General features: G+C 40.6%; 9 protein-coding genes across 25 annotated transcripts; 3 read left to right on the plus strand and 6 right to left on the minus strand.

Annotated features, from left to right (window-relative positions):
• The first annotated feature begins 54,658 nt into the window (after window positions 1-54,658).
• hnf4b (hepatic nuclear factor 4, beta) lies at window positions 54,659-65,845 on the plus strand. The gene is made up of 9 exons (XM_069693367.1): window positions 54,659-54,764; window positions 56,212-56,383; window positions 58,162-58,256; window positions 59,720-59,826; window positions 60,455-60,610; window positions 60,730-60,817; window positions 60,923-61,075; window positions 62,871-63,122; window positions 65,166-65,845. The coding sequence occupies exons 1-9, from the start codon at window positions 54,659-54,661 to the stop codon at window positions 65,261-65,263; spliced, it is 1,227 nt and encodes a 408-aa protein (XP_069549468.1). The 3' UTR covers window positions 65,264-65,845.
• Window positions 65,846-84,504: 18,659 nt separating this feature from the next.
• On the minus strand, window positions 84,505-99,941 carry crispld2 (cysteine-rich secretory protein LCCL domain containing 2). Its single transcript, XM_069693483.1, has 15 exons — window positions 99,507-99,941; window positions 96,719-97,083; window positions 95,531-95,649; window positions 93,647-93,779; window positions 91,938-92,053; window positions 91,378-91,478; window positions 91,108-91,299; window positions 90,965-91,025; window positions 90,763-90,829; window positions 90,546-90,676; window positions 90,395-90,438; window positions 90,228-90,300; window positions 89,758-89,833; window positions 88,713-88,843; window positions 84,505-86,255 (listed from the first exon to the last, which is right to left on the minus strand). Exons 2-15 carry the CDS (start codon window positions 96,986-96,988, stop codon window positions 86,204-86,206), a joined length of 1,566 nt encoding a protein of 521 aa, XP_069549584.1. The 5' UTR covers window positions 96,989-97,083; window positions 99,507-99,941; the 3' UTR covers window positions 84,505-86,203.
• Window positions 99,942-104,533: 4,592 nt separating this feature from the next.
• On the minus strand, window positions 104,534-127,004 carry usp10 (ubiquitin specific peptidase 10). Of its 4 annotated transcripts, none has more exons than XM_069693485.1 (15): window positions 126,758-127,004; window positions 120,616-120,684; window positions 120,128-120,173; window positions 119,667-119,726; window positions 116,689-117,924; window positions 113,702-113,793; window positions 112,623-112,732; window positions 112,476-112,534; window positions 112,290-112,393; window positions 111,775-111,874; window positions 111,151-111,331; window positions 109,984-110,149; window positions 109,066-109,210; window positions 108,206-108,271; window positions 104,534-107,675 (listed from the first exon to the last, which is right to left on the minus strand). In XM_069693485.1, exons 1-15 carry the CDS (start codon window positions 126,776-126,778, stop codon window positions 107,488-107,490), a joined length of 2,643 nt encoding a protein of 880 aa, XP_069549586.1. In that variant the 5' UTR covers window positions 126,779-127,004; the 3' UTR covers window positions 104,534-107,487. The 4 variants fall into 4 exon arrangements, with proteins under 4 accessions (XP_069549586.1, XP_069549585.1, XP_069549588.1 ...); XM_069693484.1 differs by having other exon boundaries at window positions 116,689-117,927; XM_069693487.1 differs by lacking the exon at window positions 119,667-119,726.
• Window positions 127,005-128,523: 1,519 nt separating this feature from the next.
• marveld3 (MARVEL domain containing 3) lies at window positions 128,524-131,560 on the plus strand. The gene is made up of 4 exons (XM_069693368.1): window positions 128,524-128,604; window positions 129,019-129,281; window positions 129,461-129,558; window positions 130,233-131,560. Exons 2-4 carry the CDS (start codon window positions 129,025-129,027, stop codon window positions 130,841-130,843), a joined length of 966 nt encoding a protein of 321 aa, XP_069549469.1. The 5' UTR covers window positions 128,524-128,604; window positions 129,019-129,024; the 3' UTR covers window positions 130,844-131,560.
• Window positions 131,561-132,847: 1,287 nt separating this feature from the next.
• On the minus strand, window positions 132,848-168,724 carry phlpp2 (PH domain and leucine rich repeat protein phosphatase 2). Of its 6 annotated transcripts, none has more exons than XM_069693489.1 (20): window positions 168,266-168,724; window positions 165,433-165,713; window positions 161,006-161,139; window positions 152,623-152,813; window positions 151,327-151,452; window positions 147,739-147,893; window positions 147,112-147,174; window positions 146,586-146,732; window positions 146,125-146,355; window positions 144,827-145,029; window positions 144,544-144,604; window positions 143,852-143,947; window positions 143,031-143,186; window positions 141,310-141,510; window positions 140,725-140,887; window positions 140,498-140,628; window positions 140,212-140,325; window positions 139,242-139,436; window positions 138,886-139,117; window positions 132,848-138,741 (listed from the first exon to the last, which is right to left on the minus strand). In XM_069693489.1, the coding sequence occupies exons 1-20, from the start codon at window positions 168,476-168,478 to the stop codon at window positions 137,455-137,457; spliced, it is 4,380 nt and encodes a 1,459-aa protein (XP_069549590.1). In that variant the 5' UTR covers window positions 168,479-168,724; the 3' UTR covers window positions 132,848-137,454. The 6 variants fall into 6 exon arrangements, with proteins under 6 accessions (XP_069549590.1, XP_069549589.1, XP_069549592.1 ...); XM_069693488.1 differs by having other exon boundaries at window positions 165,433-165,716; XM_069693491.1 differs by lacking the exon at window positions 147,112-147,174.
• Window positions 168,725-169,850: 1,126 nt separating this feature from the next.
• On the minus strand, window positions 169,851-191,939 carry ap1g1 (adaptor related protein complex 1 subunit gamma 1). 2 transcript variants are annotated; one of them, XM_069693494.1, is made up of 23 exons: window positions 191,774-191,939; window positions 184,843-185,046; window positions 184,594-184,718; window positions 184,222-184,363; window positions 183,969-184,065; window positions 182,646-182,722; window positions 180,775-180,870; window positions 180,243-180,323; window positions 180,056-180,154; window positions 179,915-179,970; window positions 179,702-179,815; window positions 179,462-179,602; window positions 178,914-178,968; window positions 178,593-178,715; window positions 178,369-178,458; window positions 178,083-178,207; window positions 177,465-177,569; window positions 177,203-177,344; window positions 176,756-176,882; window positions 176,331-176,435; window positions 176,018-176,178; window positions 174,697-174,795; window positions 169,851-174,550 (listed from the first exon to the last, which is right to left on the minus strand). In XM_069693494.1, exons 1-23 carry the CDS (start codon window positions 191,843-191,845, stop codon window positions 174,449-174,451), a joined length of 2,538 nt encoding a protein of 845 aa, XP_069549595.1. In that variant the 5' UTR covers window positions 191,846-191,939; the 3' UTR covers window positions 169,851-174,448. The 2 variants fall into 2 exon arrangements, with proteins under 2 accessions (XP_069549595.1, XP_069549597.1); XM_069693496.1 differs by lacking the exon at window positions 191,774-191,939 and adding an exon at window positions 190,144-190,483.
• A 22-nt stretch (window positions 191,940-191,961) lies between these two features.
• znf821 (zinc finger protein 821) lies at window positions 191,962-209,940 on the plus strand. Of its 6 annotated transcripts, none has more exons than XM_069693499.1 (6): window positions 191,962-192,064; window positions 201,274-201,405; window positions 201,553-201,671; window positions 203,102-203,200; window positions 204,084-204,250; window positions 205,713-209,940. In XM_069693499.1, exons 1-6 carry the CDS (start codon window positions 192,061-192,063, stop codon window positions 206,671-206,673), a joined length of 1,482 nt encoding a protein of 493 aa, XP_069549600.1. In that variant the 5' UTR covers window positions 191,962-192,060; the 3' UTR covers window positions 206,674-209,940. The 6 variants fall into 6 exon arrangements, with proteins under 6 accessions (XP_069549600.1, XP_069549598.1, XP_069549599.1 ...); XM_069693497.1 differs by lacking the exon at window positions 191,962-192,064 and adding an exon at window positions 195,085-195,225; XM_069693498.1 differs by lacking the exon at window positions 191,962-192,064 and adding an exon at window positions 195,085-195,225 and having other exon boundaries at window positions 201,556-201,671.
• A 1,596-nt stretch (window positions 209,941-211,536) lies between these two features.
• On the minus strand, window positions 211,537-221,351 carry atxn1l (ataxin 1-like). The gene is made up of 3 exons (XM_069693503.1): window positions 221,265-221,351; window positions 218,860-220,079; window positions 211,537-217,833 (listed from the first exon to the last, which is right to left on the minus strand). The coding sequence occupies exons 2-3, from the start codon at window positions 219,955-219,957 to the stop codon at window positions 216,382-216,384; spliced, it is 2,550 nt and encodes an 849-aa protein (XP_069549604.1). The 5' UTR covers window positions 219,958-220,079; window positions 221,265-221,351; the 3' UTR covers window positions 211,537-216,381.
• A 3,848-nt stretch (window positions 221,352-225,199) lies between these two features.
• Window positions 225,200-242,945, minus strand: mtmr10 (myotubularin related protein 10). 3 transcript variants are annotated; one of them, XM_069693504.1, is made up of 17 exons: window positions 242,564-242,945; window positions 242,130-242,420; window positions 240,528-240,588; window positions 237,203-237,339; window positions 236,623-236,695; window positions 235,286-235,428; window positions 232,683-232,776; window positions 232,402-232,549; window positions 231,627-231,714; window positions 231,277-231,365; window positions 230,899-231,029; window positions 230,691-230,760; window positions 230,132-230,202; window positions 229,722-229,894; window positions 229,466-229,636; window positions 228,982-229,164; window positions 225,200-228,277 (listed from the first exon to the last, which is right to left on the minus strand). In XM_069693504.1, exons 2-17 carry the CDS (start codon window positions 242,184-242,186, stop codon window positions 227,663-227,665), a joined length of 2,304 nt encoding a protein of 767 aa, XP_069549605.1. In that variant the 5' UTR covers window positions 242,187-242,420; window positions 242,564-242,945; the 3' UTR covers window positions 225,200-227,662. The 3 variants fall into 3 exon arrangements, with proteins under 3 accessions (XP_069549605.1, XP_069549606.1, XP_069549607.1); XM_069693505.1 differs by lacking the exon at window positions 242,564-242,945 and adding an exon at window positions 242,496-242,508; XM_069693506.1 differs by having other exon boundaries at window positions 225,200-228,274; window positions 242,130-242,945.
• Between the last annotated feature and the right edge of the window lie 848 nt (window positions 242,946-243,793).

Raw genomic sequence — 243,793 nt, forward strand, 5'->3', positions numbered from 1 at the left:
TTGAAACAGACATGCTTACTAGCAACATTTTCTTGGAGGTTAGCATCCAGTGGAAAGGATAGATACTAGCCAGACACCCTGGCTAGACTTTTACTCAACATGGAGAGTGATACAGTATCTCCACACAAAAAAAAAGACTACTACCAATCCTAAGAATGAGACAAAAATATTCAAGGAAAAAGTCCATCAGATTTCAGCCCAGTATACCTCTTTTAAGAAGATTAGATAAGTGCCTTTATCTTTAAATGTGTTTTTCCTAAATGCTGTCATTTATTTCAAGCACTTCAGACAGCATGAATCAAAATGTCCTTGATGTTTGCTTAGTGATTAATATTGTGAAAATTCGTCATGCAGCGATTCACAATTAATAGGGGTCCAACACACTGAATGTCTGCCTGAATATCTCATAAAAAGCAAAATGGGTGAGGATTGCATTTTGTTTTTAATGTTTTGCTCAAGCGGAGCACTGCTGTCATGCCTGCTTTTTTCAGGATGTCAGACAAAAAGAGAGGAGAGATGAAGAGGGAGGGATCCTGCAGGATGGGGGGAGGAAAGGAGGAGAGATGGAGGAGCTGCTGACATGCACTTGTCTCCAATCTCTTCGAATCCATTGCACAATTCATCTGCTTTGTCTCTACTGCCACGGCTGAGGACAATCAGACCAGACGCCCATTAGATTCCTCATACTGCCCCCCTATGTACCCCCACACCCCCCAACACCTTTTTTTCATGTGACATGCTGACTGAAGGAGAGGCAAGACAATTCACAAGCCTCCCCAAACGGGGAAATGTCAGTAAGGGAACCCACATCAAAACCATGTTGTCATGGAGATACAGTACAGTCCAGAAATTACAGACTAACACATAGGCACTCAGGATATACAGTACACACACGCTAGCTGTTATGCACACCTGGATAAATACATTTGCTTTGTGGATTTTTTTGTTTGTTTGTTTTTTAAACAAACAATATACAGTATAAACAATATACAGTGTGTGTGTGTGTGTGTGTGTGTGTGTATATATATATATATATATATATATATATATATATAGGGAGAAAAGAGAAAAAAGCTTTGTCTCACTAGACAAAATTTCCCTCCACAGCTCAATATTTTTAGGTGAATATATTTGAATAAAAACAGAAAAAGAGAGCTAAGATTTATCAAAGAATACCAAGAATATTTTTTTTCTTAAAAACCTAGGGATGTTATTTTTTTTAACATCATTTTGTTTTAAATTAGTTACAGAAAATAAAGCTTTGCATTTACATTTATTGTAAATAAAAATTAAAAATAAAAACACCATTTTAAAATTTCAGAGGAAACCTTTTTTTAGTTGTAGCAACAAATAACAGTAATACAAATTCCATATAGGAAATATTGGAATTGACGGAAAAACTGTGTTCTCAATGACAGAAAAAAATGAATTTTATCTGTATATTCATTGACAGTGAAATCGACTCTGGTGCTTAACATGGATGTGTAAATGCTTCCGCTTCAGGGAAATTCTACAGCAAGGTCATGTGACCACTGTGCCCATCTACAGTAGCCATTCCTCAGCCAATAGTGTTATCAGACAAACCGCGTTCCTGGAACGTTTGGCATTTCGATGATCTCCTCGCACAAAAAAAGGCAGGAAGAAAGAGTGACGGGAGAAAGAAGATAAAAAATGTGCTCCTTCACCCCACTTGTTTAGGAGGCTGCCAGCACTTAGCTTCAGCTTTTGAGCAGAACTAGACCGACTCTGCCCTAGTGCAACAGGATCCTCCATCCCAACAACCACATTCAAACACCAGCAGGCCTCACTGGGGTCACTTTATTGAGGTTACTCTGCTCTGCACTACATTAAAAAAAAAAAAAAAAGAGGAGATTGAGGGATATTAATGGTAAATGTGGCATAGTTACTGCTGTAAAACCCCTTCTTTGCCCTCCCTTTTTTCTTTGTTTGGCCAGAGGAGCTGAAGGCTTAGGGATAAAGGTACTGCTCAAATCATGAGACGGGGATAAAGCCAGGAAGAGATAGCGAGCTCTGACCCAACGACAGAGCAGAGGATAATTAAAACACCCAGGGCCCCTGAACTGCCCTCATCCATCTCTCCTTTCTTTTTCTCTCTTTTTCTTCCTTCGCTCACAGACTAAGCCTCTCCCTCCACCCCAGAAAACTCACATGCTTACATCCACAGACAACAAAACATACAAGATGACACAAATGCATATTGAGATGATGTTCAATTTCTACCAGTGAGATCCACCAATGAATGGCCCTCTGGGTAAAATCCACAGAACGGGGGAAGCACACGTCGCTCCCACTGGCTCTGTGTGCGATCTGTTTATTTTTCATTTGTACATTTTTAAGGATCATGAATGATTCCTGTTTTTATCTGATTACTCCCAGACAGTCTGCCTCCACTGCCTCATAAAAACACAAAGGATTGGAACAAAATGGCACACAACCATGTAGTCCCTTTAATTTAACAAATGTCCCTCTGCTTTTGCGTTTAATAATATTCCAAAGGAAGAGTATTATTTATAAGATGCAGTACAAAAATGGTTGGTCTTTTCAACTACAATATATGCAATCTGTTTAGAAAAAGCATAAATTAAAGATCAAATGAGAAGAAATTAACCATAACCTAAAAGAAAGGCATGAATGGCAGTTTCTCCACACCACCATGAAGAAAGAAAAAAGGACAGCCATGTCGTATATAATACATGTATATAACAAGCAAGCAAAAGACAGGGCGTGCGTGCGTGGTGCGTGTGTGCGTGCCTGCCTGTCTGCTTATGTCAGGTGATCACAATGCTCTAACCATGAACTACTGCAGCTGCTAGCCATGCTCTTGGGCAGGCCACACTGCCCTCTCTTGGTGGCTCCACAACAATGCTGCAGAGACTCAACAAAACGGCTATTATATCATCTGTTCGATTCTTTTCTTTCTTGCTTTGTTTTTATGCAATTTAACAAGGACTAAAAAAAACTTTGTGTCACATACACTGGTTCATGCTACCAACTGATGATTACTCTTACAAATATTTCCTTTGCTTTTACATTTGATGAAGTGTGACTAACCTAAAGGGCCAGTGTAAAACAGAGCTGGCTCCATATGTCATTTGTGTGGTCGCTGACCTAGCACTGGTAGAGCTGCGCAGCGTCCTTCGGTTCGCCTGTGAATGAGGATGTGTGAAAGCAGTGCTGTGGCTTGGGAATAGCAGCTCAAAAGGACCACCACACATTGCCCAGACTGAAGTCGTTACCGGCGAGCCTTTGATTTTCACATGCAAAACCTCAGGTTGAGGACCAATGTGTTGCTCCCCTGGAGCACAGTTTCTACTGCGGTATGGCTGTCTGACCACGCAGAACCTCTGCGGAAAGAGCGAGGGCAAAGTGCTAGCACTGATGAATTTTGAATGTGTTGAAGATGATTTATTAGAGCACTTAAAAGATCTGTAGGATGTCCTTCACACCCAGCTCACCCTCTAATAGACCACGGGGTGAAATGACACCGTCTTCACTAACCATGGCACTGTTTACAAAGTCAGACCCATTTTTCTTTCACTTTTATAAAGTATATTCCTAAATATACTATTTGTGTCCATACTGTATTTGTCAATTAGTGTGGGAGGTGACTGCTTTCTGTAGGATTTTGTTGGGCTGCAGCTAAAGAGGCCAGGAAAGGAGTCAAGGGGCGTGAGAAAAAAATCACCTGCTGTTCACTGACCCGCTTGGTCAACTGCAAGGTTTGTCTGGCTTGCTTCTTGTGTGTATGTGTGTGGACACGCACACACCAAAAAAATATGACAGAAAAACATACCCCATCCAGCTTCGCTACTTTCTGTTCCTCAAATTTACATCTTCCCCTCCAAGCACTGAGCCACACTTTAGGGATACCAAGCTTTTGTAAAGTATTGTCCTCCTGAGCATCTCATATCTATTCAGATCATGTTTAATTCTTACACACATTCACCGTAAACTATACATCACCCTCCTCTTTAAGCAGAGTTCCCAAACACAAGGTTAGTCAGTATACAAATTATGTTCTATTAACATTAAAATATATAAAATGAAGAGAGGTTTAAAGCTGAAGCAGTTTAAAGCCGCGTGGCCAGCTAACCTACAGCCAAAGAAAATCAACATTTGCATATAGAATAAAAGAGAACCATAAGAAAGATGTAAATATAAACTACACATTGGAGGTAGGCTAAAATTACAATGTATGAGAAAAAGCAAATGAGGTATGAAAGAATGAGACATATGGGCACATATATGCATCATTTCTTTAGACTTATATAATTCAGAATGACACCAGTGAACTGGAGGTATCTGTAAAGTGAATGGGAGGTAGTACCCTGCACACCTGACTCCAGCAGAGAGGGTTAAAGTCAGCGACAATGGATCTAGCAGCTTTAGTCCCCAGAACAGCCAGCTTACACAGATAAGTGGGCCAGGCTGGATAAGCCTCACTGAAGTATTCTATTACAGTGCCAATTACCCCCTGGTAAATAATATGGGGATGTAGAGGAAGCTACTGACAGGAAGTGGAATGTGTGCAGAGTCTAAAAAAAAAAAATCTTATTTTCTTTCGTTTCCCTAAATAACATTTTAAGTTGCAGACATTTGAATGCTAAATATGGGGAAGAGAAAGAAACAGTTTATTGCATATTCAGCTGTGTATACCCCGGGATTTCAAGCAGGTGATCACAAGCCAGCAAGTGTTTCATCAAGTGCAGCCAAGCCCAGTGTGGTCAGGCCCAAACTAGGCCCTGGCTGGCTGCTCTCCAGTGAGGCCTGAGCAGCCTCTCACAGCAGACACCCAGAAACTGGGTTCTCTAATAGGGACAAATTGGCAATGTCTGTGCGGGCCGGTGCTGTGTGCTAGGAGCTGTGAATTGATAGTGATGCCTAATGATCCCCCTGGGTAGATCAATACCAATAATCCTCTTTCCCGCCTATCCTCCTCATTGACTATAGAGAACCTGGAAGAGCTGGGGAAAACTGCAGCCCCAGAGTGACAGGGGCAGGAGTTCAAGGCGAGGGCTCCAACTCTCACACATGCAATCAAACTTTTACTTTACACACACACACACACACACACACACACACACACACACACACACACACACACACACACACACACACACACACACACACACACACACACACACACACACACACACACACACACACACACACACAGTGTTGTTATCAAAAGCTAATCATAGGCATTGCATCACCTTTTACAGACACTAACATGATATCTAAAGACCACAAAAAACCCAAGCTGAAGATGACTGCTGCAAATTTGCAGACAAAATAAATACACATACACCACCAATGCTCACATGTAACAAATATACTGCAAACAGAAAGAATCAAATCAAAGCTATCTTATTCTCATGTACTCGGTGATCAATATTTATTTTCCCTTTATGCATTTATTAGTGTGTTCAATTTCACTGGCCAGGAGGGCCTACTTTATATCAATTATTTCCAAAGGACTGTAGCCACAGGCTCCAAAAACTTCAATTGAGATGTGGTTTGTAACAAAGCAAATCTGTTTAGTAATGCAATTACACAACACCACCACAAGAAATATATGATGCCACATTATTCATTTTCTTCTGCAATATTGGAAAAGCATTTGTTTAAAATACCATATATTCAATAATTTGCTGGCTGTGCTGTTTAACAACCAAATACTCAATCCTAATTCACAACATACAGCTTTATTTATCTGCATCACAGCCGTGTACAAATTAAAATAGTGATTCATTTTTTTGTTTATTTTCCTAGTATTTTTCTGATAATCAAATTATGTATGACTAAGCAAAAAAATTTTAAAATCCTGACTTTCATGGGGCACTGGTAGCAAATGATGAAAATATATTTTAACTGAAGGCAAAAAAGAGATGCTTGCTGTGAAGCTCAGGATATGTTCAGCAGCACAAGGGTGAGGTGAAGCATACAGTCCCAACGGACCTCTGTGTGCGCGTGTGCGCTCTGCAGTCATAAAGCCTCACATCACCCTCTTGCACCCCGTGGTCGGCAGCTGATTACTCCCACCAAACACATCCATACACTTTATCCCAGCTGTCACAGTGCATACTCATTACCCCCCTGCACCAGCCAGCTGACTCCACGCGGCCACACCCACCTGGACACAGTTCCAGGGCCACACTGAGGATGGCTTGAAATCATGAACTAGAAAAATCGCATTTAAAAATGTTCTCTTCTCTGTCTAAATTTACCAGTAAGCGTTACAATGTTGGTCCTTATATCATCAAATATATAATTGCCAGAGCAGCTGTGAATACATTTATATATCAAGCAAATATTTTACACTTAAAATCTATATCAACCTTACATTATTTTAACAATAACTTAATTTAGACTTTCTTTAGATACATCTATCAATTGTATAAATATTCGACCCGTCATGATGTCTTGAATAAGTACTGATCCTGGCGTTGATGCAGTCAATTCTTCCACCGAGAACCAAATCATGAACAAATACAACAGCCAAGCAAAACTGAATCTGTGTAGCACATCTTGAATCGATAAGAGTGGAGACAAGAAAGGTAGTGTGAATAATACAAAGTTTAGAGAGATGAGGGACATGCAGTATCTATCTCCTCAACAAGCCCCCATACTGCCCTTGCCCTCATTGAGGCTACTATCCCGATTGTTACAGGTGACTGCGGTGGCTATAAATGTGTGTGTCAGGGGGTTTCTATCAATGCTGTGGTGGGAGATGACAAGAGTGACACACTCCAGCTTCTGTCCCACAGTAGGTGTTTCTCCATAGAGACCCAGGTGTCGTGTCTCAGATCTTTTCGGCTTTATAAAAACACTGCTTCAGCCAGTGCATCAATCGATGATATACTCCATATGCCTTTACTGTCGCCACACACTATCATTTTAGTGCTCTCTATTTAAGGCCATGACAATTTACAACAGGACTTAGTAAATAAAAAGAAAAAAGAAAAAGTACCATATAGTATAGTTTATTTTTTTTTAGCAAAACCTTAAACCTGAAAATCTTGTAATCTTAACCATGAAAAAAATAGGTGGAAGAGAGAAAGTAAGCAGAGAGATGAAGGTGCAGCTATCAGCCATGTGTGATCCTCTCACTTTCAAGCCAAAATGTGAACCGATTATTATTATTTTATTTTTTTGCAACTCTTCAAACAGGGAGCTCCAAAATACAGAACTGCTACTTAGAAGGAAAGGCTAAGAATGCTTAAAAAATTTATTTTATTAATATGAAAAAATTAATTTACTGTTTACTTCCACTGAAAACTACAAAATGGGAAAAAAATGGGTTACGTATTTGAATTGATTTACTAGAATAATTAATCCTAAAAGTGCCAAAGATTAGAGTTACTACAATATAATGCCTAATTTATCACGTCAATGGTAAATATTTAATTTTTATAGCACAATTCATAAGATGCTTACAGCCTGTAAGTATCAGTGAAGATGATAACAGTCAAAGGTATAAATGCAGCTAAAATATGTAGACGTAATTAAGCTTCCTGCAAACTCAGAAGTAGATGTAATCAAATCAAGCAGAACATGATATTTCAATCAGCCTCCCTAAAATGAGTCGTAAAAGAGAACTTGCCAGTGTCTCAGCCTTACTTATTCCTCTCTTATTTGTCCCTTATCCCACTGTCATTTCCTCCCACTAAAGCAAAGTGCCGGGCTTAAACAGGAGCATTTAATTCATTACATCATTATGTCATCTCATACTAATCTGCGCAGTGGCCTCCACTGCTTTGACATGCAAATGGATTAGAAAAACGTCCGGGGAGGTAAAGGGGAGGAGGGAGGGGGCAAAACAGCAATCATCATGTCTTGTCAATGGGGTGAAAATATGCCCTGAAGCTGCACCACCATTTTTTTTCCTCTTTCTCTTTAACTGTATTTTTCTGTATTTTTTTTTGTTGTTGTTGTTTTTTTTGCCACCCCGCCTGTCCTCTTTTTCCCCTTATATCTTTGTCAGTGAATGCCCCAAACAAAGCAGCGGCAAGATCACACCAAACGTTGGCAATCTGTTGAGGATCAGGCTCCCTATGGAGAACATATAAACAGAAAAGCGTGTGGCACACGCTCACGTCGAGCCTCCTCCCATTTACACATGCCCCTCATCTGCATATTCACAAGAAAAGGCCCCTCTGGCTCTCCCTCATCAGCAAACCCCTCCCCATGGCCTCATCAGCACACGTCGGTTTGACTGAGGAAAAGCGGGCGGGCTGGCAGCGTGTGCTGGCTGGGACCACACATGCACACCGAGATGATACACAAATACACACAAATGCACAAAATCTATTTTTGCACATGCTGTATACAAATGTGCAACGGCAGAGTAAACAGAAATCAGAAAGAGAGTTAGTGAGATCTGGTGATGTGAGCACTGGCCATGCTCATCTAATTTCCACCCCTCCTTCCTTCCCTCCCTCCCCTTCTCCTCCTCTCCTCTCGTCTCTCTCTCCTCTCATCATCAGGTAGCTGGTGACGAGCGGCCCGTGATAATCCACAGCCTCTAACCAATCAATCAGCAGCATCGTAATCAGCAGCGTAGAGAGGGAGAGAAAGAAAAAAAAGCCCATAACTTACCCTGGGTCGCCTCCAGTCTGCTCAGCACAAGTAGAGGTCTGGTCAGGGCTTTGGCAGCAGCTATGTAGACTACTTCACCAGAAATATGAGAAATGCTATGATTCTATCCTTATTTTTTTTTTTTTAAATCTAAATTGATATATTTCTCTGCATCATAAACATGAAACCAACATATAAAGCTCTCCCCCTCCCTTTTCCTATTTCAGTCTGATTCTCACTCTACCTCTCTCTCTTCCTCCCTCACTCCCGTCCTGTCACTCTCTCTCCCTATTTCCCTCTCTCCTCCCTCAGTGTCTGCCTGTTGCAACAGTGTGGACATATACACACTATACAGTGAAGATATATATTAAGAAGCATGCATCTCTGTGCAGAAGATAGAAAAGGCTCGCTGGTGTGATATCCTGCAGATCTGCTGGACCCTGTGTGTCTGTGTGTGTATGAGTGGGGGGGTGGGGGTGGTGGTGGTGGTGGTGGGAGGGAGTAGAGAAAGCAAGGGAGGGTCAAAGCTAAATGTTCTACAAAGAACAGGGGGACCGAATTGACTTTTTTTTTTTTTCTTTGAATCAAACACATATTCCCCCCTCCCCACACCCACACCCCTCCTCCTTTTTCCCTTTTAGTCACCCTCCCACCCCACTCCCTTAACCCAATCTTACCCCCACCCTGTACAAAACCTCCCTCCTTCTTCCCAATTTCTGCTCATAGGCATTCCCTCTCCAGACATCAGCATCCTTTGAGGGGGTTAGCTGTCTCTAGGAAGAGGAAGAGGAAGAGGTAACGCCGCCTAGCAGCCTTGTACATTTTGCCTTGAGGGTGAGATAGCGGAAAAGCCATGTGCTATCATCATTTTTTAGGTGTGCAGGAAAAGTAAAGACAAGAAAAACATACTGGTTTTACACAGCTCCCCAAAAGATCTGATGCTGAATTTAGCATAGGATTACACAAAACCTCTCCTCTGAACCTCTGAGCAGAACCCCCATTTCTACAGACTCTGTGATTCCTCTCCTCCCCCACACCAAAGAACGAGGTGTAGAAACTCCACACAACCTGCAGCTATTGCATGGTGCCTAAGTTTAGTTCTACAATACAGCTCAACCAAAAAGGCTCACAGAATGAAATGTAGCAACATTGTAGCTGTTCAAGGAGTCTCTCCGTGGAGATATTCCTGAAAGAGCACACATGCGCTGTGTATTTTTGTATCCCTGTACGTGCAAAGAGCTGTGTCTGACTGTCCTGTTGTATCAGGAGAAAATACTTGAGGATCCAGACAGCCCGGAGAGCACAGTGAGGAGGAACCTTGTAAACTTGGAAGGCCTTGCTGGCCTCAAGCAGATAGGAGCAGGGTGCTGGCTAAGTACTGTTGTATAGCGCTCAGAGGGGAAACAAAGCCCCAAAAGAAATATAACGATGCCCCCCACCCCACCCCCAAGGACTCGTGGGGATCCATGTCTTGGTTATATTAAGGTAGTGGTGGAAGAGTGAAGGGAGGGGTGGAGGGAAAAGGGAGGGGAGAGACGGTCTGTTGGTACCCTCAGAGTCCTATCCTGGCCACAGTCTTGTTTTATTAATCTTGTGTATTTCTGCGGCTGCAGCCCGCAAACCCCTCAACTGTGAGTCTCCTCTGCCCTCTTGACCCGCAGGCCACACCCCTCCACCCCTGTCCTCTTTGTCAGTCCAAATAAACACAAACATGTAACCTCACGAACATACCCGCAAATCGCATTGTTTCAGGCCAACCTGAGCATATTACACTGCATGGTTTCCCAATAAGAGCGCAGGACGGTGGGCACAGGTGAGTTCACTACAATGCTGGACTGCCACTCAGCCCAGAAGGGAAAATATACACACACACCAAAGACAAAAGACAACACCATAACACCATCAAAATGGATGACTGGCCTACACAGTGTGAATGTCCCCATGAAACTCCATAAATGAAACAACAGAGGAGTCGAGAACCTAAAGTGCACTGGTGTACTGTGCTAGATGAGAAGCCTCCATGTTCTCAATGAGGAGAGACAGAGAATTTACGCAACATGGCAGCGCAGTGTTGTAATGCATCAAGCCTACTGAGAGCAGCACTGTCACTACCACTCTTCTTCATCAGCAGGAGCAAAACACCAGCCATGCATTGTCTTTGGGGCAAAAAATGTGTGTGAATGTGCAGGCATGCAGGAGTACATTTATGTCCGTGTGCTTTTGTGTGCGTGCATGTACTGTATTTGCGTGTGGGAATGTGTGTATACGCGTCCGCCTGCACGGCATCCATATTAAACAGTTTTGGAGGTGACTGTGCTTCCCTGGATGTCATGAATATAAGAGAAAGCATCCATCTTCGTGGAATACAATTTCACAGGTAGTGACAGTAAAACTGACTCTACCCTCTGACTGCAGACACAGAGAGGAAGACACAGAGGGTGGAGAAGGGAAAGTTACAGAGGCACAGACAAAGACAGACGAGGCTGCTAGACAGTTTCTGATTTTCAGCACACAGTTAGATTTTCTAGCTGCATTCCATATCAAACTTAGTTATGTTCCCAATGGTTAAATTCCATGAAAGGCTAACCATGCTGATTGATTCAGCTGTATTCAACGCATGCCGACCTTATATAAGCTACAGTTTCTATGAAGCGGGCCTAATATCTGGTCCAAACTCATCAGGGAGATAGATATTAGGTCACTTCTCAAACCCCCATCCAATGCTTAGTAGGTAATTACAATTTAAGAGATGCAAAGTCCAATCAGAGCAAAGCTATCTGAAAAATGTCTGAAGCTGGGAAAAAAAAAAAAAAAAAAAAAAACTGGTTAAAAGATTTTTCTTCTCATCAAATCCTGAGGCTGAGAAATGTTACCATTGATTGACCTCCATCTAACAGAACAATTTGTAAAAGAAAAAGTCTCACACGACACAGCAGCAACTTCTTTCAGTTAAATAGTGCTAAAGAACAAATTACAGACATAAATTACCCACATTTCACATTTAAACTGTGTGAGCAGTCATTTTAATTAATTACCTGATAAAAACACATGCATGTCTTCATTTACAGGGATTTTTCATTAATGGTGTGAAAGTGGAATTGCAGGTGGGAATTTGCACAATTATACCTGGTTGTATCACTGCGTATAATTAATCTTATTAACTAATCAAGGGGAATTCTTCCTGTCTTACAGGGGAAAAAAAAGTCGCAGTATTTAACACCAAGCTAATTATCTTAATCATGTACAAGATAATTAAGTAATTAGGGTAATTAAATCACAATTAACGCCTAAAGAATAAGTAATTATTCTATTCATAAGAGACATTTATGGGTTTACGCAAAAGGACATAAAATGTGCTCCATTTTACCTGTAAAAATAAAAAGACAAAAAACAGCATGGGCAAAGCAAAAAGCATTATGAAATAAAATTAGCTGAGGAGACCGGGGTATGACTAATGGTAAATGACAGCTGTCTGAGAGGCCATCACTCTTTTTTGAGGATGGAGGGAGATACCCCTTTTGTCACAGCCAATCACTCCAGCCTTGAACATAAGCAGGGAAAACAATGTCAAGTTCAGGTTGAAAGAACAAAGAATCTAGAAGGCAGAAAAAATTGCACCAAAAGAAACATGGCTCACATATGAAAACAACTACAGCGGAGCTGACAAGCAGCAGAGCCCAGATGCAGAGGGGGAAACCAGTGATAGTAACTGGCTCCTGCCATCTGAGAATCGAACCAGGAGGAAACATTACAGTACACACTCCAACTCGCTTGTTTTCTGCTCTCTTTATCAGCATTCACAAGAAAACACGGTTTTCCTCCTACCAAATTCTTGCACGTTGCACAAAACATTTTGCCAGGAAGAAAAAAAAAAAAAGTCCGTGCAAAAACGTGTTTTTGTCAAGTGTACATAGTGTTCCAGTTTTTATCTGTTCAGTCAATTCATATCAAAAAGATGCACATGTAATTCACAGACATGCAGACATTTTACTGCCATGTTTTATTTCAAAACTCGGGGTCTGTTGTTGCTTTTGTACGCTTGTACACGTCTTTAGCTTGATCTTATGGAGACAGTGACATTGTGTGTGTTTGTGTTATTTTCTAGCTTGGTTTGTGACTCTCTCTCTCTGACCATTGCATTCGCTTCAGCGGCCATCTCCAGGAGTCGCCACACGCTCCATGGACATGAGTTGATGAAAAACATGAGTGACAAGATTCATGGCTATCAGAGCAGCTGATGAAAATGGTAAGGCGAGAGGAGGACTCAAAAAAATGAACCCTTCTCTTTTTTTTTTTTATTTCTATTCAAAGAGGAGAAAGAAGATGAGGAATACAGATATGTCAGGAGACGCAGAGAGGGAGGATAAAAAAAAAAAATAAACACACCACCCCCTCCTTCGGTCCCTACAACCTAAATACCCCACTCGTGTCAGGGCGAAACGTGAGCAAAAATAAAACAGATTTTATCTTGGACGATAAAAAAAATAATAATAATAATAATTTAAACAAATAATACTATATTTAAATATACAGAATATGTATTTAAAAAATATCCCATAACACTATGATCATACAATTTATTAACTGCAAAAATTGAGAATTATATTCAATTTTAATTTGAAAGTTAATTTAATCACTTTTATTTTGGGAAAATTAGGGAGAAAACCCAAATAAATAAGATGCAATAAAACAAGAATGCAAAAAACAGTAATGCAAAAAGATCCCTGATTTCTGCATGAAAATATAGTCAAAAAAATATAGTGCCATTATATGCAAGTATTTATGGTCATTTTTGACATTATGTAAATTTTCCAAAGAGAGACAACACTGAAATATTGTTGGATTATTTTGGTGGTTTTCACCGTTTGGTGCAGCACGGCAATGACTCCATCACGGTTGACTTTGCAGACACGCCAGGGATTTAGTCTGATCGGGCTGTGACTTTTGCAGTTCGGCCAGTGCTAAAGCATAACAGCCTCTTTCACTTTCAGCTCCCTCAGCGGGGTCAACTGATTCCTACCAGATGCATCTGTACATAAAATATAGTATTAGACTCAGCGAGGGGAAATCGCTCAGCTAGGTTTAAAAAAATAGTAAAAAAATGTAAAAATAATAATAGAGGGCAACTAAAATGTTATAACTTAATCAATTTTTTTAATTTTTGAATACAAAAATTTCAAACTAAATATTTAGTCGTAAATTGTAGGCCTTGTATGCAAATATTATTCTAGTATATTTTTTCATAAGAATTTTTTTGAAAATATACAAATGACATTTTATTGCTTTGAATGCTTTAAAATAATTCATGACAGGTTTTTAAACTTTAGATTCCAAATACACAGTATTACAACAACAAAAATCCTAAATCTTCTTTGCAGACGCTTTTATTCCTCAATCAATCCAATTGGAGAAAGTGTTCTATAAACGCACATATTGTATAAATTAAATAATAATAAATACAACTTTTTTGTTTTACTACATTGTAAAATGGGGTAAAAAATGCCACACGTCACAACACCTGTGCTTCAGCCGCCCGAATCGGTGCTTCAGCAAAGGGGCGAGGGGCTCCAGGGACAGAGGGAGGAAATGGCTGCTGTGTTTGTTTGAGAGGAGGTTAGCAGAGGGGCAGGTTGGATTCTGCTGTGGCCCAGATTTTCTCCAATCCCTTTTGTCCGTTCACTCCCTGTTTGAGTGGCTTTATAGAGAAATTGCTTTTATTGTGTCCACTCAGGAAAACCAAAAGCAAAAACACCTCCAGCATTCAGTCTGAAGACAATGTTCACAAAAGCGTTGAGGAAATGACTTCCCAACCAGGATCGGAGTTTCAGCAGTGTGCTGTAGTTTTGCTGTGCTGTTGTAAATGACATCTTACTCTTAATGACTGAATATCGCACCACATGTTGCTCCTTCAAAGAAAACTGTCGATACGTGATGCACCTTTCTAAACATGAATATCTGGATGGTCCCAGGGTAAGTAGTGCTCAGTGTCACTATCCCTCAGTGCCTTCCTGGTCTACTGTGTGGAATGGGGTCACAGGTGAAGTGAGAAGCACCTCAATAATATTCACAGGCCCAATAGTTTGACAAAATGAAGAAGGCAAAGTGCAAGCACCAGAGAGGTGCTTATGTCTTAACTTGTCTACTAAACTAAATAACTCAGTGTTACTTAAAAGTCTTTTCCTTGTTCATAATTTGTTGGTTTTTCGATTGTCAGTCTTGTCTGATGTAAAAAAATATCCTGTGTCTGTCTCATTTTAATTTCCGGAGATGGGCATTTACTTACATTTTTCAAAATCTTGAAATATCTTAATAACCACTTAGGCCACAAATCATTTTAAAACAAATCAGAATATAAAACGGTGATCATTGTGAGCAACAGTTTTAGTCAATACATCCAACTGGTGAATATGTATAAACATATTCTACACTACACTGACACAGCTCTCCTAAATTGAAAGGACATGTACACATTTGAATAACAGTAAAGGCACAGATAACAAAAAAACATCCAAGCAGTGGTCCTACTGACTTTTAGCAGACGCTGCATATACAAGCAGGTTCCATTACTTTTAGATAACTATATGCAGGGTTCTCAGATGGAAATCTACCAAAAGAACATCTAGCAGAAAATAAAAAAAGCTGGGTACTGCAGGTGAAGCCACATTCACTGTGTAATTCTTTAAAGTGGGAGGGAGACAAAAAAAAAAAAAAAAAAAAAGAGAATATTGTCATTCCTGTATGCATTCCATTTTGTAAATTGTGAAATCATTGTGAAATCTAGGTTCAGGCTCTGAGAATGCACACATACAGACAAAATAGGGGCATAAAACTGAAGCATTACCGTTCACGTTATTATACACAATGTATCCTATTCCCTTCTCTTGGATGAGCAATTTCAATGGCTCTTCTTCCATACCAGGAGCATTTGTGAACATAAATGATAACACGGGCTTTTACAATTTCTGTGCACTTCCTTGTTTTCTGGCTTTAAGAAAACCATAAAGCCCTGCATCTGTATGTGTTAAATGAAGTGTGCAGCAGCCACATGAGTGTATGTGCACGCATACTTACATGCATATGTGTGTGCCCGTGTGCGGTCACTTGCACATGTTTGAATATGTGCTGAGGAAGCGACAGACTAAAATTGCAAGATGGGGGAGGACACTGTGTTTTTTGTGTGTTTTTTTCCATGATCCTGTATATTTTCTGGTGGAGTGACCTGACGCCATTTCATCACGGACATCACAGGACCCAAGAAGACAGCTCGAGAGCGATGCAAGAAGCAGAAGGATAGCAACTGCACCACAGAATGAAATGAGAAATCAGGGAGGTGCAGAGAGAATGAAGAATGAAGACAGGAGGGAACGAAAGGATGGGAACTTGACAGAGAAACAGAAAATGATGCAGGGGTGCTCTCCTATTAATGCCAGTCCGCCAGTCAATGAATCGAAAAAAAAACTCAGTGGTGTTGGAGTGCCTACGTCATCCACCTGTCCCGTGTCATTTTCAGAAAGGACATGAACGCACACTGGAAGGTTAGATGCACACTTCTCCTTGTCTGCAACTAAACAGACATCTACATCCTGTTAATTTGCAATTCACTGACTCTCTAATGTCCTTGTTCAAAAATCAGCTTGAAAACAATTCACGGCTAGTTGGCCAGTTGTTGCTATCGTCATTTTCTGTTGATGTTTTCTTGTGCATCTTTTAATGTCTGAAGGATGTCAGGGTAAAGATGTCGACTGAGCACAGGGTTATCCTTGGGCTTATCATGTCAAGCAATACAAATTCATTTCATATTCATCAGAATGGTTGTTCTCTGTAGGGGGTTCATGGCGCTACCTATCCCACTCCCCCTTTTTCTCTTTGATTTGGCTCATTTGAGCAGTGCGGTCCCCGGCAGCTTGTTAGAACTGCCACCTCGGTGACTCTGCCCCCTGGATGGAGAAAGAGGGGGGTGGGGGGTGGGATGGGGGGAGATGGCAGAGATGGAAGGGGTGCTCAGGGGGGTGTTGAGGGGGGTGCAGGATGATAGGTTAGGGAGGCCTACCCCAGAGCGCTTTCACAAGTCACGGGTGAGCAAGCAAGGTTCAGTGAGTGGAAACTGAGAAAAGCTGAACAAGGCACACCATCTACTGGCAAGGCAGAGGTACTTCTGTCTGCTGAGGGGAGAGGTTGGAGAGACCCAGCCGTCACCAAAAGGTCAATAACATAGTCTGTCTACCAGTAAAACTGCTTTCAGTGCGCTACTGTCCACATCTTCTGAAATATTTGTCTGATTTAAATTTCTTGACTGTTGCCAAATTTGGCAGAAAATCTATTATTTTGCACATTCAAGACACTTTGTTAGAGAAGCCATAAACAGATATAGGGATGCATGGATACGAAATGACTGAAAATCAAACCATTCAGAAAACCAAAGAGGCGATGTTCAGAAGGGAGCTGGTCCTTTTTGATTACTACTGACAAGGTGCAGAAATAATACCTTTAGGTCAAGGGACAAGAGACTTAACTGCCCAAATTACCCATAATGGCTCACATATGTCATCTGTACCTCAATTTCGCTTCAATATATTTCAAATGCTCAAAAGCAAACTTTATTAGCCATGGATGAGAGTGACATGTATGCTACCTCTCTACCTGCTCAACACAGGCTACGTAGGAGAAAATGAATGCATAAAAAGTGGGATCATTGTTCTTCAACCTTTCTATTTTCCAAGGTCATGTTCATTTATCACAGCGCTGTGTGCAGTAGAGACTTGAATATGTAATGGCAGGAATAGAAAAAAATAGTATAGGGTTTGAGGATGAGGGGCACAACATATTCAGCATCAAGACTTGGCCTGATTAGATGTCCAGACATGATATAACCTTGGGGATCTGCCAGGGAAAAAAAAGGAGAGCAGGAGGAGGGGTTAAATGCAGACAGACAGAGAGGTGCAGACAGAAATACACACACACACACACACACACACACACACACACACACACACACACACACACACACACACACACACACACACACACACACACACAACAACAAAAAAATGCATGGAGAAAACCTATTGAGAAAACACATTTTCATTTTCTTCCATTTGTATATACTGTGTATAAAATACAGTGAGGTGCTATTACTGCACCCTGTAACTGCCCTCCATCTTCCCTCTCTTCACCCCATGAAAAAAAATAAATCTAATTTTCCCATGCCTGCCACAGAACACCCCCTCACCCAACACACACATACATACACAGCAGCCCCAGTAGCCCCACCCACCAATGATCCTGGCCCACATTCAGACTCCCACAGCCCCTCCCATCTCCACACTCAGTGATGCACCATTTCTTTCTGTAAGCAAGGCTCCATTTTGTAATAAGTTCTGATCAGTGTTTTAACCAATTTGCATTCAATTGTGAGAAAATGGTGGGGACAGAGGAGCAGAGAGAAGCACAGGGGAATAACTGAATAATCAACTACCCAGCAGGGATTAGTGGGAATTTAGAGTTGCATGATACTTAAAGTTGTGTGTGGTTGTCTTACATGTCTGTGGCTGTCTCTCACTATTTTCAATGTATAGTGTTTCAAGTATGAACGCTTGACTGGCCTTTTATACTTGGACTTTAAAACTTTCTTAATACTAAAGAGACAGGTGACAATGTGAATATACTGGCATGCTCAACTTGAGGATATTCAGGAGGAGGTAGAGAGCAGTTTGTTTTCCGCATCAACCGTGATAATGAGTGGGGTAAATAAACGTGACCTTTTACCCTTTGGACAGGCCACCAAAACCACATTATCATAAACGTTATGCTATAAAAAAAAATAAAAAAATAGAGGACAGATTCAACACATCCTAATTCTATGTACACATCCATTGATAAAGAGCTAAGAGGGCCATGGCTTTAAATATGAATACTAATGCACAAGGAATACATCCCAGTTAAAGAGCTACACACTAACTAGTTGCTGTAATTTTTAACTTTAGTGGAAATGTGGCTTGGCAAAAGGTGAAGACGGCTGTTCTCCACAGTCATTTGTGTCACATTGAGATGGCATTAGCTATTAGCTGCTGATACACACTGTGGCAGGCAATGAATGTGACCATCTATGGACATGGTACAAATAAATGTGACCACACGGGCAAATAATGCGAAACTATTACTAAAATACAATACAAGAGTTCAATCAAACAGGATATCATCTAGACTGTTTCAGATACTCGTATATTGATAACTTCACTCATGATATACAACGAAAGAGTAGCAGTGATGTGATAGTATACATGTTATATCAAACCACTCCAGACAGCTATTCCAAATGTGCATATCACTTTTTCCTCAATGAAGGACCGGATCTTCAGACATGTGAACAGGAAGTAGAATGGAGGGCAGAACTTCCTAAGGTCCTTAACTAGCCATGACCTGAGTGTTAGCGGCCAGCTTTTGGAGGAATGTTAATGGGTGGTTCAAATCACGTTAAGGGCTGGAGAGATAGCCAAGTTAATTACAACATTGCTAAAGTCAGTTTTTTTCCCCCCTGAATCTGAATAAGTTTTTCATTAATGGTGTCACAGAGATCAGCAGTTATCAGTACCTCCGGAGGGATAGCAGTGGGGGGAAAACAATCACTGATTCTTTCACACAATTTCACCATCTAATTTCCGACCATGTATTTTGGAACAAAATTAATTTCCTTGGCTATCTCATGAATCAGAAACAAGTGATTGCTGTTGGTGCCAATCCAGGCAGGCACAATGAGATCTCGCCGCGCAGTTCTCACAGAATGAAATGTGCGTCTCTGCTGATGCTGAGACACGTCATGCAGACTCGGCTGCAAGTCCGTGTGGGATCTCCCTCTTCAGCCATTTCCTCACCATCACACTCACTGCCGCTCTCATTCACACAAAGGGTTCACTCATCCTTTCATTAGAAACAAAGTGTATCCAATAGTGCTATATTCTGATAGATATCTGGAGCCATCCTCCATCATCCCACAACTTTCTCGTTAGCCCACGTCTTTTATGATCACTCCTATCAATATCACTGGTTCAGAGAGAAATTACCCACTCTCTGTGCAAAGAGGTGAACCAAATTAGGGTTATATTATTCAGTGGTTTATATGATCTGCTCTATGCTACATTATACATGCAGCATGTTGTAAGGTTCAATGCATGTTTTCCACATGGCTTCCCTCTGAAACAACTGGGGGGTTTTGAAGATAGGCTATATGCTAAAATGCCTCAGGCTATCTTTACAAGGTTATAGAGCATTAAGAGTTGGAATGCACACCCAGGGAGCCGAGGGGGTGAACCCCGCACACACACAGATACATAAACTAGGATACTACCACCGTCACTACACGCTGCACCTCAACTCTCGGGGCTGTCCCTCGGTAGAGCCTTCAGAGGTTGGGGGCAGGGTGGAGTGGGTAGGAAGGGTTAAACGATGGTGTTGTAAAACATTTATCTGCTTCAGATAGAGCGTTAGATAGGTTGAACCTCATCCCCTGCCATTACAGAATTACCCTAACTGCTACCATCGTGTGCCTGAGTATAGACACCGTGCCCAATCCCTCTCGCCATCCTATTGATTTTCACACCCCGAGACAGTGTGCTCCCAAAGGGCAGTAAATTATAGGGCTTTTTACAGGGAATTACACCTGCACCGGAAACTTTACAGGGATACGGGTGTCACAACCCACTCCTCCACAGACTACTGTGAGAAACTGGACATGGAGGGCTCTATTCAGGCATTTCAAATCACACACAATGAAGCATGCACTCGCACAACCACATAAACAGAGGGTCCCCCCCCAGCACAAAAGAAACATATATACCAACCGCTGTGACATTCAAAAGGAAAAGAGGTCTATAAGAAACACTTTATAATATGGCATTTCACTTCACCTTCACTAGTGGCAGTGGATTGACAGGAAGCACCATAACACAAGTAATATAACTCCCTGGATGGATTTGAAACAAAGACATTTCAGAAACATTGCTATAGACTGCTAAGCTTCCACAACAGTTTCACTTTAAACCTCTATTAAAAATCAAGTTAAGCTGCAATAAACATATAGAGTTAAAATATCATGAGAATGGGCTTAAGATGCCTACACTCTAATTCAAACTCTTTATCAACACATTTATGATAAACCTTAGTAAAAACAAAATTCACATGTAAGAACAAGGGATAGTGTAGTTAGACTTCCAAAAAAAGATCGATCATGATTTTTGTATTTTCAGAGTCATTACATCATAAAAAATTTATATACGCAACTATATTTTCACAAATTTAGCAGCCCATTGTGGTACCACTTTACTTCAGCCAGACGGTGGTGACAATGCACCTAAAAGCTGTTTACCAACTGGCATTAAGCTCCAAAAGAAAGTGGCGAATAACATGTTACTACCAGGCTCCGGTAAAATGTGCATGGCACTGAGTTTAGATGCTACGGTACAAACAGCAGAAAGATGCAAAGACGACAACAGTCATCAAAAAGTTCTGTGCTGAACTCCAAAAAATAAACATGAAGGTAGTTCGGTGAACGCTCTGCCAGGTCAAACTTGCATAAGTCAATGTGAGAGTCATTTGAGCAAAGCTGTAAGCAGTGGGTCCATCCACAGATCGACAATCAATGACTAGCTTTGTCACCGCATAAAGCAAGTTTGCTGTTAGACATGTAGAACAAACAAAGACCCTCATCTCATGGCCAACTGCTTTTCTAGAAGGCGAGGGTTTTGTACGTCTGATGGCATTTTCAGAGCCAGAGTTTACGGTGCGAGTCTCTCTTTCTCTCTCTGCGTGGCATTGCTTTGCCAGCGCTTAATAGTCAAATAGTTCCCAGTGAATATTGAACCATATTTTGGCTGAAAATACTTACCCCTACTTCCAAATATGTGCCAGGTTGTGTATATTTTCATCGTTTTTCTGTTTGTATTTGTGCGCGTAAGAAAATTTGCAGCACAGAGGCATCATTTTTGATTGTCCATATTGATTAAAAAACAATTGAGAATAGAGGATGTTAATACTCCACAGTGGATTCAACAAAAAGCACACATTCTCCCATAAATGCTTTAAATTAGATTGAAATTGTAGCTTGACAAAAAGACAAAGCTATAATTTATGTACCGTACTGTTTATAATTCCAAAGGCAGCACACAGACTATGATCCATCTTCTTGCTTAAAAGACATGCATGTAATAGACACGAAAAGTATAATGCCAAGGAGGTATTCTCTGTCGTTTTGGAAGAAGGAATCACGGAAGGAATTGCAACTAATAAAAGTTCCTTAACTCTGCAACACCTGGATATATATGGTTTCTTTTCATTTCTTCTCCAGCTCCACTCGCTCCTAGTAAAACTAGCTCTCAACACCAGCACTTACTGACCTCAGGATAGCCCCGCAAACATGAAAGACCCTTTATCTGTTCCAGGTGTGGGCTGACTCACGCTGTGAGGGTGTGCGTCGGCGAGAAAGTGAGTGAGAGAGATTCAGATGTTTATGTACATGAACAGATTCAAGATCCACAGCGATTAGGCAATTTACAAAACTGAAACAGTAAAGTAATACAAACTCTCCATTAAGTTCCTAACATGTGAAAGCAATAGGACGGCCTTGTAGACAGGCTGTGCTCAGGCCTAGTACTATGTATCCAGATAGACTTTGTGTCTATAAAAAGTTGAGACAGATTGCAGTTCACACGTAGCATCATCTCATATATATCTCCCCTAACCAGTCTGATTAGATTTTGCTTCCTGCATGGCTCCTATTTGATTTAATCTGCGACTAAATAGAAAACATTGCCATAAAGAGGAGCACTGCAGCAGGTACAGCTCTGTGAGCACAGATTTTACTTAGCACTGGCAAATTATCTCAAAATGTGTTGTGCAGTATGTCCTCAATGAGCTGCGGTTGTAATAACAAATCGCTAAACAAATACTCAAACAACAGTACGCAACAGAAAGAGCTGCACACGATAAATACAAACATGCAGAATGATGCTGAACAGAATGCTGTGACCTCAGCCCTCCTCTGCTCCCCCACACTCTGTCTGGTTTCAGGTTAAACTTGACCCCTCACACTTGACCTTTGGGGCTTGGCTCAGTGCTGGTTGAGCGGAGAGAGGCGAGGGCACAGCTGTGAGAGAGGGTCCATGGCAGGACAGACTCCCCTCTGACAAAGGGAGAAATTCAATTGAAGCATATTAGTGTCCAAGTAGTTGAATATCACTCATTCCAGCTAACTGGAAACATCTTTCCTTCTGCGCTCAAGGCAGCTCCCATTAACCTCTAAAACAGTGGGAGGGCTGGGGTTGGGTGGGTCACACAGAAAAGCTCTCAGCTTCAACTTTGCCAGCACTTCTCTGCAGCGCTCTATTTTTAACCTCTGATACATATTGCTCCGGTCATTATTTTCAATGTTTCTGTCCTGCACTGTCAAACGCCTTGCAGGTTTGATGTATGAATGGTGGTCCATCACTTACATTGTTCCCCAGGACAACCAATGAGTGTGTGGTTCCCTGCAGTGGGCCAGACAAAGACAGATAGATGGGCCTGGATCAGGCCATAGGTACCAAGGGACACTTCTCAGGACAGCTTACAAATAGGACTGAGAGGGAAGGGATGAAGCTGAATAAAAGCTGATACTCCACAGAGCTGCTCAACCCATAACTGTCACCTCTGCAGATTGGACAGCCATCCTAAATGAAGATAAACTATCGATCCAGAGTAATATCTGGTGTTTCGTAAGTCTACAAAGAGACGAAGAGTTGCCAGAGAAAATATTCTCTTCCGATTTGAATATTGATCTCAATAGTGACACAGACTTTACAACCATGAAACAGCAAAGGGTTGGAGAGCTGGATCCAACTTCACTCTGTAAGCTGCTTTATAACAAATTAAAAACAAGAGGAAAATCATACTGAAATTGGGTCCCATCTAGCTGCAACAACCCTCCACCCCTACGCCATTTCCCCCCTGCCATCCCCAATGTCTCTTTTCTCCACAATCAGTGTCAGAAGAAGCAGTGAGGAACGGTTTGTGAGAAACACTTATCTAGCACAGCGGCAGAGCCCTGTTCCTACACCCTTTATCTCACCAGGAGATGGAATTCAATATACAAAAACCCCATCATGCAGCAGCATCACGCCTGTGCTGGGGATAAGGGCAGGGTTGCCAGGTAATTGGTTGGTGGTGGACGAACACAAGGTTTGAGACTACCCGTGGAGGAGTGGAGATTACAGGAAGGGGTGGAGGGACTGGGTAACTGGGAGTCAGAAGGAGGGGTGGGGGGGTTCTTGACAATCTTTTTCCACATCCCCCTTTCTCCTCCATCCACCCATCCCTACCCCACCTACTCATGTAATCTACAGCCCCACAAATGTACACATGCTCGTTGGTTGGTTGGTTGGGGTGTGTGTGTGTGTGTGTGTGTGTGTGTGTGTGTGTGTGTGTGTGTGTGTGTGTGTGTGTGTGTGTGTGTGTGTGTGTGTGTGTGTGTGTGTGTGTGTAACGAATAACAAAGCATGTCGAGTTTATTTGTTTCGCTCCTATGTCACAACGCAACCCCCGAAGCCCCTTTCAAAAAGAGAAAAATGACAATACTTTCTTTCTATTATACAAGTTTGCATTTTGCACACATTAATTAAGAAAACCCCTCACATCCATGACATTTAAATTAAAATTAAAGCTGATAATGTCATAAGAACTGAATATCATTATGGAACAATAATAATGTCTTTCCTTTGAGATAATGTAAAAGGGGATTGGAGGGTGATGATCCTGCACATGCAGTAAGAGCAGAGACAGAGGGAAGGCACACAGGAAATCCACCAGCACACCATTTCCCGTTTTCCAGCGACTCCTCGAGATAACAGACGTAGTGGAGGGAGAGATAAAGGAACATGTGAGCGAAAGAGAAAGAAAAAGTCATTTCTCCGATTTATTTATGATGCAATGAAGGTATGCTGAACGCATCAGAACATGCAGCAGTGGTCATACTGTCAGGGAAGATGAAGTGTCTTCATAGTCGACTGAGCGAAGAGCAAGGAAAAGAAAGAGGGCGAGAGAGAAAATTAGAGGGAGAGAAAGGAGGGTGGCTCTACTGCAGAAGGGTGTTAACCATCTCATCTCTACCGCACCACCGCACTCGCCACAAAATGGCTACTTCGTTCCTTCTGACAGCCGGCACCAGGAGGGGGGCCATCTGAACCACCGCTATCTCATCTCCCACCTCCGTAGCCTATTCTTCAGCCTCAACTATTTCTCGTATTTATGGACTGTTTTCATACAACACTGCTGAGTGGCTTTTTACCTGCGCAATCTTATGCCAAATGGAATCTGTTAAATCCTAATTTTCTAAAGCTCAGTTTAATGTTCTGGTAAATTACAAAATTATATTGTATTTTATCCTATGATTTGTCTACATGGTGGCAGAGCAAAATTTCCATGTGCAGATCTTGTACTCGGAGTACCAAGAACAATACAATTCAGTGAGTGTAGATTCACAGCATGTTAATATGTCGCTGAATGAGTGATCTTAAAGAGCACTTTAGAGGGAAAACAGCACCAAAATACCAAGATACAAGAGTTTTCATAATCTCAAGAAATGCCTTAGAATTGCATGCAAAAACATCAAGCAGATATGCGGCTGGGAGCAGTGCAGGTAGTGAGCGTACTGCTGCCTAAAACACAGGACAGGAGCTCATGTCCAGGACAACATCCCCCTCTGCAGGCAAAAGGAACACAATCACTCCCCACAAAAAAAAAAAAAAAAAAAAAAAAAAAACCTCTTATGAACTAAGATGGAACCTTGGAGGACATTTCCTTCATTACTTTACATCTATTTTGTGGTTTTCTGTTCCGAGGCGAAGACCACTTCAAATAGTCCACTTTATAACAAAGAAACATGTTGCTCGGACACGCAAAAGAGAGACAATTATTTTTACTGTCAAAGGGTAGAAAGGACTGTACATGTGCAAACCTGCACACAGAGGTTGCATTAGAGGTAGCCCTAATTGAACATATTGATGAACATGAAAGGGAAAATAAAATCTATTTATTTCCTCCAATTCCAGGTTCAGTCTATTCATTCTGCCCTTATATATATATATAAAATCATGGAAGCAAGGCAATTTCCAGTTGAAATCACATTGAACTAACTACTATGTAACTAGTGCCCTCCACCATGTATTGTACCAGGGAACATGTATTTTCAGGTTTGACCTATCACGAATGAGTGGTAATTTTATATTAATTCAATGGGTGACAGAGAGACAATAATTAAAATTCTCCAGTCTGAAAACTAATATGGCTGCACTTTTTTTTTTAATATTGCCAGCATTGCAGATGAATGTAAATGTAATGGAAGTGTACTTCTACATTTTCAGACTCGCTCTGAATCTTCAACTAGAAGGTAATAAAAATAGAAAGTCTGCAGTTTCAATTCAAATACACTTGACAAGTGAACCATGTTCATCTTAAAGCTACAAAGAGGGAGAAGGTTCGAACTGGTGAGTGGAGAGGAGAGGATCTGGATGTCAGGATGACCATGCCAAGTCTCACAAAAGTACTTATTTTTACTGTTCACTGTATTAAACAAAACTAAAATCCTTTATCACACCATAATACACAGAAAAATGTATATTTGTATTACTCTTCTGACATCAGTGTCAAACCGTCTAATTTAATCCACAGCTGTCAAAAGTCATTTTGGTTATTGCTTTACATCAACTATTTTAAAAGTTAACAATAAACCAGTTGATGTTTCTACATTATCATTCTGCTCAGAAAATTAAAAAGCTATAAGCCTGATGAAAAAAAAAATCTCCTGTGCTTATGTGGTACCATTTTTGCAACAATTTATCCAGCGATTGACCTGGCACTTTTCCCTCTGTGTTATGGACGACTTTACAGCTGAGCCTTTGAATCAACTGATGCTTTAGGACAAGCCCTCAACTCCAATGTTATTTCTTCAGGATTTCCTGTAAATTCTTTAAAGAAGAGCTGGCATTTGGAATACATATTATACATAAAAACTCAGTCAAATAAACTAACAAAAGTTAGGAGATCAGCAGCATCAAAGCATTCCTGGGCTGGCTCCAACCACATGATGAGCCTTGTGTCTTTGTGAGCAGGCGCTGGTAGATGTTCAGCACATTTTAGAGCCTGGCTTTAGATTTTTTCACAAGATTATCTTTTGGTCTTTGAAGCCCAGAACCCACCTGCTTCAATCCCAACAGCGATACTCCTCCGGTTTCCAGGCTGCGGTTCCATTGGTCAACATAAACAGCACCTATGAGCCTTACCCTCAGGGGAATTCCTATTTATTACTGACCAAAGTCTGTGCAGAAGCCCTGCAGAGATCTTCAAAAAAAGCACTGGAAAATATGCCCCCTATGAAATATGAATCACTTGGGAGAGTTGCTGGAAATCTGAAATAATTCTATGTGTTGGATAAGTCAACATGTATCCTTGATATACTCCTGTGGGTTTTAACTTTAAAAGAACCACAGCTCAGCCGATACAAATTAGAGTCAAATGAAAAGTGACAGTGTTGATACCCTAAATTTAAAAAAAAGTAAACACTTATCCTTAAACACAGGTACAGATTAAGACATTTAAATTGAATAAAATCTACATTGTGGTACCATTATAGTATACTGCACATACTATATCACACCTAAGCTTCTCCCTTTATGCAGATAGTGCCAGCTGTTGAACAAATAAAAAAATGTATGCTTCAGGAAGTATAACTGGACCCGAAATATTCATATTATAGCTATTTGTTCTGACACATTAAAAAATACATTTTATTGGACCCTCTGACGCTCATCAGAAACCCACACGCTTTGATTTATAGTATATTTGAAGAGCAGCAAAGAGACATAACCACAAACCTCGGGTGTATAAAAGTCTTATTTCAACACAGACAAAAATAAACAAAAATATGTAAACAAAACCAAACCATACTTCCATAGCAGCTGAAATGGAGCAAAAATGTCAGTGGAGCCACACAGGCCCACAGTTTATGAGAGCAGGAGTTAGCAGGCAGAGGCCTGAATGAAAAGGGGTCATCTTGCATGCTACCTTGGAGGTAGAATGAATAATAAATGGGCTAGCAATGGACACAGAGAGGTGTTATCAATATTTTAATACTTTCACCTCTAATTTCAGACTTACTCTTCCAGACTGCCACCAGTGTCCCCACACCTTTACTTAGCAATAAGCTGATTGCACACACGCAAAATCCATATCACCATACTTAGCAGGAAGCGTGACAGAATTTGACCAGCTTTGGGGTTGAGTGGAATAACACAGTAGAGGTATTTTCAGGTGAATCTCAATAATGACTTTGAATGAGCCATAAGAAGACGAACTTATTACTATTGTTTCAGAGTAATCAAAATTGTAAAAAGCATGTAGCCAAGAAAGTTGATTACATTTTTCGGCAATCCTGTTTACAAACCAAATGAAAAGAATTGAAATAATGAGTCCATCGGCATCTGAATAGTCTGATGCAAATGTACGCAAAAAATTAGCCTGAACTTAATGTACTTAAACTTAATTCCTTTCAACTTTAGCGCTTATGTACTCAGGTTCAAACTCTGGAGGCAAACGAGATATATTCCTCTGTCAGGCTTTGTGAGTAAATCCATTTGTCGTCCCCTCTCATAAAGTGTCGCTGTCCTGATTACCCTGCAGTGCAGTGGAGAAGCAAATGGGTGAGCAGCGACGGGAGGGAGCGGGGTGGGATGTATGCGAATGAGATGCTCACTGACCCTGCCACCATCACAAACCACCAGTCTGATCTAATATCCTGACTGGCTGAATGAGTGGGTGGCTCGGTACATAGCAGGCCAGTTCTGCCCAGCTGCAGCTCTCGTTTAAGCATCAACCGCTCTCTATTAAACCCAATCACTGGGCATCCACCACAAAATTACAATAACTACTATTGTAGTTGGTAAAAGGTTGTTGTCTCTGCTCTGACGAGGTCTGAAATAACAGAAAAAGCACTTCAATATTGCAACTCTCATCTTTGGATCAGTCTTTACATGTGGACAAACACACACTACTACACACGCCAAATCTTCCCGTACATCTGTTAAATTCATATAATTCTGCAGTCTGCACTTGATGGAGACACTATGAAGGTTAACAAATCAACATTCAAGACGCTTGTCATTTATTAACACAGGTGATCTGGTTGGATAGTGATGGCTGTGCAGACATCCAGACACAGTTCTGTGGAAACAGGCCATTAGGCATTGTAGAGACCACAAAGTAGAGAAAGGGACTGTAATTGAGAGCATGATTATTTGTCTGTAGCGCAGTCACCTCAAATATCACAATGCTCCTCTCAACAGCAAAGCCTGTCAGTCAGATTTGTGTCTATGTACCACTGTCTAAGCTGTTCTCAATTTTAGTGCTCAGTTTCAATCAACCAACAACTGAGATGAACTTAATTTTTTAATTCAGCACACTTGTGGAAAGTTTGTTCCATACCCGCTCCCTCCTCTCAACCGCACATGCCAAGACCAAGTTGTATATGTACTGACTAATGGATTTGTTCAGCCAAGTCGCAGAGATGCCGGCACCACAGCCCACAGACAGGCCTATGCACTGCTGCTCAGAAATCAGCAAAACGGACAGTAGCACCAGGGACCGACTGCATCCCACGTCTGTTCAGATTAAATGAGAGGCTGACGATGTTAATTAGGCAGAGTAAATTTACATCAACAAATTATGTAAGTAGCTACAAGAGTAACAAAGCGTGATACCAGTTAAGTCACAGTTTGGCAAGCACTGCCCTGCCACTTCATGCTGATGTGGCCATGGTCGATCAAGCAGAGAAGCCTCAAATGCCAATTAGACATGAGTGGGTAATTGTGTCGGGGGGGCTGGTGGCACAAGGGAGTTTGTTACAATGTCCTGAGGCACTCTGTGTTTCCATCCTTCCCCAACATAGCAAGTGACACATCTGAGTTCACTGATAGGGAATGCACACACAAAGAATGGATGTGGCCATTACAAAAAGAGGCGCTACATTTATAAGCGTTTTTGCAAAAGGATTTCTGACATCTATTTATGAAAATGACATTAGAGGGAGACCGTCTCAACTAATAAATATAACAATATAGTGGAAAGCATTGTTTGTCAAATAGGTGATTTATTAAAAAAAAAATGCTAATAAAAAACATTTAACTTAGTGGTACTCCAATCAAAGTCTTTTGAACATCAGACCATCAGCTTCTGTAGGCCTAAAAGGTGACTTAAAAAGTATTTCCATCCCTGAAGCTGTGGTCAGCTTGAATAATTTTTGATTATGATGGATTTTAAAAATATGGCAGTTTTGACAACAGAAACTTCTCCTTACTTTCCTGCAGCCTAATCAACTTTCTCATAAGGCATCTCATGGATGCATTGGTTCGTGTATAATAAGACTGCCTTCTTGCTTTCTTCATTGAGAAAGTAACTGTTTGGTCGACACCCTTGAGTACCAATCGTGAAAATACAGTAGAAATTTAAGCCACCATACATGCTGCAAATTAATTACCAGGAGGGAGGCACTCGTATATTCACATCTCTCACCAGCTCAGTGTCAATGAGGTAGAAAAGGATGGAGCAGTGTATTTTAAGCCAAGTAGCCTAGGTGGTAGAGCAGGTCATCCACACCACTGAAGGCTTGGTGGTTAGATCTCCAGCTCCTCCACATATCAAAGTGTCTTTGACCAAGAAACAGATGTGTATGTAATTAAGCAAAGAAAAGTCACATGGCCTATTTTTCCTCCTGCTGTGTAAATATTGTCATCAACTGTTACTGCTGTGAATCCATGCTGAAGAACACCAGACACCTTTCAATTCTACAATGTTTGATATGCATTATATAGATGGTTAAATATCACTAAAAATGTCCATAGGTCAATATCTTACAAACTAGCTATAATTTACAGATGTCCCCTATTACCTCACATGCAGACTATCAAGGCTACAATTTAAATATTTCCCCTAAGTAGACTACGTGGACGGTTCAGTTTACAGATGTTTTCATCTGATGCTATAGCATAGCAGTTGTGCAGCGATGCCTCCAGTCACACAACTCAGACAGGTTGTTTTTAAGAGTGAAATAAGATTTACTTCAGCTGAAACCATGTGATTTCACAGTATCTATGTGGGCATGCCGCCTAAGTAGAGCCGATGTGTTTTGAAATTTAAAAAAAGTCTAAATGTGAATGTTGCCAAGGTATCACAATTTGTCATTTTTCAGTACTAGATAGCATCAGAGCAATACTGTCAGGGCAATAGGGATATCAAAGATCGTCACCCAGCTCTAGTAAAGCAAAGGTTCTAGTCAGTGTCTCCATCTCCTTTTTGTAGCACCTCTGGTTTCCATCAAGCCCCAGCTGTGAAGACTTCTCTATCTCCCTCTCACTGGCCATCACAACATGACTTGGTAGCCCAGGATGCCCACCCACACCTCGGCTCAGATGGCTCAGATCAGTCTTATGCCTCTGTAATCCCTGCATGTTAAAACTTCCATTGTAACATTCTCTCAGCTAATGGCCGCACCGCAAGAGGCATTTTCAACCACATTACCTTTTATTGAGTTACGGAGTCCCATCGTTCCAAATAAGACAAATTTAATTGATCCAGTCTATAAAAATCTCTGTGCCACTGTGAAAGACCGGTTTCTCGGGTTTATTTATTTATTTTTTCACTCACTTTTCCCACCTTGGAGAGTGAAGCTCTGCATGAGGCCAAAGGAAATTAGTTTTATTCCATTCCTTACAAAAAAAAAAAAAAATGGAAGGATGCAGAGGAGAAATACAAAGACTTAGATTAGATCAATGGTCTCAACAATCAATCAAAGGCCGGGTTCCTCAGGTGTCAGCCTTGGTTGTAAGTTCAAAATGAACCTTCAAAACAGCAGGTACAGAGTCCACTCTTAAGTGAACCATGCAGGGAGACCGGAGCTGTGGAACAAGCTAATAAAAAAAACATAAGCACAGAAAAACAGGCACAGCGAAGAGTTTATATTACATCTATCATATTGTTTTGTCTTTTCTGACATACTCTATCCATATTCAGTAAGGTACTTGTATGCCAGACAGAGCTTGGGAAATTGAGAGACTAGAACCATCAGCCAAGGGTGTTTTAAAGTAAAAATTTACTTTGGAAACTTTTTCATGAAGTATATATAAAAGTGTGTTTGTGCCCTGACTTTCACCCATCATACACATTATCCTGTTACCAACTACTAAAGATATTGAGCTCACTATGATACTTAAGTGATTAACCAAAATAAATATTATATCCAGAGTAAAAGCTAGGGATTGAATAGTGCTGAACATTAAAACACTGGCCTTAAACTGGCCTGTTGAGAAAAAAATGTGATAATCAGGAGAGAAACGGTGGGCGAATACTGAGGTAATCCTACCAACAGAGTGCTTCCCCGTGAAGGATTTAACTATTCCCAGCAACTAGATAAACCAGATATTATATTGCAGAGCAGAATATGTGTTGGTGTATGAGCGTATGCAGTTTTGCAGTACAGGTAAGATGTATGTGTGCAAGAGGGAGCATAACCTCTGTGTGCTGTTAGAAATGCTGTGATGAACATTGTGAAGTCTGTAATTTGCAGAGTATGATTTTTTGCACTTCACCATATTTTGAAAGCAGCTGAATTAACTTTCTGTTCATTAAATCCTGTTTCAGGATATATAACTCGTGGTTTTTTTATTCCCCTTTCTCAACCTTTGAGAAAAATTTCTATCAATCTCATTTTACGCATGATTACAGTTTTAATGAGTGATGGTCAGTGTTATTGCTGGGGTTAATCTCAGCTTTCTCTTCTTAAATGCTGGTTAACAGGGTTAAACGCTGTGGATAAAGCTCAAGGCGAGGGACTGAGAAAAAGACCTCAAAAAAGCAATTTGCTTTCTCTTAAAAGCATTCTTACATTATTAACATATTTGGTAATACCATCATATGAATCAGAAAAATGTAACAATTAATTGCCTATTACATCCTCTGATTTATCAAAGGCTCAGATCAAATCCCCGTGATGGATTTCATTAAATGTCAAATCAATTCATGATTGATCATAAAATTCTTCTTAAACCTCTTATCAAAACAGTCAAGTTACAATACAAGCAGTACAGAAATAGTGTCTCAGCTTGTGCTTGATCTAGCCTCATGTAGTCAGCCATTTAAAAAAAAGAATTATTAGATGCATATTTGGGATTATTACAGGTATGTTTCTGGTGCCAAACTCCTTCTCTGATTTCTTTATTTAGTACTATTGATTATAATTCTTCCAAAGTCTGAGAGCCAAATCCAGAAGCCTGCTGCTTGAAAAATAGCATCATCCAATTAACAGCAGTTCCATCAGACTCAGGTAATTCTAACAATTTCAACAGGACAGAGAAAATCCCTAAAAAGCGTTCACATTGCTCAACCTTATCACCGGGTGGTGTCAGGCCTCTCTGTCTCTTCAGCCCATATTCCTTCTCCAACACTGCATATCTTAATTTATCTTGTTACTCTCTAAAACTTAGAGCTTTTTAATAACTCATAAATTAATCAGCCAAGTCAATTACTGATCTCATCACTTAAGATAAAGTGGCTTTAAGTGCAACGTCTGAAATAAGAGGAAACATTTTGGAAGGGAGCTATTAAAAATCTATTTCTACATACACAAGTTAAGAAAAGAATTTGAAGTTCAGTAAAGTAAAACATCCTTGAAATCGATATTCAAATGCTCGTGCAAGATGAATGCTAATGAACTTAAGAGAAGGGACGGCTGGAAGAAACTGGGAATGGGGCAATTAAAGAATGCCTGCAGCAACTTAACCGAGGACAAAGCATCCAGTCTTTCTAATTAAATTCTGTGGCAGACACCTGGCCTTTCACCTCCTCCTCCATTTCCCTATGCTCCCAAGTGGCAGCCATGAAGAAGGGTGTCTCACAAGCTTCATACTCCTCCTCTTCACTTGGGCTGCAGGAAAAGTCAGTCTCATTCATGTACAAATGCTCCCAACAGATCTAATCAGTGGTGGTGGACCAGGGTCCTGGAATAGATAGATATGACTATTTGCGGCACATCCCTGACTTGCACAGGATTATCTCAGCACAATATATCTGACTCAAAAGTTTGGGGCTAGCGACAATTCAAACTAGGCTGAGGCGGGTTTTGAACTTTTGAGACTAGACTTTTTTCTTAGTACAGCTGATCAGAAATCCACAGGGGGTAAACTATTTTGGCTGCATACCTGTAGACATCATGGAGGTCCATGTAAGTGCAATCATGTGTAAATTCTGCGATAAACACCACACACTTTTGGCAGAAGGCTGGAGAGGGTTGAGGCACAATGCTTGGCAATTAAAGGACACACAGAGTACAGGATAAGTGAGGTTTCACAACCTTGCTCTCGTGGGGATCTCTTAGAAGTACAAGACAGTGAGGAGGAACAACTGTCAAAGGGAGGCTCTCTGGTAATGGTGCGGAAGTTAATAAAATGAAGGCAGGTAATGGAAATTGGTTTTAAACCACTGACCACATTTCTCCTGAGATAGAGATGGCTTGGGCTAATGAACCCCGACAGCCTATTCCACAGCAGTTCCACACTTACAGCACATTCACCTCCAACAGCGTCTCCTCCCACCACCAGGACAAACCAAGGTAGAGAGGATAAAGTTACAACTTCACACCAATAAACTACTCCCTGTTTTGTAGTTATTTAACACCCAATCGAACTTGAACGTGTCCAGTAACAGCAAGGTTCCTCTCACATCAAACGCACTGAAAATTCCCTCATTCTGCACAATTAAGTAAGTTTGGCCAAATGACAGCCCTTACTTAGTATTAAATAAAGCACTAAAAGGAAAGGGATCTCAGCAATCAGCCAAAAGAAACGTAACACTGAAGACAGTTGAGATGGTTGTGGAGTGAAAGAAAAAACCCAGCGGACCCCATCACCCCCCAGCACACCCCAGCGAACCTCATCACACCCCAGTCGACACTGTGGACTCCTACAGCCTCCTGGGCACCAACATCATCCAAGGACCTCAAGTAGGAGCAGAATCAGCTCTCTCACAAAGAAGGCACAAGAGTGGATGCACTTCCTGCTGCAGTCGAGGAAGTTCAACTTGCCTAAGACGATGATGGTGCACGTCTACGCTGCCATCGATGAGTCCATCCTCACTTCCTCCATCTCTATCTGGTCCCCTACTACCACTGCCAAGGACAAGGGCAGACTGCAGCGCATCATTCGTTCTGTTCAGAGGGTGATTAGCTGCAACCTGCCTCCCCTCCAGGACACTGAGGCGAGCAAGAAAGTTTATGACCGACCCCTTCCACCCCCGGACATAAACTTTTTCAATCACTCCCCTCAGGCAAGAGACTGAGGTCTATCTCGACCAAATCCTCATGCCACAAGAACAGTTTCTTCCTGACTGCAGCTGGCCTCATCAGTAAGGTCCAGGACCCCCACTGACATCGCCTCTATCCCACTCACAGACACTGCACATCACAACGTGAAATCTACAATCTTATATTGCACATCTGTGACCTCATCACATCTAACACGGCGCGTTACATTTACGCATTGATTAGTATTACACTTGCACATTACACATACTGTCTAGACTGTGAATATGTGCAGTAGTGCTTATTTTTTTTAGTTTTTCTTACTTATTCTTTATGGTGAAATTTTATCCACATACCACCAACTTTTTGTTAGCTGTATTTTGCTGACTTTGTGTGGTTACATATTTTTCTTTAGCTTTTCAGTTTTCGATTGGTATGCAAAATTACCAGCAGACAAATTCCTTGTATGTGAGCACTTACTTGGCGATAAATAAAAAAAATCCCATTCTGATTCTGATCTGTACAGCAGAAGTTTTTCTATTTTTCTATTTTTTGTAACTACCTACTCTAATAACTTTCCTGCAGTACGAGAGGATGAATGTTACCCAAACACTGACTTGTAGTTTCCACTGTGGACTGTTGTTAGAGGTGATGCACTGATCAGATCCAGTGGATGTATGTTGTCGGCCTTATCAAATGGATGAAAGTATCAGCCAGACTTGACTGATTCATATTAATTACAGTTTCTTCATGATATGTAAGTGTATTTAAAAAATAATAATAATAAATAGATTTTACAAACCTCTCCTGCTCTTGGCTCCGAAAGGTGAGGTCAACAGAATGAAAAAAAAAATGAAAAGAAAACAGTATACAAAGTACAAATTTAGTATCAAATAATGCCCCAAGTTTGGGCATCAAAATCAGTGTCAGTACAGTTAAACTGACAAGAAAATAAATAATTTTGCACAATATACATATGATCAATGTCATCGACAGTCATTTTGGTACTAGGTTAGAATTTCTACACACTATTCGTTAGTGATTAGTTCAGACCTTAGGTGATCTATTTACCACGGAGATTACTATTTTTAGACAATTAACACTTGGGGCTTACCTAATATTTTAATGAACATTCTTAGGGTTAATTGCGTTGGTGCTGTAGTGTGATAGAATAAGGGCAACCATGTCGAGGAGGAGGAAAAGTCCTGACGTGAATACGAAGTTGTACAATGTCTTTGAGGGTTGTGGTATTGGAATGGGATTATGGATTATGTCCTCCAAATTAAACAACAAAATCCCTTGGTTGTCCGTGTGTGCTTTCTGATCTAATATTCAAAGCAGCTGGAAAATATCATTCGTCTTTGCCTTCAAAATAACACTGTTGAAAATCTGTGTTTTTATGATTATCATAAAAACTTTCCCCCAGATCAAGTTTAGGTTAAGGTTAGGCTTGCATGAATAGAAAATGGTAAGCAGAGGAAAAGAAGGGAGGGATAGATGAGGTGCAGTTAATCAACATCATATGGCAAAAGAGTGCCAGAAAACGATGGAGGACAAAGAGAAACAGAGAGAGAGAGAGAGAGAGAGGTGCTTGAGCAGACTCAAATGAAATGTCACTGCCCACTAATACTCTCCAGCTTTCCTCCTGCTGTGGACTTCCCCTAACCTCTCTTCTTCTTTCTTCTGTTTCTGAGCCAAGTCAATGTGGAACTAATGCGTTGTTTATTTCCCCCAAACGATAGGTGTTCTGCTCACGCAACCTGACTTTTTCTTGTAGACACCTAGACCCAGGAGTGACGTGAGAAAGGGTTCGGTGGGGCAGGGTCTATGAAGGAACACTTCAAAAAGTTTCACAAATTTGAAAGACCTTTTCTCCCCACTTTTGCTGTGTATCATTTAACATGTAACCCTATAAGCATATTTACTTGTTGCAAAACATTGAATTTAATGGCAAAAATAATTACTCCATTTTTACTTTAAAAATGGGATGATTTTTATCTCAAAACCTAGTTTAAAAAAAAAAATAGTTTAAAATGACAAAAGACTAAAAAAACAAAACAACGTATTGCTTCTCCACCCACCCCACCCCCCACCCCACCCCCATGGTAACAAAAAGGTACTAAGTCAATACACATTGTGACAAAGTAATGGAATTAACATCAGTAATCACCAGTCCTTCTGTTTCGCAGTGTATCCTGTAGCAGATATTGGCTGTGCCTTTGTCTAAGTTGATGGAGAGAAGAAATGATGAACATTTTGGAGATAAGCCCAGTCGGTTGCTCTAAGAACAGACAGGTTCTTTCGGAGGACGTAATGCATGCTCTTTCATGATTCTCTTGGTGATAAGACGTAATCTAAGATTCCATACACTGATAAAAGGTCCTCCTGCACACCCTAGTGGAAACACACAGGCCATCTTTGAAGTGAGGACATACCAGTCCCCGGTTACTCAAAGCATCAGACAGAGAGAGAAATATAATCTAGTCCCAACTCCCCTGAACATTCATAAATAAAATATCAAGTAAGTGAGACCCAAAGACAATCCCCACCATGCCACAGTGGCAGGAGAAGCAAGCATGGCTGATCACGAGGAGGGCAGCCAGGGGAGAGTTTAAATCCCAGCGGTGTTTGGTAGTTACATTTAATGAACTGGAAGCAGGCGCAGTTTTCCTGGGTCCCTGTGCCCCAGGTTGGCCCACACTCGACCAGACTCAGCCTTCAGAGAAAGGTGCTCTGTCTAATCTGGCTTCATTTTATGCCTCTTTAACCATGACCAATGTATTTAAATGGCTGTTTCTTTGACAGATGCTCGGTTCAAATTATTCCTAACTGGAAATTTGTAGGAGTGATATTAGATATCCTTCAGGCCAGGGTGCCTAAAGAGAACATAGGAACATCAAAAGGCCAAACACTTCAAAAACTAAAACTAATGATCCTAGCCCACCTCCAGGGAAAAGGAGGGTTTCAACTTTGTCCAACACCCCCCTGGCCACAAAAAAACATCACTTCTTTAAATAGGGATTTGACCATTTACCCAACCCTACTACTACTACTACTACTGCATTTAAAAGTGATTTAACATGAAATACATAATGTATATCTTCCTATCACTGAATCCAATTGGGAGCAGTTGAGGTGAATATGCACCATTTCATCTGACACATCTAGCCTCATCTTTGCAAATAAAATCTTTACTATAAGCCAACAAAATGAGAAACTGCAGCCTTTTCTCCCTTTCATCTGTACTGTAGTATGGTAGACTTTTTTTTTTCTTCTTCTTCTTCTTCTTCTTCTTTTTTTTTTAAGAGGATTTTTAAAAACTTGTTTGCTAGGTTCCCAGTACTTGCCACAGAAGAAACTTCACCACCACCATGAGGCCACTGTACAGAAAGTAAGAAAAGAACAGTCAGAAACAGAGAAACAATGACAGCAGGAAAACAGCTGGCAACACTCATCCTAAACCTTGATGGGAGCCGACGGCAGCGATTAAGTAATAATAAACTGCCCAACCTGTGGCTGTGACACACCTGGTCAGACAGGGCAGAGGTATCATGGGTTTGAGAGGTAAAGGGTCGGTTAAAGCTGACACGAGTATAACACACATAACTGATTATTTAAACTTAACATGAGGCAGAAGCCTGAAAAGTAAATGTAAGTACTTAATCACTTTTACATTAACAATCATACAAGTATTAAATTCCCACATCAGATCTTAAATCTAGCCTTAAAAGTTTTTTCAAAGATAAAAGTCTTCCTCTGTCTAATGAATACTTTGCACACAACGATAGAGAAGTATTAATTTAAAAATGAAGAAGTATAAAGATAATATCTTGTAATTGGTAAATGTTCATTCTCACATTTTTCTACCCACACAATATAATAAACATCAGAGTCTCCTTGGCCCATTCCAAAGACACGTTACATACTGTAGTACAAACAGAAAAACTGAAGCATGGCTATAAATAATAACTGCTGCACATTAGTGCCATTTTGAAATATTAGTGACATGAACATGCATGTGTTTTCTTTCCCAGTGAAAAGGAACGTTTTATTTGTAAAGGCTACAGCACTAAACAGAAAGCAAATGTTAAACTTAATTCCTGTGACGTCTGACTTTGAAAAGCAAAACCTTTACTCTCCAGCCGGAAAATCACCCACCGCTTCATGAGTCACGATGAATACCTGCACAGATTAGTACAAATAATTTATGAAACAACTATTTTAAACACTGCTGACATGTTTCCCCTGCAACAGCCAAAGAGCCGAGAGAGTGTCTGACAGTAAAATTTCAGGCAGCTTCTTTGAATAAACAGAGTACAGTTGTTTCATTGAAAGCTGGTGCAGGAAGTACCACACTCATGCTGACCAGCCAGTGTACTAATATTTAGTCAAGGGATGCCACACAGAGACAGACTTAACACAATGTATTCCACAGGGGAAACCCCAGCCAGTTTTTCTTTCAAAGGCCTCAAACATAAATACATGAGAATATGTCTCACTTTAAAGAGAGTTGAGACTGTGATACAAAAGAGGACACACAAAAAAAATCTACAGAGTTTGTATTGAATTTTTCAAACTGCTAACAAGTTTAGATGCCAAAGAACACGAATCTTCCACAAAGTTATTTCATATTTCCAATAAAGATCCTTCTATATCATTTTGTATGCAGGTTACAAAAAAAGCCAGTTTTATTATGTAATACTAAAGTTTTACACTTCTGTATGCATCTCCACACTGCTACTTAGGTTGTTGTTGTTGATTTTTAGTTTGTATACTACGACACAAAACAACCTACCAAGCCCGGCCATTGCACAGCACTGAAAACTTTGCAAGCACTAGCTGAGGGCACACACACAAAGCTACAGGAGAGCATCAAGTTCTTTCTGTCAATCATCTATAATTTGGGTCTTTTGAGCAATTTAAAGCAGAACCAGTTGGCACTCATAGATTAAAGTATTTGTGCCCGAAAGAAGCGGAGCTCTCTGGGGCCGAGAGTTTGGTTTCATCGAACCACTTAAAGTCAATCAATTCAAAAGAAATTGTTGTAAACTCTTGACAAATTTTAAGGAATCACACTTGATATGTGTACTCCTGCAAACAACGGTAGGAGAGCACAGATATGCACCAAAAGTCAGTTTCCCCTCAAGTAAATCCATTTAAAAAAAAAAAAAAAAAAAAAAAAATCTTAGCAGTGACTGGCTGGATGTAAACCTGTAACCCGGAACAGCTGTCCTCTAGCCCTCAAGAACTCCAGGCTCCACCATCGGAAGAATAAGCCCACAGTCCTGTTAGCCACATGCCGCATGTATTTAATTTTCAACATCTGCTGGCTTCATGCTTCTATGCTTTCCATTCCCACTGCACATTCTTCACAAATTCAGTAGCTTCCTTCTTCTGCATTTGTAAATGTTGTTGATTGTGGAAACCGTCCATGTTTACTTTGAATCCCAGGCCATTTCTGGGCCAGCTCTAATTACCTGCAGCTGTTCCCTTTGCTGCTTTGGTTGGCTATATTCTTTGAACACACGATTGCTATATTCACTATAAATTATAGATTTCTAATACGCTGAATAAATAAAGTCTGTTACAACATTCATAAGATGCAACATAGTTCTAATCATAATATTTTCATACAACTTCATAATTATCACAATTGGCTCACATCCACAAATGACAAAATGTTTTTGTGCCATAAATGTTTGTCTTTTTTTTCTGCACAAAGCTTAAGACACTTGTTTGACCTCCTTCTCTTTCAGAAATCAGTATAATGACAGAGAACGAACACGCTGTCACTTTCGATATACAGCACTTACACTACACATGCTTTCTTTGCTTGCCACCATCCCTGTTCTCTGTAAAGCACTACCCTGGAGACATCATCTGTGCAAAAACTTCTGTATTTTACTTTGAATGTCGAGCTCTTGAATAACATGTTTATTTATCCTCTCATGCCTCTAATGTCTGACTGCTAAAAGGGAAGAGAGAGGGAAAAGAGGGAGAGAGAGCTAAACTCTAAAGGAGCAGTCAACTGCTCTTTGCCTGAGGACCTTGTCTGCTCTCACCTGCTCTGTTTGGCGGCAGTGTAACAACAAATTTTACACCGTCTGGGACACAAATTGGCATCCTGAACTCTGCTTCTTCCTTCAGAATAATCTAATTAAAAGACACTGCCAGTGGGTTAGAAATCAGAGTATTATAAAGTTTGATAGACAGACAGACATAAAAGTGTTTCCAATTTCACAAGATACTGGGCACTAGTGTAAAACTTCAGAGCCTTGGCGGTAAGAGGTTTGGTCTAACTGAATTAGCCCAACTACACGCTCTGCAGTGACTATAAGCACAATATTAGGTAGTGAAAGAAGATTTACCATATTTCCAGCTTTGAAGTCTGGCCAAAGATTTTGGGACTGACGTTAAATGTCATGCTAAGAAAGCATGAGTGAACTGCTGTGTCCACCGAACATGTTTTTATTTTCATCAAAAGCACGGCTAAGTATAAGGTTTCCTGGTCACATTCCAGTTCTTACATTTGTGAGTAAAGGAACAATTGAAAACCAAAAGGGGATTGCACAACATGGAAAGCTAAAGGCTGCAAACACATGTCGGGTCAACTTAAGAGATCATCTTTTGAAAATCTGCTGCTTTACGGAGTGGCTCATTTTGTGGGTTGATATTGGCCTATCACAGATGTATCCTGTTGGTGTATATGTTGTCCGATATGAAATTTTCTTTTGAAAAACATAATGCAGAAAACGATACCTATTCTATTGGTTTTCTTTTTTAATTCATATAAAATTATTACATTCCCAGTGAAGGTCAGTGTTTCAATGCACTGATATAATTTTTGGATATGAAAGTTTACTATTAAACTGTAAAATAGCCTGCCTCCTTTACAAGTGTACAACACATTTCGGTTGATATATCAAAATTGGAAATCAATTAATTCAACTTAATATCAGCATCGACATCAGCCCCAAATATCCTGTATTAGTCAGGCTCTAGAAATTGGAGCACACATTCATGGACAGAAACAGGTTTAAAATTGAAGCTCATTCATTACAGTAAGGTACCAGCCACAACATGATATGCAATATGTAAAGACAAATAGTCCAAATAAAACCTTTATACACTCAACCCAGATTCACTGGATGTGTACTGCTGAGACGACCTCCCAGTGACAAACTCTGATTCTGTTACCATCCACTGTCTGTTGTGGTGTCCTTTTCAATTTTCAAGGAAACAAAATCAATAAGTGGGCAAACGAGCTAGCAAGCTTAATGCTAATTGCAAAACAACATTTTAGAAAATGTAACATTTTATAACGACAAGAAAGGTATCTATGGTATGAGCCATGGAAAAACCTCCCCGAACATATTTTTTCATCTCAGAAAAATAGAATAAATCAACTGAATTAGTTGACATAATATCACCCTGAATCTGTTGAATAAAAAGCTGTAAAATGTTTATACAGTATAATGGCCATCAGTGTTGTCAGAACCACAAAGTACTTTTTTTATCCCATCAGATTGCTGACATGTGTAACCAGAATCAATCCAACCACTCCTCAGAGACTCTTGGCTTGGCACCCCTCGGTTTGGCTCTCACTGCAAAGGCTTTCAAACGGTTTTAACGAAAAAGTTTGTTTTACCATCCGATATAACGTATCTGGTCACACAAGAGATCTAAAGTATCATGGATGGAGAAATCTAATCTGAAGCATCATTAAAGCAACCCAACTTTCCAACTAACCTGCCCTTGCAGCAACATCACCAAAACTCATCAAACAGTGTGCCGCAGAAGTCAAAGGGGCCAAAAAAGGAAAACTCAAAAGACCAGAAACCCAGAGTGTTTTAAAGAGTTTCACCAAAGTTGTTTACTCTAAAATTATAGAGTAAATTCATGTTTCCCTCAAACTCTCAATCAGATAAATCTTTGAGAATAATAACTGTGAAAGTAAAAACACAGACCGATAGTGAGACAATATATTATAGCATTAGCCCACAGCACAATGTGGGACCTCTTAAAGGACTATAAATAATCATAAGGCTCTCCAAAATGTCAAGGACAGCTGTGCAAAATGTTAAAGGCAATAGTGAAACAAGGCAAGTAGGCCAAAGACATTTTCTATAGTGAATAAAACAACTTCACAGAGCAGGATATAGTAAATCGTACTTATCGGGAGGCATAAGACAAAAGCTGTCAACATCAAGAGGAAATACTCTCGTATTTTACCATAAGAGACCAATAATGTACATTTAATGACAATAACATCACTGCTCTAATTCACTACAAACAAGCTGACAGAGAGGTTGTTTAATCTAAGAGTTAACTTTGGAGGACATTTAACCTATTATATATATATACGCACACACACACTAATCTGCATACTATTCCCATAAACATGAGGTTTGTAATGGTTAAAGACGCCTCAATGACGTGAAGTGCGGCCAAAAAGAAGACGCAATAATAATAGTAAGTCTAAAAGTCAATTATGACAAATGGTAATATTTTGAAGTTTGAGTGAAAGGGACATTTTTTGTAATGTGACGTATTTCCAATTGAAACATAAGTTTAGTTACAATTAGTTGAAAGTCGACGGTGAGCAGAAAATACAGCAACGCATGGAGCTAAGGAGAGGCAGAGGACCAGGTGTAAGCCTGGACACACACCCTCACCTGTGCTGGTAGAGCTGAAGAGGAGGATAACAAGAATTAATCCCACCTCAAGCATATTGTTTTCAGTTTTACAAGATGAAATTCAAACACACACTTCCTACAAAGACTCTGCTCTGCTGGCTACCCACTCGCTCACGGGCAAGCGTGGCTTCACATTTTGCGCCGAGTCTAAAAGTGACCCCAAATTGGATTAATTTAAGTAATCACTCTTAAGTGCATTTCTGTTTTTACAAGAAAAGTAACAAATGGCATTTTGATAAACGGAGAAAAAAAAAATCACGACTGAATGGTAATGACAGCAGCCAAATAACATTATGAGAAGCAAACCAGCTCATGGGATGAGCTACTGTTACGTTAGCCTGAACGAGGTAACTGTGGCCTGTGTGAACACTGTGTTGTGAGCAGATGCCATCTGTCACAATTAAAAAAACAATAACAGCAAAATTAAAGGATGTTAACATTTTGGCATGTTGTTAATATATAGATAAAAACTGAAACTCGCTCATCATGAATTCTTGCAGAAGCTTGGTTACAGGTTTAATGCAGCATTTTCTCTCACTTGGGATCTTTAAAATGAAGACCTAAACCTACTGGTAATAAGCAATTACAGTTTGTGCCATTTATAAACCCTTCAAAAGCAGAAACCGATCATTATAAAGACAGTTGTTAAAAAAATAAAATAAAAAAAAAAAAAAAGTCCAATTAGTTGTCCCAAAAAAAGTTGGGACTGATGAGGGAATAAAATGTCAATGTACCTCAACTGCCTTGATCCTGTTCCTTTGAACCCACAAGTAGTTTTCTAGGCCAAATTTCCAATTTAGGAAGCCAGAAGGTCTAAAAAAAAAAAAAAAAAACATACTCTCCTGGAAATCACTGGCCTACAGCTACAGGAGAAGGTAAACTAAATGTGATGGGTGCTCTTCTCTTTGTCCAGAAAAGAACCGCTTCAGTTGAACACTTACCATAAGAGTGCTGGAGATTCCTCATCTGTCCATATACTGACGGATTTGGGTTTAAACGTGAAAAATATTTGTCTATATTGAGGACTATTAAATCAGTAATGATGGCAAAAGAAAATAGCAAACATACAAGTTGGTCAATGTTAATAATTCAGTTTGAAAAGGTTACAAGCAATATCATTTTAACATATGGCTTAATCTGGTATATATACAGCAAGTGCCGAGTTGACAGAGACAAAGAGTACGTAACAGTGCATGAAAACCGAGCCATGCATTTGAGGATTAAGACGTTCTTGCGTGAAGCTGCACACAAGTTCTTAAAGCTTTAAGTTGAAAAAGTTGAAGGAGTAACCTGTCCCTGCTCTGCACTGTCTGTATCAGCTCTGATGGATGTCAATGGAATTTGCATTCTCAAGAGTTTTGAGCTTAACCAAAGCTGCCAAAGCTTAACCAAAAGCAATCAGATCTCTTTTCTGTGAAAGAGCAGCAACAAAAAGTCTATTTAATTTCTGTGTATGCTGTGCATGAATACAAGAAAAAAAAAAAGAATGTAATTGTGTCTCCATTTACCATCCATCAATATCTTGCAGACATTGTATCCCTTTCTTCTTTTCATAATTTTACATGGTAAATTTCCTGAGACCCTAATGAGAGAGAATAAAAGAAAAGCGAAGCATGAAATGGCTGCCGGGTTTTGTCTCCTTCCCATTCTCCTCAGTCTATTTTATTATTTAATTTTATTTAATTATCCCACAAAGCTCTTTTTTTTCACGGGTCCATCTCTGCCCGTGTTCTACTCCCAGTGTGTGAGTTTGTAATTTAATAAAGCTTCATTTAAGAGAGAAGTTGATTAAAAAAATTAAGCTCCAGTGATCACCACAGCCCTCCCCATTTTATGAAAAGATCCGATATTTCATATTATGAACATGTCGGGTAGAAATTATCACCGCAGGACAAGTTCATGCTTTCCACGCAATCATATGACAATGACAGCAAACCCCACTACAGAAAATGTCCCACTAAAACGTAGAAAATGACAGGAGTTGAAACACTTTCACTGCTTTATTGTAGGTCAGGCCTTTTTCTCTTTTCCCTGCTGCCTGCCTATCATTCAAGTGTTAATTTTTTCACTCATAATTCATATTTCATGCGTCTTCTGACAGCAGGTGACAGCCAAAACATGTCTTACACAGCTGTAAAGGAGATTTCTTATATTTCTTCCTCTTTAGAGTGAATGATGACACTGTACTGCAATACTGGATGGAGGAGAGAGAAATTCCAGCCTACTGCCCTCTGCTTGGTTTCACTGCAGAAAATTGCACCAACAGCCTAATTACTTATCGTCATACAGACTCTTTGAAATACAATCTTCTTAAGTTATCCCATCTGTGCAGCAAAGGGTACAGATGCACACAAATCCAGTGATTTAGAAAATGTGCAGGATGTCAATTCCCATTGTAAAAAAAAAAAAGATAAATGTAATATCTACACAGCAGCTTAAAGCTAAATACCTTCTCACTGCTGAAGAAACATAATCCACGCAATTAATGCTTGAAAATTATAGCCTGGATCTAGTGGCAGTTTTGAACCATAAGTTATTGATTTGGAAATGAAAACCTGTACTCTTCAAGGTTAAATCCAGTCCACCCTCATTACGGCTCTGTCCTTGAGAGGCCCGCACCAGGGCTGCTGCAAGGAGTAGAGAGGACTGCTTTAATGAAGGTGAATTTAATGGGATTTAATGTAGCTGGGGGCAATGGAGCAGCAGAGATATGGTTTTAACAAAGAGCAAGGGACCAAGGGTACAGCCAGGAGAGCAGCCATTTTCCTTTCTTTTTATTTATTTCACATTTGGCTGAGCAGAGTAAAAGCATACCACATTTTCGTCTGACTCAGCCCCAAGAGTCAGTGGTTACATTTCTACAGTCAGGACAATGCAGGCCTCTACTATCCATTGTAACGGTTGCAGAAATATTGGATAACATAATATCATTTGACAGAATCAGTGGTTATCCATGACGTTTAAATGTCACCATTTTTTGCATGAGGCTATTGTTGTTGTTTTATATTTGACTTTTAGACTCTCAATACTGTTTTCAGCATCAAGATGCTTGTGCTGGAGTACTTTATCCTTCAGGAAGAAAAAGAGCAATACTATTGACTACCGTGTACCGACAGTAATGTGATTCGAGATAATGTGATGATGCAGGCAGTATTTCACATTCACAACCATCCGTAAAACATTTTGAGAGAGCCCAGCAGGGATGAGAGTTAAATTTTTGATCATTTCTACATACAACTTCGTAAGGTCTATTCTCGCTCTCTCCTCTTACTCAATTGGGTGTTTTGATAGACTAAGTAGTTGCATGACAACATGTCTCCAGTTCGTTCTGCTTTAGGCTCCTTAACACAACGCTTTAGCACAAATAAGGTTGCTACATTTAGTTATTTTCATAACCCGGTCCTTTTATTAATTGTGCAGAGCTCAGTTTGGCCCTTCAGCGGCGAGGTCATGAGCACATGGCTGTGCCTTCAGCTTTCGTAAGCTTGATGTGAACAATGTGTGCTTTCTGCAAATAACATTATACGGCCCCCTCCTAAGGTAATACCCCATAAACATGCCAAAATCTTGAAAAGCAAAAAAATTACTTTCATACCTGGTTTAGAAACCCTCGCACAGTCATTTCTCTTCTTTTTCTCTCCCTTTCTTCTCTCTTCCCTCTCTGAAAATCTGCTGGAGAGCCGACAGGGTGCTAATTCACAAACAGAAACAGAGGGGGAAAGTAAAGATGTGATTGCAAACGCCAGTGCTATGATATAATTCAAAACAGTATGTGTTGTTATCAGTAACAATCCTAATAATCATAGTGGGCCAACGGCCAAACTCATTACTGATCATTGCCTTCCCTCCCCCCAGGTCTAGATGCAATATTAAAATGAACAGCTCTTCCATCCTTCACGTCTTTCACAGTCTCTCATCAGGACCCGAGCAAAACAAATGTTTTTATCTTGAATAATGCTCTTCACTGCATTTGAAATGCTGAATCACTCTGCTGATCCACCACTGTCGGTGGTAGGATTAAAAAAGAAACCTCTCTGAAAGATCAAATAAGTAGTGCATATTTAAAGACATATACCTAAGGCACATGCACCACCTAATTAAACCATGACTTTCAAAAACACTAACTCTCTGCCAGGTCCACCATGTGTGGATATGATAGTTGAGCAGAGGGCACGAGGAAATGAGGAAGGGGCAGAGGCTATACAGTCTGCCGTTTTTTTTTTCAGTCCTGAGACATTTGAGAACATCTTAGGAAGAAGCTTGAATGACAGGGGTGCTAACCCCGCATCAAGGGTCGCCAACGATGCACAGTGCATAGAGACAAGCTAAAGAATATTAAACCTGATAGGAAAGTCATTATTATTGATGGTTGTATCTCTCATGAAAGTTATGCACTAACCAGATGAGCAAATCAAAGTGATGCTTAGTATCCTCTGCCTTTGATCATAATAACTCTTTATATAAAGCGTCATTTTGTGTATATTTTGTTCCCACTTAATGGTCACAAAAGACGATCATGCCATCTTCCATTATAATAAAGTTAATACAAAGTCATTTATGAAATAGATTATCCATAGCCAACTGTTTTATTGGGCCGCAGTGCTGATACTGTGATTGAAAAGGATATAATGTATTCTGAGAAATCTTCCAACCTCCTTGAAGAGCTCCCCTGCTGACCAACCAAGAAACCCCTTCCAGATTTCTCTTTTTCAGAAGAATGTCATCTTTATTTTTAAGTGGACTTTGGGGAACCTTGTCAATGCCAGTTAATTTTTCAAAATTACTGAAAAGCTGTGATGGCTATAAAACAAGCCATGCTGTTCACACATCTGCATTTTCCATTTAATCTTTGACTTTCATTGGTGCAGTCTGTAATCCCTCAAATGTGACTAATGGGAAACATTAAGTACAGGTTTGGGAACAAGTGGTTTTAATTAAAATGCTGGTTCACAGAGGACCTTAGAAGAAGGAGTTTTTTGTTTTTTTTAAATCATTCTTCACAGTGCCCCCTATGTTTTTTTTATATTTGCAGTTGGACACAAAACAAAACCCAAAAAGAACTGAAAGCAGTAAAAGAAAAGATCCAGATTTATTCAATTAAGTCATCATGTGACATTTTCTCCACTGACACTTAAGAAACAGCAAATACACAAAGATACAACTTCAAACTGTTCATAACCCCGTCACAAAAAGCCCCAACACTTTTAAGGATGTCGGTTTTCCTTTTTACAAAACAAGAAAAAGTCCCTCAAACAGATGGGTGGCATATGAAACCATCTTTCGAAGGCCACACAAAGACCATACAAAGACTTGCTTTATTAATTCTGACAAGGAAAGAGGCCGAGGCTGTTCTCCACTTAAACCATTCTTTAACTTCTGTTAGCCGAAGTCTGTTCAACCCACATCTTAACTCACTTAATCAACAGCACTTCAAGACACTCACAATCTCAAAGTCGTAGCGACACCAAAACCTTTGAAGGATATCGTGTAAGGGCATAATCACCATGACAGCCCCGACTGGAAGAGCTGGTAGACTGAAACAATAAGCTTTGATGTCTCCAACCTGTTTCATTGACGTCAACGAGTGTCAAACAGTAACTTAATGTTCAGTGTATTTATTTATTGTATATACAAGGCAAAATTTAGTCTACAAGACAAAAAATGAAGAATTTTAGATGGAGACTGACTTCAAAACACAAAGGTTAAAGAAAAACTGTGGCGGGGGCCCATAACTGCTCCATGGTACTGGGTCTGACTTTAAAGGAATAGTTTGACATTTCAGGAAAAATGCTTATTGGATTTCTTGCCAAGAGCACATTTAGGAAATAGATACCACTCTCATGCGTGTACAATGAAGCTACAGCCAAGGTCTCGTTTTACAGGAAGTTATGTGCTGGCGTTTTTGACTTTCGACTATGTTCATTGGTGACTATTAGCTCAGTGTGTTGATGGTTGCTTCGAGTTACAAAGGCCGTTCTGTCGCTGTCCTCGTGAATGCTGCTTTGTCTATTTTTCCATCTAACTACAGTTATCCGAGTAGTCTTTTGAGTCTACAAGCATTCATTACCATTGGGAAAAACAATTCAAGTCATGATATCAATCCAGTGCACCACAACGGCTACAAGTGCATATTTCATGTCATACAGCCACCTCTTAAATAAATTAAGAGCCAGATCAATTTGTAACCACACTGCCCATGTATTTAAGACAGTGTGGCCATTTCAATGCATACCTGCCAAATTTGCCCCTACCACATACTATATGGCCAATTATGTGGACACACTTGAAGCTCGTGGGTTTTGGAATTAGATTGTTTTATATCTAGCCTTTTTATATCAATATAATACATTCACATTTACAGGTTTGTGTTCGCAGACACAAGACAAATAGATCGTTGTTCTCAGAGGCCAGTTTGTGTTTGCTTTGGAGAGAAAATGGAGATGCCCAAATTATCTTAATGCATGAACACAGTGAACTGTGGAGTGGACAGTGATGGAAGGTTCTATGCTGCTTGTATTTTATGTCCAACTAATTGTAAACCAGTTAGTGGTGCTTCACTGGGTTAGCGTGTTTTCAGCAGCTGTCCTAAGAACAAGCAGCAACCAGCTGACAGTCACAGTTAACAAAGCCACTAGTAAATCCCAAGTCAGGGCTGTTTCTTGGCAGGATGGAGGGATTTCAATAATTGCAATTAATTACAAATAATAACAGCCTGCAATTTTCCTTCACGAGAGAGACCTAAACTGATTATTTGCATGCCCCCTCCATCATGTATGTGAATAATGTAGATATGATGAGCAGCAACAAGTTAGCAAGAAATGAACTGCCTAATTATCCAACAGCGTGCAACATTAACAGTAATAAACTGATAAAATGATTCCATTTTGGAAACATGTCATTCTGGCTAAACACAAGTTAACTGTAAATATCTATAATGTGCTTCCCACTGAAAGAATGTGTTCCAGCTGGACAGCTGTGACCTTAAATCTTTAGTACAAAGACGTGACACCGATCACACTGGCTTGATATACATATACCCAAAACAAAAATATGTGAAATTCATGAAAGATAAACAAACTCAGACTTACTGTGATAGTTTTGCTGCTGTGATTCTTGTTAGATAACTCGGCAAAAATAATTGGTGACACTCTGAGTGCAGCGACTGCAAAGTTTAGTTTGACACACAGAAGTGTGAAGGTGTTAACAGGAACTGCTGGTGTTTAACTGAGCTTTACATTGCCCTGTGAGGTCTCATTAATGAAAATGTGAGTTTAACTTTCAATAAAAGATTTGATTAAAATTGACTTATTTTTGGTGTTTTGTTCTTTGTTACTTGGTCTTTGGTGGCTTATAGATTGTGGATCTGTTTTTTTCAAATCCATTTGTAATTCACTGCAATGTTTTCATTATATTCCCTGATATTGTTACAGTGAAGTTACCTCAGTGCAGATTTTTTTTTTTTTGCTCTGATCATCTGGCTCTACAACCTTCTTTAAGTTCGAACCTCGACTTTTCAGTAAACAACATCCATCCCAAACTCTGCTGTGACAACGGAGTTTTAGAGCAGCAAAGACAAAGACGTTTGTCACCCATCTGAGGTCTGTATGTGTCCATCTGGAAAAGACATTGGAACAAACAGGTTGTAGGGGCAACTGGAGGCTCTTTCTCTCTGTCGAAATGCCTCCCAGACCTGCTGGTGTCTGTGACAGACTCTCTCCCGGTGAGCTAGCCTCCATGATGAATGGCTACCTTTCCACTCTTTATCGCCCCACTAAATCATGGGCTTACCATGCTTTTATGACCAATTTTTGCTGCTTTGTTTTACTTTCCCCCCATTTTATTTTGAATGAAACTCCAAAGGCTGCGGTTTCATATTTCGTGCTGTACACTGTCTTAATCTTTGAGGGTTTATCATAACATTGGTATTCAGCTGGAGATTTGAGCGCTGGCTACATTAATCAAATTCACCAAGACAAATGTGTCAGACTTTGTTTGGACTGGAGAAAATGCTCTTATCTAAAGAGCAAATATTACCAGAATATTTTATTTCATTCATTTAGTGTTTTCCAACCTGTACTGTATCTGTTATGCAGCACTCCTGTGTTTTATTTCTGCTGTAATGCAGGAAAAGTATAAATTATTCATGTGAATGAGGGTCAAACTTGGCGTTGGTCAGAGCTCAGAGATTGACAGGCAGACAGTATGTCAGGCAGTGGGGAGAGCCTGAGAAGAGACTCAGTTCTTTTCATTTGAGATGTGATGAATTACTTGACAGTGGAGTTTGCGTATGACTGTCCTAGTCTTTTTGTGCATTGCGTCTGTTTTCTTAAACCTCCATTCTGTGATGAGTCCATGCTGTTTACACACAAAAACAAAATAAAGATAGAATTATATTTTGGCTTCTGTTTGTCGCAGTAATAATGTAAATTTGTATTACCAATTTTGTTAAAATAGATCCTAATATTTACGTATCTACATAATTCTTTTTTGTTGAAGCTGTTGTGGAGTTTTCTGTAAGACTACACTGGCAACACTCCATGAGCTAAGTCATATTAATACTTAAGTTACCTTCTGTAGCCGCTGCATTTCAACTAACTTGTATAAGGGACAGTAGGTTTTGGGATTGCAGTAGATGAAAATCATCACCAAGGTTAGTTTTTGTTGTTTTAATTTGAGAAAGGACTTCTTCATTTAACATTCATGCATCAAAGATTTGAATAACTATTTAACACTATTTTACTTGAGTCAAATAAATAAAAACAGCAGGACGTGCTGTGAGAGAAGTTTATAACCTCAGCACATTTCATTTTGGACAAGGAATCATGATTGTATCAACACATCTTTGTATTTAATCAATTCAATAATGCGTCAACTAATGTTACCAACAGAATGCTGGCATTTATTTAAAATACATAGTTGACACTCTTAATGATGTACAGTATTACACTACCACAGCAAAAAACAGATGTTGTTTAGGGGACACACATGAATATCGAGTGGATTATACAGTGTTTTGCAAGTATATTTGAAGGTTTTATAACTAACTTGACAGTGCAGTGCTTTAGCAAGCTTGGACTTCTGCAGATTAAAGCTGAGGCAGGTTAGAGCAGATGTCGTGTACTATGTCTCCCCCTAGTGGACGCAGAGCACTCTGTCTTGTCAGCTTTCCTGACTGATTTTCTGTATGTCTGACTTCTACACGGAATAATATCTGTAGTTCACATGATATTGTTCACGGTATAACATTTTTATTTGATATTTTTAGATGTAAAAGATAGACTATCAATATTCATGGTAATTTTTTTAACCCTTTCCATATAGAATCTCTTAGACCAGAGAAACTATTCTGAAGTCATTTTACGACTTGGAGGTTTTTCTGATCTATCAATCACCTAAACAAAGCCGGAGTGCGTGAGCCTCTGCCAGGGGAGGTCTGACCTGCGGCCTAGCATGACATTGAAGGAAGGAGTGCTACTCACCCAGGAAATCCCATTATACCAAAGTATGATAGATATCAGTACTGGGGAAGCTCATATGTGGTCTGACATATAATTTGTTATAATTTGTAAAGAATTTATCCCCGTCTTTCAGTTTTTGAGAAGTCTGTGCCTATAATACCGTGTTCATCTATTTTGTATATGTATTTGAGATCATTTTGAAAATTCAAAGATAATGTACCAGTGAAATATCCAAAAAAGGGATTTCAAAATGCTTGAGTCTTACAAAGAAGCTATTCCTGCATACTTGCATCTGGAAATTTACCTCAGTATATTTTTTATTCCCAAAAAAAAAAAAAAAAATTGTTTTTTGGTGCCATTGAATTTACTCAAGTTACTACACAGAAAATGAATACAACCCAATTCAAATTTTACCATGAATAATTCATGATTTCATAGAGGTGAATTATCTCATTTGGGGAATGTAATTTCTACATGCCCTGTTACAGTTTGTAATGACATTTCTAAAGTTTCAATAGTGACTGAACAGACAGCCAAATTATCCTGCATACGTGTGTGTGTGTGTGTGTGTGTGTGTGTGTGTGTGTGTGTGTGTGTGTGTGTGTGTGTGTGTGTGTGTGTGTGTGTGTGTGTGTGTGTGTGTGTGTGTGTGTGTGTGTGTGTTATCTGAATCAAAGAAGTATAGATTAGCTTTATATGCAGTACGACTCCGGTGTTGATCAATAACACTAGCGATATGATGGCATGCTTACGTGCAAAGGTGAACAAAAGAGGGACGTCTGTATCCATCATGCAACTAAAATCAACCCCAAGGAGACAAAAGAAAAAACGGCTATCCTCCGTAAACAAATGTCACCTGGCCCCCCTGCAGTGAGGCATGGTAGTGTATCACTTATTTCAAAACTAAAACAAAAGGTCAATCAGGCACCGTCCTCTTCTCAACAGTCTCCCACTCTGTTTGTTTGTGCTACATCACTTTTCTGTGTCTTATTGATTGCCAAAGGTAAGAGACTACCATGGAAATTTGCAGCAAAAATTCAATAAAAGGCATCTCAGCATGGCACCTTTGGACTTTTCTTGATCACATTTATCTTTCTAATAAAATGTAAAAAACGAGTCAGGTTGGCACATGAAACTAACAGGGCAGTCTCGGGTCTTATCTATCTGTGGTCCTCACAGTGAGTCATGTTTATCTGTCTGAACTCTCCCCTATATATGCTTTAGCGATAAGAAAAAAAAGTAAACAGACAGTGGGCCAAATTACCGTGCTGAGACATCACTGAAGTGGGCCATTGCAGAGTAAGCTTTTCAGTGCTAGAAGTGACATTTTAAAGAAGATTAACACCCGTAGAGCAGCTCAGGACGACAAAAACAAAAGCTGCCAAAAACTGTGAAGGCGGCGAGGGATTGGACCCACACATGGGAGACTTGTGACAAAGAGGAACTGAGCTGAATGCACGATCCAGAAGTTGATATTTGGTGGAGCTTTGCATATCAACCAGTCTCAAAACTCTTTGTAAATACAAAGCCTCGTCTGAACCATGAAGATGACGGGGACTATTCTTAAAGTGGACTATTCTCATTGCAGCACAGACACTGAACATTTAAAGAACATGATGCTGATACCACGACAAACAAGTACAACAGGTATGATGATGACAACTTCACCTCAATAACTTGCCTGAGGCTTGGTGAGTGCTATCAGCTGTCACTCCAAAAATGCACAAGTCATTTTTCTAGCAACTAATCTACTGGGCCACAACTAACAATTATTTTTTATTATTATTGATCAATTATACTGATTATTTTCTAAACTATCTGATTTAAATAATGTCCACCTGTGGCTCGCCACAATTTCAGTGCCAGTCTACAGTTCAACACGTTTCACAATGTAACAAAACAGAGCAAAACATGAAACCATTGCAAGTGAGAAGCTGGAAACTGGCTATTGTTTAGCATTCATGCTTAAGAAAAGTTTGTGGGACACATACATGATCAAAGTAGGCGCAAATTAATTTGATTAACAAAGTTTAACACAAAGTTCAGGTCTGCATCAGTTTACATTCTGATTAAATGTCCTTCATTATCTCACGCTAGGTCATCGCTCTAATTAGGCCTCTGTTGAACTGAAGCAGGCCCTTTCCTTCCCAGTTTAAATGAAAAAGATTTACCACAAGGCTGTTCTTCAAATCCAGATAACTGCAAAGCAAATGTATTCTAATCTCTTAATTCAATCGAACTGATCTTTGACCACAGAAAGCATTTTCCTTGTTAAATCATAATCCCTAGCTGCTTCATTTGCCGAAAGTAAGTGTGCAATTTACAGACATTTTAGCCCCAGGTCTGTGCAGTATGTGCATCGAAGCAGGAACACAACACCAAGAAGGCAGGTCAGTGCTATTTAAGAGACAATCCTGCAGAAGTCTGATACTGGCAAGATGCTGTTTAGAGCAACATGGAGGGAGGCCAAGTACCAAGTGTAAAATTAGTCAGAAGACAGAAGTGGACTTCGGTTCGCCAGCAACCTCTAACTGCTTTAATTAAATGGGGAATTTCCTCTTCCTCTTGAGTAATAACTAGCAGTGCTCCTCAGAGGTCCACTGCATTCACATAGAGGAGTGATATCTCTACGTATAACCCTGCTTATATTCTCATCACATTGCTCCTGACAGACCTGTGAAACAGTGTCCAGATGATTCTGAAGAGGCCACAAATTCATAATAAACACCTTTCTGCAATAGTTGTGCCCATGTTAAGGTTATTTTTTTCTCACATAGGTGGAATAAGATTCATTGTGTGCCTTTGTTCATGAAAAGGATCATGAATGATCATCTTTGTCACGGCGGCTGTCTGCTCTTTCCAAAGATCATGTTCTTTCAGTTATGTGACCTGTCTCAGATGCTTGTGGGGCTTATTAGAGATATTTACTTATTCATTAGCAATCAAATATAAGGGTCATAAAGAATCCCACTCTCTTACGATGCTGATGTCTGAAACTAGTCTATCTGTTCTTTGGAAATGTTCACAGCACAGTATACTGTACTTTATCTGACTTCTGGGAATATTTTTTTATCATCTACCTTTTAATTGACAGATTCACCAGTGTCGGCATCCACCTCGTCACTATCACAGCCTGGTAGAAGTAGCACTCAGTGTTCCATTTGTGCCGACAGAGCGACAGGTAAACATTATGGTGCATCCAGCTGTGACGGCTGCAAGGGCTTCTTCAGGAGGAGCATTCGCAACAATCACACTTACAACTGCAGGTGAGTTATATTACAAGGCGCTTTCAGACCAAACAGTTCAGGGTACTGTCACTAGGGAGTTCCCCGAGAACTACGTACCTTTAAGGGCTTGTTCTCTGTTTGCACTAGCACCACCAATAGAAATGGTAGAATTATGTGAGCCATCCGGCAGTTGGCAACCTCTCCTCTGCACGACATAAAACAGCAGCAGTCCATTCGTCCGTGTTTTGTTCAGGCTTTTACGGTTAACGATAAAGGAGTATTTTGGACTGTTTGAAGTGAGGTTGCATGGGGTATTTATCCCGAGTCGGTGTGTTAGATGTAGTAGATGGGGGTCGGCACGTCCCCAGTTTGCAGAAGCGTGCAGTTGCACTGAAACAGAAGATAAGCTGTGCACTGCTGTGGACAGTCAGCAACAACACATAGTTTAGCCACCAAAGAAAGCCCCACCTAAAAATAAATAAATCCCTATTTTTGTTTTAAGCGTACACCAATTAAGAATATTTTGCGGTCAGACAGCGTTTTCTGACAGTGAGCGGTTTTATCTGTCTCTTCAAAGCTACCAGTCCCTCTTGACTAAAACAGTAAGTTTACCTCAGAACAGGCACGTTGTTGGTCTACCACTGCATTGATCAGTTTGGTTGTTTGTTATTGTGACTAGTGTAACAAAATAAATGGAGACAGCAGTAGACCACCTACTCCCATGTTCTGTTAGGTTAAATTACTGTTTTTGTCAAGGGAGTCTGATGGCTTTAAAAAGAGCGATATAACGTTTCCAGTTGCCCCCTGGAAAAGGCTGTGACGGCAAGGTAAAGCAAGGAACCAATCACCGTCATTGCAGTTCCTCTTGTGTTGGGAAAGTAACTAACCTGAAGTAGGAGCTAAAAAAAGCTCCCCAGAACAGAGTTTTAAGAACTATGATGGTTCTTAGTTCCTGCGGTGTTTTACAACCATGGAAAAGTTCCTCAGGTCTGGAAGCACCTACAGATCCTCCTCAGTACAAGGTTGAGACTAGTCTAGGCATGGAAACAATAACACATATTTACTGACAGGATGAGGACTGAGTGAAGAGATATAGCTGTAGGGTCTGTTTACTTTCCCATGAGAGCAGCCGATTGAGCAATCATGCTTTGCATAAAATTGTCAAGTCTAAACTTGAACCGAGTGCAAAGTTAGACAATCAATTCCTAAACCTCAGAATATTCAACAAATGTTCAAGGGGAGCTTCACAAATTTTACTCATTATTTCTGCATGTAATAAAAGCTGTATAAACTATTTTGTGGCTCCAGTGGGAAATGAGAGAAGTCCCATAAATTGCCACAAGTTATGTCACTTGAGTCAGCGATTGTTGGATCAGAAGACTACAAATTTGAAAATGAAAATTGCTTTACTACAAATTTAAATAAAGAGGTGTGTGAGAAACAAGGGAGCTGTCCAGACTTCTGCAGCCTGCTCCTCACCTCTGCTAGTGTCTAGCCATTCAAGGCTATATTAGCCGTTACTAGCATAACACACCTGAATCTCCGACCGAATTATCCAGTTGAATTATGAGTGATGTAGGCACCAAATTTCAAGAATAACAGAAGGATGGATGAAAAATGCGCGGAATAAAAATGACGATATCTCTGGTATTACAAGATCAAATTTAATTTTTATTTTTTTCAAATCGAGTTACACAATGTTCCAGAGGTGTATTGCCAAATCAGAGAATTTTCTTTACCAACTGCACAACTATCTTAAATAAAATGTACAGTAGATACATCTGTGCTTATACATAATAATAATAATAATTTTTCAGGTTCAACAGGCAATGTATTGTGGACAAGGACAAAAGGAACCATTGTCGGTACTGCAGACTACGAAAATGTTTCAAAGCTGGAATGCGGAAAGAAGGTCAGAGCAAATATTTCCTATTTCTATTTAATAGTTTCTCTTCGGTGTTTATTTTCAAAATAAAAAAAAATTATTCAACCACTTGAATAAATATTTCAGAAACTATTGAAAGCTTCAAATTTTGCTTTTTGCTACTTGTATTTAAAAAAAAATGTCATAACTACTTCTCAGAAGAAAACGAGGGGATGAATGAAAGAAACATTTTTCTTTTAAGAGAAACAATGTACTGTACATCAATTTTTATTTCCATTTGTGTGGTTATGTACACTGTCTACACAGTTGGCCATATCTTTCATTGAGTCCCACAGAGAAGCAGGGAAAGAGATGCAATCAGAAGAGCTTAGTATCCACACATGAATAATTAACATACCTGAGCATAGGCAAATGTTTGCGCTACATTTTTCTGGAAAGAAGTTGCTCACCGGCCCCTGAAGGGAAGGCCAGGGGTGCAAATTTAAAGGTTTACTGCACTAATTTGCCTAATTACATGCTGTAATATCACTTTCAAATTAGTAAAGCATTAAACAAGACTCCAGCATCTGGTCATTTCATACTTGACCTCTGAGCACTCGCCCTCTAAATGTTTACTCCGAAAACAGACTTAACTGATGTTCCACAGAGGATTCATTTGTGACATTGTCATGCAGAACCATGTCAGTGAAGCACAGACAGATCCTGCTGCTCCTTCTCCTCCTCTATTTTGATTAATGTGCTCCTGATTGGTGGCTGAGAGGACGCCTCTGATGACTGATTGCTCCGACACTCGATCGTGTTGTCTGACTTTGTAGACCCATATTGGAATTAGTCCGAGGCCAGATTGCTTTGTTTAAAATAACTCTTGCAAACGGGTTATCAACATGGGATGACGACATCTCTCAAACATAATCAACACAAGCAGGCATCCACATGTACTTTCACTGCCAGAGGCAAATATAAGAAGTTGTCAAATCAAAATATATCAAAACAAGACAAGTCTAAACAACTGGATTAAAACATTCCTTTCAAAAACTTTGGTTATTTATACCACATATGTCAGAGTGTATCAAATATTTTTCAATATTTCATATCTTCAGTAGCACTTTTTTTTTTTATCAGGGATAAAACCTTATTTCATTTCAGAAATGTGACATCTAATCAAACAAAACTGATTTACATCCTGAAAAAGATACAATGAAATATGCAAAGAGAAAGATTTCTGGGGACTCCTGTAAAATAAAATATTTGTATACAATTTCTGCCATATTTCCTAAGTAGGCACATTTGGCATGGCTAATACTGGCATGAACAGCAAGCTCAATGTTACGGGGTACAGAGAGACTTTGTGGAGGCAAAGAGTGGGTTGTTTCTTTGAGAACGGGTTTGCTGCCGTGGTGAGTAAAAAGAAAAAATAGCAGAGGGCTGGACTGATGTCTGGAGAAGCCAAGAAAATTCTCTGATGGTTCTTTCCTCTCTTTAACCTCCAGCTATTCAGAATGAGAAAGACTGCATCAACACTCACCGAGCCAAGGGACAGACAGTAGGCACTCTGTGCATCAGTGTGCTGCTGCGGGCAGAGGCCAGTGTGCAACAGGTAACAAGCTGCTGCTGAACATCTCCAATACAACGTTCTGTGAGTGAAATCGACACTTCTCATATGTGCCAGCCAAACGAATCCTTCTCTGTTTCTCAAAATCGAGGTCAGAGATGGAAATGACAGACTCCTTGTAGGCTGAATTCAGTTACTCCTTAGAAATGACAAAATTGCTGATGGGCCTCATCTAATTATGGCCCATTTAATGGACTAGTAATTCTTGGATTGTGCCCTGTTATTTTAAAATATATAATACAATGCATGTCCTGACATGTAAAAGGAAGGCACAACAATAAATAAAAGAGCTACAACAGTATATGCTGCGGGAGAGTGTTTTCAAATGGGTGTCGTAGGCCCTCCATCCCGAACTGTTTACAACTAATCTATAAAGAAAAAATAATAATGAAACACATTTAAAAAAACAAAAAAAAACAATCCTCTACTTGTCTCCCTTTAACTTTCACAGCTCTCCAAGTGTCAAAGCACTCATACACCTAGCAGCATCATCACCTTCCTCATCCCTCATTTATCTCCCTCGCCACATACACACTTTATCCAAAGGTTCATTTCCACGTAGCCGCAACACCTGAGCTCACTGTGAACTCGCATTACACTTTGTTGCTCTCAGTTCCCAGCGCTGCTCTCACCTCGGAGTCATGACATCAACACCAAGAAGACAGCCTGCGTGGGAGACGTGTTTGAGTCCATGAAGCAGCAACTCCTCCTGCTGGTAGAATGGGCCAAACACATCCCAGAGTTTTGCAGCCTCCCGATAGAAGACAGGGTATGAACGGGACTGAATACCTTGAAAACCTTTCATACTAAACAGCTACGTTGATGCTTTGGATAACAATCAGTTTGCAGCTGTGTATAACATTGAAGCCTCTTTATGTCTGTTAACAGATAACGCTGCTACGAACCCACTCTGCAGAACATCTTATTCTAGGGGCAGCGAGACGCTCACTACCTTACAACAATCTCATTCTTCTAGGTAGGGAAAATAAAACTGCTTTTGTTTATTTCAAGTGTCTCTGCAGTAATCTTCACACTAAACAACTTGCATATGAATGCAAAAATGTTTATGTTTATTGAGCAGGTAATGACTTTGTGATCCCCCTGAGTGGTGCCGAGGTAGAGGTGACCAGAGTGGCCTTCAGAACACACGAGGAGCTGGTTAAACCTCTCCGAGAGCTGGACATCACAGACAAAGAGTTCGCCTGCCTCAGAACGGTCGTCTTCTTTGCCCCAGGTCAGTGCAGCCACGCCGTGAGAGGGGGATTGTTGCCTGTCATTTCTGATCTGCTACTTCCCCTCATCTTTTGTACTAGACAAAGAATAACTTTTTTTGATGTTCTCTCTTGGATCTGTTTATTATTTTTCATCTGTAGTTTAGTCTGAGGGGTCTGGCTTAGGTGTGATTCAGGGAGATTTTCAGGATGTGATTGAATTCTTGGCAGTCGGGCAGAGGGAGCTGCCCGCTCAACTTAATGGCCCAGTTACCTGGGGCGATTGCAGTAGAGGCAGACTGGGGGACAAAAGGACCAGAGGACTGAACTGGCAAACTGATTCTACTCTGTCCAGCAAAGAAAACTACCATAACCTCAGCTCCAGATTATCACAAAACATGCTGTGTAAGTCATCCCCTTACACAGTTTTTACTTTACTCTTACTGCATAAAATACTTTTTCTAAGTATCTTGCCAATTATGCTCTCCACTGTGAGAAAATCGGTCTACACATAAATAATCATATCTGTCAGACACAATGTATCTGACATGGTCAACGCATTGTTCCCTTATGGTGCAACAAGCCAGTTTACGACATATGTTACAAAGAAGACATAGAGAAGAAGTTCTCCGTGGAGAAAGGGGAACTGTTCTGACAGCTTTGCTCGGGCTTGCCCCTGAGGCTGTGCTAACTTGGGACAGTCACCCGGCCAAGCTGGCCTCCCAGCTGCTCGGGAACCGTCGGGGGAAAAGTAGGAGCGACGCTGGTTTGTTTCACACCAGCTTCCTAGTGCTGGCTCTCTATAGCGGCTGATGGTAGGGGTTTTCATGCGCCTCAACTTCATCATGGCCAATAAACTACGCTAATAACGTGAGCACTTTTCAATAAAGGAGGCAGAGGAAAAACTAAACATAAGATATACGGAGCAGGAGAGAGAGAAGCCATCGCTAACTGCAAGGCTAAAGTCACTAGCCGATCTAAAAGGCTTGAAAACAACTGGGATTAGTGAGAAAGTCGCTAAAACAAGGCGAGAGCTGTGAATGCTTGAGCAGAACTAGATTAAGTTGAAATGTACTGCTGCTGTAATTAACTGCTGAAGAATATATAGTAAACTAACTGGATTGAGAGAGCAGCAAAACCACTACCAATACCACAGAAACACCAGCAAGCAGAAATGAGACGATGCACGTCAGTCCGTTATTGATGCTTAGAACAACTGAAGGAGCATTTTCAGAAATATGCCATTTTTCATTTATATCGTGTATTTTTATATATATAAAATTTATTTTTCTACATGTGTTGCAGTAGTTATTATAAAACCGAGAAGGAAACCTTTTTGTATTTTATTTTGATCACTTTGTAGAAAATACCGAGATATGTATTGTGCTTTGCCATTCAGCCGAAAAATACTTAGATGTGATTTTTGGTCCATACATTGCAGTCCTATCTTACATAGACAAAAGAAACACCAAATATTGCAAAGTGTTCATCTCTTGTATTAAAGAGATATATCTTATTATATTAAGTAAAACTTAGTATTGCTGCCTTCACCAAAAATAGTCCAATAAAATGATAAATTATATACCTACTTTTTGGTCTTGAAATATAATACACTACAATCAAACCTTATCTCTTTATCAATATTATTATTAATTATCAAATCATATTCTTACATATCTTACCAACATGGATAACGTCCAACCCTTCTTTCACTCATTATTAATGTTAACAACTGCCTGATAACATTCATTGGCTTTTATTTTGAGTGCACTCCCTTTGCTTGTAATTACAATATGGCATCTTACCTTTGTTTGGCAGACTGTCTTGGGCTGCAGAGTCGTCAGGTGGTTCGACATCTGCGTTTCCAGGCCCATCTTCTACTAGAGGAGGCGATCTGTGCGCAGCAGGGAAGGTTTGGGGAGCTCCTGCTGATCCTGCCTCCCCTGCAGAGTGTGGCCTGGCAGATGGTAGAGACGCTCCACTTGGCACAGCTGCTGGGTGAAGCCAGACTGGACAGCCTGCTGCAGGAGATGCTGCTGGGGGAGGGAACCGAATCAGGATTATGTACAGGTAGAAACCGCTGCAGTACCAAGTTACCAGAAATTTGCAAGAAGGCTTAAATTACACCGTATGTAAAACTTTGACCTATGTGGCACAGAAGTGAGCTTGTTCTAGCATCATAATCGTAACATATCCGGTATGTAGTTGTATATTCACACCGAGCTCGGCTACAGCTTTGCCAATGAACTGTAACTATGTCTTATACTGGAAGTGCTTCAAAGCCGATTAAATCGTTATACCTACACCACAGTTTTCAGCAACCTTGCAAGTGAAAGTCAAATGTTAAACCTTGTTTAAAACACCACATGAACAATGTGGTGTTTTGGTACAATACATGGGCAAAATAAGCAGTCCGTACTGTTGCGGAGTGCCTTCACTTTGCATGTAGTGACCGTCACACGGTCTAAAAACATGGATTCAGCCAGCCAGGGTTTCATAAGTCATAAACCTGAGGAACCAATCCCGCCAATTTGCCAGCAGTTGGAATCTCAGTTAATGTCTTTTATTAAAAACATGCAGATCGTTTGTAGTTATTTCATTGGGTGATTTCACACCTGCTTTATTTGGTCCAGACCTTCAGACTTCCTAGTTTGGTCCGAACTAAAAAAAAATACCAGGTGTGAAAGGTGACTTGGATCACGGTCTCCACTAAGGGACCAAAACCTGGTCTAACCAAAAGAGGATCAAACTGAACCATGGTTCGTTTCGTTTGCGGTGTAAAATAACTTTTTGGATGGTTCAGACTTTCTGACCAATTATAGGAACTTGCCTGTTATTGAGCAGAGCTGCGTTCAGTTTAAGCAAGAGGAGAAAAAGAAAACACACTTACCAGAGATTCATCAAAACACGTCATATCCAGGTCCTCCGTTAGCTTCCTTGTGAACAGCAAAATACCGAAACACTGCACCTCCGTCTTAATAAGTTGAATAAGTTTAACATGTTTAACAGTGTTTGTTTTCTACTTCCGCGTTTGTCTCTCCCTCTTTTTATTTTTTTTTATTTTCGCCTTTGACCTCTTCCAGACCATTTTAGCGTCCGCTGCAGTGTTTCTTAAAGGCTGCAGCATTAAACCTTCAGTTGACCGTTTACTGATGGACCTGCTGGGGCCTCTCAGTTTGCATGTTCCCCCCAGATGTTCTCCCAGAGACATGCGCGTTAGGTTAATTAGTGATTCGGACTTGGCAGCAGGTGTGCAGGTGAGCATCTCTGGCTTTCTCTGTCGGCCTGTTTGGCTGGCGACCTGTTCGATAGTACCCGCCTTCGGCCAAAGTCAGCTTGGTATTGGCTCCAGCCCCCCACGTGATCAGTGGAAGGCAGAAATATTCTTTACTTAAATAAAAGTACCAGTACAACTATGTAAAAAAAAAAAAAAAATACGCCATTGTAAGTAGCCTAATAGTCTTACATGAAAAATCCTACTTAAGTAAAAGTGCGTAAGTTGTAGCATCAAAATGTTGGTAAAGTATTAAAAGAACTGGTTTGGTTCTTCTGACTGATTGCACGGATACCAAATGAATATGAGGGGTAGTCAGATGATGATTGGAAGGGGAAAGAAGACTCAACTCAGTTCAGTTTCAGTTTTTGGACTTTTTCTCTAATCTTTAGTTTTTGGTGAGATATCGGATCATTTGAACATTTATTAAGATGAAACCACGGGAGAAGTTTAGAGGGAAAAATCCCTTTTTGGTGGAGCTGTTAACAACTCATAGACACGCTGCTGTTTGTAAGACGCCAGAAGCAAAACGGTTGGAAACCACTGCTTTCATCTTTAACAATGTGTTTTATTTTAAAAGCTTGTTATATTATCCATTGTGTCAAATCTTCATCTGAAAAGTGGTTAAAGCTCTTTAGTAGGTGTGGTGTAGTAAAAAGTACAATATTCTCCTCTGAAATGTGGAGTAAAAGTAATATAGTAGCATCAAATGGAAATTCTTTAGGATAAAGCGGGTATGGCTATAGTAAATGGATGGATGTTGACTGTTGGATTTATGAGACTTACAGGACTTTCTATGTTGACGTCATTCATCAGCTCTCACTCTCAATGTGTTCCAGTTTCTACTCTTCCTCCAGGCGATGACCTGAGTCAAGACCAGCAAAGTGACCTCAGAGCTTCACCTCCGAACTTCACCTTTTTGATCGCTCAGGTTTAAACTTCTGAGTATCCACAGATCACCCCATCACAACACTTTTCAACTGGTGTCTTTTGTAAAACAGTGTATATTTTAGCAATCTTAACTTTTTAATGAGTAACTGTCTCAATAGTTTTATTTGTATATCCATAAAAAGGTTCTTATTACGTCCACTGTTCTATCATCAAAATAAGAACTAATAATAATCATAATAAGTATTTAGTAGGTGTCACCTGACATTTGTTTTCAGGAAATTGAAATGGATTGACAGACACTGAACCTTCATGTGTTAAATGCCACAGCTGATGCTTGTCTGTCTCACAAAGCTCTTGAAAGTGGCTTTTCTGCTGCCCACACAGACTGGCACTGAGGTGAACAGACATGGAGAAGATGCCAGTGTGCCCACGACATACCAGAAGCACCAAGAAACACCTCAGGAAGCAGCAAACTAGGAGTAGAGGGGTGTTATGAGTGTGAGCCAGTGTGCACATATACACACCCAGGCACGTATGGTATATACTGTATATTTATAGCTACTCACAACTATGAAACAAATGTTTTGTTTTCTTGAACCCTCAAAAGCGATGTTACAGTCATGCTTTATTTAATTGTGCAGCTTTTATCTGATATTTGTAATTTGTCTGAGATAGGACATTAATCAAATGTTTGATTTTATTTTATACAGGCCCACATGAATTGTTTTTTATCCATTCATGGATGGTTGGATGGACAAATAACAGTGAGCGCATTGCAAAGATGTAGAGTGACAAAAAGAAACAAATCTAGAAAGAGTACAAACAAAAGCTGCTGACATATGCAGATAGTATAACATGGCACTGAGGTAAAACTAAGCATAAATCACTCTTTGATGACACGTTACAGTAAGTCTGAATTGTACTTAAAGCTACATTGCAACTCCCAGTGTTAGACAGCAGAGGGCACAAAAAGCCTGTTCTGAGACACAAATTGGGTGTTGTTGTAAGGCGAGCTTTGCACTGAAAATAAAAACCTTCCCTCATGTGGTCAAAAATCTGTCATTCAAACAGCACCGCCAAGTGAACTCTATAATCCCATGGGTCAGCCCATCAGAAAAGAAGTAAAAAAAATTTAAAAAAAACAGATCAAAGTGAATGTTGGATAGCATTTTTGGAGCTTTTGCAAAGGAGATTCAAATAAAATCAATCAACATCATCTCACACCTGCAGCGGTTTCAACAAGAACACTTGATGTTATTATTGTAATGTTGTGATGTGATGATGGATGAGGGATCTCAGCAGCACGGAAGCTGAGAGGTCACAGAAACATCAAATCCTTTTTCCTCTTTCTAGCTGTTTGTTTTCATATCTTAATAACTGAATCCCTACAAAGACAGAACCTTCTAAAGATTGAGAACACAGGCTTTCCCAAAAACTACTGACGCACCACAGAAATTAGGTTACCTAAACAGTGATGTGTTTTCTTTCCATTTGAGACTGTCTGTGACACTGACTAATCAGTGGAGGAATCCCCGATGTTGAAATAAGTTATATAAAACATTATATAATCCCTTAAAGCTATGTGGTTCAACGTAACTAGACTTCTTCTGCACAGACATTGGACATTTTCTGAAAGTTTACATTGCCCTGACAGCATGTGCCCTGACAGCATTGCCCTGACAGCATGTGCTATATATATATATCTATATAGCACATATATATATCTATATATATATAGATATAGATATCTATATATATAGATATAGATATAGATATAGATATATATCTATAGATATAGAGAGAGAGATATATACGGCTCATATACAACAGTCACACTTACTGCTGTAGCAATGGGACAGTGGAGGACAGCATGTAGTAGATCTGGTGACCTGGCTGAATTGGACAGCTATGGTCATTTTAAAGTAAATATACACCTAAAATTCTGAACATATTTCCTGGGACAACAGTTCACTCTCTCACACACAAAACAAACAAACAAACATATTTTGACTTGTCAGTATGTATTTATTTAAATATTCTGCCTACGATTGTTTTAGCCTCTTTACATGTTCTCTGGTTTACTCATACAATAAAATAACATGAAATTCAGAGAGAGAGTTTATATAACCCAAATGGCAGGTAGTGTAAAAACATGCCGTGCCCCTAATTTACCCTTACAGTACTTCTCTTGTCACATGATCAGTGAATGCTAATTTCCAAACCACGGATTATGATGAATAAATGTTGTAACAATAAACAAGAACCACACAGGGAAAAGTAAATTCGCAATGGGCCAACAAATTGATCAATTAAAACTGACCCTTTTCTGGCTTAAATTAATCCATTTTTCCACCACTTTATTTGTTTGGCATAAAACATTACAATGTTTTATGTGTTGCGTGTGTAACAATTAATTCAAGGTTATTTTCTACTAAATGGTTGACATATGATGCTGACTAATGAAGAAAAGCTACTCAGCTACAAAGTTATAGAGGTTGTCTAGCTGCATCCTCCTCTGCTGCCATTAACTAATACGATATACAACCGTTAAACCGTATTGCTGTGTGCTACAAAATTTCGCTTCATAAAAAAAAAAACAACAATGAACCTAACCCTGTAGAAATTTAGATTTTCAACTTGCCCGTTTCCCTGAGATTTGTCTGCGTTGACCTGAGTCCACTATCAGCAGGAGTGGCAGGACTGAGAGGTAAATTATTTTATCCTGCAGGAGGAAACTTGGAAACAAAAATATGACTGGAAAAGTGCACAAATGGGCATTCCTTCTGTAAACGCTCCATGAAATCACTCTTTTTCACACCACAAAAAGTACAGCTTGAAATGACATCTCAAGCCAGACCAAGGTTTCCTTTTTTAAGAGATACTGTATATGCCAATAAGACTACCTCACTGCATGTAGTATAAATAGATACATAAACACAGGTTCAACTTCAGACCGATCCTGACAATGTATTCATTTTGACAGGTAGGTTAGGGAGTTTAATTACTCGATCCTATCTATCGGAATCTGTCAAATATTTGGTATTGAATTGTTAATGATGGGAAAAGGTTTGGTTTTGAACAAATATTTAAAAAAAAATTGGCATCATGTCAAAGATGTTAATGTAACCAGCTCACGAAACATTCCTCAGATCACGAGAGAACGTGCTTTCTCACCCAGCACTCAAACACTTAATTAGGTGTTTAAACGGGAACATGAGATAACTGAAAATGGGGTCCTTGTAATACTCAGGTTTCACTGTTTGTCGCTGTTCGGAGGTTCAACACTGGCACTGCTGTGATGTCAGTTTCCTTCCCAAGGGCCTCCTGTGAGGCAGTCTATTGATCTGTCAAGCTCAGCAGAGATCACAGTGATCTGTGTTAAAAGCTGAACACTGCACCCCAGCTGTCAACGTCCTCATCCACATCCAGAGTGGAGGGAGTCCAGAGGCTAATGTTGTTCTTTTACACAACAACATGCAAACGCTTTATCTTAGTTTCTCTTTCTGCATCACAGAGCAGCTGTGTGTTGTGTTCCAGTCGGGAGACTGCCAAGTATCTTGCAGCTTTTTGGATTTCTGCTGGAGTATAAATATTGTCTGGCCACAGACCTCCTTGATTGTCTCTACTGGAGGGCATGAAGAGCTTAACTATGCCACAGTGTTATTTGATTATACTAGTGTGGAAAGGCAGTGGGGAAAGAGTGGGGAAATACTGACATCATCAAATCAAAGCTTGTTAAAATCAAATTATCATTTGTCCAAGTTTCGAAAATCAAATTAAAGCCGATAATGTGCACCACATGAATCAAGAGGACAGTACACAGTATACGGATTACTGATTAACCATCTTTCCAAACATACTGTTAATAAAACAGAATAAAGAATATGAGACTGTTGCGCTCCCTCACATCTTTAAAACAGTATTGTGACGACACACGCCCACAGCTTACGAAACCAATTAAAATATTTTACAGACATTAGTTGAGTACAACTTGTTGCTATTCTCAAAAGTTTAAAACGCTGCACAGCAAAGCTGTAAAACTTACTTTCCACCTCGTGGTTGATTTTCCTTTTTAAGAACTATATTAAATCCTGAAAATCACATGGCATGTTGAAATTGGTCTGGTAAGCCAACAGGGATATTCAGTATTTTTTCAAGTGGAAACATTTTTGCTTTCGTTATATTTGTGAAAAAAAAACAAAAGAAGTGAGAAATAGCCCTTTTGGCTAATTTTCATCGGTTGTCCCTGGCTAATTCTTAAAATGACTAAACAATTTCAATCTAAATAGTAAAGTTTAGATCAATATACGTAATGTAGAGACCATAAAGGGAGGAAGAAGAGACTGAACCGGTTAAAGAGAAGAGAAAATGGTGGATCAACCAGTATAGGACTGAAACCGTTATAGGTCCAGTATGAGTTAGATGAGTTTTGTTCATGTTCTTGTCTCGTGCCCACAAAGGCAGATGATATATTGAACATCTACCGCTGCCCGATATTTTAATTTCCTTTCCGCTGTTGAACTGATGTGTCATTGCCTTATTTGAAATGTACACCATAGTGCTTATTTTGCAGCAGGGCTTCAGAGCTTTTTACTATTTCTGACGCAAGCAAATCAACTGTGCTACAACTAACATTACCTTTCACATGATCTTCTAAATCGTAATGAAGTTTGCATCATCAAGAATCATCATCCAATAATAAATACTTCTGTTTGCTGATAAGTCTTTCTATCCGGTCAGGCCAGTGAAGTCCGCCATCCAGATGTTTTCATGCCCTCTCAGGTAGCAGAGACAGACAGCAGTCTTCTTTGTGTTATGAATTTATAACTAGAAACCGCTCCACCTAAATATAGCTGTGCAGAGAGCTGCTCTCGCCGTGTTATAAATTTGAACCAGGGGATCCTGTAAGGAGAGGTAGCACTTCAAGTTTAAACTTGTATGTTCAACTATGGGCAAAAGAGTTGAGTTATTCTAAAAGAAAAAGACTCTTTGGAAAAGAAGTTGCTTTTTAAAGTACAAGTAATTGCGTCTGTGGCAGAAAAATTGGGCAAGATAAGATCTGCTGTCAACCTTCACAAATGTGAAAATGTAGTTATTTCTTTACTCTTTGTTGCTGAAAGTACATCCAAACAAAAGAAAGGTGCATTCAACCCTGGAGTCAGTCCATATTGTTTGCAGGCTTGTAGACTTATCCAGAACAAAAAGACTGTCTGTTTCAAGAACTCTGAAATGTACTGTTCTATCCAATAAACTTTATACCACTTAACTGATGGAGACAGACTAAAACTGGGATGTTACTACAGTACATCACTCATAGATCAGGGAACTATAAAGTGTAACTTTAAAGTGATTCTCTCTAAAGCCACACAAGCTCTGTGGTCCAAATACAATTTATAAATAGGCATCAAAGCTCCATGAATATATTATCTCAGCAAACTTTCAAACACCCTTTCATGTGATTCCTGGGTTTGTGCTTTTGGTGTATAAAGTTTCACAGGGTTCTTGTAAGTGCATAAGACATGCCAGTCTACATCTTACAATAAAACAAACAAAAGGAACATGGACTTTCTGTTCCAGTGACACCACACTACAAGGGGCGATCAAAAAGTTCCAAGACTGTTCCTGTTGTACTTGAAGAGAGTGCAGCACCGTGACATGCAAGGAGCGAGAGGAGGCTATGACCCTCATGAGTAAGCGTTTCAAGTTACGTTGTTTGATCAACATCAACACCTGTGTAACACACTTTTTAAGTGACCGCTAGTCCATACGCATTTGTAATTTCGCCATAGACATGAAACTTAAGCAGAGAGCACACATCAAATTTGGCAAATATTTGCAGAACAGAAACAAGTCGCAGGCAGTCAAATCTAGTGAGTAGGGGTAGTAGGGAGTTACGATTGTGTTGTTGTGAGTACCTGGTTGTGTTCCTGACATCGTGCGGCTTCTTCAGTCTTGAACAGTGATGTTTTTCTCCTTCTGAAAGGTGAAGACTGCTCATAATACTTCTCCGGGCTCATTGCTTCAAGGCTGTGGATTTTCTGAAGCATTTTAAGGGTCTTTGTTGCCAATTTTCCCAAGTTTGACATTAAATTTGACGTATATATGGAACATGGGTGCTGGTGTTGATCAAGCGACGTAACTTACAATACTTACTCCCGAAGATTATAGAATCCCCCTGCTCCGTGCACGTCACCATGCTGTGCATGCATTCTTGGACCCTTTTGATTGCCCCTCATCCTTCTGGTTTGAAGAGAGATGACAAGTCTGTAATATTATTACTATTAGAAGTTGTAGAGTTTAGGCCACAACATGTTTTACATGAAGCTATATTTATGTTGCTGTGATAACCCAAGAAAAGATCATTTTACATAACCTCTCATGGCAAAGGTCCTGATCTAATCTTCCTGACCCATGACCTTCTAGATTGTCACCTAAGGCTAAATGTTAAATAATAACATGATGGAGTCTCAGTCTTGGCCTTCTGGCTGAGAAAATCCATTCGGTACAAAAGGCAGTTCATTATATCATAAAGAGCATCAGATGATGCTGGAAAGACAGATGATGACATAACATAAAGATTTCATTCTCAACTTGAATATGATTTTTAGGATTGTTAAAGTGACTTCCATCAGCTCCTGACATGTTTTTTTCCAAGTGTAAGAAGGAAGAATTTCCCTTTTGACTAATTGTAAAGCATTTCTTTTGAAACGGAGGGTATATTTCTGTTGGTGTCAAATGTCCCCAGTGTGGATACTGGGCATATATGTGAGAAAAATCAAGCAACTTGTAGCTATGTAGTATATGATTTTCATCTATCTGAAATGAGTTGTGTGTGTGTGTGTGTGTGTGTGTGTGTGTGTGTGTGTGTGTGTGTGTGTGTGTGTGTGTGTGTGTGTGTGTGTGTGTGTGTGTGTGTGTGTGTGTGTGTGTGTGTGTGTGTGTGTGTGTTTGTTTGTTTGCCTCCAAATACTTAGATTTTCTCCTCCTCATAATTGTTTCCATAGCTGTTGCTGAGGTATTACATAAAACAGTAATTGAACTCATAAACAACCACATTTGTAACCCATTACAGTAAAGTCAGGAGGAAATTATTCATTCTGCTCTCGATAGTAAACTGCATAGACAATAGGTGTTTATAGGCCATGAATTTGACATGACATTGGTACCCCAATAAAAACATATCAGACACATAGCTCACAGAAGGCAGCATAAACTGGCCACTTCTCCCGTGTTGACCCACATGGTTTGTTTGGCAAAGGGAATTCTGGCCGAAGGCGTGCAGACAGAAAGGGGTGACGTGGGGACGAAGGAACAGCTGTGTTTGCTAGGACAAGGCAGACATGTGTGTCGAGTTTCTTCTCTGTTTACCTTCGTAGCTTCACAATACGGAATTTTAGCCAGACTCCACTTGAGTGAGTTTTACAACCAAAGTAGGGCAAGCCACAAAAACATCACACAGAAATGTGTTGCAGTTGTGTGACAGAGTTTAACATGTTGGGTAAGAGGTAGCTGACCTTTAAGTCTGTTGGCCACCATGACACTGGGGAGCCCTGAAAGCACCTGCTTAGAGAGATAGATATACTCAAGTGGGATCAAACCTCAACACAACCACTCACAGTTCAAGTTTTTCTGTTGCACTGTGAACCAATTTTGGCACAACCAAGGCAGCAATTAGGGAGGACAGAGATCTGACAGTTCATGTGATGTGCCCTTTGCTGCGTAACATCTTCCACCAGTTTCCCCAAATCAATGCATCATGTAAATTTATATTTGGGTTTCAGAAGCCTTCCAGTCTGGTCACTGGCAGTGGATCTCTTCGATGTCAGATGTGACAGAGCGAGGATTAAAATGTTGCAGTCTGGGCTCATCGGGAACACAGATGGAGAACAGACATGGAGTTGAACAAGCAGTTCTTGGTGTTTTCATCACACTGAAACAGAGTATTAGAGATAGTCTATGGAGAGATAAACCACATGTGAACATCTTCCTAACAGTCGTCCTTCAAGAGCCAGTTTTAACATTTTAATACTGCCGCTCAAAGTCTTTAAATGTCAGTAAAAGCACACACAAAATTGGCAATCCATGCTAACGGTGAAAAAATTGCATAGCAATTAAAGTCAAATGCTTACTGATGTCTTGTTTGACCATGCTAAAATATCTGTAAACCTTTCTTGGCCTCAGCAAATACACACAACCTACATTACTTTGGGATCTGGCTCATCTCTGATAACTCTGTACCTAAACAAACATACACCGTGTACAACCTTATTTGAATACCCGACTCCTTTCAACACTAACCAATGCCAAACTTACGTGGTTACCCATGATTCTTGGACACTTAACAAGAGAAATAGAGGAAAATCCAGGCTTCATACACAACAGCGCACTTCACTTTAATCCTATCTGGCACTTTTCTGAACTTGGAGCTACATCTGGACAAAATCTGGAACCATGTGTCTGACCTTTTGCAAGAAAGTGATTGTCATATTCTACATTTATCTTTGCTGATTAAACTGCTTCAGTGAAATAAGTCATTTTATATGGTTTAAACTTTTGTTAAAGACTGATGAAAAATTAAAAAAAAAAAAAAAAATGCTGTCTGTACATCAGTTGTCTTTTTCAAGCTGTTGTGTATAGACTTGACATTATATCTCCAGAGTGGAACAAAACTATCCACGAAGCCCGATCTTTGCCAATCAGACATTTTTTCATGCAGGCCTCAAAACAAGGGACCATCCAGAAGCTTAGCACTGTCAGAATGAGTCACCGTCCATCTTCAAACAGATTTTATGGTTTTATGTGGTGAAATAATTTTTGTTTAATGACAACTGTAATAGTATTGGATATTTTATTACTTTTTAATTTTGTTTTTAATTCATGTCTGCCTTTTAACTGTGTTTGTGACCGCACATTAACTTCTTTATTGTCTTATCAGGGTATAAATGTCCTAGTTATAATTGAGGCAGTAGCATCAAAACTGTTTTTAATGGAGGTAGTAATAGAAGCACCAGTTGAAGTTGTAGTGGTTATTTGTAGTGCAGGTAAACAGCACAAAAATATGCAGCGTCACTTAATTCTTGGCATAAAATTAAAATCTAATTTTGGGGGGAATAGAACATGTTATTTGGACCCAAGTCACAATCAAAATTGTACTGCCTTCATTGCTGTGTTACATAATCACTTCAGAGGTGGGGAGGTGTGTGTGTCGTGATAGATTATTCTGTGATAGAGCACATTCAGTACAGCAAAATCCACAAAAGTACTAGAGCTGCCATTGCTGCATAAAAGTTATGCTGTTTTTCCTGGAAAGGACGTACAGCTGCGGCGGAAGGGATAGACGACTGCAGGAAGGCGATGATAGATGTTGAAAAACAGACAGTGTGACAACATGGTGTTCATCATCTGTGTCAAATTAGCATGTGCAGTGGTAACTGATTTTACCATATTAAAGATTTTTTTCTGTTGCATTTGGTGTGTCTCATTAAAGTTCATGAGGCTGGAAAGAAATTCAAGCACAAATGTTGCTTCTACAGACAGAGATCAGTTATTAAATTACATTATAGACAACTTGAATTGACTTAAACTGGAAAAAAAAAAAAGGGCTTCTTTTTCTGTTGTCAAATTTACATCCAATTGAAGAGCTGTCTATGGGGGCAGGTTCCTGACATTCCAGATGTGACAAGATTCATATCTCTGTTTTCCCTAAGCCTCCTTTGGTCCAGGGCCATTGGTCATGTCACCCACAATGTCTGATTTCTGTCTCTAGACCTCCCAAGTATTGTCCTCCAGGGTCTCCTCCGTGTCTTGTCCTGTAGCAAGACTTCAGCCTGGTCTTCTCCATGTAGCATCCTACCACTCGACCTATACGTTGATTAATTTATTCTCTGCTTCACAGTTTTTATACTCTTTATGGTCGCAAGACCAGCGCCAAAAAGGAGTCTATTGAAGAGGGGTTTGAAGTACGACTCTTTGATGCCCTGCCTTTTCCAGCTGAAACCCAGTGTTGTGTTTTTTGAGAAGAGGGACAGAAGCTTCTGGGCATGTAAAGACCTGACAGCACAGCACAGCATATATATATATATATCAGTTATGGCAGGCATAACTGCTTGGGAACATACGACTCTCGTACTGGCTCTGGTCAAAGTCTTAAGGCACATACTCACCAACTTCAAGTTTGTTGATCTGGACTGTCAGTATTTCCCAAATCCTGGAAAGAGCATGCTTCGCAGGCAGGGCACATCTTACAGTATATACTGTACGGCAGGCAGTGGTGTCCAAATGTCTGCACCTAACTGTACAAATGGGGATCAGATGGTTTCTGGGCTTTGATAGACTCTGTCAATAATTCTTCAGCTATTTCAGCTCCTCAACATCTCTCACCTCCTCACACCAGGCTCTTTTTATTTCTAAACTCATATTTCTTCACAGACCGGTTGCCGTCTTTCTTGCCATGAAGTTCATGTCCACCTCCAGATACAGGAGGTTCACCAGCATGCATTAATTTCATTCCATGTCAGCAAACAGGACTTTAACATGGAATAACTAGCTGTGGAGAATTAAAAACACTGAATGAACACAAAATGTTCCCACATTTTGTTATGGGTTATATTTTCTTCCCCTGAAATGGTCAGCCACTAAGACGGTGGGCAATTTGTTGAAGAACAAAACATATTGGATGGACCCCGCCACAGTGACAGCATGTTTTAGGACCTGTTTGTTAGTCAGACACAACTGATGAGTTCCCGGAAAGCATCGTGGCTTAAGCAGCATCCACTGGTCTGGGTGAAGTGGATGTGCGTCAGCATGTCTGTCAGGATGCCCTCAAGCTCAGCAGTTTTATCTCCTGTTACTGTTTACCACTCACTCCAAAAGAGACAACGCCACAAGGAGTGAGTAAGATGGTTTGCTTAGACGTCAAAGTCCAACCACCACTCCCAAAATATAATTCATGGTTCGTAGAGAGACAGAAACAATATTTTTTTCATTATTTCCCCCTTTTAGACTGGGTGTCTGAACATGATTTTAAATATAGCTCCACTTGCAAACACAGCCATCCAACCGCTATCATAATTAGTGACTATAAGTTACAGAATGGAAAAAAGAAACACTTCTGGTTTGTGTTTTATACCATGATAACATATTGGAAGGCTTTCTTAACAAGAAACAGTGCATGTCAAATAAAGTCCAGATACAGCTAGAGAAACATTCCTATAGAGTGAAAGCTGTTCATACAAAATCTTGCACAATTATACAGACAAAAGCAAATACAACTTACAATACATTCATCACAGCTGTCTGAACCAAATGTGTAAACCAAAGTGCAATGTTAATATGAGCCTAAAAATAGAACAACTGATATTCAACTGAATCACAAACCAGCGAGCTCTGGAGATCAAATCTGGAAATTGTTAAGTACATTGTTAATAAAAATGAGAACAGTTTCGTCGCAGCCCTGGCCAATCAGTTGTTCAAGCTTTCAAGGAAAAGGCCACAAACACTCAACGTTGCCTTCTATGTCTGGGAACCAAACCTTTCCCAGAGCTCCGATGGTACCACTGCCTAGAAAGGCAGCTTACAAGGGATTTTTACAGTCTACTATAATAAACTCATCACCACAAGCTGGGACATGGGCGGTGAGGCCCAGGCTGACATTTGTCTTGGCATGAGTACTCAGTGCCAACGTTAGTGCAGATTGCCCACTGACATCAGTAACATGGGAAAAGTGGCCTAAGGACATCCTTTGAGATGCTCATGATTCAATTTGGCTCTATGAGAACCCGTATTGGTGACATGGGACTGGCAATGGATTGTATTTACAACATTGCAGCTGAGGAGGATTTGTGTAAAATGATAGCATTTTACTTACATCATGACTGGCAGACTTCATTAGCAAATACTGCTCCTAATAAAGGATACTACATGAAATATAAAAACAAGTAAATTCTTCATAAAATATAAAACAGATTCTGAGGGTCTGTGTATAAACATGTATGTCTGGTGTCAGGAGTTTGGTCATAATTGTGTCTAAGCATCCAGAACCACTTTTTGAAGGGCACAGACAGTTTTGAGGCTTTGCCAATTTCTACTTTTTTCACCAAACACTCAACTCCATGCTGTTGCAAATGTTGGCTGTCCACACACATGTTTCAAATGGTGGCGCAGTTAATTGAGGATCATCATGAAAAAGATGTCCCTCACCAAATTGGCTCTGAGCGGTGTAAAAGGTGTGATTTTCTAATGGGACTTCACCAACAACATAATCCAGACTTAACGGTGTATCATGCATGTATGCTGTGTTCCAAAGGACATGCTTTCCTTAGTACACTAACAAACAGTGCTCTTACATGTTAGGACTCTAACTTTTACAGTGCAGGAATATCTACAGGGTAGTGTTGTTTCAAACCACGCACTGCTGTTCTGGACTGACTGGAAATAACCCAGTTCAGATCATATCTGGAGTGGTTTATTTAAAATGTATGACCAGATTTGAAAACAATATCATGGACATCTATTTGTCTATCGTAAGAGAGTAAATCAATAGACTGTGTGCACAGCTGTTATATCATCTGCCCAAACTTCATCACTTAGAATTCTGCTTTTCTGAGTGGGATGGATGCATCACATCTGCACTATGTGCTCTATTGAGTGCCCCATAATTAATGGCTGCTGCATTAAGTTGAGGTTAGTAGGTTGAGGTAGAGAATCCATTTTTCTTAGAATTGCAAAAGGTTAAATGATTCTGGTGATAGTTTCCATCCTTAGAGGAGACAGCGCCACTGCAGCTCCTCAAAGTGTTTTTGTCTTCCACTGTTGAAAACAGCCCGACAGAGACGAGGGGTACCAGAGGGAGGATTTATCACTTCATTTAACACGTATTATACACAGCAGTATGTGACATACAGAGTGGGAGGAAGAGGAGTTATATAAGATGAAGGAAAACAAAACAGGTTTACTGCCAACATAGTGTAAAAGCACCAGTTTTAAATGTGTTAAACATGTTACCCTGTGAATAAAATACATTCCACTTTATGTGCTACTTTGTAAAGCACGTGTTTAATTTCCTTCCTTAAGTTTATTTTGATTTAAACATTTTTATGCTAAATTACCAATTTCTATTCACAGGAATACAGTCATGGCACAGTGGCGCTGAACTTTAACACTGGTTTAAATGAAAAATAAAAAATTGAAAACATAAACTAGTCCTGCTGATGCTCTCAATGGCAGCCTTGCTGCTGATGATGATGAAGAAGAAGAAAAACATAGTAAAAAAAAAAAATTAAAAAAAAGAACATTATCATTTTGTATGAGAGCAGGACGAATCTTGTTACTGCCTGGCGTTGCCACTGTTACAAAGATTATGCAGCACAGTTATCGTAGCCATAGACTTTATACAAAAAGGTTGCACCCTGTCTAACACCTTTTTCCACTGGAAATTAAACATTTATGCATTGATTTAATCATCGCTCTTATGACAGACTGAGCAAACTAAGAGCTCCGAGAAGACCAAGGTATATTTCATCCAAATTCTCAGAGCTTTTCATGTAGAGAGAAAACTTCAAACTAGAGGTTCACTAAAGCATCTAATTCCTTCTTCTTCTGTGGTTCACTGATTGTGTTCTTGCACAAATCCTCTGAGGAGAGAGCTATTTAAAACAGACAATAACATTGGCCCTCAACTTGTTTACTTCAGCTTAACTTTCCACTCGTCTTACTGTTTTACTCAGAACAAAGTGCCGAAAAACTCTTTTGCTACTCATTGAATTTATATGTTCACCAAGCTGGGCAATAACCAACAGAAGCAGTACAAAAGAAGCAGCCATCCATTCCTGGCATGTGATTATGTGTCGGCTCCTCTGTGATGTTGGACAACAAAACTGGGCCATGAGTGAGCCCTTTGTCATAACATCAGTATAACAAGGCTATCTTTAGATTGCTTTACTGACAGCAGTTTATGTAATAGTTTCATGAACCTGTCATTAGACAACTATTGGACGGATGGGAATCCTTTGAAGAAAGTCAGGAGGAGGAAAGAATAAGGTATTTTACTAGGCCTCAACATTTGTGAATGTGAAGGCAAAAGTGGAAAATGTTAAACTTCCAGTGCATTTTTGAGGAAAAAAAAAAAGATTTCCACATGCTTCAGTTTTATGTATTTTTACATACTATACACGTATAACCATGGAACTCACAAGCAGTGTTATTCAAATTACATATTTAAATATAAATAGCAGTACAATTGCTTACAAAAATTTAAAAAAAAATTAAAAAAAACGCTCCCACTGTATTTGATGTGCATGCATATTCTGTACAACATGTGTACTACAATTTTAAACAATACTGGAATCATTACAGATCAGTGATTTGTTGGTCAGATCGGCACTTAAGTATCAAAACAGCTATGGGTTGGCATAAAATTCACGGTCATCTGTGGTTCCTAAGTATCTTAACACTTGATTCCTCGTCTTTTACAATACAGACACTATGAGGTTGACATGTTTGGGTTTGAAGTATAATGTCATCATTCTAAATTTATGATTCCTACATTTTTCATTTTCCAAAACCAGCAGGTGAGTTTTTTTTTTGCATGCCAACATACTAATCCAAGATTAACATTGCAAACATACCTGATAAAAATCAGCATATAAACATCACTGTGAGCATGTCTTCATGCTGATACATTTATTGTAGCTTCAAACATTTCTGTACATTAGTACAGCCTCACAGAGACACTACCATAGCTTAATATGATCATGTATCAAAAATGATCTAATAAACTGCTACTTATAAAAAAAAAACTCATCTCTATTTGTCCAACATGAGATTGTAAAGCAGAAGATTAAAGTTTAATTTCTAATCTTAACCGTAAATTCAGCCGTGAAATGTAAAATACAAAAGAAGAACTGAATAATCCTTCAGATCAATACTGGGCCAAACGTCACTGATCTAATTATGAAAACTTGCTTGTGTGCCCCAAGACTCATTGATGAGGACCCTCTGTTGGAAAGAAGTTTGATTTTTAAAAGTCCCAAAGCAAGACATGTTGGGTTGACGCTTACTAACAGGAACACATCAAGATGATTTTTCCTGAATCATCATACATAAATACGTTAATCATCGAAGATGGAGAAGAGCATGTCATCAAGACAACATGGATTGTGGTTTATAACACAAAACACTGAGTGTCGAGTGAGGCATATGTGCGCACACTCATTTCGATCAGTGGGCTCTGAATCTTCAGCCCAGGCTTCCCAGAATCAAAATGCGTCATGAGGGAGAAAGAAAAACTTGTCTGTGCGACTGTCAACACAGAGATCACTGTGGTCCGATCATTTCAAGCTAATACATGGACCCTGTAGATCTACTTGGATAGTGAGCATTTAACTGTTCCAGTCCGCATTGGTTGACTACACACCATCACCACAGATTCCTCATCATCTCTTTGACAAACAGCCTTTGTTCTCTTGCTTGGGGTTGCCTCTTTCTAGGCCAGAATTCAAACCAAATCCCCAGCGAAACCAGCCAGGGATTCACTGCGGTGGCTCTCATGCTGAGAAAAAACAATGAAGACCAAACCAAATAAAACAGCTTTGGGGATCCATTACTTAGCAGAGCGTCATTCCATGAATTTCCCTCGAGTGGTTTGGCAGCATCAGTGCAGGATGTTGTCACTTAAAAATCTGTGTTTTATGGCTTTGCAATAGTCAAACCTTGAGCTTGACCTGACAGAAGATTTTCTTTCATTACCCAGTGCAGAATGGAGGGCTCCAGTATGTATGAAGTGATTCACCTCCCCCAAGTTGTGAACATCACATGGGAGGAAGGTTGTGAAGAATCACGAGCTGAAAGTCACCAAGTATCAACTGGTTGATATGTGCGAGGACAAAGGTTGTCATGCTATTCCCAGCTGAGGTTGGATGCAGCTCAGCACAATGGATGTGCAAGATGCTCACACCCTTAGAAATATCAGGAAAGCAGAAGAAAACAGCAGCTCCAGCCTCTTGCTGGTTATAGCACTGAATAGAGGCGATGAGGCGGAGGCCATCACTGCCGATCTGCTGACTGGAGGGAGGTGTGGTCAAGCCAAAAGCACCTAATGAAAGCAAGGCATCATCTGGAAAAAAATCAGCACCTGACCGAAGCCTATAGTCATGCAAAACAATTGGTTATTAGGGTGCATCTACTGTTGCGTGACAGGGAAAATTCATTGTCAGAAATCTAGCCTTAAGATCACAATGAATGTTAAATTATGTTAGAAGACATTTTAATCAGTCAGTGTCAAACACATTCCAAATGTTCCCTTTAGATAAATGACTTTACTAAAGCCTTTATCCTCCATTTGTATCTACAAATCTTGCAGCACTCTCATGATGAACAGGCAGGCCAGACACAATCCTGTCATAACATCCGCTACATCCCTACCTCGTCTCTTTTGGAACATGATGCATTTTATTTCAGTCTACCTAAATCTAAAATTCCTCCACGTAAGCCGGCCTGTCCCAAATGGCGTTCTTGAAACCATTTGCTGCAAGTCCTCTCTGACCAGAAAAATATAATCAGAATCATATAATTTGGGCTTTATAGCATATTTTTCTCCAGTGATCAAGATCCTGGAGGTCCCGTCTGATATGCAAGAACTACACTGCAATAAGCCATCATCTGACCTTCCAAAACCCCAATAATAAAATTGCTAATATTCAGTTTTGGTAATAATACCGTTAGCATGGCCACACACATGGCTGTAGACCTCTTGGTGGGTTTGAGTGCCATATGCAACTCTGACTCATCCATCTTATGCAAATCCATTTCACACTCAGCATATTTTAATCTTTCAGTGGTTAAAAAATCAAGTTATTGTGAAACAATGCATAATTTAATGACTGTCAGCTCATTTCAGTATTACGTCGCTATTTGGCTGGAGACAGCTATTCATGCAAAACCACAAATGTCAATCCGCTTTCAAGAAAAGTCATGACATCGTCAAAATCATTAGACTTCATCAGGGACCATGAACGCCTGCATGAAGTTTTGATCCAAACCATCAAGTAGATTTAAAGAGTGAGTCTAAAAAACATAATTGTTAAGTTGCTGCTTGAGGAAAAGTCTATTGATTACTACTGTCACAAGACTTTATCTTCTGGGTACCTTGGACATCTGCACCAAACTTTAAGGCAGTCTACCCCTTAGTTGTTGAGATATTTCAATACCAATACAATCATCTTCATATTAATGCAAGAGGAACATGTAAGAAGATAAACAAGGTCATCAGGGTTCATTTTCTGGAAAACATGAATGTTTTTACCAAATATAATGGCAACCTGGTGTCCAGCAAACAGAGAGCATTACTCACAACAAATTGTTGTAAAAACACAAAGGTCAGGAAGGTGACCATGAGGAAAAGCAGAGTCCAAAGTCCAGGCAGGATCCAAAGCTGACAAGCTTGGCAAGGAAACACAACTGAAGGAAAACTATCTCTCAGCGACAAAAACGTATGATCTGTCAAACTAGGAGTGGCAGAGCAGCAGTATAATTATTGAGTGAGCTGATTGGAAAGCAAGTGGGCCAGACTGAGGAGCAGGTGAGGTGGGCGTGGCAGGCAGGAGACTGGACATAGAGACAGGGAGAGAGACTGGGGACCTCTAATGGGTGGAGCAAGTGATACAGGGAATATACTAAATGACTGTATGACAGAAAGACCAAAACCGTGACAGCAAACCCGTCCACCGTCTTTTTGGACAACACAGATGCTGAGGGAGCACTTTCATTTCATCAACCTAGTGGCGGAGCTTCAGTGACTGGATCAATGGAAACGATTACGTCAGTGTCCTTTATGTTTTGGTTGATAGTTGGGAACACGTGGTGATTTCTTCACATTCAGTTCATTTCTTGTGATTGACCTGCAATGGTTATAGATTTGTAAGTCATGTTAGAAAATGTTTCAAATAAGGGAGGAAGTTCATCTGTTCAGTCCTGTTTTTTTAATGACTTGTTAAAAATGTTATGTTAAATTATTATGTTAAAAATAGTGCATGGTGGGACAGGCAGACATTGTTATCCAGTGGCCGTAAATGTGAATCAGGAAAATATTAGTGAGTTTTAAGACTTCATAGGCTATATTTTTCCGCTATTAACCTGAGTCCAACTTGTATGTGATGCAGTTGTTACAACTAATACATTCTTTTGTGCAAAGTACATTTAAGGACAAGAGAACCTAAAATTGGACTGAATCTCTGAACTTTTCCTCAAAGCAGTTTGGGGATTTACAGGGTGAGTACAAATCTTTATCTCCACTGACAATGGGAGTAAAACAGTCACCACGCAAGCCAGTTGCAGCTGTTTATCAGTCAGATGGCCAGAGCCCTGTCCAACCAGGGCTTAAGTGAAACTGAACATCTGCCCCGGAGGTATGGAGAGTTATTAGTGCTTACAAGGTTGCGATGGACTTTCTCCCTCCTCTTTTCAACCATCCATACCACACATCCTCCTCAGAGTTGAAGTAAATGAGGCAATCATTAATGGTATATACATAGTGACTTCATCATCACAGAGTTAGTTGATAAATAAGAACCTTGGCCTGAAGTGTTAAATGGAAAATTACACAGTAATGCAATTTTAGCACAGTCCATGAATTCCTTTCTTTCTTCCATCCTCCACAAGCTAAAGCCTCATTGGCAGATTATGTATGTGGGCCTTGAGAAGCAATCGCTACTGTTTGTTGTTGCACTTCACTCGACATGTGTGTGTCCACAAGAAGCAGAGCCAGGTTATGAATATGGTCAGTGATATTCTTCCAAAGATAACGGACAAAGCCTGGGTGGCCTGGGTCTGAATTTCATTCATAATTCACGTCACACACATTTGAGCCTGATGATCTGGTCAAAGTATTCAATGGTTATAAGATCTTGTTACAAAGGCCATTTAAGTTTTGTTCCTCCGAGCTCTGAATATGCGGTAATCTTCATGAGCATTTGTGTTAATTACGTGATTGTTCCGTAGACGGGAATGAAAACCGGACTTTTGACCTCTTTATGGTCATGAAGTCACGACCTCATGTAGGTGAGAGTAAAACTGTGGGTATTGTGGTTAGTTTACTTTACTGGCTGCACTGTGCTATTCATAACAGGACAGCTCCTTCTCAACCTACTGTGAAGTGGTACAAAGTGGCCAAAACCTTTGTACAAAAACCTGGAATCAGCAGGTTCTGGAAACAATCTGGAAACATCAACGATACATTTCCTAATTACCATGTACTCACTTGGCAAGACTTTTAATGAAAAACAAACATGTACATTGGCATTTGTAGGACATACTTTATTTTCAAACTGTGCAAAAAAATATAGAACCTCATCCTACACCAGTATAAAAACAATACAGCTAAGACAACAGAAACAATTTCACACATATGAATTATAATTTTACTGCATAAAGGATGTTCAGAAACAAAAATTATAGTATTTACAGTTCCCATTAACTTTACAAAATCTTTAGCATTTCCCATAAAAATTCTCATATAGAAAAGACCTAAATGCTTAGCATAGCGATAGGACTGAGGTAGAATAAAGAAATAGCAAGTCGGAATATGCTTAGAGGAAAACATTTGAAGTTAATCTTTTTGTTCTTGGCTTCCACATGTTTTTTTTTTAACATGTTCTGTATCCTCACAAAAACCAACAGGTAGAGCAACGAGGCTCAACAGCCATCTGGACACAGATACAAAACAGACTTTACATTTGTTTCATTAGTTTCCATGAGTGTTGCAAGGAAGTATTTTTTTTCCTGGGCAAGTGACAATTCAGAGAAAAAAATATTATTCAGGGCTGTACCAAATAGCAACAGTGCCTCAATCCAGTATAGTGATAGACATTACAGGTTTCTCGTGTGTACCGCATTGTGTCAATTTTTCCAAATTGCATAAGTTGCATATTGATGATACAAATATCTAACACATTCAATCCCTTCACAATGTGGTGTAGTCTCTATAGAAGAACAACTCTTTCTGTACCTGAAACATGCAACACATTCAACTGTCTAAGGTGGAGAGGAGGCAAATTTTGCATTTATATATATAGAACAGAGACAAGAGGAATTAAGAAATGAGGAAAGCACTTAGCAAAAATAAATATAAAATGGAATATTAGTGCTTGTTGCTATAAACATATCTGCTGGCTGTGATTGTTATGGAATAAATCCACAATACTGACACCATTCTGAAGGCCCATCTCCACCATCTCCACCAACTCTTTTACACTTGATCACCTCCACATGCCTGGCACTGAAGCTACGCCAGTTTTCTTAAGGGAAACATTATTCCTCTACAGCAGGGCCTGCTGCCTGTATACACTTTCATTTACCACACTGTTTCCTCTCCTTTTGTGTCTGCCTGATGATTTCTGGTCTATCCAACCAACAAAAACCTCCTCACTGAAAATAAGCACACCGCCTAACTTACAAAAACAATTTAGACTTAGATTTGGCTTCACAGTCTAACTGAAGGAGGAGAAAAGTAAATATCATCCAGGTGAGCAGAAGAAGGCTATAAAATTAAAAAAAAAAATCTGAATAGAACCTAAACAAATATCATAAATTCTGTACACAATGATTAAATACAGTGTGGTCAGTATACATTCCTGTGTATGAAAAACAACTTATATTTGTAAGAAGAACATCAATGTAAACATAATACTTTCAGTAAAACATGTCTAACTCAAAACTTCCAGCACCAGCTGTTCAATGCATCATCATACAGTATATAAAAACATTCTGTATTCACATATTATGTATAGTTAAGAAAAGACGAGAAAAAATAAAGGTCCATCAAAATATTGGATGATTTTTACTGTGAGACTTCTGTCAATGTGCTGGGACGTTGTGATTCCACTGAAGGCACAGAGACAGATGAACGGCCTTGGTTTCCAGCCTGCGGGCACTTCCTGCTCTTCTAGGGCAGCTGAGGCGACTCTGCTGGGCCTCAGACCTCTGAAGGGAAGTCTCACACCCTCACAGTAAAGAGTCGGAAGGAGTCTCCTTCTGTGTTGCTTTTGCTGCAAACACACATGACAGAAAACATGTTACTTTCACTACTACAGATGCAACCGCTGCCTACTAAATATGTTGAAGGGATACTCCCGCAATTCAGTGTGTTACTTTCAGGGGAACTGAAGCAGTCAGTGGTGGGAGAGTTATCCTGTTATTATCTTTAAGTCAAATGAAAACATCTTTTAGTCAACTACTTTGCTTTTTGTGATACTTTGAAGTCCTTCCATCAAAAAGCAAGAAATCATGATGTTCACAATATCTTTGGAAAAAAAACCTCCATGAAATAACATGTTGGCAGAATGACTCATTGTTGCCGTATTTCTTTTCCAGCTACCACATGTGTTAAACTTGATGACTGTAATTAGTTCATTAGTGGACAGACCTTGAAGCTCTGCCATGATCAATAACCGTGATAGGCCAGTGTGATTGGTATCCGATCACAGATAATTGTCGGTGTAGGAAAGCACTGACTAAGTGGCTGACAGCATTTCCATTCTTGAGAAACCAGAGAGGCTGTGATTACTTCCCCAGCAACAGAGTGCAATCCATACTGCCCACCCTGCCATGATGTTGGCACATGGCACGGACTCTCTCTCAGCCATTTATTGACCGAATGCCCTGAGTGAGAACTTCGCAGCTCGCATTAGATTTCATAGAATCAGACTTGAATTGTTTTTGGCCATTCAGCACTTTGCTCACTCAATTGAAATGCCTGGGTAAAGTAAGCAAAGATCCCATGTGTGGCCCATCCACACATCAAACCACACCATTACTCTTACAACCCCATATGCCAGCAGAACAGGCCACAAGGGCTTCCTTGCCTAAGCTTAGTCCACTGGAGCCGGCCACAGACATGAGCGTGATTTGAGAAACATAGTGTGCATGCAGGGAAGCCACTATATGCAGAATTACAGGAGACATAAATCAAGTTAGGATGTAGTGAATAAAAGCACCTTTCTCAGGAATATTTTAGATTCTCTTCTCAAATGTACTCGGATAATTTTACTACAAGCTCAATGTTTTCATTTTAGTTCTGTCTCAAGGTTTTCTTTACCACACTCCCACTGGTCAGACATATAAGCCTGAGCTGAGTATATTGCTGAAGACAAATAATATTCTGTATATCCACATTATATAACCACCAACATAAAATTCAGTTTTAGACTGACTTCAATTCGATTTTCTTCTCAAAAGCTTTGAATATCCCTTTTGCGAGTGACCAAATGAGCTTGTTTATTGGGGATTTTAGTTTTATGTTACATCTTTACAGCTGACAGTATCTTGAACTATTTTAAGGGACATTTCTCTGCACTTGGTTCCAGACTTCTCTGATCTGCCAACCGCATCTCATATTTGATCTGCATTTTTAAATTGGTTGAATGTTTTGCCCACTAACAGATATTTTCCCCAGTCAGGGAACATCAACAGATAGTATGAAGGTTTTAAGAGTGGGGGCGTCATCCTCTTGCATAGCTAACTGCTTTACACATTAGAAATACTGACGCAGCAGTACAGACTGTTGCAAGTCAACATACAGAAAGAACGACTCCTGAATGATTGTAAAACAATGACATTTCCTGACCGAAGAAAAATATACTGGATTAGATGCTAGTAGTAATAGTAATTGTTACGGCAGCTTTTGTGTCAAAAGACACAAAACTGTAAGCCTGAATATCCCACTTTTAAAATAAAAACAAAATGGTAATTCAGCCCAGTTGTAAGGCAGGACTTCTAGTTAGAGCTCCAAACACACCATCGGGTCACACAGGCATGAGTTTTTTGACCTCACAAAAATCACAAAATAATTCTAATGTGCCAGAAAAATTTAGAACACCTGCAAGGATTTTTAAGGGCTTTTGCATTCCCTCTGTGTGAGAGATTTTCCTCCATTCACTGCAAACATCTTGTGGCTGGTGGTTCTGGGAAAAGATTATATTATCCAGGAACCCAAACTACCAAATTATACTTTAGAGCTTTGTACATCAAACATATCTGACTCCTCTGAGGCTGAATAATGTTACAGGTTGGGCTCCAAAGCCACTGAGGACCTTTTTAGATGATGTGTTGGTATTTTCCCAATGAAGCAGATTAGGGAACAGTTGTTACTTTTGTGCTAACACATGTTTCTGTGGAGCATATTCCCTTAACACTTACTGTGAGCTTACATAACAACTATGGAGGTTTGGAAGTTTCACAGCTGCCAAAGAAATGGTTGCTTGGAAGTTGTCACACACCATGTTTAAACCTGCAAGTTTTTATTTTCTGCAAAACTTCAGGGAGCCAAATCTAAAACCACAGATGTCTGGAATTCAGAAAATCTTTAATGTCCCACTGTTAACTTGTAACTATTTGACATGTTGTTTGATCTATCTATCTTTATAGATTTGGTTATTGTGCAACAATCCTGGTCTGGAAAACATAATTACAGTAAAAACAGCTGACCACAAATACATGAGAAGTACCTTTCAGATTGAATGCCATTTTTCAGGACTCCGATGTAGCTCTTTCTCTTGTCCAACGGGAGAACATCGACTAAACCACCGTCTGCTTTGATTACCCCTGCATGGATGGCTGCTTTACAAATGCTGGAGCTCTGGGAAGAGAGAATGTGGCAAAAACAAGATGGAAAACCACTTTTACACTACATGAATATTGTTGCAATTCTCTTATTATCAAATACAGAACAGAAATATTTCAGTAACACACTGTCTGGGCTAGAAGTCTGGCTCCAGCACAACAGACCATAAGCTGTTATCAACAGTTTGGACTAGAGTCATTCATTCATCTAGTCCAAACACAGATCAGACTGTCCGTACACCCCCCCAACGATTCTAACCAGACGGTTTGTGTCTCGTGTTTAACCAACATCCAGCTTCTACACCACTGTAGAAACAAATTTGGGTGCTTGAGATTACAAAACATTCCTTGGCACATTTGTTATGAGCCAGCATGCTTGTTTCAGGGCCCCTGGAGAACTGTAATCTGCGCCCAGCTGGACGTCATTAAGGGTCAGTTTTATCTGAAGTAGAGCTCCATTAAACCCAACATCGACCACATGTTACTGTGCCGACTGGTAACTCCAAATTCTCGCTGAATGACACTTTACAATAACTAATCCACTGTGATTTAGGTGACTTTGGAAAGATGATCTAAGCAAGTGCTCATGAAGCTTTTTCTTTCTATGTCTTCCACGTCTAAGACACAGGCACTGAGGCTGAGATAATGCCTGAGTGAGCCTCTGAGTGGTCAGGCCCCGTGCAAGGTGGCAGTCTGTGGCATGCCTCACCATTACTCCCATTCTCCATGAGACATTTTCACACAATGATTCAACTGCTTTCCATAGCTACCATGCAACCAAAGCATGCAGCAGATTCAGATATCTTTTCCTTTCTGTCTGACCTAATAGCACATAAATAAATCGTATTAAAAAAGCACAGAACTGATGGGGCTGAAGAGTGATTTATGATCACAATGTAAAAGTGAATTCCAAAAATATGCATTGCTTACATCTGTGTAGACGTTGTTTCCAGTGACGGGTGACCAGTATGAAGGCTGAGTCTTGCAGTTGTCTGGACAGATGACTCTGACAAAAATTGGACATTAGTATATTTTTGCAGCCACAAATAAAAGTCATATGAATAGACATTAATAGACACATTAATTCAGCATTTACTGTATGATACTACATCATTTTTTTTTTAAACACGATTGCAACTGTGAATATATTGTCATTCATTAACAGTTGTTAACAAAGACATTAAACATGTATACTTGCTTCCAACTACATTATAGTGCGTTATATACCATTTATTAAATATCTGTAAACAGTTTATGAATGCGATATGGGGGTTAACTTAAAGTGTTAATATATTATATTATAACTGAACACTTTAGATCTGGTATGACAATACTATGAAGCAAACATTTACTGTAATAGGAAAACATTTTATGCTAAAATGTTGGACGTGTGAAGGCACCTTGGACAGTGTGAGTAGGGTCTTTTGAAAGGGCAGATTTCAGCCACTGTGGTGTAGCAATCCACAGTAATTTCTGTCACAGAAAGAAGAGAAAAACATGTTATATTCCCAGTGTATGTTGGCTATGTGAACCAATTATACTTCTGGAAAACCAGCGCTTTACTCACCTTCTACTTTGGCCACCACAAAAGCATTGCTGGGTTTATATTTACTGTAAAAGACATCATAGTGCTTAAAAATCAGGGAAAAAAATGGTTCTGTAGAAAAAGTATTGCCTCAGCAAATGAGATTTCAATCTATTTGAGAAAGAGCAGATACCTGAGAGACTCGATGCCATTTTTTGTGGCTCTGACAAAGAAGGGAAGCTTGTCCGTCCTTGTGATATCAACCACCCCTCCGTTGTTGTCAATTGCGCCAGAATGGATGGCGGCTCGGCAAATACTTGATTGCTAAAACAAAAAAATGTTGAACATTCAAATAAGCACTTACATTATAATTTGATGCAAAGTCCTTGTTTTATGTTGGACACACTCACCACATCATAAGAGACCGTTCCCCAAACTTTCCCTTTCTTATTCAGACAATTTGCAGGACAATTATATCTGCAGGGTCAGAAAATGAGTTGGAGACTCAAGTGATTGGTACTGAAGTGTATTATAAATGAGAATGAATATGACATATTTCATGCAGGTCCAAAAATATTTTCACATTAAAATTCATTAAAGAAAAACCCTGACCTGTTGCAGGTTGCTCCTCTACACTTATCACGCAGTCTAGTCTCACACTTGATGTTGTGAACTGCAAGAATAAGACAACAAATCAATAAAAAGCACAAAACATGAAAGGTTAAGGTTGTTTTTTTTGTCATTATTTTAGCTACCGAGAAAGGTACTGCTGGGAGTTTTTGAAGCTGTTGTCCTGGGTGTGAGGGGCTTTGGAGTGGAGGGCTTGGACACTGGCTTCTTCAGAGCAGGTTTAGGTTTGGGAGCTGGTCTGGTGGTGGTACGAGGTGGCAGTGGAACCTGAGGCTTCTCCACCTCATTCATGTCTTCTGTCTCTGAGCGTTGAAAGTCTGTAAATGGGGAGTAAACGTAAATGAAGTTGGTGACATGTTAAAATGAATGAATGAAAACCTTGTGGGTTTGCTCACCTTTGTAGCACAGATTATTTCTGCACCCTCCTCCATAGCTGGGAGGACAATGGGAACAAGGGCGGCCATGTTGGTACGGGGCCTCTCCAATCCAGTTGCCCCTGCAGAAGTCACGCACAATGGATAGCTTGACTCAGGTGGAAATTAATCATCAGTCAACTGGGTTCATGGCCTTGTAATTACTTCAGCACTCTTTGCCCATGGTCAACAGTCCTAATAGTCATTAGTCCCACAAACTAATAAAAACACCCCTCGTTGTCTCTCAGTCACTTACATCCTGTGGGCTGTCTGGAAAACAAACGCCCACTCGGCTCTTATTTTCTCTCCCAACGATTCATTGTTACTTTTTTATTCTGACTTCTGGAGGAAATTGAATGGCACCAATATGTCATGCAAATGTCTGGGACAACATACAGTACTAGTGCTACTTATCTGCAGTGCAATTACATTAGGAACACACGCTGCAGCGTTTATCAGCCCAAATAAATAGGAATGTAAACAAGAGTCCGGAGACCAGAGGGGTCAATGAACAGTGGAACATGGGGGAGTATTGCTCTTACTTTGGGGAATAGTTGCACACAAGGTAGACCGAGTTCTCCCATAATTCTCCCCACACGTTCATCCTTGGACACACGTGCACAGCACAGCCCACTCGGCTAGTGGTTGCCCAGACCAGCTGTAAAGAGGGAAATAAATAAAGCTCAGTTTGCACATACAATTTCTGAATGAGCACATAGCAGAGTAAACTATTGAAATTGTAGCCTGGATTTCTAGCCTCGCTTTTCTCACAGCTCATGGTCCTTCCAGAGGAAGCACTTAAATTGGCAGTTATAATTAATGGGGCCATTGGGACTTTCAGGAGTGCCTGGACTGTTTTTCTGCCCCAGTCAGATGCTCTTCATGTGAACCCAGTTTGCCCTTTGTGATACAACCATGAGCATTTTCATCATCTGGTTAGGAGTGGGGGGGAAAAAGAAGCCCTTTTTAATATCTCAACTCGAAAAAACAGGAGTCAGTGTGGACCCAAAACTGTCCGAGGTAAAATAAAACGGCTTATTAAACGGAAAGCTGCAGCAGTGGTGTTACAGATGAATGATGTGCCATTTGACAGGGAATACAACACAGCATATTCCAAAACTTCTCCACACTTTCCTCCCAAACGTGCTCTCTCCCTCCTCAGGAATGTTGGTCTTTTTTTTGAGACGCCACTGGAAGCAGTGAGTCAGCACATAGACTGATGGGTGCTGAGAGCTGGTAGTCGAGCACATTGCAATTAAAGATAGTTTGACTGCCTGGACTGCAGAAAATCAGCATTTAAAATAGATGAAAGACAGAGACAAGGTGATGATGCTCAGATTTGGCACTGTCCCCTCTCTGCAGCATCTTCAAAAGAATCCAGGCCAAGCAGTGAGGGACATCTGGAGTGTCTGGAAATGTCTGCCAGATGACAGCGATCAGGTTTCAGGGTGAGCGCACAGGGAGTGGTCTGGATGTTTCTGTAAACTCATCGCAACAGCTACAAAGTAAAGTCTTGGGGAAGAGGAGGCCAACTCACCGGTTTCTGTTTCCTTTTTATTGATTTCTTAATTTTCTCATCCATTTTTCAACTTCTCTTTCTATCCCCACACTCTCCTCCACTCTATTACTTGCATCAAACGGCCACACTTCTCAGCTTCTTGTAATCAAGTTAAGAATACGCTGATAACTCGCTGCCGAGTGCTTGAAAGGGTACGCCATCAATTTAGTATGAAACTCCTATAACATTGTCCGATTCACAACAGGCAGTGCAGCAGATGGTGAAATTGGAACCAGAGATTGTTTTTTTCATGCGTTTTTCTTCTTCATCAAAACATGGCCTACTTTACCCATAATGCAACTCGATCGGTGAGAGTTAAATTAGAGATTGATGGGGAATTATGTTTTGTTTTTTTTCAGCCAAAAGTGACCATATTTGGACGAGTTGGCGAGGGAACCGGGAACCCGAAGACACTCTATCTGCCCACCTATACCGGAAACCTGACTGCATCCAAGGCCTGTCAATCAAACCAGGTGAACCCCTAGACATAGCTCTCTTTGACACCATAATTACTTGAGGAAAAAAATATTGACTTTGAAGTTGATGTTTTCTGAATGGGAGTCCAATGGAGGCAGAGGATTTTTAGAGCCTTCACTGCTCTCAGTGGTATTGCACTTTGAAACACTTTCGCATTGGCTTCACTTTACAGAATTGGAGTCTACATTCATTTTTATAAACAGTCTATGGTCTTACCTGGGTGTAATGAGTGCACATGGGCCCGGAGCAGCGGTCTGGACACCAGGGATTGCACTCCTGAGGATAGGGATAGGTGTATTCTTTCACCTCATCGTACCAGGCCTGGACATGGAAGGCAGGTGAGCGGTATCTGTAAAACACACACACACAGTCTCACACACACACGCACGCACACACGCACGCACGCACACACACACACACACACACACACACACACACACACACACACACACACACACACACACACACACACACACACACACACACACACAGACACACAGACACACACACACGCACACACAGTCTCACACACACACACACACAGACACACACACACACACACACACACACACACACACACACACACACACACACACACACACACGCACACAGTCACACACACACACACACACACACACACACACACACACACACACACACACACACACACACACACACACACACACACACACACACACAGACACAGACACACGCACACACAGTCTCACACACACACACACACACACACACACACACACACACACACACACACACACACACACACACACACACACACACACACACACACACACACACACACACACACACACACACACACACACACACACACAGAGACACACACACAGTCGGCTCAGTCACAGGCCATCCAGGTACCATGGGGTAAAAGGGAAATATCTGAGGGAGCTGCCAGGTGTGTTGGCGAGACTTGAGAAACACTGCATGAACCTCTCCCTTCAGCCCTCAAATGATGAGTCTGAATTCAACCTGGCAGACAGAACGCCCGTCTGTTCCCTCCATAACAGGGGAAATCAAATCAGTTTAAAAAAAAAAAAAAAGAATCAGCGCAAACCTAAACATGGCTCCACAGCCTAACAAATCAGTTTTGGCTCTTATTGTAAACATCTCTTTTTAAGGTATTGAAAAGTGCTGAGCTTATAAATGGAGAGTAGAGGGGGAGTGGAAAAAAATGACTCTACATCAGGGTTTGCTGGCACAAGAAGAAAAGAAGGGGAACAGGGAGGGGGGGGGGGTTGTGAGAATGAGAGCAGATTCCTGAAAGGGCACCTGCTGTGATAGACATACGCTGTTATACACAGAGGGCTACTGTGTCTGGTGTCCTCTCAGAGACACACACACTCATACAAACATCACCCCTTTGTGTAGCACTGCTTATGCTTCATGCATGTGGACCCCAATTATTCTACAGGAGCAGTTCAATTAAAAGTGATGTACACTAAAGTGATGACTTTAGCTTACAGTAAATAACTTCCTCTTGCAACATAGACAGATAACAGAATACTTATACTAATGGAAAAAAAAGAGTTCAAATGACTTTTTTGATAGAATATCTCCAAACCACTGTTTGGGCTGCTCTGGCCTGCATATTGAAGCACAATGGAATTTTTTTTTTCTTTTTTTTTTTACCAACCAGAATGTATGTAGCATCATTGATCATAAACTATAAGCTACAAAAAGTTGTAATTCAGATATAGGTCAGATTTGTAGCCTTTGTCGGGGAAGTCAATGGATCACCAAAATTATTCAAATTAATCCTGAAGGGAACATGAATGATGGTACAACACATCATGATATTCCCTGTAATGATTTGTGTGGGGTGGCCCAGTGATGCAGTGGTTAGCTGTAGGATGTACCCTGCCTTCAGCCAAAGTCAGCTGGGATGGCTCCAGCCCCCCTCTGACCAAAGGGGTATAGATAATGAATGGATGGTTGATTTCTGTAGATTATTCACCCATTATTAATGATTATATAAACACAAACAAATTCTCAAATATTTAAGTGTAACCCATTACATACCCAGCACCCAGACTATGTCATTGAAACTATTCTTTTGGATCTCACCTGCCCCAGTGAACTGCCAGGTTTTGTCCAATAGACATGAGCAGGTCTTGAGGTCCATGGTCCCACTGGCACTCCTCTGACCACTGAGTGGCAGACCGCTCCAACTCGTCATCCCAAACCTGAATGCAAAAAGTAAAACAAGTTTGTCAAAAGGAGTTCACTGATCTCAGAAGAGTCACCTGTTATACATCCAGAATAATCTACATCATGTTCTGACTCAGTAAATAACAAACTGCAGCCTGTTCAAGGCTTCTGCTCTTTCACTTCCTTCCCTCCCTGCGAGCTGAAACTGAGCTGCATACAAGTACAATATTAGCCGTAGATGGTGACATTGGAGCGCAGCTGCTGGCGCCTGGCCCTGCTCCACTACAAATCTCCAGCAATCACAGCTGAATTATCCACATTTCCTGAGCGGAGAGGAGAGTGGAAAGCGGAGAAGACACCTGACTCCTACTGTGGAGAAGGTGCTATGAAGGGACTGCACAGCGTGGCCCCTCAAAGTACATCCCCTCAGTAAATTTCCAGCCTTTTGGTGGTCGCTAAAACATGCTCACACAGACACCACTGTAACCCCAAACACCCATACACTTACACAAACACACACGCTGTCTGTTCACTGGAATTTCAGAGAGCGGAGTGAAACTACAGACACTTTCCTCCACGCTATAACCGCACTCCAGAGACACACAGGCCACCACTGCTTCTTTCAAATTTATGGATCACATGGTTTTCAGTAACCCTGTGTGTGACTCGATAATAATCCCTCTCCTACTTTACCCATTAATGTGCCACGCATTTATTTCCTTCCTAGCCTCATTCTCTGTGTCCTCCATTGACCCAGCCCTCCTTCCCTCTCCTGTGTTCTCCAGTGCTGAGCTGTTTGCAGGTAGGACAGAGTCAGCATTATTATCCTCCCTATAAAAGAGTGGCACAGCAGGCTGGCAACAGCTCACCATCATGACTGCATGTTTCCAGCAGAGAGAAAAGATTGTTTTTATTAAAGCAGAACCACATTTCAAGGGGAATAAAACCTTAAACCCTAATTACCAGCCTCACTTCAATACTCTTTCTGGCTGACACGGTAAAATTAAGTTCTCTCTTAGGTGGAGTCAAAGATTAAAGTATGTAACTTTGATTATCTTTGTTGACTAATGAAACAGGTGTTTGGGGCAAAGGGCCACGTCTCACCATGTACTCCATGTTTGAGGCAGTGGGGTAAACGCCGCCCCTCAGCTTGTTGTGCAGCTGGAGGATCTCCTCACGGTCCGACCAGCGAATGGCTCGTCGGCTCCTGTTGAAAGCTGTGTTGCTGGTGTCGTTCTCGTCTGCTTCCTCCTCGTAGCGGCTCAGCAGCTGCCTGAGGTCCTCGGAATAAGGAATGGGGAGGGAAGCCGAGTCCCTGCTGCACAACAGCACGAGGGAGAGGATGAGGAGCCAGGTCACGGCGGTGCAGGTCATTGTGACACTACAGCTGTCTGGGTTATACTTTCAGACCACAGTAGACAGCAGCTCTGGTGTGAACGCCGCCCGCCCTTCAGAGTCCCAGACACAACCTGCAGGGAGGAAATATTTAATGAGTCTTTCCCTACTGTGAGCCAAGAAAGAGGAGTACAGATTACAAAATACGGGCACACGTAACTAAATGAATGCAAGAAACACTTCCTCTAGCAAAGTTCTCAATTCAGAGCACACACGCACACACACACACACACACACACACACACACACACACACACACACACACACACACACACACAGACACACACAGAGTAACATGGTAATATGTTCCTTTCCTGCCTAACGGCACATCGGCTGTGATGGAGAGGAGTAAACTGAAGCAGTGTACTGACTCAAACTGTGGACTTTTTACTCTGAGCTGTTCAGCTTTCTGTCAGCTCAGCCTTTTGCCAGTTTATTAGTTACACAAATAAAATCTGATGCAATCCAATACAACTGCACTCCAATACGCTTGTAATAAGAGAGGCTCTGAATATTCTGTTTTATTTACAGTAAGGTGATTTTTGAGGCTGTATGGTGGTGTTGAATTAGAGTGCATTGTAGTGAGAGGTGTTTGTAATATTCTGCCCTCACCTTGTGAAACCCCTCTTACAGTCTCAATACATAATCTCTCTGATAAGGTGCGAACAGCAGATCATCTTAAACTTGCATTTGATTGCACAAGTTTATTAACTGGCGACTCTGCATATAACAGTATGTAATTAAATCAAGCTTTTTCTGTAAATTCATTATTTTCATTTAAGGTATGTTTTCCTTTTCGGATACTGTGATGCATGTATGATTGTTTTTAATATGCTCTGCATCACAGAACTGGGGAGACCATGATACAGACATTATTTTGCACAACATATTATGACAGTATAATGTTATATTGCTATCCTGAGTTACACTCTGATTACCTTTGATATGCCCTTGTCTTATTTAAAACAGATTCAATTATTTTACCATGAACACAAATATAAAATGAGCTGTAGCACAACTACGCAACTAGGTAAACGTCTGCATCCAAAAGATAAACTGTGTCTAAATGAGGTTGGGGCAATAGCATAATTTTATAGAACATTATACCCAGTAATATTTGAGCTTTAATAATAAATTGAGCTTCATCAGTAAATTTAACACTCACTTTGTTTTGGACTTGTTGCCCTCGAGTTATACACAGTATATTGAGAAGTAATACCTACCTCTTCGTCCTCATCTTCTGACTCTCTGATTATTTTCTAACCAAACTGAGAGGCAGGGTCAGACACTGAGGAGGGAGACCCGAGTTCAGGTTGACAAGCATTCACCTAGCTGAACTGTCTTTGGGCAAAACACTGCATTCCTGACACATCCAGGAGCAATATTGTGTAACTGACTCTGTATCTGACCTCCCTCTGAAAGGCAACAAGCAAGAGGGAAGACGTCCAAGATTAAAGCTAAACCAAATATTACGAAGTCACCAACTTTTATAAAGAGAGAAGAGTCAGTGTGATCAGAGTAGAAAGAAAAAATAAACCTAGCTCTAGCTTGCACTGGTTGCTCTTATCCTTGAATCCCTTCACCTCTTTCCCTTTGGCCGAAAAGGCAGCTTGAGGTCTGGCTCCGGCTCTGTGTCAACATGCTGTGCCAGCTCTGGGCACTGTGAGCCAGCGGGCAGCGCCGGCACCACACCCTTCTCCGTTCCCTGTGCCCTGTCTTCACACTGCACCTCTACCAGCTTCTCTGTCTGGGCCCTTCTCATGCCTGTCATGAATTTTATACCAGAGTGACAGACAGAGCAGAAGACTCAGACACACGTTCATATCCACATCTCGTCTATGGGAACTGGATCCTCTCTGCTACTGCTGGGTTTCTATATGATCCAAACAGGGACTGACCTCTTCTCCGCCTCACCACGAGGTTGAATGTAAACAACTCATTCCACAATGCAGATAGATTTATATACATTTTTAGAGACGTTTTTTTTTTTCTTTTTTTTTAAAAAAGCAAAATAGTATTTGAGGCTGGCAATGGGCCAGCTATACTTTTTAATTATTTGCCCTTATAACTTTTAAATGTATGTTTCTTTAGATGAAATAAGGCTTTTATATCATGCAAGTAATTTACAATGTAGCATTACATTTCAAAATATTTTGTTTATAATGTTACATCCTACAGATAGTATTTTCCATCATGATACTCCTGCTCTAATATTTCCACACTGAAGCTGCAGACAATGAGAGGCAGTGTCTGGCCAGCAGCCTCTTATAACGTGTTTGTAATCCACAACTACATAATCTGAGTTGTATAGTGTCAAAAGTTCCTACCAGACAGAAGATATATCGTCTGCAAATCTGACCAGATACACTTGCTGTTTTGCGCAGTGATGTGCAATATAAAATACAGGTTATTTAAAACCCGTTTTACAACAGCGTACCTGAAAGCTACACTATAACTCGTTGCGGAATAAATTAGTGTAATGTCTCAACTTGCTCACCTTTTGCTTCGTCAGTTGGTATCCAGTCGCTTGAATACTTCAGAGCAGCTTCCCCTGTGCGCTGGATAGCAGTTTTTATTCCCTTAAGAGAGGAGCGGGCTGCTGCTGCTGCTGCTGCTTGTTGGCTGTGTTCCTGAAGCACATAGGAGCTGTGTGACTCCGGAGCAACTCCGAGTGCCTTATATAGAGGAGACCCCTCAGGAGCAGGGGAAAAAATGACTGTCTCTCCTCACTCCCCCACTGGCCAGCCTCCCTGAAGCAGGCTATGTTCTTGGCTCACGGCGCGGTGCGCGCAAACTAATGTCAGGGGGAAAACTACAAATATCGTAAATCAGCATGCGGTCAAACGAGTCAGCAGCAAGCACTTACATCATTCTCTCTTAATCACGTTTGGTTGGAAGTCATTAGTCCACCCAGATAAGATTCTTCATTGCTAAACGGGGGAGGCAGTGAACGCGAAAATGCCCGCTTAAACAAAAGATAATGGTCATCACATTGGACTCCGTGTGAAGTTATCATTATAACTCAAAACCACACTCAATATTTGGATACCACAATCTGAACAAGTACAATTTATAGTAGTAGCCTAAGTAATGGCTTAATTCACGGTTCAATGGTTTCTATCTTGTAATAATGCAGGTGATAAAATATGAAAATAAACTACGATAGTAATCTTGACCTTTAATCAGCCAATTTAATCCTAATGTATTCATCCTTGAGTCCAAGTGAACTTTGTGCCAAATGTGAAGACCTTTCCTCAAGATTTAAGTGTTCGTGAAAATGGGAGGGAAGGATGGGATGGATGTGAGCTCACACTGACCTTTGACCACCAAAATCAAAACAGTTCACGCTTGAGCCCAAGTGGACATTTGTACCAAAATTGAAGAAATTCTTCTGACATATCACATTCACAAGAATAGGACAATGTAAAGTTACTGTAACCTTTAACCCCCAAAATCGAATCAGTTCATCTTGGAGCCCGAGTGAATGTTTGCGTTAATTTTGAAGAAATTCCCTCGAGGTATATATAAGATATTGAGTTTCGAAAAACAGGATGAAAAGATGGACGGGCAACCTGAAAACATAATTCCTCAGCAATGAATTTGGTTGCAGGTGTGATATAGCTGAATGAAACCAGCTTCTCAGTCTGAGCTCAAGACAAACATGTAAAATCGTCTCCGTTATAGCTGAAAAAAAGGTTTATCAGATGAATGCCTAGAAGCTAGAGTGGATCTTTTGGAGGAAACCTGGTTTGAAAAACAAATAAAGGTCATTTAGATCTTCAACCCATGAAAGGGTCCATCAGTAAAACAGGTGGACAGACAGGATGAAGAGAAGAGAGCTGGCACCAGGGGGAAAAAGGACCTCCAGCTCTGAAGACAGGGTTCATCTTGTGTCAGTCATATTTCCTTACTGACCCTGCGGAGGGTTAGCTGTGTTGTGACCCAAATAGTCCACATTTTATTCCATCACGTGCTTGATTTCTGTCTGAGACATCTCCGATATTTACAAGAGCACGTTCACTCAGAAGGAATGCCAGCGAACTGAACCCTCAGACCGATATTCCTCCCACGAGGACTCTTGCCAGCTTGAGCTATGAACTCAGTGAAAAATACTGTACGTGTTTAACAGGAAGTCTGGCCCATCATGCATCAGCTTTCTTTCTTAAATGTCCTGCAGAGATGCTAGAGAGGGTGGCCATGCTCTGTGGAGAGAAGAAAGACACAAGATGAAGCTGCTAGTACGGCCTCATGAACTCAGTTATTACAAACTAAACAACATTCAAATATATTCCAGAAAAAAAAAAAAAAAAAAAATACACAGCCTCACTTTACCTTCATTCCTCTTAACCTGACGACGTTTTATTGCAGTTTGTCACTATGGGATATCGGACAAGTCCTCATTAAGTAAAATCTCATTCTTTTGAGAGGGTTGAGGTCCAATCCAGACTTTCTATACAAAGTCATTTTAATCAAATCAGATGTCTAATGCACCGTTTTTCCAACAATACAAGAACATTATTGGGCAAGTACTCTTTCTCCTGCCGTTTTATCACGTAAAACAGATACAGCATCGGTATCATTTTAAATTAGACAACAGTTCCATTAGGGTCCTGATGGTTGCCACCTTTATTAGAAATGATCAAAATATAAAGCCATCCTATCAGAAATGGTCTCCCGTGTGTTGACACGTTGCTGTCCGGGCTCCGAGTCTTATCCTGGTTGTGATCACATAAACAATATAACATCGACAGTATCCAGATTTATGACGATCCCTCAGTATGTCACCCACTAAACGCCTGTGCTGACTTGAGTTACCTCAGCAGACCGGAATGAACAGATTGGTTTCTTGGCTGTCTGAACTCTTGACGGCTATATTGTAGATTCTCCATCTGACTGAAAACAAGACTGACAGGACAACTCGTGCTCTGCATTACTGAAGTCAACCCCCTTCGTCTCAGCATGCTGATCAATCATATTTTATTTTGTACTAACCATTAGGTAAGTTGAGTTAACAACACACCTGCACCCACACAGAGAGAGACAGCAATCGGGATATAAAGCTTACATGTGCCACAAATAATCAGGACACTGAAAAGCAATCATAATCAGACACCATCAAAGCGGCTTTGCCAGGTTCCCTTTGGGCATCAGCGCAGTTTAAATTTGGTTTAAGATGTTAAGGTGTTATCTGTTGCTTTGGATTTCAAACTGCAAAAGCTTAACTTTAAACCACATTTATTTTTGCCAAAGTAGTTTGTGATTTGTTTTTTAAAAAATTTGTTCTCACTCTGGAACAGTTTTCTTTGTAACTGCATCCAGACCATCCATAAATGACACCAATCAATTGTACTCTGTGACTCTTATGTTGCTTTCCAAACAGGATATTTACAAAAAAGTCTAAACAAAAAAACTAGGCTTTAACTGTTTACTGTTAACACCCTGTCTTATTGAAGTCAGAAGCACATCTTTACCCGTTTTGCACTTCTGTAACATCTCAGTCCATAAATTGAATGATTGGATCTGCAGGATCTATTTATTTGTAAGTTTTTTTGTAGATGTTCTACTGACAAAACCTCAATTTGCATGTCCTGGTCCTAAGCAGTCTCTTTCTGACAGACATCAGTAATGACCCCAGTCTGAATGGCTGGTTTTAAATATTTAAAACCAGTTTTCTCAGAAGTGCTACTCATTACTTGGCTGCATCGACCCTGATTTATAATTCAGGCTAAATGGAAACTGGAGCCTCACAACACTCAATTAGTCTCAGTGGAAGACAACAGAGGGATTACACTAGTCAAACATCCAGTCGTTGACACGCACACACGAAGCTCTAAACAAGACGCACGAAACGGAGCAGCCGAGGAAAATCTGGGGGAGACTAAATGAAGAGACCATATGGTGTACGAGGATGATTATCAAAACAAACCAGTGGGTGGATCGCAGTGGAACAGGAAATGCATAAAACCACTCCAACAAGCACGGAAGGCCAGATTAGTCCAACGTAAGCACACAACAGAAGAATGCTGTATAAAGAACCTTGTATACTGAAGTTTTAGTGGTTTGTAACATCTTTAATGAAGGATGGGCACCAACAGAGTACACGGCCGGCCTTCATGTACCTGCCTCAAGGCCAGATGATTCATTACAAGCAACAGTAGGGGGGGGAAAAAACACTGTCTTCTCAGTACACAGCGAAATATAAGTAGAGTGCTGTACTGTATATCAGTACCACGTATGAGCTTAGCCTCTTTTCACCAATTGATCTACAAAAGAACTATTTTAAAGTTGGATTTAAAGTTGCAGGTAGAAAACCTAAATTTAAGCAAACTTAGATCTGAGATAAGAAAAGCCCTGTCCACCGCAGATCACCGTCACAGTTTGAAGGAAAATATTCAAGTCATAAATTGCTTTAATGAAGGTTGCACAATCTGCAGCTTTCATTTTAGAAATGTTGAGAAATGTGCTGCTGGATCCCAAAGACACTATGTTATGTACTTTGAGCTGTGGTGGTTGCTGTTAAAGCGGTGGGATTAAATGGCTGTCTCCTTAAATATGACTGAGTTTGTGGAGTAGAAAGAGATGATATGAGGATTCAGTGTTCCCCTGCTCCTACATGTGTTTTGACTTTGTCGCCTCAAGAGAGCACTCAGTTTTGAGTTGCTCATCTGCACTCTGAACAACTACTTTGATACTCCGTGCTTTAATTACATAAACGGCCAAACAACATTCTCCTGTTACAGAAAAATAACATTTATAGCATTAAACCCGTTCCGTGAGCAGTTTTTCTTGTTTAAAGCCCCAGTGGATGCTGAAATACGACGTCGTTAAAATGACTCGCTTGTGTTGAAAAATAGGCCCGATGGTGCTTCAACAAAACACCCAAAAGCCTTAAAAAAAAAGAAAAAAAAAAGGCCTGTGGGGATGAGCAGGCTAGCGTACATACTTCCACCATCATTGCTGTGGCTGGAAGAGACATTTGTGAGTATAGGTGGTCTATCAGTAGGTGTCCCCAACGTGTCATTTTCTCTTTTAGGTTTTAGCCCTGTAAAGAAAAGGAGAACTCGTAGCTGCCGTATGACATCAACAAGAAAAATATTGCGCTTGATTTTTAAGTTTTAGAGCAAAGCCACATTTCAGTGGATGGCCGAGCTATAGTAAGAAGGGAATAAATAGTAAGAAGTTCTACGAAATGGGCAGAAAAACCTTACATGGCAAATTTTTCAATGATGGGTCTGCTTCCCATTAAACCAAACTGAGGCGAGCCCAGCCACGGACCGAGAAGAGCAGCGTGGCAACTAGCTAGACCACAGCAGAGGGAGATATAACATACTACACGTATGTATGTTGACATACAGGAACGAGAGACCAATTCAAATGTGTGGTAGACCCAAGACTCTGGGGATGATTCTGTTGTTTTGGTACATTGTGCACATTGTTCTGCAGGCCAGTCCACTGCGGAGAGGCTGCCGAGGTTTTCACTACGTGGTGTCAGTGTATTAGAAGGAAGCAAGGTAGTCTTCGGACTGCACTTGATTAGCAAACTGCTTTTTGCACAATCCTTTATTTGAACAATAAACAAAATAGAATGCTGGAGGCTTGAAATTAACAGACAGTATAGATTTTGTTTGTGGGTCAGTATCCCAACAATTCCCAGCAGACAATAGTGTTAGGAGCACATACTGAAAAGACATTATTGAAGCATTTCACCAGCACACTTCCTGACCAGCCATCAGACACTGAGATAAAACTGTACAACAGAAAGCTCAAAGTGTCCGTTTCAAAGTCCCAACTTCCAAACATTCTTGAAAAGAGGAAAGAAAATATGCAAATCCAACAATGTCACAATTTGTGCAGAAATGACTACAAAGCCAGCAGCACAACTGAACTATAGTGAAAGTTATAAGATGTATCAACTGTCTAAACAGCATGCCATTTCCTGTGTGCGATGAGCCGTGGATTGTGATGAGACATGGCAACAAGACCTCGGATGGAAAAGGCAAAATAAAGTCAGGATTTAAATTGAATGGAAGGCAGAAGGGCCCATTTAATGTTGTCCTTTGGTTTACCTGGGAAAAGGTTTCTGACTTTGAAACCCCAAGAAAAGTCAATCGACACGATGCACCACATAATGTTGGCCAAAAATAATGCACGGAATAATTCAATGTAGAATTTTGCTAAATGTTACTTAAATTCAATTTCAACTTGAAAGACTGAACTAATCAGGCTTTGTGAACTTACAAACAAGAGACGCACGTTAAATGAACTTAAATCCACGTACTGCTCTTAAAATAGAGGAACGATTCTTTGATCTCGCGCAGTAAAACTCACCTGTGGACTTCAATAGAAAGGTTTGTGTGAGAAACTGAAGTCTGGATGAGACAGCCAGGAGAAATTTTTAGATAAAAGGTTTACCTAAATACTTGAGCTGAAGTGTTAATACTGACAGTCTGACATTGGCTGTTGTTATTCAATGAGTTTTGAGTTAAAAAAAAAAGAAAAAAAAAAGAAAAAAACCAAAAAAACAATACAAAATTAAAAGAAAAAAATGACAAAAAGGAAATAAATATCAAGCAAAGAACTAGTTCAATTTTATTTGTTGTTGTGCTTAAGCCTGTGTAATTTCTTTTCAAACACGAATTCAAATGCAAGCATATTTTTTCTGAAGGGAGCGAGAGCATTAGGACATCCAATAAATGATCAATGACAAAAAGAAGAAAAAAAAAAAAAGAAAAGAAGAAAAAAAGACATCTTTTAGTAACTCAAAAAAAGAAAGAAAACAAAATCAATGAATTTTCCAAAAATCAATATTTTCAACAAAAGCAAACACTATCTCCTTTTGTGCGCATGTCCGGGGTCTTCATGCAGAGCTTAGCACAGGTGTAGTCCCACTTCCCCTCAACTCTGTTTCCCTCGACTGGGAGGAAACGTTGAGCCACAAAAGAGTAAATACAGGTGTCGGGTACATTCCCTTAACTCGTCACAGACATTAGACTTGGAGTTGCCGCCTGATCAGGGATACACTCGAACACGGAGTGGAAAAACATCACACGTTGAACCTAAGGCAGCCCCCGCTTTCTGCTGAGTTGGGGGGTAAGAGGGTTGGTGTGGCTCAAAACTACACTGATAACCCACCAATACACAGGTGGAACCTTTAGACAATAAACAACAAAAAGAAAAGAAGAATGGCTAGAGAAGGAAATGTACAAAGTAAACAAGGGCAGGGTTGCAGTGGATTCGGTCCTGATTGGTTGCCACTTTGACAGTGCAAGAACTGACTCTAAAAATCGGCACAGTCCTTAATTACTCAAAAAAGTTTTCAGTCAGCTAGATCTCTTCAAATGATTTTTTTTTTTTCCCCATTTGAATCTAGATATTTGTAAAATATGCATTTGCCTGTCATACTGTAATCATCAATCAGTTTATACTTTGTGCACAGAAGCTTGTTTGTTATTAATTCTAAAGCGCATTAATATTTTTTAGATAGTCGTTCTAAATCTAAACCCAAATACCATAACAAGGATCTCTCAAAACAAGGAAGCTGTTCAGTTCCCATTTAATGTTCCCCTAGTCCTTTTTTTTTCCTGTTTTTGATGGCTCAAGTTGTACCTAGACTTCAAAGCATCGTAAAAGTGAGAAAATGAAGGAGGAGTTGGTGGAGGCAGAGAAGAAAACAATCTGGCCTTGGGGGGAGAGACTCATGATAATGCTGGTGCTGGGCCTTTTCAATGCACGAGGGCAGATATCAGGCTTTTAAACTGCTGCAAATTCATGAGGCCAACAGTTCCCTTTTACTAAAAGGCAAATACTGATATTTCTAGGTCATTTCCTTAAAAAAGGTCATTTGAACAAGAGAATTACCCCAGCAGTCCACTTGCAGCCTGTGGTCGACAGTTCTTCCTGTGTGAGTGAGTCCACTGTTCGCCATCTGAGCCAAGGTGTAGGCTCAGTCAGAGGTGAGCGTCAGGTCCTAACCTGTGACCCCAACCCCACCTCTGTCTATTCAACAGTCCTTTCTTGCTGCTTTAGAAGTAAAACAAAAAAGGGAAAAAACCAAAAAAAACAACAAAAAAAAAAACAGCAGTGGTGCAGAGAAGAGAGAGCAGTCACAGGGAAATCTTTGTGAATGCAGCTTGCTTCTCTTCTTCGGAAATGAAAAAGGAGACAAGGAAAAAGGTGTTGGAAAAGCTGGTTCTCAGGAAAGCGGGGACAGGAGGGAAGAAGAGGAAAAATCTTGCAAGAGAACAAGTTGGGCAGTGTTCCTGTTCATTAGTTTGGTGTGTGTTCGTGTCATGTTGAGATGTACTGTACTGTCAACGAGTGCATTTTGAGCATGTGTGGTCTGTGTTTGTGAATATATTAGGTTTTCTTGCGTGTATGTTGGGATGTGTGCGTGTATGTTGGGATATGTGTGTGTGTGTGTGTGTGTGTGTGTGCGTGCGTGCGTGCATGTGCATGTGTGTTTGTGTTTGTGTTTGTGTCTACAGCAGGTCGACGCGGCGGTAGTACAGCAGGTAGGCGGTGCGCTCTGCAGTCTGCTTCACCACCTGGTACTGGTTGATGACCTTCACTGCCTGGTCGTCAATGCGCAGCCAGCCGTTAAGACCAATGTGGAAGACATCCGTGGTGTAATGACCGCCTGTCGCGCTGTTTCCATGGTGATAGACAACTGGTAAAGTTGAGAGACAAGGGGGAGGGGGTGAGACATTACAGAAATGTGGAATTATATATTTAAAGGTTTTTACTATTCCATGACTTCAAAGTTGAACAATGTAGTGTGAACAGTGACTAGTCCATATACACATATACATATATATATATATATATATGTCTATATAAGTCTTACATGTCTTTAGAATTAATTATATTTTATGTTATACATATATATATATATATACACACACACACACATATATATTTATAGTTGTTTATCTATTTATAGTGTTTAGTATTGACACCATGTAGTGTGGTGTAACTAAAATAATTTATTATAGTATATATATTCATCATGGTATGGGATGTAGATAGATGTAGAGGAACTCAATCCAAACATCAAAGTTTATCATAATTACCATAATATAATAATAACACAATGCACATCACGGTGAATTGACAATATATTACAAAAACATAGAACTATCACAACCCTCTGCAGCAGATGCAATTAATGTGCACATAAACAATGAAACACAAACACACCTGCAAAGAGCCTGTAAGTTCTTTGGCCTTTCACAACTTTGCTTCGCACTCCAGAGGACAAGAGATCTGAAAGGAAAGTTTGGTTATGAAATTCCCTGATTAGAACAAGATGTTCCAAACCACTGAATAAACTCAAATGAAATACAGACTGTGTTTCACCATGCCAAGCTTGAGTAAATCGTTAAACAGAGCTCGAGACTCAATTGAAACATTGTTTGATAGATTATATAAAAAGCTTTTATCAAATGGGGAAGAACAAAAGTAGCAATTTAAGTGGTTTATGTTGAAAAACTGCAGCAGCAACCTACATACGACCATTTTACTTTATGAAACAACATTTCAAAATTTGAATCCACAATATAATAGGCATCTAAAAACTGAACTTCATTTCAGAGTCAGTATTTGCACATAATAGTGAATAAACACATGGGGATTGCAAAGTTCACTGTAACACTGTTCTGATTCATTCGGAACTTCTTGTCTTCAGCTATCTTACTTTAGCTACGCCTGACAATGATTGTGTAATCTGATCCAATCAGAATGTAATGTTGCACCAGATTCATGCGCCACTCCCGAGCTGAGCAGATAAGTCATTCCTATTAAAAACAAATCTCTGATTTGTCTTTTTGTAAATCAACATGAGCAAATAAAAAAGGATCCTCTGGGGAGCCATGTTTTGCCCGGGGTACAGACACATGTATTTTTATTGGCCAACTCGTGGAATAAATTATCCACGGTAAAAACTAAGAAGTTATTTGATCACGTTATCGGGGCTAGAGCTCTCTGGGTGTCGTTAACGGGTGACAGCAACTTTGGAAAAACACTTCAACCGGTTTTCAGTGGTATGACTGGGAGCATACCTTTGCTGATTTCCAGGTCAACGGGGTAATCAATATTCTTCGTCAGTTTCTGGCAGCCTCCAGTCTTCTCAAAAACAAATCTCTTGAGATGCAGCACCAGCACGGGGGGCAGCTCTTCCAGAGTTACCCTCCGACTTATCTCGATCTGAAAGCGAGGACATAACGATGAGGAAGACATGTAGTCAGAGAAAATACTGTGATGGTAACAAAATATCAAAGAAAAGGGTTTACCACTTTAAAGACTCACATAAGTTTATTGGAAACTTAAAACCAAATGAATTTCTTCTAAACAGAACAGGAACGAACAAATCAAGAGGTAACATTTTGTTGGAAACACAAGAGCCCTTCAAAGCTATGACTCATAAATCGCATTATAAAAGCACTATAGACAAGTCAAGCTGTGGACCAAAGGGAACTGTATTTAAAATGGCAAAAAATAAAACAAAATGGTAGGTTTATCTATCAATTAAAAAAAAAACTAACTACAAAGATGTCAATAATACAGATGTAGTGCAGATGTTCCCTGCACTCGTTGTTTCACCTTAATGTTCAAAGACTGCAGTTTTCGAACAGTTTGGTATTTTCTTCAGTATTTGTGAGGTCTGTACTGAGGCCCAAGGCAACACTCGCCATATTTGTGAAGACAATTCAATAAAGATGCATGTATTTCTCAATGGGTGACCAACATTACTCTCCATGTGTGGTAAACTGTAAGTAGTGCAACGATTTATTACACAAATCACAAACATCGTTATGCACTTTATATATACATATTTTTTTGCCAATAAATAAACTCACTGAAGAATTGTGTCAAGAGCACAAATATAACAAATACAGTGTATTTATGAGTTAGTAATTTGATAATGTGCATCACTGATCTTAAGTAAACCGCCTCCTGAAAGTGCACGTTGTGTTTACCTCTTGCTTGGTTTTAGAAGTGTAGCCCTGGACCGACTCTCGAGCCACCAAGGTTTCTAGAGCCTCCTGGACTGTACGGATCTTCTCGGACTGGATGTCCAGCTGCAGGGTAAAGAAAGGCTGCAGAGTGGCCGACTCTTTAGAGTTTTGTTGATACACCACCGATCTGAGAAACAAACAGACCGTTAGAATCTTTTTTTTCTTTTTGAAGATAGTAAGAGACATGGAGGCATGGACCGATCAAGTGGTGTGAATAAAATGGCTCTCAGTACTTGCATAACCTTTTTTTTTTTTTGCAAATATGATCATAATATGACAATCCGTGACCACTTCACGGTATTCCCTTTTGCATTAAAAAAAAAAAAAAAAGTTTCATCTATAGCACTTCAAGACCTCCCAGCTGACAATGGATGATTGCAGATAACTGACCGTGTTGTTCCAAACTCAGCCTGAAGATTTACAAGGAAAAACACCCCGCATGATAGATGCTAAAACACTTAAAATTATTTTCAAATAATTGTTGAAAGATTTCTCAACTCAAACCAATTAGTGTGACTAGTGTTTAAAAAAAAAAAGATCCATGGGTTATATCCAAGCTCAGTGGGTACACACACACCACTCTCTCTAAACATACACTCCTGTATTTCATTTCTCCGGGCGCAACCATTTCTGAGAAAATAATCCTTTAAAACAGTGTAACCAGCGTACACCAGGACTGTGCCAGACCAGAACCTCATACAACATATTATTTAGGCAGTCTGCAGCCCCACAGGTCTTTAACTTTCCAATTTGTCTGAAAGTTAAGACCTTTGTTTGTGGATGGGGGCCCCACGTCTTGCTGTCGTGACTTCTGACCCACAGCAGGCTGTTGTTATGAAGGACTATACGTGCTTGTTGGAGAAATAACGTAAAACTGGAGGTGGCAGACCACTTTGTGACGCCAACAGAAACGGAGGTTAAAAACCTCAAGTCCAGAGCAGCATAACAAGCCCAGGATGCACAGCTGAAGCTGAACTTTGTTTTACCCGTGGTTGGTGTTTTAACTGTGGATGGAAGCTAAAACCAACAGAAGATACTCCCGTGTTGTAAAACTTCATGAGAAATATTTTCTGTTGACAGAATTCATTATTTCCACATCACCTCATCTCGACCTCTCTGTCAACGTACCTGATGTGTCCACCAAAGATATCAGTGATGGGTGTGCGAACAAAGTCAGCTTGGCGAGTGATAGAAGTCTTGTTTCGGGGACCCACTTGCTCCCACTCATCCTCACTACCTTCCTCCTCCTTATCAGCAACATCCTCCTCCACACCAGGCTGTGACTCTGGTCCGTTGGGTGTAGGAGATTCTGTTAAAAAAAAAAAAATACAGGCTTCAGAGGCAAATCTAAATACTTCAGAGACATGAGGAAAGTTAAATTAACTCCTCTCCTGAAGTCGTGTTAGTTTAAAAGTTGCAGGAACTAATTATCACTTCACTCTATAGATTCTGGGACAATTAGACGATAATATTATTATTAGTAGTAGTATATGTCATTCTGGAATTTTTCTTTATAAGAACCTTCAGGAATACAGTCACATTATTATGCCATTTCATAATTACTTCTTTTTTATTTAATTAAAAACCAACAAGTAACATAAAAACTTCACAAACCCGACAACAGAGGCAATTTAAAACAGAGAAGGGCAACAATATGCAAACAATGAATCCAATTAGGCAGTAGACTTATCTACAAACACCTTATCGGCCTTCTGATATGGTATTAACAGGTAAGTGGTAAAAGCTGCTTACTCTCTTCCTGAGGCGAGATTAGTTTTTTCAAAGCCAGCATCTCCTCGTGCAATCCATTGAGTGTGAAGCCAAGATACTCCTCCGCATCCTCTTGTCGACCCTGAGAGCAGAGGATAAGGACACCGGCGCAATTAATACACTTGAACAGGAATATGTCTTCTGTCAAATAAAAACGCTGGTGTGCACACAGGAATGTGCAAACATTCATTGACTGAGGTAGACGGACTGGAAAGTGTGTACAGTGAGACTGGATGAGCGGGAGTCTCATTAGATATCAAAAGATGACCATCTCATTTCAATAGTTTCCTCCACGGAGTCAGCATGTGTAACACATTCAATTCTTATATTCAGACAAGTTGTCAAATTCTGAACTGAAAAATGTGTTTAAACAAAAACAAGACTCCTGACGCAGTCTGTTCCCGAGGAAGAGCATTCAATGTGTGGACATTACAAAAACACCCTGACGCATTGCTCTGCAGTGAATATGTAATGTATGCAGAGGCAGCACAACTTACCTTCTCAGAAAGACTTGACTTGATGAGTGTGAGCAGTCTATAAATGTAAGTTGGTTCAAAAGGTACTCCAGGCCGAATGTCTTTTACGACCTTCTCACCAACGGCTGTGGACACATTTACACAACATCAGTGATGCTGACAGAAAGTGTTACCAAGTGTCTTTTGTCACGCCGTCTATCATCTTACCTTGTTGTTTGGGTTTTGATGGCACAGGCATATTGTTAAACTCATTCACCAGCCTTACACTGCCAGACACAAAGAAACACAGCAGTCATGTTTCTGACCACAACACATTTCACAAATTTGATGTCAACCTGCAGAAATGTTACTTACAAGTTGTCCATCATGGGTGTGGAGGTGCAGGATCTCTGCGTTTCATTATGCAGAGGAATGGACTTCATCAGGTGATACATGGGCGGGCATGCAATCAGGGCCTGTAGGGTCTGAGTGCTCAGAGTCAGGGATGAAAACAGCATGTAGGAACAACTATTTGCTACGCTGTTTCTAACTTTGATATTAGTGGAGGAGTAAGTTCTAATGTAGGGAAACCCCAGGTGGTCATCTTAGTACCTTTTCCACTGCCAGTATTTGCTCGACTTTGATAACTTTCGCTTTTCACTGGAAACAATTCTCCCTCAGTGCGACAACATGAAGTCACTCTCAGTGCAACACACACACTTAGTGAATCCTTTTCGTCAGCAACCAGACACCACAGCATGGTTTTGTGGGTTACCATTAATGCAGTAGTCCAATGAATGAATGAAAACAGAATTATGGTCATTTTGGTGGCCTGGCTATATAACAATGGCAGTTTTTGTGCAACATGACAGCATGACGTGTTGCACGCAGGGATTGTGACGACTCTGTGACCAATCTGGTCTGTAGTGTTTTCACTTCACATTTTAGGATCGGCTCAGCTCGCTTAAAAACCTTGATGGTGATATCTTAAAATTCACAGATACGATCTACAATTTTGTCCAGCGGAAGCATTAAAAAATAATAATAATAATAATAATAATTTTTTAAAGCATGTAGAGTTAAGTCGGTACCGGCATTGGAAAGGAGGATTTTGTAACTCAAAAAAATTGAAATGTCTTGAATGAACCAAAGCTGTGAAGTTTTCATTCATTTCCAGAAAGCACCCATAAAAAATATGAACCCTAACCTATTAACATGTTCTGAGCTTTCTAGGAATTCCCCTGACACAGCTGAAACTCGCTTCTAAGAAAGTCACAGGAGAAAAAAAATATTCACAGTATTTTTAAAACACAATTCCTTGGAAATGTGACAGGATTTCTCCTTTGTTTCATTTGACATATTACTAATATACAAGTAAGCCATCTTATCTGCAGCCAACCATGTAAATGAAGGACTAAAAGAAGCTGGTGCAGCAAAAAGTTGCGAAAGGATACAGCGTTGATATAGCACCAGTTTCCCTTGTTGATCAGTCCTCTCGGCTGCAAAGACACTGGTTTATGTATCAACTTCACATTCTCAATAAGTTCTGGGGATTCAAACAAACACAATATTTGTAAACAAGTAGCCTTGTACAACTGCAACAAACAATGAAAGCATAACTATGACTGAATACTTTCAGTCAGAGTAATATAGTGCTAAACATGAAATCACCCCTGAATCACAAGTACATTTTCATTTTATCAAAAATGTTCCTTCTTCCATTGCTACCTCTTGTGATAAGAGCACAAGAGACTGTCTGAATAAGAACAAGAACATGTTGTACCACGCCTAGGAAGGGAGACAGTCATTTACAACACAGCTCCCATGGTAACGTGGACGGACTTTTACACAAATGATTTATGAATTAAAAAAAACATCATTAATTTCGCTGCGACTACGAGAACAATGACAAATACAAATCAGACCATATAAATACCAAATAAATTATGAATATGCTGAAGCGTGTGCTTCGTTTCCCCTGTACTTTCATAACATGTACTTAAGTTAATCATTTTACTACTGCTTTAAAAATTTAAAAAAAAAAAAAAAAACAGTATCCACTGCATAATCAGAAGAAGCCAAAGCGCTCTATAGAGCTTCTATCATTTTAAACTGACCTATTTCTCTTGTGTAAACGTATGTAGGACTGTTAATTATAACCCATTTATTGCACCAGTGCTTCACTTTTTGTGAAACTGTGTTATTTAATATATCCTCAAGAAATGAGGTTTTGAAGCAAGGCAGAAAAAAATTAGTGGATCATACTGACTCACTTCTCTGGTAGGAGAAAGGTGCAAAATACTGATACTATAATCTGTGCAGGGAAATCCAGCCTGAGTAACGTGAAGGAGAGCAGCTAGTTTACAAACTTATTTCTGTGTGTATTACTTTACACAAACATACAACACCTGTGGTCAATTCATTGTTTAGTAAATGACTATATAGCTGCTTATGGTCTGTGTTTGTAATTTTACACATCTGTGAACTGCGCTACGCACACAGGTGTGAAAATATCAAAGTAACTTTTCATTGCTGAGGCAAGTTTACAAGTTCACTGATTTCTTTTTTGCTGCTCCATTTCAATCCATCAGTGATATAAACTGTACGAACTGAAAGTCTGTGGCTCCACGCTGGCGTAATTCCAAGTAAGTCTATCTCTTTCGAGTTCCAATGGAGCTAATACAGACAAAGCACCATCAAATAAACACATTCAAATCAAATTGTTTTGGAACTAAAATGCAGAGTAATCAACAGTGGGGATAAATTTCCATCTGCCTGTAATCGCATTATCCATCAGTCTATAGTGTTCTTGCTATGTCACACCATTATCCCACAGAAATAACAATTAAGTTGAGAAAGTCAACATAACCAACGGCTACTTTGACTTGTATGTAATTCCAGTGGTTGGAGTGTTTTAAAACATGTGGTCTGAACCGATGTCTGTCAAGCTATGAAAACCATGTTCTGCAGATAAAAATACATCCACAAGGTTTTCTGGTTCTTTCGCATGCCGAACTTAAAATTTCCATCTCAAAAGTAAAAACATTGTTGCTGTAAAATTGAACCTTTGCATCTCAAGTTACACACGATATGTGCCGGGTACCTCCTATTTGAGACAAATGTGTGTTTTTAACTCAACGGGATTGTGTTCAAAGTGGAACTCAATCCAGTGTCTGGGTGGACAAATAAATGAGGTCTCTGGTGAGTCTCCAAACCCCTCTGAGACAACAGTTGTACAACAACCCAAACATGTGGATGTACACACAGTATAATCAGCTTCATCCAAATAGACAAAACTGACATCCTGCTTATTAAAGTCTACTTGAATAGAAAAAAAAACATTTCAGATTTGGCACAACAAAATACACAACACAAAATTTGGTATCTTGTATGTCTACAAGTTGTTAAATAAAAGCTCCCATCACACTTTGTTGTGGTGGTTGTTTGTGTGTTCACTCCAAATGATCCTTCTCAACATTAAGCCAAACCACAATTGTTTGTTTTCCAGCCTGACTTGATCAATGAGACATTTGAAGAAGTTATTTTCTCCTTTTTTAGCAAAAAAAAAAAAAAAAAAAAAAAAAAAAGATGCTGTTTTGTGAAGGTTGAAGCTACAACTCTGAAAACTCTACTTTAGAAAGCACATTTTTGGTTTGTGTCAAGTGAACATGTCCATATGAAACAAAAACAGGGTATTCACAAGGCATCATCTTTTTCTTTTGTTTAACAGTGGCCAAATTCAGTCCAATTTGCAGCTGTTTGGCTTATTAACAAATGCAAACTCCATCATATTTAAATGTATCTAAACTGAAATAATGACCCAAAATAACAGTCCAATAACCACCTACCAACAACCTAAAATATAAAATTGCACCCAACGCACATTTGAAGAGAACTATTAGATCTATAGTCCAGAGGAACACACATCTGCAACATGAAAGATGAAAGACCTGAGAGACCGAAATCATCCACCTGTTTTAAGATGGTGTGAGCACTGCAAGGCATTCCTGGTCTACTTATAATGCTGCAACGAGATAAAGTGGGTTACACAAATGTGACTTCATTTTTGACAGCTATTTTGGATGTAGTACCCCATCTAGTGTTCATGTCTTGAACATGAGTGTAACAGACCTCTAACCTCTATTTGAGGGAAGGTGTTACTGAGCAATCTGTGCAGTTCAGACTCAATACATAATGAATTTGGGATAATTAGCAATGATTAGGACATTTTCTCAGTCATCAATCGTACTCTTCCTGAACATCAAGTGTTTAAAAGCTTATGCTCACTTAGCAACAGGAGCAGGCACAGTATAATTATCTCAACATCGCCACCACGTGGAGGAGAGTGAATTTAGGAGCAGTCGACATGTCTCTTGCAGCAAAACACTTTAACTGGAGATGACATAAAAGGCTATGCTAGTTAACATTTAAAAAATAATACCTGCAAGTTTAGGGGCCATGGGATCCTCTGATACGTGGACAGGGCCTTCTTTTACCTCCCCCACTTTCTCAGGCTGCTCTGGCATAGCGAGGGAGGGAGACACGACCTCCACAACATTCTTTACCTCCACAAAGGCCTGAGGGCCCCCGGGCAGAGGCTTGGAGTTGTGAAAGAGGCTAGCCCAGGATTTGGGAAGATTGGCAGTAGGTGCAGCTGGAATTGCAGGCGAATGCGCCTGCTCTGTCACTACTGGCTGGGCAGCAGGGTCTGGGCTGACCGGCTGAGCCTGGTCCCCACTCTCACAGTCTTCTTTGTGTCCATCGGCACTGACAGGAGTTTTAGGCTCTGCTACCCCATTGGCCACCCCACTGTCTCCTACTTCCCTTCCTTCAAGTTCAGTAGTCGTAATGGAAGTAATGAGAGAGGGGGTGGCCACAGCAGCTGAAGGAGGAAGAGGTGATTTGGAGCGGGGGCTGTGTACAGTAACAGAAAGTTCAGGGCTCCGTGGAGCCAAATGATCAGGCTGCTGATCTGCAGTCCTCGGCCCCTCTGTCATTCCTCTGCTTTGAGAGGACGATGAAGAGGAGGAAGTTGCATTGTTGCCATCTGATAAAGAGGCAGTTCCACTTGTTAAGTCCAAAGAAGAGTCATCAGGGCTATCACAAGTCCTCTGATTGGCAGTGGATGTGGGGGCAAACTTGGCTGCTGTCACAGCAGCTGTTGACGTTGCCATGGAGACAGGTCCAGGGGTGGAAAGTTCAGCCCCTGACAATGCCTTACTGTCCACATCCTCGGTACTGTGGTGAGGGCCACCGAGTGCATGTCCGTTCACCAGTGCTGTCACAGGCGTTCCATCAGCTGAACCGGCGCTGCTGTTGCTGTTGCCAGTCGACGGGTCCAGGTAGTTGTAGTACCCCGGCGGTCGCTTTTTCTTTTTCTTTCGCTCTCGCTGTCCCAGGCTGCCAGGGAGTCCGTCCATGTCCTGGCAGGCCTGGTGGTTGTCCAGGGCTGAGGCCTCCGAGTCAGGTCCATCCATTGAGTCGAAGTGGGCTCCGTCAGGCACATCAGCTTCTGGAGGAGCTGTCTGTTGAGCTTTCTGGGCCGACTGGCAGCCGAGGATGAACTCTGGAGCCTGTGGGTTGAGGGTGCTCGACACCTTATACAAAGGATCGTTCACCCCAATAGCCTTGGACTCCATCACCTCGTCAACACCAAACTCAATGCGCTGATAGTCTTCTGCTGTAGATAACATTTCAATCAATTAGAAATACAGAGCACTGTCTTTAGATACAGCCTAAAAGCCTATTTACAAAAAACAGACGCTTATATTTTTCTCCCTGCAGCAGAATTTGATATAAAATCTTTATTTCTGAACAAGAAAGCCATCACTAAAGGGGGTCGTGGGAGCTCTCTGACAGGATCAGACATAGCAACAAAAAGAAAAGAAATTCCGCTGGACCTATTTTTGTCGACTACTGTTGTGTCTATCCTAAAACCGCATTCCTTCTGGGCTCATGTGAATCCCAGAAGCGGGGTGATTCAACATTCACAGTTAGGCCTGGAGAGGACATTACTGTCTTCGGGCTACATACTCTACGTCATATTGTGATAGTGATTTTCATTTTCAAACAAGTAGCAGCAGATCACCAAATGGTCAAACTTGGAAAGCTGTGATGTGCATGTGGTTCTGAAAAATGTGTTAAGTGCCCTGATTTTTTTAGCAGCCTGATAAAACTGTGTCAATCAAAATTCTGAATAAAAACTAAATGAGAATCACTGGAGGCTATGATTAATAAAATCAGATTTTGGTTTTCCTTTTGAAAAAGCAGGACAGTTTGTATATTTTGTTCCTAATCCAGCTAAAACAAAAATAAATGTACAATATTAGTAGTCAACCTCTTTCTGCTGTTTGGTGCTCAACTGTCACAAAAGAAAAACCTTCAACATGTACTATCCCTCACTGAGTTTGTATTTAGTAGTGTTGAAAAGGTTTATTATAAGATGTGTTTGATTTGTCTTTAGAAATAATGCTGAGACCAGGTCCTTCCTGATATAACCTGTAAGGATGATAGACAGAGAGTAAAAAGGCACAGGGGATTTGTTCAAACCATATACGATAAAAATATCTCTAAAGTCACTCAACACAGATCGGCTTATGTAGCTTTAACTAATTAATAATGAGAGATTAAAGGGATGATGGCTCTTTCCTAAAGGACCACACATCGGTACGATTTTAATATCCAGAATGTCTTGAAAACGCAGTACTTTTGACAGCATTTTAAAGTGGAACTAACTCTATAGCAATATAGAACAATTTAAAACAAGTAAATCATGTCATTATCACAAAACAAATACTTTAATGTTTAGTTCAAATGTGTTGCATGGCAGCTTAAATAGTAAATTATTATGCAGTGAGAGGCGCGAAGTGCAAAGGTGAATAAACAGGAAACATTAGTAAGTGCAAATCAGAAAAATCATTCAAGTGACTTTCATCCTGACAGCTGATTGGTCCCCTAAACTGTAAACCCTGATGTACTGCAGGAGTTAAAACAGCAGTTACTTCCTCTACTGGGACGAGAGGATATTCTGTTAGTGTTACATTACTGTAAAATGCATTCACCAGTAAAACCTTCAAAATGTAAGGATAAATATGTACACACATGTTAGCAACCACATGAAACCATCACTATGCCCTTAGTAATAAATAAGCTGTGATTGTTAATCATTTGACAAGTCAATCCGATCTTAATTCAATTTGGATCCCTGCAGTAGTGAAAATGCATTAAATGCAAGAGAAGATAAGATACTTAAAGAGTATCTTGAGCATGCAAAGCTCTACAGATTTTACCAACAGGCAAGAGAAAGAATACAGGCGCAAAGTTTAGAAAGCCACCAGTTTTTGAAACCTGGATTTTCAGTTTTTACAGCAAACGTACAACAGCGAGTCAAGCCACAGGGTGTCAGACTCCTCAACTCACCGCAAACCTGCAGTCCCATAGACTCCATAATATAAGGTACAGCAGGAGTGCAGTAACTTCCTAAATAATCAATACAAATCAAGGTAAGGCAAATGTCATGTGCAAAGAAAGGTGGCTGCTACAACATTTTGAATTTGGTGGCCCAAAATTTAAAGAATGAAAATGGTATTCTTAAAGTGATGAATTAATTCCAAACAATAAATACTGTATGCACAAATATGTGTAAAAAAAATAAGCACGTGAAAAGCATCTTCCTGCCAGGAGACTCAGGTAAGCTAAGCCTGAGCTTCAATCTTACATTTCAAAGACCTGCTTTGGAAAACTACTTGATGTCAAGAGAAAAACCATCTCCTGAGATAGCGCAGGGTATTTTGATGCCAATACATTTTTAAGAGAGAGAAAAAAAGTACCTAATCTAGCAATCTAGTGTGTGTGTGTGTGTGTGTGTGACAAGTACATACCAGAAGACTGACTGACGCACGGGACTTTGTCATTGAACGGAGGAAGCTGTAGAGAAAACAAAATTACGAGTTGAAGAAACATTTCAAATATTTAACAATTCAACCATATTTTTGAGACGAGATGAAGGACTGGCAGAGGATCGAATACTAATGTTTAAAATAACCAAGCTTCATAACAGGGGACCATTATAACCCAAAGAAGAATTACAATACGCAATAATCGTTCTGTCATTTTCACTTAATGGTGGTGACTTTGTCATAACATGTTTTGGCAACCTGAAGCCTAAATTCATGAATAAAGTATCAGGAGTAGTGTTTGGGAACAACAGAGTTCAAGGGAAATGTAGTTCAAATATTTTGCCAGTCAAAATATCTTGCTGACCAGTGAAGTTCATTTCAAAATGAACTTCACTGGTCTCCCATTTAACAATGATTTATCAACGCAAAGACAACTAGTAGTATTTTTTCTTTCTAATGCATCTCCTTACCTCAACGTAACATCGTGGCGTCACGAAAAACTGATTGATCTCATCAGGGCTGAATTCCCCAAAGATGTACTGTGGGAAGAAATCAATACAACCATTAATTGAAAATAGTGACAATGCAGTACATGCACTTTTCTCAAACTTGTTTTTCCTCTTAATTCCAAATTAGGAAACTGCTCTTGAATGGCCTGACAGACCAAAAGAAGGAGGACTCTCTAAACGTGATCGTTAGTGCATCAGCATTTACCATCAACAGTCAATAATGCACTGTGAAGGACAGGTCTTTCCACCTCATAACTGGAACCCATTCAAAAGGTGCCGTCATTTGATATCCAGCTACTAGGGCTCTTACAAAGGTCTGTCATCACCCAGCCACTACTGCAATGCTGCTAGCTTGTGCAAAGGTAGAGCACAGCATGAAGTGATGAGTCACGCAGTGTTATACATAAACCATGAACTCAAACAGCTGTGATTTGATACCAGGGACTGTTTGTTCTCAGTAAAGTTGTGAACACAGGTTAATACAAAACACCCTCATCCTAAAAAAAAAAAAAAGCCAAAGCAGGTGTATATACTGTTGTAACTTTATGGACTTTTGACAGAATTAAACCAAGAATGTGGTTTGAGCCTCTTAAAATGACAGAGGCATTTGACTTGTGTGCCAGTGAGATTAAAAACTACATGGATTCAGACACCCTCTGCCAACTAGAGCTCCTCATGTCAGGTGAAAAATCTGGAGCAGAAAATAGTCAATAATTAAATGATGAATCACTTAAGATAACAGCATGGGTGGCTGACTGCACACTAAACAGTGCTTCATTTCTCAGAGACGCATCATGAGATATCTGTTCCTCAACAGTGACCACTGAGGTGACCTGACTACTCTGGTTTAACTTTCACCAGACATATTTCCTACAGGGGAACTACAATGTGTGTCAGTTTCTTGCTGCTTTAAAGTGGGGACAGCCTGCCTTTAACCAAGATAACCACTTATTCTGCTGCAGTATCACAAACTAAGATATACAATCTCAACACAATTCACATGTTAAGTCATCCAGTACATTATGTAAAAACCTATTTGTTGCATTTCATAAATAATTTGCTACTTTTGATATTGGAATCATTGTTTGAGTCACTTTAAAACAAAAGTGGCAAATATGAATTAGTTTAAGCATCTCAAATGTTATGATTTGCTGCTTTTGTCTTATATGATTACACACTAAATAATTCTGCCTTTTGGACATTTTTTTAAACAGTTGTATCCTTTGGGTTAACCCAAAAGACATCCTGACACTTGACCAAACAGAACTCCCTTTGTACTCAGATGAATCTGTGTTCACAATTTTATTATTAGAGTACCAATGTGCTAATAAATAGGCATTGGCACTGTAATCAACAGTTGGACAGGGAGGAAGATTTACAACTTAATAAGATCACTGAATAGCAGGATACTAAATCTCTCTTCCCTCCTCTTCAGTTGCTCATGGTATTCAGCCAGAAGCCTACATTGTTTTTGTTTTTTTCTGTCGTTCCAAGATATAATAGCTGTCAATTAATTTTCCATACCATCAAGTGTGGTTTCGTTTCGACGCTGACCTATGACCCTTAAAGCTTCAGAGGAAGCGCCACACTGTGACAACCAAGTGGCCACATGTGCACAGAAAACAAAGCCACCGAGAAAAGGTGAAATGAACTCGCTAGCCATGCCGTTAATCCTCTCAGTGCAATAAACAGTGGAACGTGAAAGGGTAGGCACAGAGAAAAGAAAGTGCAGCTCAAGCATATGTAACTCTTTGCAAACGAGGCCCCACGCGAGGGCCCACATTGCTGAAATGGCAGTACAAGCGACAAACAGCCAGCCGTAATCCAACGGCCTCGGGATGGCTAATACAATTACAACAGAAAGAATGTCCCTTTGCCTCTTTCTGCAGGCGTGCCACACGTACCATGCTAAGCTTCCCTTGCTGTTGGTTTGGACTGTGGATTACAACAAATTAGCCATCTGTATGATTTCAGCACAGTTTCATGACGACACCACACACATGTGCGCGCTGACACGCACACCCAACAGGCCTAGAGAAAAGGGCCTGGAACAAGGGCCTGAGTAGTATCACAATGTGATATGTATACTTTATCACGGTGACTTGACTTTTAGTGACACTATGCCTTACGGATTTCAAGCATGACAATGCAGAACAGGATGATCGAGTGTCTACATCATCATTGACACTTATTTGTCTGAGACTTTTCAGCTGGAACTGATGTTATCTACAGATATGAGCCATTTGTAAAAAAAAAAATTTAAAAATTTAAAAAAAAACAACTTGCTGTCAATCCCAAATACACAAGAAACCCCTAAAACTGACTTTAGATTTACACAAAGGTGGCTTATATATATATCCACATATAGCAAAATGTACAGACGTAAAAATGATACACAAGTAATAATCTTTTTAGCTGCATCACTATCACACGATACAAACCTGGGTGGCATTTAGAAATACTAACAGTTAACTAGAAAACTCTTGAGTGTTTTTAAAATAATGGCCTTTGAAATTTTACTGATGGCCCCCAAAAACAGATGCTGCTTTAACAATGCATGTGCTGTAACCATACCAGGGTATCGAACCAGCACTTCTGTGCTTGTTCTCTTAAACTGGTCAGCAGAGTTATTAATGGACAACTTGGCATGAAAATGCTGCAGCGCCAGGACAAATACGGCCAGACTAGTTTTCAATGAATGCCTTTGTCTGCATATTGGTGTGAAGTAGAATGACAATCGTAGAAAGGAGTCATTTCCATGTATTTGCCTGGAAGACAGGTAATATCAGTTACTGATCAGGCAGTAAACCATAAAACCATCACCGATTACTTTTTAGTTATCTGAACATTATGATGCCTGTTGGACTTGGAAGAAAAAAAGAGTGATACTGGAATGACAATTTCTCCCCCCTGCGCCTGATATTAATGATCCCGTGGACGATTAGCAGTTACATAGCAGTTAGATTGAGTGGGTAAAGCAGTTTCTGCTGTTCCCTCTGTAATCAAACCTCAACTATTCCCCATCAACTACGAAAAGCAATGAGCTGCCACAGCCCAACAAAACAATCTGCTATACGTGTGATATTATGTTAAACCACCAACATTTGTAACCGTCTAGTGCTCTCATTGATATAAGTGGTGTAATCAGTGTTGTGCAAACTTTTACAGGAGATGATTAATTAAGAAAACTTTGTATAGACTACTTGATCATGAAAATAATCTTTAGTTGCAGCCATCACATTGTGCTGTGCACTTCAGTGTGACGTGTTCAAGGTAACACTAGCATTTTTTTTTTTTTTTTTAAACAGCAGAGGCTGCTGGAATTCACGTCAGAGGTTTGATGATGTGTGAAAAAAAGAAAGAAAAAGAAAATCGGGAGCAAACAAGATATCAGGATTCATACTTTGGAGATTTTTAATGTCTGCACCAAATGTGTTGGCAATCCAATGTATTTGCGAATGCATTTAGCATGTCTTAGCAGAAAAGGTTGTGCAACATGGATGACTCCGATTTGTTTATGCGTACTGTTTCCCCAAGACGGGTGGTGAGGATTCTTTGAGGGATCTCAAAGGAGACATTACAAAAACAGTGATGTTGCAAAAACAGTTTAAAGTTACAAAAGTCTTCCAATTCTACTGAACAATTTATTCCAAACTACAATTAGCAAAACCATTGTGGTTTATACTGCAACATCTGGGAGAAAGCACCTAGTTCACACTGCAGCGACAAGTTGATGAGTTTAGATAGGTAAACCACACTTGCGGTGTTCAAACAGAAGGAAAAGTCACCTAAATGTTAAGTATGGTTCCTTACTGTGTTTTTAAACATTGTTGGGAGAACAATCTATTTCTAAAAAATGGCGGTTATTAGCTACATGGCATATTTTAAGGATTATTTTTATTCGATAGACCCTGCAATAGTATTCTGAATTACGGACTAAACGGTTGCCTAAATTATTTACTGCATATCTCTTGGAGGTAACGGCACCTAATCTCCCAATTTTTTAAATTAAAAAAAAAAAAAATAACAAACAAAAGAAAAATCACCAAAATCCTTTATCCAGTAGGCTCTCACAATTGGAGCAGCTTTACTAATTAGCCAAAATAAAATAAGTGATATACTCCTTTTAGGTGTCTCACTTGCTAGATAATGATTAATCTTCAGCAAAATTGTATCTGTAGTTGCAGATAGAGAGCAGCGTTTCCAGAATGATCTGTTTGCTAAGTTTCCACTCAGAAGAGTGAAATCCCTTTTGCTGCCGTTATGTTTTGTTCTGCCTGTGATTTTTTTTTGGGCTGCTCTACCTATTTTATTAACTTCGTTCTTTTGGATTCAGCTAACCTATCATCTCTTCTTTTTAACTGGGCTCACCTACATGCTCGTCATTTCTCTGAGTAAATCGGCATGACGGGAAAACTATCATTTAGTGTGACATCAAACCGAGTTTTTGTAACAAACAAAAAACCAGACCAATCTAAATAGTTGACAGTGGTCCAACCCCGCCGGGCAACATTCAGGGGAGGACCCCTGTCTGTCAAGGCTTGAGACCATTTTACAGCCCTTTCTATGCTACGCTATTCACCAAAGACATTTAAAAAGAATCTAACTAGAATTGCCCCCCTCGCCCCCATCATGGTAAAATAGCAGACATGAGCATTCATTTGAAAGGATAAATATTCTTTGTATGAAAAATGCTGAGCCAGGCTTTCACTCAGCTGGATAGTGAGCCAATAGAAACGCTCAGTTTGGGAGTCCAGGAAGAAGTGTGAAAGCATTGCAGAATTAAGATTTCAGTGAGGTTTTCCTTCCTAACCTCGTTAGCCATGTTCCGTTTATTTGACTGTCCTCCACAAGTTTATCTCGATAGTGCAAATAATTCCATTTTAGAGTTTTTAATTTTTTTTTTAATTTATTGTATTATGTGGATTTTTGTCTCAAGTAAAACTTAAATTCAGTCAGATAGCAAAAAAAAATAAAAAAAAAAAAAACTTCAGACCTGGCATGGTCTCTCTGCATTGGATAGCCAGACCTCAAAATGGGCCTTCTCCCCCTCTCCTCCTCCTCCTCTCCCCTCCACATGACAGCTTAGCTTCCACAGAAATGACTCCAAACTCACGTTGTTACTCTTCAATCTCAGTCACGTCTCCTGGTCACTGGCTGCGTAACAACACGCGCGGCAGTGCGCGAGCTCAATCCCGCTACTAGTCGTGTCAAATCAATATTCGCTATCAACGGAGGCCCACGCTGTCGCATTTGTATTTAGCTAACCAGCTAGCGGACTAACTGCAAAGTGTAAAAAAAAAAAAAAAAAAAAAAAAAAGAAAGAGCACACACCACCTGTGCAAAGCTGCTAGCGCGCTAACAGCTCGCGCAAGAAAGTATCTTACGACTCGCGCACAAAACGGCAAATTGTCACATGCAAAAAAAAAAAAAAAAAAAAAAAAAAAACGTGCTACAAAGCGAGTCAGAGCGAAACTAACATTTTATTTATTTATTTATTTTTGCTGTTATTTTTACCAGTTGTGGAAAATCTGGTGTCGGGAGAAAAAAAAAAAAAAAAAAAAGGCCTGAGAGAGCAGGTGGGCCGATGTGCACAAAACGCAGCAGTTTTCAGCCACTTTTCCCTTCAGAAATAACACGTGACACGTGCGGGATCTCACGCTAATGCGGCCCGGACATTAAATGAAGGACGCTTCGGTGTTTGGGTTGTTTTGTGTGTGTGTGTGTGTGTAAAGCGGCTGTCACGGTGTGAAGGAGCTGCAGCACGGCATCGCTGTGCTCATTTGAATGGAGGGAGACCTGGGGCCTGTTAGCTAGCGTCACCATGCTTGGTGGTGTATCAACGGGGCTTAGGGGGGCATTAGCAAGCACTTTTTTTTTTTTTTTTTTTTTTAGTACTTAAAAGATTTTCAATGACACGACAAGCCAGATGTGTTTAAATAACAGCACGCAACGGACCAAAAACGCCACTACGGCGTAGTGCGAGTTTTGGTCGACGTACTGTGCGAAAGAGGCGCGTTTATAAAAGTCCACAAATAACAAGTTTCAACGCGTTCAGCAGGAGTTGTTTTGCGGGCTAATGTTAGCCGACTAGCTTAGCTACCTGGTTGCTGTAAGAAGCCATGCTCCCGGTGAGAATATCTCTCCTCCGCTGACAAGATGAAAACTCTCCCGGGAAGGTGTTATAGGTTTGTAATGACAGCTACAAAAGGTCTTCTACTTCCACGTCATTGTCATTTTTGCCCAACGTCGTCCTGGCAGTCGATAGTTTTTTGATCCATGCAAATGTATCAGCACTTCATGCTGCTCGCCTCGCCGTCACCGCCATTTCCGTCTAGCATCTTCCTCGCCTGCTAGCCAAAACCAGCGCGCGGTTGTGGCAGCGTGAGCTCGAGGAGCGACGGCAAACACTTCCGGTGGTGTTCGGTTCGAGGACTTCAAAATAAAAGTCTTCACCTCGAACCGACGATCGTCCCCGTGATGCACTGAGACTTGTGGGGCACACGAGGATGGAAGAAGTATTCAGGTATTTTATTTAAGTAAAATATTATTAACGCACTGTAAAAGACGTGCATTTAAAACTTTACATAAGTAAAATTATTTAAGTGTTAGCAGCAAAATGTACTAAAAGTATCAAAAGCAGAAGTGCCTTGAACTTGTACTCGGGTGTTTGTGTTTGAGTTCATGTACCTAGTGACAACACATATCAACGTACCTACGGTTATTATCACATTATAGGCTATTTAGGGCTTCACTTTCACACAATGAGCACAGCAACTGTGAAGCTGTGGGATTTGTTATGTGGGAGTTTGATTAATCACATTATTTAATTTAACTTTTTTTTTATAAACATAAAATAATCACAGTTTGACACGGTGTCCCTTCCTGAAGACATGGCTTTAAGATTGGGTAAAAAGCTGAATCTGAATGTTTCAACTGACTTTTTGTAGCCATTGACATGTTCTTAATTAAATGGACATATTTACAAACAAACAAAAATTAGATCAGCTTAAGTCAGTGGAACCCAAAGCTTGTGGGGCCCATGCAGTCCTGACACTATGGGCCAGTTACCTGCTATGCCACAATGCTGCAAGGGCAATTCAAAGGATGGGAGTTAATCTGCTTCATTCAGTTTAGCGCCACTCAGTCAGGGATAATTATGATCGCTGATCATTCATTGGTAGGTTCTTAAAGTAACGTTAACTTTGAAGAAAGTGGGGGGACATTTATACTCTCAGTGGATTGGTGTTTGAGCTAATCACAGCCAGATAGATAATCGGCTTTCTTTAAAATGAATATTATATCTTCTTTATGACTTGCGTGAATACAGCTCCATGTAGCAGTATCTGCCCCGTGTAAATAAAAGGTGTGGAAGTCGGCATGACCACAAGAACAGTCACATGTTGTTGGTGACATTTATATTGAAATGTATCTATGATTCGGCGGAAATGCTGAAACTAATGTCGCGGACTAATACCACGCGCTTTTGATGGAAGCGTGACCGCGTGCGCCTTTCTGCCCTCGTCCTGGTTGGGGATTTAAACTCAAATTTAGGCTTTTTGAAGTTGAAGAGATTAAAAACAATTGTTTCAAATAAAATAATTACTTTATCCAGTTTTTAATGAATCGTATAGGTGAAGCTGCAGCACCTACATTTTTTTTTTTTTTTTAATCAAACAACACTGAACAAAATGCTGTCTAATTCAATTCAGTCATAAACACAAGTCTATATAACACAATACTTGCATTATAAATATAATAAAATACAATATTACACCATATCAACTGTGCATCCAAAACTGAAGCCAGCTCGAGAGAAATTCCACGGGCAGTGGGCGTGGCGAAACAGGTGAGTGAAAAAGAAAATCTCAAACAGGAAGCTGGGAAAGGTGGATTGTCATTTTCTCGGCGTAAACGAAAACAAGACAACGCTGAATACAGAATTCAAAGGTAGGAAACCATAATTGTATGTTATGTTTGCGCCTACAAACATTTCGCTGGTATAGGCTACATAAAAACATAGAGACATCTATTCAGGAATCAACTTTGCAACTATAGGAAGACAGGTGTGTTGCTACGAACAATGAGGCACTTAAAAAAAATAGGCTATGTTATGGGCCCCCATGTTGAAATAAGGTCATATAATTTGCAATATTCGTTTTAACTTAAATCAAACTCATATTTCATACCACCTTTGGCTCTACTAGTTCATTATATCACCCAGCCGTTAATCTTTATTAAATAATCCTCCATGCCGCTTTACTGTGTTCAGTGGCTTGTATCTCCACTTGTACAGAGATACAATCACTTTATTTATCAGAGTCCGTAATAAGATTCATGTCCATAATCTTCTTCTGTCGACAGAGAAAGATGCCAGAGAGGGGAAGACACCATTCAAGGAGTGACGCGTATGCAGATTACAAGAGCAGGGATAAGCACTATTCACACAGTGGGCACCACTCACGGGATGATAACCAAGGCCGCCACCAAAAGCCAAGAGATGTGGATGAGAGAGGCTCTGCTGGTGACAGGAGGGCCAAAGAAAGCAGACAGAGGGACATGACAACTGCCTCTCACACTGAGTCACCTGCCTACAGAGACCACGACAATGAAGGGCCCTCGAGACTGTGAGAGATCATGTAGTTTCTATAAACACCCCTGCACTCACTGTTATGTCTTCCACACAGACCGAGGACCACCTTTGGCACTGTTATGCGACATTTTTCTTTATATTTGTATGGAAATTACACACTTTGAAGACATATTTAATTTTATCCCACTGAAAACAATGATGTTGTCTTCATAGGTCCAGAGAGACTTCAACGTATCACTCTGAAAGAGAGTATTATGAGCAACAACACAGACCAGCTCTTTACAATTTCAGATACCTCTTAACCTATAGAGGCAAGTATATTTATTTTTCAACTTCTTCCATGAACTATTAAATGCGTACTTGTCATAGTTCACAATTTCTTGAATTTATTAAGATTCACCTTAAATATATTGTAATAATGTAATAACATTTTTAGGTGCAGATTAACAGTGCACAGTAATTGAAAAGCTGAGTGTAGACGGTCAAACTTTGCCTCAATGTGATAATACACCATGACAATATGTGCTTTTTTTAAGTGCTGAATTGGAACAAAACCAGGGATTTTTTTTTACTGTTTATCTACATGTGAGGTTGCACAAATGTATTCTTTGACAAATAATCTGCTGATTGTTTTCTCTATTAAGTGATTAATCATTTTGTATATAAAATGTAAGAAAACCATAGAAAACACCCATCACACTTTTCCCTCGGTTTGGTTTTCATCAGATGTCCAGGCAAAAGTCTAAAATCCACAGATATTTAGTTTGGAAACTATAACAGTTTATTGTTTTATTTATATATATATATATATATTATTTATTTATTTATTTATTTTAAAAGAAGTATTTCCACTAATCAGAGAAACTGTGATCAGCTGGCATTTTTGCTATAAAGATGTAAATTTCACCCTGATTCTTTGCATCATCTTTTGTCTCACTGCTTCATGTTGCTATACATTCATGTGAATAATGTGTTTATCCTGCAGGTCTCTGCCAGATTATGGAGCTGTTTGTGAATCTTCTTATCATAATCTGTGCCGGAGTGCCATACAGCAACAATGGAGGTTACCGTGACCTGGCCAGCCTCGGTGGGATCTACTATTATCACTTTGGTGGAGCGAATGCTTTCACTGGAGCCGATGCAGACAGGGTGAAGGAGCTAGACCAGCTGTTCCATCAGCTTAAGCGGCCACCATACATCTTCACCATGGCCTGTGGTGGGGTTTTAATGATCTACGCTTGTGCCATGCTGGCCCTGGGGATTTTCAGAGTCCCTTTCCGTTGGCCCCTTGTGCTGCTGGTGGAAGCTCTGTTGAATTTCCTGATAGGCCTGGGTTACATCCCAGCACTGGCCTTCTACTTTATTAAACTGCAGGAAACCTACAACAATCCCATCTGTACAGAGAGAGAGCAGATGTACAAGAGCAAAGGGCACAAGGGCTTTGAGTGCCAGTTGCATGGTACAGATATCGCAGGAGGACTGTTTGGGGTGCTGGGAGTGTTTGTTTTCATCTTTGGTGCAGTGTTAGCCGTCAGAGCTTTCAGGTCAGTGCAAGAGCTAAAGAAGCAAAGGACAAACGAGGACAATCATTTTTAAGATGGATTTTCTCGAACATATTTGAACAAAAGTGGGACTTCAGTAGAAATCCCTTTGACAAGAAAAAGTTTTGTATTCACACTTTTTAATGTGACCTGTGCATAGATTTTTATCCATTTTCTATGCTTTGATAGTTTTTATTTGTATTTTTTTAATCATTTATAAATTCCTACCACTTTTAACTCTTACAAGCCTGTTTACTTCGTCTGTTACGTTTTTGATGAATTTGGAGTTATAATAAAGTCCTGAAATGGTACATTGTTTATTTTTTAATAGTAATTTTTTATTACGTTTGTGCTGGAAAAAAAAAACCTGGAAATTAAAAAGCAGATAGAGGAAGAGTTTAAATGACACAAAAGCACCTGGATAATATCTCTTGATTTTTTTTTTTTGTAGGAGTCGGTTTAAGGCAAAAAAAAAAATCCAACTTGCAACAAATAATATCAGCCTTTGCCCGTCACTTTCAGGATGAGACTGTCTGATATGATCACCCAGCTACAGTCCCCACAGGACTCAACCAGAGATATCTTCATGTGCCCCCTTTAGATGTTGATTGCTAATCCTGAGAGTTTAATCTCAATACTAAAAGGGGTTTGGATTTGACGGTGTTGACTTCATGAAACTAAATGTCTCTGAAAAGGAAAATACATTAACCGTCAGCTGTCTTTTTTGCATCAAAAGAAAGTTGCTTTTAACATGGTTTAACTTTGTCTAATGACTTGGAATTTATTTTTTTGTCTTCATCTGCATACTTTGAAACTGATAAAAGCCTAAAAATATCCACTGCATTCCTGAGCAGAACTTGTGACGGCTTCTTCAGTGAGCTACAGTAACTTAAACTTGTTTAGACTGAACTTGAAATGTATGAAAAAGAGTCCGACTTTGTTCCTGACTTTGATCCAATATCAGTTGCAAGAAAAAAAAAATAACATTGAAACAAGACGTTTTGTCACATTGAAGCTTATTTCTCCTCAGAATTTGTCAACCATTTTACTGGAGTTTTAGGATGTTATTCTGAGCTTCACCAATAGATGGCACTGCTGTTTATAGGAATTTACACACATGAAACATTATTGCACATAACTCCACAGTAGTAGTCTCGGTTTCTTCTGATCCCTGGACCAAACAGTTCTAAGGACTTTGAGGGGAACGACCCCCGCAGAGTTTCCCCCAGAACTCAATAGGTTATAAGGCTTTTTGCTGTTTGTCTTCGCACCGCCAACAGGAACTGTGAAATGACTCTGCTGCCGGAGCGACTCTCCGCCACTAATTTATCGAAATGAGCAAATACAGTTTTCAGTTTACTTGATCCGGTTGAAATTCATGTACATATTTGATCTGTTGGAAGATCCAAAGCGTGTTTCATTCAAGAGGGCCAATAAAAACAAATGGATCAGTCAAATTGTTCATTAATCCTTCTGATGCGCTACCGTTTGTGTTTTCAGTTTTGCATTACAGGTCCATAGAAACGCAACACTTCCTGTATTTTTCTAACTAAAAGCCCTGTAGCCTTTTATAAGAAACAAACCCCTTATGAAAAAAAGCCTTTTTTTGTGAAATATCTGCCGAAACGTGTTGTGCCTGAAGTCAGAGATCACACTTTACATGAAAAACCCACAACAACCTCCGGTGCTTCAAACAGCATCACACCGCTGCAGCAGCACGTCAACGGAGACACTTTTTTATTTCTCTGTGTTGAATCGAAGTCACGCTGTATTTCCTCCGATGTGTATCGGCTTAATAAAGCTGGCACATTTGTTGTCAGCCCATTTCTCAGTATTGTGTGTCTCCAGTTGAAACTTTCTTCTGCTGTTTTAAAAGGCTTTGTTCATAGCTGACCATAAACAAACAGAAACATCTTTGAAAACCATATAACCTCCCATTTCATTAGAATTAAGGATTTATAGATTAATGACAAATCAAACAGCAGACATTATAGCTTGTACTGATGATTATTGGTATGATATCATAAAAACTGAGTAGAATGGACACGGGACAACACAATTTACAATAAAAAGTTTTATTGCTACTTGGCTTATAGTTAATTAAAAAAAAACAGTTGATTTGAAAACTAATGATAGCAGCATTTAAAATTAAAATAACGACCATCTTCCACTCTAAGTTCAAGGGAGCATAATTCTGTCAAACAGCAAAAGTGCTCATTGTTAGTTCTGTGCCTAAGTATTAAATCTTCTTATAATTAAACATAAAACTAAATTTTAGCAGTAATCTGCATGCTAGAATAAAAACCTAAAAACATTAGATATGCTCCATTTTGTATAAATAAAATCACAATTTGTATGTTTTTGTATGTTGACTTATATTTAGGGCATGCTTTCACCATTATACAGTTTATAGTTAGTACCTTCAATAGTACCGTAATGAGTGACAGTTTTCTGAAGAATCCCAGTCACTTTAAATTCTGTAGCGGAGAGGGAAATATAAATTTGCATGAAACAATGAAGTACAAAAATAAACATCAGCTTCTTGGCATTGAGAAAAAAATATTCAAGCATTTCTTGAAAATAATATACAGAAAGGAATCGTGAGATTTAAACAATGGCTACTTTGGTCACATGTTAAACAACTGGAGCATCTTCGATCAGTTTCATTCACTATTCACACACAATTACAGTCAATTCATTATTCACACAAGCATGCATACACTTACTGTATGTGTGCACTAAAGCTTTGAACTACACACAAACACAGACATTTGCAACAGTTGTACAGGGAGCTTGTTAAGTTGTGCAAAGAGAAAAGGTTCCCTTACAGTTATTAAATCAATCAGCAGTTTAAAAAAAAAAAAAAAAACACTGACACTAGCCTACTCAAATGTACAACCCTCTACTTTGGTGTATGGGGGGATTTGTGAGTACTGTACTACTGAATCCCTTCCAGTAAAGAATTAAAGGGAATATTTCTAAGTCAATGCAAGTACCCTGTGCTCCCTCTTCCTGTATTTGTGCATACAGTCTGCATATGTACATGCACACTGATTAGTCTACTGATGGATCATTATTCAAATATACTTCAAGTTGGACATGTATAGTGGACAGGACAGTGGGTGAATATGTGGCATCAACCAAGAGACACAGAATGAATGTACAATGAATGAGGGTACAACTGTATAAAAATGGATCAGTTGGTTTGATGTGCAGCAGTGCAATGCAGTCTCAGTCTGATTTGGCAATTACCAATAAAACTACACTGCCAATGAGTCACAGGAAGGGCTCACAAAATAATAAGAGTGATGCAACTGACGAACACAGCCCCTACATGCATCATACACACACATGCGCACACACCAGACACATTGAGAAATAAGACTCTTTTAGTTTTAGGTGATGGAAAAATGAAGCTCTTATATACACGTCTATATACAATGAGTTGACACTTTGCATACTTTACAAGGGAAGTCCCATAGTCTGTTGTGATCACCACTATCATTTCAGATATGTACCAATATTATTTTCAATCATAATCTGTTTTAGCTCCCCCTGGACCTGCAGCACCGATCAATGCTTCACTGCCATCAGTCCAGATGTCTGACACCATGTGCAGGTTCTGATTGTGAAAGTGTGGGCTCCGTCTCAACCAGAGAGTCCCATGTGTTTGGCCTCTCAGACACTGCACGGCCTGATCAATAAAGTGACAAGAACTAAATTATTGGCGTTGCCATAAAATCTGTTGTCCCATTTCTAATTTCAGAACAACACATCAAAAATGTATTGTTAAAAGTGTTAAATAATAATAAATTCTGAATAATAAGCACAATAGCAGCACCTCAAATTATTATCTTACATTAATGTTCTCATTACATGTCAATTCTTTGGAGGATTTCAATAACCATTTCCACATGTGGTAGATAGTCAGGATTCAATCAGCACAATGTTTTAAGCAAATATAAGCAATGGATATAAATATTGGAACACATGCACATTAACTGTATTTCCTCATTTCCACAGTTTATATTTCAATAGAGCAAAAATGACGTTCAAAGATAGTGTTAGAATAGTTAGCTAACGTATCTTATGCTGTTTGTGGTGTTCCTGGTGAATATTTAAATGTAATTTAAGATATTGTGAAATAATCTAATGATATTGAGAGCAAACAAAAATGCATTTAATTAAATAAGAAACATTTGTCATTTTAAAAACACATCAAAAATGAATGTTGTCAATTAACTGCCATTATGGCACGTTACATTAGCCTCATTTTCATTGTCAGTGTTTTGTTAGATAGCAGGTGATGTGCTGGCTTGAGGGAAACCACAATAATCCCTATGTTCAATCAATATCTCATAGGCTAAACTCAAATATACATAAATCTGGATATCATTGTTTTCTATGTACAAAGTGCTTTTAACAGTGTTTATTTTTTTCAAGAGACACACACCTAGCAAACAAGAAAACATTCACACTCACACATCATTTAAGGCTTCATCACTGACTTCTCACTCGTTCATGTGGAGCAAAGAAAAGAAGACGCTCAGAGCTGAAGACCTCTGTCACTAACAGAACATGAGTGGGATGAAACAAACAATGCACAGTAGTGTTACTTTAAGGCTAAAAGGGAACAATAAAAGGTCCAGCTATGCAACAGCTATGGAATCCCAAAACTGCATCATCAACAACTCTGAGTGGCAACCAAAAATATATATCTGAAATATGTATTCGGTGCAGTAACCACTGATGATGGCAATTACTCAACTTTGGCCTTCTTATAACCACTGCAACCCTACAGAGCTGATTTGTCTTTTGGCACAATGTGGGGAGGCTCTGGACTAGATAATAACTGCATAATATTGACCTGATAATTCAAATAATAATGCAGTTTTTGCCAAGATAAATATGACTGGTCCTCCATGTATCAAAAGAACAAACTAATGACATCTGCTGAACAAAAATAATTACTTACTCTTCTAAAAAGGGACTGAACTGGTGTGTTCTTATCGCAGTACCTTATACTGCGGCTGTGCTCATAGTATTTTTGATATGAATTCTGTGAGCTGAGTTCTAAAGAATTGGTCATTGCCCAATGACCAGAAAATAGCAAGTATGTGTTTGTGAAAAAGGGAGCTATACATCAATTTATAGCACAAAATCATTTGTTTCTGTGTCCCAAATTTCTGTGTTTGTGACACTTTGTGTGCACAGACCAAATCTTGCATAATACGAGACAACAGGATTTCAGTTCAGTTTAAAATGGGCCAAAACAACCCCTTTCCCCCCCCCCCCCCCCGAACATCACCTGGTTGTATGGGTAATGCATTGGAAAGCTAAACTGAAAAAAGATCTGCTGAGATGTAAAAATGTCGATGATCAAATCTGCCTGCAGGGACATGGACTGATGTTCACAAATCTAAAAGGTTAACAGCCTCTGCAGTTTGAAAAATGTACAATCTTAGTTCCAGCGTGGATATTTCCAAATATACAGTACAGACAAATACTGTTTATATCCCTCATCTCTTGACAGTACACCATGTAATACTTCAATTTGGTGCTCTGACTGGTTTGTTCAAATGGCTGAAATTAGATGATTTCCAAATATCCTGAGTCTGAAGTCCACTATTCAATGCTCATGAAACTGACTAAATTTAAAGTAACCTTTTATTTTCCTATGAATGTAGTTTTTAAGTAGATCATTTGATCATGCACTGTTACGGATTATACTGTTAGGAGTTTTGAATTCTACAACACATCAGCTCTGTACAATCGAATAACTTTGATATTGTATTGCTCTAAATAGCAATACCACTCAATCTTGACGTCAGCAGCTCAAGCGCACATCATCAGCCGGCTGCTAGTTGTGAGTGTGTGCTATATTGTATAGAACTGATTTATCCTATATAGAATATTCCTTACATATTGTGTGGGAATGTTAAAAATAAAAACCAACATTTCTGGCAATTTAAATGCAGTTATTTTTTCTTTTAGTCCTGCGTGTCTTAGAAGCATTTATACTGTCTAATTTCCTTTGTAAGCCACAGGTAGAGGAGGAAAGCAAAAGCTGTGCCAGTGCTGGTCTCTTGGAGACACTGTCGCTGCTCCAAATTTAAACTAACAAGCTCACATCTCTAAACACAGCCCGGACTTTGGGCAACTCTAGGCTGTGTTGTCTGTAGTAGGCACTTTTTCAAGTTTCAGTCACAGGGCTTCTCTCGAGGACCTGAGAGACCACGGAGCCCCTGGAGAGGAGATTTGACATGATCTCTTACACACCCTCCAGATTGCTTGACTTTCCAAGTAAAGGGAAATGCTGCTGACATGTTCAAACACAAGAGGTATCCCATGTCAGGTCAGGCTTGGTTTTGTCTGATAGCCAGCTCTCCTTTTCATAACGGCGTGTTATGAACTGGAATCTTTGTTTGCCCCGCTTCTCTTGGATGCTCAGACCGTGCTCCTTTTTTTTTTTTTTTTTTTTTTTTTTACCTCACATCAATGGCACAGCATCCCTTAATGACTGTCAAGGTCCCACAGGTTTGTCCTCACAAAAGTTCTTAATGGCAACTTGAACAGCAGTATCCCACATCGATGAGAAAATTCTCTCCCCCTGGAATGGCACAATCACAGAATTGCTGCCACATGGCACTGTGCTGTGTTCCCCCTCTAGAGAGCCGTATCATAGACCTCCTGCTGTAGGATGGGAGTCGGGCCTGGACCTGGGACCAGGTTGGAGGCAAATGCAGGGGGGTGTGGATGATCCCACACAGGATCTTTTAAGGTGGTGGGTGTGGATGGTGCAGAGGGGCCTGACAGGAGAGGGCCATGGCTTCTGAGCTGCTCCCTCACTTCCTGCTCCAGACTAGGAGGTACAATCAGCTGATCCTCTGGATCCTGCTGAGCTGGGGCAGTAAAGTAGCCGGACTTTTTCTTAGGAGCCTCGAGGGCAACTTCAATAAGATTATGACTGTCCTCGGGCACAACCACAGAGCCATTGGACAGCTTCTTACCAAACAGGCTGCATGTGGAAGGAGACTTTTTCAGGTCAGCAATCTCTCTCCCACATACAGCGAGCAGGCAGCCGTTTGTAGCAGAAACCACTACACTGTTCTGTCTGCGCATTTTACCATTGAGATAGTCAGAGCCTTGCTTTTCAAGGTCCAAGTCTTTGGGGCTCTCGGGGGCCCCTGATCGTAGTTGGAAAGCACAACAGTGAATGTCTACCTCCACTTCCAATTTGCTACCGTTGGAGATAACACCCTCAAGCGGAGCTTCATCATCACTGTCCAAGCCATTGTCAGACTGGTTACTTGAGAATGTAGCAGAGGACGGCTGCCGCTGGAATAGGCCCGGGTGGGTTCCTGCCCCAGCTGAGCCTGGCACCATGATCCCACACAGAGTAGTGGCAGGGTGCAGGCTACAGCGTCTCTCTGGGCGGGACGCAGGGCCAGAGGATGGGTGTTCATCTGAAGCAGTGGACCCCGCCTCACTGCCCACCTCCGAAGCTGACGTCTCACTGCTGAACTCTGTGACAATACCACCGCTGGATGAAATGTTAACAGGCTCACTGGGGCCTGGGGTTACAGACACAGGCACAGGGGCAGGCGGGGGACCCCGTGGTTCAGTGGTGGAGACCGGTGGCTCACAAGTACAGCTGTCCTCACCAATATGCAGAGACACCACCAGAGCCCCAATGTTGTCCTTGCAACCATAACTCTGGGCGAGTGAACACAGCTTCTTGGCAGCGGCGCGTGGATCCTGTACAGCCTGCACGGTGCACACGGCCTCCTGGTAGGACACCCGTTCAAACAAGGCTCGATTCCCCAGGATCAAGAACTCATCCTGGGGACAGAGTGGCACAGTGTGCACCCAGGGCTTTGGAAGCACCCAGGGAGACAGATAAGAGCAGCCCAACAGGCGAGAGCAGCATGTCACTCCACTCACTTTGTTATCCTATAAAACACCATTAGAAATGTAGATGAGTGTATAGCTTAATGATATTTACACATCTGAATATGAATCCGTATATTATAACGACATCAAAAGTTATACATAATGGCCTCTACAGGAACCCAACATGCTTATAAGCTATGTTACCTCTGTAATGATGGCTTTACTGAGTTTAACCCTCTCCATCTCCTCAGTGCAGTTCTCCAAGCTGTAAACCTTAGAAAGAGGTACAGGTCGTCCATCCCGGCACAGCACAGCTTGGCAGGTGCCCACGTTGGCCACAGTAAGACTAAAGTAGCCTCCTGGATCTGACGTCTCCCGATGGATATAACACAGCAACGCAGAGGCACCCAGTTTCTGGCCAGCCATACCTAGTTTTCTGTCCCACAAAAACAAAGCTACCATTATCACTGTTTGCAGTAGGAGTGCCATTTTATTATATTTACTGTATATCTACAAGTCCCAAAAAAAAGGTTTTAAAACAGTTTAAAAATGTGTCTTACCGGTGTGAGGTGAGGAAAGTGTTGCACATATACACCATGTCAACGCTGCAGTGCTGCAGTTCCTCGCACAGCACATCTCCCATGGTGCACTGCAACAGTCGAGGCACCTCCTCGTTGCGGTCTCCATCGAAGATACCGTAGCACGCTTCCACGTTGTCTCCAAAGCGGTCTACAGCCAGCACAGACACACACAACCTGTCCCCAACAATAGAGCCAGGTTAACAACCAGATGACTCTGCACCTCCCACATGGAGGTGAAGCTCATACATACTTCAGTATGTAACACTGCAGGGGAACAGCATGGGGTGACAGCTGATAACAGACACTGCTGTGTGGGCCCCTGTGGTGGCCTTGACCCTGGGGGATTAGCCAGGTATCCTGGGTTCTCAAACAGTGACGCAAATAGGATTTGTTGCACACACCGAGTCATTGGTAGACGCCTGCTCTGAGTTTGTACAGCAATATACAAAAAGACAGATGGACAATATATCCAATGCATTGAAGAGTATTTTTGTGCTTAACAGAAGACAGACCAAATGAGAGAATACAAGACAAAGCATCTCCACTGGCTGAGCAGAGACACTATTTGACATGAACAAATACTCGTGTCAACAAGCATGGATTTCTTTAGGTTAGGTTAGGTTAGGTAGTTACTTTATTAATCCCCGAGGGGAAATTTTTTTCACTACAGCAGCATACAGAAGCAATAAGATAATAATAGAATAATAGAAAAGCAATAAAATAGCAGTAAATAGCAGTAAAAAAAAATATATATATATATATAAATATAAAATGCACAGTATATATCTATATATAGATCTATATATAGATCTATAGATATATATATTTACACACTAGTTATTTCATTTATATGTCAGCAGCAGTTTAAATAAATACTGTAATCAGTTAGGTAAATTTTAACTGTTCATGTTTGCCAACAAACAAAGAAAAAACAGAAAGCAGTACACACTTGTTCCTTTGGCCGCTCATTTCAGAGAAACCGTGGTTCCATGGAGTCGAGGCATTCAGCGAGTCTCCTGCTGTCGTGGTAGATTTCTGGTCAAATTTCAAGGTGGTGATATGACTATAAAAGGAGAACAAATATAAAAGAAGGCACTGTAGAGTAGCGTACTGTATATACTGCATACATTGCTACAGAGTTGAGTGTAAGGGTGTTGGTGCTTATGTTTTATGTTTGAAAAACTGCAGTGAGTTACCTGCAACTATTTGAAACTGGTCTGGGTCCTGTGACTTACCTGAAAAGATTGAGGGTTTTGTGTTCCAGAATCAGGCTGCTGTTGCCAGTCAGGTCCAGCTCTTGCAGAGTGGAAGGCAGGGAATCAGGTAACTGGATCTCAGTCAGCTCATTGCAGCTGAGATCTACGAGCTAAAGACGAACAAAACACACACGAGCTGAAACATGCCGAAGGTAATCAAATGCACTCTGGTCAGGTGATGCATATAAAACCAGAACCAGTCTGACCTTGATCTCGGGCAGGTTGAGGATCTCTGGGAAGACAGTAATGTGATTCGAGTGTGCTATGAGGGTGTGCAGTCTCTTACAGCTGGACACAGTGGAAGGGATAGTCTTAAGCTTGTTGCCACTTAAATTGAGCTCCTCCAGCAGTTCCAGCTTACTCAGCTTACTAAAAACACACAAACATTAAAAATTAAAATACTCAGATGAGCCGAGCAAGCAGAACCCTGAAACATAATTAAATTATAGGAAAACAAAACATAAGGCATGGTATGTACCTTCTTAGGTAATGGTTCTTGGTAATAACTTTATTTGAATAGCAAATCTCTAAACAATGTGAATAAATGTAACATTTTAAGAGACTTTGCAGAGGGTATAAACACAAAACAGGCAATCATCAGTTAATACATTTTTTTACTAAAAAGGGAGTAAGTGTTTTTAGATGTTTTGTTGATACAAATGATGAAGCTGTAAATAATTACTACACATCTTGTTCATACTAGTAGAGTGTTTTTAACACTTTAAAGATACATAAAAGGGGTAAGTATAAACCCTGTTGTTAAAAGTGACACAGAAGGTACAGTAACACACCTGGCAGGGAATGAGAGTAACTGGTTGTAGGCAATGTGAAGGATCCGCAGGTTCTGGTGTCCAACCAACAGAGCACCGCAGTTCTCGTTCAGGTTGTTGCCTGTCAGGTAGAGCTCCTGGAGTGTGCTGAGGCTCTCCTCTGATTGGCTGCTGGAAGGAATATTTTCCAGGGCATTGGCTGACACGTTTAGGTATTTTAGGCTGTGAGGGAAGACAAATAAAACCAAGAAATACACAGTTTAAGTTTCATCTGAGGAGTGCACCCACCCATTCCTGCCTTGTTAACCACTGGGGAAGTTAAAGCTACAAAAATCCGTGGTGCCCATATTTGTATAAATGGTGGATGATCAGTATCATTAACATTATATGCATTTGGTGATTTCCACATTGAAAATCCCAAGCAGAGTGTGTTAGACACCTTCTAGGTTTCACAAACCTTAAAGAAAAAACACAAGCGCTTCCCATGTTTTCCACATGGGACACATGTGATCACATGTATGAGACATATTTACCACATGTTGCAACATATGATAACATGGGGAAAATATGTGGAAAAATGTTCACCTGGGAAGCATAAATGTTCCAAAACCACATTTCCCATTGGGCAAAATACATGTTTTACCTTTTTCACATGTGCTCAGGTGGTCACATGACATGGGATTTTTTTTGCACATGTGAAATTCATTGTGCTTTTTCTGTAGTGGAAGGTAAAAACAAATCTCTGGAGTTTGGAAAGAACACGAGTAAACTGTCATTCATATGATGCAGAAAAGTGAACGCTATTGATGTTGGCCTCAGCTACTTCAGGGAATAGGATAGTGTAGTAATAAATGTGATGATTGAGGTGTCAGTTCAGATATCCTATGGTTAAAGAGGTTTTACATTTTCTAAGATCCGTTCTTCTATTCGATGTACTGAAGAAGACTCTTGAACACAGACAGGAAAATTATCCTTGCAAGTGGAGCATCGATTTACATATTGCTGAACCTGCAAAGACAGGAGGGACAGCAATTTGAGCTGCACTGGTTCTTAAGTAATTGGTGTTGTTAAGTTAATGTCTGTGCATATCACATGCCAACAGCAATAAAAACCTGTCTTTTTGACCCAATAAGGACTGAACCTTGCCACGCTGTTGTTTTTAAAACATAGTCAGACGTTACTGAAGGGTATTTTTTTTTTTATCTCCGCAGGCCATTAACATTACAAGACTGTTGACATCTTACCAGCCTTGTGCCTTTTTGCTACATACATATATGTATATGTAAAAAGTATTAGTTAGTCACACTTGTTTCCATCAGTCTTGAGTGCAACTGCTTTCCCTCATACGTTGTGCAGCTCTTAGACAACATATCAGGAAACCCATTACGTCCAAAAAAGTCACTGCCATTATGTCTCAGCATTAGAAACAGTAAAGTGCATTAGAGCATTTGAACTGCTAATGGGTATTAAGTGATTTAGCACACAGGAAGTAGGAGAGCAAATGAAGCTCCAGTTACGGTCTGGAATGCACCATTGATGTTGACCACAATCCCTTCATACAATCCACACTTCATTCTCAAAACCAGTAATACAGTAACTGTCCACTCCAATATAACAGGGAAGGCACTGCCAGTAAAAGTTTCAAAGCAGAGGAACCAGCTGAAAAATGACTCGGATAACAACATAGATAGCCTTGAGGACGCAGTGGAAAAAGAAACAGAAACATTTGTGGAGAGACTCACTTTAAGGCCTTATAAAAGAGACCCTCAGGAAGCTCCACTAGCTTGTTGTGCTGGAGGTCCAGGGCTTCCAGAGGGACATGGTCTAGTAGGTCAGGCACTCTCTGCAAACGATTGTTCCCCGTCAGCAGCTTCCTCAAACTCAAGCTGTTGAGCAGTCTGCTGGGGGCCAGAGGAGAGGTCACAGAGCGAGATTAGGACAAGAAAAAAAAAAGAAAAGGCAGTACACATCCTCTCCCTGTGGAGACTAACCACTTGTGAAGCTCAGTGTGTGTGTGTATGTGTGTGGTAGGGGTCCTTACTAATCCGCCAATGACCTATTCAGCTTGGCTGCCTATACAGGCTAACGCAGCAGCTATTTAGTCTCCCCCAACATCATCACAGAAGTTACGAGTGGGTACAGTGGATGGAGGAATATCATCAAATCTGCAACTGTTTTTCTGATTCATTCATTCAAATGCAAATGCCTGTGCTGAAGGCTGGCAGCGAGTGATGATACCCCGAGCTGAGCACCATACGATTGCCGTGTTTTACTGTTACAGCCAAAAGACACAGATACAGTCGTCCACAATAAAAGTGGTGGCAGCTGTTATTTGTGCCTTGTTCTTCCCATGTGTCCACCTCCATGACAAAATCTTTAAATTGGCACCATGAAAAACTGTTTGGCATCAGAGTGAGCGGTTAAAAAGCATGACTATGTGTAATTCTAATTCTGGACAGCATAGCCAGCTCTTTAAAGTGGAACAAATTAAATTTATGCGACATAAATAAGACAATTTGAGCAGAAAATGTTCAGGATTAGAGACAAAAAAAAGTCCCATAACCTGGAAGGAAGCTCAGACAGGAGGTTGTGTGTGACGTCCAACATCTCAATTTTTCTGCAGTCACACACCCAGTCAGGAAGGTACTCCAAGAGGTTCCTGTCTCAACACACACAGTCACATACATAGAAAGACACACACGGACACTCAAACTGAGCAGAGTTGGCATTTTGCTTTAATTGTACAGTTGAGTAAACTCTTTTATAATCAACGAGGCCAAACTGATATCCTCCAGGGTTATTTAAGCATGCAAATGATCTGCATTTTAATAAAAACAGTTAGTTTGTGCAGTCAAACCTGGAGATTGATCAGAGGAAGAGATGTTTTTTACACTAGTGGTTCAGAAACAAAAGGCAGTTTATTTAACGAATACTAAATTGTAAATTTACTGTGCAGAATTAGCCCAACACCCAAAAATTTGCTGGAGGAAAGTGTTTGGTGTAGGCCAAAGGTTTGTGAGATTCACTACCTTACACTTCACTTCACTGGGTTGATTCCACAGAATATTCTGTTTTAAGGTTGTTGGGTATTGATTATCCAGTTAAGTATTCAAACTGATTAACAACCACACAAACACTGTGGACAACTAGATTAATGAACACTAAGATGAAGATATTATGTTTAGACTCTTTTCACATATCTGTGACCCCCCACACACACACCATAGCCACTTTATATTCCCAGCCAGAACTCACTGTGATAGGTCCATGTGTGTCAGCTGGTTAGGGACTGGGTATATGTTAACTGTCGCAAGGCCTGTGGGCAGATAAAAGCAGCAATCATTAGCTAAACATCTGGTCTGTTTCTCTGTGTTGTTAAGATGAATGTATCATTAGAGAGAAGGGCCTGAACACACACACACACACACACACACACACACACACACACACACACACACACACACACACACACACACACACACACGCGCATGGCCAGTGAGGCAATATTAGCAGCTAGTTGGTGCTCTATGTGACTCACGGTTGCTGCCGGCATGAAGCATGCGCAGTGTGAAACCGCTGAGTGTGAGTGTCCCCAGCTGGTTGCGCTGGCAGTGCAGAGTCTCCAGGTTGCAGACGGAGCTCAGGTCTAGTGAGTCCAAGCAATTGTCCCGTATGTCCAGCTGGGTCACCTGGCTCACTGCCTCGAGGTTCTCACTTTTCACCCATCGCAGCCCATTTAAACTACGTTTAACAGAGAGAACAAAGGATCATATACACGGATTATAATCATATAAACCGAGGAAAAAATTTTGTATTTAGTGTGAAGGTGGGTAAGTATAAAGTAAATACTAAATGCAGGAAGTACAATAAAGATACTGTGGTACATCAAACAAAAAATATCAGTGTCATATGCACTGTTGCAAATTAGTTTATTTTCTAAAACATCACATCCAGCTTTTACTATTTTAGTTTACGAGGGCATCTTATCAGCATTCACTGTTGTCATGAACTCAAACAAAGACAAGAGAAACCTTAGTTCAAGGCTGTCTGGTGAGGCACTGTGCTAAGATCAAGTCTCCATGTGCTCCCATCCATCACATTAATAAACAACAACTCCTCCTTTATGAGAACCGCCAGCACACTAATCCATCACAGATGCACTTTGCCCCTTAAAAATATAGTCTGCTATTGCCTGACCACAACTTAACTCACAAAGTTGAGTTATTATCTGGCTCACTTTGGGGGAAGTGGTTGCTGGTTTGATCGCCAGACCGGTAAGAAAAATCAACTTCTCCATCTCTCATTGCCTGCCAGAGAGGTCCTTTAAAGCAAGACACTTGGCACCCAAGTGTTCCTGTGGAGCTGCGTATAGCTGCAAATAAGCATGGCTGTGGTTCTGGGCAGTTCCCAGGTGTGAATGTAGCTTTGATGTAGGGCAATGCAGTAAATTCTCAGCAAATCTAGTATCTATAAATAAATGTTAAATAAAAAGGTGAGGCTTACAGGAGTGGTGAGGAAAGCAGCAATGGCTGAGGTTCAGACTAAGTGTTTGCGTCAGGACATGTATCTTTCTGTCACTGATGGAGGAAGATAAAGATAAAGGAGGAACTTTATAGATAGAGTTATTCTCCACCCCATAGTCACTGAATGACTGACCAAGATATGACTGACAGTGATTGGTGGGCTTCTTTTACATATTACATATTGACCCTTTATCATCCACACAACAACAGATATGTTCACTTAAAGAGGAGGAAGAGAAAGAAGAGATAGTGAAGGATGAGACAGGTGAAGTGCAGAGGCTGACAGTTGTTTGTTCCCTGACCGGCCTCTTACCGGATGTCGATGTTTTTCAGGTGGCTCATTCTGACCAGAGTACACAACTCCAGAGTCTCCACTCTGTTCCCAGCCATAGCTAGTTTGTCCACTGCACTCAACCTCTCCAGCACAGCAGGGATGTGAGAGAAGTTGTTGAACGAGAGCCCTAGGCTGTTAAGCTGGAACAGGCCACCCAGCTCTTCAGGCAGGGAGCTGAGGTGGTTTCCATCCAAAGACAGTGTCTGCAGGCTGCAAGATGAAACACAAAACAGGCATGTTTTGCTTTCTTTTTGCTTCAAAGTGGTCCAAATTTCTGCTTGCATTCATTTGTAGTATATCCTTTGTTCACTGAGCAGCATCCTAAATTCAGCAAGCTCACGGCATAGAGGACTCTTTTTTTTATCATGCAGTTCCAGCTTCATTTATCCTAAACATATCTATGTGGTGTACATATAATGTGTAGCGTATGTGTGTCACACCTTTGAAGGTTGCCTATCTGTACAGGGATGGTGTGGAGACTATTACAGGAGAGGTTGAGTTCAGTTAGGGTGAGGATCTCACACACACATTCAGGGAACACCCCCAGACGGTTGTGAGATAAGTTCAGGCTCTTCAGCTGTGAAAACCTAAAGACAGAGAGAGTAGGATGAAGGTCCTTTCAAAAAAAAATCTACAAAAAAAGAAAATCAAATTTCTTGATTTGCTTAGAATACTTATTGTGACATTTGCTCAATTAATTTGCAAAAATATCATCAAATATAAACCAACATAGTTTGATATAAGGATGTGTCTCTGACAACACCTGACTATGATGTGGTACTGTTGTCAAAGTGCCAGAAAAAAAGGTAAAAAGTCCGATAACAACACAGAATCACAACACAAATCAAAGCCTTTGATGTAAATTAAGAGGGACATATGTTTTTAAGTTGTTTTATTAAGGGTCACAGGAGGCGACATGTCCGGCACACTGAGCTAAAAGAACTATGAAAACACAGGAAAACCCACAGTGCCTGAGGCTGAATGGCAATTCTTGTTTTCTTCAATTGCAATTCTTCTTTAGGGTGAACACTGTGGAGATATGTTATGAAGATGAAAAACGCTGTATTCAAATGACCCTCATTACAACCTTAATATTACCAGTGGATGAAGGCCTGTCATACATTGTCGACAACATTTCATAATGATGATATGAAGTCGTCATTGTTTAAGGTCTCAGCTGAGTTCTCCAGATAGAAATACATCCTACACATCAGCTGGGCTGTTTATGTTAAAATCTGTGACACAAGTGATGAATGAAGTGATGAAGTTATATCTTGAATGTTAACGTTCCTCTGAGGTCCGCAGGTTCTGTGATAGTTTGAAGTGACTGCCATTAGTCACAACACCGGTTATTCATGTATTATTTTTTGAAATAAATAAATAAGAAAGAGGGAGCATGAGAGTTTGAGGGGTCAAATACATTAATGTGTAAATCTGTCCCTTTATAATGTCATGTATTCATTAATAACACAGTATACACACACCCAGCCGACCAATGCTTGAGGCATCAGGAAATAACGAGATTGAAGATGCTTAACACATCATAGAACTGCCTTTATTGGAATTATGTTTGTAAAAATTCACAGTGATTACCTGGGGAGGTTGAGCAGGCCTCCAGGTCCCTGCAGGCTCATGAAGTTGTGTCGGAGGTTGAGGTGGGTGATATCCTGACTGTAAAACAGATACTCAGGCACCGTTTCAAGACTGTAGCAGGACAGGTCCACCAGGCTGACTGTCTGAGACACCACCTGCACACGCACGCACGCACGCACGCACGCACGCACACACACACACACACACACACACACACACACACACACACACACACACACACACACACACACACACACACACACACACACACACACACACACACACACACACACACACACACACAGTTAAGAAATGGAGCCTCAAGGATTTCCAGTTAGTGCTATTATTTTCTATTTGTCAGTCAATATCTTTTCTTTCATATCACAGTTTGTAGAGCACTTACATCCAAACTTTTTGGTTTACTTGTTTGTTTTAAATAATACTGTTATCAGAAGTGGAGATATATAATGTCTCTCCAGCTAACACATGACACTTCACTCATCAACTAAGAAGCTATCCTATCAATATACACATCTATCTATTCTCCTAAAGTAGATGGGTTTGACTTGTAAGTTATCCTCAAGAGTCTTTGATAGCTTTGTGATATAGGACCAAAACTCAATTTCAATGACTTCACTATCAGCACCAACCAAACTTAATCAAGGAAACCAGCATTCTCCTTTCAGTTAGTATATTAAATCAGAAAACCTCCTGCACCTTCTTGCACAAGAATAATAAGAGTCTTTGATCAACACAGTCAGGCGGCCATCACTCTCCCACTTTGTGCCTTACAGTGAACGCCAACCCTAAAGACACCAGCACCCTATTGACATAAATCTTTACTGCATGTCAGCTGGGGCAAAGGGCAGTGAAAGCAACTATGTACTCCTAAGATCATACAAGTAGTGAAGAACTCAATCAGACAGACGATGCCCCACTTTCCAGTGCAACAGAGTTCATCTTCTGTGGAAACACAGTGGTAATTAATTAAAATGTATTCAAACAGAATAATTATCAACCAGCTACAATCAGATCTTATCAAGTTATCAGTTGCCAGGTAATTAGGTACATCATGTACATCTAAACCCAATACAGTCTAATACAACAGACATGGAGTGAATCCAACCATCATGACAGTTATAGTGTTTAGTTTTTCTTGAAGCTGTATTAGAGAGATGTTGACACAACGTTATGATCATTTTGAGAGCTAGCAGTAGTTTGTAGTGTTGTTGAATTGTATTGTTTTAGTCTAAAGCCACCAGGTAACAAATGCAGTAAGGCACTTTAGCCACACAAGTTGCAAAACTAATATGTGCGACTGTCACAGAGTGTGTGATGGCATCTACATTTGTGATTTTGTTTTAGCATGGTTCAAATTTCAGTCTACTCCACTTCTTTCTTTTCCTTGCAAAAACCTGGCTGTGCAGACCCTCCATCATCTTGATGAGTGATGATTGTTTACAGGGCAGCCATCAGAGCAGGCTACCGAGCAGTGCTCGTCCAGTCTAGTCTGAGGACTGTCTCCTCCATTAACTACAGAGCTGCACACTGTGCAGCAACCCAGAAAATGGGACGGCTGCTCAGCAGAGCATGACATCACATCACTGCATTTGGAGACAACAAAGACAAAACTGCTCATCTCCCACAAAACGACTCATCTGCCAACCACTTTAAAAAGGTACTCCTCTTTAAAAGGAGTAAATACGTGATATGAGAATGAGCAATGGAAACACAAAGATAGAGAGAAAATAGAAAAGATTTTCTGTTTAGATGATTTTCTTAGTAATTAACCTTGTGAAATAAGAAATGTGATTTTAACCAGTGACGGTGATTCTCTAAATCCTAAATCAACAAGTTATAGTTTTCAACAGGAGGTGAACCACGAGGGCATTCTGCTTTTGCCTGCTGGACCAACCAACACAGCCGATCACAGCTAAACTCACAGTATGGTATCACAGTTACAGTATGTTAACAGTAACTGTAAAAAAAAAAAAAAAAAAAAAAAAAGCTAATCTCTCCCCTTTTGCCATTTCCCCAGAAATATCTAGTTCAGTCAGGCAGCACTTGATTGACATCTCAATTCAATTTCAATTACTCTCCGGTCCTGTTCGATAAAATGTCATGATGTTGCAGAAAACCCTCCTCACACCCTGTTCTTATTCTAGAGGAGTGGTGACTCAATATTGAGTCAAAAAAATAAATATTATTACAAACAAATTAACAAATCTTAGCCGCCATCCAGACAGAGCTACATTAACAACAAAAAATAACATAATATTCTTGCCTGCTGGAGATAATTGACGTTATCTATGTTCTTGTATGCCGTGCCTCCACTAAATTTAAAGCCAGTGTCAGCAAAAGGGGACACGTAATGTAAAATTAAAATGCATTTAAATTCCCATAAGAGCTGTTTTTATTTCATAATTACAAAAGCACATAAATTACATATTTGCACAGCTGTTATAAGTTGTGTTTTCCTTGTTTTTAGGTGAAACTGTGGTCTGGAAAACAAAAAAAAATTCTGGGGTAACGCATACATTTTCTCTCATTTGTAAAAACTGAAATATTAAATACCAAATGCTCCTCAGCTGAAAATAAATACAGGATATAATTAGTTTTAGACTACGGCTAATCTGCTGGATATTTTACATATTCCAACGTCCTATAAATGTAAATGTTGATATTGTGCTGTATAACATATCCCCACAGTATTCAGTTTTCTGCTGCATGGTCATTTTGCAAGCACAAATGCAATTGCTGACTTCCTCATGCACAAACACTGCTCACGATTTATGCAGTCTAGCGTAAACACTGGCCCAAATCCACCAAAAACCTTCATCAGTCATCATTCACAGTCTCCATAGAAACCTCTAGTCTAAGTCTCCGCTGATATACAGTGCGCTAACAGGCTACTCTAACCCAGTAATCCATACCAACGTGGTAGAGAGAGATCTTGAACTTAATATGAATCTGCAACTAATTGGATTTTCTTTTTTTTCTGTTGGCTTTCTCCCTCCATGGCTAATTGTATGCTGGCTCTGCCTCAGTGGAGAGTCTCAGAGAGGTTGTTCAGCTCCAGGAAGGGGCTGCAGCACAACAGCCATTAATTAGGATATTAGAGACAAAGCAAGCTGAGCAGAATAGAAACAATGCATTTTTTGATGAGCAGCTGTGAAGAACTGGCAGGACTCTCTGAAAAACACATTGTGAATAACCCAAGTACAAAAATATGTTTGAGTCATTTAGCATCCTGTAATCCACAGTGAATTATACTATATACAGCTTTGCTGCTGAGGGCCCCTCATCGAAGTAAAAGAAAAAAAAAAATCGGAATAGATGTATATTGTTCAATTAATACCCAACAGTGCCTCTGTGAAGCCAATCAGACACACTCAGACGGAGGGGCAGTGTCTCACTGGACGACTCAACAGGCACAATGCAACTGTAGCTCCGACCTTGAATTGCTGATTTAAGTACAAGCCACGAGGGACCAACTGTAAGCAAACAAACTGCTGCTGAAAGAAACCACAGGAGACACTTGTTGTGCAACACACACAGCATGACACACACCCTTTGTCTCTTGCTTACTTTTAATGCCTGCCGATGCCATCGCTGGTAGTCTGCGAGTGTGTCAAAGTTGACAAAGTATGTCTGGGCCTGTGATCCAGCTGAGCTGAACATCAGGCAGTGTTGCCTCCGCCTCACTTCCTCCACCTCGATACAAAGACAACACACAGATAGGATGAACACCATTATCATGATAGGTGTATGTCAGTCACTGTTGGTTCAGTATTTCGTTTGAGATTATGTGTTTGTTTGCAGTACCAACTTTCCATCACTGTTCTCTACTTCAGTGATCTTCAGTTCTGATGTTTACTGAAAGATCCCTTAGAGAACATGTTCACTTCAGTTGTGTTATAACATTACTTAGGGCGAAAGCACAAGGAGAGCAGTGATAACACCAAAACATTTAAGATTGTAGTCCTAGAACATTGTATGATTCACAATAAACAATTTTTTTTTTTATTTAAAAAAAAAAATGGATGCAGAAGTATCGTCTTTTTTTCTTTCAATTTTTTGATAAATTCTATTTGATAGAGGTAATTGTTAGGGCTGGCTCATGTGACCCTGAACCATCCTTTAGGTATGCTGCTATATCCACCTAGGATGCTGGGGAACCTCCCATGATGCAATGAGCTCCTCTGTCTTTCACTCTCCATGTGTTTATATGCCACTATTGCATGTCCTTAACTGTGCGTCTTCTTTCTTCATCTCCCTCTCTGTCCTCTCTCTCTCTCGTGTACTTTTCTGCAGGTGTCCATGACTCCAGAGCTTCATCCAACCTGCCGAATGTTTATTGTTTGTTGTCTCTCTTTGCTGCTCTTTTCTCTCTCCGCTTTCCCCTCACCCCAATCGGTCAAGGTGATTGGCCACCCACCTCTGAGCCTGGTTCTGTCTGAGATTTCTTTCTGCTAAAAGAGGGTTTTTTTCCTTCCCATGGTCGCTCATGTGGGAATTATTGAATTGCTGGGTTCCTCTCTGTAATGGTGTAAGGTCTCAGCCTTACTGTGTTAAGTGCACTGAGATGACATGTTGTAATTTAGTACTATATAAATAAAACTAAATTTAATTAACTTTGCTCTGTCAAAGACCAGAGTACACAGGTTTTCATTACAAAATGCTAACTTCAATCAATCTCAGTAAACTCTGAAACAGCAGAAGAATGACATACACAATTCTGCCTGTGGAGTATTACGTCATCTTTTTAACTTCATCCAGCCGCTTGGCCCAGCCGTGTTGTTGTAGAGTGTCTACACTCAGCCTGGAGGGTGCGATCGACTCTGGGGAAAGTGATAGGTTAACACCCTTTCAGGCTGCTCTCACCTTTCCCCCCACCAGGGGTAGGATGTGCATCTTCCCGGTCAGGCTGTCTTTCACAGAGGCCACGATTAAACAGGTGCCACAGAGCAGGACCTGCCGCTCTGCCCACTTGTGCAGCTGCGTCTTGCCCTTCCTAACGCTGAACACACCTTTCAGCAGGGTCCGCTCCTGCTGGTCTGCATTCACTGGACGCTCTGGAAGAAAGAAAGAAAAACACACAGAGGTTGGCACTGATCTACAGGCATCGATCTAACACACAAGAACCCCCACCCCTGCTGTGACAAACAAATTCAGCTAATTAATAGCAAATGTTGCGCAGCTACACACAAGACGTTTCCAGAAAATGAAGTCACATAGATCCTCATAGGTCATCAGGATATCACATATAGATTAGTCAACTCCTCAGTGTAGTACTTCCAGGAACTGGTCTTACATCAGTGCTTGTGATGGACACTGCCCCGTTATCTCATATACTGTTCATGCGGGTTCATCTAGCTGCAAAATAATACATTTGATCTTACAGGAAGAGGTTTATCCTTTTAACTCTATTATTATAAATCTATTACATTAAAGCCATTTTAGAGTTTTGTTTTTCAACCCAGCAGCGCAGGTTTCTCTGTTTTCTCTCCACCAACCAAGAAGAAGCATAAGTCATACTGATGGATGAGTCAGGGTTTTGTCACATTTGACTTCACTCTGTTCAATTTAATTATGCCAACTTGCACAGCAGGCAGCCTTAGCTGGCCATTGCTGAAGGACACATCAGACAGCGGTGCTGCTGTCTCTGCCAGGCTTCAAGTACACTCAGGTTAATGGCAGGTCAAATAAGCATGGAGGAGACACTGCCTCAGCCTCCTGTCCTCTGTTGTTACATTTTCCTAAAACCAACTTATGCTGCCTCCCACTCAGATGCTCTCATCGGCAGTCTGCTCTCTCTCGCTCTTTCTCTTTTTCTCTCTCTCTCTCTCTCTCTCTCTCTTTCTCTCTCTTTCTGTCTAACTCTCTCTCCACTTTCCCTTTCACTTCACAAGGGCATCCAAATAAAATTAAAGCCTCCTCATGTTTTTCTTTGCCAGGGAAACTGATCATGAATCAGGAACTTGTGACAACAAATTGGCTGGCAGGCAGGTCAATAGCATTTCTTGGTCCCCTGACTCAGAACACAAAACCTCACCAGGTCAGTGCAAAGTAGATCTCTAAAAAAGGAAAAACAGCTGGACTATAGGTCACTTCCAGGCTTATTTCTATTTCTTTATCAACAAAAATGTGTCTGTAGAAGGAAATTGTCAAGTATTTGTCTTAACTTACTCTTTGCTCACACAGCTTCAGATTAAAACCACGAATTAAGCAAAACACTCGCCCACTGCAGTGCACATATCAACTCACAACCAGCTGAAACAGGCTGACAGGATGCTCTCACTGGCATCACGGTATATCACCAAAAACAAGCCCACTTCACACCTAGCTTTGTTGTGCTGCCAGGAGACGGCATCCTAAAGAGCATACCTGCTGTAGCTGATTCATGTTATGCACATCCATGTTGGAAGAAAGAACTCTTAAACAACCCTGAAACAGTGCAAGAAGGGGTTTTTAACACAATACTTAAATCTACTAGCTATTGCGTCTTTCTTTAAAATCACACTATATTTTTCTCTGTGATATTAACCATTTAAAGAATGATATGAAGCTCAACATCTATTGTTTGCGCTTCTGTGTAAGAATTAGCTCGCAACTAAAGTACTACAGAAACACGACTGGAAAACACTTGATCACCTTTGGCTTATTAAAAAAGGTAAAGGTATCTCACTTAAATTATTTATCTGCTGGACCTGTTAGTGAGAAATATGCACAAATACATAAAATGCACATTTATGGTTTGAACGTACAGGCATCAACACATACACATATTGCCCTATGCATCTCCATATCAATCCAACCACCTGTCTGAAAGTCATTAGCCTATTCACAGAACATCAAACAAGTCCAGACCATAAAGAGTCAACTTCTAAAACAAACACACATGCTATCCCCAAAGGTCTGTGAGGCGCTTATAGTTGCTAGGGAAACAGGTTGTTCACAAAAGTCCAAACTGAGTTGGTAAACGTCCATACTGTCTCCTGCAACCTCTCCCTGTCAAAATCAATCCCATCCCACTGATGACAAATAATGTCGACCATTCCCGGCGGCTCCAGAGGGGTTTAGTGACATGGCCGAAACATGTTGTGCAACTCTGTTTTGTGGAGGAGCGGCGCCACGGACAGAACCATGCTGCCTCCTCTCAACTAATCATCAACCGCTGCCAAACGTCCTGCTGTGAGGGAGGCTGCCAAACCCCAGGGACAGAGTGACAAGTGACAGATCAGGGAGGCAGATGCACAACTTCTTGTGAATGATGAAAAATAAGAAAGGAACTGAACTGAGGAACTATATCAGGGTGGAGGGATAGAAAGGAATTTGTAAAACTGAAGCCAAAATAGATCCTTAAAGAAAAAAAGAATAAAACTGGAGTAACTTCTGGTCTTCATAACTCTTACTATACATATGAACTACTTAATAATAATATTATAAAATTATTATTTAATATCACTCATTAAGTTACTAAAGCAGTTAAAGTCAATTATTCCATGGTTGACAAGCCTTGCAAATATGAGCCTGTCTAGAACAAATTGTCTTTAAACTGATTTTCTTTGTTGTTGTTTTTCAATTGGCCAAACAAAACAAGGTATTTAATGGCATTATTTTGAGCTCGGGAAAAAAGTGATAAACATTTATACTGATTTTTAATGCTGTATAGACATAGAGATGAATTTAGAAAATAAGCCACAGATTAAATATGAAAATTATTGTTGTAGTCCAAATGTATAATTTACAACAGCTGAACTAAATGATAGCACACATAATGTACGTCAGCAAATTCCCCTTCACTTTTTACATCTGTGAAAGAGTTTAGCAGTTAGCATTAGTTTGTGTCTGTCCCTCTGCTTCTCTTTCTCTCTCCAGTTCAGGGTAAGAAATTTTGTTTTTTCTTCCGCCTCTTTTCAGTGATATTGCTGTCTGCACTAAATGTAGTTTTTCACAGCATTGGAGGAGAGGCTTACTGAATCAGAAACACATGGACAACAACCCCTTTAGCTGTGGTAGCTCATCAGGCCCCAGTAGCCGGTATGGGTCGACCCATCATAGCCTTTGATAGCCGTCCCCCAGCAGGTACCAAAGCAGCTGGCTAGCCGGGCCAACTGGGTGACAGCATGAAGGAAGCATAGCCCTTAACAGGAGCTCGTGGTAAACCCATCAAGGCAGATGGCTGCCCACCTCTGAGCTTGATTCTGTCTGTGGTTTCTTCCTGTTAACTTTATCCTCTTCAGTGTCGCCAAATGTAGATAACGTAGGAACTGTTGAACTGTTGGTTTTCTCTCTATAATATTGTAGTGTCTTTATCTTAGTCTGTAAGACGTGACTTGTATTGTGAGTTGGTGCTTTATAGATACAATTTCATTTAATTGAAAAATCCAGTAGATGGTAGTAAAGTTAAATAATATCTGACATGGCATCAGATATTATTTAACTTTACTAACTACTACTACTACAAATAACAGGATATATTTCCAAAACTATTTGAATGGCTCAAATAGTTTTGGAAATATATCCTGTTATTTATAGTAGTTTTAGGTGAAGATTTGCATTTCATAAAAGAGTGAACTATTAGCCTTCGTGGAAGTCTGCACTCACCGAGTGCCCTTCTAGGTTGAATCTGTTTTTATTCATATATTGGATTATTTCAAAGCAACTGTTGAGCACTCAGCTGAAAACAATACTCCCTGTATCCCAGAGCTTTTGTGTCTTGCTCAAGATTGCATAGATTACATTAGCATGCAGTAGGGGGTCAGTGGAGGCGGAAACACAGTCTGATTTGACTCAGAACAGCAAGCTCTTTTTGGCAGCAAATTCAAATTCAACCCACCACCCAGATGCCTCCACTTGGTGGTCTGTGTCTACCTCTACTTTAAACAATCTCTTCTTTAAACTTTGTGCAAAAATTTTACTTATCAATATATCAAATTTAGAAATAGTGCACTGTGTTGAACACAAATGGAAATCCCACAGCTGAACACTGCTTGTGAATATGACATTAAAAACCAAAACAGAGCATTAAAATGGTGGATATGTTGCAGCAGCAGTAAGCCTTCTAGCTTTAAAACTTGCCATGAGTCGGGGATGAGAGACGGTCTGCAGGTTTAGAATGGGAAAGAGGAAATCCTTGGGAAAAACAGAACCCCATCACAGAAACAGCATATTATGAGAAGCTGCCAGGAAACCAGGGAAAGCCTGCTCTCTGCAGATCTCTTGCTCGGGGCAATTCTGTGGGAACTCGGATCTGAATAGAATTAAATTTTTCTCTTAAATCTCAGTCTGACTGCTTCTCCTCTTTGTGCCCCTGTAAACAGGCTATTTCCCCTATTTGAACCATAGTAACCTTGGGCTTGATTATTTACTGTGATCCGAGTCTTTCTGTTCCTCCAGGACGTGACCATCTTGACTCTGATAAACCACTGGCACACAAAGTTCCAGACGGTTCACCATTCATGTCATCACAGCTTAGGACATACATAATCTTCACTTGGATTTAATTTCCGTTAGTAAATTAGCAGCAGTCGCATCAATAACTTACTAGGCGAGTTCACACTGTTCTCAGATGACTTATTTCCTTCTGCTCTGATCCTGACACTGGGCCTACCATGAACTACGCAGTCAGGTCTCTGAGCTCAAAGATGCAAGGGATCACCCAGGCAGAGGTGGAACACAGCCCAGGGGACAAGCGCCAGAGCTTCCAGCAGCCTTCATCTGGGCTGCAGCTGCATGGGTCGACACAAAGAGCCACTGGCCCTCAGGTCTCTGTGGTTGTTTTCACTAGCAGTGTTTTTTATTAAGTCGGTATTTAGAAATGTGTACTCCCTTGTCCATGTTTGTTTTAATTTCATTTGTGCACCACAGCAGAAGGGTGTGTAGGAGGGGAGCAGGAGGCTGGAGAAGGTTTGAAATGAGTTTCCTGAACAAATAAGACTATGTTGAAGTTCAATAAATTACCTGCTGCATTGCATTTTGAAACACTTCAATGGCCACAACACATTGTGGTTAGAAAGGAAACTAAATCCTTAATAATGTGGTCTGTGGATTTTTCTGAGGCCCTCAACACATCTGGTGCTCACATTCGTCCTGGGTGATTGGATCACAAGTGGTCAGATCAAAGTATGTCAGTTCACAACTGGCATTATCATGTGTCTCCACATGAATCTGATCGGACCTCCCCTCTGCACTATATGTAAATAAACTAATACATCACGTTAATATACTACTAAAGAAAAACATGAACACGTCTTGTAACGTGGGAGAGGAGTTGAAGCAACAGAAATTTAACAAAATGAGTGATGTTTTTTCTCTGCAGCCTCATTTTAATGCGCCATCTAGTCTAAATTTAAAGTATTTAATGTTTGTAAATGACTGATCACTAGAGTTTGTAATTCACAACCTCAATCACTTTGATTCAGGCTTTTATTATTTCATTATTCCAGCAGGTTTGAGAGGGTCAGGCTCTGCACTGCGTGGATAAATGAACAGTGCAAGCAGCTGGGGCTCTTCTACAACTGTGGGTTTGATGTGTGTCAGGAATTACGAAAACAAAAAAAACAGAAAAGGGTTTTGGTGAAACAAGTGTCAGGTAGCGGTTTGTTTTTAATCACTAAACAGCTGCCTCAGCCAACAGTTCAGTTTGCGAGTTAGTCTCTACTACTTTTCCTTTCAGTACTGCGCTCAGCAGAATCACACAGGACATCTTTTCTGGTAACAAAAAAAAATAAAAAGAAGAAGAAAGAGAGCAGGCAGAGATCTTCAGGTGTAATGAACACAGGAACGTACGGCACCATGAGCTGCAGTCAGTATTTCTATTTGCTTATTCAGGCAGAAGTTGGTCCTTCAAAGTGGCCCTGGATGCATGTTGCCGGATGTTAGTGAAAGGCGTATTTGAGGGCGAGAGTAAGCAAGTCAATGTTTTCTGTGTGAAAAGACTGGCTGCTACTTAGCTTTTTGGTGTTGTATTTTAAATACTGTGAGCACCAACAAAGATCCACCTCTCGTGTGTTGTGGTGATGACAGAAATCTTGGAGACAAAATCTGGGGACATAAAACCCAAACTATCTGCATGGCTTGATACTCTAATCAATTTTTAGTGCCTCATGATCGTCTTACAGCTACTGTCAGGCTGGGAACCAATAATGTTCAGTAGACTGTAGACTGTCAAAGCCTATTAAATGCAGACCACCACACCAGGAGGGTCTGTAGCAGGTGTAATCTTTACTGAAGGACCGCAGCTTCCCTCATCTGTTTAGTCAGATCATTATCCCTGACAACAGCTGGCAGGCAAGCAAACACCTGTGAGAGGGGTCTCAGAACAAGTCTGTTGTTTTATGTTTCAACAGTAAGAACACAGCCCACCTACAACACCACTGTGGGTGGTAATGAAAAAACCAAGGTTACCATGTGCCAGCCAATAAAATGAGGCCTACAGGGGAAGCTGTGTGGCTGGAGTGCTCCTAAATTCCATTTTATTAAACATCTGATATAGAATCTGTGACTTCCAACATTAGATCACCTTCTCAAGTTAATTCTGACACTTTTAATTCATCAAAAAAACAAAACATACTTGAAACCCAAACAAGAGCATGAACCAGGACTATAGAATTTGCAAATGTATCTGCAATTTGCTAGTGGCATTTATTTGTGAAATGGGAAGCTGGCCCCATTTGTGGGTTTTTTTTTGTGTGTTTTAAAAAAAAAAAATCTTTTGAACACCAGCATGGAGGAAGTGAGTGAACACCCTGACATAATTGAACACAAGTTACCACAACAACAGGGAGGCTATTTTATGAGTTACTTCTTTATCAGTTCTACAGGCATCAAATGGTCAAATCAAGTTGTCCTGTGGGCCTAAGCTGGGTGTTAAGAGTGCCTGAATACCAGTCATGCCTGTTCCCTGGTCCTCTTTTCCCATGAGATGACAAAAGGAGGCAGGAAGTCTCCAAGGGGCCTGGCTAGACTCTGGCCAATGTGGCCTGACTACTGAGAGTAGCCAAGATCTGATCAGTTCCCATGTTGGCAAGAAGCAAACAGCAGTTGGCCACTGGACACATAAGGACTAGGAATAAGACTGAGGCCACAGTGACCCTGGGATCGGTCAGCTAGACAAATAAACATCAGTTAAAGAGGCTCAGAAAACAAAACACAATAAAAATGCTGCTTATAACTCAAATATTGTTCTGAGCAATGATTTTCCAGACTTAATAATGTGAAATATGGTTTCTTATGTAGTGTAAAAAGTCAAGGATTCAACTTCCTCAGCTTCCCAACTGAGTCAGAACCCTCACAGTTATTAATTATCAATTGTGTTACATCTTTACAACAGGACAAATCTAAATGTAATCTGGTTGTTTGACACGCTTAAAGTAATGAAATACAACATCTCCTCATGTGTGTCTCCACAGAACTTCCCTACAAAACTGATGACATTTGAGTTTAGCATGTATTTTCAGTCCAAGTAGCAGCACTGCATTCTGTGTATGGAGGCCTGTGTACTTGACAGGGAGGAAGTAAATGTGAGCCCTTTAGATGTTGTGGTGGAGTGAGTCTTCCTGTTTCAATAGCACGGCAGTCTGTGAGCAGTTCTAACCCCAAACATCGGGAGTTCCGCTGACTCAGCAGGAACAGAACTTGGTTTATTAAGTGGAAACGCATTACAGAGCATCTTACACCATTTATCCTTAATGGAAAAGGCCTGAATTGTGGCTATTGTATAAGTGTCTTTAAGGACAGAGTCGAAGGAGGACAGCTAGCGATAACTGCAGGTTTATGTGAGCTGTACTAAGATACATTCAAGAACTGAAATTTGTCTCTGGTTTCTCCAGAGTCACATCCATTCTGGTGCTGCATTTATCACACTGATGCAGGGACACTTTGTCACTCCAGTCCTGGGGTCGAGGAAGCATGCAACACCACAGGATGTAGGATGCTCAGTCAGCCATCATGAGCCCATGGTGAGTGGGTGTTTATAGTATCCCAGGCTATACTGAATACTAGAGACAGCACACTCAGAGAGTCTCAAACAACAACTGCCTCCACTTTATCCAGAGGTGTGTCCTTGCTGAAAGCACACACACTTTTAACACGTGATCAAAAGAGGACGTGATGAAACCATTTTGGAATATATGACCTGCTGCAGCGTGTTTGGGCCTTTAGGTCCGTTTTCAGAGACAGGCACCAAGCACTTAGCAGATACCTCTTAGCAGCAGCACACAGTGAAAATTTGGGATGATGGCCCCTGTGGTTGAGTACTCACCACTGTAGAAACGGATCATACAGCTGAGGTCTGAGTTGGCGGCTTCTTGCTGCACTCGAACAGGATCTGAGTAGCCCAAAGATGCCAGGTAGTCATACACCATCTGCAGCGGACGCTCAGACGGGTCGAGCCTCCTGCACAGCAAAGACAAGTAGAGACAGTGTGACAATGCTGACCATCAACTTGTTGTAAAATAAATGTAAGACAGTCTTACCAATCCGCTTCAGCAAAGTGTAGCAAGTGATCAAAGCTGTCTCAAGTTCTTCCCACCTATGAACTCTACCAACTATGTCCAATGGGGCACCTGGCCAAGCTGAAAGCACTACTGCCAGCTACAGTACCACAATCAGGGTTGTGTTTATAATTTTGAAACAAAATGGAGTTTGAGCAAACCACAAACTGGAGAAAGAATGCACTGGTGCAAAATACAATAATAATTCAAAGGTTTTGGGCTGCACAAAGACAGATAAATGAATAATAAGTCATTAACTTCAAAATAGCCATTGCAAGATTTTTCTTTCTGGAAAAACTGCATTCCTCACTACGACTAGCAAAGTGAACTCATGCCCCTCCAGGCGGGTAAATTTCTCTGTAACCATACATTTTATGTAATCTGAGAAAATAGTTTTAGTCCACTAGACAGTGATCACTGATACCCAACAGAGTAAATGTCAACCCTGCAATCCAGCAGCCATATCCTGATACAAGCAACCGTTCACAACAATTCATACTGTCTGGCTGTATAAAGAACATTTTGACAGCACAACAGCAAATGCAAATCACACTTTGACTGTCAAACTAATCAGTGGGAAATTGTCAGAACAAAGGCTTAACTCATATTAATGTATCTACTCACTTCTGATAACTGTTTGGAGATGCAGTCTGAACCATCCATTTTTAGGACTTTAATGCATTTCCAGTTTTCACTCTACCAAATATACAATTAAGTAACCAGGTGATGATAGTAAAGATTAGTATATGACATTTGAGTTACAGCTAGAATGATCAAATATATCGGTGCGCAGACAAAACTTGATTAAAAGAGTAACATTTACAGTAAATGAGACAGAAAAAGTGATTGAACTAAAAAAAACCAAAAAAAAAACAGAAGAAGCACAGCAAACAAACAAATATCCGTGTCCATGCCCAAGACCTGTGTCTCTCTGCCAGACTATCCGATTTGCAGGATCATGTTAGTTTTTCAGACAGCTGTGGCCTCAGCACCTCAAAGCAGAATTTAGGCAGCGAGAGGATGAGTGACAGTCCCTGTTGACTGTTTACACTTAGCACAGATATGCCTCATTTATGCGCAAATCCTCCAACCTTGACGGGCTGCGCCGCAAGAGTGTCTGTCAAATGGTATCCAGTAGGTTCATCCGTCCTCAGGACAGGGAGGGAAGTTTTTCAGAAAACTATGGAAATGGGCTGTTGATCTAGACATGTAGACATGTAACAGAGATATGAGAGGTTTCCTGTGCTGCAGCCACACAGGTGTGGATGTGTACAGCTTTAATAACATCTTTTATCACACCAATTACAATTATTTGTTCCACTCAACTTCAGCTTCAGCCTAAATAACTGGAAATGTTTGTCCAACACTGATGAAATTTAAATGCACTTCTACAGTCTTGTTCATTGCAGAGTGCAAACTGAATCAGTGTATTTGACATATTATTTGTCAGCAAGGTTTCAGTTTCAAACCATGGAGACCAACACAGAGAAGGAAGTTGTTAGAAAAACTGAAAGAAACAGAAGAATTGGAACATTTCCACTTGTGCAAACTTATGAATTAGTCACTACACTTATATCATATTAGCAGTTGCCAATAGACAATAGACTATAAACCTTTTAATTCAGTTAACTTCCTCCATCTGCTGTTCAACCCTTCACCTTGTTTCAACGGGCCTCTCACCACAGCTCTAGCGCTCACCTTATCAGTGGTGAGCTCACTAAATAATAGCCTTGCATCACTTGTGTGGGTTGCACCTGACTGAGCTACAGGGGTCACCTGAGTTTACATTTCTGAGTGAGGAGCGCAGTGATTTAGGAGGCCGTGTTATCAAGCTGCTCACTCCCCTCAGGAGCTGGTTGAGATGTCTGGGAGCCTCCCTTTGGAAGTGTTCTGGGCATGACAAAGTGAGTGGAAACTCCGGGCATACCCAGAACATGTTGAAGGGATTACATATCCCATGTGTCCTGGGAGCACTTATGGATCCCCAAGGAAGAGCCTGTTGCTGGGAAAAAGAGCACTGGACTGCTTTGCTCACCCTGTTGGCACAGAAGCTCTTATCCTGGTCAGTGTCACACTGACCAGGATAAGAGCTTCAAAAATGGATGAATGAAGCGATGGATGTCCTCCATCATCTCTACCGCCTGAGTAAATTTATCTTGAAAGGGAGTTTGTCTGACTAAAAATACAAGCAGGAAAGAACCCAGACCACATTTTCCTGTAGGCAGCACATTACCAAAAGCTATAAAAAGAAAATCTATAAAAAAAAAAATAAAAAAAAAAAGCTGCTATGCCTGTTCATACTTACAAATCCTTCCTCCGTGCAAATCTCACTGCTGTCAACAGCTTTGTATGTTTCAGATGCTCATTTATACAGTACCTTCATCAGTCACAGTAATAAAACCCACACACTGAAGAATTATCCAAGAATTGTTTTTAGAAATGATTTTCAAGAAGGAGGGAAAATAAAAGACTAAAAGCCTCTTTGGGAGCAAACATAAATGGAGGTCTAGCTCATGTATTTTAAATGAACATGTGCACTCTTTTAAATTTAATGCATTTAATGCAACCTTGACTCACCTTTATAGTAAAGTATGTGCTGTCTGCCTGTACAAAAGTATTTTTTCTTTACATAAACAGCAATCACAGAGCTCTTAAATTGACAACAGGCTGTTTTTTAGAAGTTGAGGACTTTAATATTAAATTTAAATCCACCTGGTCAAACTCGCTGGCAGAGTGCAATTTAAGAAATTCTGAAATATAAACTGAGCGAACTCAGCCGATCCACAGGCTTACCAAAAGCCTTTCATTTATTACCAGTCTGCATAACTCTGCACAGCCTACAGCCTTCAATCAGCAAAGATATAAAGACGTTGTTTCATGTGACTTTTGGCTACCAGCCTATGAAGGGATTACCAACCTCCAGTCATGATATAATATCACATATGTGACACAATCTTCCACCAATTAATGCTTACTTACACACCATTCACAATCTCTACAATTAAGGCATCTATTGGTATTGGCATTTTTGCTGGTAGCACACTTGCTCTGGCTCAATATCCCACATCATTAAAAAAGCAAAAAAAACTTAACAGACGAGAGCACTCAGACAGAATAAGCCATACCTCATTGAGATTTAAGCTATAAATGAGCGTTTATCTCACTTTCCTGTCTAATATCTTCACATAGGTTTTCCTTGGAAAGCAAAGCAGCAACGGATTCCTTCCTGGTCACGGATCAGTGAGCCACCCTTTTATCCTTTCACAGATAATCAAAGGGTCATTTGCTGTTTCGGTCTGCATGTATCATGAAGCTGAGAGAGGCGTACAGTCATGTTCCCTCAGGGTATCCTCGGTGAGGTGCTGTGGGAGTGTGGGATGATAGGGTAACTGCAGCAGGTCCTCAACTGCGCTCTTACTCTCAACTTTGTTAAAAAGAAAGCCATTCTGGTTTTATTGTACAGTTTTACATTAAATAAATAAGAATAAAATGTCAATATTCATGTTTTTAAAAGGCTTCTGAATTGCTTATGTTAGATGTTATTGTGCGCCGTTGTGGCCCTTTCAGCTGCGTCTGATGGAAGAGATGTCCTTCCAAACCAGCTCTGTAAAATCTCATGTTTCACTTGCAATATAGTTGTGCAATAATCCAAATGGTCTTTTCATGCTTCTTTTAGTTTTTTTAATACATGATAATACAATTAGCTTTGAGCTGTCAAATGCTTCAGAATGCAGAGCAAAAGTGTGCTGAGAAGATCCATTGGAGACGCTGCTGCAGGACTGCAGCTGTTGGATCCTGGATGCATGTCTTAGCCCAGTCAGAGTAATTGATGTGCGTTTAACCCACATCACTCTGTTGCTCTGAAAGGAGCACAGGTATTTAGAGTACTCCTCCCATGGCACTTGGCCAAGGAACGCACTCACATATAAACAACAGTTGGTCTCTGGGCTGCCATCTTATTACGATATTTCATGCCAAAAGGTTAGCCTTGCTCAAACACAGAGGACAGAACTAAGTATAACTTTACCATCTACTGGTAGGACACCCCGGGTAAAAATTCGGGATCCCCCAGGAGGAGCTAGACAACGTTGCTGAGAAGGATGTCTGGGTGTACTTGCTCAGCCTGCTACCACCGTGATCCGACCCCAATATGCGGCAGAAAATGGATGGATGGATGGATTGAGTGTGTATTTACCTGGTTAGGTCTCCATGCAGCTGAACATAGAGTCCCTGTCCGTCCCTCTGAGCACACAGCTCCTCCACTGTGGTGCTGGTGGAGCAGAGTACCAACTGTAGGTCTGTCTGGGGGGTGGAGGAGGCCTGTGGGCCAGGGGCAGGCGGCTGGGGGTCCACTGTCCCCCCATAGAGACACACACAGCCCCGCTGGGTGTCCCCCTTTAGCCAGTCCCGCTCTCGTGATCCGAATCTGGTCTTTCTCGTCATACAGCGTCGACTCCCATTCCGCTTCATGTTGCGCTGCTGACACGGATACAGTCTTTTTAACACAGACGCAATAATCAGATAGACATCAGCATAACAGCCAAGGGGGGAAAGAGCTAGAGGGTGGATGTACTGCCAACCCTCTCACGCATCTTGTGAGTTTACTTCAACCCAATATCTGTGCTGGTAGTTACCATTTGGATAACCTCATTACAGCTGTTTTATAGCTTGTTATTAAACTAAAAATGTGAAGACTCAACTCCACTGAACTCTACAGTTCCAGAGCAGCCTCTGTCTGTCTCTAAATTGACCTTTACTGGGTTTTTTTTTCATACTCTCACCTTTCTTACTGAGGGCGGACAGCTTTACAAACAAGAACCACAATATCATGTTGTTGTTGTTGTTGTTGTTTCCCTTTAAAGCTGGATGTGCAGAAGCCTAATGGTGTTCCAGAAAATCTAAAATTGACATTAGCGTAGGAAATTAAGTGAGGCAAAGAGCAACACACCCCAGAAATCTTAGAATGCCCCAAAAGTTGTGAAGAATTAATTACATTTCCAGGTTTAGGTCTGTATCCTACTCCTACATAAAGCCATTATTTTATTTTATTTAATTTCATTTAATTTTGATGTCCATCTCTAACATAGACTCACACAATGGTTTTCTATACACAAGGATGACCGACCTTTCTTTGGAACAGCTATGATGTGTTTTTTTATTTACCTCTATAGGCACAAGGTGGTTTTCATTGTATGCATTCTAATCTGGGCTCTATTTACATTAAAAACAGAACATCTATGCACAAATTAGGATACCGTTTTGTTTTTCCTAAACACCCCAAGTTTTTAGACAGTTGTTGAAAAAGTTGTCCCTCCACAAACCTTTCCTACACTGATTGACATCAATGAGGAATAATGTTGGGTTAAATTAACAGAATATCAGGAACACCAGCTGCTCATCATACTGGAGTTCGTCATCGATACATCTTGACCTCACATTTTTTCAGAATGTTCATACAGATATGAAAGCACCTATTCCAGCCACTTAAAGGTGCACCTACTGTTTTTAAGTGTTGTCATCTTCGCCTCAAGCAACTGTGAGATTGAAAACCTGCAGCTAGAGTTGCAACTAATATTCATTTTTGTTAATAATATATACAGCTTTGTTTTATGTTATTGAATATCAAATATAACACATCTTGATCACAACTTCCCAAAGCTCAAAACCTCAGTAGCTGTAACCAATAAATATTAGGTATTGCTCCTTGATATATTATATATTATTTTTGCTTGATTAAACTAATCACTTAATTGGAATTTTTGCTGCCAGCTACATTTTCTTAATGTCCAACAGAAAGTTGATTTTGGTTGAAGTAGTATTAGCATTTTCAATCAATTTTCTACCGTTTTAAATAAATTTAGCAACATTTACTTAGTTACGATTTCTTTGTTGTTTCCAACGTCAAGAATAACCATTCATTTTCACTACTTAAATGGGTCATAACTGGTGCAGCATTGTTCCAGATGTTACAGAGGTGACAATGCAATGAGAGGTTAGTTTAAATCCCACACCTGTTGAAAAAAACTGTAGACCCACAGAGAAAGTAAGTGCCAACCTTTTCGTTATCAACTAAGGTGTGTCTGAAGGAGGCACACTAAACTGCTGCAGGTCGCCTCAGTCCACTAAAGATGTGCTGGGCACCTCCCAGGTGTGCATATGTGTCACTGTGTGAATGTGAAGCAGGGCTTCACTGAATGATATCTATATCTACACCGTACACAGTATATTTGTCACACTCTGGATGATAAAAGAGGTATATTTATCAACGATTAATGGCTGTGTGATGAATGTGCATTTCGTGACTGATTCCCAAAAACGCAGCTTGATTATTTAAATATTGATTTCGGTAGGCAGGGAACAACTAAAAAGGGCTCGCCCCTTAGCTCTTCACAATGTGTGAAATATACCTGTCACACTCTCACAATATCTGTGAGCAGAAATATTGACAGCACTTTACTTAAACAGGATGATCTAGTTTATTGATGTGAACCCTCCTACAAATACAATAACTGATGCGCGCACACTAAAAAGCTGTGATTCTCTGCATGTGTGTGTGTGTGTGTGTGTGTGTGTGTGTGTGTGTGTGTGTGTGTGTGTGTGTGTGTGTGTGTGCGTGTGTGTGTGTGTGTGTGTGTGGTAGCCGGGACTTAGATGTCATCACACATCATGTGTCTTGTCCTAAAATGTCACAGAAAACTGTTCAGGCCTTCCTATTTAAGCACTAACAGCCTACAACGAGTGTGTGTGTGTGGTGTGTTGCTATAAATTGTCTCTGGTACATTCCTCACTGAATGCCAATCATCCACAGATTAATCAGCAATTAGAGAATATCAATCACTTGCCATCACAGGCGTTACATAATGTTGCGAGGACGCGTTTTATTTCATGCACTTTGCTCTGTCCCAGTCACCTAATGCCGTGGAAGAAAAACCTTCACATGAAACATAGACATCTGTCGAGCACTTTGTCCTCTTTGAATCGCCCACTACCTGCACCATAAGGGAATAAATCCTCTCGTTATGACCTGCCTTTAGCACTCGGATCCCCGTTGCAGCATGAGCTCCCGGACCACTGCGGCTGCCGCGACCTGCAGTCGGATTCAGCCCCGCCTGGTGGACCACCGTGTCCGGCTGCCTGTCTATGCAAGCCCCGTTATCTCCGACATCACCTCCTTTCTTGATGCCCGCTCGGACGTTAGTCGCAACGACCGCTGTATTTTTATCCTCGTCCTCCATCGCCATGTGTGATCCCTTTTAACAGCGACAAAAACCAAGAGCCGTCCCGGTGCGCCACTTGCACATTCCCACGGAGAGGTGAAAATTCCTCCCGAGTCGGTGTAGCGACGCCATATCCCGACTGATCTGACTGCTGTCACACAGGCCCGCCGGAGAGCTGATCAATAAACATTAAATGGGCGGGCTCAGAGGCTCTATTTAACAGCCAGTGGTCCTTTCTGAGGGGGAGAGGCTTCACATGAATAAATGATATGACAACTTTTACCACTTGATGCAGTTCACAAGAATCACGATATGCCTATGCGAGGCGTGTCTTTGGCACTCGTGGAGTTAAACTAATGGGGTTGTGGTTTGCGTATCATGGTTCTTAATCTGCAATGTTTCCTGCCTCTAATATTCAGTGCTATTTTCTGATGAATCCTGTTGAGGACTTAATTAGCTTTAATATTGCACTTAATATTATAGGCTACTTAGCTGATGTTCCCTAAATAAATCCACATCTCGCTTGGTGATTGGGGTCTTTACTGCTAATTCTCCTCCTGACACCCCTCCAGAGGTTGACTCCAGCCCTGGGGACACGTGAAAGGCTGGCATTTATTTCTTACAGTTAAATGGATAAACAGGCTTACATAATATTGTGCTGGTTACTTAAAGGGCCCTGACTGCAGAGGAGCTGCAAAAAAACAAAACAAGTTAAGTGACAGAAACTGCCAGCAACTCGCCTGTTCTCTATTTTAAGTTAAAAGCAGCTAGTAACTCATTTAATTTTGGATTTAAAAAAAAAATTTTTTGTCAATAAATACCCATCTCAAAGTAAATGAAAATACAGGGATAACTGATGTCATCCCATACACTAATGAACAAATAATCTAATAAAATCAGTTGAGCTAGGGGTGGATAATATGAACAAAATCCTCTGTTATTATAGGCTCTTTTTTGCAGTATCATATATAATATAGTTAATATTCTGTCAATTGAGGAATAACTCATTTCTGGTTCATGTAGGTAACTGAACCTGTGAAATTCTGCTATTTCAATGAGTCAAAAAAATAATAATCATGTAAAAAATCCAAATAACTTTTGAGCAGTGCTCTTCATGAGTTTGCAACACTGTCCATATGGTCTATGAAATCTCATAATGATAACTGGGCTGGCCACTTTGGTATGAAGCCAAAATCTGTCAGTTGACAAATGAATATAATTTCTCAACATATATGTTCTTATTATTCATCCCGATGTGGAGCATTCGTTTTCAGCAGACCAAACAAACACCGCACCCCAAACCAAGAAAAGAAAGTACCATTGTTCAATTAGATTTTTATTTGCCTTTTTATTTGCTTGATCATTTTCTCCAACCCAAAGACAAGAATACACAGCATAAATTGAAAATATCCCATTTAATAGTTTACAACTTCTCATCTTAATTCATCCTTTCATATCTTCAGTCTGACATTCACACTCACCTTGAAGCCATGGAACTGGGATACAGTTCAACGTGTCAAACTCGACTGGAAAAAGTGAACCACATGCCCTAACCCAACACATCAAGATACCATTTTGTTTTCAGTCAGGTCAGGTCTTGGGAGATGGGGTTACAGATTTTACTTCCAAAATACAGTGTATTCCTTTATTTTATTATTATTATTCTTCAACAGGAAAAGTGAACATGGTGTTTTTTTTTTTAATGCTCTTCCAAGCCCTTTACACCCTGAATTCACCCCAACAAAAAAACAAAAATCAACTATCCAATCAATCCGAATGACAGATGTGCATTTCCATCACCCTCTTAAAAACATTAACAGCATTGTGAGCACTATCTGAACAACTTTAATTGTACATGTTAGTACTGACCCATGAAGGTGGTGCAACAGATTTTATCATTTGAACTTTTCTTGCATTTCAAAAAGAGTCTCAGGTCTGGAGTAGAAATGACATTATTTACACTGGTTTTCACATGCAGCTCAGAAGCTGAAAGTTCAAATCGCAGCCACAAAAATCATGTCCTGTGTAGGTAAAAGACATGTTGCACATCATCACGCTCCCTCGAGCGTGACTACCAGCTCTCTCCAACATGTACGCACGCAAGCGCGCGCACACGCACACAGACGCACGCACGCGCACGCACGCACACACACACACACACACACACACACACACACACACACACACACACACACACACACACACACACACAGTCTACTGATGAGTATTTGTTTCCGTTTCTTTTCTTCCTTTCAGGTTACAGTGTCCAAAGCACTTCTGTTGGGTTCATTTCCATTTGTACATTTTATGTATCATTGAAAGAAATGATCTGATGTGATTAACAGGGGTACATACTGGTTGAATAAGACAATACAAACAACACAAACAAAAACATTCAGGAATAGATGTATGAAACTTCCTTTCCCATCCCGTCAGCCTTCCATTTTGCACCGCTCCCCCTTGTGGTATTTAGTTTGAAGCACAGGCTTTTTCCCAGGTTTTTTTCTCAGTACTGGTAAAAACACAAAATTATATAAGGCGGCAACAGAAAAGAAACGAATCCGTTGCCTTCATCCATCATATCCTGCCAAGTAACAGCCAAGTACAGCTAAGTAAAGGTGGATTTAAAATAGTAAGAGCTCAAATCAAGTCTTACATGCGTGTTACAGCATCACCTTTCATTTTGGAGACTCAGCGATAAGGGACCAAAAGAAAAAAAGGAAACCAAAAGAATGCGATGTATTGTTCAAAGCCAGGGACACAGCACAAACAAAATCTATCAGCTCATTTCCTGAAAAAACAAAAGTGTTCCATTTTAAACCTATTGGCCATGAGGGGAAAACTAAACCACAATGAGTTTAAAAAGCTTCCAGTGTGGTGCGAGTAGTTGTTTGAGATATGATGATTTTAGGAAGGTGCTTCATGGCAGACAAAAAGATCAGACAACCAAGAGAGAGAACACACCAAAACCATCATCTCACAGAACAATTTGCAGGTTGAAGAGAGTTTAATAGATGTGAATTGTCAAAGAGTGCACGTAAGGCCAGATAGAAGAGCTGCATCTTGTCAAAGTAAGCTGCTCCTCTTCAGAGGAGGGCATGGATACATGAGGCGTTTGAGGGGCAGGGAAGCAGATGAAGCAAAGTGCCACTTCTGCCGCTGTGCAGCACGGCGCTCAGGTTTCTCAGTAGTACAGTACATCATTCAGACAACATCTGTTAAGACAGATTCAACCCTTATTTCAACATCCAAAGGACCCCCACCAAGTAGCCCTCTGACTCACCGACTATCTTTGTAAAAGAAGTAAAGATGACACATCCGATCATGAATGGAGCATGACAAATACGAAATCAAATGCAGCTCAATTGCATCCTTTTAAGATTCTTTTTTTTGTACATATATGCATACAATTATACTTTCTAGCTAATCTTTTAAGTCTTCATGTGGGTTTTATTTAATCTGATCAGCGTTCGTTTGTTTTACAACTATATACAATGTACAGGCAGCAGATCATATATCTTTTACAATGAATGAGTGATGATACAGGGAAGTCTGAATCGACTGATGACGACTAGGTCTATTTAGACAATATACATTGTGAATAATTGGAATTTTTAGAAAATGGTATCTAAAAAAAGGATGAAAGATAGTACAAGAGACAAAATTGTAAAAGCCCTCAATATGTACAGAAAAAAAGCCAATATAGCATTTGTCAACAACAGAAAAAAAAAAAAGAAAAAGAAAGTTAAACTGAAATCATTTTCTCCATATACACATATCATAGCTCAAAAATATTTCCAAAGCTAATAGTCTCTCTGATTTGGTCACAGAAGTTAGAAGATAGTGAAGCATAGTGAAAATAATTATACAGCCTGATTGAACATCTGAGGATCTCTGCACAGCGTTGCTGGGCTGCCGAGGTGGTTAAGTACTACTGAGACTACTATTAGTTTCTCTTATGGAGGCTCCCCTTGATTGCAATTCATGACTAAAAACAAAGCTGTCAATCTACTGCCACTGAAAGTTAACAGAAAGAGAGAACATTGTGAGGTATTAAGGTTACCGTCCCCGACAGCATGGTCAGAATTCTGATTTGGAGAAGACGAGAGCAAAGAAATCAAACTCAAATCATCAAACAGTCACAGGTGAACAACCTGTTCCAGTCAGTATTCACCAAGTGATCCACTCACATCTCAACACTTGTTAATTTTGGTGGAGGGGGAAGGAGAGAGGGGGGGGGTTAATTGATGTTTGTACGTTTGTGAAAAAACACTTGAAACCTTGACGCCAGCTTGTGAAAAGTTTACATCTATTAGCTGCCATTTTCTTGGAGATTTGCTTTGTTTTAAGGATTTGTCATCAAAATCATCCAACAGTTTTTTTCTAAATGGAAAATCTGCCACACTGTAAAGAAACAGTCAGGATCCTTTTAGTTTTTGTCCAAACTAAGACTAATAGACATTGCTGTGGACAACCATATGGGTCAGTACTAGTGGGTGACTGATTATTAACTCATTAGAAGGAAGAAAAAAAAAAGAAAAAAGAGAAAAAAAAGTGAAATTAAATGAAGTGATATACCAATTCAAATCCACCAGGACCATCACTTCCCTCAGATGGACAACACGATCATCACACAAGCAGACTTACAAACGAAGCTCATACAGAACTCAATAGTTCAGGGGCTTTTATCTAGCTAAGTCAGAAAGGCACATCACTTTGATATCAGGCATAAATTAAGTCAAATTACTGCAGAAATAAAACATACTCTCACAAAAAATAGTGCCAATAAGATGAGCGTCCCCATCAAAGAAGACATGAAGAGGAAGAATTAAGGGGGGAAAAAGCATTCAGTGCATGTAACTACATTCATAACGAGCTTATTTTACATGTATGTGCATGGTGACCAAGTTCAACCAGGTTAAACAAATCTGAGATGTAACTGCAAGCCAGACTGAGGACACAGATGCAGGAAAAGTTTAGAACGCAGAACACAAATGCAATTAACTTGTTTTCAGATAGATGTCAGGATTATTTCCATTCTAATGAATGAACATCCTCAAACTATGCAAAGCAATTAACCGTTGAGTTTATTATACAGAGCTAACAGCTGTCGCTTGAGTGGAGATGAGATGAGAGCTGTGGGAAAAATCTGAAATAGCCACTGCTGGTCAAAGTGGGCATCCTGGATCTGTTTATGTTCTTATCATTGTGACAAAACAAAAGTAGACAACTTCCTATAGAAACATAGGATAAAGAGGCCTACATCCAAAACCAGAAAATCCCCTTCGAGCTCAAGTCCAGGTGTGACTGTGATCCTAACGATGCTCAAACATGCTTTAAGCAAATTAATGTAATTCAAAAATGAATACAACTCTGGTAAGTTATATCACTCGTGAGGTGTAGGGTCAAGGACGGGGTTATCCGACAAGTTTATGACTGCACTGAATAGACCTTTCAAAGCTTTTTCTGCTGCCATCGTGGGACTGAAGGTTCATATAAAAAAGTCTGGATGCAAAGCCAATCATGAATATCAAGGGAGCAACGTGTTTCAACTGCATTTTTAAATAAAACTAAGGTTACTGCAGTGCTCGTGGCTGGCAACACTTTTTCCTCTACAGTGACCTGAGAGGTAAAGTGTACCACAGTGGATGGTGTGCATATGTGCTTTTGTGGGTGGTTATGGTGCTGGGCAGCGGGTGTATGTGAAAAATAGTAAGCAAAGAGATAGTGGAAACCAATTCAGAAAGGAAAGAAAGAGTTCATCGATTGATATGTTTTCCCCAATTATTCTTGTGATGTCGATAGTCAATAGGGTCTTCGTAACATCTGTAATTTTCTCCTGTGTTCAATAATCTGCTGCTTCCCATGCAACTTGAGGGCAGCGGTCTGCAGTGACGTCACAGGGGGATCCGTTGGAAGAAAGGTGGGAGGTGAAAGGAAAATCGTTTTCATAGTTCCCTTGGTGGGGCTTTTAAGAGCAACACCGGCGGCTCATCACTGCCAGGACTGAGGGGGGAAGTTATTAACCTCAGACAGGTCTTGCACAGCCGAGCCTTTGTGGGTGTACGTCAGCTTGATCCTCATTCGTAGCTGTTGCTGAAATTTTGTCAGGATGATTGTGTTTATAAAAGAGGACATTTTTTACAAGTCTTTTAAGATCACATAGGTCTTAAATGTGTGTCCAGAGTGAAAAAAAAAAGACAACAAAGTGATTAAATAGAACTTGTGAAGGACAAACTCACCTTCTGTGGGTTGAGGACTCTGATGACCTGTGTTACAGTTCCCTGGTTGAGTGCTGGGACAACGTTACTGCTCGGGGAGAGGAGCTGCAGCTGGAACGTCTGACAAACAGATAGGAGACACTATGTTAGATGAAAATTTAATGACGCCCATGGAGAAATGGGGTCATTAAAGCGGTTTAAAATAGGGACGCTCTCATTGGTCAGGGACTAACCGCAACTGATGGATGTTTGGTTCATGACTCACCTGCACTTTTCATATTTATTCATTAGATAAATTGATTGGAAAAAAGGTGGAGGTGCGCAGGTGTTTTCATTGCTTGACTCATTGTGGCTGCCAGATCTCCACAACACACGTGTTTGTTACTGATTTTTCTGTCATAAATACAGACTCAGGATGGGAACATTCACGGTGAATCCTGGAGGCCTGTAACAGCCAGTTCAAAGTTAACTGACATTTTCATCACTAAGTTCCTTAAAACGGCTTTAAGAGTATTTTTGAATGCCTTATAACTTCGTGTCATCTAAACCCACATAATCTTAGGTTCAGACAACAGAAAGGACAGGCGGTGGTGACACTTTAGGTATACAGTGAACCCTCGTTTTTCGCGGGGGTTACGTTCCAAATAGAAACCGTGATAGGCGAAATCTGTGAAGTAGTAACCTTTATTTTACAATTGAAATAGATAGAACTGGGCATTAAATATATCTACGTTACATATAGTCGTAATGTGATTTCAATGCACGATGCAAATCCGTGAAGCAGCGAGACCGTGAAAGGTGAACCGCGTTATAGCGAGGGTTCACTGTATTGTTCTTATTGCCAAGTTGACTTACAAGAACATTAGAACATTAAAAACTGCACATTTCTCATGCAGAATTAATGAATCATCATGTCTTACAGCAGGAGACTTCTGTAAAAAAACTTATTTTTTTTTTAAAAGCAAAAATAATACAATAGTTTAATGGATCATGTGATTTCACCTGATCAAAGCATTCCTCCAACAAAATACAAATAACAAAACTAGTTAAATGTACTGCAGATAATAGAAAAATAGTATACCACTAATGTTATTGTTCTACTAATGAATCATTTCCACTAACACTGGCAGGCTTAGAGGTTCAGTGTTTTCATGTTACAGATCCAATATTTACAACATTCATGTAGGTTCTCCAAACATGACATTACGGAATCTGCCGTGGAAAACCTGTGGAAAAGTGTAGACCTATCACATTGTAAAACTATATTCGTCATGAACACTGTTCTGCATAGGGTTGTTTTACATCGTTGTCATGTAATATTAGTCAGATTGCACCTGCTTACCTTTGGTACTGCAGCCTGAAAAACAAAGTCGGTCATGTCTGCCTCTGTTGAGTTGGATGCATGGATGGTGATGACTGCGATGTTTGGGTTGGGGTTGGCTCTCTCAAATGTGAAGTCTATTTTCAGACCGTTCTTGTTGTAGGCCGTCATAGGAGGAATAGCTATATAGAGATGTCAAGGGAGCAGATAATCAAGATACTTAGAGATGTGATTTTGACTGCGTGGGTCATCTAAGAAAATACAGCCAAATACATGAGGACAATTTCACAAACTACGTGGAAGTGGATGGTGAAGAGCAGCAACAGACTCTCACCTGCAGCTGCAATGTCATTAAACAGGGGCTGTGAGGAGAGGCCATCCAAGAGGAAAGAGGGTTGGGAAGTGGGCACTGAGGGAGCAGGAGCAGGGGCTGGGCCGCCTGGGAAGGAGGCAGCAACACACCAGGGTTTGAGAGGACACGGACACACCATGACAACATATACAATTTACTTTTTCTACGTATCTCTGAACATTGCAGAAATGTTGATGCGTCACTTTTAATGAGCTTCAGATGATTGTAGCATTCTTGGGATACTGTTTTCAATATGTTAACCATCGTTATAATCGGCATTCACACAAGTTCCTTTTGAACCACACTTTGAAGAATAGTTAACTAATTAAATGTTTGGCCATTTTTTTTTATGAGATGGAAGTTAAACAGCTCTAGAACATAAAAGAGCTCTAAACATAGCACCCTACCACTTAGCGAGAGGTCACCCAGCAGATCAAGTAGCTCTCCTCCAGCTGAGGCGGGCTTGGTGGGCATCGTGGTCTGGATCACCGGCACCACATCATTACCACCCAGCAAGTCTAACAAATCATTAGCCTGGGAAACAAAAGACAACACGTACACATGATAAAGTACCTGCAGTATATACAGCAAATACATATTGCATGTGTACCATATTAAATGACAAAAATATACTACAAATATAAAAATTATTATTATTAATAATAGACGTAAATGCAGAAGTTTCCTTTTCAAACATGTAATACAAATCTGCAGTATCCTGTCAAAGACAACTTAAGTCCACTTTCAACAACAAGATCTAATGGTGTGAAAAAGTATTCTGGTAACGGGTTCTCTTTCTACTTAATTCAAGACCCGGATGTTCCTCTTAGTACAGTGAATAAACCAACGCCTACCTGGTTGGTTGGCTGGGTGACAGGTGGTGGATGTTTTGGTTCCATAACAGAGGGCTCCGTCTCCCCATTTGTCTGTACAATCTCCGTGGGGCCATTACTGGAACTTTTCTCCATAATGGGCATTCGCTCAAGGAGAGCTGGCCTATTGTCAAGAAACAAGCAAGGACAAAAGATGGACCAAATTCAACCACTTTCTAAATCCACCGACAGGTACAGTGAGATTGTGACAGATATTTGCTGGTAGAAAGGAAAGCCTTTTCACCTCATGTGGTCGTATTTCTTGAAAAGCGCGTTGTACTCCACAGCTCTCTGCTGAAGCTCCACGTCGATGCTACTGCCATATATGGAAACCACCTTCTTGATTCGGCTAAAACAAAATTTTAAATGTTAGAGATTAGCGATGAGAGGTTTATGGGTAATGAACTTCAGCATATTTGCAATGCTTGTTTTTTTCAAATATGCTTACATACAATGGAACACAAGTGAGTAAAATAAGGCAGGTTTAGCCAAATATTATTAACATATTGCCTGTATCCTTGTAACTAAATTTGAACTAAACCTGTGCCCAGCTTCAACTCCACCATGTGATGGGAACAAGTCAAATGGGCACTCCTTTGTATCAGTGTCAAGGTTTGGACATTGTAACAGTGAGACTACATGACCACCATTATGTCAAACTTATAGTAATGCCCTCTTTTTTTCATCTAGTGTACTGTTATTAAAAAAGATTTACATTATTAATTGTCTCGGGAAGTTATTCTTTCTTTCGATAAAAACAATGTTGTTTATCATCTATCAGCAAAACATTTTCAAAGACAAACAGTTTAAAGGATGGCAGGGGTTTGAGGTGGTAGGTTAGGTGTAAAGGGTCATTTCTTACTTTACACTGGTGAAGCGCGTAGACAGCTTCATGATGGCAGTAAGGGAATAACCCCGGGTCACAGGTGTTGACAGGTTGGACACCAGGAGTCCTTCCAACACATCCAGAACTTCATCCTCCGTCACCTTATTCCACAAGGAAGAGAAAAAAAAACAATATATGATGACGTACCGTTTCTCTTAGGTTTGTGTGCTCTTCTCCGAGAGAGAGAGAGAGAGAGAGAGAGAGAGAGAGAGAGTGTGTGTGAGTGTGAGTGTGTTCGGTTGGGATTTGTGGCTTGGTGTACCTGGATGGGTTCCTCCTCCTCACACTGCCCGGACACCAGCAGGTCCCCGTACTCTCCTATGCACCAGGACGCTACCTGCACTAGAGGTTGCTACAGAACAGAGAAATACAAGTCAAGCTCTCAGCCACTCTTAATGTGCATTAAATAACACATTCTTTAAGTCTATGCTTCAAAGAAGAAGACATCCCAAATCTAATCGTGACCAAAAGCAGAGCTGCCCTCACCTGGGAGATGTCATCCAGCAGTGCTTTGTACAGTCTCTGCACTGTATAGGCGTGCATCTCCACACTGTTGGTGATGAGCTGGATGAGGTTGGGAACAGAATCGTCTCGCACGTAGCTCCCTGCCTGTAAAGATGAGCACAGATGTCATCGAGAAATGCAAATTAATTTTAAATCTGTATTTGTAGATTTGTAGTGATGTAGATGCTACTTGATCTTATTTGTTTGAAGTACTCATAGTAATACAGGTTTTACTAATGATAACATCAAATATAAATAACAAAAGACCTTTTAGGCTCTTGAGTATTTTTGTAATATACATACTGTTGTCAGGACTCTCATAATGGTGTCTATGTGCCATCTTTTCGAAGGGGCATATCTGTAACACAGAATATATTGATTAGTCCGAGCACAGAACTGAAAATGTAAACATGTCAAGTCACACTATACAGCCAGGAGACCAATGCTGTCAGAAAATAAATGGTGTCAACATTGTCTGTCAGACGATGGATCACTCATTTTATCATCATTCAGCATGTAAATGGCAGCCATCACATTTGGAACCACAAACTGTCCAACTCCTGATACATGTCAGAGTACATTGTGTACCGACTGTATGTTGCAACACTACAGGTGGATTTTACTCATTCTTCACAGCCATAGCTGACATTTAGTAGCTCTACAGTTATCGAATTCTTTCAACCCAAACCATCCGTGTGTGTGAAGTACAAAAGAAGCAAGAAGGAAAATTAAAACCTAAAATCTTTTACAACCTTACACATGACACAGTCGACAGGAAGTGTTATTAAATTACTACAACGTAGTCGACCACAGCAGTAACGTGTCGTGAAGTCTGTGTGTCAGTGCCATACTTCTCTGCAGCTAGAAAGACTCCTGATGCACAGTCTGCTTTGAATTCTGGGTCACAGGAGTCCAGGAAGTACAGCAGCTCTTTCATCATGCCTCTGATGTTGTTGCCATTCACCAGGGCAAAGCTCAGTTCCATTGCACGTCTACACAGCAATGAAAAGTAGACAAAGGTCAGAAACAACCAGGCTAAATAACAAGACGGGTAAAACTGCAGTTTAAGTTATGAGAGCAATGTGCATCACCTCTTTATGGACACATCCAGGTCCTTTAAACAATCCACAATGGTGCTCCGATGTCTCTGCACTGCGTTGTGGTCTGTTTGTACCGTCTTTAGTAGAGATGTTAAAGCCACGTATCTGGAATAGTGAGTTTAATTCAGAAATACCATCAGGAATCAATAACATTTTGGATTTCTCTATGATTGCAAGATCAAGTAAAGTAGGTGAATCAATTACCTTATATTTTTGTCATTGTTAAGAAGGAAGCGACCTAGTATGTTAATGGCCAAGACCTGTAATAAGAAGGGCATTTAGGTAAGATAAAAAAATACTAAAATTCTCCTATCAAATTGTTTTTCTTTGATTAAATGAACTCACCCTCAGTCCACTTTCAGACTTGATGTCCATTATAGTCAGAACAGTCTCGTACAGAATTGCATTGCCTACATTTTTACTTGTCTCGGTGTTTGTTGCAACCTGCAAGTATATGCACAATGAATTAGTCAGAATCGAACTTAATCAATGAGCTCTTGAGTATGAGCAATGATCATATTTAAATTCTAACCTGTGCAAGAATGTCGTTCATTGCTTCACTGGAGTCGTCATCACTCTTGCCTAAAATCCGCAGTAGTCTCAATATCCGCACCTAAAGATTAAAAACAACAGTCAGGTCCTGTCAGCTTACTCGACAGATGTGATGAATTTTATTTACCACAGAGAAAATTCAGGTTTCTGTTGCCCTACTAATTGCTTGCTGCTGCTATTTTGCTTCTTTTTCTACCGGCACAGCATTACCTACTCTAGCTGTATGTGTGGGATTGCATGCTTCAATTGTTTGTTAATCTGACTGTTAGCTCCCTGTTAAAAAAAAAAAAAAAGATATCCATAAGGTGAGGAGACTTTTAGCAGTTTATATATGTAAAACAGCTTTAAATATTGTCTTTCAATTTGTTATTTGTCTTAATAAAACAACAAATGCTGTACCCACATCACAAAATCTGATTATGTTTCCTAATGGTTAGGAACAGCCCATGCATCACACCAAATCAAGAGCTGCACTTCCAGTAGGGAGTACTTGCATGAAGAGGGAAATTTACCTGCAGGAAAGGGTCGCTTATGCCTGACACATCATGCTCAGGAGAGTATCCAGACATTATTAGGTTCTTCAGGATTCTCACCAACTGTGGAACCAGCTACAAAAAGATCACAACAGAAGAGAAAAGAAGAGGTGTCTCACTATTTTGTGTGGCTCTCAAAGTTCCTACTTTTTCCCATCAACATTTAGATAACATTGTTTTTCATTCACTTGTAAATTTTATAATTTCTCATTGACAGTGGCAGCCAGCCAAATTCATGAAGTGCAAAGGTGTTCTTGTTTATTGGAGCAATATGGTTAAAACATAGATAACTAAATTGTTTGAGGTAGTGAAATCAAAACCTTGATTGTAAAAATAATAGGTTAGAACATTTGGGTTTGAGGTAAAAAGATCTGCATACACACTTCTGTCATTTCTTGATATGGCTTAATATTCAGATGTATAAAATTAGTGTTTAATTTAATGCCAACAACAACAAAAATTCAAATGATAATTAATTCTACATTATTTCTATCTCTCTTTCCCTTCTTAAACCAGCTGTCAAAATTTAGCCTTAAAGGAACACATCAACATTTTGGGAAACAGTTTGCCGCCTTATCAAGCATTAAATTAGAGGATTGGGTTTTGATTTCTACACTTTGCACCCAGTAGAGTGATAGGTCTGGGAGATGTTTAGTCGAAATAACACAAAGAATAGCAGCAGGGAACATGCTAACCCACTTGTTGGACATTCTTAAATGTAATGGTGACTAGCTTACATATTAACGACCTGTAGCATGTAAATAAAAAGAGTTGTCTGGAGTTGTTAGAAGGCTTATTGTCCTAGTTTTGTTTTCAGCATACTTCCCAGCTCTGTTTCACCAGACTGCACATGTTCCAGACCAGATCATTTTACAGGATGAATGCCAGGGTGGGATATTAAACTAAAAAAATGAAATCTAAACCTTTGAACTCCTACTTCTTAAAATGACATCCTGGTGCTACTTTTGCCAAACTCTTTATCGGTTTCTCAAGGCTGAAACCCACCACTTCACCATTATACAAGCTAAGGTAGCTACTGACATCATAAATAAGCTTCCCTCTCAGTGACACAGAAATAGTGGCAAGCATCCGTTCCTGGTGACAACACCTGTAGCAATCATGTGAAAACACACCCACCCACCTGACTGCTTTTAAATAGACAGTGATCAAATGAGTTGCATATTCAGCGAATAATGACATTCAAAACAATAGTGAGAAATGTATCTGACAAATGGACCAAAAAACTCATTTATAATATTTAAAACACTGACTTAGTGATGATCACTGTACAAGTTAAAGAAATTAAAACTCAAAATTAAAACACATGACATTACTCAACACAAATCTGGTTACGTCTGAGGTGACTGTGAGGAGTGATTACTATTTACAGCATGCACCAGCTATGAGATCAGAATGCACTCTTACCTTCTCATTCTAACACAATGCAGGAATTGTAACAAAGACAAATGACAGAAAAAATATGAGGTAGATGTTAGGGGGGGGAAACTGGAAATCATTCACTTTCAGAGAGCTTAAAATAATGTTCAGATCATGAGCATGAGGAGTGGTGCTTCTGGCATAGTTTTATGCACCTAGAGAGGGAGAGGTACAGCAGCAGTTGAAATACAAGAGGAAAAGACAGCGGTAGGAGATAAAAGACTAAGACATACTTTGAATGTAGAGGAAACCTGCAGCGCAATCCAAACCTCAAACAGCTTAACATGTTTGTCTAGCTTAGCTATAACCAAAGGAAATGTGTACGCAAAGGGAGAATGAAATGTGACGTGAGCTTAAGACAAATGCATAAGTAAATCCTGTAAGCTCCTTCAGGTGGGAGACTCTGTTTGTACCTTTCTGAAGTGGGCCAGCATGTCAGGACTTCTTTCACACATCTCAGTGAGGAGGACAACTGATGTGTGGAGAACACCTAGGGGAAAGACAAAGTAAAGACTATTTGCTTTGAATGAATATGTCTGCAAGAGTTGTTCTGCTCTTTGCATCAACCCCTTGTTATTGGACACTCGCACCTACAACAGCTCAAAGTCAAATTTAAAAAAAATGTAAATAAAACAAACACCTTGTTGGAGGGCTTGTTACAGCCAAATTCTGCACAGTATACTAATGTCTGACATCTGTGAGGTAAACAGTACAATTACCCGTCTGCATTACATTGTAAGCTCACAGTAATGTGCACTTGTATGCATTTGACAGTGCATTGTATTTATGCGGTGTTACGTTGCGGCAAAATTTAAGCCAGGTTCAACTTTTTTTTGCTGGATGATCCTGCGTTTTCTTGCACACGGTATTTGCAGACCATGCTACGATTAAAATGTGATTTACATACATTACAGGCCGTTCACCATTTTCCGGTGGATGCTTATTTTTTGTACCAGTGTCCAAGCTTACCATTCACACAAAAGCCTAAATCAGACATCAAAAAATATGCATTAAAATAAACATGATTGACTGTCATGGACATCAGGTGACAGCAGCATAAATTGAATCGTTTCCTAGTGGCGTGATTAGTGTTACAAAGGACGGCAAGGGAAAGCAGTGGTTATTGAGCTCTAATTCTACTAAAATATGTCATATTCTAAAAATAAATGTTGAAGTTTGAGAGAAAAAGAATGAGATAACATGTTGACATAATTAACTAGGCTGGGGGTTTATAAGTGAAAATACATTATACAAGATTGGGATATATGGCTTATTTATGATATGCATAATTACAAATTTGCATGTGCAAGTTCACATGAACAATTCCTGACCAGGTTTGGTGCATATTTATGTATCTTATAACCACACTATCGTCCATTCACACATGGTGCAGACAATAATGATACATCAAAACAGCATCCAAATAAATGTATCTTTATACTACTTTATCTGAAATGGTCCCTATTGAATTGTCACACAATGTCAAAGAAGATCAAGTTATTTAAGCACTTTGGCATATCCCCCATATGTAGGGGCGCACAAGCCCTGGAGTTTATGACAGACTCATTAATTCCACTCTCCTCTGCAAAGGACGCCACAAAAAGGACCTTCAGCTGCCCAGCTGCTCCAAGCAAAGCACTGAGTGGCAGGAAATAGGACCGAGTCTGCATTAGTGTAGGACAAGCACCCTTCCCCACGAGCCAGCAACTGAATCCTGACAAACCGTTAACACTTACCGTGGTTCTTCTCGCTCAGCAGGTTTTTTGTGGCTGGAAGGAACATTTCCATGAGTTCTGGGACCTTCCTGATGACGTGAACTGCACACAACGCTGCCTGTCGACAAATATTTAAATAAGACACCTTGAACCCACCTTTAACACATTTCACTTCTGAGTGTTAAGGGTAAGTGGTCAGCACACATACATGCCTACTTTTCATCCCCAACAGTCAACCAGGTATTCAAATATACATGAGAACAGTGGAGCTTACTTTTTTCCTCAAGTAGGAGTTGGATGTTTTGAGCAGCTTCTCTACCTCCCCTGCCAGGTCACGACACATTTCTGAAGAACCCATGCAGCCTAAAGTGCACAAGGCCAGGCCCTGGACGTATTGTGTGCTGTGATTCAAATCGCTGGTGTGGGAGAAAGAGAGTCATATCAGCGGTGGAAGGAAAGAAGCATACATACAAGGAACAACTCTGAATGCTGTAATACACAGGGGGACATATGAAGAGGAAGGATTTAGCAAGGAACAAGAAAAATGTCTATTGTAGGTGAGAACAAGCGTTTTCAGTAGCAGGTAAGGGAGTTTGGCTTAAGAGCTGAATAATAGATGTATTAACCTCATCTCGCCTCCACTTACTTCTTAATGCAATTTGTCATTAGTAGGTGGACATCCTGCCTCTCGTCCAACAGCAGCATGGCTCCCAAATAACCTATTCGTTTGTCAGTGAACTTCTGGGATGCAATCAGCTTCAGACACTCCAGCTAAAAAAAAAGCAAGTCATTGTGTCACCAATCTTTTCAGGATTATGAGCTTTGTAACAGCATCACTAGAAATTTGAGTAGCTTATTCTACACATTCTCATTCTCCTGGCATTATCAAACATACCTGCCCAAAGTGCGCCGGGTAGCCCAACATGTGCATATAAAGTAGTTTTGCCACATTTCGGCAACGGTATGTATTGTCTTCCTCTCTAAAGGACGAGCGGATAGCAGCACACTCTTTCTGGATCATCTCTCGCTCCTCTGCCTGGGTCCGTGCTGTCCGGATAGTCCGGATCAGCTCCCGCAGTCTGATCGGAGCTGGCATTCTCTGGAAAAAAACAGAAACAAAAGAAACTGGTTGGCACCCGAGTCCTTGGAGCTGGCACTAGACTAGATCACAGCAAAACAGAAAAGCTACTCTTCTAATGAAGAAAGTTGGAGGAAAAATAAAATCACAATTACACGTCAGCCTTTGTTCAGGATTATGGTAGTGGGTGGGGAAGACATTTAATTGCTGACCTGCTGCACTTGCAGCTGCAAATGTAGCTTTTACAGTTACCAAGTGATAGCAGCGCCTTTAAACACATTCTCACAGATTCGGGGCCTTAACTGGCTTTCTTCCAATAACCGGATTGGGACTGCTCATATAAAAGCACATGGTGAAACTATACCAGCCTTGTTTTACCTCAGGGTAAGAGGGGGGAAAGTATTTTTGTGTTTTTTAGCAGACAGACCAACACTTAGTAAAAAATAATAATAATACAATGAGCCAATGGTATGCTGAAGTTTTGACTGATGAGGAAAATACCTGACTATTCGCTGAGGTTAAAAAAAAAAAAAATTAAAAAAAAGAAGAAAAAGGAATGACAGGTTCAATTCAATTCCCTCTCAGAGAAGCTTCTCAGAGCAGACAAGCTTTGAGCCTCAGGAAGAGGTTTAAATATTTATAACAAGTGCATACTCAGTTGTGAGAATAAATTCTCTTGTGTTTATATGTGCCAATTGCCCAAAAAGCAACATAAAAAAAACTGATCTAACGGGCACAAAAACTTGTTTCTTAAAAACAGGGGACATAGGCTCATGGCAGGAGGCAAAGCAGGTTGTTGTAATGCTCATTATGATGAACAAACTCTTCAATGAAGCAGGACAAAGGGCTTGAATTTAATATGAATACGACAAGAAAATATATTTTATATGGACAAATCCTTTTTACTTAGCAGAAAGACACTGCTTCTATATGCACGTCTCTTTGGGCATGTTGTAAAATCTCTTGAGAGCCATTCCCCTCTGTATCAGCTTGTACAGTATCTTAATTGAACAGGTTTTCATGATCACCATGGCACAAAATGCTATGACAACCATCAGAAATGTGGGAGTGGGCCAGCCCAATTCAATATGCAAGGCAGAATCTGTCAGGTTAGAGCAAATGTGAGTTCTGACAGTTGTATTCTGACGAAATAAATGAATTTACCACTAATGGTTTCATTTAAGGAAATACATTGTCATTTTTAATATATTTTAACTAAGAAAATTTAGGGCCAAACATTACAGTATATATTACCTGTGAATGTAAATCCAACCATTCAAGTTGTCAGGTGTTATATTTAAGAAAGCAGTGTACATTTTGATACAATAATCTTAATTTGAATTGTAAAATTGAAATACAAAGTTCCTAATTTAGAAAGAGGTGCGTTTTTACTCCCAATTCATGGAGACTTTTTATCTGGCAGCATGCAGTACATAATTAAGCTGCTACAGCAACAGAAACGATGGTAATTACTTGTCGAGCAAATCCATTTTCTCCATCTAACTACGCAGTGTTGAGATGGATGTTTGGTAGACAGGAACACACTGCACTTAGACAGACGAGACAGAGACCTTAAAAACATGGCATGTGATAAACTACTGGCTGACATTGTTGATTCACAACTTTTCTCATGAATAATGTATTTCTTGTAAATGTGAGACTGCATCGATTGGTACTTTATAAAAGAACGTCTACAGGCTTAACTGACTCGCATCCAAAGAGGGTAAGAAGTTATAGTCTGTCCTCAGTTGCATTATCCAAGTAAGAGAAAGGATTTCGATCATCACAACCAAACAGACTAGATAATCACTACGTCACGGAAAAAGAGCTGTGAATTTTGAGATCATGTGTTTTTCATATTAATTATATACTCAAGTGCAAATTCATCTCTCCAGCTGGATTGCTGTCGTGTGAAGTATCTGAGGAATACTTTCAAAGCAGAGATTAGAAGCTTTTTATTGGTCTGCAGATTTTTTTTTTCCCCTACGGTTTTCAATGGCACATACAGGTGGCAGTTGGTGTAAAGCCAAAAATAGTTGTAACTGGGGATGCTAAACTATTAAATGCATAAAATGTATTGGAAGCATTTGTTTGATGCAGCAATGTTGCTGCTGTTGTTCTCCCTACAGTCGTGCCATAAGCCTTATGGAAATCTTACTAGCTCATAAATTGGTTAATTGGCTCCTGTTCCCACATGACATATTCCAAAGGTTGCCTGAGCATTTATAGATTAACGTGACCGTGACAAATGACCCAACAGCAACTTTAAATGCGCCTTCGACATATCTGGCTCCCTTTGATTTTAGACATGTATTTTGTGGATGATGCAATATTTTGGATGATGCTACAGGAGAAATGGTCGCATTTCTTATCACTAAATATCACAGACATGATCAAAAGAAATTCATTGAAATGATGCCTCAGTCTCCTGAGAGAAATAACGATCCAGACAGAGGGAATGAGGACATCCTTTGTTGACTGAGGTGGTGGTTTGTGGAAAATTCACTGTGATCAAAGAGGAATGAGGAGGGAGGTCAAGCCAGGCCACACTTTAATAAAGCCAGAGATCTACCGTCTGCCTTACCACCATTTAAATTACCTGAGCTGAAAGGTCCTAGTGTTGGGCTCCATAAATCATAGCTCCCCTTCTCTTGCTGTGCTTATAATCAAATAGTACACATTAAAGAAGGTAAATCCAGCCTCTGCTGAGAGGTGATTAAATTTCAGTTCCTCATTCTTGCATTTGGAGTACAACAGCACATTCTTCTACAATCCAAATACAACATCGTTTTTTTGGTCCATAACTGTCATTACTTTTTAATGCCTTTTAAAAACAGTAATTTCATCTCAAAAGACAAAAACAACATAGATGGACGAGAGACGACCAGGTGGGGGAAACGAGCATCTTCTATAGTTGGAGAGAAACACCTTTATTTGGAATTACTTCCAAATCAATTTTCTATTAAATATTTATCTATATAACAGATTACAGTGGTGACCACACAGGACAGTCATTACAGCCCATTCAGATTATTTTTATATTATGTCTGACAAAATGACTCAGTATACGTGAGGGTGTAAAGACCTAGTGTGACAATGACAAAAGGTGGAGGTCCACACCCTGCGCCAAACGAAAGAAAAATAATTAACAGAAAAGCGTAGTGTGTCACAAAAGGAAAGAGCAGAGCTCCTCTGAGGTGCACCAGACAATGACAAAAAAAAAGCTTCTGATTTTTAGCATCTCTGAGCATTGACCACTTCAAACCTCGAAATTTCTCCAAACCCGTAACAACCTAACAAACACTATTATTATGACCTGAAAAAAAAAAGCTAAGGTGACAACAAACAACCATCACTAACAAGTGAAGAGGAATCATGCAAAGTGAAGCCCAGAAAAGCCATCCTGACACAGATGCCGTGTTTCATTCACACACGTCATTCTTCTATAGGCACATTTTTTGCGTGCACTGTCAAATGTTCATAACAAGTGTTTCCTCTGGAGATTATGAGAGCCAGCCTGGATTAGCTCTCGGGGCCTAACAACCAGCACCAAGTAAGAAGCATGCCACACCTCCCATTTACCACAGGGAGCAACCAACCTGTCGACTCGGAGATGCTACAAGTATCTAGAGATGAAGCCCCATTTAAAAGTGGCTTCACATCAGATTACTAAATACCATGAGGACTGTATGGTTTGGCATTGAAGTCCCAGATGGAAGACCCACTGCTATCTTCTTTGTTGGAAAATAGTTGCTCAGTTAAACAAGACAGAAAGATCAAGGCAGCTCAATTAAACATATGCAGATTTACCACTGGGGAAAAGCATTGCACTGCATTTTGTCTCTTTATTTCCTCCAAGTCCTCAGATGTGCGTTAAATACGGTCAGAGCAAACCACTCCAGTCCTTCTTTGATCAGCAGTGATCAGCTCTGCCTAGCTACAAATAACTGACAATACCACATAAATACATAACACTAAATAGCAAACATGAGTAACAACAGAAGAGAAGATAAGAGGAAAAATTACATCAAATCTGTATCATTCCAGCTCCTACATGTTTTACAACATTTATAACCTATTTCCAACACACACATTTAAATGTTGAGTCCTGCAGCTCTGGAGAGGAAATCTATTTGATAGTCAAATTACGATGACCCCAAACTAAAAACACACCTCTTCCGACTTTACCTTGAACAGTAAAACTTTAGTAGCGCTTAAAATGGCACTTACTGATAGCACTTTGTAGTTTGGCTTTCTTGAATAAATTGTATTTTCTTGATTCTTGTTGTTCTGGGTTTTGTACCCTCATGGTTGAAATGCACTTATTGTAAGTCGCTTTGGATAAAAGCGTCCGCTAAATGAAATGTAATGTAATGACCAGTCTTTCATATGTTCTCTCCTCACATCTTTAGGGGTTTTTTTTAGATTTCAGATTGTTTTGTTCATGTGCAAACATGAATTGAATACGACACCGTTTGCTGCCACCACACTTTCCTTCTACCACCAAAGTCTACTACATCTAAATTCTCAGTCTGTTGAACATACTGTTAACTGCATGGGAAATACCTTGAAGTAGACGTTCAAAGCCTCGTATCCAGTAGTGACGGCAGAGAAGCCATTACCAAGCTAAATTTTAACTGTAGAGGCTTGCCAGTTGCTGATGGTGGGATAATAAAGGTCCAATGAAGAACTAGCTGTGTGAAAACAATGGTTCTTTGTCTTTAACCCAAGCCATCACCATCAATTAACTTCCAAGATGTTGGTCAGTAAAGGTAAACAGCTATTTATTTGGCTTTTTCAGGTTGCAAACTAGTTGCCAGTAAAAGCTTACAAAGAAACCAACACAACGACTAAAATATCCGCTAATGCTGACTCTTACAGTCTTTTCTCCTCCACTGACTTTTGTGGGACTGCTGTTACTGTGACGCAATAGAACAACAACAAAATCTTGGACACCGACTAGTTACCAAGTCAAATGTGTTATCAGGACAGTGACTCTGCTCACAGCCAGCAAACAGATGATATTGACTTCAAGTCAGATGATATCCCGTCACTGCAGGTAAAAATAACTCGTGATGTTTTAAAATTACACGTCTAAAATATTCCACATATACCTACCGCCAACAACTGTAACAGTAAACTGAAGTCACTTGGAACAGACAGTACAAACAAAAACAAAAACAAAATAGATTAGAAAAGTCCAGTGACATAACGTGGTGTGAAGTCCTCCGTGACAGATCCAGTAGGGGCTGGATAAAGCTTCAATCCGAGGGGGAAAGTATACCGATAGTGGGATATTTAGGTGTGCGTAGCATCGTGCAAATTTGTTAAAGCGACTTCACCATTAGCTCATCAAAGGTGTCGCTGCAGTTGGGTCCAAACACCTCGCAAGCTCTTCTTCAAGCCAAATGTGAAAGTCATCGTTAATACACTACTTGTAGTCGACCTCGGCGGTTTCTGGTCTGTTGGCATCAGACATGCAAGCGAGCTTTTAGTAGGACGCACAAGTAACGAGAGCTCGCTTCACCCGCAACGAGCAGCACCTGTGTGTGTGTGTGTGTGTGTGTGTGTGTGTGTGTGTGTGTGTGTGTGTGTGTGTGTGTGTGTGTGTGTGTGTGTGTGTGTGTGTGTGTGTGTGTGTGTTAGTGTGGTCGACCGATAGCACAGGGAAGGAGTCTGGCAGCGAAACACCAGGATGACAAATGTGTACAGTAATCACCCGTGTTGCGCGTCACACTCGTTTGCTCACTTCCTACTTTGCAGCCGACTTCCTGAACATACCTGCAAATTGTTATATTTAACAAGCGCTCCTCAGACGACTTCATTCTTTATAAAATAAAAAAATTTAAATAAAAAAAAATTTAAAAAGCGCGTATCTAAGCGTTACCTTCTCGATTCAGACCACTTCAGCACCAAGGAACTTATTTTACGAAACTTAAGAGCGGAATCGAGTCCACGTCCTCAGCGCACTGAGCTAGCTGTCGGTTAGCTCTTCGGGAATTCAAACGCGACGTTGATTTACGGCTGAAATGTTTACAAATACCTCCAAATGTTTGGAAAGACTCGGATCACTACCGAAGCGCGCAGCTGCACGTCTCACACACACACACACACACACACACACGTTAACATCACTCGTATAAAAGGGACAATCAACACCTCTCCCGACAGACAGCTAACCGCGAGCTAACCCGAGTCCGGTCTCTTCGACAGAAAGGACAACGTGTTAAGTTTGACAGCAGCTTCACCTTGGCCGGCTTTGTTTCGTGAAATCCCGAAGGTTTAACATCGGCAGCGTTACACAAACCAGTTCAGATGAAGCCAGAGGCCGACACACCTGACTCCGGTTCGCCGATTGATCAGTGACATGATGCAGTTCAGGCCTTCTTCAGGCATTTGGGATTATCGAGGACCTGACGGTCCGTCTGGAGACGTACGGATTATTAACGAGGCGTTACGAGTTGTTCACGATAACTACGACTTAGTTGAACGCGGACATATTGAGCTTTACATCCCGAGCAGGTAGTGAGCGAGGCTGCAGCTATATATATATTAAAAAAAAAAAAAACACCGTGCTAACCATGCTAAGCTAGCCGCTGACAGGCGCAGCCCCGCTAAGACTTCCTCCTCAATTCAGAGAGTTGTCAACGTACAAACAACCCCCCAAAAAAACACCACCGACCATCCGCCACACGGAGAGCCGTTCTCGCACATTCACGCCGATGTGTTATTATCGGAATATACTTACTAGCCGTAATGATGCCAGAGAAATAACTGGAATCGTCTCTATTAGCAATGGAGGGAGGAACACACTGGACATGCAAAATGGTGGCTGCTCCAGCCTCAGCACATCTACCGCAGGCGGAGGGATACACGCGCACGCCGACCGGTCCGCGAGGCGAAAGAAGATCCGACGGGACTCGAGTCGCCCATCAGCGTTACAGTTAACGTTCAGCCCGGACCGGAGGACTTCATCACAGTCTGTACCTCCGCCCGAGACTCCCACCCCTGATATGCCAGTGTTCGCTGGACACCATGGGTAAGAGTCGCGTTGTGTGTCGGTGATCGTCAGAGGACTTTAAATCCTGCTCATTGTTTACTGATTTGCTAGCGAGGCTCCGTCCTCTTCCATCGTTCTCGCATCGACTATAAAGAGCTAACGGTTTGTCAGCGTTAGCCACCGAGCTGACGTTGTCGCACTGATCCTCGTCGGCTAAGCGACCGAATAAATGCGCGTAACGTGGCTTTCAATTCATGCGCGTTGTCTGTCACTCATCGTACAAAGCGTGAATTTCACGACGACCCGAGATTATTTTGTTGAGATTGCATATTTTTCGACAAACCTTGCGGAAGGGTACATTTTCTACCTCCCCATCAATGTCGTGCTGCGGTCAGTTTACTCGTGGCAGTCAATGATGACGACTACATGCAATGTTATGACATTGGTGGTCCAGTGGTTTGTGGCGCCACCTAGCGGTATTACTGTGCTGTGCAACAAAGTAACCCTGTAGGCTGGGCTTCATTAATAGTTTATTCACCATTAGTCAATCAGGTTTAGGTCCAAGTCTGAGTAAATAACGCTGTGAACGTGTTCTTGGATGCTGATAATATTTAGATTGGTGATATGATTGGATTGTGTGATTGAGAGTAATTGTGACCAAACGTGTCAGATGTTGTTGTTGTAAAAGATGTCATTAACCTCAAGCTTTCAGGTAAATATTCAGAAACCCGTGCTTTGGGCTTCACTGTGATTTGCTGTATTAAGAATGTGAAGAGTGAAATTCATACGAACATATTCCTATTCGAGCTGAACGGGGGGGCTCAAAGCTATTCTAGGAAACACAGGAAGGGAGGGAGATAGATCCCTGCAATTAATCACTGGGCTACATCACGGAAAACAACTCGCATCTCTAACTATCAAGTGTCCGATAAAATGACACATCTTTGGACTGCGGCAGACAAATAAACAGGGTTATTCTAAAATACATTTAAAAGTTTTTGTGTAGATAACTTGATGCTGATTTTTGCATACAAGGAATTTAATGAATTCATTTTGCCTCAAGCCTTTTTCTGAAATGTACTCAGCCCTGTTGTCAGTCATAACGTAAACATTAAAGTGCATACTAACACAATGTCAGCATCCACACCCTTCTCGTAATTATTTTATATTTTTGACCCTCTATCCCAGAGGCTTGTCATCTGGTTGAACATTCTATTCTTCTATAAAGATATCCAGATAACTTGTAAAACGAATCCCCTCAAACCTGAAATTTCAGCTCCCAAATTTCACCCAAATTAGAACATATTTTATCAAATATTACAGGTGGTGCTTCGCCACGCTGATGGTTTTAGTTTAATGTGGCCAGTTTTGTAGATATCGACATCTTAGAATTTTGTGTCTAAACCGTATTTTCATAGAGTAGATTTGAATTAAAATGAATTCACGTAATTAAAGTATTCAGCATTGACCATAAAAGTAGACACAGCAATGCCACTATCTAAACAATGTGGCCGAATTGACCCATAAACATCAATTGTGCTTTATGAGGCAAATCATTTCCTCTCAGAATCAGAGATATTCACATGAGAGTCCTTGTTATCTGTCTGCCTTGTAATTAGGTCATCACAGATACAGTATGTCAGAATCTGCCGATGCAGATATCTGTCTATGACATATTGTGCCTTCAAGGCAATTTAGGAACAGTGGTGCCATTGAATGGCTTGTCCACCAGAGGGCTTTGACAAGATTTCTTTCAAGTGTAAAATGTCCTACTCATAACATAACTTGATCATAGTTAATTAACAACTAAATGAATGGGTCATTTTAGGTGTATATTTTATAAACAATTTCTCCTGTTTCTATTCAGGAAGGGGAAAAAAAAGTGCATTTTGAAACTATGGCCAAATGCAGCTTCCTGTTGTTTTTTTTTTTTATGGCTGTATAGTCTTTGTGTGATGGCAACACAAATGTATTAGTGTACCTCACTAATCAAGTGTGTAAGTGCAGTAACTGGGGGGAACAAATAGTACTCATTAATTTTCAATATTTGTTTTTATTTACATTTATAATACAAGATTTTCTTGAGAAAACACAAAGTACAGGTTTTGATAGAATAATAATGCAGATAAGGCATTTTATTTTATTATTTGGACCCAATTCTGCTCAAGGTACACTCACTAGCCTTTTTTCTGGAGCTTTTGACTGCATCTGTCTTTATCAGGGATGATGCAAACCTATTAGCTGTTATGGGGTCATGTTTTAGCACCTTTATGACTTATTAACGTTAAACAAGAAAGTTCAATACTGACCTTGAAAATGGGAGTTTAAAAAAAAAAACCCGCCCACTTACTGATATCAAATTACTTGTATCCACTTACTTTCACTTAATTTGTAATGTTTAAAACATACTGTAATGTGTTAGTTACATTAATGCAGATTATTGAAATACTAAATAGGCCTGTATCCTCTTTTAATGACAATCTTGAAATTATCAGCCTAGATATATTTTGATTCATATCATTTTGAGATATCGACCAATTTAGATATTATGACTCCTCTGTGAAGCTACAGGAGCACTGAGTATTTGGACATCTTTGGAGCGTTTTCTATGGCGTTGTATTTTTTTTTTCTTTCTCTCCTGTACGCCTTGAACGCAGCATAGTATCTTGAGCATAACCCCCCCACCCCACCCCTCCCCCACCCTCTGCACATCCCACAATGCTGTTCGGCGTGGCTTCTTTGATTTCACGATAGAGATCAGCTGAGCTCGTGCATCGCTGCAGTGTGCGCGCGGCTGCCAGCGGCTCGGGATCGGAGCAGCTCGGGGCTGCTCGGCGTCTCTCTGGTCGGGCTTGGACATCATTTTAAACCCCCTGATCGGCTGGAGACGGGGCTCTTTTTTTTTTTGAACACAGAAAAGCCGCAAGAATGTGACTCTTTCGTGTTGTCGTTTCTCATTTCTGTTTACCTCCGTGAACGTTCCCGATTCTGCTGATCGAGTTGACGGTTTGATCACGTTTTTTTTTTTTTTTTTTTCCTCCTTCCTTCCGTTCATCATCTGTCCCCTCAGTGCGGAATACACCTGGACTGGTTTCAGGGGAACCGTCAGGACATTACAGTCTTTTTTCTTTCTTTTTTTTTACCGGCAGTGGGCAATAATATGTCCAGGAGGAAACAGACCAACCCCTTCAAAGTTAACTGTAGGTATCCCAGGTATTGTCTCTTTCACGACTTATTCATCCATGTCACGTCCCTCATCCGTGTGCACTTTGGCTGCTTGACAGCAATATGTTGATCTCCGTGCCGACCTGCATTACCAGTTGTCTTCCCTGTTGTCCTCTGCTTGTTATAAATCTTCCAGATGTATGAAACTAAACGCTCTTCGTGACTTACCATCAGATTTTTGTTGTTGTTGTTGTATGTTTCGTTAGCAGCTGACCTTTTTAAATATCACCTAATTTGAGTTTGCATTTAAAAAAAAAAAACAGTTGAAGTTTTCTTCATTGTGTAGTTTGTGTGAGAATACAGCATAAGACTTAAGTGACTGATTTGGGATTTAATTTATTTCTATTAATCTACAATACAATCTTGAGGAGCTATGCAGCTACAGTTGCAAATGTATTAAAAACAAAAGAGACAAATAGTGGGCCTGTTGTTGAAATCATCAAGTCATATAAAATCTCTTATCATGGTGCTGCTCATCAGCTCGATCTCTCGTGCAGTGCGAATGTGTAAATATCTCTCTGTTTGAATTGATAAGTTTGTGTGCAGAGTTTCACAATAATCCGTGTGATGTTATCTCCTTCAGTGTGTCAGGGCTTGTGGCGAACCGTTTTACTGCGTAGATACGTCTCCGCCGTGTTGTTGCAGCCCGATCAGAGCGGACAAGCTTTCCAACTCGTGCACACAGTGGATCTGCATGCTGCTGGTCCAGATACAGCACAAGACTGCAGAAAAGCACACAATGAGCAAGATTACTAATGAAAGCCACTACTATTAAGGAAATGTGCACTTGCCTTGTATTTCAGTGTTTCTGTCAGTCCTCCTGTCCTCCCTTTATAAAATGAGACATCTACAGTGTTTCTTGCTACGTGAACACGATACGGACTTTCGTGTGGACTTTCTGGTATTGATTATCTTCTGGCGAGTTTTTTCTGATGGGCTTAGTGTCCTCGAGCATCTTTTATATCTGTAGGGCCTCCCTGCACACCATCACTGGCACTAATACTTGCATGTACTCCAGTAGAGCCGAAACAATAAGTTGATTAGTTTGTCAGTTGTCATCAATTTTGATAGTTGAGTAATGAGCTGTTTTTCTTTTTAAGCAAATACACCATCTGCAAAAGCAAACACCTCTGGTTTCCAATAATCAGATGTGAGACGTTGCTGCTTGTGTCTGATATATTTGTGAAGTGAGTATTTGGACTGTTGGTGAGACAAAACGAGCTGTTTTAAGATTCTCCTTCATCCAAGTTCTGGTCAATCTAAGTTTTATCCTAAAGCTCCTGGACTCACTCAAAGTTCTCAAAGATGTTTCACCTCTCAGTCCAAAGGCTTCTTCAGCTGTGATGAGAGGTGAAATGTCTTAGACTGACTAAACAAGCTGTTGAATAATGGACCTTGGACCCGGGGGTAATTATTTAAATACATTTTCCGTAATGACTTCAAAATGGTCTCAGATTTAATAAAATCTAAATTTGGATTGAAACAGATGCCAGGAATCCTGAGGAGACCCTGTTGTAGACAAATTGTCGGAGTCCCTGGATGTGAGTGACTTAGCTTCAGGCCTTCTGCCAGGATCCCCTCGCTGGTGGACAGCATGCCAACCTCTTATCTTAAGCAAGTTTTTGGCTCCTGGGGGGGGGATTGCCCAGCATAATCTACTGAGGCAATGGATGCTGCAGCCCTCCTTTCTAAACAGTTAGTTGAAACTGCTGTAGAAATACATCTCTCCCATTGCGACAGCAGTAATCCCTGTAAACTAATGAGCTCATTTGTTGCTCCGTAACACCTACAACAGTCCAGAGTGGGAGCTGAAAACACTCTGGAGGTCTTAATACAGAGTCATGCTGGCATGAGAGAAGAAGACAAACACCACAACAGTTGTTGAGACTTCACCATACCTCCCACTGTGTCACTGTGTTTTGCACACTGACTTTCCTCTGCTTTGCCTTGATTGTTTTACCTGTCTTTTCTCATGAGGCATGAATTGCATGCACAGAGCCCCTCCCCCCTCCTGAGAGGGTCAGACCAGACAGACAGACTGACAGACCAGACAGGCAGGGAGACAGTCTGACAGGCGGGTGGGCTGACACACACACACACACACACACACACACACACACACACACACACACACACACACACACACACACACACACACACACACACACACACAGGGAATTCCAGACAATGCTACAACAGTGCTGTCCATCCAGTTATTTGTGTTCCTCCTTGAGTTTGATGCTCAACAACACGGAGAAGAACCGCAGGACACTTGAGTGCTTTCTGCAGCCGAGTGTCCTGCAGGTTGACAGTTTATAGACATCAGTTTGTTTGACAGTATTGCTGTGGTCTCATAAATATTTTGCACCTAGAAGTAAACATACTGAAAAACTCAACTGCTTCCCTGGTGCCAATCACAACAAACACTTTCATTTCAGAAAAAAACAAATTCTTGAGTATGACGGCACATGTGAATGCAGAAGCGATGCTTTTTGTTATATGTATATATCTACATTGTTTTTTTACGTTGGGAAATGTGAAAAGCGCAGTTTTAAATAGTTTCTCGTACTCCAGTTTCCCTCCAATGTTTTGACTGTTTTTCAGCAGCGCCAATGTTTCCTGATTATTTGTGAAAGTCATGTGATTTCACGATGACGGTCTTCAGGCTGGATCAAAATCCCAGTGTAAATATGTAATTATTCTTTTTGTCGTGTTTGTCAGTGAGACTTTAGGCTCACCTCAGGCACCAAACTAACCATAGAAAGTCAAGATAAGTGTTTAATCACTTCATCTTTTCTGGAGTATGAGGTCACCCGTTAATCAGAGGGAGAATTGATCAGATTGCGGGGCACCATCCTCTTTCTCATCAGTGTGTGTGTGTGTGTGTGTGTGTGTGTGTGTGTGTGTGTGTGTGTGTGTGTGTGTGTGTGTGTGTGTGTGTGTGTGTGTGTGTGTAAGACAAGGGGCCCCAGCACTTCCTGCAGATTCAGACAGTGTTGTGTGTCTGCATGTGTGTTTTGGAGGGGAGGGCAGCTGAAAAAGGAGAAGGAGGGGCCTTTGAATTCAACAGGACCCCTGTTGCTTGGTGTTTGAGTGGAGTTTTGGCATTCTGTCTTTTGTCTGTTTTGTTTTGCACTCTAACCCCACACACACACACACACACACACACACACACACACACACACACACACACACACACACACACACACACACACACACACACACACACACACACACACACACACACCTCCCCTCCCCTCTCCCTCTTCTGTGTGTCTGTTGGCTGATGAGTTTGTCTCTTTGTCTGGATTCAGTCAGACACTGCGTCACCTCCTGCCTACAGACACACAGACTCAGAGATAACATCACAGTGGCAGAGACCGAAGGGGGGTGTGGGGGGGGAGGAGGGAGGAGAGACAGATGTACAGACAGAGCCCTAGCAGTGGGGGGATGGGTATCTCTCACACATCAATCATTGGCTATGTGCCGAGAAGCCAGCTTGTTGTAGTAGTTCATAGTTCAATACCCTCTCTACCACTGCTGATGAATGTTTGGGTCTCTGGGAAAAAGACCCAAACAGTGTTCACATACCAACTCACCAGGAGCTGAACAGCACAACAACAAACCTCAAGATTATACTTCTGGCTTCACAGACACAGAGACACACAGAGAGAGATAGAGAGTGTGTGTGTGTGTGTGTGTGTGTGTGTGTGTGTGTGTGTGTGTGTGTGTGTGTGTGTGTGTGTGTGTGTGTGTGTGTGTGTGTACCTCAGGATTGTAATGAGGGCTGTAATTACCTGTCTGTCTCAGGTAAAGTGAAGTCAGGATCTCTCTCATCTCTCATCGGTGTTAATGGAGACAGAGAGCACAAGGGAAGGAAATTGGATTTTAAGCCATCATTAATTTTAGATATCTGTAGTGGGATGTTCCTACGGTGCGAATGCCAAAAGATGCCTTCACCAAAACGGCCTCCAAATCAAGCAGCACTTCCAGTCAAATACAGGTTTGCAGGGTCAGGTGCTTAAGCAGAGAAGTGGAAGCATCCTGCAACCAAATGTGCGACTACATAACAAAGATGGAAATGAGACACATATGGGCTGTCATGGTATGAGAAGCCTTGTCCTCCCCCTCTGAGCTGATGGTATAGCTATGGAGGTAGTCAGAGCTAGATGTAAGCAGGGTGGACAGAGGGCGAGCCAGGCTGTTCAGTGTGTGGGTGGTACTGGGAGAGAGAGAGAGAAACATGGAGGAGCTAGGCAGTTAGCTGGAGGAGAGGAGTGCAGGCTGCTTCCCCGTGGGACTGCATGGCTGTTGGAACAGCGAGCATGTATCTGCCAGCATATACGTGTGTGGAAAAAGTGGGGGTTGGGATGCAAATGAAGTTGTGCCTGCATATATGTCATTGGGTTTGCCTTGTTGGTTCAGCATGGGGGTTGTGTTTCAGGCTTCCTGTGAAGAAGCTCTTCATTGTGAGTGATTCCCAAAAGTCTCAGGGGGAAAAAAAAAAATGCAGAATTGCATCAATAATTTACCGTCTGAGACAGCGTTGTTTTTGGTGGACTGTGTTGTCCTGATCATAGGTTTTACGTATATCTGCAAATTATATTACTGTAATAGTCTCTGCCAGTTGGTGTTCAATCAAATAGAAAATTGTTATTTATTATTATTATTATTATTTATTTAGTGTTAATTATTATAAAAGCTTGGACAAAACCAGAACACTCAGCTATAGGTGAATGCACTGGTATAGAAAAATTCATACCTTCTTGTGGTATGCTATGACAGTAGGTGATGTTGCTATGGCGATAAAGCACTTTTATGCTGAATGCAACGTATGGGTAAAAAGGTGGCAGACTTCATTTATTGAAGTGTTATGAATCAGCTCATTGTAAGGAGTGTTATTTTTTTTTTCCGTCGGGAGGGGGTGGCGCCACCACAGATACACTTACTGTATGTTCTGCCTGTGCGGTTTATGGTATGCAGGACACTGCAGTGCATCATCACACAAAAACTGTTTTCTAAATTATGAAACTTGACGGAAAGGTTTGGTCTCCCGTTCATGTGCTGCAGACATTTTCAGCTGTAAACATAAAGTATTTTCAGTTCTTTAGTCTGTCACATCATCAATTGATCGATTCATCCTTCGTCTTTCATTGTTCTAATAAAGGGGCCAATACACGATCTCTGAGTATCGACAGCTTTACATTATCACATGTTGTTATCTCCATCACTCCTAGTGTTGAGCAAAGTGTACAGCTATGCTAGTAACCGAGGGGACAATTGTTGCTGGCATACCAGGTGTCACCTGACTGCACTCCTCACTTTTAGACTGTTTACAGTCGGCATTAACATCCGTCCTGGGTGACCCAATCACAAGCGGTCAGCTCAGAACAGGTGTGAACGCACCCGAGTAGCTTTGACATCCAATCTGCTCTGACCACGTTCTTTCACATATGTGAACGCAAATGCGTCCCGGACCACATTGAAGGACCGCCTACTCAACTGATGTCCAATGAATAAATAATGACATAATAGGTATCTCTCACATGTACCACATGTTACCGTCACCTCACAGCAGGTTCATTAGTACATGAACTCGTGGCTATAAAGCTGCTATGTGACGCCTGTTCCACCAAAGCCTCGTCAAGGTTTACTTTTTCTCCGCCCCCTCGCACAGTTCATTTATCCACCGCAGCGCAGGACCGACTCTCTCAAACCCAAAACAGTCTGAGCCTGAACCACATGGGGCTTGACAGTTCAGATCGGGAATTGCAAACTCGCCGTACTTTTATTCAGACGTGAAATACTCCTGATAAACATGAAATGAGGCTGCAGAGACGAGTCGGATCCAATCACAAGAGGGCACTGATCATGCCAGGTGTGAGTGGCTGAACGTATAAGAGCTGTCCACTTGTGATTGGATCACGCAGGTGTGAACAATCTATTTCTCTACTGTGAGAACAGCCCATAGTACTCACTGGAAACAAACATCGCTCTGACTGTTGCTGTCTTTGTGTTTTCAGGGCCATTCCACACTTCAGGCATCACAGGACTTCAGCACACTATTAACATGGATGGCAGGGACGAGTTCACCGAAGACAGTGAATGCTGCAGCAACAACTCCCAGGAGGTCCACGGGCAGGATAGCCTCTCAGGTACAGGATGGAGGGACGGGATGGGACGGGGAAGCACCGGATGCACTCTGTAGGCACGTCTTCGGACCGTGGGGTGTTAGTGAGAGTAAGCCCTGCTCTGTGTTCTGTTGTCTGTCTGTATTGATAGGGCTATGTTTGCCTCCATAGAAGACAGCGATAGTGACCTTGACAACCACGGTGAAGACTCGTCCTCCAACACCTCTGCCGACGACCACATGACCACCAAGAGAACACAGTGCCGCCTACAGGGAGCGGGAGTCAAAGAGGTGAGAGGGCACAGTCACACCAAACTAACACACAAATTGTCTGGAGTCACAGAGGCAACTTTGATCATCATGTTTTTTATGATTGTACCACTTCTGTTCATAGTGGTATTTTATATTTCTTTGACAATATTTTGCCCTTTCTTTAATTAGTTTGAATACTGCTCATACGTTACACTGCAGGCGACCGTGAACAGAGTTTTGTGTGTGAAATGATCGAACAAACAAAGACTCCAGAAAGAAAAATGTTTGATAATGCTTTGCCCCGCATCTCTGTGCAGGTCACCTGTTTCATTTTGAGACATGTGGTTTATAAAACGAGGTGATTGTCGTGGCAAGACTTGCGTGGGCAGGAAAAAATGATCAACTTAATAGCGGCAGGGTTTTTTTTTTGTCCAACTTTGCTCCACCAGTTGTGCATGAAACATCAGTTGATGTGAATACTGATTTGCATGCAGATGTCCACTCTGTGTTTAATGTTTATAACAGGAGCGTATGCTTCTGCAGTGTCTTTTGCAGTTTTAACATGTTTAGTTAAAAGTGGATGAACATGTCCATTTAACGGTGGATTCACAGCAGATGATCTGAATGAACTTCTGTGGTGGTGAGCAAGAACAGGAAGTGCTGATGTGTTATCTGATATTTTCAAAGTATTTCCTCCTCATTCAAATTGTGAAAGACAAACCATGCTTCACATAATCATAAACTGCTCAGACAGAAATGTTGTACTTGTGTGGCATCCTTTTTATTTGTCTTTATTGTATAAACGATTTTTTTTTTTAAATAGCATCAGTATTTGGTATTGTTTTCTTAAACATCCATTTAAAATGTTTTACTCTTTTGAGATCTCTCTTGTTGAATGAGTAAAATTGATAGATACATCTTCATTAAAATGTCCTATGACCATTGAGTACTTTTGTAAGGTGTGACAACTTGTGACTTTTAAAATCTACGACTATGTTAATAAGAAAACAAAAAGAAAAGCACTTCATTTAAATAGACACATGTGGTTTCAGCCAATATGTTTCTTCCCTGGACCGTCTGTTTGAAAAGGGTTTTCTGTATTGCAGCATCATGTCACTATCAGTCAGTTATTGTGGCTTGGGATCATTTCGCTTCGTCATGGACTCAACACATCATCAAACACTTGTGAAAGTGCTTCACGTGGAAACTTGTGAAACTCGTAGTGGCATGTCTTCAGTCTGGTGCTTAAACCAAATGAATAGTGATTATTGCACAAATAACGGTAAATTTGAATGTGTGAATAGCTCAAAAAAAGTCTTTTAATCTGCTTCTACTTTTAGATCTGTTGTCTTAACTGCCAGAATGCATTTGATATCCAGGTATAGAGTTGTGATGCACAGTGGGTGTACTTCACATATACAGCCGGTTTTGCTCTAAAAGGTGTTTTTAATGGACTCAACTTTCCTCAGGAGAGTGAGGAAGGGGCCGACCACGGCATCAACTTCGTTTGTCCTCTCTGCACACTGGATTTCAGCAGCCCCGAGAAGCTCATCTCCCATGTCTACCAGGTGAGAACAACGTTATCTCACCTTTCCTGATCCAGTACAGAACCATCAAAATAACAAGCGGCTTTAGAAAATGAATTGCAGCGTGTTTCTAATACATCAACGGCAGATCAGATGTTCACCATCAGAACTTCATTGAAATGCAGGTGAAGGTGTTAACTCGTCTGATTCAAGCTTGTTTACGTTTTCACGTCACTTCACAGGAGTCTTTCTTTGCAATGTTTTTTTTATGAGAACCGCAAATTGTAATAATGTCTAAACCAATCAAAGTTTTTTTTTTTTTTTTTAATTAGTACATCCTTATGTTAGTTACTGTTAAAGTTGTCAAGTAATCACATTCAGGAATGTTGCAGTGGTTAATTGCAAGACTCAAATTATTTGTAGTAATTGAAATGTTCAGTCATTCAAGTAAAACAATTTTGTTATTTATTCTTTTATTCAATCATGTTTCACAATCACAATTGATTGAGTGGCATTTGTTTTCAATTTAGAGCAGTTGGGTTTTTTTCTTGAAAAATGTCTAAACTTGTAATGCTTATAGCATGCATAGTGCGGTGCATTACAACCACACCCTCAATTTCCACTAATATTTTGCAGCAATTGGGAAATGAAATGTTGGTAATATTATTAAAAGCACCTTCATTAATTCAATTAGGTCATTAATATGTGTTAACATGTTTCCATTGTTGTGTTGTAAAGGTGCACAAGCAGAAAAGTGCTGCGGCTTGTTCAGCAATTCCCTCTTAATGATAATATAATTTGTTGTGGATCATTTTGTTCTTTACACATTTTGAGAACCAACTTCAACAAAAAAAGTATTGGGTTTTCATCCTTTAATGTTGTCGTTGAGTTCCTGGTTCTTCTCTTGTTTTGCTGCCTTTAACAGCACACGACTATGATGAGCAACACCAAGAGCTATGTGTGCCCAGTGTGTGGGCGAGCCCTGAGTTCGCCTGGCTCACTTGGCCGGCATCTTCTCATCCACTCCGAGGACCGCCTCTCCAACTGTGCTGTCTGTGGTGCACGCTTCACCGACACCAACAACTTTAACAGGTTCGGCTCATCTCTGCTGCAGCGCTGGTCTCGGGGCCTTCATGCAGATTGTTGGCAACGTTTTTTTTGTGTGTGTTTTTTTGTTTTTTTAATGTGTCGTCGCCGAGCTTATTATTATTATTACGACCTTCAAAGTCTCTCTGTTTAAGTGGATAAAAGACAAATAATAAATTATATCTGATAATATAAAGTACAGTGTCCCCCTCCCCCTGTAGTTTTTATTAATCGTATAGCACTTCAAACAATATCTCAAGGTCAAGATGCCTACAACAGAATTCTTTATCAGCCTTGAACAAAGACAGCAGATTCACAAGGAGAAACTGTTATAATGATGCTGTGTAATTCCTCATAGAACATCAAAATAGGATTTTGGCAGGAGTGTAATGAATACATCAGAAAATAAAGTGAAGGCCACAATCCTTCACCAGAAAAATATTTAGGTTGTAAAACAGTCAAGACTCTGAATCGTCAGAAAATGAAGTGAAAAGATGTCTTTCCTACAGAACTCGGACACAACAGAGCAGTGGTTCTCCAAGTGTGAGATTAGGCAGAACATGAGGGATGAATAAAATTAGTACCATGACAGATTTAATGGAAATAAACTTGCATGTTGCTTAGCAACTAGCATTACATTTCAAATATAAACAGCACTGGCAAGGTCAGGATGCATAGTTGAAAAATAAGCGGAGAGAAGAATCCTGAGCTATTTTAGTTGGCAGAAGCAGGTGTTACACCGAACACCATGTTCACTGATATTAACTCAGAGGGAACATTAGAAAAGACGCATCATCGATGTGTTTTGAAAAGCCATTCTGATGTTGTTCTAGCAACGTATAGTAAAATAACTGAATAAGCATCTAGCACACGTTTTTAGTGTTATCTGACAATAGTCACCTCCTGGTTGGCTGTTAACGGTGTCGGAAACTTTTCTCTCAGCTCAGCAGAGGTCATGTGACGCACCGCCTCGTTCATCTCGAAAACAACTAGTTTGTAAAATGAGTACGATGAAAACAACCATCGTTTCCCATTTGGACAAAATGATTTCACATGATATGATCAACAGCAGCTTGATCGATGACGCTAAAATGGAGTAAAACACGTGACCACGCGGACCAGGTGGTTGTAACAAGCTGTTGGCGAGTGGCTGACAAGAATACGAGACAACATTACTGGCTGTCAAACTGATGTATTTAGTCTCTGCTCCAGACGGTTGGAAACTGATAGAAGCACTTTTATTATTAAGTATGCACAATAAAAAGTGATTATTGGCTCTGGACGTGAAAAGTAAAGCATGAATCTAAACAACCAAAAACTATATTCAACGTAGAAAGAAGCTTCTAACATAGAGAAGTGTGTCTAGCAAACATTGAATCAGGGATGTGATGCTTCCAGTAGAACTGTCACTCCAGAAGGACGGAGGTTTCACTCTTACCAAGATGATTAATGCTGTATCCTGTTTCAGGGAGAAGCTAAAAGATGTCCTGGACACAACCAGGATGGATGTCAGCAGTGGAGGGGACACCTGTTCCCTGTCCAGCAGCCCCATGAGCAGCCCGGGCACCGGCACTCACTCCTGCCACGGACCGGGCCCAAGCCCCAGCTCATGTCAGGGTCCTCGCTCATGTCAAGCGCCTGAACCCAATCCCAACCTATGTCAAGCCCATCGTACCTGCCAGGGACCGGGCCACATCTCCAGCCCATGTCAAGGCCCCAGAACATGTCATGTCCATGACCCGGGATCTGGACCGTGCTCAGGCTCTGACCAAGGACCCTCCTTCCCTTCACTGCCCGACAGTCTCCTCTCTGAAGGGCCGTCACTCGCATCTATCCCCGACGCCCTCAGCTCCTCTTCCTCCAGCCTTCCTCCGATCCCTGACATCCTGAGCCCTATGCCGGTGTACCCTGCCGGAGTGCTGCTGGTGTGCAACAGCTGCGTGGCCTACCAGCAGTTGGTGGAGGCCCAGTCGCCGATGCGAAAATGGGCTCTGCGCAGGAAGAACGAACCGTTGGAGGCTCGCATGCAGCGTCTGGAGCGCGAGCGCACGGCCAAGAAGAACAAGCGGGCGTGCGAGTCGGAAGAAGAGAAGGAAATCAGGAGGCTGCGGGACCGCGAGGCCAAACGCATGCAGAGGATGCAGGAGTCGGAGGAGCAGCGGGCACGCAGGCTGCAGAGAGACAGGGAGGCCATGCGTCTGAAGAGGGCCAACGAGACCCCGGAGAAGAGGCAGGCCAGGCTGATCCGCGAGAGGGAGGCAAAGAGGATCAAGCGACGCCTGGAGAAGATCGACCCGGCTCTGAGGACGCAGATAGAGCACGACCCCGCTGCGATGGCTGCCCTCACAGCAGACATGAGTCTATTTCAGTTCCCCTGCCCCATGCCTGTCCCTTCCATTGATAACGGCCTGTTCATGAAGCTGCCCTAATTGGACCGGGCTACTTGGAGGGGGAACCAACTGGCTTCGAGCAGCATCATTAACCTCTGCACTGCACCGTCAGGCTGCCGTGGTCACGGCGGACCGTTCCTTGCCGGTTTAACTCCCAGCCTGTGTCGAACAGCTCCACAAACAAACTGCTCTGTTAAATACAGCAACAACTTCTTCGGTTTCTAATTTATTACATCTAGAAAACTCTGCGAACAGGGTTGAGAATGTTTCATATTGTATGGATGATGACATAAGCGCATGTTGTAAAGAGATTTATCTGTTTGTCAGTGGACCAGCAGATTTAACACAGTTCATTCTAGTAGGAGCAGTTTTACCTCCCCGGAGGGAAAAAAAATCTTTTGCACATGGACCTTAAGTGATGGGAAGCGGGGACTTTGTAGCCACAGCCCCCTCCTCTCTGGTCCACTCCGCCAGCCCAGTGACTCGGATTTACCGGTAGCTACACCTCTCTCTTCAAGCTGCTACCGTGGGTCCCTGGGAAGTTCGTGTTCAGTCCAACTACCTCAGCCGGCGCCGTGGCGGCGCCTTCTCTGTCCCGTGGCTCACTGCGTTCCAACTCCAAGCTTCCAAAGCTCTACATGTACTGTACACCACTACACAGGATGCAGGTTGTTTTCCACAATTTGTTTTGTATGTATTTGTCATTCAGGCATTTTAATAGGCCACAAACATTCATAGAAGCAACTGATTTACCAACGCCAACGTTCAACATGTATTTTTCAGCGTTAATGTAAACAGGAGCCTTAAAGGTCCCATATTTAAAATGTTTCCATAAGAAGGTCTTTTTGTGGTTTTATGTACCAAAAGCCATTTTAATAGTTTTACGTCTCCTCCCTTGAGCTTCTCTCTGGAGCACAGCGGCACATTGATTATTATCATTGATCCGCTCTTCTGATTGGCTGCCTGTTTTTGATTGACACACGCCCAAGCCAACTGAAGGTTTCCTGTGGTCTTGTAGCTAGCTGCAAGACAGAATGAATGCGTTGTTTTTAAGTGTTAGTTTGTGACATCACACACTTCTTGGAAGTCCAAACCGATGGTTCAAATGTCAGTGTTTCTGAATATATCGACTGTGTGCATTTCTAATTGGACTGAATATTTGACACTTTCACAGTATTCATAGACCTTCTACACCCGCTTGGTAAGTAAAGAAGAAAGGGAAATTTGAATTCATACAGTATGGGACCTTTAACAGATGAATGTTGAATGTTTGTCCTATTGAAAACATCTGCGTTGGTCGACATTCCCCTCATCTTAATGCATTCGCCTCTTTACATTCTCTTTGCCAAGATTTCAATCTCTTTCCTTTTTTTTTTTTTTTTTTTTTTTTTTTTTACACCGAATATTTTGCCAATGTCATTTATTTTGTACTTTCTGTTACAGAGCTTTTCTCTGGCTCACAAAAACTCAGTCTGTGCTGCTGTTATTGTACTGTACAATACATTAGTTACCTCTTGTATATTTTGGGCTCATTGTGTTAAGGAATATTGCGGTAAAAGGTGGTTGCAATGACACAGTATCTAACATGTTACCTGTTGACCTCAGAATTTGTTACTTTACTTGAATTCTGCCCGTTAAGATGCATTCGTGTTCCTGATTTCTGAGTAAATAACGTGAAAGTGGGAGGGAAAGTATCACGCAAAGGTAATGCAACCTCTGCTTTGTGCAATTTGTGTAGCACTCACATGCTTTGTAAGGCTGCAGTACCTTCAAAATGTCTAAACAGTACCACTTAAGTTTATTTTTCTATGTCCGCATCTCAGCAGAAATATTGACTCGCCTAACAGGTGGAAATTATTAACACGAACAAAACAATGTTTCTCTTTTTCTTTTCTCATCCGTTACTGAGCACTGGGGCTAATTTCATGACACATACAGCCCATACCTGGAGATTTGAATAATCTATATTCATTAACCTCATTCCAGCACATATTTATGCAATATGATGTGAATATATTTTTCTTGTGAAAGTGTTCGGGGTTACGTAGTTGGTACAAAACTGTTTTAACTAGAGGCCATGTTTGGATATCCCTTGTTTCATTTCCTGCCTGTTTTTCTTGACTTTGCTTCTCCAGATGCAAAACATTTACAGCGTCAAATGAGTAGTTTCAGAAATATTCTATCAGAGACGAGGACGAGTAGTGGTTCTGTTCGAGGCACTCCTAGACGAGAGTCTGTCTACCCGCCCGTTTGTCACAGCAAAATTAATGAAGAAAAACATATATATATATCTATAGAGGGACTTCTGGTTTCATCCTCAGAGGCTTTTCTAGGAGTGCATCAAACCTCTATGCAACAGATGTGGTATTTATTAAGGGACACAACTTTCACTTTTCACTGAAACTATGCAGAATGGGACTTTAATTTAAACAAACTTCAAAGTATAGAATTCAGCTTCTCAGGCAATTTAACTCAGTGAGAGGGCTCAGAGCCTAGATACAACACCCTGGTCCGTAGGTTTCACTCACAGACCTGTCATATCATGTGACGGGAACCCTTTTAGGCAGTTTGTGTGACTTTTCTCGAGACACTTTGTCCTCTGAAGTTTGTTTTCTCTTCCTAGCTCAGCACATAAAAAGCAACAGGGTCTCACTGCCATCCTATTCATGACACACTACCCAGGGCAGATCAGTGCTCTCAACAAAGGCTTCAGGTGTCATTTATTTCTCTCCACTCTCAGACTATGAATACTAGGTATTCTCAGAGGTTGCTCTTTGAAATTGCTGTGATCCCCTTTGTCCTGCAGTGGAATAATGGGACAGAAGACGTCAGCGTCTGTGGTCTGACATACTATTGCAAAGGACGTACTGCGGACTCTGAAGTGACGTTACGAGCACCGCTCTCAGTTTGGATTAGGTAAGCACTGCATGTCGTGAAACTGCACTTGTCCTAGAATGGTTCAATATGAGCTTGTGTTCTACTGTTAGTTTATGCCTGCCTGTTTTTTACAGTTTACTCATTCAAATGTTAAAAATGTTGGCCTTTCTGTATTAATTCTATCAGGATTTTCTCTCGATGTCCATGTTTACAACGTAAATCTTTCTGAACAAGGCCAAATGAATGAGCTACACTGCTAATGACAACATGCTCGTTGTGATATCAATGCATTCTGACTGGATGGCACTTTGGGGGACGCCATCCTCTGTTACTGGATCAACAGATGTACAGATCTTGATGAAACCTGGTAAAGAATGTGGAAATAAAAATTGAATTTATTACAATGTTGGTTCAGCATTGTTTCCCTCAGCTTTGCCTTTTGTATTATATACACAAGCACACAATTATTTGAATGGACCGACTTCTCTATCAGTGAAGGCATCAACACACCTCCTGAACTCAGCTTAACATTACTTAACATTTTGATGTATCTCACTTTTGTTCTTTGTACTTTTACGCCACTGAATTTAAAATCAATACAGAGATGTTTTTATGAAAGCGGAACTGTAAAATGAAACCATTTAGAGTGAAGTTGAAATGCAAATACGTTTTCCCTGAAATATTTCTCTTGTGGGGTTTGAATTTACCTCTTGAAAAATGTTAATGGCTTTTCAGGTGGGTAGATTTCAAAATCCCAGTGCCGATATAGTTAAGTACATTCAAGTTGCTCAAATTGTTTCATCAAATTCAAAATTGATACAATAAGATTTAAACAACCTGTTTCTATTAAATTGACTTGAATTTTTAGATCAGAATTTGACTAATTCATTTTTTATATATAATGCATAGTAACTTCAATGTATAATTTTGAGTGTCCGTTTCATTTTCTCTGAATTATTGAAACCACCACTTTAAATGAGCAGGACATTTCAAAGAAGGAAGATCAAACATAAATGCAGGTCGATGGTTTTTTGAGTAAAATATTTAAGCGCTACACTCAATAGCTTTTCAATTTGACACTATTACTGGCTTTCACATCTTTAAAGTTTATACTGCTGTATTGGGCATCAATGGATTTGACAATCACAACATGATTTACTTGTAGAGTAAGATATGTTAAACTACTCTGCAGTAGATAAAGGGGCTCCTCAACTAGCAGCAGCATCAAAATGATTCTTTAAAAGGGGAACATGATTAAAAACAATCATATAATTTGATAGCTATTGTTATTTGAGCAAAACCACCACTCTGAACGCCTCTATAAAAAATACAACTAAGAAAACAGCACACAAGTTGGATAATTGTTTATATTTATATTTGTATATATATTTATATATATTATATTGTGTTTACTTAACAAACATGATAAATGCAATGTCTCCAAGTTAGCTGTAACAATAAAAATACATTATCTTTGTGTCCTTAAAGTACATAGAATTAAAACAGCAAAATAAAAGAACAAAAACCGCCCTAAGTAGTTCACAGAGAGGTACAAATATACAGTACAAATCTATTGTATTCAAAAAGGGTACAAATAAAAATGCAACAAAATAGAGAGATTAATGCTTTGTTAAAGTCAGGTAGGTGTGGGGTATCCTAAGGGAGCACTTTGGGTCGACAACTCTAAGGCTTCTGATAAAGATCAATACATATTGGTACAGCCATACGATATTAAAACTCACTATACAAAGTTCATACAACCTGGATTATACTTGAGGATTGAATGTTACATTTACATAATTGCATATATTTTGCAGATTTTAGGCATTAAAAAAAAAAAAAAAGATGCTGTTTTTTGTTTTATTTTTAGTTACGTCACGTAAAAAGCAGTGTCACCATGTGCAGAAAAAAAAAAAAGTACAATGTCCAATCTGAAAATACAGACTTCTTTAAAACTTTTAACCATTCGCTTTCTCCTGATTTAATCTTGACATCAGCAACACCAAAACCGTCCTAAATTCAGCCAGCGATGTCATAAAAACATCATAAACCATCACATTACCACCAGTGGAAAGATATCTGATTTATGCAGCCTGTCTTGTCTCCACGTATTCAAATCCACTTTCTGCTGCCTAGAGACGGTGGGACAGAGACACCAAACCCAATCCATTAATTGTAGGGGGGCGGGGGGACAGAATTAAAACTACAGAACTTGTGCAACAACAACAAAAACAACAGACCTGTGAGTCTATCTGTCTCTGCATGTGTGGAATTCATGGACTGCCCTCCGTTGCTAACACTCTTAGTATTGTCTTGGGAAAGAAAAAAAAAAAAAATGCAGAGGAGCTTCCACTTATCTCACCTCCACATATTGAAGAAACAGGGATTAAATATTAAGTATGAGCAGAAAGAATGTATTTAAAAAAATAAAAAAAAAACCGTTAGAAAACAAAACGACAAAACTCAACAAAAAGTTGCAGATTTCATGGTTGAACCGTTTGGAGCCCAAAGAGAATTCGTCGTCACCCTCTGAGACACCTAAATGTGAATTTCTGCTCATAACGAGAGTGTCGAGGCTCGACACTTCTGATTCGCTCTTGTACAACGTGAAAAGGGAACACCAAGTCTACCAGAAGCTTTAGTCGCATTATTTCAGTTTCACACATTGTACAAAGCAGAATTTAAGGCATTATCAACAAGCATCATCAAAGCTATCTATACAAAAAAATACACCTATCTACAGAAACACACAACCGCTGATTTCTCCATGATTTTGTGTGCTTTACATTTTGAACCTCTTCAATTTACCAAACAGATTTCATTTCAAAACACTGTAAAGGAGGGCATTTTAGTGCAATTACTTACAGCAACAGACTATCAGTGATGTGAATAAAAAAATCATCAGACATCTTGGTTTAAGTTGAGCGTTCCTGCTGAACACGGCACACGCTTCTCAAAGCAGAGGGCAAAAACAAAAAAGGCTCATGGTAGCGCAGGATGGTCTCGCCGTGAGGATAAACAGGAGGTAAAGTCACAGGTGGCACCGCTTGCACCGTTTAAATCCCACAAGTGCATCTTGACCTGAAACGCCACGTGGAGGTGGCTCGGCAACCGCGCCACAATAACGCATTCAAAAATCTGAGCGACACTCATCCCGAGTGATTTGGCTTCAACCGCGTGGCATCGTAAGAAGACAATAAAAGTTTATTGATTTGTCACACAGCACTGTGCTATATTTAAAAGAGGAAGCAGTGAAATAAAACGCTGCTTTCAATTCCTACATGAAGGATCGTTTAAAGCAAAAAAAAAAATCCTATCGCCAGACGTCGGCGTGAGACGTCTGCGTCGGCCGGCCTGCCCTGCTGCTTCAGAGAGCTGCACTTAAGACAATGAAGGGTACAATACTGAGTTCACTGCATAGAAAATGCCAAGACTACGTGAAATGCTTTCAGGTTTTATGTATATTGCTTACAGCATGAAAACAAACTAAACATGGAGAGTGTAAGATGTGTTAAAAAAAAAAAGAGTTTTGAATTATAGGTTCATTTATTTCTCCCTTAATACCAACTTGTCCATACGCACATTGAAGAGTTATTAGTCGTAACCATCGCTCCTGCCCACATTTAGTAAACCGTTATAGATTGTAGTTTTAAGTGATGGGATGGGAGACAAAATCCACAGTTCTCAGTCTGTGCATCAATATTAAAAGACAACATGTCCGTGTTTTTCTTTATATGGTAGAAGACAATAAGCAGTCAACTCCATGGTAGAGCATTTCTTCAACAGAACTTCAACATACTAATGTCTCAAAAGCATGGACTCAGACCAAGAAGCAGCTCGAGCTGCAGGCGAGCGGTGGACTACGACTTCCCACGAGAAAATGTTTTTGTTTTTGTTTTTTTCTTTCTTGGGGAAAAACTTCTAAATATGCAATTTTGATGAACAGATGTCTGGAGAAGAACTGTAATACTCAGCTGAAGTTAACGTGAGCCATTAACAGTCCCAGTTCACGTGGTTGAAAAAATTTTCCCCTTGGGGATTAATAAAGTAACTACCTAACCTAACCCATCTTCCAAAGGTAGTTATTTTAGTGTGAAACTTCTTCCATGAAATGTGTTTCCTTGCTAAGTTGCAGGGGAAGAACAAGAACAGAAAGAGCTCAATGAATAGAGTGCTTCAGTAACTGTGAACTTTGAGAGACACCCACTTGATTTATTTAACTGGGACTTCTGAAGCCTCGTATTATTACAACTTACCGCACAGAAAGACAGCTGCCGGCTTTGTCTTAAATCTCTTAAGATGGCAGTAGCACCAGGAAAGGCTTTCACGCAGCCACTATGGACAGGAGGGATGATTACGGCGACCGATAGATCTGGATGTACGTGCGCGAATGGTTTTAAAACAGACTTAAAAGAAATGTAAACTTCTCCTTTAAAGCTGCTCTTGTTGAAAGAACCAGAGGAGGAGAGTTTAGCAGGCTCGGCCTCATGGTCCCTCGACCTGCTGATAAAAGGTCAGGCTGTACACTCAAGAGAACCACAAGGAGTTAAAGGACACACACACACACACACACATCAGTGTCTGGGCCTGAAGGGAGTTCAAAAGTTTACAAGCTCAGTAAGACACAAAACTGACAAACCAAGAAACTAACTGATGCGCTCGTCTGAGTACATCCAGGGAAAGGAGATACAACAGGAGACGCATGAAATATTAAAAAAAAAAAAAGATTGAAACCTTTGTCCGAGGTAAGTTTAAAGATCTATGGCAGAAAAAAAAGGAAACCGTTTCAGTGTAATTTTATCTTTTTGATGGGAATGTGTGCATGAGGAATGTCGTCTGATTCTAAACCTCTGAATGACTACGTGTGGTCTAATTGCACTTGTTTTCAATTTCACCCTTTTGGATTCTTTCTTTTTTTTTTTCAGTGACATAAAAATATGTCAGAAGGAAGAAACTGCAGCATTCATCTTGGCTAATTTGTAAACAGAGTTAAAAATGCAAGTCAGTTTTTTTTTTTTTTTCTATCGCCACAAAACACCAACAACAATACTTCAAACATATTCCCTTCATTAAAAAAAAAAAAAAACATCTGCTGTACTGCGAGTCCTGTTTCATGGTCAGTGTGAAATCAGTGGGTGACATCTGCTAAGTGCAACAGAAGACAATCTTAAGATCCACTGGAGAGAGGAAACCTTAGTACAAAAGCAAAGGACCATAGAAACAAAAGACCAAACAGAAAATAAGTTGATAACGATCACAACTTAATTAGAGTCAGGCCTCTGTTGGAGATGCACTTCAGTAAATCCATACACGATCAGATATCATCGGTGAGATGGAGAATGAAAGAGAGGCTTCGTCTACAATGGTTACTTGAGAAATTTGCCAAAGCCATGCTTTGCCCGTGTATGAAAATGAACACCAGAATAGTGCTTCGCCTTGAAAGGTCGGGTCAGAAGAGGGTGAGATCGCACACCTCCGACACACGACAGCCCACGATGAGAGATTCCTGGAGGAGAGCAGTGCAGCCAACGAGCCGTTACAAACAACTATTGCTTTGATTTGGTAACCGAGCAGAGACTCAAAAAACCTCATCACTGCCTCACTCGCACACCGGGTTCCCCTCCAAGGTGACCTGTTGGGACTCGGGGGTGGGGGAGGGAGTGGGGGGGGGTGGGGGGTTCAGGAGGCAGCGTGGACGGTGACGTGACGGGGTAACAATGTCTCTCTGGTTTATTCCCACAGGTGGCTTTGGTGATGAGCAGCCAGCGTCTCCACCGTCAATCTCACCGTTCAAAACGGCATCAAAGTTCACCAGTCTGGTCGCGGCAGCTCTGAGGTTCAGCGAGGAGAGAGAGGCCGTCGCTCCACATCCAGTTGCACTCCAAGTGATATCATCACCGGTGAAACTGGAACGCAAGATGTCTCTCATCAAAAAAAGAGACGGATGTTATTCCAATCTGTGCCGTTTATGCAGATGCACACTCTCTCGTATTGTATTAGGGCCCTCGGCCTGAACTAGAGGGGCCGGATGGTGCGTCATGAAAGAATACTTTGATTGCCGAACAGACCGGCTGATTGATTTATCACTATTCGATTGTAAGACAAGTGGGATATTCAACACTTGGCCTGAGAGAGGATCCAAATCTTTACCAACCGGCCTGCTGAAAAGGAAGGAGGAGAGAGAGAGCATCTCTGCTGACAGCAGAGGTTTGTGGCTCCCGCCGGAGAAGCATAATGTAACATACACTGACAGTTAGTGTCAACAGTGCCAACATCACCACAGGAGCTGCTGGTGTCAGCAACTCCGACCGTTTTTGGGTAAATGCTTACGATGGAAACAGGATCTTAAGAGTGGGCGAGATAAAAGATCAGTGGCTGTGATCGTCCGAATGCATCAGAACCTGCAGAGCTGGTAGCTTCACTGTGCTACACGTATACATATTTTTGCAGTCTGTGGTTTTCCAAAGAGACAGTTTGGTCAAAAGGGAAGCTAGAGTGTTTTGGATGGGATGGTGACCTCCAAGTAAAGATATGAGGAGGAAGAGACAAATGAGGGAGGGAGGAAGAGAAATGCAGTGTGTAAGGACTATGGGAGGCATTTCATCAGCTACATACTTTATACTCTACGCTTTTCATGTCCCTGTCAAACCTCAGCTGTCTGGGAAACCAAAGACTTGTATCCTTTGGCTGAGACCAAACCAGAACCTCTCACCAGACAGACAACAATCTTGTCTCTTGTGTATATTTTAGGTGTGCAAAATCTCAAACATTCTGAGGCTACATTCGCACTCTTTTGTTTCCTCTTTCTCTCCTCGTCAGACTCATTCTTACTCACGGCAGTCTCCTCTACAGTTGCTACCAAATGTGATGCTACTTCCCTGCATTAGAGCGCCCCTCAATGGACAGTTTAACTTCCTGGGGGATGAACGATGGCCGTGTGTGGCCGGAGGTGATTATCTGAGGGCGCGGCCCTTCATCTCCCTTCATACTGTATCTTTGGAGGCCTGGTGAGGACCAGCGTCTCTGAGAGGCACCTAGTGCAGCCTGCATCGCTCCCATCCCTGCCTCAGCAAAAGCAGAGCCCTCTGTGTGCAAGTGGTAACTGCTCTGGCTCCTTGGATGCTCTCCCGAGGTCCTACTCGGTCTGAGGGGCGACTCGTCGTGCCCTACGACCCCCAAATGTGTGGCCTCCTCCTTATCGACCACGTCTTTCTCTCCGTCTCTGTGTCTTTCTCTGTGGATGCGGTCCATCCTGAAATGAGACTGAGGCCGTGCCTGCTGAGGGGCAGGAGGCCCCATGAGCTGGTGGCCAGGTCCTGATGTAGCACTGGCTTTGCTCAAAGTCCTGGTCAGGTTCTGCTGTTGCTGCTGCTGTGAATGATGGTGCTGCGGTTGTTTCTGCTGCTGTGACTGAAGCTGCTGCTGCAGGGTGATGGACACGCACATGTCTCCGACTTGGAGATGATGGCAGGCCAAGCCGTAGAGCTGGGCTGTTCGTTCAGGGCTGCAAGATGACCATCCCTGACCAAACACAAAGAAGGGGTGCTCCGGGGGCACATCGATGGTCACTTTGCTCTGCTGCTCCCCGACGGTGAAATGAAGCGATACAAGACCTGGCCTCTGCTGGCTGGCGCGGATGTCCATCACCAAGCTCGAGTCGATCTTAAGCCCCCCGCTCACCTCGGCGCTTCGCACAAAATCCTGAGTCTGCAAGTCCTCCACACGCTTCAGCTCCCCTGTAGCCAGCTGAATAATTGCCCCCTTCATGAAGTGCGACGGGTTGCAGGGAGCCGGGGCAGGAGCGAGGCTCGAAGCTAAGGCCTGAGTCACATCTGCTGTAGGCTGGACCGGAGGCAGCAGGGGAAGCTGCTGCTGTGCTGAGGTCGGCTCTGCCCTTTCGGGGAGGCACACTCTGGCTGAAGAATCAGTGGCTTTAAAGCTTGGGTTAAGGGAGGCCATGGTGGTAGAGGCATGGCTGGCTGAGGCATCATTAGCCTGTCCTAGGTAGTGTTGCTGTGGCGGTTGGGGCAGATGCTGCGGGTGATACTCCAGGGGAATTAGAACCGGTTGCCCATTCGCAAGCACAACAGCGTGGCCTGGTTGTCCTGTTTGCTGCTGGAAACCTGTCCCTCTGTGATCGCTGTAACTCGCTGGCTGGGCCGTGTACGTGGTCCGGCAGGAGATTACACCCGTGCCCTCTCCATAGACATCTCTGGCTCTCTGGCCACCCTGAGAGAGGTTCAAGGGAGCAAAGGAGACCTCCTTCCGCACTCCACTACCACCTTGGCTCGAGGAAACCAAACGACCAACCACCTGCTGCACCTGGAAGTTGGTCAGACAGGTTTAAGTGAGACGACTTTTGATTTAGCTGAAGCACACAGAACAATTGAAACACGGATTGTGACATGAGGATCGCATGTGTAAGTATGAAATATCGGAGTGGAGCAGCCAATAGACACATTTAAAATTTCTAATCAACATTGAAGCCTCAAATTCTCTTCAACACACAACTCAAATTTCCCCACTGTGGGATTAATAAAGTCTAACTCCTACTGATGCATGACATGCCTTACTACTGACAAACAACCCAAGTCATTTGTTTTAAATTGGTGTCGTGACAGAACTCTTTCCAAACAGACAGCGTTTTGCTGCTGGTGCCGTTTAAATGAGCCACCAATGACGCCGATCTGCACAGACTAACAGGACTAAAACTATTATATTCTTTAAGGATTCAACAAACATTATTCCCCTGCATGCCATCACAAAAGAGCCACTGAGAGCTAAAAGCACACAGCAGCGATTTCTTAGCTGTCAGTGATTGCACAATTACCTACAAATCAACAGCACACAATAAAAGAAGGAAGTAGGCTAAAATGAATACGTCAGACTCTAGGCTTTAAAGAATAAGGTAGGCAATAGAAATGACTATAGAGGATAACTATGAATCCTATGACAACATTTACCTTCACACCCAACGCTGATAACTGAATAATCATGTGAAGGAGTTCAGATTATTCTACAAGCTCTGACAAAACATGTTAGTTGCACGAGACGTTCCCTTTTTTTTTTCATCCTATTTTAACTCCTTGATCAAAATGAGTATCGTTTCTTTGTGTGTAAAAACAAAAATATAATCAGCAACGTGAAAAAATGTCAAACACACTGATAGAAAAGGAACAGGGAGAAAAAAAAGTCTTAAATGACTTGCCCCCATGTTAATTACAGTTCCTCTTAATCCCTTATGTGTAAAATGGTTTAGCATTTGCACGGCATGGGTGTTTTTATCACCAGTTTACAGCTGGAAGAACTTTGTTTAAGTCCCATCAGGAAGCCATGAGTGTGTCTTACCTCCAGGTCACTGTCAGGAGTGCTGCGCTGACCAGGTGAGCTTCTGCCTTCCAGCCTTCGGTTCTGCAGGATTTTGTCTTGGCTGTGTTCCTGTGCGGCAGAGCTGGACGTGACCTGCTGCAGACGTGCATTTCTGGCAGGGTAGGGAGAGTCTGGTATAAACTCCCTGGAGCCCTGCTCTTTATCTCCTCCATTCATCTCGGGTTCAATCTCCAGCTGGGAGCTGTGGCAGTCTCTGATGGCGGTGGCAGCCCTGGCACCCTGAGGGTGGTAGAAGACCGGCATCCCTCTTGAGCTGAGCTCTGTTGCAGGCAAGACTCCAACAGTACCAAGATGCTGCTGGGCAGCTTGCTCGGAGGGCAGCATCAGCGGTACACCACTTGAAGCTGCGACTTTGGCAAAGGTGTGAGCAGCTACCTGGGCCTGAGGAGGTGGGGAAACAACACCTTCCTGTATGACGGATGGATAGGGAACCAGGTGGGACACAGCGTGGGGCTGAGGGATGGTGCCTGAGGGAGATATTAATGATCCTGGGACAAAGCCAGGGGGTAAAGCGTAAGGTACCGCTGCATAAGGGGAGCTAACAAACTGGAGAGAAGAATGAGGGATCTGTGCATAACCAAGAGGAGGATAGGAAAGGCCCGGATGCTGCAGGAGAGGGGAATGTACAGTATAGGCCGGAGAGATGTGGCTCAACACTGGGTGAAGACTGGTCGGTGAGTAGGTAACAGATGGAAGGGCCACTTTGTAGAGCATACTGTACTGGTCTACGGGCACTGCCGGGATGCCATCCGAATTCTCCACTCCATAATGAAGCCCTGGTTGAGCTCGCAGCCACTCTCCAGACGGGGTCCCTCCCTGAGTGTCACTGTTGGCTGCAGAGTTCTGGATGGAAACCACTTCATCTTCACCGATACCACCAGCAGCTGCACTGCTGCCACCACCGCCACCACCACCGCCGCCGCCGCCGCCACCGCCTCCTCCTCCTCCTCCTGCCCCACCTCCCGCTGTTCCTGCAGGTCCACTGCTGTTACTAATAGGGAGGTCCCTCTTCTTAGGAGGCAGGCACTCCTGGTTGCGCTCCTGAGCTGGTTTCATTGCAATCCTCTGACCGAGCACGTTGCTTTACTGTACTGCACAGGAACTGAAACTTGCGAGCCAGTCAGCCCGCACAGGAACCAGTTCTGAAATCACCTGGCTGACCTCATCTGCCAATTCACCTGTAAAAAAGCAGAAAGTCATACGGCCTCATCAGATCGGAGCTTAAATCATGCAGGTCAAACCAGATGAGAAAAAAAAAAAAAAAAAAATCTACAGATTTTGGTTTGAGGGAGAATCATTATGGTCAGACTGTGTTTGGTTTCCCTGAACAACAGATGGAAGTATTACATGTATCACTACGCTGATCTGTCACCAGAGAGCGTCGCTACCGGTCTCTTTGACAAAGTATATTTGTCGAGGCAAAAGTGAACCAATAGACCGACTAAAAATGCTTTTCTCCCATTTTTAAATAGAACTGTGGTTCTCCAACTAAGGATGAGATTAAGAGCAATATGTTAACATAGCATGACATACGTTGCGATCTCCATCTGTGTTTTCACAAACTTTATCCCCTTAACACCCAGTCGAACCTTTTTATTTCCCCTCAAGTAGTCTTGAAGTTTGAAAAAAAAAAAAGAAAAAAGGATCGTTTCCCTCTGTATCAGTATCACACTCATGTCATCCGTCCACTTCTTCACCAACACTTTCCCACGTTTAAACTGTGTTAACTATTAAAGCCCAACCGCATTCACCACAGGTAAGAAAAACCATGTTGATAAATCTTGAATTAACCCCAACTGAGCTGTTTGGACGTCTTCAAGAAAGCAGGTTTACCAATTCATCCTAAATTTAACTTGGAGGAGTTCCTTTTTTTTTTTTTTTTTTTTTCTTTCTTTCTTTCTGCAATATCAGTCACTGATCCGGAGTCCACTGGTTTAACTCAGCAGAGCTGTGCAGAAAACTGTGTGAAGACGCCTCCTGAAACAACAGAAACTTAATGAAAGCAGTAACATGTCAGGTTTCTTCCTGCTGCCCGCTCCTCTTCACTTCAGCTGTTTACCGTTAGCTGGAGGCTGACTTGGCTAAAGTTCGTCGCTACCCGGAGTCGCGGTTTTCCCCGTAAACACAAAGAAGTGACAGCGTGACACTTCGTCCACCGACACGAAACCCGGTTGACGAGTTCAAACTGTAGTTGATGTCGTACGAGGCCATTTGGTTAACGCGACTATTTCTCCCAGGCTAGTTAGCTCCGCGGCTAACACAGCTACATGAACTGACTGCTCGACTCACATCTGCTCACAACTAGCAGTAACGCAGAGAGCCCGGAACAAACGTCCCCGCTCCGTCTCGTCCCGCGCACGTACCTCCACATGTCATCGCGAACGGCCGTTTCTTTATAAGAAAAAAAAAAAAAAGTTGATATGCGGAGGGACAATTGAAGAAACCAAGGCTAGGCAGTCAAGCCCATTCCGAAGGCCCGCAGAGGCGCTCACGGATGACGTCACTGCGTTTATTCGATTTCCTGTTTGTTTTTTTTCTGCGTGCAGAAATGTGTAGCACGCGCGCACTGAGGCTCGTTAAGGTTAACCTGCGCTTAATCTTTTACTTTTTAATTGGTTTGTTCAACCTGCGTTTACCTACAACAGAAATGTAACACTCTTAAAGCCATGTGAACAATAAGTCGCCGGTCTTTCTGGTCAGTATAAGTTAATAAATAGGCCTACCTTAATTAATCAGCCGCTCTTGGCTAAATCCCACAAAAAGTATTAGTTAAACTCAGCAAAATAAAAAAGATTGGAGTTTGGTAAAAACATTTTATACATGATGAGGTGTCACCTGGCTGTCACAGTAGGGGGAGATGGAGACGTGCAGTGAAGCTATTGTGTCGATTCCTGTACACTAACAAACAAAACTTTACCAAGCAATAAGCACAATGTGGGTATAATATACAAACATAATGTCTTAAATCTTGACTTTGGCTTCACATGAGTGGAGCAAAATTCTTACAAGTAATCAAATTGCCAAAACCAACTAACATGCAATGAACACAAGATGTTCTAGGGCAACTGAGGGTCTGGAGGCCAGGAGAGTTTTCCTGTTGGTATTCAAGCTTTGAGTCCTACAATAAGACTGTGTAGAAAAAAAAAAAAATGCAGGTGGGGCTACAGTTACTCAAAACAACCCTGCAAAGCGTTGGGCCAATTCAAGGCCTTTTGGAGCCTCTGAGCAGAACTGCAGCAGGTCTTTTTAAATCGTGCACAGCACACTTAATGACATCTATAATGACCGCATACCCTTTAGGTGCTCCAGTTTCAGGGCCATGAGATGCATGACACTATAATGGAACTTAAAAAAATAAAATATTGTTCATTACACCTGTGCTTGTGTAAATATCTGCACTGTAGAGGCCAAGCAAGACAAAGCCCGGATCGTACAGTGCATCCGAAAAGTCTTCACAGCGCTTCAAATTTTCCACATTTTGTTGTTACAGCTTTACTCCAAAATGGATTGAATTCATTTTTTTCCTCAAAATTCTACACACAGCACCCCATAATGACAACATGAAAAAAGTTTGTTTAAAATTTTTGCAAATCTATTAAAAAATAAAGAAGGAAAATATAACACGTACATAAGTATTCACAGCCTTTGCTCAATACTTTGTTGAAGCACCTTTGGCAGAAATTACAGCCTCAAGTCTTTTTGAGTATGATGCTATAAGCTTGGCACCTATTCTTGGGCAGTTTCTCCCATTCTTCTTTGCAGGACCTCTCAAGCTCCATCAGGTTGGATGGGAAGCGTCGGTGCACAGCCATTTTCAGATCTCTCCAGAGATGTTCAATCGGTTCAAGTCTGGGCTCTGCCTGGGCCTCTCAAAGACATTCACAGAGTTGTCCTGAAGACACTCCTTTGTTATCTTGGCTGTGTGCTTCGGATCGTTGTCCTGTTGGAAGATGAACCTTCTCCCCAGTCTGAGGTCCAGAGCGCTCTGGAGAAGGTTTTCATCAAGGACGTCTCTGTACATTGCTGCATTCATCTTTCCCTCGATCCTGACTAGTCTCCCAGTTCCTGCTGCTGAAAAACATCCCCACAGCATGATACTGCCACCTCCATGCTTCACTGTAGGGATGGTGTTGGCCAGGTGATGAGCGGTGCCTGGTTTCCTCCAGACATGACGCTTGGCATTCAGGCCAAAGAGTTCAATCTTTGTTTCATCAGACCAGAGAATTTAGTTTCTCATGGTTTGAGAGTCCTTCAAGTGCCTTTTGGTAAACTCCAGGTGGGCTGTCATGTGCCTTTTTCTGAGGAGTGTCTTCCATCTGGCCACTCTACCATACAGGTCTGCTTGGTGGAGTGCTGCAGAGATGGTTGTCCTTCTGGAAGGTTCTCCTCTCTTCACAGAGCAACGTTGGAGCTCTGTCAGAGTGACCATCGGGTTCTTGGTCACCTCCCTGACTAAGGCCCTTCTCTCCCGATCGCTCAGTTTGGTCGGGCGGCCGACTCTAGGAAGAGTCCTGGTGGTTCAAACTTCTTCCATTTACAGATGATGGAGGCCACTGTGCTCATTGGGACCTTCAATGCTGCAGACATTTTTCTGTACCCTTCCCCAGATCTGTGCCTTGATACAATCCTGTCTTGGAGGTCTACAGACAATTCTTTGGACTTCATGTATTGGTTTGTGCTCTGACATGTCAACTGTGGGACCTTATATAGACGGTGTGTGCCTTTCCAAATCATATCCAATCAACTGAATCCATTTTGGAATAAGGTTGTAACATAACAAAATGTGGGAAAAGTGGTGTGAATACTTTCCGGAGGCACTATACCTGCTGTGACAGAGGATGTGGTGATTAATTATTATATTCTCACTGACAGTGCTCTTCCTTTCCACATAGCCTTTATATCAGTCCAGTTAAATATTATACTTATCTTGTGTTAAAACTAAGTGAACAAATGCTCCATCTTGCACACAGTTGAAAACAATTTACAAAGTAATAACAAGTTTAAAAGAGCAGCCTCGATGCACTGTTACAATTTTGACAGTGTAGTTTATAGTATTTTTCTCCAGTTTCCATTTAGTCATACTTCATCTTAATCTTACAACTGATCAGCATCACCCTAAAAGACTTTCATGGACTGTTTATGGTGTATACAACTTTCTGTAATGTTTGCAGGATCCACTGGCAGAAGAATGAGGTCTGTAATATCAGTGGTACTTCACAGCGCCCAGAATACCTACGTTAATTTTTGAGGTAGTGATGTTACTGCTCCAAATACATTATCTAAGTTTCCTGTACATGTCAAAAATAGATGCAGTTATTTCCACAATTTATTTGTTTGTTGAGTGGTTGACCTTAGCAATATCACTTCACAATAAAACAAGTTCAAATACCCAGGTGTTGAATAGGCTTGGAAGGTGCAGACACTCAGAAACTGTATGAAATCAACAGTCTAACTAAAATATTTAGGTTCTAGTGAAGATTCAGATTTGCATTATACATACGCAAATCATCACTGCAGCACCTCGCCAGGTGTTATCACGAAGTTCAGGCATGATCGTCCAAAGCAGCATCAAAGAACATTTCCGGGACTTTAATGCCGAGATCTTCAGAAAAAAAAACATCAGTGCCTTCGACCAAGATTAAAAACATACGCATCACAGTGATTGTTACACCACACTGAAACATCCCAGAAGAGATTTACCGTAACGCGCTACCTCAGATCGGTTAAGGATTTTATTCATACATTGTATTGCTCGTCATTGTGTACTATGTGTTTTTCTGGAACTTAATTTATTTCTTTTTTTGTAATAAAGTTTTTAAAGGGGAAATGCTTAAAAAAAAAAAAAAACATGGACATTTCTCTTGGTAAGTAGGATGTATGTTCTTGTCTGCTCCGTTAAGATCTTTCTCAAGCTTTTGTTAAGCTAACTGCTATTTGTTGGTGAGTTCACTGAGTTAAGGGACAAAGATTTGTCCTGATGCAAATAAATAAATTCATTTCTTTTGTATTTTTGATTGCTGAATCCAAATATATTTTAAGAATTTCTCTATTAAGTGTAAGAAGTACTATAAGGTACACCCGTTTTAGCTTTTTGAACAACAAAAAGTTACACATTTTGTTGCCCAGTGTTTGAATTGTCGCCTGGTAGCAGGGGTTCTTTTGAATACGTGTCCAGCAGGTGATGTGAGGTGGAAAAAAAACAGCAATTTGGTACATTTTCATGTCAAAACAAAGACTTGTTATATAATGTCTTTTTTTCATGAGCAAAATAAAATGTGAAATAAAAGCCAGAACACAATTTCATTTGAAAACTAATGTAATGATTGGTTATTGGTACACATTTGAGCCTTACTTTCTGTTAGGAAAACAGCTTCAGTGCAGTACCTCTGAATTTAGCTAGATTTACAGAATTGGTCAAAATCACCAGTTTTAGAAAACTAAAATAAGTCAACAGATTTAGAATATAGTTACAAAAACGGCCAATCTTCCCAAAAAGGCACAGACAACGTGCAGTAGCAACTGCATCCCTCTAAGAGAACTTTTGCATAAGTGAATAAATACATCTGCTGCTAATCAATATCAAACCGAGCCACAGGTGAAGCAGTCATCATACAATTACAGCAGAGTGCAATAGTGAATTAGTGGGAAAACACAGCATATAAATATATCTCCATAAAATATAGACTAAATCAAGGATAAAAGTTATTTAGTACCATTAATCAAAAATATTAATTGGAAGATTTCAAGCATATACAGTATTTATAATATTTGCCAAAATTATATTCAACGACTGCCTTAAAACAATCTATCCTATATACTGAGTAAAATGTGCAATTAATAGCATTTGGGAGAGCAGGTTTGCACTCACATTATAAACTATGCTAAGAAACACCTGAACTAGTTATTGCTAAGGGATCAAGAGTACACCGTGTATCATTGGAAGCTGGTCAATCTAGCGTCGCAGGATCAACGCTCCTCGGTGATAGTAGGACAGATACGAGGTCTGTCCAGTGGTCTCGTTACAAAGGGTCTCAGAATAAATGCTGTGTTGTGATTTTAAGACATAAAGAGCTTACACAGTGATAGTTTACTGATCCATTTCCCCACAAGTGTTTCTCACCAGTCCCCAGTTCAGCTGGTAGTAAACGTCCCAGAGAAACATTTTTTAAATCCCCCAAGGAAATTCTGCATCATTAATAGCGGTGAGCATTTTTGCACATTAACCTCACTATTAGTATCTTAACAGTAAGTGCAGGAACTTCAATTTTTGTTTTCTATTATAATTATTTGTCTATGCAGAGTAGAATTATCAAGAACAATAAAGAAACACATATAGTATGTGGAACAGTGTATACAGTTCATGCTTTCAGACGTTCATGGCTTTAATTCTCTGCCAACAGTCTGCACAGATTGTAGAGAACCACTTCGAGGTGTCACAGACATGGTGCATTTATGGCACTTGGCATCCAGATAATTTATTGCAAATGTTTTTCATGTTCTACCTTGAAAAAGTGTCACCCCTCGCTGGATCAGTAACTTCAGTGCCCTGAAATTCAATTTGCTATGAACTAGTTTGGGTCAAACTACTTGTCCGTCCCTTTACTTTCAAATATTTACCCATTCAGCTCCTGTTAATCTGAATACTTTCTCTTTACCAGAAGGCTTCTATAAAAATGTAATAAACCCCCTTTAACAGAAAAGAGAAACTTTCTACCACAGATTGAAGTCCTCACAGCTCCACCAACACTCAGTATCACCTGCATTATGATACTAAAAATATAAGCCCTTATCGCTGCTTCAAAAATAGAGTAAATCTGCAAAGTTAGACCCTGAAATCACACCATTTGCTACTTGGAACGAAACCCTTAAACAAAGCTTAAAATATGGGCGCTTGTAGCAAACAGCAGTAAGTTTGTGCAAAAAAAAAAAAAAAAAAAAAAAAAAAAAGAAAAAGAAAGATACACCCCGTTGCATTCAACCAGGTCAGATCTTTTTTGTTTCAACCACATGGCAGAATATTTAATAGCAGTGTTATTTTCTGTTCCTCTTTCTAAAATAATTTCTTTTTAAAACCACCTTTTCAAATAAATTTCCTGGAAGGCACAAATATATGGAGTACTTGTAAATCAGTGTTCAGTGAAATGCACCATTGCTGCTGCAATAAAAATGGTCATGTCCCAATTTCAGATATCATTATTCCATTTCAGTGGAGAAGTCTTACTGACTAATGAGAATTCAAAGAAAGGACACTTTATCTGACACCGCTGCTGCACACATATTTAAATAGTTAAATTTCCATTATTGCTTTAAAACATGCAGCACGTCACAGGTAAATCTTGGAAAGGGTGTTCGCAACCTTAACTCAGTGAACTCACCAACAAATAACAGTTAGCTTAACAAAAGCTTGAGAAAGATCTTAACGGAGCAGACAAGAACATACATCTATTGTAAAAATGATGATCTTTCACAGTTAGTAGACCTCACAGTAACAACTCACCTGCCAATAACAAGAATCTGACTGTAATGTAATGAACAATAATGATTCTGACCTACAGAGAACATTTAATTTACAAAATGACCTCAGATTTGGATGCAGCATCAATGGTGCAAATTCTAGCTTATAAATAATTCAAAATCAGAAGTCCAAAATGGCATATTTCTGTTTCTCAGTTTCCTTCTTGGTATTAAAGAAAGAGGTAATAGAAAATAAGATGATTAGTTGTTACAAAACAAGTATAGGCTCAGAAAAGAAAGCACTGTGTCACACAGTGTCATTAGCAAGAGTCTCTGTCGACAGCCAGATCCTCGCCCCGTTCAGAAATTTGCTAATGGGAGTCCCATGGCCACTGCGGCGGCACAAGTTTCCCACTGGGGTGAAAGGAAAGGAGGAGGTGAGGAAGTCTGGAGGTATAGGGGGGTCATCTGGGGAACTGGCCTTAAAATACATCCTCCTTCGGTCAGATGGGGGCCCACATGGGCTCGGGAGTGGCGTGCTGCCCGGACTGGGTCCCTTATACTGCCTGAGCTGGCTCTGCAGGATCTCAATTTCGTCAACCAGTTGGGAGAGCTTGTGGTAGGCGGTCATGGGACCTCCTTTGGGAATGCAGGCTTCAGGAACCCAGCGCAGAAAGAAGAGCTTCCAGAGCGCCACGTGCGAGGGCATGAGCAGGGGAATCAGCAGACCCTGCTGGTCGGCTGGTCGGGAGAACCAGTCCCTGAAGAAGCGCTCTGATGGGCTTTCGTCTTTCACTGGGGAGAAATACGGCTTCAGCTCTGACAGCAGAGAGCCCCGCCTGGGCAGTGGGTCCTCTCCACCCCTCAGTCCATTACGCAGAGATGTGGCTGTTCCTCGCAGTGTGGAACTGTAGCTTTTCTGCTGGAGGAAGCACACAGGACTCGATTGTTTTAACTTGACATGAACAGGCAGTATAGGTAGGTAGGTAGGTAGGTAGGTATATACTTTATTAATCCCCGAGGGGAAATTTTTTAGTAGCAGTTAGAAAGGCCACAGTGCACTTTTTCCAGTTTCTCAATTCAAATGCTCATGATCCTAAAACCTCCAACTTTGAAAGAAGATTTAATGTATTTTCTGTACAAAAATTCACCTTCTGATGTCAAAACAACAGCCTGCTCATCAAATCAGAGCAGCAATAAACAAAACGTCTGACTAAAAAAACAACAAAAATAAATAAATTGTAAAACAGTGCAAAACTACAGAAAACTGAGGTGAACCATTACAAAAATACCTAAATTTAATTTTGATCCTAATCTGACTGTGGAAATAAGAAATTTTAAATGAATTGGAAACTACACTGACTACACTGTATTTGCCCTTTGTGATACCCATCCTACAAAGACAAGGAAAGCACACACTCTTAAAACAACTAATTCCTGTGAAAAAAGGAAGTAAATCTTTTTTGAATTAATTTTTTTATTGTATTCAACATCTAAAGACCATCTTTCACCAAAAGGTAAAACACCAGTGTGGTACTTGGTCTATCTGTGGTAAAGGAAGACAGCACACAAAAACAGTGTGCTGATGCTGCTCCTAAAACTTGTAAAACTCAGTATCTTGCTTACCTTTGTGCGTCTGAAGGTTTTCACTTCCCCATTCTGAACACAGGCAGCTCCTTTGCCGACATACATGGGGTTGTTAAAGAGGGTTTGATCTTTGGTGGAGAACTGCTGTGACCACTCCCAAACAGGAGGGAAAAACGCAACCTGCTGTTCTCCTTGAGGGATGGCTTTGTTTTTGGCAAAGTCCTGTAGAGTAAAGACTTGGTTATTCTTACACTGTACATAATTACATTATTGTACACTATGCAAAAAAACAAAAACACATGAATTGGTAAACTTTCTTGACCACCAGCTAAATGCTATTCTATTTTTGTGCATTGTGTTGCACTCTTTCCTGTCAATTATCTGGCATGCGGTTTTACATGAAATGATACCACAAAAAAAAAAAAAAAAAAAAATGATGCTTTGTCATGCCATCACCTGAAACAACATATTTATTAAAGTCACTAAATAAATGAATGTACAATCATATATATCGGTCCCTCACCATCAAGTGCTGAGCACGCTGTTTAGGAGAACTGAAGAGGAAAGTGCTGAAGAGGGGGATCCACATGCTGTCACTCAGTACCGTCAGATAGGCCTCTGTGAACTCAAACGCTGCAGGGTACTGGTTCATCATCTGCCACACGCAGTCCAGGAACAGCACGAACAGCGGCGACTTGAAGACATGAAGCAGGAGTGTCTCAGGAAATTCATGACGACAGCTCTTCTATAACTGGTTTCATTTAAATGAAGACGTATACCTCCTCTTTGTCATTCTTCTTTAAGTGGTTGCATCTGTCCAAGAAGCGATGGCCAGCCATCACCCACTCCTTCTGCACCAAACTCTGAAAGCCAATGAGGCTGCGATAGTGAGGGTCCAACATGAGCTGCACCAGTGAGGACACTACACAGTTTAGGTCTCGGTCTTCTTCCTCTGTAAAAGTGTAGAATGACAAATACCGAGAGCTTAAATAGGCATTTTGGAAGAAAGAATTTTGCAGGTTGGTCAGATTGAAAAACAAGTAACACTATGTAATTCATTCCTATTTGACCGTAATATCTGCTTTGGGTGGTATGTAACATGTATGAGGCCAAACTCTGCTGTAATATTACAAATGATGGACCAATAGATTTAAAAGCTCTTGCTCTATGACGGAAAGCGTGAGTTTACCTTGGAGAATGACGGAGGCATTCTTTCCATCCAGGTGGTACACGACCTCAGCAGAGAGTTTCAAAAAGGACCTTAGGTCACAAAAACAACATATATGGTAAATTGTAAAACACATTTTTTTAAGTAACCGGCAGCTTAGTATTCAGAAAATTATATTGATAAGATTTTTACTAAAGTCCTTTTTGTGCTGTGACTAATTACTGGCCAGGGAGTCAAGAACATCTGAGGGTCACGACCAAAAATACAAAAGCTGAAAAATCATGTGTAAACAAGTATCTCATCTCAACAGTGTATAATTACTAGCATGAGAACTAGCATGTACCTACAACGTAGTTTCACATAAGCAACAAAAATGTAACATTGACTGTGTAAATGCATCTTTAAAAAGATTTGATATATACAACTCAAAAACAAGACAAAATGTTCATATTATAGGTGGAAGTATGAGGGTAAACACTGCGAAGGCTTGCAAGACATTTTAAATTTTGACCCTTTAAAAAATACCACCACACCGACAGTTTATGAAGAGCTTTCAAGTGCCGTCAGCTTGTTTACATACCTGACATACTCCAGCCATCGGGAGTTCTCAATGGATGAAAGCCACCTCTCCTCAGACTCCTCAAAAGGATCTGCACAATCACAACATTCACACACTTGTAAACCTATAACACTGCACGCCCACGCCAAGAAACATTTCTGCAGCAAAAAAATGTGCATTGAATAACACAGCAGACAAAAGATTTAATACTTGAAGCAATGGCGCTCACCTAAGACAGAGATCTGCCGAACTTTAACAAAGGCGTTCTGGATGTCCTGGATGTTTGGCAGACACTTGTCCACATCCAACCTGATGACTTCACTGCGCTGGGGGTGGCTTTTGGTGATGGCAGTGAAGATCCTACAACAACATGAGAGAGATATCGGTGACTGGAGATCTAGTCCATCACAATAAACAGTTATAATATCAAAAACCTGGTCTAAAAATATATCTTCTATTCAGTTCTAACAAATCTCCATACTTCCTAAACCCACTGCTGCAGTGGAACATCTGCTGGCTGCCACTGAACTTCTGAGACAAAGATATTACTAACAACACATTTAATTCAGGTTGTGAACCTGAATGAAATGGGACAGACTTGCATTACCTCTGATCAATCTTCCTCTGCTGTAATGGATCAACTATGCTGGCCATGCGGACAAGAGCACTCCCATTGGGGTGATTCCAGCACCACAGCTAGAGACAAGAACACTCACATTAAACATGGATCAGTCGGAATACAAAGGATGATCTGATCAATTGAAGTTGATGCTACTCTGCAGATACTGACTAGAAATGACTCCACTGGTGGTCCTTACATTTTCTAATAAAACAACATTTTAGGTCTAATCATGAATAACTAAAATGGATAAATGCACTAGTCCGAAGCCAATTTTAAGAAACGGCTCCACATTTAATTGGAGAAATCATCAGATCATCAGTATCTGTAATACTCACAGGAATGCGCCTATCGGTGAAGAATAATGAGTACTGCTTTAGATCTTGATCGGCGAGAGAGACCGGGACCACTATGTACTCTGGAAGACTGAAAAGGGTGCACAGAAAGACTGATGTTACAAATCAATCTAACACAACACCTCATTAAAAACAGAACAAGCAATTTAAATCCAAGAAAATGTATTTTCATGTTTCCACAACATCTAATTTTACAGTCAGAAAACATCACCTAAAGGCTTTACTGCTGATATACCCATCGTTCTCTGAATAAGCCAAGTGTGTTGCTTCATGCTGACATTTAATAATATTGTGCAAATGGTACTGAAAGACTTGGTTGTAAAAAACGTGTTAGCACTGGCTTTGTTCTGCTGTTTGTCCAAAACATTTTTAAGAGCGTATCAAAGATAAGTGTCTTGAGCAGCGGTATTATTTTGTTGAATGAATCAGGGTGAACTGTAAGTATTGTTTCAGCCACATGTGGTGTGTTCAGTTTGGTCCAAGTTACTATTATGTAATTTAGAGTCTTTTCACACATTACAATGCTCACTTTGAAACCCACCATGATGTCATCACTGAAATCAGATGAATAGTATGTATTGTCCAGAACAGAGATGCATGTTACAGTGCCTTTCCCCCCATTAAAAGAGCAATGTAATGTTTACACAATGTAAACATAGCTTATTGACAAAAATATTCAAAAATATTTGGAACAACTAAGGCCTCCTGCAGGAGGTGCAGACATGTTTGCCAACAATAAACACCATGAGCTGAAAACCTTGGTGAGATGGCGTAGATCTCATTGATGGAGCAAACTCTCCACTCTGAAGCACCCGTTCTCTTGATCTCCCGATCCCAGTCAGATGGACGGTCAAAAATGGGGGTCTGTAATCCTCCTCTTGGGGTGGAGCCATTGACTCGCTCCCCTAGAAACACAGATACACTTTTATTTCTGGTGCATAATGTCACATTTGGATTCACAGAATAGATCACAGTTTCAAATAAGATGTTGGGTCTTTTTAAAAACAATGACAGAAAGATGTCCTGATATTTGATTACCTTTAGATTCATGGTATCGCCGTCCTTGATACTCAAAGCCAAACAGCAGCTGAAGGTCAGCTGGATGGGAATAGTGGGCAATAGCCAGGCAAACCTACAATAGAAGGAAGAAAAGCATTTTTATGGAATATAGAGTACAATACAACAAAAGTATAACTGAATGGTGCAATCAACATGTTCAATGAAGATTAGGTTTCATCACAACCACTCAGCTCCCCGAACCCGGCTCACTCTGAGTGCTAGAATTAACTTGAGGCATGTTCTTTAATTATACCAGCCCAAGCACAAGTGAAACCTGGGAGAGCAAATGTCTGACGGACAGCCTACTGCTCTGGTTCTACAGGACTGAATCTCTCTTTGGCTCCACGTGAGTCACACAAAGCAGTCCATTCAGTATTAAAGCTGTGAATAACACGAGAGGACACAGAAAACGTGTGTGTGTGTGTGTGTGTGTGTAGACAAGGCTGCTCCCAACTCTGTAATTTCCTATGGCAAAATAAGGTATTATAGGCTGGCATAATTCCATATGTCACAGAGAAAGAAAAAAAAAAAAAAGAACTGAGCCCTGTTTTAGGTTCACACTGTAATTACATATGTGGTGTCCATAAATAAGTTCACAAGGAGTGAAGGAGGGCAGACACATTCTATTTTAGTGCTCTATACATAATAAACCTTTCATATTCTGTTCTATGCAGTACAGGACACAAAATTAAGTGTTAATGATCGCATTTTTTTTTTTTTATAAATGTAATTTATCTGTAATTAGAGACCTGTGTCCCTGTTCAATAGAGTGTTGTACCCTGAGCCAGATGTGGTGTAGGTATGTACCAGGGAGCTGCAAGTGCTCTAAAACCTACACAGAAATTGCTCCCAGATGACGAGAGGAGATCAGACATGCAACGGGCACACAGTGAAGCCAGATCCTGGACTCTGTAGTGAGGCTGCAGAAAGCCAAGAGCTCCTCACCACCTTTGTGAATCTAATTCACAAATAAGTATTTATTTCCAGGCCCTAAAACTTCATCTTTCCCAATATTACACAACATCTCTTCTTGCTGAATGTTTATTTGATATGATGTGCTGTAGGCGGTGTTTTAAGAAAGGGTAAGTATACCCATCAATCGGTCACATGGCAGATTGAGCCTAACACGACAACTTCCTAGTTCACGTTTTCTGAGTTTTTATATGATTTGTCACTTGATTAAAAACACTAAATTTTCATGCATGACTCGTATAAAGTTCATCTTGTCACTGTGGCCTACTTTAACTCTACTAAACTGAGCTGCAGCATCATGAATGAAACATCTGTCCAGTGTCTTTATGCAGGAGATGAGTCAGAGTCACGCTGCCAGTTGTTGTGCAATCAGGATCAAACTCTGTTTCCTTTCTCTTGAATGAGCATTGTTCTTGATATCTATTTGTTGTTAGGCTAATGACTCCACTGAACATGCTTTCAGCGAAGTCAATCCTTTCTATTCAAATGGAGCGTGACTGAGTCGCACACAACAGTTCGCATGATATAAATATCCTTGTCACTGAGGAAGTAGTCATAGAAATGAAACAGAGTGTGTGTATGCAGCGATTTTACACAGTCAGGAAAGGAAAAGTTTGGTCAGCAATGACCAACAGTGAAACGGGCAGGAGAAACTGAGGAAAGCGAATGGTTAATTCTCAGCAATTCGTTATTAGGAGGTCTGGCATTAAAAACAAAAGCTAAAAGGTACTCTGTGTAGAATTACATGTGACTGAAGGACAGGTTCACAGTTTTTCAGTCCGTCTTAGAACAACATTTTTTTCTTTCAGAAAACTGTGGTAAACATTCGTGCTGTATTTTGTGCCCCTTGGACAAATATATGAGGGAAGTGAGGTAGTAAATATCCGTCTGTTATACTATCCCAACCTTTCCCAAGCGGCAACCAACCGTGACGTCACCTATTGTTTTGTGAACAACTGCTTTGAAGCCTCGAGTTCAGTATTTTGCACGTCCCCTTCTTGCCACTTTGGACTTTGGAGCCAGAAGTGACCATATTTGGATGAGCTGGGGAAGAGCGGTAGATCAGACTCAATCTGATTGGGAACTCGAGGACACTACGCCCCCTCCCCCGATGGACGCTTTTGGAGGACTAATATATAATTCATGACGGGATTATTTTCCGATGGACTGCCAAAATACTAATAAGAAAGATTAACTTTCTCAAATGACCATTATGGCTTGTGGAAAATATTGACCGACTTTGTATAGCATGAAAAGTTGAATGGGAGTCTATGAGCCAACCTCTAGCAACACTCTGTGGTATTGCAGTTTAGGGCACTTAAGCATTAGTCTTTATTTTTCAGACCTGGAAGCGACGTCCACTTTTATAAAGACTGTGTTGCCTTAACACTAAACCTAACCCCTGATACTAAGATATTGCGGTCAAGATTGCTTTTGAATTTTATCTTTTCATTAATTCATAAAAATTGTCCTTTTTGTTTAGAGTAAAAGTCTACCACCAGTTTTTGTGTCATATTCACACCTAGCATATTTTAAAAGCCTCTAAAAATACCATCCAGATACCAAAATTGAAATCAAAGGCAACTGGTCAAAGCTTCTGTTTCACTCACCTTTTTGGCACTTTCAGGTCCAGCCTCATCGAAGCAGAACCTTATGATGCGCAAGTCTTTGCAGTACAGGATGAGTTCAGTGGGGTTGAACTTTAGCTTCTGGTTTGAGCCCAATACTTTCTTCTTCCCCTTTGTATCATTCACTGAAAGGACCAAACACAAAATATGAAGCATATCAAATTCAGAAAACACATGCCAAAGTTTAGAGACAGAAGACTACATTTGTTCCTATAAAACACAACAGGTATTAATGTCAACTACAAGGAACTAAAAACATACACTATGTCTGCCATGGCTGTATCATTGTTTTTCCTGTTCTTTCAAGTAACAATATATAACTGGCCAATATGCAAGTAAAAATGAATTATTGGTCTGATAATGAATTTTCAGCCAATGATTACATGGAGAAATGCTCTCTGCGCCGCTACCTGTTTACGAGGCTCCTCATACACATGCACACTACGCTTCTTATGCTAGTAGCAAACTCTTATGAATAACCTACACATACACATGGTTAAAACAGTTAAAACTAACTACCAATGTATATTCAACTCAGCTGGATTACAGACGCTTTTGATACAGAGAGTGACGAGCCTGGATTCTCTATTCGGCTGTTACTGGGAAGCTGATATCAGTTATACTGATATTAACCAGCACTAGGGTTTAATTTCTTTCTTGAAGCCCTGATATTTGTGTAAATCCTACATTGATGGTGTTGTCTTTAGTAGCCCAGTTCATACAGATCCAAACAAGCTGGGCAGAACCTCATGCTTCATCACTGCAACACAAATAACCTTGGTCTGGGCAGTAGGCCTCGCAGCGTCAGCAATCTACAGCAATGGAGATATATAAACAAAGCTAATCCTAAACCGGGCTGCACTGCCACTAAACACTGCGTTAGCTGTGACATCATTTGTTATCAGATTGCTGACCAGGAAAAACAAACGACACTGGTCATCCACCTAAACTGTCAAAGATTAATGAGGAGTCGACCGGGCTCATCAAACTTTAATTCTGATTATACACCACTATTTAGGTTAGGATGATATGTGCTGGTGCAAAATCAATTACGTAATTAAAATGAATTTGGTTTGATTGCTGAATAGACAAAATTATGGTTTAATATAATTATAAAATATATAATAATTTAGTTTGGGGTATTGTGGCATTTTCAGATAAACATTTGGTTTCAGGTAACAAGTTCCTACATGTGGATGTCAGATGGGGAAAGAGTGTCATGAAAATATGAAACCAGCAGAATACTTTCTCCCAAACATAAAATTAAAAAGATGTGCAACAAGAAATGTTATTTTACAAACATTACGAACGACATGTACCTGTTACTACTTGCTCCAGACAGGTCAGGGGAATGTCGTGCTGTCCAATAAGCAGGTGGGACAACTGCGTCTTCTGTAGTGAAGGCAAACATGTCTGACATCTTGTAGACTTTGTATTATTCCCTTAACTCACTGAAATGCTGTATCAAATACTGGCTGGTATATCGTGTCGAGGTTCTCGAACTGAGTAATGATCAAGTCCCATTATCAAGTCAACAATCTGCCACGTAGATGGAAATGACGTCTGTTCTCACTTCTTGTGCGATACCACTGACAATGTAGTGCAGGAAAGTACACAAGTTTTCCTTCCTCTTTGCCAGATGCACCAAACATAAAAACAAAGCTGTGAAGAATTTAATCTATTCAGCCATATGTTGGTGGTACTAACAGAAGTTACACACAAATATAAAGCTGAAACTCTTATTCATTCTACTTCATTTAAAGCCTTGTGAATAACAACATGCTGAAGTTCAAACATGTGTTTTGTTTTTTTTTTTAACACTAAGGGTTTCATAATTACAAAACATCAGACCAACGACATTGTAGTGTTTTACTACTGCTAAGAAACCCACAAAAATACCTGCTTAGACGGGGCATCCTGAGGGATGAAGGAAACCTTAAAGTTGGTGCATATCAACTTCCCCCAAAGGTCATCCTGGCTGCTTTCAGTGCTGATGCATTTCCTCACAAAGTTCACCTCATTCACTACGATCTCCCCTGGTGACAAACGAATGAGAAAAGCAAAAACAATGAGCATAAAAACCTCAAATTTATGTTTACAGGTAAAAGGAGCATACAAAGAAATAAAGATCATAAATGTTTTTTATATAATTAAACAATTATGACACTTTTTTGAAGTCATTTTCCTTTTCAGTGCTCTTCTTTTAACCATCTTCCTCCCTGATGTTGGATGCATAAGAAGCATCAGCTAAAAAGGTACAAGTTCTTGTTCTTAATGACACTGCTGGAGAACAATAGGGACAGTTTGCCAAGTGCAGCAATACATACTGGTACAAAGTAAATGAAAGTAGTACTTTTACATTACTAATGTTGATAAATTAAAGGTTATGAGTCCAATGAACTTTGCTACAAAAAGAAAAATCTGGCTATGCACAGCTACTCATCATTAGCTTTAATTTGAATAAGGACAACTATCCAGGGTGAAATTTAACAAAGTCTTGACATGCTTGATATTGACATCAAAACCAGTTACAACCAAAAGCAAGTTCAACTCGTCTTAAGAGATTTTTCCTCCTCCTCCATATGAGATTTTGCCTCTGTTTTGTTTCATTTATTAACATTTCCTTTCAGTGGACAGGAAAGTATGCTTCCTAAATACTGTTGGTTAATCTTATGCTTCAGATTAACATGCACGTAACCTAATGTTTTTGTGATTCTCCAAAAGCAGAACAAACTCAATAAATGTCTTTATACAGGTCAGTAGATATGCAACCAAACAGGAAGCGGAGGCTTCTCACCGATACGTATCTTATCGCAAATGCTTGATGCATGGTGTGAAAGGATGTGCTGCAAAACAGTTTTAGACATCTGAAACTAAAAGCCAAACGCCCCACACACCATCCAAATGTCTGTAAATATAAGGGAGACGATAATCACCTTCAGTTCTACCATGTGCAAGTCACATTATAGTGTTTAATTCAGCTTTAGGGTAACGGGGCAGCTTTTTATAAACTATCTTTTATGGGAAACGTGACCTTTGCCCCTTCACATGATCACGAACGAAATGATTAAGTCGAAGAAAAGAATCCGGCTATAAAAAGTTGCCCCACAAATGTTTAAAAGATGAAAACTGGGGCAGCAGGGTGGAGTCACTTCAAAGCTTTGCACCAGAGAGCCAACTGAGACTGTACAGTTAAAAATAAGGAAGCTGATCATGAAACCTGTTACTCTGTCTGGCACACAAACCAGACTACAAAAAGAAGCGACAGCCCATGTGTGGTAACATAAATAAAATACACCTCACTAAAGTACAGTGTGTTTGCAAATGAAGAATTGTTGTTCGAGTGGCTCTGAGGAACTTTCAAAAGATGAAACACTAGCAATCGATATTAATCCAACAGCTTTTCCCTACAAAACAGCACATCACTGAATACAGCATACAAAAACATCACATTATGTGAAGGGAGTGTCGAGCCACTCCCATTAGGCTGCTGCTCACACTCATACCAGAATAAATCCTAAACATGAAGGCTTTGTTGCTGCCCCAGGTACTGAGCTACCTACACTTTAGACACCCTGGCACCATACTGATAAAATATGCATCAGTTGGCACAAGTTGAGGACAGTAATTTACAATTTCATATCCTGATTCCACTTAAACAATTGAGCTTTAAATCAGTTATTTCCTGTTGAGAAGGTAAACTTCCTTCAACCGACAGAAGTGGAAACACCAAGATGACAAAGAGGAAGTGAGCTGCAAAGAGCATTTGGCCTGAACTGGTGCCAGGAGGGTGATGAAGTAGTTTATTGTGATGAACACTGCTCACACCAGCAATTTTCTTTTCATGATGATCCATATGCTTGTTTATTCAGGAGACTCCAGCAGCACAAGCCCTAACACTTGCAGTGGGTGCTTTAATTACAATTACTTTTTACTTACAATGACTTATACAACCAACTGGAGGTTGGAGATCTGTGCGGTGTACGGCAATCAGACACTCCTGCAACTGTTGGAAAGCTTAAATTGTTACATTTTTGTGAAGACTTTTCAAGAGTTCTTTTAAAAAGGTGTGCATTTCTGCTGACTTTACAGATATGAACACTAACGTCCGAAAAGCTATATTGCTAATCTAAACATACGGTGGTATGTACAATGGCATTTATTTGTATTTTATCCATGATTAGATTGATAAAAAAAGATGGTCTTAATGAATGAAAATATTTTTTTTACTTTGGTACAACGAGCTCCTACCGACAGCTGTAATGCCAAATATGAAACCAACGTTGTGATTTAAGGAAATAAAAAATGTCAGCAACAATTCCTCATCTACCACATATGTTTTGGAACTGTTTGTATTAGCTGAGGTTGCGCCAGACTGATGCATGTTTGCCTGAGCAGAAATGCATGTTAGACCAGCGATGTAGTACAAAAACAGGATGGGTAATTATCCATGTCCATGAAAGGGGCATCGTCCAGACTTTGAGACCACATAGTCGTTAAAAGGAAATGCTACGCTGACTCAGCGTTGCAAAGAGGACAAGAGGAAGTGACATCCCAATTTTTCTCTATTGACCGAGCTTTATGCTGCCCTCTTACAAGCCCGCTGCTTGGGTTGACAACTTCCTGCCATAGGTCAAACCCACGTATCAAAATTTTAGTGTGGACTTGACCAACTAATTTGAAGAAAATGTTTGTCAGCTAAATGCCACCATGTTGGAAAAGCCATTCATTCAGAACCAACCACTGAGACACCTTCTGCAGCAGTTTAGACGAGACTTGGTACAAAATCAGGCTTTCAAGCTTCAGCAATAAATCTGGAGACGTAAGCAACGAGATAATTTCAGTTATTAACGACAAAGATGGTCTAATAATCAGGCCTCTGTAATTTTTGTTTTGACTACGTTATTCACCGGAATCACTGAAAACAGAGTTGTGGGAGATGATTAAGAAAATATTGAACTAGGATGAAAACACAGTTATTATTAGTTAATGACAAACAGGCTTTTTTTTGCCAAAGTACAAGTCTACAGTTTACTCAATGATATTACCACTTTGCACACAGAGGAGGGGTGCCCTGCATAAGACACTCTGTAAAAGAAATACACTCTTTCATCTGGTCATTAACATAATGTCTAAATAAAATGTCTACAAATCAAGAATGTCTAGCTTGCATTTGAGCAAACATTTTGTTTTGTTTTTAGGATAATGCAAAAAATAAACTTACCTGAAAGTAACTTAGGCTCCAACTTTTTAATAGGTGGTTCAAAAGATTTCTTCACATCAGTCTACAAAAGAAAAAAGAAGCATATGTCACATCAGTTACAGTCAGACAGTAGCTCATCAGAGGGTTAATGGATAATGGAAATCATGTGTTATTACAGGGTGAAAGGGTAGAAAACTACCACTTAAATGTGTCTTTGCAATTGTAAACACATCATAAAATATTAATTAAAAACAAAACAAAAAAAAAGAGACTTGTAATTAGCCTTTAACAACGGCTGCTATACTATCATGCTGTTATGTTTTTGGTGAGTAAATATTGGATACATAGAAACTTACAGCATGCAGTAAGAGAAAATAAGCCGTGTGCAAGTTCTGTTTCCAAATTAAGTAGCAACTAGTATACGTATAGTCAACTAATGCTATTAATAATGAACCCCACAATACCTCGCACACCCGCCTGATACTATCTATTATTATTGGTACAGCTGTGCATGTTCATACATGGCTCTCCTCTTAAGAGTTTAAGTGAACGAATGACTATGGAGGTTAAACTACTGACTTTCAGATGTAGGATTTTTGGGTGTAACATTTAAGTTTATGTGTAGAAAAGCCTCCAGTTTCTACATGGATCATCTGATCTGGCCGTAAATACTCTCAAATAAGAGTTAAAATCTAGAACTTTAACTATAGTTTTCATTTTATTTCAAATCTAATCTGCTGGAATCAAGAGCCGAAATACCAGGATTACACTGTACATGACAAAATTAAATGGTCAGAGCATTTCTTTTTTTACATCAGCAAAGCCTCCCACAGTATAGCACATCTAATCAAAATGTTTAAAGTCCTTTAGTTATAGCGTAATGAAGGAAAGCCACCCTCTTGTCCACATTACACGTCTTCGAGTCATTTGGAGTTCGTGCATCATTGATATTCTCTCTTCTATAACAAAAATATAGGTAATCTGTGTAATTTTGTATTTACCATGCAATGCTGATTTTATACTTGAATACACTGACTGTCAATGGAAAGATCCAAATTACCTCCTAAAACCAGTCGTGACCTTATACCCAGACAAACATTGGTATTATTAGGGTCACTTGATCAGCATCTGTAATCAAACCCTTTCACTCGCGGCCTGGACAAGTGCTTAAAACCTGCAGGCAAAACAAGGCAAATACAACACAAACCTCAAATGCAAAATTACAGTTGGGTAATTAGTTCTCTCTTTCAACATGGAATTAAAAAGACCAAACATGTCAAGGTCTCACTTCTCTAAATTGTGCAGGATTAGAAGGAAAACGTTGTTTCTTTCAGCCAACAAGTGACATTTCACCAGACAGCAACTACGAAGACGCAAAGCAAACGTGTAATCTGGTAAATCAAAAAAAAAATCAAGGAGAAATCTTTGCAGAAACTCAACAGTGTTTGATGAATCCAACCAACATCACTTGGAATAAGAAAACAACTACACCAGTATGCACGTTTTACTGAGGATTATTATATTTTCTTTTGCAATTACCTAAAAACAGCGATTCATACATTTATCACCAAACACGTAAAGTACACTCCGCCATAATCTGGCATGACAAAAATACATACATACCTGAAGAGGAGGGAGATAACACTTGAAGGTTGGTTTCAGGGGTTTGACAGAAAACATTGTTTATGTCCTCTCTCTCTCTCTCGGTGATATTCCTGAAAGAGTTGACTGGAGGGAAAAAAAAAAAAAAAAAAACACACCAAAAGGAAGCCTTCGGGAAAGTTTAGGTCAGCTCCTTATCCGAGTAAATCCGAGACGTCCGGCCGTAAAATATTCATCGAGACAGCCCGGGGGCGAGCTGACGGCTCTCCTCCCGTTTCGATAAGAGGTGGAGGAGCAGATTACTCGAGCTGCCTGGAAAAAAAGTTGACAAGTTAACGTTGAGGCGGCGGCGTTAGCTTGGCTAGCTGGCTAGCGTAAAGTACTAACATCGAGGTTTTTTATGAATGCCGTTCCCACGCGGAGATAAAACTGTGGAAGAAAAAAAAAAAAATTACAGGCGTCGGCTGCGTGTCTACATCTTCTTTACACCTGTTGCTGTGTGTGTGTGTGTGTGTGTGTGTGTGTAGTCGCCCCTCGGTGACTTCCTCAAAGCCTCAACTAACTCAGCCAAACGCAGAGCCCGACGCCGTGAAGGACTTCGCGGCCATGTTTATGGAGAGCCGAGGTCCCGCCCTGCTTCCGGGCTGCGCTGCTCGGCTCTTATCGCTCCCACACTTTCTTTGAGCAAACTTTCTGGAAAAAGCTGAAACGGGACACGGAGGTACTCTGTCCACAGTCGAAGCTGAATAGATATCTACTACCGTGCGTGACAGTAAACAAAGCGATACGCGTTTGATTTGAAGAGGAAACCCGCGATTATTTTCGTGAGCGTTCATCAAGCGCACCACGCATGGACTACAACTCCCAGGAGACATTGACAGCACGACAAGCTGACGACCGCACGTCCTTATTTTTTTTTTTTTTTTAACAGTAGCTGAACTTTATCAAACTATTGATTTATTTATGTATCATAAAAAAAAAACGTACATTTGTTTTTTCCCACAAACTCACAATTTTGTTTAAAACAAGGTGTTGATGATACAAAATCAGCTGACTTTAAGTCATGTTTAGGCTAAAGAGATCATCTCATCATTCAAAACGGTAGTCTGGGTTTTACGAAAGTCATTTCTGGAGCTGTTGGAGCTATATACTGAAGAAAAGGTTTAGGCATGTTGGCACGCGGGTTAATTCAGAAATCAAAACACCACAACTATCTACAATAAATTTTTAAAAATAAAAATAATTATTAAACAAGAAACAAAACAGGTGTCCCAAGAGACCACCGCCAATTTCACATGTAATTGAAAGTCTGCATATTTACTGAGTTTTTCTTGGCACTTACATCCTGCTGGGACACCTGTCTCTCTCCCCATATGAAGTTGCCTGGGCGAGTTACCTGGGCTCTGAATAACCTGCATTACGTGACGTTTAACAGGGTTACTGAGTAGGACGAGTGGAAACCTGATTTAAAGATGACGTGCTTCACTATGAGAACACGGCAGAGTGGAGGGAAGGTCCTGACAGCAGCCGGACTGATCACAAGATTGTGTTGGACGATTAAAACCAGAAGGAGGCAGTAATGCAACTCTGTGGATGGCAACTTCCCTAAAACCCCGAAGAAGGCGAAAGCCGGTCATGAAGCGCACCTGCTCCCCATGCTCACCTGCACGCACCTGACGGTAGCC

Source organism: Brachyistius frenatus, unplaced genomic scaffold, assembly GCF_029030835.1.
Source record: "Brachyistius frenatus isolate BFR_SWC_R1_liver_20210118 unplaced genomic scaffold, ASM2903083v1 Contig_15, whole genome shotgun sequence".
In the NCBI taxonomy this organism is placed as follows: Eukaryota; Metazoa; Chordata; class Actinopteri; family Embiotocidae; genus Brachyistius; species Brachyistius frenatus.

Bases quoted from the DNA above. Each gene is read 5' to 3' on its own strand.
- znf821 (XM_069693497.1), top strand. From the start codon at position 195,186: ATGTCCAGGAGGAAACAGACCAACCCCTTCAAAGTTAACT. The intron at 195,226-201,273 runs GTAGGTATCCCA...TTGTGTTTTCAG, and splicing joins CAACCCCTTCAAAGTTAACT to GGCCATTCCACACTTCAGGC. The intron at 203,201-204,083 runs GTGAGAACAACG...TGCCTTTAACAG, and splicing joins TCATCTCCCATGTCTACCAG to CACACGACTATGATGAGCAA.
- marveld3 (XM_069693368.1), top strand. From the start codon at position 129,025: ATGCCAGAGAGGGGAAGACACCATTCAAGGAGTGACGCGTATGCAGAT. The intron at 129,282-129,460 runs GTGAGAGATCAT...TTGTCTTCATAG, and splicing joins AATGAAGGGCCCTCGAGACT to GTCCAGAGAGACTTCAACGT. The intron at 129,559-130,232 runs GCAAGTATATTT...TTTATCCTGCAG, and splicing joins ATACCTCTTAACCTATAGAG to GTCTCTGCCAGATTATGGAG.
- atxn1l (XM_069693503.1), bottom strand. From the start codon at position 219,957: ATGAAACCAGCTCAGGAGCGCAACCAGGAGTGCCTGCCTCCTAAGAAG. The intron at 217,834-218,859 runs GTAAGACACACT...ACCAACTTCCAG, and splicing joins CTCCTGACAGTGACCTGGAG to GTGCAGCAGGTGGTTGGTCG.
- ap1g1 (XM_069693494.1), bottom strand. From the start codon at position 191,845: ATGTCCAGTGTGTTCCTCCCTCCATTGCTAATAGAGACGATTCCAGTT. The intron at 180,324-180,774 runs GTAAATTTCCCT...TTTAATCTTTAG, and splicing joins TAAGCGACCCTTTCCTGCAG to GTGCGGATATTGAGACTACT. The intron at 179,971-180,055 runs GTGAGTTCATTT...TTCTTATTACAG, and splicing joins AGTCTGAAAGTGGACTGAGG to GTCTTGGCCATTAACATACT.
- mtmr10 (XM_069693504.1), bottom strand. From the start codon at position 242,186: ATGTTTTCTGTCAAACCCCTGAAACCAACCTTCAAGTGTTATCTCCCT. The intron at 231,030-231,276 runs GTAATGCAAGTC...ATGTTGTTGTAG, and splicing joins CAGAGGAAGATTGATCAGAG to GATCTTCACTGCCATCACCA. The intron at 228,278-228,981 runs GTAAGCAAGATA...TGCTTCCTCCAG, and splicing joins AAACCTTCAGACGCACAAAG to CAGAAAAGCTACAGTTCCAC.
- hnf4b (XM_069693367.1), top strand. From the start codon at position 54,659: ATGAAGATGACGGGGACTATTCTTAAAGTGGACTATTCTCATTGCAGC. The intron at 59,827-60,454 runs GTAACAAGCTGC...TGTTGCTCTCAG, and splicing joins CAGAGGCCAGTGTGCAACAG to TTCCCAGCGCTGCTCTCACC. The intron at 63,123-65,165 runs GTAGAAACCGCT...AATGTGTTCCAG, and splicing joins CGAATCAGGATTATGTACAG to TTTCTACTCTTCCTCCAGGC.
- phlpp2 (XM_069693488.1), bottom strand. From the start codon at position 168,478: ATGGCGATGGAGGACGAGGATAAAAATACAGCGGTCGTTGCGACTAAC. The intron at 146,356-146,585 runs GTGTGACACACA...TTCATCTTGCAG, and splicing joins CAGATAGGCAACCTTCAAAG to CCTGCAGACACTGTCTTTGG. The intron at 139,437-140,211 runs GTGTGTACTGCT...TGTTGGGGACAG, and splicing joins ATGAGCGGCCAAAGGAACAA to GTTGTGTGTGTCTGTGCTGG.
- crispld2 (XM_069693483.1), bottom strand. From the start codon at position 96,988: ATGACCTGCACCGCCGTGACCTGGCTCCTCATCCTCTCCCTCGTGCTG. The intron at 93,780-95,530 runs GTGAGATCCAAA...TGTGTTTTACAG, and splicing joins CTGGCAGTTCACTGGGGCAG to ATACCGCTCACCTGCCTTCC. The intron at 90,301-90,394 runs GTGAGTAAAGCG...TTTCTGTGACAG, and splicing joins TGTGGTGGCCAAAGTAGAAG to AAATTACTGTGGATTGCTAC.
- usp10 (XM_069693484.1), bottom strand. From the start codon at position 126,778: ATGGCTTCTTACAGCAACCAG. The intron at 113,794-116,688 runs GTATTATTTTTT...TTGAATCCCCAG, and splicing joins CATGGCCCCTAAACTTGCAG to AACTTATTGAGAATGTGAAG. The intron at 111,875-112,289 runs GTAAGTTGTGCT...CTCTGCTCTCAG, and splicing joins AGTCAAGTCTTTCTGAGAAG to GGTCGACAAGAGGATGCGGA.